The 288358-nt window shown below is 45.5% G+C and overlaps 5 protein-coding genes and 1 pseudogene across 9 annotated transcripts; 4 read left to right on the forward strand and 2 right to left on the reverse strand.

Annotated features, from left to right (window-relative positions):
• The first annotated feature begins 123909 nt into the window (after positions 1 to 123909).
• On the forward strand, positions 123910 to 151715 carry LOC146190091 (uncharacterized). 3 transcript variants are annotated; one of them, XM_084604834.1, is made up of 11 exons: positions 123910 to 124043; positions 135787 to 135959; positions 137851 to 138246; positions 138525 to 138798; positions 143225 to 143376; positions 144180 to 144435; positions 146049 to 146212; positions 146383 to 146474; positions 150389 to 150547; positions 151151 to 151220; positions 151326 to 151715. In XM_084604834.1, exons 2-11 carry the CDS (start codon positions 135911 to 135913, stop codon positions 151421 to 151423), a joined length of 1710 nt encoding a protein of 569 aa, XP_084460960.1. In that variant the 5' UTR covers positions 123910 to 124043; positions 135787 to 135910; the 3' UTR covers positions 151424 to 151715. The 3 variants fall into 3 exon arrangements, with proteins under 3 accessions (XP_084460960.1, XP_084460962.1, XP_084460961.1); XM_084604836.1 differs by lacking the exon at positions 123910 to 124043 and adding an exon at positions 129502 to 129522; XM_084604835.1 differs by lacking the exon at positions 123910 to 124043 and adding an exon at positions 135527 to 135683.
• Positions 151716 to 159010: 7295 nt separating this feature from the next.
• Positions 159011 to 187551, forward strand: LOC146190092 (2-Hydroxyacid oxidase 1-like). Its single transcript, XM_084604833.1, has 9 exons — positions 159011 to 159261; positions 162838 to 163372; positions 168360 to 168511; positions 171854 to 172109; positions 175768 to 175925; positions 179345 to 179436; positions 181550 to 181708; positions 183684 to 183753; positions 184520 to 187551. Exons 1-9 carry the CDS (start codon positions 159048 to 159050, stop codon positions 184615 to 184617), a joined length of 1734 nt encoding a protein of 577 aa, XP_084460959.1. The 5' UTR covers positions 159011 to 159047; the 3' UTR covers positions 184618 to 187551.
• Positions 187552 to 193413: 5862 nt separating this feature from the next.
• On the forward strand, positions 193414 to 221611 carry LOC146190093 (uncharacterized). Of its 3 annotated transcripts, XM_084604837.1 has the most exons (15): positions 193414 to 193770; positions 194699 to 194797; positions 195624 to 195678; positions 196422 to 196565; positions 197498 to 197552; positions 199606 to 199740; positions 200271 to 200422; positions 201410 to 201457; positions 207122 to 207265; positions 208009 to 208264; positions 210583 to 210737; positions 212307 to 212398; positions 214919 to 215077; positions 217712 to 217781; positions 220618 to 221611. In XM_084604837.1, the coding sequence occupies exons 2-15, from the start codon at positions 194741 to 194743 to the stop codon at positions 220770 to 220772; spliced, it is 1677 nt and encodes a 558-aa protein (XP_084460963.1). In that variant the 5' UTR covers positions 193414 to 193770; positions 194699 to 194740; the 3' UTR covers positions 220773 to 221611. The 3 variants fall into 3 exon arrangements, with proteins under 3 accessions (XP_084460963.1, XP_084460965.1, XP_084460964.1); XM_084604839.1 differs by lacking the exon at positions 217712 to 217781; XM_084604838.1 differs by lacking the exons at positions 201410 to 201457; positions 207122 to 207265 and having other exon boundaries at positions 220618 to 221190.
• On the reverse strand, positions 202536 to 206485 carry LOC146190094 (uncharacterized; annotated as a pseudogene).
• A 5566-nt stretch (positions 221612 to 227177) lies between the features above and the next one.
• On the forward strand, positions 227178 to 235568 carry LOC146190095 (uncharacterized). The gene is made up of 2 exons (XM_084604832.1): positions 227178 to 227416; positions 233120 to 235568. The coding sequence occupies exons 1-2, from the start codon at positions 227398 to 227400 to the stop codon at positions 235291 to 235293; spliced, it is 2193 nt and encodes a 730-aa protein (XP_084460958.1). The 5' UTR covers positions 227178 to 227397; the 3' UTR covers positions 235294 to 235568.
• A 35595-nt stretch (positions 235569 to 271163) lies between these two features.
• On the reverse strand, positions 271164 to 273420 carry LOC146190096 (uncharacterized). Its single transcript, XM_084605416.1, has 2 exons — positions 272627 to 273420; positions 271164 to 271366 (listed from the first exon to the last, which is right to left on the reverse strand). Exons 1-2 carry the CDS (start codon positions 273418 to 273420, stop codon positions 271243 to 271245), a joined length of 918 nt encoding a protein of 305 aa, XP_084461542.1. The 3' UTR covers positions 271164 to 271242.
• Between the last annotated feature and the right edge of the window lie 14938 nt (positions 273421 to 288358).

The following is a 288358-nucleotide window of genomic DNA, read 5'->3' on the forward strand; positions in this document are numbered from 1 at the left end:
GAATCATTTTAATATCATTCAGCAAAGCAGTCACTTGTCTCTCATTTTCTAACAGCCAACAAAAGACGAATATCGACGCTCTATGATCCTAAAAGATATTTTAGTTAAATAGAAAACAACGTCCATACTCATCGTATTCACGACCCAGGTTATACCCACTGGAGCGCGAAGGCCTCTCCCCCATTAACTAACCCGGTTCTGTGCTAACTGCATCCACTTGACCTCTGCGAACTTCTCAACCTCATCCGCCCACACAACTTTCTGTTACTGGCAGGAATGACCATTATTTGTCATACATGACAAAAAGTAAGCTCCAAGATGGCGTCCGTAAAAAAAGCAGAGGGAATATCGATGGTCTGCGTTTAGTGACCACACGTGCAATGTTGCCTGTAGAAATCACCGTTATTGACGTCCCAAAATACAATATTTTCCAATTCATTTGAGCTACATGCAAACTTCACGCTGCTGTGTATTTTGAAATTGTCAGAAAGGACGAGAAGGCTGCGAAGAATACGTGGCTCAGAACTGCAGCAGAACATAAGATGGTTGTAAAACCTCCGTCGTCGGGGTTCACCGCGATCGGGGTAATATTTTGGACTATATGAATAAATTTGAAAGCAGAACCTAAATTGCATGGAAAATTCAGCTTCGCGTTGATAACAGGTCCTATAGCATGTGCGCTAGGTTGCCGTATTTTTTGCTGCTCTAATGCTATTTTGATCACATACGCTTCCCTACCTATTATTAAACGACATTCACGTTTCAGCTCGTCGTCTTAAGCTTTAAGGACACACTCAGCTTCCCCCTGCGTTTACGATCGTCGGCAGCTTGCTGACGTTCCAGCTCGGCTTTCTCTGCACATTTACGGTGCTTTGCTTCCCGCAGAACCATCGCAAGACAGAAACAAAGCCCCCGCACTATAACACGCATCTTGCACAATGCCTGAAAATGTCGCGCTAGAACCAACCACACGCAGGTGTCTAAATTGAGTGACACGCGCGAGAATATTTGTGTACACCACATCAGTTTCACTTACTAATCATTCAGTACACCAATCAAGCTATCAACCATCCGCAATCACAACCGACACTGCATGTATCGTATACACTCCCTACAAGGCATCATTTTCTCGGCAACTGTTCCGACTCGACCTTGACGCGCAGTTTTATGAGATGCACTAGTACGCGGAGGTGCCATCTATCGTGGCGAACACTATATCAGGTCTCTAGCTACGATGGCTGCCGCAAATCACGGCGGCTCCCCAATACGTCAGGCACTTCGCCTCTTCGCCGTGATCGCACCTTGGCCGTGGTCGCACTGACCTTGAGCCGTTGCCTAGCAACCGCCACAGCTAGCGGCGCCGCTGGACCAATCGCCTCATTAAAAAAAGGACGCCTCTGCCGGGAGTCGAAGCTCCATCGCTCGGATCCCCTGCCGAGCGCTTTACCAACTGGGCCACGCCCGAGATCGTGGGCAACGCATCTTAACTCTCCTTCTCAAGCGTGAGGGTGATAGTCTCACAGCTGGCGGCGGCGCAGTACTAACTAATGACTAACTAATCACCAACCACTACTAATTAGTCACTAGTCATGACTAAAAAGTCATAACTAATGCTATGGCGTCATCACATGGTGACGTCATCGGCTGTGACGTTAGGACCTGATGTGACGACGTCACAACACAAAGAAAATCGTGCAACAAAAAACGAGTCTGCTCTATATCGTCCACATCGTTCGATTCTACTTGAAGGTCGCATAGAATATAAATAGTGGCTGTATGCGAGAGAAAAGGCAAAACGCCTTGCGACATAGTGCCACATGGGGATTATTTAGATCGTAATGACACTGACAACGTCGGTGGGCAATTAACCTATTCTGCGCTGATTGTTTCAATTTGTTAGTTTGTACGACATATCTCAGTTACGTAATGCGCAGATGAAATATGCAATTACTACAAACATCTTGAAATCACGAAAACATACAGTTTGTGTCGCAGTATATTGCGCAAAATGTCTGTAGCATACAAACTATGACAGTGCTATTTTAACAGCATGCAGGCTTTAACTCTCTAAACATAATTTAGCTCAGAACACATGTGCAGTTTGCCGACACCACTCATATCGCCGTCACAATGTGGACCGCTGCCCTATGCCAATATGACTAAAAAAGCATCTCATTTAGCTCATTTTGCTCCTCATTTCTTTTGTTTTGTGGAAAACAAATGAGCAGTATCTGCCGCACTTCTATGTAGTAACCTGAACCAGACTATGAAGGAAGGGAGAAAGGTGAGAATAAATGAAGAAATAGGGTAGAACTAGAGAAACAAGATGGCTGAAGAAGGTGGAGGGAAAGAAGATGGAGAAGATGAATGGAAGATGACAGTATGAAAGAGCATTGAACACGCGTTGAGTTTGTAACACGCCTCAGTTTGTAAGAAGAGCCAACGCTTCGACACGTGGCCTTGTCTTCGTCTGGGCCCAGACGAACACAAGTCCGCTGTTTGAAACGTTGGTTCGATTTGCGAACAAAGGTTCCTCTTCTACCCTTGTTTAGTGCGCTCTCATAAAGAAGAAATGCATGTTTTAGTAGAGGGCTAAATAACAACTTTGACCACGTTGGAATCTTGAACCCGCCCTGCCATAGGACAGCCCATAGACGACTTTTGCGATTCGCCTCTATCGAATTGCAGCCACTACGGTCGGCTTCGAAGCTTGGTGTTATGCTGAGCAGTCGATCGCCTTAAATGCTGAGGCACTGCATCCAGCGTTTAAAAATACACTATCAAGTTAGCTGATGGATCGATATGACATGAAAAATATTAGACAGAATTTGACCCTAGTGTAGAATTGGTGCGGAGCTGCCCACAAAATAGCCGCATCAGCTCGCTTTGGGGAACTTCTAGAACTAGCATCTGTCTAATTCCCGAATCGAAGTATAAAACGGCGTAAGAAGCGTTACTGATGTAACAGTCACCACCGGTACAAATTAACATCGATAGGCAAGGCTGGCGGGCTACCAACTTTTTGTAGTGTGGGCTGAACATAGGCAACAGTATATGGAAAATAACAACGATCGATATGTGTGATGACCCCCACCAAAGTCAATGCAGGCCCTCATTATTTAACCAAAATGGGTGCCGTAGGAAATCATGGAGATATTAGCCGAAATAGCGCTCATAAATGCCCAATATATTGGCCCACCTTGTTCTTCAGGGTAGGGACACATTTCTAATGCAGCATACTAGGTTGTTTTTTGACGAGGTAGCTTAAGAACTCTCCCTGCAACAAAAGTGTCCGGCGGCTGACGCATCATTGGATAGGAGACAAAGCGAGAAAGAGGGACTCCCGGTTCACTTTCAGGAAACGGGGGAGAAAAACTATGTGGAAAGTGTGACAGCACGGAGAGCACCATGCGACAGGTGTCAAGCGGGAAACTGCCGCCAGCAATCAAAATGGTGGACAGAGAGATGGGGCAGGGTCGCCGATTGTCACACTCGCTTGTCGCGATTGCTCGACAGGGTGGGGTCAGTTGAATGGAGTATGACATATGTCACACGTTAATTGAAACATTGAATCACGTAACCCTCTGGCGCAGTGTGAATGACTTAGCATCGGCGTCTGTTCATGTCTGGGGTGAACAAAAATGCTCACGCAAACTGTGCCGCACAAATCGCATTCGTCCTGTGTGAATAGCTGTCTTCAGAGCTGTGGGGCCAGGCAGTGACTTTGACTCGAAGGCGTTAGATCTTTTACCGTGTTATTTTCATAACAATTGCTAAACCAATGTTCTGAGACAACCGTTATGAAGTCACTCAACAAGATCATCATCATCATCATCATCATCATCATCATCATCATCATCATCATCATCATCATCATCATCAGCAGCAGCAGCAGCAGCAGCAGCAGCAGCAGCAGCAGCAGCAGCACCAGCAGCGGCAGCAGCAGCAGCGGCAGCAGCAGCAGCGGCAGCAGCGGCAGCAGCAGCAGCGGCAGCAGCGGCAGCAGCAGCAGCGGCAGCAGCAGCAGCGGCAGCGGCAGCAGCGGCAGCGGCAGCAGCGGCAGCGGCGGCAGCAGCAGCAGCAGCGGCGGCGGCGGCGGCAGCGGCAGCGGCAGCGGCAGCGGCGGCGGCAGCGGCAGCGGCGGCGGCAGCAGCAGCAGCAGCAGCAGCGGCGGCAGCAGCAGCAGCAGCAGCGGCAGCGGCAGCGGCGGCGGCGGCGGCGGCGGCGGCGGCGGCGGCGGCGGCGGCAGCAGCAGCAGCTGCAGCAGCAGCAGCAGCAGCAGCAGCAGCAGCAGCAGCAGCAGCAGCAGCAGCAGCAGCAGCAGCAGCAGCAGCAGCAGCAATCTGCAGCAGCAGCTGAAAACTGCTGCTTCATCTGCCTTCCTTCATCTGCCCACCTTCCTTTATGCAGCCCCTGCCATTTAAGGGAGCTGCAGAAATAGGCGTTACTTTCCTTGGGATCCAATTTTGCACCCTTAGCGATCATCGGTTATAATGTCTTCGCACTACACGTCCCGCCCATGCCCACTACTTCATCTTGATTTCCACCAGAATGTAAATAACGCGAGTTTTTCCCATGATACACTTACACGTTTCTTATCTCTTAACGTTGTGCCTACCATTTTTCGTTTAATAGCTGTCTGTGTTGTCTTCAACTTAATTACCACTCTTTCCGTTAGTCTCCATGTTTCAGCCTCACAGGTGAATACAGTTGAGGTGCAACAGTTATATACTTTCTTTTTGAGCAGTACCGGTTAGCTGCGAGACCTAATCTAAAGAACATAACCTTACTGTACTTCAGGCTTACCTCTGCGCACCTCCATGCTGTCTACGTCATCGGCTGTGCAAGCCATGCAAGTGGTGGCCTCCTCGTCTTTTGGTCGGCCGGAGAAGGTATCTTGCTTGGTGCTAAACGTGGTTGACACGGGTGAAGATGGGGTTATCGACGATTTTACCGAAGTGCTGCTGCCAATCGGGCCGGGTGGGGCCGCGCCATTGTCCGCGGCTTGCGTCGCTGGCTGGTGTCGTAGCCTTTTACGTCGGTGACCGGGCCCTGTGGTTTTCTTTGAAGCTGGAGAAACCGAGGCTGACGTCTGTCGGCTCTTTCCAGGAGCTGTGTTGTAAGTAGAACGTAGAATTTCGGAAGGAGGGCTGATAGACTCCTTGCGTGACTTTCCCCTTTGTGATTTACTCTTCCGTTGGCCGGCACGAGGAGAAGCTGGTGGTTGAAGTGGAGATGCCGACTTCATTTTGCGTCGCCGAGTGGACGTTGGGTGGAATTGGATTCACCTTTAGGAAAAGCTCACTTCGCTTTTGCTCAACACGACGCTTCTATTTTTTTTTTGGTTGTCAAAAGATGCGCACTGAAGCCGTCGCTGTTTTCAGCGAAAACTGTGCTGATACTCCGGAGCGCTGGTGCGAAACAGCTACACCGAAAGGAGCGATCTTCTTCTTCTAGCTTGATGTGAAATAGGCACGCGAATGACGTCCACGTTTTTTTCTTTTCCGCTTGTCTAGTCCACTGTTCAATCTATTTCTTAATCCTTTCGTTAGAAATAAATAGTGAATGCAAACCAGCGCTTAGTAGGGATAATAAATGCAATACTCACCGTGTTTTAAGAACTAATTGTCTTTAATAGATGGAATCACAAACCATACAGGGATAAATACGTTATAATGTCTTAGACCGAAATTTTTCTTCCGGTCGTTGTTTTTGTTGCATTATCAATAATAATATTTCCTTGCACACGCAGATTTATTGAAGTACAGGGTAGGTAGACATGCATAACCAGGAGAGAGCTAATAGTAGGACAATCATGTTTTTGTTGTTATTTCCGCAGCAAATTTGCATTGCTGTGCTTCACGATTTATAGATGCTGCCTTCAGAACAACAATTATGCTGCTAGTACAAATGGGCATGGGCTACCAAAGTCCATGCAGTCACTGCTGCCACGAAAGTGTTTTGCGCCGTAAAAAGCACCGGATTGAATGAGCTGCAAGTGCATGATTTTGTTCCTTGTCACGAGTGAAAGTCAGCGCAAAGCGATCGCTTTGCGGAGCGTAAGGCCAGGTCCAACAAAGGCATCTCGAACTTGAAGTGCGCGATAGCTGGCGGACCAAGAACGCAAACTGCTTAATGGTAATTTGTGTAGATGTTGTGTCACCTTCATTACACACGTCCGTTTTTATACCTCCTTCCTGGCAACAAAAAAATTCTGCTACGGTAGAAGTGCCTAGATTGACTGCGGTGCTGAGCACGCATAGCGCACACATAAAAAGCAGCGAATATGATTAGTAGCAGATGTTGTTGTTGTCTTCTTAACCTATAGCCACCGCAGAGGCATCTGTTAAAACAGATGTCTGCGTGTTCTTTGCGGCACCGCGAACCCCGAGCACCCACGCTTAGCCGTGCGTGGCATTGCCGTGTCTGGGGAAAAGGGGATCCTGGTGGTTGGGCTGATGGCGAGTGTTTGAACCTTCAAGGCCCCTCGGAGGAGGCAACACACCACTTTAGCCCACGCTTCCCACAGACGGCACCTACGGGCTGGCCCAGCGGGGGGAAATCGGCAGTCGCCTTTTCCTATCCTCCTCTCTATCTTACGCTTTCCTATCTCTTTTCTTACAACTGTCCTGTCTTCTCCTACCTTCTTCGTTTCTTCTTAATTCCAGGCGGCGACGGTTAACCTTGTGTGGCAAAACTACCCAGCTCTGCCATATTTGGTTATAGTCCCGGTGTACAGCTGGCGTAGACATGACATATCAAAATACTTGTCGCGTCCCCTTGTTTTGCTTCATGGTGGGTGACATCGACCTGTCCTCCGAAACGAGGACGGATCGATTTAACTGCAGAATGTTTGTCCAAAGCAAAAGAAGTCTTCCATAAGTACCACATTGTTCATAGCGACCAACCTGATAAACCAGCCAGCAAAATTTCCCATTTCAATGTTGCAATGCGCCTGAAAGAAGCCCTATTCCCCTTTTACAAGGCTACGAAACTTGCTATCGAAGACTTGCTCTTAGAGCTAAACTAGAAACGCCAAGTGTCCAAACTATCTGTAACATCAAGGCATTTGGGGACATTGAAGTATCGATTAGGCCTCGCAGGTCGTTAATTACAGTTCGCAGTGTTATCTCGGAGATTGACTTCATTGAACTCAGTGAAGAAATGCACGATGGGCTCGCCGACCAAAATGTAATCATCGTTTAGAGGATCAAAACCCGGAAAGAAAAGAAAAAAATTCCAACCAAGCATCTCGTTCTTACGTTCACCAGTTCTATGCTTCCAAAATCGATTTCAGTAGGCTACACAAAAATTTCTATCCGTCAATACGTACCGAACCCTCGCCGATGTTACAAGTACCAGACATTTGGTCATGGATCTCAATGTTGCCGCGGCCATTAGACAAGCGCCAAATACTCCGCCAAAACCCATAGCTCAGAATACTGTACGGCAGCACCACATTGTGCTAACAACGAAACCACCTGCAACCTACAGAAAACATATGTAAAGAAGCTAGAACCGGCATCGCAACCTCGAAGGCATTCTCTCTAACTCCAAACGCGAACTTCTTCGGTGCCCATGTATGGGGCACTGCATCACACTGGATTTCGGCACCTGCACGGACCGCAGACCACAGGGACATCCTCGCCCCAGGTGAAACCAGCTAAATCTAACTTACCCCCTCCAAAGCAGGCCGCGCGGCCCCCAGGGTCAGCAGACCCCCAATACCGCTGACAACAAGACAAGGTCCACTGCAAATGACCACGTGCAGCATGCACGCACGTCTAGCGTCTCTGATGACGCAATAGACACGACCCAAGGTAGCTCTCTGTGGTCGCAGAGACGACGGAACTCCTTGGATCGACCAAAGACAAAGCCCGAATAACATGACCAGAAACAACTTAATTCTTCCCTTTCATAGACGAAGATGGCTTTCCTAATTCACTAGGATTGCAGATGATAAGTTAATCGACATAAATACATTTTAGCATCGTTTTCTCCTGTAGCCCTGTGCTCTCAGGAAACAAACCTATGTACGAAGCATGCCAGTGTACTAAAATATACAATGTCTTCCGCCACGACCGAGAGCCGACAGACAGGCTCTCAGGAGGGATTGCTATCATTGTTCAGAGAAGCATCGCAGCTCCTGAAGTTAAATTACAAACCAGGTTTGAAGCTGTAGCAGCCACCCTCTTCACTTATAAGACCAATACATTATGGTCTATGTACTTACAACCACACCTGAATATAACTTTACAAGAACTGGAAGACCTTTAAGCCAACCACCACAACCGTATTTAGTAGTTAGGGATATTAACGCATATTCTGTATTTTGGGCAAACGAAAAAACGGACAGCACAGGCAAAATTTTAGGGCAACTTATTCTTTCCATAACGTTTGTTTGCTCAGCTCCGGTAAACTCACGTACTGCTTTGCATTATCTGGCGAAACGAGCTGTTTAGACCTGTCATTTAGTTAATTATCTGTCTTTAGCGATTTTATATGAGAAGTTCTAGATAATCCATACGGGAGTGACCACTTGCCTGTTTTTATTAATTTATCCCCATCACCTGCTGCCATCCCAACGAAACGGCAGCGTTGGAAGCTGAGGAAAGAAGAGCTAGATTACATGAAATATATTCAAAAAATCTTAAGGTTGATGAACTGAACGAAAAGTTCACGAATTGTATTCTCACTGCAGCACAATTTGCCATCCCACAGTCTTCCGGAATAGTGAGATGCAACTACGAAATTTGGTATAATAAAGAATACAGTGAAGCAAAAAGAAAGCAAAGGAACTTTTAGGAGGTACTCAACCTATGGTAACTTAAAAATTAAAAAAACGCAAAGTCAGAAGCATGGTATATTCGAAGAAATACCGAAAACAACTCGTGTAAAAGGTATGTAACGTCTATAAACAGCTTCACTTCACCAAAAATAAAATAAAAAAAAATGTGTGCGCAGGTGCAGAAGCTAAATGGCACGTTCTCACAATTTAAAATTTTATTCCTCTATTAACAACACCTGGTATTCAAACAACTCCGGAGGAAAACATGCAAACATTTTGGGCAAACATTTTGCGGTAGTTTCTAGTTGTCCGCACTACGCACAGTCGCTTTTAAAACACAAAAACAACGCTGAGAAGCACAGACTTCCAACAACTGGCAGCACAAACGAACCTTACAACATACAAACTACAATCCATGAAATCAATAGCGTACAGTCTGCTGGCAAACAAACAGCCCCATGGCCAGACAGAATACACTACGAAATGCTGGCTCATCATTGGTTCTGCTGCAGATCCACTTTTGAACTTCTTTAACAAAATATCCAGGTTGGGGAAGAAGAAATCCACCAACATCCCGTAGTAGCTACAGACCCATGACCCTTACGAGTTGCCTCACCAAACCTTTCGAAAGTGTTTTACTCATTCGATTAACCTTTATTTTAGATTAATACATTCGTGTGGGCCAGTCGGTGAGGCATCAGGGAGAGGAGGAGCGAAAGGGAACAAGGACAAAAGAACCCACGGGAAAATAGGACTAGCAAATGTTAGTCCTGCTTTTTCTTCTTGTGTTCTTGTGTCCGTGTTTCCTTGCGCTATTCCTCTGTTTATTTTATAATCCCGCAAACGTGTGGACATTCATCAGTGCGGCTTAAAAAAAAAAAAAAAGCATGTTCAACGAGAGACCATCTTAGGCCTGAAAATGTTGTTCGAGATGTATTTATACGCAAACAAAAGTGTCTTGCCGCCTTCTTCGACATGGAGAAAGCATACGATCCTCCTCCCTCAACGTGGCGGGCTTGGGTAGCCTCTGACCAGTTGGCCTTGGTGACCCTGGCTCAGGACATTCTTGACGCTTAATATTGCGCTAAATAAAGTTGTCTCCTCCTCCTCCTCCTCTTCCACATAGATATAGGTATCCGTGGTAGGATGTTAAACTTCCTGAAACACCTCCTATTAAACCATTCATTTAAGGTACGTTTGGGCTCAACCTTTCCGAGGAGCTTTATTCAAGAGAACGCGGAGTTCCTCAGAGGTGTATTTTAAGTAATACTCTGTTTGGTGTAAAAATTATCACCCAGAGAAATCCCCAAATCCTTTATGTTGAAGATCTCCAGATTGCCTGCCCATTTTCTAACATATCGACATGTGAGCGCAAGTACAGTTAACCATAAATAGACTTGCTACATGGACAGATAAAAATGGGTTCCAGTTCTCTCCACAGAAATCAGTGGCTATCCTGTTCCTACTAGAACGAGGCTGGCTTATCGCACCAAACCTACACCTGTAGAAATGAACATACATTTCTGGGAATTACCTTTGATAAAATGTTAATATTTTTACCCCACATAAACGCCCTCAAACAGAAAGCATCTCATTTTTTAAACATACTAAAAGTACTGTGAAGAAAACACTGGTGGTCCGACAGGACATGACGTTTACGTACATATCTATCGATCTGCAATGCGCTCTACCTTAGGTTACGGAAGCATAGTCTACGGTTCAGCGAGACCGTCGTATCTGAAATGCTTGGATCCAGTACACAACATGGCATTTCGCCTCTCTGCTGACGCATACGAAACATCTTAAATAGATAGCTTCTATACTGAAACAAATGAATCACCCCTTGCAGATGGAAGAACAATGCTGAGATACGCATATGTACCGAAAATAAGGTGCCTACCGAAACATTTATGTTACTCAATAGTCACTAGCTGCCCTCTCTTTTCAACAGGCAAGTCAGCAGTTAAACATACTTGATTCACTTCTAAATAAAGCCAAGCCCAGTGCCATCCTGGTACCATTTCACCTCTGTGTGTAACTTTCCAATAACCCACCTTCATAAGGAACAAACACCGCATGAACTTATTGTACAAAAGTTGCTGCGTAAATACATTCTCTTTATGAATTTAACGGTAACAGGAATCTCATATGATTTCGCCGAGGAAAGGAGGAAAAGAAAACATTCATTTACACTGAAATGATATGGGAAAGAGAGGTGCGTATGGTTGTGGAGTTGAGTGACAGACCCTATTCCGAGATGCCATATTGGGCGCTGCCGCTGCCCGAGCTCTCTGGACCAGGGCACGCTGGGCCTCCAGGTTCGAACTGGACAGGGCCGCCTCCTAGCCCTCCCTAGGTCGCTGTTTTATAGCTTTGATATTGTATTTAGCTGGCAGGCCCACACCATGTGGTATAGGTCAGCATACTGGCCGCAGAATGTGCACCTATACCCGTGAATGTCGAGCACACGTGTTTTAGTATGGCGGGATTTAGAAAACACCCGGTTTGGAGCCGTCTAAGGTGGCACCCTTCAGATCTGTCGAGACCTTTAGCGGGTCCCGGGAGTGCCCTCCCGCAGACGCGTAGAAAAAGGTGCAGGCTGCATATTGCCGCGAACCATTCAAATGTTCATAAAACTACACTACGCGGGTCAGAGCAGAGTTTCGCGTGAGCCTATGCCGCCCGATATGTGCATGTGTGAGAACCGCCAAATTGTAAGTGACTAACCAGAAGTCTCATTCCAAATAACCATTGAATCGAAAAAACAAATGAACACACCTCGTCTTCGACGAGCCGTACGTGAAAGTGGCTGCACAGCAACCATAATTCTGCATAAAGAAAGTAACAAAATTCTGATAAAGAAAGGTGTTAGGCAAGGAGACACAATCTCCCCAGTACTATTCACAGCTTGCTTAGAGGAAGTATTCAGAGACTTGGAATGGGAGCAGTTAGAGATAAGGGTAGATGGAGAATACCTGAGTAATCTGCGATTTACTGATGACATTGCCTTGCTAAGCAACTCGGGGGATGAACTGCAAATAATGATTGATGACCTAGACAGGAAGAGTAGAAAGGTAGGCTTGAAAATCAATATGCAGAAGACTAAGGTAATGTTCAACTGCCTCGGGAAGGAACAGCAGTTTACGTTAGGTAGCGAAGTACTGGAAGTAGTAGGCGAATATGTCTACTTAGGACAGGTAGTAACCGCAGATCCGGACCATGACAAGGAAATAACAAGAAGAATAAGATTGGGATGGAGCGCATTTGGCAAGCACTCTCAAATTATGACTAGCAGCTTACCGGTATCACTAAAGAGGAAAGTATACAACAGTTGCATCTTGCCTGTACTCACCTATGGGGCTGAAACGTGGAGGCTAACCAAGAGAGTTCTACTTAAGCTGAGGACAACCCAGAGGGCTATGGAACAAAAAATGGTAGGGGTAACAATAAGAAATAGGAAGCGTGCACAGTGGGTCAGAGAAATAACTCAAGTTAACGACATTCTAGTGGAAATTACGAAGAAGAAATGGACATGGGCAGGACATGTAGTGCGAAGAGAGGACAACCGATGGTCGCTGAGGGTAACAAACTGGATTCCAAGGGAAGGAAAGCGTAGCAGGGGGAGGCAGAAAGTTAGGTGGGCGAATGAGATTAAGAAGTTCGCAGGGGTCAAGTGGATGCAACTAGCACAGAACAGGGTTAAGTGGAGAAATATGGGAGATGCCTTCGCCTTGCAGTGGGTATAGTCAGGCTGATGATGATGATGATGACCTTGTCTTCCAGCAGGGAATCGAACCTCCATCTCTTGGATCCCCAGCCCAGCGCTTTATTACTGCGCCACGCCCCGGATTTTTTCAGCGTGATATTTATTACACGCCTTTAAATTCAGGAAAGAGCTATATATTATTTACAAATTAATCAGTCTGTAGGCGAAAAGTCCAATTGAAACATACAACACAACACCACAAAACTAGAATCCGACTTATTATAACTTACTAAAACGGTGGCAAGGAAAGATAACGCATCAAAAATGGCAACCAGTCCAGTTGATAGGCACTATCTTCGTGTCTCTAAGCTGGTGCACCATTTGGCCGAAATTAATAGCGGGGGAGATGAGAGGCTCAGCATTCCGATCCAACATACGCGTTTTCCACAGACAGTCCAAGGAGGAAAATCATGTCTGAGGGTTCATGGTCATGTTCGGTGGCCATTAAGTAACGTACACTGTGGGAATTCAAGATAAAGTCTTTCTTCAGTGTTCTTTGCAGAACGTCCCAAAATAATATTCCATCGCCCCGGATCGTGAAACGCTGTTCATAATTCCCCTTGTCTACAGTGAGAATGAAAGCGGGATTCCGAGAGTGACAGATACTGCGCCATTTATTTCCCATACTTCAATGCGTCCAATGAAATGCTGGTTGTGTTCGACAAGGAGCGTGCGGTGTACCATCACGACAAGACGTTTTCTCAGAGCGGCCGCGAGAGTGGCCCGGAAGACTGAATCTTCCCAGAGCGCATTGCCGCGGGCGCTTTACGCTACGTATATCTAGACATAGCAGAGCTAAGCCACTGTCAATTGTTTTCGGCAGTCGCCGGCAAACGGCCTTATCACTCTAATTCTAGTGTACGAATCCATTCTGTATTCTTTGCTTGTTCATGCTCGTTGTAGCGAGATGCGGCTTTATCATTTCCTTCGTTGCGGCAGATAATTCGAGATGTATCTCGAAGGGTTCCAGTCACGCGCTTGTATTTCTATAATGTTCCAGATTATGCTAGACTTTGTTAGCGGTTTTATCTAGATGTTTCTGCGCCGCTTTTAAATTGAGCGCTAACGAGTGAAATGGGCATTCATTATTGTTGCTATCGCTGCCGCCAATTACCTAGTTCTTTTGCGGGCGCAAATCAGACCAATGAAGAGTTGATTTCAGTGCGATTTTGCCTGTTCTCTTTTGTTGCCTACGGCTTGTCACCACCACGTGATATATACCCACGCTCTCTTATTGCTTCAGGCACACTATGTATTTCTTTCATGTCTACAAATTTCTTTTCGCAAATTTTAATAACGTGGTTGCAAGAATTTCAAACATAGGCAGCGAAGAGAGTGCGATAGGGTCAACGAACAGAATCCGTGGTGTATTGATGCCACGCAATCGCTGTGTGACAAGTATACATGTGTGCAAGTTGAGACTGTGGCCATGGGTAGCAGGAAACTTTCTATGCAGGCTTAGGTTTATGCTTTTTTCATTGTGGCCGGAGTAAAGTGAACTGGAGCGTCTTAACGTCCCAGCAGTTATGATATTCGAGTCGCTCATCTCGTTTAAAACCTACATGGGCATGGAAGTGCTGCTCATACACGTGTCTTGGAAGGTATGATCTGCCTCGATTATTTTCCACACAAGTTGGTCTTTGTGGCGAAAAAGCCCAGTAGTGTTGTCTAATTGAAGAGTGCATTAATGGAAAGGGCCTTCACCGAAGTTGCGCGGCCTCGTTCTTTCAGATGCAATACCAACTCGCCCAGTATGCTATGTTGTTATAATCATAGCGCCCTTTTAGTGATTCGAGGCATTACACGTGTCAGCTTGTTTCTTAGTGTTGCTTATTACCGGATTGAGTTTGTTGTTTGCTATTGTGAATTTCGCTGGTGCCTCTGAGCACACGTGCGCGCGCGCGCGTGTGTGTGTGAGCACTCTAAGTAGACTGATCACGACTCTCTTCGCGCATGCCCTCCAGCAGCGCATTCACGAACGCAGACTTCGGGACGTCAAATTCCCTCCAGGTTCCTGAGCCTTCATGTTGATTCCGCTCACCGCGTTGGTCTCCCTAACCTGCTGTCCCAGTAAGGCAGCCCTTACCGCATACTCAGTCAGCTGTGTGGTTTATAACCTGCGAGATTACGCTTTCTCAATCTGCAGCATCGTGCAGTCGCTCTGTCACTGTCGTCGCTCAAGTTAGTTGCCTGAAGCCATACCATGCGCTTAGTATGACCACCTATCAGCCTGATTGACCGTTGGTTGCAGTGTGTAATCTATTATCCTATTTTCTTGTGAAGATTTGCTTTTGCAACTCCTGTTGCACTTTATATATATATTTTTCCGGCATATATATTTTTCTTGACATTCAATAAACAAGTACGCTATTGTTACAAGTTTGTTTCAAAGAATGCAATAGGTTGAAGAAAAAGTACGATACGGAGAGTTTTACTGGCATTTTCCTCATCCTTTTAAGTAGATCTTGTCTTGAGCCATGACGTAAGCCATCCTGTAGAGAAGAACTGGCATCAAGATTTCAAATAAGGCACTTATAACCTTATAGCTATGGGGCTGAGGACGGCTGAAAGGGAGCTGGGGTCGTAAGTGCCTGTTGCACCTTGGGAACCGTTGGCAAAGGCGGCGTAGCCGGGAACAGCTTTTGGAGCTCCTCGCGAACGACATCTCGTATGGTTTCGCTAATCGCGTCAGTGGTATTGATGTCGGTGGCTGCTGCAGTCATGGCCAAAGGAGGACGCTCGTATTGCCGCAACCGCATATCGAGTGTGTTTTTCTTGGCGATAGGCTCCGATACAAACTCTGCGACTGTGCTCGGAGGGCTGCGAACCAGTCGGGCAAATATTTGCTCCTTTATATCTCGCATAAGGTACCGGAGTTTTTTCTGCTCTGGCATATCCGGGTCAGCCCGACAAAATAACTTCGCCATTTCTTCGAAATACACCAGCACACTTTCATTTGGGAGCCGAGTTCGGGACTGATGGAGAATATCAGCCCGTTCTCTTCGGAGCCCCGTGGTGAAATCCTTCAGAAATAGATCTTTAAAAACACTCGACGTCGTTATGAAGGACTCTCGGTTCTCAAAACATGTACGAGCTGCGCCCTCAAGCGAAAAGAACAAGTGTTGAAACTTGGAGTCGTGCGCCCATCTGTTTTCCGGCCAGTCTTCCGGGTCTTCGCCTGGTAAGATTGGTGGCTCCCGAGGCTGCTGCAGCACAACAGAACGTGAGGTAACCGTCGTCTGCATACCTATTTCGGGCTGGGCGTCAACGATGGTGCTAGACGGACTGCTTGGTTCGCGCAAAACTCTATAGGCCCGAACCCTGGTTGAAGGCCTTGGAGCCAGCGGCTGCCGTGTAGAGGTGTCACTTCGATGACAGATGACCCTCGTGGACTTGAATCTCTGCTTGCTGGGGGAATCCGAGACATGCACCTCGAACAGATGTCACGCCTGGTTCAGTACGTCAAGGACGGTTGGGTACGTTAGGTCTTAGTAGCATAGCTGCAAGGCGATGACAGCGAACGTCGGTAGCAGCCCAAAATGAAGTACTTGCCAGACACTTCAGCGTTTTTAGGCGAGACCGCGCGCATGCCGCGCTCTCGTGTTTCCAGGAGAACGACGACGACGGATGGACAGTGTCAAGGCAACACTGTTCAGAGGACCCTACGGTTGAGAGGACGCAATCACGCGAGGGGAAGGCATTTATGCAAGGCCTTGGTCTGGAGCACCAGTTCAAGGATTTAAGCTGGTGCTTAACGCGGTACGACGTTGCCTAACACGAATACGTGACGTGGACGGCCAAACGCAGTCAGTTTCAGCCACCGTGAAGAAGTACAGGACTGACCAGAAGAAGGAAAAAAGAGGGGGGGGGGGGGGGGGATTTGCTCTGGATGTTGTGCAGTGACTGTAGGGACTATACCAGTTCGAATGGGTATTATCGTGGGTGGCCAGAGGGCTTGTGGAAGTGGTAGTTTCTTGGGTCAAATGACAACGTAGTTGTCTGCGTTTGTGCTAGATATAGCTGTGTGTGAAGAAAAGGAAGCGATTGGTGCGACATAGTTCGTCTAAGGGGAAGTGCTCCTCGGAAACATCTCCTCGGAAACAAAAACGCACTCCAGAAAGACGTGTAGGCGTGGCTGCTGATGAAGGTGAAGATAGTTTAGGCATAGACGTAGATGTTCCACACGAAGGAGTGCATTCTTTCCGCGACTAATTGGAATCGCTGGGGATCGTTTTGCACGCCAGTGAGAAGCTGTGACAACACGGCAAGTCCCCAATTGCGACATTTACACCTATTTGGTGTTCGTCAGCTTCAAATAAATGTCATTTTCTCAATGCGACATTGCAGATTGAACTTCTTACTGTGTACTTCATGCTTGCTGGTCAGCTGGTAGTTTCTTTTAATTAAACGGTGTATTACTACGCGACTACGCGCAAGGAGCACTTGAATTGACAGCGCCTGGTGTTTGCGGCACGAGATCGCTCAATGGCTCTCAACTGGCATCAAAATAAAAGGGGCTACGATAGCAAAGGAACAAACCTACTGAGCAAAGAGCACGGCACCATGAAGAATGAACTGGGCGCCTACACACACATGAATTGAAGTCGCTGTCCATAATAGAGGGTTACCAATGCACACGTATGGCTGCACGCACAGACCCACGAAGAATTAAAGCTGTGATTGACCATTGCAGTATCCATTCAGTGGAAGTCCTTATCACGTTAATCGTACGCCATGCGGATCGCAGCAAGCAGCAGGCAAGCCTCCAACGATCACATATCTAATATGGTTTGCCAAACACTGAGTGGGGCTGCTAAGAAGAATAGCCTATCAAGGATCCTAAGAGCACATCGACCTTTGCGGCGATCACGTGGCGTTCAAGCGGTGACTTTATTATATACAAGAAGTTGAGAAATAAAAGGGGAAATCAGGGCACGTGGACACATTAGATGCCGACAAGTAGCTGCAACAAGCAGGTTTAATTACGCACGCCACACGCGCTGAATAGTCAGTGTAGCTGAATAGGGAAGCTGACATTAAGAGAGAATGCGTGTTCCACAGCGAGACCCACGACACCCTTGTTCAGTAGCCACAGTCATGCTCGTCATCCATATAAGAGTTTCCCTACTGCGATGCTTGATTACAGTGTGGTACCCGAAAATGACAATGTCTGCACTGGAACACCATGTAGTCCATCATTCAACATTTCTCGGTGGAGGAACGACTGTTCTCGGGGCGACTGAGAGAATAAACAATTTGGAATAAGCCGAATACGACACCTTATACAACGCAGCAAAACACATACTTAAAATTTTCTGCTTCTTACTGTTTTCTCGAAGGTTTGCTAAGTAGCAAACTACTAACCATCAGCATCGACGGCAGATGGCACAGTAACGTCATATCAAATCTTAATTTTTACTATTGGCGAGCAACTAACACACATACACGAGCATACACACACGAATAGTGTCCATTTGCGCTCTTTTCGTGGTTGGAAACGGCCATCTTGGAGGCACGGCCCGTGGTCATTCGCGCTTGATGGTCTTCAGCAGAATGGAAGCATTTGCGACGCGCCTTATTATGGTTCCATCACATTCCCACTGCGTGTCTCGCTGAATATCGAACAGGCACCAACCGTCAGAGATGCGGGGCAGGTACCTCTCCATCTGGGTGAGAGAAGAACGCCACAGCTATAAGGTACCTCAAATCAAACAATTCATTATTGATCGGAATCGTTCCAAGGAGGCGTTTCATAGGAGCAAGATAATAATGAACAATTAGCGTCCGCCAAGCGCACAAAATAGTGCTGTACCATCGGTCGGCACAGTCACTCTGCAAACAGCCATGCTAGACAGCTTGCAGATGGCAGGGCCACATAAAAAAGGCTCAACCTAATTTAATAAATAAATAAAAGCGAATAATTGATGAACGAATGGTGTTTAACCAATATATGCGGTATTTTGGTTCAGAAAGTTCAAAACTAAAGTAAAAGGTAACTAGCTTTCGAATAATTTTGAACCCGCGGGAATAACTTGGAGGCTATGGCGGGCATAAGGTAAAAGGCATACTGCTTTAATCAGTTTGCTAATTACTTAAACATGGTAATTAACGTTACAGGCTTTATTCTAAGGGCTATGTTGTGTTTGGAGAATTAGAGCTCGTCCTGCAAATAGTCTAGCCAAGAAAAAATAATTAAAAATGGAAACATAATTTACAAAGCCTGCATATATGTCACCCTAACAGACTGCTTTATACCATAACGCCGCAGCAGCGCGCGCTACTCTGCTGGCATCACTTGAAAGCTAGACGGGCGCGCGGAGGATCCTTTTCAGTTTCGCATCGACCGCGGGAGGCGAACAGTCATTTCGCTCGCAGTCAGACCTCGGAACGCTGAGGAGGAGCGATGTGAACATGAATATTAGGCTGACATCCGCGGCCCTTGTAATGCGTGGCAAAATTCTTAAACATTTCCTCGGCTATATTATTTGGAGGACGAGCACCAATTTTTCAATGAACTGTGCAGTGGAAAGTAGTAATTAATTCTTTATTTTTAATACATTCCACAGTTGCGAGCTATTGTCCAGGAAAAGCTGCTTCACTAGGAAGCTCCCACACTTGAATGCTGGCCAGCATCCATTTCTTCTCTCACAACTATGGGAGGATTCGTATACTGAGCAATGTCTCTCTTATTCCCTGTATGGTTTCATAGGTTGGTGACAACCCTAGTTCAGCCGATCGGCTATGCTCATGAAGCCTCCCAATAGAGCGTTGAAAAATTCTCGTTACAATCATTGTCTTCTACAGAAACTGATTCCACACTGTTCCTGGCTATGCTGATGTTTGTTCGCCGCAATCGCGTAAATGCAGAACATCCGTCTAGCATGCAAAAAAGCTATACGTAGTTGAGAGCTCCTATGAAGGCTTACAATTAGAAATGGGTAAAGTAAAAACAATATACTGTACTGATCGGCGGCTTTAATTACACAGAAAGCAAGAAGCGGGCTGGACAACAGGCAGTGAGGGATTAGAATAAAGGCTTTAGTAGCAAGAAAGAGTTGTTAGATTTTGTGTAATGCAATAATTGACGAATGGTGAACACCTTCATAAAAAATGAATATGAAGTAGGCGAGACCATTCCTAGTGCGGAGATTAAAAACGAAATATATTCCATAATGCGATCTATCTAAGATGTGAGGGTCACCGGAAAAGTGCACTACAGTTACCGCCAAGAAGGTGACATCTCGAATTAGTAGAGATTTGAATAGGGGACAAAATAAACCAGCGAGGAAGAAGCCCATGAATGATTTAGCGGTATGAGGGAAATTAAACGAATTCAGAACCTCAGTGCAGAATATGTATTAAACGTTAGCAGAGGAAGATGGTTTCAGTGTAGAAGAAAAAAATATTTAAAAATACATAATGACGAAGTGCTTGGTAGGAATAGGCGGTATGCTAGTTTAACAGGTAACACTAATCTGAAGTGTAAGATGGAGTTGATTTCTAAAAGCTTGGAGACTCGAGTAGGCTCAAATCACGCTATGATCTGCGAGATCACACGGCTAGAGCGTAAGCCCTCCTTTTGTGGAATGGCCCCTAGTCAGTATAGAAGCCATGCTAGCGACCTAAGGGGCGGACAAAACGGTGGGGTCATATTGCGACTTGAGACGTTGGACAGTCGCGGTTTCGTGGCCTCGGCGACGAGGATCGGCAGACGGCGTTAGGGGCTCAACAAGGTAATATACAGGAGACGTCTTCTTCAAGAAACCATCGACCTTAATATTTGTCAAGACGTTTCTTGGAGAGGCCCGCTGCTGGGAGGTACATCTTCTTGAATGCGGGCTTTTTGGGGGCATTGGGTAGTGTCGTTAGGGACGGGGCGATCTGGCGGCGACCTTCAGCGTAGTGGGCAGCTCGAGAACCAACGGTGCACTTAGATGTGTTAAGGTGGTAAGCTAGCGCAACATCGATGGGGCGGAGGGATGACGGTCGTAGAGAAGGAAGAAAGGAGAAAGACTTGTAGTCGACAGTGTTGCAGTACTGCACGCAAATTTATTGTACGGAAGAACCTTGATTTACACCTAAAATAAAGCTAATGATTTTGATAGCCAATGATTTACACCTAAAATAAAGCTAATGATTTTGATAGCCAATGACTAGTCTGGCATAAGAACCAGTGGCCTGACGCTCGGCTTCTCAGATAAAACGCTTTGGAGAAATGGATCTCACGCGATGGTGCGCGTTAACAATTGCACCATCTAAGCTGAATTTGGGTGAGTGAAATGAATCAGTTATAATTGCTGCAATGCCCGAAAAACATGAGTACTGAAAAATAACTGTACCCGCCGTAGCTCTAAACGGCCAAGCTTAACTTCAGAGGACTGGGTGGCATAGGCACAAACTTCGACGTAATCGGCCATGGTTAAAAGAAATCCGTCCCCTTTACATACTCTTCTTCCCTAAGCTCTGTGGCCACTCCTTACTTAAGAAATCTTGCAACATGCCTAAATCTTGTCCCTGCATGTCGGAAAGCTTCATGCGTGACCTGCATTTCGAAAATCGACTACAATATTTTCTTTTATAAAATTGCATTCCTTGAAAAGACCTTTGGGCGCTAGCTTCCGTTGTCAGACTTTGCGGAAGAAAAAAGAAAACTGTCGATACGTCCCATCACATGAAAACAGTTTGCCTATCACAGAAGCTGCAAAGGATCACGTCCAAAAGTTAGCAGCGCGGTGGTAACATGAAACACTGGCGCTACCCTCAAACCCACGAGGGAACCACATTTACACCATAACTCGCATACCATAATTTACATCATGATACTTAGTACATTGGACCTGGCCACTCAGATCCCCAAAATTGGGAACCTGGCTCGACAGACGGGGTAACATAAATGCAATTTGGGCCACTTCGAGCTGAACGGTGCCTCTGCTTGCGTTCCTGATCAATACAGAAGTCATCGTGCCCACTCCAGCGTCGACTGAACCAGCATAATGACCCCTGATTCCCGACAAGGCACCGGCAGAATACTGCACGAAATTCAGCCGCAGATTGAACCGACCTGGACTTCAAAGCTACGCCAGCGGCGACGGAACGCACAAGTGCATATCAGGTTGCATTGTTCCTCCATATAGCAGGCCATGAAGTGATTTACACTTCATGGCCTGCTATATTGAGGAACAATGCAACCTGATATGCAATACACTTCATGGCCTGCTATATGGAGGAACAATGCAACCTGATATGCAATACACTTTATGGCCTGCTATATGGAGGAACAATGCAACCTGATATGCAATACACTTCATGGCCTGCTATATGGAGGAACAATGCAACCTGATATGCAATACACTTTATGGCCTGCTATATGGAAGAACAATGCAACCTGATATGCAATACACTTCATGGCCTGCTATATGGAGGAACAATGCAACCTGATATGCAATACACTTTATGGCCTGCTATATGGAGGAACAATGCAACCTGATATGCAATACACTTCATGGCCTGCTATATGGAGGAACAATGCAACCTGATATGCACTTGTGCATTCCGTCGCCGCTGGCGTAGCTTTGAAGTTCAGGTCCGTACAATCTGCGGCTGAATTTCCTGCAGTATTCTGTATTTACACTTTTAAATTGTCACCCGAGGAGCATGAAGACTACAGGATGATTGTGGAAAAGGTTGAAGAAAAATTAGCTCTGGTTTAGCTTGTGGTTAAACCCAGAGTTACGCGAGAGCTATCTTCATGGCTACGCTTAGGTTCGGTTTGGGAGTAATGACATGGCTTTTGCACATAATAGTTTATGGTTTCAGCTTTATTTAGAAAGTGCCCCGTAGGGGGCACTTTGGACCAATAAAATGCGATGAGGCGAAAGCCTCTATCGTGCGGTGGTCCGAAGCCCTCCACTACGGCACCTCTTTCTTTTTGCCCTCCTACCTTCGTGACGAGGCATAGCGTATAAGCTACCAGCCAACATATAAAGCCCCATTTTAACTGATCCCTATGAACGTGCCTGAGTGGCACAGGAATAACGCGAATGAAAGGGTTTTGGCAGGATGATTGTGATGCCACCCTCCCATGTGAAAGGAGAGGCCACAGTTGGGAGCTTCTGCAATGTCAGGAAGCCCTACGTCCAGTTAGTGCTCGGCCATGTTAGCTGCTGACAAATGGTCCGCTTACGCCATTGCAGCAAAAGAATACACCAGAGCTTTGAAGGAAACAAAATTTAATTTAACACCACCCTCTCATCGTTTCTTAAAACATACCCAAAGCGCTTTTGGAATGTCATGAAAAGCCATGGTATCAATCTGTTACCCTCACTAACGAATTAGGTGATTTAATACCAAGCAGTCATTGTGCTTCTGTGCTTAACCTTGCTTGCACCCATTCATTTAGCTCCGCATTCTCTAGCAGCTTTCCCCCATTCAATTCCCCTAATTTATTTTCAATTGACCCGTTCGTATTTGATTCATCTGGTATACACTCGATTATTAACAATCTAAAAAGATCTTCTTCGTGCGGCATCGATGGCATTACGTCCAAATTCTTGCAGGGCACTGCAGAATATAGTTCCATTATCCTAAACATAACTTTCACAAACTCCATTAACGATAGCTCTTTACCGAAGGACTGCAAAACAGGCAAGGTGGTTCCTCTTCACAAGTCCGGTGACAAACATAACCCCTAAAACAATAGACCTATTTCATTGACATCAGTTCCATGTAAAATCTGAACACGCCATTTTCTAACATCTCGCTAACTTCTTGGAAGCAAATAATTTTTTTTTTGATAGCAGTCAGAATGGGTTCCGAAAGTCCTTTTCTTGATTAAAATTCTGTAATGATCTTAACACATTTCTGTACACTGGCTTTGTTACCGACTGTATATTTCTGGATTTTTCGAAAGCATTTGACAGAATTAACCGCCACCTACTCTTATTAAAATTCGGCAGACTAAACATTGACCCTTTGGTTTTAAACTGGATTCGAGAGTTTCTTTCTAACCGCACGCAGTAAGTTACCACTAATGACAGTGACTCTTCTGAGGCACCAGTCGGTTAAGGGTACCTCAAGGATCCGTTTTAGCACCGTTGCTTTTCTTGATTTACATCAGTGACCTTCCTAATCAAATCTCAAGTTTCATCAGTTTATTTGCTGGCGATTGTGTCATATACCACAATATCGAAAGCAGTAACGATACAATAACACTGCATCATGATCTGAATAACATTGTAAACTGGTGCGCGATTTGGCTAATGGAACTAAACACTTCAAAATGTAAAACAATGAAAATCTCTCAAAATCAGTCAACCTGCTCCACTTACGTACTTAATACTCCACTCGACCAGGTTATTTCATACAAATATCTTGGCGTGCATATAACTAACAATCTCACATGGAATCAACACATTGAATACATCACATCGAAAGCTAACCGCGTTCTTGTTTGAGGTTATCTCAAACGTAACTTTTCCCTAGCCCCAGCACCTCTCAAAAAACAATTCTACGTCACAAATGTCAGGCCTATCCTCGAATATGCATGCTCAATATGGGACCCAGGATATGCCGCTCAAATAAAAATTCTTGAAAGCGTACAAAATCGTTCTGTCCATTTTATTATGAACAATTGTAATCGTACTGCTAGTGTTACTAATATGAAGATTGCACTTAGCCTTCCCATTCTTTCTTCCCGTATAAAACGATCATGTATTTCCCTTTCACGAAATCTACTATCATAACCAGATACGTAAGTAACGTTTAATTACACGAGCGTCTTATATCTCCCCACGTGTGGATCATCGTTTCAAAGTTCATGTAACTTTGCTGCGCACAGTCACCTACTCATATTCATTCCTGCCAAGGGCCTGTCGCGAGTGGAACCACCTGCCTGCGTCTTTAATTGCTATCACCGAACACCGATACTTTTCGCAAAGCACTAACAAATATTTTAGAAAGCGAGTTTATTATATGAAAACTTTTTTTTTTGTTACCTTTTTTTTCCTTACTTCCTTTTCTTTCGCATACTGTAAGCTATCTGTTTTTGTTTATCTATTTTGTTCAGTTGCCATTTTACTCGTCTCTAATTTGCCGATGCAACCTTGTTTGTATTTCATATATATATATATATATATATATATATATATATATATATATATATATATATATATATATATATATATATATATAATGATGAGTAAAAGCCCCTCCACACTATAACGTTTCTTGTAAGTCCTTGAGGGTGCAAATAGATAGATAGATAGATAGATAGATAGATAGATAGATAGATAGATAGATAGATAGATAGATAGATAGATAGATAGATAGATAGATAGATAGATAGATAGATAGATGGATAGTTGGATAGATGGATAGATGGATAGATGGATAGATGGATAGATAGATAGATAGATAGATAGATAGATAGATAGATAGATAGATAGATAGATAGATAGATAGATAGATAGATAGATAGATAGATAGATAGATAGATAGATAGATAGATAGATAGATAGATAGATAGATAGATAGATAGATAGATAGATAGATAGATAGATAGATAGATAGATAGATAGATAGATAGATAGATAGATAGATAGATAGATAGATAGATAGATAGATAGATAGATAGATAAATAAATAAATAAATAAATAAATAAATAAATAAATAAATAAATAAATAAATAAATAAATAAATAAATAAATAAATAAATAAATAAATAAATAAATAAATAAAGTGTAGCTCTCGCTACAGTATTCCACGTCCAAGGGAAGAGAGTCTTGCGAACGCTATATCTTCAGAACTCGGCAACAACGAGACTGTGAGCGGATCGAGCAGGTTTAAGTGACGTTCAGCTGAAAGACCAGAACTGTGATTCAGGGAGACTTGAAAGATTCAATAATTCGAGACCAATTGGTGTGTGGAACGTCAGACGACGCAGCTGCTATGAGAGAATGCTCTAATCCTAGACAGGGCCATTGAATACTTTAAAACCAGAGTTAGCTGCGAACCAGAATCAATCAAGCGTGGAAGAAGGATGAGGGGAAGCTAAATGCCATAAGGAAAAAGCCCGGCCCAGCCGGGAAGTGTTGCAGAAAAATAGAATCGCCAGCTCAGACTGCAACCTCAGCAGAGCCGCGAGGATTCCCAACGGGGGACTGGACGTGCAGCATATGCCAGATAGGAAACTCAGAGGAAGGAAAAACATTCAAGAAATCGACTGTCCAGCGCAAAGAACAATCACGTGAAGCCTTCTAAGTTATGGGCACAAGTGACGTATCAAGACACCAAGATGAGAGAATTGCGGCAAGTCTGCCTAATTATGACGTGCGCATGAAAATCGACACGGGAGCACAAGGAAACTTGCTTCCCTATGCCTTGTTCCTAAAAGTGATTGAAGGCAGGCGCTTTACACCATCTTCCACGCCGTTGGCGAGCATGGCGGCGGAGGGGTAAAACACTTCGGAACAGTGAAGCTGACACTTCGGATCGGCGAGATTGAAGAACCACCGGAGGTCAAGAAAGGAAAAGTGCTGATTTGTCTTCAGGCCCGCGAACGTTTCGGGCTTGCTTCAAGTGTATAACAACTGAAACGCCTGGTGGTTTAAAGAATCAAGTTCTCAACGACTTTCCGTAGCTTTTGAAGAGATAGGTTGCATAAAGGAGCCATAGAGCGCTGAGCTGAATTAAGGAGCAAATCCAGTGTCGCTGTCATCCCGCCGAATTCCACATACGCTTCGTGAGCCGCACCGCCAAGAACAAGCTTGAATGAAACGTTAAGTGATTATCAAAAAAGTGCAAAACGCCACTGAGTGGGCGAGTCCCTTTGTATTTGCTCTTAAAAAAAGTTACGAAGGTCTTTAGCGACTAAAATAGTGAAAAGCGAAAGCCTGAGGGCCACATTCTGCTACGCAACTTGCACTAATTTGTAATTAATCATTAAATAAATTGACAATTAATTAGTCATCAGTTAGTAATTCATATTAGTAATTGGTCATTGATTGGCATATGGACATAAGGCACCATTCGCGCATACTGTGGTGCTGCTCTGCGATTGGTCGAGACCTCTATGACGTCATCCCGCCTGGGCCAATCAGAGCCGCCGCAAAAGCGGAACACAATTTGTCCACGACAGCATGAGCCATTAAAGGCTTTCGCCTTAAAAAATGGCCATCTGTACGGGTTGTACGGATTGTTTGTACGGATTCTAGGCAGGCAAACCGATGCTTGAAGCGCATCATTACGAGCTGCCGACCAAGGAAGAAATCCAGACCGAACTCTCAGCAAGCTAGATGCTAACGGTGGGTTTCATCAAATTTCTTTGGATTAAAAAACAAAGAATCTGCACATTTGCCCCGCCATTTTGGAAGTACCGCTTTTTAACACTGCCATTGGGAATATTCACCGCGAGTGTAGTGCTGCGGAAAGTGATGGGAAATTTTTAATGGCTAGAAGGATTCCGCGTTTACATCTACGACATACCTGCGCGGGGCGCAACGCAACAAGAACATCGGCAGGACTAACGCCTAAATGAATGCAAGAACAAGGTGAAGTTCTTATTCGACGTCATTTCGGGAGAAGGAATTCTAGTTAATTGTGTAGTGGTATTGCCGCCACCGATGTTAAAATACGGTGTTCAGCAACTCTCAGTAAGTACTGGGTGCTGCGGACTAAGTTCATTCCAAACCTGTCTGAGAAGAACCAGCGAGTCCTATTAAAAAAGGACTGCAGGTTTGACTGGTCAGATAGCCATGACAAGGAGTGGAGGCGAAGCGTGGCGAACAACACCTGTGCTTGCCTTATTTGACCCGTCAAAGCAATCCAAGAAAATCCTGGATACATCCAGCTCTGAGCTGGGAGCGGCACTTTGCGATTGAACGGCGAGCACTGGCGTCCTGTTGATGCTTGTGCTAGCAGACGCATATACAAGGTTCAGGGTCGTCGGCTTCTAGCTATAACAAAGCTACCTCTTTCAAAGCGCCATCGCACCGGACCGAGCAATGCAGCTGAGTCATGAGAAGCCGTGTATCGAATTGTGTATCGTGTTCATGTATCTCTATGCACCTGCGTTGAACGCAATGTTGCTTTTAGAGCCGTCACCATGATATAGCAAGAAGTGTGGACGACCCTGTAAGTGCGGATGGAGAAAGAAGCTGTAACATTCGCATATGAACGTTTTCGTGATTTTGTAGATGGCTTCGACGTGGCGGTTAAAACAGACCATCGACTGCTGATAGCTATTGCCCAAGACAGCCTGTTAGATATTCCTCTTCACCTGTCGCGTTTTTTACTGTTTAACACTCCCAATTCATCTCGGGGAGCGACCTCGCTCTGGCAAATGCTCTTCTGGGATTCAGACCATGGCCCCCCGATTGGCTCCGGCGGCGCGCCGTTCTTCCGGCCGTCCCATTCAATGCGTGGCCCAGCGGAGAAGTGTAATTTTGCTGACTCCGTAACATGCCGCGAGGTGGCGACCTTAGCCCAGGGTTCTAGGGTCCGAGCGGCGCTCTCGTGGCTTGCACTGCCCGCGTTTACTGCCGCGCCACCTGCTTTGTGGAAGCGTTTTCACACAGAATAATCGAATAATCGTGAAAACGCAGTGAATTTCTTTCGACTTCAAGCAACAAAAAATTGAGCTACGATGTTAAACACATAGGACTCCTTTAGCAAGCAGCTTTTATGGCCGTTTAAAATGTGCCCGGGGCAACCGTGACCACGCAACATTTTGTTCAGAGGGTATGGTATCGCGCTGAATGTTTTTTGTGTTCCAAAAGTGGCCACGCTATATGACAACACATAGGTACACTCTTTTTTCGATGGAGGCGAAAAGCAAGGCGTCCGTGTGCTGTGCGATGTCAGTGCACGCAAAAGAACCCAAGGTGGTCGAAATTTCCAGTATCATCCTACGGCGTCTCTCATAGCCTGAGTCGTTTTGGGACGTTAAACCCCACAAGCCAACCAGGTACACTCTTTTGAGCGCTTTTTATTACGAAAGCAATACTACGACAGCCACAGCGAGACCTCGGGTGGCCGCAGCTACGTCATGAAGAGGCGTGGCTAAGGTTTCCTCATAAAAAAATCAGCCTGCCATGACATTTGAATTCACTCTACCCCTACGCCACGGGCAGGAGCTGCCAACTCAGGTCGCTCCTTTCATATGGGAGAGTGATATCAGGATCAGCCTGCCAGAACCATTTGTATTCTATTTAGCCCTACGACACGCAGGCAAGTCCATACGGCTTGGTTGAAGCGTGACTTTATATGTGGGCTGCTAGCTTACGCGTCATACGCTTAAAGAATGAGCTTAAGTATACCCAATAATGTACCACCTTACACTGATAGGAGAATAACGTAGCAGGCAAAAGAAGTTTCCGCCATTGCTTTCGCAATTCGGCTAGGGTTAACCAGAGTTAAACCAAAACTAATTTTTATTGGTCTTCGGTGCATTAAACCCACCTTTTCTCTTCCGGAGGATAAAAATGACTTACATTCGCTTCAGTCTCATCCACGTCCAACGCCAGAAACATGAACTGCAGGCTGTAGTGCACTGCCCTGCCCATCATAAGATTGGAACAATTGAACAGTAATTTCAGGCTATAAAGTAATTGTACAAAAACTGCAGAATGAAAATAGACTGGTCTGCACAACTGGTGTGCAAACCATGCACACCAACCCATGTTGCAAAACGAAAGCTTTCATGACGACGTACTTTACTTCGGACATAAGTCTTCGTCAGAATTTAAGAATCAATCGCCTAATTGTACCAGCAAGCTACGTTTCTGCCTTTTGCTGGATTTGCTGTGCGGCAATTTTCTAGTGCAAACACAGGCAACAATAGTTGCGTTTTCTTCATTTGCGCATCAGGGAATGCGAGCCACCAAAACCCCTCACGGGTTGCGCGGGCCGTGGTGCGGCAAGGCTCAGACCACTTTCTCCGATTAGTCTCTCTCCGTGCGAATGGGATGGCCCGAGATACGCCGCGCTCCATCGCGGAGGTCACGGTCAGATATGTAGCAATAGGCCACCTGACAGCGAGCTGGAAGATGTGGCCATTCATGCAACGGCTTCTGCCGCCACTCTGGTAGTGGCGACACAACAACCAAGCGAATGGAAATAGCAACGCAGGAAGAGGACGAGCTGAGGCAACTTATCGAAGCGCTTAAATGTGGACGCAGCGTGATAGGAGCTCCCTTGGAAGCCGATCTATCGTTAGAAGAGAACATTCTTAGGAGACTACAAACCAACACATACCCAACACCAGCTAAATTACACCTGTGGTACCCTACACTATACTCTCCGCAGTGTCCACACTGTGGAGAGGTAGCTAACCTCTACCATATGGTGTGGGCATGCCAATTTAATCCCTTAGTTGACCCCATTCCCAACCCCTCGGAGGAGCAGTGGGAGGCTATTCTGCTCAGCGATGATCCTGACCGTCAGCACTGGCTGGTGGGGAGGGCCAGCGCAGCAGCAGCAGCCAATGGACTACCGGACTAGGCGGCCCACCCACATGTTCTGAGAATACTGAATAAATAAAGATGTTTTCAATCAATCAATCAATATCGTGTGGAATGTATGCTGTTGCGCAAAATTCCGAGTCATCGTTCCAAAGTCTCTGCGTAAAGAAACGCTGCAGCAATTACATAATGGTCACCTAGGGTTCGGAAAGTGCGAAACAAGGAGACGGCAATTGGTATATTGGCCTCGTATGTGGCAGACATAACTGAAAAAGTTTCTAGATGGTTGATATGTCGCTATTAGACCAGCGAGCTGTTAATGCAAAGTGAGTGTCCCGCTCTACCATGGGCTAGAGTCGGTGTAGACTTTTTCGAGCGTGCCGGAAAGAACTACCTTTCTACGATGCCTATTACAAGTACCCCGAAGCGGGACAGATTCCTAAAATTACCAGCAACTGCGCAGAAAGTCTAGCCGTATATTTGCACGCCAAGACATTTCGCATGAATTACGCAGGACCACAGTTTTTATCACAAAAATCTCGAGCTTTGGCAAAACAGTGTAGCTTTACCTACGATGTCGCTAGTCCCAGCTTCCCACGCTCAAAAGGATTGGCAGAGAAAGGAGTGATTGCATTGAAACGTATTTTCAAGAAAGCGGCATATGGAAATTAAGGCTTTTGGATTGGGCTTCTCAATTACAGGACATGCACTCAACGGTGGAAAAGCTCAATGCGAGCTACTCATGGGCAGGATATTGAGAGGGAAGCTTCCCGACTTCCGAAACGACAGGGCACCAGAGGACAGAAAGCACACTCAAGCCTAACCTCAGAGGTGCCCACTATAAGCACTGGGAGAACTTGACACCGTTAGTCTGCTCGACATGACTGGGTAGAATAAGATAGCTATTGTAGAAAAGTAGAAAAAGTCGCTGCCCCACGATCATGCATGGTCAAAGCAGAAGACGGCTGTCAACTTCGTCGAAATAGGCAACAGCAGCACTGAACAAACGAAAAGTTCTTTGCATCCTTCAGACAATCCCCGACTACACGGATCACAAAAATGACAACTGCGCTCTTTCAGGCCCCATGGCACCACAAGAATGGCGAGATAACTAGAGCACAATGTGCGAGAACCAAGCCCCTGCTGTCCTCAAGGATCCCCTGAGCCGGATTGACTAAGTAAACGAGCCATCACGGGCACTGAGTCAGACCAGACGGCACCAGGCTCCACCGGGGCACCTGGCTGAGCAAACAACCCACCCGCCTTGGATATGAAGAGCAACAAAATACATGAGAAAGACCACGAATGATGAACAATGCGGCAATGCGAATACTGACTCAGGCAGCGCATTTTTCGCCGGGTCATCCGGCTGAGAAAACTACGCAGCCTTCGATTACGGGGAAGATTGATTGACTGACCGCAATGTGGTAGACTCATTCAGTGCTCAATGACCTCGGCTAAACCTGGAGAAGAGGTCTTATCAGCATATGATACATGTTTGGAGACAGTATGCGAGGATGTCACCTTAGGCGTATTCGGATCATCCGACTCCTTAGGTGCCGATTTGTCGACAGGCTTTGCATAAGCTCGAGCCGGGCACTGGGCACTCAGGGCGATATGCGTGGAAGCGCCGCAGGCTACGCAATGAGGAAACTGCAGTAAAAATCTCCCCCCCTGGCCAAAAACCTTTCGTCGTAGCATCGGCCTATTTTCGGCCAGGTAACGTCATGGCAGAACCCTGTACCTGGCTCCTTGACCTTGAAAACGCAGCACACCCTTATGCTATTCTTATTGGCGGAGATTTCAACGCACATCACGCAGCCTGGAGCTCATCTCAGCCTAATCAACGTGGTAAACACCTATATGACGCCCTTGATCAAACTCTTCTTACCCTGTGCAACGAACCTAACGTGCCGACCCGTATCGGTCTCCATCCCTCTCAAGCAGACACTACACTGGACCTTACATTCTCATCACCGCGTCTTCTTCGGCGCTGGGAAGTCCTTTCTAATTCTTGGGGTAGTGATCACTTGCCCATCTTGCTCACTCTCAATCGTAAATGTCTTCGCGTTCGGACAACACGTTCGTTTTTCAACTGGGACAAGTTTCGTGCTAATACTACGACCCCCTTCTCGGATATTGACTCCTTCCTGTCTGTACTCCGAGATGCCCGCACTCAAGCTCTCGAATATATCCCCTGTGACGATTCCACAGTTGGCATGGATGCTCACCTGGCTAACCTTTGGCGTCGCGCAGATCACCTCACGCAACGTTTTCGGACACGCGGAAAACGTCACAAAGATCTCGTGCTTCTTCGACGACAATTCAAGCTTATCCGGGCATACCAGCTTCACCTGCAAAGTGAGGCTTGGCACTCTACATGCGACCGTCTCGGACAAGTACCGGGCCTATCACAACTTTGGCGCATCTTTCGTGGCCTAAATGGCAAGGCACGCGGGGCACCACCTCTCGCCGATCTCCTTCTCAATGGCAACCCGGCTGATGTTGAAGATGAAGTTATACGCACCTTTTTCCCACACGCCAGCCTAACGCCTCCACCAGCAGTTTCCATTTTCCCAGTCGGAAACCCTGACCCAGACCTGGATCGCCCATTCTCAAAGGGAGAACTGCAAGCAGCCCTCGGAAGAGGCCGAGCTCGCGTCACACCCGGGCATGACCGAGTCAGTTGGCAGGAGCTTCGCAATCTCGACACGGCAGCCCAGGATGCCCTTCTCGACATCATTAATTCTTACTGGGAGACCGGAACGGTACCGGATAACCTCAAGCTTTCTCTTATTCTTCCTATCCCTATACCTGGCAAAAACCCTCGACTTCCTAGTAATTTGCGTCCATTTGCATTGACTTCACATCTCTGTAAACTCATCGAGCGCCTGCTGCATACCCGGATTAGTCACTACATTGAATACATCAGTCCTGGATTTCATCCAGCTCAAGCCGGCTTCCGCCCTAACCTCGGAACGCATGACTGCCTTTGGCTTTTGCGAAGAGTTCTGAATAGAGCTCATCGTAAAACGCTACCTGACTATCTCCTGGCTGTCGATATACACAAAGCTTTTGACAATGTTCGCCATGAGGTTATCCTGGAGGAACTCGCCAAACGCTTTCCTAGTAATCGTGCCCAAATCTGGATCCGCAACTTTTTGACATCTAGACCCATTCAGCTACATGGCAAAGCTCCGGGATGGGTGCCCAAAACCTATTACTTGGATAGGGGTGTACCTCAGGGCTCCATTTTCGGACCCATATTGTTCAACTTGGCCATGACACGCGTCGCCGAGAATCTGGAAATCAGCACAAGCGCAAGATTCGCTATATATGCCGATGATATTACCGTCTAGACTGAGGCAGCGGATTACGTAGACAAATATTCTATGGAGACTGAACTTCAGGCGGCCCTTCTTTGTCTTGAAGATACACTAACCAAAATTGGCCTCGAATTGATTAGTATCGACGGAAAACATAAAACCAACCCCAGTATGCAGATCCATCTTCACATCGGAGGCAACACCATCACCTCCTCAAATGGGCAAATCCGCATTCTTGGCCTGCCCATATCAAGCTGCAACAGCCCCCAGAAGTGGGTTCATCAGTTACAACGCCTTTGGCCAGCACTGCTACATACTATTCGTCGCCTGTCCAACCGGCACGGCGGTGCGCGGCAGCATGCCTGCCGTGCGATGGCCAGAGCAGCGGCGGTCGGAAAAATCCTCTATGGCACACCCGTCCTCCAACTGTCGAAGACTGACTTCGCTAAGGTCGAACGCCTTCATCGCGCAGCACTACGCACTATTACCGGTCTACCTAAGCACACTCCTATAGCCGAACTTGAGCGTTTGGCCGCTCTTCCACCGCTCACTACCATCGTTACCGAGCCACAGACACGTCATCGAATACGTCTAGAGAACACTGTCCAGGGGCGTCGCCTGCTGGCCTGGGATGAACAGCGTAACGACAAAACACCAGCCCTATATGCATCACTTCCCCCTTGGGAGATGCCAGTAGTCACACGCGTCCATCGCCGACCTATAAACCGCGATTTTGTCATTCCCCGGGAGCTCCTAGCTGCCCACCACCGACAAGTGCGAATCCCTGATACGACTTACATATACACCGACGCATCGATTACAAGAGAATTCGCATCTATGGCCTGGGTATGCGATGACAACCCTTCCCTTTCAGGCGCTTATGCCTGCCATCTACCTCAGGGTACCCCTCTTCACGCTGAACTCCTCGCGATTTGGGGAGCCTTGTCAGGAGTGCCTTGCACCGGAACTGGGTCAATACGTATTCTTACTGATTCCTTTGAAGCTTTCAAGGAAATCACTACTCCGGGTTCACAAGATGCAACAGCTACGGCTATACAGCGCCTCCTTAAACGCCACCAACTCGCGACCAGAACTGTCGCTATTCACTGGACCCCAGGTCACTCGGACGAATCAGGGGGCAATGCGGCGGCACACGCCGCGGCTGCCTTGGCAGGTGGGATGTCCACATTTACTTCCCCACCCCCCTTGCTTCATCCTTATTCGACCTTGGGCGGGCAACTCACCCCTTCTCTTGCCCTTATGCACTATACTCGGACCAGTCTTCGTAGCCTCAGTCAGCATCGCATGCAGGTGGCCACACCAGACCCACCGTTTACGAGAAGAACCCACCTCACGCGAAGTCAAGAAGTATTTTTGAATAAGCTCATCGCCCATGCGGCTTACACGCCACGTATTATGGCCCGCTGGCGTCAGTATACGGAGAAAATGATTACGTGCCCCCACTGTACGACTCTAACCTGCGGCGGCATATCTCATTTACTTTGGGAATGCCCTACTTTTTCTACTGGACGCCCCGAGATCGAACACTACCGCCTGAACTACCGTTCCCTTCTAGAAACTGATGCTACCACACAGTTGATATTTGCCAAGTATGGCTCGCTTAGTGGCCTGGTTAGAGCAATGTGATTCGAGTGACGACTTAAACAATGAAGATTATGTCTGCTCCCCTTTATCCCCATCCATGGCCATGAGCCTTCCCATTCAATAAAGGACATTCAATTCAATTCATTCAGTGCTGTTATATTTGCATATATTCTTTTAGACAAATAAAAGCCTGGCAACCTGGCTGTACAAGGCGCACAGCCTAGCAACAAGAGAGCGTTTCAATACACGCCATTCGGACACTGAGCTGGACGGTCGCGTGCCTCTGCGTGCGTTCTGATACACTAACCGAACGAAGCCAGGCTGCTCCGCTTATTCTCTACCCAGCATTCCCTCAATAAGAATACTGAAATTAGATATGCGAAAAGCGACAGTGGATTATACAAATAAATAAGGCAAGCATAGTTCTTGATGGATGGCAAGAGAGGCGTGGTGGCTTAGGGAATGAGTTACTAGGGGAAATCAAAACAAGGATGTGGACATCGGCAAGCCTTGCAGTGTGGTGGACAGCTGAAGGGTGGTCCTACCTGGGAACCTGAAGGTAAAATTGGGTGGTCTGCATCGTCTAATCAGAGTGTTACAATAAAAAAGCAAAGAACAGAAGAAACAAACAAAACAAGAAGTAAAATGCAGGTATCGCTCTCGAGCCGGGCATCCTTAAGAGTGAAGTTGAATGGGCCTTAGCCAGCCTTGCTAAGAACAAAGCTAGCGGAATTGATGGCATTCCAGCTGAGTTGATTCAAAACCTCAACCATGACGCTGTTAACATTCTGCACACCCTGTAGTGGCCACAGGATTGGAGGACGTCAGTTTACATCCCCATTCCAAAGAAAGGCAGTGCCAAAGATTGTTCCAACTACCGCACGATCGCGCTTATTTCGCATGCTAGCAAGGTGATGTTGAAAATCCTCCAAGGTAGGCTGCAGCAGTATGTGGATCGGGAGCTTCCGGACGTGCAAGCTGGGTTTCGCAAGGGCAGATGAACTAGAGACCAAATTGCTAACCTTCGCTGGACCATGGAAAAAGCAAGAGAGTTCCAGAAACCCATCTACTTCTGCTTTATTGATTATGCGAAAGCGTTTGACTGCGTGGATCACAGCAGATTGTGGCAAGCTCTCCAAGAGATGGGAGTTCCAATTCACCTCATCTGTCTCCTCAGGAACCTGTATGAAGGGCAAGAGGCCACAGTCGGAACTGGGCATGGTCTTACTGATTGGTTTCCGATCAAGAAAGGAGTGAGGCAAGGCTGCATACTGTCGCCCTGCCTATTTAACCTATATGCAGAGTGCATCATGAGGAAGGCCGGTCTGGACGAGTCTTCAGCTGGAGTCAAGATTGCCGGAAAACGTATCAACAACCTTAGATATGCGGATGATACCACTTTAATGGCAGAAAGTGAAGTGGAACTCAAGAGACTTCTGATGCGCGTACAAGAAGAGAGAAGTTTGGGCTTAAATTGAACATTAAAAAGACAAAGATCATGGCGTCTTGCCCTATCAAGTCCTGGAGCATCAATGGACAAGAAGTGGAAGCTGTGACAGATTTTCTGTTCTTGGGCTCCAAGATTACCTCGGCAGGAGACTGCAGCCATGAAATTAGGAGACGCCTGCTTCTGGGAAAGAGAGCAATGGTTAGCCTTGCCCGCCTAGTAAAGAGCAGAGGCATTAGTCTGCCAACCAAGATCCGTATAACTCGTGCTATGGTCTTTCCAGTTGTGATGTATGGATGCGAGAGTTGGACTGTGAAAAAGGCTGACCGCCGAAGAATTGACGCGTTTGAATTGTGGTGCTGGCGAAGACTCTTGAGAGTTCCTTGGACTGCCAGAAGATCAAATCAGTCGATATTGTCGACCATAAACCCTGACTGCTCATTGGAGGGTCAAATTCTAAAGTTAAAGCTCAGCTACTTTGGTCATCCGATGAGAAGAGAGGAGTCGCTGGAGAAAGATTTGATGTTGGGAAAGGTTGAGGGTCGCCGGAGAAGGGGTAGGCAGCGAACGCGATGGCTAGATGGCATCCTCGGGGCACTGCAGATGAAGTTATGTGATGTTAGGAAGATAGTGAGAGACCGGAAAGCGTGGCGTGACATGGGCCATAGGGTCACGAAGAGTCGGACACGACTGAACGACTGAACTGAATCGCTTCTACTGACCGGCTCTCAAGTAATAATGCATCGACAGAGTTAAACAGAAGAGTTGCCAGAGGTCAACTCAGGACAGTGATGACATTCTCTGCCAGAACATTCTTGCAGGCTAGTTAGTGCATGAACTTTGCTGGGACAACAGAAACACTGAAAACAAGACAGGACACAGCGCTACTAACAACTCAGTTGTGAGTAGCGCTGTGTCCTCTCTTGTTTTCAGTGTTTCTGTTGTCCCTGTTTCAGCGCTAAGCTTCCAGCAAAATGACATTATCGTTTCTTATCTGTACAATAAGAGTTTTAGTCGTGTAGGCGGAGAACTTTTAAACGCAATTTTCTCGTTCATAATGTGCCTTTCGTTGCCGGACACAGGTATAGCCGCATAATGAGTTTTCAGTGAGGCTGTAAACTGGATTATGTCTTGAGCGTCTCTGCCCATAGTGTGGAATTTTAAGCGAGCGTTAACATACTAATGAGCGGAAAGCAACCAGGCAAGCAGAGCAAATTAGAATAAATGCTGGTGTAATGAGACCGTTATTGAGAGAGGATAGCATATCTTGCCTTTGCCGTGATGGACTGTAAACTGTCATAGACGAACATGTGAGTGAAATTTGGGGGGAAGGCATATGCTGTCAGGTCCGTTTCGTCATAGTTCCTGACGAGTACGTCTATTCTGACGTCGCCGCCGTCGGCGGCCTTGCCGCCGCCCTTGTCGCTCTCGTCGCTCTTGCTGCCCTCGCAGACGATGTCGTAGTCACCCATCAGGTAGCTCTGGCACGGTTGTCGGAACCGCGTCAGCGTCTTGCCCTTCTTAGCCCCATACACCATGACGCCCATGGTGGAAGAGAACATCACTCGGAACTTGTCACCCAGGGTCCGGAACTGGTTCACGGCGTACTCGGCCACCGTCTGAAAGGTACGAAGAACACGAATGTGTGCACTGCACTCACGCCGTAGTTTGTTGCCAAGTATGCACACAGCGCCTGTCGGCAAGCGCACTTTTATGCACCTATTTCACTGAGCACGTGCCAGTGCCTAGGATTGTAACCTGCCTACCTCAAGACAAACTTCGCCCACCACGAAAGAGTCCTCCGCAGCCGAGTATCTGTGTCCATGGCGAGGTCTCGACTAGGCTACATTCTGGCCATGACGCTGCATAATATGTTCGCCATTCCTTGGCTCTCGCTCGTAGCTTTTAAGAAAACCTAGCTACCACTCCGCTTCAGCAAAAAATAAGGCCGGCTCATGCTTAATCCTAACGTAGTAACTCTCCGGGCGTACCGCGTGTCTCTCTGCGCCCATTCTGGGCACAGTGAACGCAGCTGCCAGGCTAAAAAGGTGAACTGTCGCACAGATTTTGATAAAACTAATATTATTTATATTCCAATATTATACACTTTACCACGAACAGAAAGAAATTTTAACTGGCATAATGAGTTATTAGGTGTGAGAGCTTTGAAAAACTGTCATTTCACAACATCATAAATGATACTGTGTTCAGATACCTTCTAGGTAGTTCATTGCGCAGGGAAAATCCGATCGCAGTTTGTTCACGACATTGCAGTAGAAATCTCAGCACTTTAAAAGGTTCATTTTTTTTTCTGTGGTTTTATATGCCACATCTTTGATCATTTCTTCCTTAGAGAAAACGTGAGAGTGTAGCGCAAAAGGACGAAAGACTCAGAAAGGGTGCACAACACAGGCGCTAACTTCCGACTGAAAGAAACCAAGGCTTCCCCATTAACACAGGGAATATACGTATACTGCTAACTTATGGTTTTACTCGGAAGTTCGTGTTCTGACGCTCGCAGAGCAGCCGAGTCGAGTTAAAGAGCTGCTGCAGTGGAAAAAAAGACAAGCAGTGTCGTCTCTCCTTCGGTACCTCGCAGCCAAAGAAAGTCTAAAAGGGTGTTATTGCGCTCGGTGTGTACCATAGAGTTTCTTACTCTTACCTAGAGGGAAAGCTGTGCTGCCGTCTATGGGAATTTACATGGAGTTTCCAGACGGCCAGTTCAGCCACCATGGGCGCTCAAAGCATCATGGGCCGGAGAGCTGCCGAGTGCAGAACTACAACTTTTGGCCAAAACTAATGCAAAGATAAGCGTTGTTCTACCGTAAATAATGTCCTAAGATTGAATATTGTGACTATAAATTGCAAAAAGTGAGAGAAACAGCATGTCAGTGTGATATTCATCCAATATAAGCGATGGCTCTTTCTCCTATTGGCTTAGTTTTGAGCAGCACAAATACCAATATTTCGCACTTATTAGGCAAAATTTGAAACAGAAAAACGTTATAAAAATATTTATGGTTGTGCAATCACTTAAGGAAGTTTTTAGTGGCATTTCGGGAAACAAAAGCCATTTATTGGCGACGTCTGCTTTTGCGCCTTCGCTACTATGGCTTTCGCGGTCTATGTACGCACCTTCAGATGATGATGATGACGAAAAAAAGAAACATTGCAGTAACGCCACTCCACGTACCCGAGAAAAACCGACTGTCCCGCAACAAGTTGCACACCGGCCCATGATTCTTAGCGCGCCCATGGTGGCTGAAGGTCAGCGCCCTCAGATTTCCCTCTAGTTAGTGTAAGGAACTCTATGGTGTGTACAGCCAGCAAGCGTTGACATTTAGCTCTCGCTTTGCCGCCGCTACAAAGCAGGATGCAGAGTTCTCTAGGTACGTCTATGAGTTACCACTGATGATGGCCTAAGCCATATTAGCTCCACCAACTTTTCTTTAATCTGGTAACAATGTGACGGTACCCCAAGCTGCTTCGTGTTAAAATCCTGAATAGTGGGTACAGAAACTGGAGAACATCGAAAGCTGACGCGTCACCTGAACCGAAGCTTAATCAGACACTCAGTGGGATGAGTGATATGCATGAATGTTTTTCAATCGCTGAGCAACGAGCGTTGTTTTTCACCTGCATTATCACGCCTTTCATCGCCATTCAGACCAGACCAAGCTCACTATCGTCATCCGCGAATGCTTAACCCATCAAAACAATGTATAGCTTGTCTTTTCTGCTGAAAAAGGGAGTGCACGGGCGGCAGCTATGGAAAACCTGCCTTTAATATTCGACCACGTAACCCTCAGCTTCTGCTCTCTTCAGCTACAAAATGTGAACAGACGTTGCGGCAACGTAATCGTAGAAACGGCCAGTGACAGCCAAACTGTTTTTCATTTTCTAACATAAACCGGCTGTCTTCATTGGGCCCACTTGATTACAGTGAATAAGTCGTTCTCTCTAAACTAATTTAAGTTTGTTTTCAATGTTCCCGTGGTCTGCAATTTATGACCAGGCCTCAGGCTCTCTCGGGCCCGATCACCAGACACTTCGTCAGTCTGTCAAATTAGTTTCGATTTCCTCTGCCTCCATTCTCGCACTGTTGCAAACGCAATATACACGCCACTATTCGCTTGTTCGCAGTATTGTATGTGCTGTGCTAACTATCCCGCTCCCTCAAGTTTACGTTCACAACCTGTAGTCTAATATATTGAAATAAGCGGAACGTGCAGACAATTTCAACAAGTTTAAAATGTAACGCTTGCAGTGTGGAACCTCTTCAAAACAAATGCTAACCTAAGGGTACCTGTTAGCTAGAACAAAAACGAAAGAAGATACAACTAACACCCAAAAACATGTAAAAGGAAATTTTGACACACAAAAAATGCACACTAGGGATTGAAAACACGTATACGAGGTTCTCAATTGATGGACAGTAAATTAAAGCAACTTTAATGCATCACTGTTATGAATGGCAAGTTTTCACAAATAAAAACTGAACGACTTGAGTTTGATAGTTAATTTGGTTTCTTTCCTATACAGCTTGACGAGGCCTTCCCTCCGCATACAGTTTCGGCAGCATTACAGTGAGACACTTAAAATACAATCAAAAACACTTCTCTGTCATGCAGACTTTCGTCATCGGTATAATATAAATGCATACAAGACTTATTGCCATACAGGTGTCAAAAAAAAAAAAACAACAACAAAAGCATGAACACAGACGCAAAGCTCAGTCATCTGGACGCACGAGTGCAGATAAAAAAATAAAAAAAAGGTAACATCAAAACCCAGGAAAAAAAATCACGGTTTTACAGAGGCCATGCAAGAATTGCAAGTAAAAGTCACTGGTGTCGAATTTCTTTGACACTAGTGTCGAATAATTGACATAGGCATAAGAAATTAGGTGAGTGAGAAAATATTCAGACGAGAAAAAAGCTCCAGAAAAATAAAACTCGCCTAATTTGAGTTCCTGGCTCATTAAACTCACGCTCTTATTCTGCCAGCATCAAGTGCATTAAAGAAGCTTGACTTGAAGCGAACTCTGCAAGATTCGAAAATACTTCCTCTCGTCGCGTTTCCGCAGAAATGTACTTTACCCGTAAGCTTTACTTCTTTACTTCTGCACGAGTCAATTACTGCACATAACCCTGCGTTCGTGATGCCGTGCGAAGCCGACCCGTCGGTATTCGCTCCACACTGGGTTAACGAGAAAATGGGCAAAGCTTGTATTAGTTTTTTGCCTTTATAAATATACTCCGGAGGTGGAGAGTTAATGCATTAAGCGCACTCGAGTCTTGTGCATATTCTTTGAGATGTCAAAATGTAGTCCATTTTAGGACCTCATGTTCACAGCTAGTTCCAAATTAAAGAAGAGATATTCGCTGTAACTATCAGAATGAATGCCTGAAACTTACTCGCTCATCAAACCAAAACAAAACAAAGACGTCATTGAAAGCACTCATCTTCAGCCCGCAACTAAGTGGGGCTAACAACCCCCACCCTGTTCGTTACACTCACAAATGTGGTGCGGTAGTTGTTGGCGAGGTTCTTGGTCCCAACTGCACTGATGGGGTACACGTGGCAATCCACGTAGCCACCAAAGTTGTCATTCTTGAGTATGATGTGTGTCTGCAAGACGATGGTGTTTATCTCCCTGCGTGAAAAAAAAAAAAAAAAATTCCGTCGCGCAGAATCTGCATGGAGAGAATGCGAAAGTATTATCGCTGCCTATAACAATTTTTACTTCTTAGCTCTTAATGTGCTGCTTTTTATGCTATGTTATTTGAAATTTTATTTCCTTATTTTCATTTTTGTGATTGGCGATAGCTTATTTACTTTCCTTCATTTTTGGTCTTTATTTTTAATCAACACTAACATAATTACCCCCATCATTATTGATTATTGCTACTTAATTATAATTATTGATTGCCATTATTACTAATTGTCAGTATTCTTCACTTAGCCCATGCTAATGCTTCCGCATTAGTAATTGCTTTACAGTAAAGGAATGGCGCAGTTTGTGACGCTCTATGGACACTTGATCTGCGCCATAAGGGAACTACCCTGCACTAAGCCTCGTGGCTTCACTTTCTCCGCCCATGGTTTGGCCTCGCCAAAATAGCCTATTAATGCTTTCTTCATTGATGCTTCTTTATTTATGCTTTCGCATTAATAAAGACCCCGGCAGCCTTCCCCGCTGATAAAGAAGCGGCACTTCGAGACAGCAAAAGGTTTGCCATATTGTTGGCTGCTTTGTGCCACTTTCTAGCACTTAATTGGCGTTTGTGAACACCGCAGGAATGCGGTAGCTCAGTGCATTTGGACTTGGGTTTACGGTTTCAAGATCTCGAGATTAAATCCCTATCGCGGCGGACACATTTCGATGGGAGCGAAATTTAAAAGACGCCCGTTTGTTGCGCGAAGTAACTATGTTAAAGATCCCAGGCGGTCGAAATTATGTGTTGTGATCCCCTCTGCTTTGGCATGCATCAGAGGCCATGAGCACAAAATGCGGGCAAGCATTAGACGGTCACTTTACGACGATATTCTCCATCTCATGTCCCCAGATATTGACGCTAGATTTGCCGCAGTGGAGGCCACATTAGACCACGAACTAAATGAACTAAACGCTACCTTGAGGTTAAACTGAACCACTTTGCCGCCGCCTTTACTGAAAACTTAGTGCAGCGCACGAACGCGATGCTAAACAAGATGGTCGAGCTAATAAAAATTTGCTTCACTCAACTTCAACCGTTACCACTCACCACACCCTCTCTACGCAAGCGAAACTGCCCCCCCCCCCCCCTCTCCCCATGAAAAACACACGGGAACAGACACCTGCCTCCCTCCACACCTTCACCGCTCACAATACAGCCTGGTGTGGCGGGCCACAACTTTCCTCCCCATCTAAGGTTGGAACTGCCGCAGCTTCCGCGGTAAACGCGCACATCTGCAACTTTTTCCTACCTCCTTCTTCACATACTTCTACAAGAAACTACAGACCAGGTAACACCCCTTGACTACACATCGGCACACCAGTGACAAACCCAGGGCGTCCACGTTCATCCACCGCAGTCTCACCAGATCACGCCGGAGACGGCATGCGTGATCTCTATGATCTCCCATGATCTCCCATCAGTGTTCATACCAAACATTTACCACCCTTCATCCAAGCCGGTGGCCTCGTTAGAAATATTTTTTCGAGAGCTGCCTCAGCTAGCAGGGAGACGTCCACTACTAATCGGTGGTCATACACAACCACGCATCGAGATCGGAGACTCTGGCTGCTCCCGATAAACTTCCAACTCACGTTAATGCGAGGAAACTGGGTATTTTAGTCAATCCGTTGGCAATTTTATCGACGGCAAGTCGCAGGGCTCTGCGTCTCAGTGGCTTCCAAGAGAAGCGTTGTTACATAAGCACGAATTTTATTGCATTACGCTGCCCTATGTGATCTAGTTTTTTACCCATTTTTGTGCTCGTTACATATCCATTTGTGTGCCAGAAATGAAGTTTTGAAGTTGGAAATAATGAAAACAGAAGTGCCGTGACTCAATAACACGAAGCACGGACATCTTCGCTTGGTTTGAGGGGCTCAGAGTTCCATCCTCAGCTTACATGTCTTTTCTTTTTTTTTTTTTTTCAAATTTGTCCCCTTTACATTTTTGTAAAGAATCGGTGGGTGGAAATTCGGAATGCGAGCTGTGTATAACTGCCTGCTTTTGATCAAGCTTAAATGACTAGTTTTAAAAACATTGCACCGTTTACTTTTTCCGAAGGGAAGTAGTAGTGCAGTGTGCTGGCGACGGACAGGAGAGGTGCTGTTTTTCGGCATTCAGTAACTTATTTTGCATGCTGCACGCAATGGATTCTTAACTGTGGCATATAGAATTCAGTGCGCCGTTGATTATCCGGAGCAGCCTCGTGGGGACATTGACTGGTGATGCGTTTGGTTTAAGGGCCATCGAAAGCAACAAGTAGCGTCGTGTATTAGTGCATTTGCCGCTGTAGTTGATATTGTTATCGTGAGAACAGATGACGAGCTACAGCGGTTAGTGAAGAAGGCGAACGAAGAGATTGACGGAGGTCGCCGGACCGGCGCTGAAAACTAAGTAGTTATGTTGTAACAGCACGAATAAAAGCTATAGTATTGCAAAATAAAATAACTGCATCATTATAGTACAACATGAAACAACAATCAAATTCATCTTCAGTTCATTGCTATCTTTTATATTTTCGACGCACTAGTTTAGGATGTGGGTGAGCAGTGAGAACAGCTATCGCAGCTTGGGCTATGCTGACTGCTGTGTTAAACGGATCATAGGCAAGCGGGTTGAGACAAAGTAAGGCACAGAACAAAATGGCGATAGGAAGAACGTAAGGAGGCTAAAAAGAAAACTTATCGTGAGAACAGATGACGAGCTACAGTGGTTAGTGAAGAAGGCGAACGAAGAGATTGACGGAGGTCGCCGAACCGGCGCTGAAAACTAAGTCGTTATGTTGTAAGAGCACGAATAAAAGCTCATCATCATCAATCATCATCATCATCATCAGCCTGATTATACCCACTGCAGGGCGAAGGCCTCTCCCATATTTCTCCACTTAACCCGGTTCTGTGCTAGCTGCATCCACTTGACCCCTGCGAACTTCTTAATCTCATCCGCATACCTAACTTTCTGCCGCCCCCTGCTACGCTTTCCTTCCCTTGGAATCCAGTTTGTTACCCTCAGCGACCATCGGTTATCCTCTCTTCGCACTACATGTCCTGCCCATGTCCATTTCTTCTTCTTAATTTCCACTAGAATATCGGTAACTTGAGTTATTTCTCTGACCCACTCTGCACGCTTTCTACCTCTTAATGTTACCCCTACCATTTTTCGTTCCATAGCCCTCTGGGTTGTCCTCAACTTAAGTAGAACTCTCTTGGTTAGCCTCCACGTTTTGAGCCCCATAGGTGAGTGCAGGCAAGGTGCAACTGTTGTATACTTTCCCTTTGAGCGATACCGGTAAGCTGCTAGTCATAATCTGCGAGTGCTTGCCAAATGCGCTCCATCCCAATCGTATTCTTCTTGTTATTTCCTTTTCGTGGTCCGGATCTGCGGTTACTACCTGTCCTAAGTAGACATATTCGCCTGCTACTTCCAGTATTTCGCTACCTAATGTAAACTGCTGTTCCTTCCCGAGGCTGTTGAATATTACCTTAGTCTTCTGCATATTGATTTTCAAGCCTATCTTTCTACTTTTTCTGTCTAGGTCATCAATCATTATTTGCAGTTCATCCTCCGAGTTGCTTAGTAAGGCAATGTCATCAGCAAATCGCAGATTACTGAGGTATTCTCCATCTACCCTTATTTCTAACTGCTAAAATGTAGAATAATGATTCATTTGCTTCAGTCGTACTCTTCTTAAACATCAGCGTACGTCTTCAAAATAGCCTATTGACCACATGCTCGGTGCCTCCTTTCCCACTGCTGCAGTGGCGTAGTGCCTCCTCCTGAACTACAATATGGCTAACACTTTACCAAGGGGTGACCATGCGGTCGTTCACCTTTGTCAAACTGCCAGCGGGTTCTGGACGAACTGTCGTGGACGTACTTTTGGAATGCGGTGCTTACGGTATTTTGACGACTTCCGAGACGAATGCTTCGGCGATGATGGTGGAACCAAGGGTGACGCCCAAGAAGAGCAGCACGTCGTCTACTTTTTCTGTGGTCTTGTTCAGAAACTGCGAGGTCAGAGGACAGGACCCGCACGCTCCAGACCCAGCTTGTGGGACTATCCACCTATTCCACTATCATCACAACTCTGACCTCGACTACGTCTAGTGCGGAGCAAAAGGTTTGACCACCAAATGTGAACGAAATTTGTCAAGGGGCGGACATCTATTCCTAGCAGAACTTAGTACGTCTACCTGATGGCTTGAAATACAGTACACTGGTGTTGAAGACCATCAACCACATTTTATCGCCTTACGAGACCACGAACTTGGTATGCTCTTAAAGGTACACCGTCACCGAGGCTGCTAAAATGCATATGGTTATCTCCTCTCCGTTGAGGGGTTACAACAGCCGGTGCTACTCCTATATACCCAGTATGAAGCTCTATGTGCGGGCAGGCCGCACTGCTAGAGTGCAATCAACAGTGCATGAATGCGTTGCACTAATGTAGAGCGATAGTAGTCACAGTTCAGAAACACACCTGTGAACGGGAGAAGGAATTTTGAAAGAACGTAGTGTTGCACCACTTTAGTACACTTCAAAAACAACAGTCCTAAAACATCCCGCAGGATCGCTCTACTGAGGCACCGTATCCATTTAAAAAACAAAAACAACAAAAATATTCCAAAAATCCGACAAAAGTTTCTGTATTTCAGTAGTACTCACAAGTAGTATTGGGGAGGTTGTATGGAGTAACCTTCTGCAGTCTGTATGTACTTTTTTGTTGTAATTACAGAAACTCGTAATGTTACGACGGAAATTTCTGTTGTAACAACAGGTTATCTGCGAAGAACTGCCCAGGTATGTCTCTACTGTCAAAAAAAAAATTTTGTTTCAGTCGATAGTGCAATATGACAAGACCATTTGCTCGCGACATTACCGTACAAGTACCAATATTTTTACTTTTTCAGTATGAGATGGATGTATAGGAGGGTGGTGGACTGAGTGGAAAGAAACAAATTTGCAGGTCACTTAGGCCTCACCTATGAGTGGCGCGCCCCAGAGCCTTCCGTCTCTTGTTTACATCAATAAATTAGATTAGAAATCCCAAACGAGTTTACACCGCATGGCATATCCTACACCGCCGCAGTGCTCATACACGAATGAGAAATAACCCGACGTAAGCTAGGCAATTCCCCATAAACGAATTACACTGCACGTCATATTACGTCACTGTAGCACTAACACAAGGGCTGCACTACAACATACGCTGTCACTGCAGTACTTGCACACGATTTGGACTGCAATGCATGCTGCGCCACTACATATACACCCATACCCGAATAACAGTACACGACATACCGTGACACTCAGTCTCATAATAATTATGCTAGGCCACGCACGCAGTCCCCTCCAATACCCAGTCAGCCTCTGTAGCTTTTACTTGTGGAATCGTTAGCGCAACACATAAGGGGACAAGCCAAGCCTTTGTTGCCTAAACCTCGCGCGCTCGTTTGCCACGCGGAAGGCCTGGGTTCTATCCTGAACAAAAGAAATTGCAGCATTTAATTTTATAGAAAGATTCATTTATTGTCAGGCATAATTAGGGGTACCCCCTTGCAGATTGGCTTCAATTGGACCCTGCCCTGATTTGGGGGCTTTATTTTCAATTTCCAAATTATTTTCGAGGTACACCACCGCTGCCGTCATCTACGTCGCCACCTACGCCAGCGTTGTTGTCAAACGAGCTCCGTATCACTACGACGGACGTACGGAGGTATTGACAAAACCTAGAACAATAAAACCTGTTTATGTTACACGCTTGGGTCATTTTCATAAAAAAAAAAAACATTATCGCTAGGTAAGGAAATCAACGAAACATACATTGACGTAAGAGCAAAAGATTATTAGCATATATATATGGACGAGATGAAGGTATGGCGTGAAACGTTTGTGGTAAAAGTGCAGCGCAGTGCCGGGGCACATTCGCTGCCAGGTTCCAGCTCGGCCAAACATCCGTGCTCAGTGTTTCTGGGGGCGTTCTTGGACCGTATAATCACCAAACCGGGCCGAAGCAAGGCGCCAAGACCCCGCAAGGGACACGCAGCACGCTCGAAGCCTTCACTTAAACGACATGAAGATTGCGCGCTCGTGCTGCAGGGCACAACGTCTTCGCGCCGAGCGCTCATAGAGGCACATAGGCTGCTACGTCGTCAGCGCAGCACGTACAGGGTCAATAACACTTAGCAGGAACATGGCTTCTCGTGGCTGCGCACGTGCTTCATAGCCGGTAGCAAATTCAAGCAAAATGGCGGACGAGACGAAGCCCCACTTCGGGGGCGTCATTCATTCGTTACTGGATGTCTGCAGTGGCGCAAAGCAAGAACGTGAATGGTCTTTTTCACGCTGTCATTGAACCTGGACGATGTTTGAGGACGACGGAGTATGTAATTTCAGTTTGTTTAAATCCTACCTTCGCCGCCATCACCTTCATTTCAGGCGTAGGAAATAGGAAAACACAGGTTCAAACCTCGTAAAATGTCTTGATGTGCGTGATGCTGAGTAGAGTGGGGTCGAAGTCGAAGGCGCCGAGAGCCAGAATGCGCTTCTTGACGACCTCCGCGATCTTGGGCGCCATCTTTCGAATTCCCTCCAGTGTCCCATCTGGCCTCGCTCCTTCGGCCAGGGAGAAACTGAAGCCGCCTTTCAGTTTATCATTGTATTGGAGTAACTGCGGAAAAGATGCACGTCAGCCTCGAAAAGGGTACTACATAATTCACCATTCATTTTCACGAATACGTCCACTGTGCTGGGTCATCTATTCCTGACCATGCCGGCTGCGTTTTTTGCAGAGTAAACACATTCGTGTGATGAAGTTTGTCATGGTCGAGCGTACTGCGGGAACGGAAGCACCTCCATCCTAAATCTCCCGCCAAGACTGCCCTATACATTCACTCTGTCGGACCTCACTTTTATTCGACAGGGTTTTGGCCATTCAGTTTTTTGACGATGCTGAGGACCCATAATGTTGAGTTCCAAGAAGTGCTCAATTGCCACCATTACTTCCGAAAGCCATCATTGCCTTCAAGGAGCCGTTGTGAGAAAAGTGTCGTTGCGTCAATTTCGATACTGCATTCACGGAGATTACTTTGTTTCTAAGTGCTCAATAATTAGTAGCATTTTCAGGACGTCAAAATAAATGTTTAATATTCATTAATGCTGTGTTTAGAGCCTCGGACGCCTTGATGGGAGAGGGTTGAAAGCAAAGAGGAGGGGGAGGCAAGGGCGCTGCGGTGAAACTTGCTTCCAATAATGCATAATCCCGCGCATGCCAACATGTCAGCGCACGTTAGAGCCATAGATTGGCATATATAGATTATTCAAATGTACTCCGGTACAACGAAACTCATACCCAATCCGCCACCTATTTGTGCTTTATAAGTCGGCTCGTTCGCACTTGAGCATTCGGCAGTGCGAGCGAAATCCGGGGCCGCCGACAAGCTTCTTTGTTGACACTTCTGTGCCAACAAATCGCCGCCGCTCGAGTACGTACGACTACGTGCGCCTTCGAAAGCATATATGCTAAGTGCCGAAGGGAAAACGCATTACTATTGTTCACTACATCGTCGCACATCTGAGCCACGTATTGTGGCAACATGAGCTTCAACGTGATATTTGCAGGTGCAGTAAACAAAATCGGCATACTTACCGCTCATACTAGAACAGCGTCGATCTATTCCAAATATTATAATTCAACTCATCGATTTTGTGTTCGGGGTGACGCTTGTTCTACCGCACGATAGAGCTTCTCGGCATCGAAAAGCATTTCGGTTGCGGCCGTCGCTTATTTTGAGCTGAAGGTCAATTGTGACTACGTCGTGACCATGTTGGCCGGTGGCATAACTGCCTTGCCATCCTATAGGCCAATGGAAATCGGCGGAATTTTTCTGGCTGCAAGATTTGGTACCGAACTAGCTTACCGTCGAGATTTCCGGTGGATTCACTGCCGCGGCAGCGGATTTCGCTCACTCTCGCCGCCGAATGCTCAAGTGTGAACGAGCATTAAAGCCATTACCGCACAATCACTCGCCGTGTTAAACACTACATAAAACGAGGATAGCTGTTGGCGCCGTTCCACTGAGTTAAGCCATTACCGCATTGGGAGAGTAAAATCACTCGCCGTGTTAAACACTACATAAAACGAGGATAGCTGTTGGCGCCGTTCCACTGAGTGCCATGGCAGGCATGTGTGTTGTGCGGCATTCCAGTCTTCCCGCATATTGGAATTTTTAGCTCGTGGACAGGTCAGGAAGTTTAGACATCAAAGTTTCATTAAATTGTTCAGCTATTTGTAAACCTTGATATTTTTAAAACATTTAATTATACTGTCGCCAAACGACTCACGAAATGCTTATAAAATGGAAACACCCATTTGGAAGGAAATAAAGGAAGACAGAGTGTTGCACTCTCGGTGGATACATTAACTATTTTTAAGTCAAAGCCGAAAGAAGAAAGAAAATGATGCTGCATTCAGTGGTGTAGAAGTGGGCAGCGAAGCTATTAACGTCGCTAACATCTGAGGAGCATTCTCGCGTTTAGCTATAAATCATATATATATATATATATATATATATATATATATATATATAAATATATATATATATATATATATATATATATATATATATATATATATATATATATATATATATATATATATATATATATATATATATATATTGCCGCGAAACCTTCAAAACAGTATTTGTTGTTTTTTAACAGCCGCCGGCATACAGGCTTATCACTCTGATTCTGGACCGCGTATCAGTTCCGTAATCTTTGTTTGCTACTGCTCGATGTCGCGAGTCACACCTTTATCAGTTTTGTTGTAGCGCAAGACGCACCGAGATCTGTCTCGAAGGTTCCGGCCACTTGGGTGTCTTTCCACAATGTTCCAGCCCGTGCTGGTAGCTGTTTACGACGTTATCTAGATTGTTCTGTGCAGCCTTTAAATTGAGCGTTGCCGAGTGTGACGGGCGTTCTTTGTTCGACGACCGACGAGTGCGTTCGTTGCTATCGCCGCCGCCGAGTTGCTTAGTTCTTTTGCGGGCGCAAGTCAGCCCAAATAAACAGTTTCTTTAGTGCAATCATCGACCCTTCAATTGTGTCGTCGACCTCGTCACCACTACGTGACATCTGGTGGAGGTGCTGCCTTTGATCCTTCAAGCGAAGACCCAAGCCGTGTTCCTGTCGCCCTGGAAGACCAGCCTACAGGTCACCGAGCCAGCCGCCGACTTCAAGGCCTACAACCCGAACACGGTCTGCTGCCTGACTCCATTCGATCTCGGAAGGCATCGACGCTGACAATGGCCCAGCCTACAGCACCGGTTGTTTTCGTCCAACCCCGTGAGCCCCCCTGCTTCCATGGACGATCGGATGAAGATGCGGGTGACTGGATGGACCTTTTCGACCGTGTGGCAGAATTCAACGGTTGGAACGACGCTGCGAAACTCAGGCAGGTCTACTTTGTTCTTCAAGGACATGCCCGAGTTTGGTTTGAAAATCACGAGACTTCTTTCAAGGATTGGGAGATACTCAAAGCACAGTTCTTGATGGCCTTTACAAGTTCTGTCAGAAAAGAAAGAGCTCAGGCCCTCCTCCAATCAAGAATTCAACTACCAAACGAGCCCGTCCTGGCCTACGTAGAGGAGATGAAACGCCTGTTTCGCCGCGCCGACCCTAACATGACCGAAGATGACAGAGTGAAATTCTTAATGCGAGGCGTTAAAGAGTCGCTTTTTGCGGGGCTTGTCCGGAACCCGCCGAAAACTGTGGAAGAATTTGAGAGTGAAGCATCGACCATCGAGAAGACGTTGGATACCCGGATGCGCCACTACGAGCTACCACTTCAACCAAACTACTCATGCCACTACCCCAGCACATCTGCAAGCGGAGAGAACCTTCGGGACCTAATCCGGGAGATCGTGCGAGAAGAGCTCCGCCGAATGCAGCCATCATCGCAACAACCCCAGGTGGCGACGCTCGCGGACGTCGTCCGTGAAGAAGTCCAGCAGGCGCTGGGCGTTCCTGAAGCGACGGCTGCGACTGTTCCAGCACAAGAGGCAACAGCGATGAACTACGCTGGTGCATTACGTCGCCCTCCGCCCCGACGTGATGACTTTCCGAGCCCTCGCCGCTACCGGCCTGTTCCTGAAAACCGCCCCTTGGCTCCCGCCCGCCAAGCCTACCAACGACCAACAAGCCCCAGGAAGTGCGACGCATGGAGGACAGCGAACAACCGGCCATTCTGCTTCCACTGCGGCGAGGCCGGCCACATTCTGCGGCACTGCCCGTACCGACGAATCGGTCTCCGCGGATTTGCAGTCGACGCCCCACGACCACGCCCAGGTGAACGACCGCAAGAAATCGACAACTATCTGCGTAGCGGTGAGATTGCGCCACCAAGCCGTCGATTCAGGTCTCCATCGCCGTACAGGGCCCGCTTTGCGTCGCCAGGACGTAACTATGATGATAGTGTGCGCGGAAGGTCCCCAAGCCCCCGTAGGGGAAACTAAAGGCAGCAACCTTTGGAGGTGAGGTTGCTCAACGGCGAAAATACGAAGATCCTCCGCCGCCGACGACCACTAACGACGACGCAGCCGTTTCAGCGCCGCTCCACACGACGTCATCGACGAAAACACGACCAAAGTGCAAGCAGACACCGCCGCCCAGCGAAGTAACAACGGTATGCCCCGGCCATGACCTGAAGAAACGACGGAGCCGAGATCGAACACTAAGGCCCACGTGCAATGCGAGGACGCGAACAAGTGACCTTGAAGTTGATATCGACGGTCGCAGAGTCACTGCCCTAGTAGACACCGGAGCTGATTATTCAGTTATTAGTGGACCGTTAGCCTCTCAGCTCAGAAAAGTTACCACCGCTTGGGATGGCCCTCTGATTCGCACCGCAGGTGGCAACCTGATTACTCCATCGGGACGATGCACTGCAAGAATAACCGTAAATGGGCGTACTTACCCCACCAGCTTTGTGGTCTTGCAGCAGTGCTCCCGCGACGTGATTTTAGGCATGGACTTCCTAAATGAACATAGGGCTATCATCGACCTGCGATCCAAGCTCATCAAGCTCTCTGCAGACAAAGCCATTCCTGCTACGACGACGTCGACGCAACACATCCCTCTAAACGTCCTCGATGAAGACTTGACCGTCCCGCCCCGATCAAGCATCGCAGTCTGCGTAGGCAGCGCAAACATCGAAACCGCTGAAGGCATCGTCGAAGGAAATATCCAATTGCTCTTAGAACGAGGTGTCGGCATCGCAAGAGGCATCACGAAATTCCGGAGAGGTCAAGCTCAGGTTCTGGTAACAAACTTCACCGAAGAATATCGGCATCTCAACAAGGGCACGACGATCGCCTTTCTCGACGAATTAGCGGACCTCAAAGATGTATTCACCCTCCACGACCAAACGCTGGAAGACGCACCGGACCTATTCCGTCAGCCCACATTTGACATCAACCCGGCATTGACCCACAACAAGAAAGACCAGATTCTCAGTCTGCTTCGAAGCTACGGGGAGTGCTTCTCATCGTCATCGAAGGTACGACAAACACCACTGGCCAAGCACCGCATAATAACGGACGAACACGCCCGACCTCTGCGCAAAGCCCTTATCGAGTATCGCCGCGAGAACGCCAGGCCATTCGCGATCAAGTTGAGGAAATGCTGCGTGATGACGTAATCCAGCCATCGAACAGCCCCTGGGCAGCACCAGTCGTTTCGGTCAAGAAGAAAGACAGCACACTTCGCTTCTGCGTTGATTACCGCCGCTTGAATAGCATAACGAAGAAGGATGTCTACCCGCTTCCCCGCATCGACGACACTCTCGACCGGCTCTGCAATGCAAGGTACTTCTCATCGATGGACCTGAAGAGCGGATATTGGCAAATTGAGGTCGACGAAAGAGATCGCGAGAAGACCGCATTCATCACACCGGACGGCCTTTATGAGTTCAAGGTGATGCCATTTGGCCTCTGCTCCGCACCAGCCACGTTTCAACGAGTAATGGACACAGTCCTGGCAGGCTTGAAGTGGCAAATTTGTTTGGTATATTTGGACGACGTTGTTGTCTTCTCGTCAAACTTTGAAGATCACCTAAAACGACTACAGACTGTGCTGGAAGCCATCAAGTCATCAGGACTAACGCTAAAAGCAGAGAAGTGTCACTTCGCCTACGAAGAACTCCGGTTCCTAGGTCACATCGTTAGCAAGGACGGTATTCGCCCAGATCCGCAGAAAACAGCTGCAATCGCACAATTCCCACCGCCTGCCGACAAGAAAGCTGTGCGCCGATTCCTTGGGCTGTGCGCTTATTATCGACGATTTGTCAGAAACTTTTCGCGGATCGCCGAACCCTTGACGCAGCTTACAAAGGCTGACGTACCTTTTAAACGGGAAGCGCCGCAAGGAGAAGCCTTCGACGAACTTAAGCGCCACCTGCAATGCCCTCCTGTACTTGGCCGCTTTGATGAAAACGCTGAGACCGAAATTCACACCGACGTGAGCAGTGTGGGCCTAGGAGCCATTCTCGTCCAGAAGAGTGCCGGACAGGAAAAAGTAATCGCCTACGCTAGCAGGTCCCTCACAAAAGCCGAAGTCAATTACTCGACGACCGAGAAGGAGTGCCTTGCAATCATCTGGGCCACTTCTAAGTTTCGTCCATACCTATACGGCCGACCATTCAAGGTGGTAAGCGACCATCACGCGCTCTGCTGGCTGGCTAATTTGAAAGATCCTTCCGGCCGCCTTGCCAGATGGAGCCTACGGCTTCAAGAATTTGACATGACTGTAGTCTATAAGTCGGGCCGGAAGCATTCCGACGCAGACTGCTTATCCCGCGCTCCCGTCGATGCTCCCCCGAAGGACGATGACGACGACGCCTTTTTGGGACCGGTAAGCGCCAGCAGTTTCGCAGAACAACAGCGATCAGACCCTGAGCTGAAAGCGCTAGCCGATTACTTGGAAGGAAAGACCGCTTTCCCTCCTGGTGTGTTCAGGCGACATTTATCTACCTTCATGTTAAGCAATGGCCTCCTCGTGAAGAAGAACTTCGCACCCAACAAGACCGCGCAGCTTCTCGTAGTGCCTAAAACCCTTCGGCAAGAAATTCTCCAGGCGTTGCACGATGAGCCCACAGCAGGCCACCTCGGATTTGCGCGCACGTTGCGTCGAATCCAGGAGAAGTATTACTGGCCGCGACTGCCTGCTGAAGTTGCCCACTACGTGAAGACGTGTCGTGAGTGCCAGCGACGCAAGACGCCGCCGAACAGACCAGCAGGACTACTAAACCCGATTCCGCCCCCAATCCTGCCCTTTCAACAAATTGGGATGGATCTCCTCGGCCCCTTTCCATCTTCGTCTATGGGTAACAAGTGGATCATCGTGGCCACTGACTACCTTACCCGTTACGCCGAAGCAAGAGCACTACCAAATGGTACCGCGGCAGAAGTCGCCAAATTTTTTGTCGAACAAATTCTCTTGCGACATGGCGCCCCAGAAGTGCTCATCATGGACAGGGGAACGACGTTTACGGCAGAGTTGACGCAAGCCATCCTGGAATACAGTCACACAAGCCATCGACGAACAACTGCGTACCATCCCCAGACCAATGGCCTTACGGAGCGCCTGAACAAAACGATCGCGGACATGATCGCTATGTACGTCGACGCTGAACACAAGACCTGGGACGCCATCTTGCCGTACGTGATCTTCGCGTATAACACGGCAGTCCAGGAGACGACCAGGGCGACCCCGTTTAAGCTTGTGTACGGCAGGGAGCCCACGACGACGCTCGACGCAATGCTGCCGCACGTAACCAGCGAAGACAACCTTGACGTCGCCGCCTACCTGCAGCGTGCAGAGGAAGCCCGACGACTCGCACGGCTGCGTATTAAAGACCAACAGCGCACCGACAGCCGACGATACAATTTACGACGACGCCACGCAGAGTACAATCCAGGAGACCAAGTGTGGGTTTGGACACCAATTCGCCGTCGCGGATTAAGTGAAAAGTTGTTGCGTCGATACTTTGGACCATACAAAATCCTTCGCCGCGTCGGACCACTGGACTATGAAGTCATTCCCGACGGAACGTCAGCATCACAACGGCGACGCGCACGCCCAGAAATTGTACATGTTGTGCGACTGAAGCCATATTACGCGCGTTAAGGAATCTGTGGTGTTTAAACTTTGCAGTGTTTATGTTTACGTTTCTCTGTTCTGGAACATCGAGGCGATGTTTTTTTTAAGGGGGGAGTAATGCCGCGAAACCTTCAAAACAGTATTTGTTGTTTTTTAACAGCCGCCGGCATACAGGCTTATCACTCTGATTCTGGACCGCGTATCAGTTCCGTAATCTTTGTTTGTTACTGCTCGATGTCGCGAGTCACACCTTTATCAGTTTTGTTGTAGCGCAAGACGCACCGAGATCTGTCTCGAAGGTTCCGGCCACTTGGGTGTCTTTCCATAATGTTCCAGCCCGTGCTGGTAGCTGTTTGCGACGTTATCTAGATTGTTCTGTGCCGCCTTTAAATTGAGCGTTGCCGAGTGTGACGGGCATTCTTTGTTCGACGACCGACGAGTGCGTTCGTTGCTATCGCCGCCGCCGAGTTGCTTAGTTCTTTTGCGGGCCAAGTCAGCCCAAATAAACAGTTTCTTTAGTGCAATCATCGACCCTTCAATTGTGTCGTCGACCTCGTCACCACTACGTGACAATATATATATATATATATATATATATATATATATATATATATATATATATATATATATATATATATATATATATATATATATATATATATTTATATGTTCTGCTGTACAGCGAAAAAGCTTTATTGCTTTAGTGCTCCCATGAGGCTTAGTACTCGTGTTCCAATTTTTGGGCACTGCTTTCAATACATATGTTGTTCAACTCACTAACGTCGTAGCGCATAACAAAATAGGTCCACCGTTGTTTTCTCTACCTTACATTTTTGATCGCACACTTTTGTTTCGAGCTGTTGCTGTTCGGCATAGAAAAGAAACGATCTGTTGGGGCCGCTATCATTCGTGGTGGTGGTCATGGCGCTTGGCAGTTGAGCATGAAGTCGCAAATTGGCCTCCCGCATATATATATATATATATATATATATATATATATATATATATATATATATTGAGAAACGCAGCGTGGAGGGACTCTACATTTCTCGTTTTTCTGGCCCTTTTGCGACTTCATGCTCAACTGCCAAGCGCCATGACCACCACCACGAATGATAGCGGCCCCAACAGATCGTTTCTTTTCAATGCGCAGTGGAACACGTGGTGGCGGATCACGGTAGCGGATCACGGATCAGGGTAAACTAAAACTCTCTAACTCAAAAAAGAAACCCATGGTTCGTGGCAGGGTGCGGTGAAATGTCAGAATTCGGAATGTATAAATGTCAAGAGAAACTGAACATACAACAATCGAATCCGCATGAAAGGTAAAAGTAAAGTATGTATTGAGAAACGCAGCGTGGAGGGACTCTACACTTCCCGTTTTTCTGGCCCTTTCGCGATTTTTAGTACCGCCTATGCTTGCTACCACCGTTCCTGCCTCTGCATAAAAAAGTTCTTGTGTACAGCAAAAAAGCTTTATTTTTCGCACCCCGCCCACGCCTGGTAGAGGGTCACGGTGGCGAATCGCGGATCGCGGTAAGCTAAATCTCTATTGTTGATCAGCTACGCGGCTCGGCACCGCAAGAACATTGTGCCCCCAAACGTTTTTATCTTGACGCTTCAGAAGATTCAGCATTATACGATTGCTTTCTGGGCGTCACGTGATGAGAGCTTGCTATGAATTGCCGTGCGAATAAGTAAAGGTCGAAAATGATCACGCAGCATTGCACAAATGACATATGATCCAATAATCAAGCATCATCAGTGCAGTTGAGAAACAAGCCCTGTCATGACCTTTGACCTAGCCGCCTCGTGAGTCGTCTTCCTCATTCGGTGAAAATGCGCGCGCACCCTTTAAAAAACCGGAATATATGGCACTTTTCACCTTATTGTACGCCGTCCAGCTGTCATTTCCGTGAACCGACAGGAATTCGTTGTTGAGCACCAGCAGCTCCGTGTAGATCACATAGTCGCAAGGGAATTCATCTGCTTTGGATCCGCTCTCCCAGAAGAGTTCTGCATCTCCTATGTGCTCGCCCGCGGTACAAAGAAGCATCGCTGGACGCAGGTAGGCCGGCGGCTTTGTTGTCTTCGGCTTCGGTGTCCGCTTTGCTCGGGTCACGGAGCCATTAGGAACTACTGGTGCGATCACAGTGCCTGTACAAATGCCGACGCGCAAGGGGTCACCACTGCAAAAACAAACTCTAAATATGTGCGCAAGTCCAGATCTTAATTTACCCGTTGGATTGTTATGCCGTCCACTTTGCTATTTAATTTGTTCTACTGATAGTTTCACCAGTATTAAGAGTGGTCATCAACCATCCCAGGGTTTAACCTGTACAAAGTTCACCTTACTGCCCACGAGTGCCTAGGCAATCACCTGGCTAACCATTCAGTCCAACCTCTCCCCCTATTGTCTCGATCCCCGCCAAAGAACCGTGTTTTAATATATAGGATCTATGCAGAGTTTCAAAAGTAATATGAAGAGTTCTTGAGCGCATGATTGTAAGTAGTCCTCTTTTACAGGACGAATGCTTTTTAAGATTGCTATTTGAATGTCATGTACTGCGTTCGGCTGCAGAAGTGGACCGAAATTGCGCTCGCCTGGTAATCGCAAACATTTCCGCAAGGAATAAAGACGTTCCGTCCAACACTGTAAACATCTAAAATGGGGTTGTTGCGTTAGACGACTGATTTCTGCTGCATAATATTGTCCCCTAGTGATACCAGCTGGGCGTGAGGACGAGAAGTACTAGAGACCACCTGACGACATGGGAGTTGAGGGCACGGTAATTTCAGCTGCTAGTAACCTACCTTTTGCTGAGCATTTGTAAGCTCAGCGCACCTATATACTATAGGGGTTGGACGTTTAGGTTTAAACCGAAAAAGGTCAGTACCTTTTCATGCACACCGCGAATTCTCCATGACGGGAGAAAATTACAACAGTGTTCAATCCAGGGGCATGATGTGAGACAGTGGGATCATTGGTTTAACTACAGCGGTTAAGTTTTCTGAGGCATTGTTCATGGTCTCACGAATGGGGAAAGAATGACAGCCGTGCTTCTCGACCCTCATAGACATGTCAATCGTTTTAGAAGGGGCGCCGGCGGCAAGGCACTTCGATGGGCGAAGGCCAGCGCAAGTGCTTCTAGGAGATCGCAAAGACCAAAGCCCGCCAGTATCTTGCCACGTGACACTTATCAGACACAAGCCGGGAGAAGCGCATTTGTTTTTTAAGTGATTTGGTTTATGCAAAAATTTGAAAGTAATAAATAATTTCAGTTACTCCTTCATCAAACGTGTGAATTTATTTTTTACAAATGCGTTTAGTCTTAACACTAATTTTCATCATGGCAATGGCATTTTCTTCCAGGTTCTTAGCTGTAGGTATGAGAAACTGTACATTAAATAAAAGTGCATAAAACAACATGCAAGAAAAGAAAACCAAAATGTACACTACGTCACTTTTAACTGTACCCAAATGCTTTTATCTAAAACAAACAAACCAGAAAATATGTTTACAAATAAATATTGAAAAAAGTCAGCCGAATTCTAAGAAAATAAAAACCGAGCACTCCAACCCCTATGATATATACAGGATATTCAATTTTCAGCTAGCTCTCAAAATAGGGCTTTTCAGTTAAAAGAACTATTTCTGCGAAAAAGCGATGTTATCTAGTGATATGCGTTGGGGGCGAGCACAAGGGTGCTGAAGTGTCACAAACTGCGTGACGACGCCAAGGTTAAGCGGGTTTGAGCCGCTAATAACCCTATGCGGCGGAAGACGTTTTGGGAACCTCTCGCCAACTGCTTTTAAGGCGAAAGCTTTTCAAGGCAGATGGAGCAAAAATCTGTGCATGAGCTGTGCGCGTAATCTACGCGTCGCATGTGTGCGCTGATGACTCATTCGCAAATACCGGACGTGTGAGGAGGGAGATCGGAATGAAAATGATTGATAGCGATATGCAATGAATAAAAGTTATAGACATCGATACACCTAATGACTAATGCTAATGATTAATAATAAATATTAATAATAACTAAATAACTTGTAATGACCGCAACTGATTGAAAATGAGCAAAAGCTTTCCGATGAGTGGTAATGACTACAATGATTAGGCATTACTTATCATGACTGGTAATGACTACAAAAAAACCATTGTCATACAACGACTTATAATGACCGCAATTAATTGGAACTTAGCAGTAAAAATCCTTAGCTATAAGTTGTAATGCCTGAGGTGACTAGGCATGGCTCATCATAATTACGAAATGGCCAATGTGTTAAACAACTTGAAATGTTCGCAGCTGATTTGAAATGAGCAAAAAAACTAGGCATGACTCATCATGACTGCTAATGACTACGAAACGACCAATAAGTCAAAAGACATGTTTTAATGACCGCAACTGATTGGAAATGAGTAAGAATGCTTATGTATGAGTTGTAATGACTGCAATGACTAGGCATGATTCATCATGACTATGAAATGACCAACACCTCAAAGAACGGCTTGAAACGACTGCAAATGACTGGAAACGAGTTAAAATGCTCAACTATGAATGGTAATGACTGCAATGGCTAATCGTGACTCATGACTACGAAACAACCAATATGTCAAACTACGACCTGAAATGAGTTAAAGTTAAATTGGTTCACAGGAAGGGAAAGGCGCAGTAACTGTCACACTTGCTCTGTGGACACCCGAACCGCGCCGTAAGGAAAGGGAGGAAGGTGGGAATGAAAGTGGAAAGAGAGAAAGAGGAGCCGTAGTGGAGGGCTACGGAGTAATTTCGACCACATGGGGATCTTTAACGTGCGCTGACATCGCACAGCACACGGACGCCACTTCGTTTCGCCTCCGTCGAAACGCAGCCGCCGCGGTCGGGTTTAAACCCGGGAACTCCGGCACAGTAGTCGGGCGTCTTACCACTGCACCACCCCGGCGGGGCTGAAATGAGCGCAACTGATTAGAAATGAGTAAAAATGCTCAGCCGTGGGTGGTAATGACTGCAGTGACAAGGCATGGCTACAAAACGACAAATATCTCAAAGGAAGAGTTGTGTTGACTTCAACTGATTGGAAATGAGAAAAACATGCGCAGCTATGAGTGATAATAACTATAACGAGTAGACATGATACACCATGACTACGAGAAGACCATTATCTCAAATGACGACTTCAAATGAGCGCTACTGAGGTAAAGGATTAGAGGCTAATGATAGGAGAGGAAGGGTAGGCTTATGCCGTTTTCTGAGAGGCATCTAGGAGACCCACTAATTTTGTTTCTTCATCATACTTGCGCTCAAGTTACCTGAAAAGCGGTCTTGTGCTTTTTGCTACAGCAACTCAACTAGAACCTGTTAAAAGGGCTCCGAGTGCCGTCGAGTTGTGAATGGCGGAAACAGTAGGCCGTTGCAATCCGCTGGCTGACTGTCGACTGCAAGCTGTACGGGAGACTCGAAGCTTTGCTTAAAGCACTTTATTTGCCGAAAGTCCTTCATAACACGGTGGAAGGTAGGCAAGCTTGTAAAGTAGCACCCAGGTCTCGCATGATGACGGCAGCAACGTTCGGTCATTCCGCGACTTTAAAATGTTTGCGAGTTGTGCCTTATTTCTTTATTGGATGAGCTCGGTTCAATGCCAGAAGCTGCGTCTTAACCCTGCAAGGTGCGTCTCTGCAGCGGCCGCCATGCTGGTATTGCCGAAATGTCTACAGATGCCATCCTCTATACATGGCCGCCTTACCATTATTTGCAACTAGTGTTAGCAGAAAATACCACCATCTACTAGGTATGTATTTTCTATTCCCCAATTTTCCACGAGAAGGAAAGCAGCCAGGCGTGGTTTAAATGTGCACAGGTTCTCTTTTGTCAGTGATTCCAGACAGCTGGCACCACACGAGCTTGACTAGTGATTAGCTATCAAGCTATTCTTATCACTAATTAATGAGGTGTCCCGGTTGGTACGTTTTATGGATGGAGATGGCTCTACCTATGCATGCCGAGCCTGCGTTCAGCGGCCTAATACTAGTCAATATTGAAGAGAGAATTGCAATATTTTAAGCGCGCTCAACGCACACGGCCGCTCCCTAAGTATACGTGAAAATATCGCGCATGTTTACACACACACACACACACACACACACACACACACACACACACACACACACACACACACACACACACACACACACACACACACACACACACACACACACACACACACACACACACACACACACACACACACACACACACACACACACACACACACACACACACACACACACACACACACACACACACACACACACACACACACACACACACACACACACACACACACACGCACGCACACACGCACACACACACACACACACACACACACACACGCACGCACGCACGCACACGCACACGCACACGCACGCACGCACACGCACACGCACACACACACACACACACACACACAGAAGCAGCGCTCTTATATGCTGTCTTGAGCATGCTATTTTTGATGTGCTTAATTGTTCATGCTATTTATTTTTTTTCCATTGCGCAAGTATGCCCTTCGGAATAATGGTATAAATATATTGATGCAGGCCTGCGGGCCCCAATGAATGCCAACAGCTTTCGGTGGTGTGGCCCATGTGTCCATACTCCCGTGTAAGCGGTCTGACAAGGTGGTAAGCGTGTCTTCTAAGGTGTATCTTGTGGGCCATGCGAAGACCAGGACAAGTTGTTAGGAAGTGGTCGAGTGCTGGTGATTGCGCACATTTCCTGTCAGGCGTACTAAGTTTTCCGTCTATTACCGAGCAGCAGGCCCTACGTTAGGCTGGCGAAGTCTGGAAAAATTTAAACGTAAGCCGCGACTTACCCTTTAGTTCCTCATCTCTCAAGCGGTTCACTGGAAGTGAAAGAGGAAAAATAAAAAGGAAGTTAAGGGCCTGACACCGTTGTTGACTCATTGTGTAAAAACGCGGACTAATTTCTGCAGGTTGTCTGCGCCGATTACTAAAGCTCATATATACGATTAGCGCCCATCAGTTTTTGCATTCTAGACATTATCAACACACTCTTTTTCCACTATTTTCTACGCTTTCCAACAACGCACTCTATTTCACGAAGCCATGTTTCCATTCAGTAACTTGTTCTCCATTTCACAACAATCGGCATCGAAGCGTAACTGCAAACTGCAGACCAAAGTTCTCGAAGGAAAATGCAAGTAGGGCGACTTCCTAGAACTCGGTGACTGTCAAATGCACGTTGCTACAGAAAGCGACACATGCCGCACTTATTGACACACAGTGCACGGCGTTCCCGGATCAGGAATTCGCCGCGTACACCGCACTAACATCTAGCACGTTCTACGCTGCACTCTTTGCAGAAGACACAGAAGAGCATCTCTAGGGCTTTCAAAAACTTAGCACCCTACCCAAGCGAAGTATCATTGGCCACAGTCAGCTGCCGTTGTGAAAACGCACCGTGACCGTCAGCGACGCTAAACACCTCCGATCAGACCAGCTGGACTGCTGAACCCTATACGGGCCCTGACTAACAACCTCAGCTGCTTCCCAATTTTGCCGATGGGCAAAGAGTGGATCATCGTGGCCACCGACTGCATGACCCGCCACGGCGAAGCAAAAGAACTACCTAATGGTACCGCAGCAAATGTTGCCAAAAATTCGCCGAGCCGATTCTCTTCCTGTACGGCGTACTCGAAGTGGTCATCATGTACGGAGGAACATATTTACTGTGAACTCACGAAAGCAACCTTGAACTATACAGCCAGACAAGGCACTGGATCCATGACGACTGGCCACATGGATTCATCACACTTAGTAGGAACACGACTTTGCGTAGCCACGCGTCTCCTGTGGATCCCCACTGCCTTCAACCTGGTCAATCAGTGAAGCGCGAGAAGGTAGAGTTCGTGCTTCGCGTCATGCTGCGCATCAGTTTGCTACCGCTTTGGGCTTAATGGCCACGCTGAACCGTGTTCCCGCTAAGTGTGACTGACACTGTACGTTCACGCAAGTCCTGGTACACTTCTTTCCTATTTGATCTATGACAACACTGTGCATGAGAAAACCAGATTCACCTCATTGTGCGGCAGAGAGCCCACGACAACTGGACGTAAAGCTGCTGTAGCCCTAATGCTGCCCAGACTAAGTAAAATGTGTTATGTCGATACTTCTGCCCATACGAAGCCGTTCGCCACGTCGAACAACGTCGTCCACAGAGTCCATTTCCGACGATGAAACAGCATCCAAGCGACGCACCCAGGAATTGTGCACATTGTGAGTCCCTATTTGTTATTTTTATGCTTTCTTTGTTTATTTTCGAAGCAACCAGGTGATGCTCATTAAGGGACATCAGTAGTGTTGTGGGCAGTAGTGTTGGGAATACTCGTATTCTTTATTTACTGCTGGCAACAGAAGCAGGCATGGCGCCATATCACTTATAACGAACAGAATGCCCCAAGAAATATCGCGAGTATTCTGTTCTGTTTGTACGCTCAATGCCAACGGGCACGTGTTAACATCTATTTTGCACGAGTTTGTTTCAACATTGTTCCCCGATGTCACCATTGATGACATTACCTGGATATTTCTTCGCCGACTCTTTCCCCCTCTACCGATTGCTGCTGTCGCGGAGTTAGTTATGTTGCGGGCGCAATGAAGAGCTCAGTTGTCTTTTTTTTTTTTTTTTGCGTTCTGCACAGTCGCCACCACGCCACCAAATGAGACCATCACATGTATGCTCTCTTTGCAATACTGACCATTGTACTAATTAAGGGCCATTACAAGCATGCACGATTCTGCCACTGCCCCACTCCTCTAGAAGATCAGCGGGCAAGTTTGCCATCTGTGGTGAATGCTTCTGGCAAGATTCTGAGTCCTGAATGCACGCTCTTGTCCGAACAAGTTCGAAATATTTATGCTCTTACCTGGACACAAATTCATTTCCGTTTGAATTCGAGAGTTTATTCTCATAACAACTTCTAGAGTCTGTCTGCTCACTACATTAAAGCCTGGAAAGCAATACACTAAATGAAAAACATCTGTGAAGAAGACTGACCCCTATCTCGACGCTGACAGAGAAGAATGCGTCTTCTCTGTCTATAGCGTCTATAGCGAAGGGCATGAGCCTCTCTGGTCGGGACTGCATGACAGTGCTGCTCCCGGGTACCTCGACATCGTCAAATAAACCTCCTACATAATTAGTATACAGGCCACTATTAGCTAGGAAAACCGCGGCTAGCGTAATTATCAGAACAGAGGCCAAGAAACTTGGTGTAAAAGGGTATTAATATAGGTATGAGACTAGTGTTGTATCTCGCACAAGTTCCAGTTTCACTTTCCATACAGCCAGTGCTATCATCATCAGCACTTTCTCTCTCTCTCTCTTCTCTCGAACCCACAAACTTACACTCTCGGTCCTAAATAAACAGTCTACGCTGAGCTGGCGTCTGCGGCTTTTTGTTATTTCCGTCCGGACACCGGACACCACAACAACTGTATAGAAAGTTTTTTTGTATTGTATGGTTGTCATGGGTGGCGTATCGCCGGAAAATTGGAAAGACTTTCTTCTGTTTCTTTGTTTCCTTTCTGCATTCCTTGATAAACAAGATCTTGGGGTTATTTCGTGCCACTCTCGAGGAATGGGGAAGGCTAGTTACACAGCGGTAATGATGCATGTTGTGGAAATTTTTTTAGAGTTCACTGACGCCGACGTTTTCAGGAAATACTTGTTCCACGCTGGACTTTTCTCGAAACAGTGACCAGCCGGCCGAGTGAAGTTTCCAGCGCCAACCTTTTTGCCGCGGATGATTGAAGTTGATGATGGTAAGCTGATTACGAGGGGCTCGCTCCCACCGAGATTGTCAAGAACATCCCAGTTAAATAATTGAAAGCAGATAATGAAATAAATGACAAATCCAAGCATCTCATGTTTCCAATGCTTGCTGAGCAAGACGTGTGCTTATCAGTATTGCGCAGGCATACACTGTTGAACAAAATGAAAAATTACAAGTGTTCAACGCTGCTGAACCAAATATTGAGCGAAAGCATTACCTGCGGGTGACCGAGCGTTCTTCTCTTTTTTTTTCTTCCTCAGCCCACATATAAAGCCCCGCTTTAACCAAGCCGCATGAACGTGCCTTAGTGGCCTATAGTGAATGCCAGGGTCCTAGCAGGCTGATTCTGACATAACCGTCCCATGTGAAACGAGAGACCCAAGTTGGCAGCTCCTGCTGACCGCTTGAGTTGGTAGCCCGGCTATCACCCTAGCGTCACGTGGGGTGTGACGTCACAACGTCACGTGGGTAAGACGTGGATACCGGCCGCGCTACACTGAAGGCTCGAAACCTAGAGCAGTATTGCTTTCGCAATAGAACTCCAAGAGATGCTCTCCTGTTTTTTGCTCAGTTTCTCAAAGACTGTATGTAAAATCGCGAAGTAGAAGAAACGGCTCTGGAAGTTATTTGTTTTCTAATTATGGAAGTGTGAGTGTTACGCTCAACTCATTCTAAATAGAGCATACTGCTACTGTTTTGAAATGAACCGTGGCTGCAACAGCTTCACATTTAGCTTGAAGATCCCCTTCGCAAGTTGCAATACCACTTTGAACTATGATACCAGCACCGTCAGAAAGCTTGCTGGACTGTTCTCGATCAACAAAATATTACATATTGCTTTGTAAAATTTTGTGAATTTTATTTTGTTTCTTAGCTTGTCTTCTGTAGCTACAGTAGAAGGTGATTTAAAAGATCTGCTACGCCATTGCAGGTATATAAATGTGCAACTGTAATGAACTAGGAATGCCATGTTTGAACATTGCTCTGAAAATGTTCGCACTCTTAGAATTGTGGATTTCGGACTAGGTATCGCGTATTTATCCCTTCTTTTACGCTCAAGGAAACTTTGGAGTCGCGGCGGCGGGGGCAAAGCAACAGTTTTGTACATCAAATTCTCGGATGTGGGTTGTGTGAGACGCGCGGCTACATATTTGAACTAGGCTTCCCCGTCTGAGTAGAGGCATTGGAGCCATATGACCGGAGAGTCCGCTGAGCCTGGCTGAGCCTGCTTTGAAGGTGGTGGACTCAAGGCGCGGATGCCCCTGCGCCAATCTCGGTGCGTGTGATCTGGAATAAGTTGGATTTTGCCCCAACCACACTGGGCCAACCTTCCCGATATGTAAAGTTCTCGGTGACGTTTAGTGTGACTATTTCCTTTTCTTTTTTCCACGCTGGGAAACACCGCGAGTCGGCTGGATGGCTGCCCCCGCTATTTAGGCGCAGTTCGATTTCCCACTTTTCAAACGAAAGTTGGGATCAAGGCACTTCTCGCACACGTGAGCAACTCTGTGAGCCGCAGCCATATTTGTAGCACCTGTAGCAGCAGCATGGAATAAGAATGTGTGGTCTGAGTTTTACCTGTTGCATAGCGAACACATTCTGAAAGAATGCTCTGTGTTTCAAGTTTTGCTTTTACGCATAAATTTATTCCAACAACCATGCGTTACATTTCGACATTTGAGACAAGGTGACAAACAGTAAGATGACAAACAGTATTCAATGAATGAGCGGTGTACGCTAACCTTACTACTAGCAATTTCTCCAAAAAGATTTCACTTGACAGAGCTTTTCGTTTTTGATGACTATACAATATTTCGAACCGGACTTGACCGTTTGCTAACTTTCTAATCTTGTAGCTCTGAGCTATATCGTTTTATTTAAAGTCGGAAATAACAAATATATTTGAAAAAAAAAAAATACTTTCTTTAGCGTCTTCGCTGTGAATAACGGGGAAACGCGGAAGTTTGTCCCCTGTTGAGAAAAAAAATGTTGCTGTTGTATTGGTGCGTCCCATTTTGGTGGGAGGGTCGTCAGCAGAAAAAAAAAATGTTTGGAAGCCATAAAAAAAGTGTGCCGTTCCGTCCTGGTGCCAGCCGCTCACTATAGAACCCCCTCACGGGACAGGACAGGAAGTTTTGAAGAAAGCCCTGCTCATGCTAGCTGTTTAACTATAACCAGACACGGCGTAACTAAATGAGGCTAGCTATACAAGGTTAACTCTGGCCGCCTGGAAGTAGAACAAATTCAAGAAGCATGAGGAGACATGACAGATTTTAGAAAGAAGACATTGAAGTCAAAGATAGACTAGAGGATTAAAAAAAAAAAAAAGCGTCTCCCGATTCCTTTTCTTAGGGTAAGCGCAGAGGTTTTATGGGAAGTTAAGGTCAAGGAGGTAGGTTGCCTTCGCCGAGGGGCCTAAGGTCCAAATAGTCGGCATCGGCTCATCCACCAGAATTTTCTCTTCCCCGGACACGCATGGAGTCGTACTGCCCTCCAAAACATCATCATCATCATCATCATCATCATCATCATCATCATCATCATCATCATCATCATCATCATCATCATCATCATCATCGTCATCGTCATCGTCATCATCATCATCATCAGCCTTATTATACCCACTGCAGGGCGAAGGCCTCTCCCATATTTCTCCACTTAACCCGGTTCTGTTAACCCGGTTCTCCACTTAACCTCCAAAATATATGCTTTGCCAGATGTCAACTGCACTGAAATACGAAAGTGGTAAAACGTAACGACTGACAGCCGCAGCCGCTACATGTCCGACACAACGCTAGGAGCTGCATTACTGGCACACTTCACAAGCGCAATCTGAACAATGGGAAAAGTGAACTTACTGTACAACTTCATGCCGAGGATGAGGACAACCGCCGCGACCACGATGAAGACGGTGCACACCATGAGCAAGCAGCATCGCTTGAGCCTGAGAAAGGATTTATTGGCACGAACATTAAAACCAAGCATCACCAACAGTTGAAGGCAGGCCAGCGGCGATTAGTGGTTGCTTTCTGCGGCTCATCACATACAGATGTTTACCCGAGACACACTTCTGATAGAGAGGCTTCCCTCTCTGCTTACGATTGTTTGCCTGAATAAATTGCTTCGTTGCTAAGGCATTTGGAACCGAAATTACATTATATCTTCGTGTCACGATGCTTCACGCTCATGTCACTGAAAAGGACTTTGAGGATCACCTGTTCCTGAGTTCAATTATGGATATTTGGCTCCCCTAGTGCGATAAAATTGCGTTAGATTTGGTAATAAAATAATTGATTGATACATAAAGGCGGGTAAATCAGTCGTTTCTTACCTTGTTTAACTAATTATCCTATCTTATATCACCCCAGTTACTTCTTGTAGAGGCCCACCAGTGCTAGAACTAGTGTTCTCAGTTTTCGTTCTTTCCTCATTATAAGTGCTCATCGATCCTATGCGAGAGCAGACGCATTGTCATTATAAGTGGTAATCCATTGATTAAAAATTAGGGCACCTAAACTCCGACTTTTATCGTATGACCCGATATCGTTTCACAAACATGGCCCTTATTTCTACGTTTTCCTTTTTTGTTTTTCATACACTGATACTTAGCATCAGCAAATATTGTTTTTCAGTTATGAGAAGTTTGACAGCACTGGACGCATCTTTGTATTTTTTTTTCAATTTTCATTTTTTTTTTCAAATATTTCAAACTAAATGATTAGGTACACTCAAAATTTTATTAATCGAAATTTTCAAGCATTGGCTCTTCGTTCGAATGATTTTGGGACCTCTAACCTCCCTTTTTTCAATTTCCACTTTTTCGAACTATTATAATTCTTTAACGGATCTATTACTCAATTGATTACCTTTATAAAAGATTGGCTTTTCAATCCGGGCATTTTGACATGATGAAGCCGTTACTCAATTTCTCATTTTCCTGAGCATTTTGGAATTTTTTACTTCAGTAATTAAAATAATTTTAATACTTCATCGCCTATCAGACGCCAATCATCAATCAGTAGAACCAAAATTTAACATGATACGATTTTGTACGCACTCCCCCATTGTTTCCTACACGCGGTCCGACAAATACAACACGGATGTATTTTAGACCGGACGGGATGTTAAGCTTAATAGGCCAACATCTATTGGTCCCCAGTAGCGGCGTTTATATGAACACGATAGGGGCGGGCGTTTCAGCTATCGTGTCGAAAACCGCTTACAGATTTTATGTACACGCGAACGGGGTCGTTTCAGGGAGTCGAAGGGTCCAGTCGGGTCGACTCCACTTCAAGGGATGGGCTTACGCGCTCGAGCGCGGTGGAGGAAGCCTGAAAACGCTGTCGAGTCGAGTCGGAAAATAGTGGCAGATGATGATGATGATGATAAAATCTTAATTTACTCTCAAAATAGGGGAACCAGCCGAAAGATTGGTTGCACTGCTTAGAGAAGGTCAGCAGAGATCCCTTGGAGCTCTGCGAGCGTCAATGAGCGCAAAATGAGCTGGCGCTGTTGGGCGAGCTCGGTGGTACGCAGGAGGGACTCCCACGCATTAACTGTAGCTGAATTGTCTGCGTTGTTTCGTGTACATGTCCACATTATGTGAATGGATGTGGCCGGTTGTGAGCACCGTTTGCACGTAGGTGCAATAAGATTTGGGAAAAGTTTGCTACATAGCCTTAGGTTGGAAAGGTTCCTGTTTGTATATTGCACCAATGGGCGGCCTAACGCCGGGATAGTTCTCGGTGTGCAGGGGGGTATAGACACTGTTCGAACAGATAATGCTGGATAATGTCCGTGTACGTAACAAGGCGTAAATGAGTGCCTTTTGGAGTGTCAGAGGAAGCGGCAGGCTAAGGAGGGTGCTCCGCCCGGTAGCTGAGTTCTCGGGCTAGAGCATGTGCCTGTGCGTTCCCGCTGAGCGCCTCATGGACTGCGGCCCATATGAGAAGACGAGGTGTAGACGGTAAAGGGAGAGATCGGAGGATAGTGTGCGCCTGTCGGAATATACGACCTGCATCGAAGTTACGAATTGCTTGTTGAGAATCGCTAACGCCTACTTTGGTGGAGGGGTCGGTCAGAGCTAACGCGATGGCAACCTCTTCTGCGGTGGTAACAGTTGCGGCGTTGAGGACGCTGCAGGCGTTGTACCAGTTTCGGTGCAGTGACAACGCAACCGCGACCATAGCGGGGCGAAGGGGGTGGCGGTAGGCATCTGTGCATGTAAGGTCTGGATGACCGGCGAAACGTTTCTGGAGTTGCCGGGCTCGGTCGGCTCTGCGCTCTGTATTATACTTTGGATGCATACGTTTGAGAAGCGGAGGTATATGAAGACTGAGTCTCTGCCAAGTGGAGTGCGTCCGTCACCGCTGGCGCTCCCAAGTGTGGAGTCAATAGTGACAGAGAACAATAGCGCGGAAAACGCGAGAGATATGATAGGAAGAAAAACGAAAATGTTATGTCATTTGCTAGTTTTTAGTCTCGACACGAGACGCCGCCGTAATCGCCCCTCGTCGCGTCGGGTCCATCTAAACGCGGCAGATCGAGTTCACGCATCTCGACACTTCAACTCGACCCCTATTGTCGACTCAAGGCATAATGATCAAGAGATTCTCATTTAACCTTAAATATATGGACAACAACTGTGAGCAATAGCATCCACCTCTTAAACATGCGCCGTAGGGTGCGACTCAAAAACAGCATGGCAGGTGGTCTTCAAAGAACGCCATATACGGATGGCATCGTTCTACAGCCATATTGCCGCCCGTATTGAATCTTCTCACCACTCCTTCGAATCCGGTGGTATTCTCGGAAATTAAATGCTAAATGTGTTAAGTTTGCCTTAACAAAAAGAATATGACTGCACAGGGGTTGTAGGAAGAAGCGGGTAATTACGTCGATGAAACATTTTAGCTGCTAGCAGAAAATCATGAAGAAAGAAGCCTAAAAAAAGTATAAAGACGAAATTATGCAGATGCCAACAGAAATTCCCGTGAACAATTTGGACCGGGAAATCTGAAAAGGTTTAAAAATGTAACCACTGAAAAATGAAAAATACAATGACGCCCAGTGCGATATTTGCACGTGATGGGGACGAGGTAGAAAACATTAACCCAAGGAACTTGCGTAAACTCCTTATTTGACTGACTTTAAAAGAATAAAGAAACACGGCGGCGTCGCAAGCGGCAATCGTATTCGTCGGTCGTCAATCTACAAATTTCCGTTGCAGTGCTCATATTGAAGTCTGCGACGCTGAACAAGACCAGACCAACCTGGAACATTGTGGAAACGAATGCGAGCCCCTGGAATCGTTGTAGACACATCTCGGCGCATCTTTCGCGACAAACAAAAATATGAAGCGGCGTCTTGTGACAACGAACATGAACAAACAAAGAGTATAAAATAGTTCTTTTCTCTACAGTCACAGTGATAAGGCCACATGCTGGCAGCATTAAAAAAAAAAATGGTTCGCAGCAGTGTTTTAATGACAAAGGGTTCAGTTACCGGTGCTGCTCACCTAGACGAGCTAACCGTACACGCTGTCGGATCTCACGAAGTGTCGCCGTAATTATTACGCTGTATGTACACCGCTACCGTTCAACAACACTGCGGTCACAGCAGCTGCGTACAGCGCCGAAGTATAACGTGTCTGTACGCCAAAGTATTGGGAGTAGGTGCCTCAAAAAGAAAGGGAGGGCGAGAGCAAGAAAGAAAGTGAGTTGGCACTTGCTTTGATGACCGAGGCACTGAAATGAGAAAAAAAGAAGTTTTGGAATTACTATAGGCTGAAGCGGTGCGCTTAGGTTATGCTTTCCGGAGTTCGCCCTATACCACTACTCTTACACCGTGCCCTATACTAGCGCCAGATGCCGGGCTCCGGGTAGCAGAAATCCATAGAAACCGCCAAATAAATAACTAACATAGCTTACAATACACGGGAAGGAAAAGCTGAGCATGTCAAAAATAAAGGCTCATATTAGGCGTAGAAGATGAAAAGTATTAAAGTAAATAAAAGGACCAAAATAGGCCTAGAAGATAAATTTGAAGTAAATAATACATACACTTTGGTTCACTCGACAAGGCCGCGTTCACCACCTCTCAGTTTTATTGACGAACTAATAAGTTTTATAGATTTATCTTCGCGAGGGACATTATGCAAATATGCCCCGCAATCATAACACACATGGTAAACACGGAAGCAATACGTGGACATTTCTGCCAGCCACATTCAATTGCAATTTAAAACCCATTTCAAACATGCTTGAATGCAGCTTTGAGTTGGCTTCGCAAGCTGAGAAGGAAGCGCAGAGCTTACCGACTGATTCCGTTTCCCTTGCTTGCTCCGCTGGAAGGAAAGGGAACGAAATGAAGATAAAATGATCACTACTGTTGTCATCAAATTGAATTGAATTGAATGGCCTTTATTTCCATAAACATACAATTTATGGGGGATTTAAGGAAAAAGTTGCACACGGCAACTTGACGGGCCTTAAAACAGTAAATGGCGCATTTAAGCTTCTTGGAACCACAATGACGGTCAATCAAGGGGAATTAGCCGCACGCACAGGTGCAGCAGACACAAGTCGGTATTGAATCTTACAAGGCGGCATTAAGTAAATGGAGAACATTATTGCCCCGAGAAATTTTCACGCCTTGCTTCACTGACACTGCCAACTATGCTATCTCAGTTCTGCTATTATAGTTTGCTTTCTTATAGACAAAACACTCTCTGTTCCAATTACACATTGAATAGAGAAGCGCGCTGATATTTATTTATATCCTGCACCATACACTCTTTCGCGCTCGTTTTTTTACTTTAAAAGCGCCACTGCATACATTTTATTCGCGTTCAGTTTACTTGTGTCTAAGCTGTACATCTTTCGCTCTGTCTTTACTGATGCCCGCGTTAGTATGTTCCTTTCGCGCTCCGTTCACATATGCCCGCACGTGTGAATTCATATAGCTGGCGTGAGAAACGAGGTCACTCTAGTCTCTCTACGAGAATTTTCAAGTTATTCAGCAGAGATTTGCATTTCTTGGTGTGGTCGGCTCTAGGAAATTGTACGGCAAGGGAAACAATACGGGCTTTGTAGAGTGAACAAAAAAGACGATTTAACCAAATAAATAAAAAATAACCTTTTTATTTTTGGTTTGGTTTTGTTTGGTTTAGTTTGCAGGGCTTAGAGTCCTAAAGCGACTCAGGCTATGAGAGACGCCGTAATGGAAGACTAGATGGGGTTCTTTAACTAGGATCTTGGTCAGGGCTAGTTGGTTCATACCTTTCAAAAAATAGGCGCAGCGCGAAGAAACAGGACACAGGGAGAAGACACACACAAGACGGAACGGGACAGTGCCCGTCCCGTCTTGTGCGTGTCTTCTCTTTGTGTCCTGTTTCTACGCGCTGCGTCAATTTTTTTTTAGCGTTCTTTAACTTGCACCGAAATCGCACAGCAGTCGGAGGGCATTTCATTTTATGCGAAATAGAAAGATGTGTAAAATGTAGGGGAGTTCGGTGTGTAAAATTTTTGATACGGCACTGTGTTTCGAAATATCAGATGCGAAACATTCGCTTTCTGCAACAAACAAGATTTTCTTTTCCACGGCGGATATTGCTGAAGTGGCATCCACGCGCGTGGTATCGTCACGGGAATCTTGTAAACGCCTTCGCGCCGTAAAGGCTATTTATTATAAAGCGCGTCTTTATTGCACTTAGACGACGCCAGCGTGGGAAAGCCAGCTAGAAGAGTTCCGAAAAACGCAGTTTTTAACATTCGTTACCACGAACCAATTTGCTATCCTTCAATTTGAAGAGCTGAATTTCAAGAAAACAATTTGAAAAGTTGATTAGATGAATTTATTTATTCAATCGCCTATATTCTGTACTCTGTCCTGCCACCAACATCCTCCCTGCTGTATATTTCACCTTAATAGGCTGCACTGAAGTATGTTGTAAAGTTTCGATAATACAGATCTATTTTGCGATGTCTTTCTAAGACTCGGTAGTTAAAAAATATCAGGGGAAAAAAAAACGCACTGGCCGATGCCCTTCATACGGCCCACCAAGTATTGTCGTTGACCGACTGTCATGCCGTGCTAAAGACTCTTGCATCTGCTAGCGTTGCATCGAAGGGTTTGTGCAGTTGCAGGGTTTGTGCAGTTGTAGTTCCTCTTCCTTTTTTCCACGAGCCACGTCAGACTGGAACGACCTAGCCCACTCCGTCGCTGCCATCACCTGCCCATCATCCAACGCCAACATTGAAATGTGTATATCATGTGAAAATCTCTGAAAAGTGCAACATTCGATGTTTATTTACCCCACCCCTTATGTAGTACCCCGAAAGGGGCCTTTAAGGTTAATAAATGAAATGAAGAAGTAAAACCAATTTTAGAACACTGATCCGCGAAGTACCACGCTGAAGTCGTTGGCTGGAGTTTTTAGTGGCATTCGTCGTATCGGGCTGTCATATGTAAATAGACGGAAAAGCAGGAACATTTCTTACGTGACACAGGGAGGGCTGCAAAGTGTGGTAAAAAACGTTGAACGGACTAGTTCATGCATCGGCGATCGCTGTGTTGAGCAATCGCTGCTGCTACAGAATGGAAGGTACCACAATTGATGAGCCATGTTTGGTGAGCTGGCGCGGCTTTTGCCTCACATCATTTCTTAGCCATTTTCACTTTAGTTAAATTATATATAGTGGGAACGACGCCTTGCGCGTCTAATGGCAGGCTTTGTAGGCCAAGAAGGACGTAAATCGGATGTTATTTGGGTCCTGCTATGACTTAAGGGTGCAGTTGATGGGAGTGCTGCAGTAGACTCACTTTTAAACTCGGCTGTTCCTTTGTAGTGGATCCTGACTACTCCTCTGATCGGGCTAGCTACAACGAAATGCCTCGGCAAAAGGAGCGCTGTCCCGAAAGAGTGTTTGGAGTATGCATTTAGCTGAGCACCTTGTGCCATTTAAAATGACTGGAGGAAACATATGCAAGCGTTAGGAGGAATCTATATGACCAGCTCCGACATTCGTCAGCAACATTAAGAATGCATACGCAGAAAAACAGTAGCTAAACGGTTTTCTTCTTGGCGTTTGCAACATGCTAAAGCTATTATTATTTCTCACCATATCGGCGAGAAAAGAATATCCCTGACGTCACGCATAGTTAGAACCCTAGAAGCCAAGATGACTGCAAGCTAGAAGCGCGTTAAACGCATCATTGCCGTTTGGCATATCATCCAAATGGTGAAAAAATGTTCTCCAACCTGTTCTAGTTGAGAACGCTGCCGTCGACACCGAGTGAGCAGTCGAGTACCCTAGAAGGAACGGAAAGAAGGGATCGTTAGAGCACAAAAGCAGACAAATCACAGGTGATGGCCGATGAGTATATCAGAATGTACTGCATGAACATGACTAGCTCCCTCCGCATAGGTCCTCGTTCAGGTTTCCCTGTGCTGTAGACACCTAAGCAAGTGCTTGCTGATGGTTCTAATCCCGACGGTTGGACTGAGGCAAGTAGTGACTCACAAGTATGTAATAAGCTCACGCTGATTACAAAGCATTACCAGTGCGATATTTGGTGTGTATACACTACATATAAATTATACAGCGTAGGAGAATCCCTCTCACAGGCAAGAGGACCGTGACTCGAAACTCCGTGCTGCAAATTTCTCCAGCAGATAGAAAAAATCGCGTGCCAACTGTAGACTCAGCTGAACCTAGTGACCACTACTAGTAAAGCACTCCTTCTCCATAATAGGATTTGGACACCATGGTGTAGAAGTTGGACTCACTTTTCTATATGAATACTTCAATAAGCCCCGGCCTCGGAGTTCGAAATTTATTAAACTTTGGTAGAATCAAGTGACATTCTGAAGGAAGGTTATTCCATGCGGGAAGGGTGTTGATGGTTTGAGCAACAGAGGCTGTGTATCCAGTATACCAAGGTTCTGGCATATGCCTTCAGTCCGTAGTATCAAAGGCCTCGTTGCCTGAGGTTTATGATAAATACGTTTCTTGAAGGGCAATTTAGGACGTTTAAGTAGCAAAGGTGCTTTTTCCGTGACTTTATTCTGAGAACAACGCACACGTAAGTGTTTTTTGTTGTTTCCAGTAAAGGCTCACCTGCCTCCACACAGAGGCTGACTACATGGGATATTCTGTATGCTCCGCCTGACAGGCATGTATATAAGGGTGTCACACAACTTCATATATATACCATATCAGAATGAAAGAAGTCAACAATCAGCGAGACGAGAGAGAATCGTACGGGACATTGAGCCAAAAAATAGAGATCCCCTACGCTTTCTTGGCACCGCCGACTGCTTGCTCCTTTGATTTTTTTATCATGTATAGACGTCGCCGAAGCTGACGAAGTTGTGAAGACGAAAAAGCTAATGAACATTAAGCTCTGGCTTGAGAACACTGCCCTTCGTAGCAGCAACGATCAGATATAAACTACTTCAACCATCGTAGATGTGTCACCTTTTCCCAACCTGGAGCTCTGAAGTCGTACCTTTCCCGGCTCCATCATAACAAACGCTACGACCCAGCCTGGCCCGCTTGTTCTCAGCGCTATGACCTGTTCTGGACCAGTGCGGCAGCACGATCAACCTATCTTCACAGGCACGGACGACACCAGCGTAGAGGACTGGCGGGCTTCATACGAGCGTGTGTGCGCCTACAATAAGTAGGATGACCACGTTAAGCTCCCCAACGTCATCTTCTATTTAAGTGAAGTCGCCAACTTGTGTTTCTGAACCCACGAAGCTAATACTTCTACCTGGGCAGCACTCAATACTAGTCTCATGGTGGTTTTCGGCCGCCCCGCTGTTCGGAAACTTCGCGCCGAACAACGGTTGGGTTCTCGCGTCCAACAGAAAGGCGAAAATTTCACAAGCTATATTGAGGATGTTGTCGACCTGAGAAGATCAAGCATGTCCCCAAATGAATTGAATTGGACGCATTCCACATGCTCACCGCCAAATCCTGTCAAACCGTTTTTGACGTCAATTTTTTGTGCCAGAGCTGTGACGAGCTCCGCAAACAGCGTCCCATGACGCGCCGTGCCATTTCCTTGGATGAAGCACTATCGAACCTGGATCTTCTTGGTGTCCCTCACGATCAGCCAACACTTCAACAAATAGAACTATTTGTGAGGGAATTGCATGGTGGCTCGACCCTTGTCTTTGGTTACTTTCCGGTCCGACCCATCATCTCTGTCGCGTTCTCTACAGCGTGTCTTCCAGGAGCAGGTTACTGAGATCCTGCCAACTAGCAACGCACCCCTTATGGTCAACGCTCCGCGGACGTATACAGAAATTGCAAGCCGGACACCTCTTTCCCCAGACATGCCACGCCCCCGAACCACATCTTCAATCGGCGGCAGGCCGTGCTGCCATTCTGCCGACGGAGCCTCCTCGGCCTCGCACCGGTCCCCGTAATCAGAATCCGTGGCGCCCACAGGATAACTCCCCGATATGCTATGTCTGTGGTGTAGCCGGCCATATGGTATGGTGGTGCCATGCTCGTGGATCCCGTTTTTACGACTACGACGCGGTCCAGCGTATGGCGTACCTCTTCCGAATCTGGGTCCGGTCGTCTGCCTTCGCATCACTCTCTGACGCGTTCCGATTCATATACCCACCGGTCACCATCTCCCCGCCCTCGGTCTTACTCTCCTATGACTCGCCGATCACCGCCCCTCCAGCCGAAAAACTAGGCGCCGCCGTTCGGAGGCAAGAACTGCGGCCTCAGTAACTGTGCCAAGCCCTGTAAAAATTAGAGGTTTTCGTCGAAGGCGTTACAGTTGACGCCTTTGTCGACACTGGTGCTGCGGTGTCCGTGCTTAGTTGTAACCTGTACTGCAAACGTAGGAAAGTAACGACGCCGATCCCCCATATTTCATTGCGAACCGCGAGCGCCGAACAGATTCGACCACTTGCTGCATACACCGCACTGCTCATCACACAAGGCCTCTCCTTAATCATTGACTTCATCGTTCTCGCTCGCTTTTCTCATGGAATAATCCTCAGATGGGACGTTTTATCTAATCATCATGCCATCATTGACTCTGAACGTGCTCACATTGATGTGTCGCCAGTTTGTAACATTCTCCTAGAAACAGCCCCTGCTCCCGCTGCGCCCATCCTCGGTGCCGATAACATCGATGTCGCTGCTTTCTGTTCTGTTCTTGTGCCTGTAACTTGTGACGCCATCCGTGATGCTACTGTAATGTATGGACCGTCTGTTCATGCTGCTAATCGCAAATATGTACTGCTCACGCAAGCCGTGTTCACAGTTTCTGGTGGTAGATAGCGCTCTGTAAGTCGCGAAACCGTTGCATTTTTCAACGACTTTACTTCGAGGAGAATCGTTTGGCACTGTTGACATCATTGATCCTGCCGACGAATCAAGTGTTATTGCAGACCTTATAGGGCTTCACACTGCCGCCCTCACTCCTCCTACTGTGAAGTAATCGACTCGACCACATCTGACATTTTCAATCGATCTGTCGACGCATCTGTGCCGCCTACTCAGCGTACCCAGCTCGTCGCCTTGCTGCAACAATTCACCTCTCCTTCGACTCTCACCAAATATTGTTTGCACGCATAATAGCAGTTCGCCACCACATCGACACCGGCCACCACGCACCACTGGGACAGCGCCCCTTCCCAATCTCAGCAGCTGAACGCCTCGTCATCGATGACCAAGTGAGTGACATGCTCGAGCGCGGACTGATCCAGCCTTTTCACAGCCCTTGGGCTGTGAAACAGGTCAGTTTGGTTCCGAGCCGACTACCACTGGATCAAACAAAATTACTAGGAAGGATGTTTATCCTCTCCTTCGCATCGCTGACACCATTGACTGTTTTCAGGGAGCTGAATACGTTTCTTCGCTGGACCTCCGCTCTTGCTATTGGCAGGTGTCAATGGCTGAAGCTGCAGCCACCAGAAAGCCGCATATCTAACGTCTGACGGCCTATATAAATTTAATGTCACGCATTTCGGGATATACAACGCTCCAGCCACATTTGAGCGCATGATGGACAACATCCTTGAAAGCTAAAATGGGAGATATGACTCTGCTACCTACATGATGATGCCATCTTCTTGAAGGACTTTTCATCTCATCTTCGTCTCGAGAGTGTTTTTAAATGTCTGAGCGACGCAGGCTTGCAGCTAAATTTAACGGGTCCAAGGACGGAGTCCCACCGGGCGCTACCAAACTTCGTGCTATGGCGTAATTTCCCAGGCCCACCTCAGTGAAAGAACTGCGCAGCTTTATAGGGCTTCGCTCCATTTCCGCCGCTTAGTCAAATTTTGCCAAACTTATTGGCCCCTTGACCCAGCTTCTTGCTGGGAACCCCGACCTGTCTGCCTGGTCACTGGCATGGGATGAAGCTTTCACTACACTCCGCCGACTTCTGACGTTCCCGGCGACACTGCGTCTATTGGACTCCTGCGCTCCTACCGAGATCCACATGGACGCCAGCGGCATTGCTGCCGTTCTCGCTCAGCACAAACCTGGTTTCCTCGATACCTCGTTGCTTACGCAAGTTGCGCCCTGACCAAATAAGAGATCAATTATACAGTAACAGGAAAAGAGTATGCCCGGCGATTCTTTAGCCCATCACTGAATTTCACCCATATTTATATGGACGGCCATTTGATGCCATCACCGATCACCATGCTCTGTGTTGGCTGTCGTCCTTCAAAGATCCATCCAGCTGCCTCGCCCTATGGGCTCTCCGGTTACAACACTGGCATTCGTGTCCTTTCCCGCTCCCCTGACGTCTGACACTGAACCACAATCTGTCGCCGGCCTCACTCCTTCCTCCCTAGAAACCATGGATATGTCATATGAGCAACGCAAGAATCCCTGGATTGTTTCCGCTATGAAGGCTCTGGCCAACCGATCAATTTACCTCCCTTCTCGAGCTCTCCGACGTCAAGTCCACCAATTTGCTGTTCGTGACAACCTTCTCTACTGACGGAACTACCTTCCTGATAGCCGAAAATGACTGCTGGTAATTCCCCGACATCTCCGCTACGTCATTTGCGCTAGCTATCACGATGATTTACAGTGCGCCCATGATGGTTTCCTGAAAACATTTACTCGCATGCGCCATCGATACTACTGACAGGGCATATCATCGTTTTGTTCCCCAGTACGTACGCTCTTGCATCAACTGTCAGCGTCGAAAGAATTCACCACGCCCTCCAGCTACCATGCAGCCTCTACTATGCCCATTTCGGTCACTCGCGTGTGATGGAATCGACCTTTACGGGCCTCTTCCCTGGTATTCCGCCGGCAATAAGTAGATCAATGTTGCCATCGACCACCTCACTACATATGCTAAAACTGCTGCTTTACCAGCTCCCCTGCCCGTGGCGTCACCCTTTTCATCCTTGAGAACCTCATCCTGTGTCCCGGTGCGCCACAGTAATTGCATAGTGATCGTAGTCGCGTACCAGGAATTGCTCAGTGATCGTGATCTTGTATTTTGGTCTGTCGTAGAAGCCCTTCTTCGGGAGTATTATGTTGTTCATCGTACGACGTTTTTCTACTATCCCCAGACAAATGGAATGGTCGAGCGATTTATTCGGACCTTCTAAGACATGATGCTCATGTGTGTTTCTTCCACCCACTCCTACTTTAACCCTGTGTTACCACTTATAACCTAAACCTATAATTCCGCAACACAAGCGACTATCGGTTTCTCCCCTCATTTCCTTCGGCCGAGCATGCTGGCACTTCGGTGACGGGACGCACGCCATTCAAGACCATATACTATGAGAATGCGCCAGCAATACCCCTCCAATGACACTCTTGCCAGCTACCTTAGCGAAGGAATGGGACAAGCTGTTGGCCTGCCCAAGAAAAAAAAATGACAAGAGTTCAACGCTGCTGAACCAAATATTGAGCGAAAGCATTAGCTGCGGGTGGCCGAGCGTTCTTTTCTTTTCTTTTTTTCTTCTTCCTTCAGCCCACATATAAAGCCCCGCCTTAACCAAGCCGTATGAACGTGCCTTGGTGGCTTATGGGGGTAACGTGAATGCCAGGGTCCTAGCAGGCTGATTCTCACATAACCGTCCCGTGTGAAACGAGAGGCCTAAGTTGGCAGCTCCTGCCAACTGAGCCGAGGCTCCAACCGCGCCACGCCGACCGCTTGAGTTGGGAGCCCATCTCTCGCTTTTGTGTCACGTGGGGTGCGACGTCACAGCATCACGTCAGTAAGACGTGGCTACCGCCACACTATGCCGACCGCTTGAGTTGGTAGCCCAGCTCTCACCCTAGTGTAACGGGGGGTGTGACGTCACAGCGTCACGTGGGTACGACGTACGTGGCTACCGCCGCGCTACGCTGAAGGCTTGAAACCTAGAGTAGTATTGCCTTCGCAATAAAATAACGTAATGGCCCTCATCACGCGAGCTCAAGAGGTCGCCCCCCGACTGGAGGCCACCCTCGACTCGCCCCTACCCCGACTAATCCCTTGCATTTGATGGCAATAAAAGTTGTTTCCATGCCGTATATTCTGTGGGAATAAAAGTTCTTTTCATCACAATATATGTCCTTTCGTTGGCGTAAAGAAATTATTATCAAGGGAGGGCGCTCGAGGAAACATAATTAGTTCTAAAAAGGGCATCGTTTTGATAAGAGTGTAAGATCTCGTCAAAGAAGCTAGCTAGCGCAGGTATGTAGTCACTCATTTAATGGAGATCTGCTTCGGAGTCACATTTTCCTAATGGCCGCCAAAAGCGGAATGGTACGCGCTCCTGCTGCAATACCAATCGAAACAAAAAAAGAAAAACTATCCGCAGGCTGAACCCACCCTCGTTCTCGGAAGCCCTTCACCTCCAAGTGCTTAAATGTCATTCTTACGGCTGCTCCGCTGTGGAGAAACTTCATTGAGTTTTTAGCGTCGGCTAACCATAGCACAAGTTGGAGAGAAATCAAAGGTAGCAACTATGCGACATCAAAACCAAATGGTGCCAAATACATGTGATGCAGTATTCGAAAGGAAATAGACAAGAACCTTCTTACCGGGGGTGGAAGCCTCTGTATGCGTCGAGTAGGCTGAAAGAAACGACACAAAGGTTGCGTTAGAGATTTCCACTGTGGTATGGATGTCTCGATAAACAGTTGAGGGCCTCGAGGTGCGAAAATATAGTAGCTTTGCGCGAGGGATTGCAAGTCAGTTCTTTTGAGGGTTACCCGCTTTGCTTTCTGTATGTGCACACGAGTGCAGGCGTGTGGACATTTTTTTTTTTCATTTATGCACTCAAGCACTCAACCACCTGAAACGTAGATTAGTGACAAAAACTAATCTGTATCGACAGATTACCACGTTTCAGCGGCAAAGACTATATGCATTTAGTAAAGAAGGGGAGTGCAGTGTGTTAGAAATTAAAAACAGGGGCACCCCCACAGCACTTTCGCCTCTCCCCTTCTACAAATTGGATGACGCTTGAGCTTTGACTCAGTAGTAGACGCGATAGCATGCGCACTCATTGCCTCACTGATAACGTTCGTACCTTGGCATCCCGTCTACGGTTGAACCGTCTGGCTGCCTCACATCGACCGTTCTTCGCCCTTTAAGCATTCGTCTCCTTAATCATCGAACACTATCATCACGCTAACAGGCATCCTCAAACGGAGCCCTTCCACTATTACACGTATCAGGTATAATGGCAGGTGACGTTGCCGTAGTAGCATCAGCCACAGGTTCCATCACACGTGTTCGAACTCCACAACCTACACGAGAATGTTGCTACACCAGCCTGTCTCATTCACAATTCGACGATCATTGCTCACTGATGAATCAGTCAATGAAGCACACTATCAACCACCTCCAACCAATCAACCCTCATTCGATTCTAAACAACGGCTTTTTTTCACGATTGTAATGCTTGAAGTGAGGGTGGATGCTTAAATTAGAAACATCTCAACCCCTCCCCGTCCCTTTCCTTTTAGTTGTTTTCGTGGCGATATATTAACGGTAACGATACGGACGCGAAAATAATATATTATTTGACAACAAATTTCGTAAACAACTTCCTCAAACACGATGACAGTTACTTGAACTTCAAGCTCTAGCATGCCTTTTATAATTCCTACTTCCGTTAAGGCTGTCAAATAGTTGCCACCAAACAAGGCAACGTGGATCCGTGGTGCCCGCGAAATTTGCTGAGCTGTGTTTAATGGCTGCTGATTCGATATCGACTTGACCAAAAAGCTGATAAGAGCTATCCGGGAGGAAGAACTGCACCGGCAGTTCTTCCTCACAAAAAAGGAGGTGCTTCCATTGCGTCAAATTTTTTCCCAGTGTTTTTCTTTTTTTTGTGAAATTAGGAAAGGTGTTCGAAGCCAAGGTGCTTAGTGTCATGGTGTGCTTAGAATCCGCGAAAATACGGTATAACACATATGTCCCCTGCAAGGTGCTCATTGTTTTGCTCCATATGTTTCTAATCACCCTTGATGTAGACGCGCTGTGGACTAGAACACAGCGATGCCATCTGCCTTAGCAATAACATATCAGGCCAGTTGCGGTGGCCGCCGCATGGTGGCGCTACACTAATGTTTTCGCCCGCTCGGTTTTCACACGTCCTTGAAAGCTTTCTTTGAAACCTATGTACAGCGAAGGCTTTTCGCTCCAACGAGACCTGTAAACATTGTTTAGAGCTGCGTCTAAACAATGTTTTTATTTATTTTTTTTACACGGGCGACCCAGTCATCCTTTGGCAGCAGGGCTGGGCAAGATACTTCAAAAAAACTATCTTCGATACCGATACTTGATACCTTAAAACATTGTATTTCCGATAGCGGTACAAGATGCAGAGCTGAAATTTTCCATACAGATCGATACTTCGATACATCCCTGAAATACCGACATAATAAAGGTGGTAATATGATTAGCGACATTAAATTTTACTGTGCTTTCTGGAATCTTCAGTGTATTTCTATAGCGTAGTTATTCAGAAAGGGCTAAAAGCGAATCCGACAGCGCGGAGTTATTGAAGCTCCTCTGTCTGGCCTTGTCGGAACTTCACATTGGATTGAAGCCATGGTTACGCAGCTTAGCGGAACATTAATTGGGCTATACACATCTGACACTTGTTCTGTTGCTTTTCATTTTATATTCGGTGCAGCACATACGACGAGGACGAGAGGAGACACAGACACCGATAATGTCAAAACAACGTGTCCAAGTGTCTAACTTTTTCATTTCATACTACACATTGCTTACCCTGTGGCCCCTGCGTTTTCCCCGTGATAAAAGGTGCAACGTCGTGTGTTTGGAGAACTGAGTAGATATTTTGCCATTTGTGCGATAACGGACTCTGGAAGCTGCGAATATTGTTAAAAACTAGGAGAGCTACAAAAATAAAATGGAATAACACTTTTGTTAGTGTGGGAAGAGTCCGACGTGGGCGTGCTAAAAGTGACGCAAATGAGAAAAGCCTCTCTGTATACACGCACGTGCATGCCGCAGTGTTCTATTGGATGAACATGCCTTGTATCAGCGGATAAGAGTGAACCATAGCCTCATCGACTCAAGGAGTCTGGAGGTAGTTAGGAAGTTTCACTACCGTCGTTTGAGAACTATATCTTTTGAATATAAAATACATAACTCTACAATGCAAAATTTGTTGTTCAAGCTTATGTACTGGAAGATTGCATTCATAGCTTTCATGTTGTGTACTTCATAAAATTTTAGACTTTTTCGAAGAAACAAAGTCTAGTGAAAGCCTCTTCCCTGCGCTGTTACAAAGAATTGATTTATTTTCAGTCGAAGTCTAAACTACAAGAACGGCAATTTGCCGACTGCACCGTGGCCGACTGAGGCCTTAGAAGCTCATGTTCTTGCCGCCAAGCAGAGCCGACACGCGGAGCACAGGGGTTTGGAGAAGGGTCGTGCATAATTTACTGCGTTCAAAACTACACTGAGCACGCTGCTTGAGAATCCGATGCCGCAGAGATGGACAGAAGGGGGGTATGGCAAAGGGTGGGAGAGTGGCTAGAGGTACAGCAGTGGGCGCTGTCCCTACTGCCTGTTCACCTTCCTTGCTTTTTCGTTTTGTTCTTTTCTTCCTGTGTTAACGGCTCAGCGGCTTTGTGTACGCACTCAGTGTGCCCACAAGTAAAAACCTCATGAGCACCTACTTACATCGGCTTCTTTAGTTGTAAAGAAAGGGAATCGAGAAATGTGGCTGATACTGAGGGGACGGGCCATTCGGAGGAAACTCAGGGGGTACTACAGGCCGAGCTGTCTCTGGGCTTGTACTACCACCTCAGCGAGCTACGTCAACCTAAACTGCCGCAGCGGCTTCCATATTTGCAGTTTTCGTTAGTATCAAGCATCGTTAAAATACACGATACACATAAATGCATTTTCGATACCGATACTACAATACTTTCATTTTCAGCACACGATACCTAATACCGATACACAAAATGTATCTCAAGATAATATCGCAGGTACATGTATCTTTGATACTGCCCATGACTGCTTGGAAGTAGTGATACAAATGCATTTCCAGGTTTAACGTGACGTGTTTGGTTACGGATCCTATTTTTTATTATTCCATGCGTCGTTTCTTAATAGCGTAAAAATGTAACCAGGTTTAGTCACTGAATGCGGACGAAATGTTCCATGGTGTTTCTCTAAACAGCCATCGGCTTCCTGTGTCTTTGCATATTCGTCATTTGTAACTTGGCGGAGCTTTCAACCTTCACTCTGGCGCCTCAGCAATGTTACTCCCATTGCGGTCTAGTTGAAAACTACAAAAATGCTTTGGAGCCCTTTCTGACTTCAATTTAATTATGTTTGCAGTTCGACACGTTTTGCTGTGGCCTTTACTTGGAGCAAGCGCACGTTTACTCGAAACCACAAGCGTTACACGTAACTAATTACGACTTCTCAAGCTAATTTCAAGAAAAATGAGTCGATGCTGGGAAACAGTGATGGATATAAATACACTTTAAAGCCGTTGCATCGAATTCGTACTTTTAATTGCACGACCTGTTAAGAAATATCACGATGCACACGGGAATGGGTTTTATCTTATACGCCTATAGTTTTCGTGCTTTTCTTGCATTAACGAACAAGGCTCATTCACACCAACTAAATTTGACAAATAATTATAATAGTAACAATAACAATAATAATGCCTTTATTTTTCATCTAAACTGAAGAGGGAAAGTTGGGAGTAAAAGCTCGAAGGCCAGCTTGACTAGCTCCCTCTTCCTCTTACAAAATAAACATGTGATTTATTGAAGGCTTGCAATGCAGCACAGTGTGCACGTAACATGAACAAAAAAAGAAAGAAGCTCATATAATACAGAAATCATCAGGCGTTGGATAGAAGCATTAAAAATAGTGCAGTAGAACAGTTTGAATAAATATGGTGGAAATCGACGATAATGCGACAATAGTGCAATGACGTGGTGCAACACAGGTGGATAGTTATCTCGGTGTGATGGTTCAAATTCTCTGCCTCTCCGTGTAAATTATGTCATGCTCGTCAGATAATGCTTACAGTACCCGGATACAACTGAAGCCTGCAGTATCTGCTGCCCACAATAAACCTTTTCTCAATCATTTCCTTGCTAGCTAAATATGAAGCTAAGGTTTTCTGGCGGGCTAGTTGGGGCTTATCGTTCATGAATAAACTGCACGAAAAAAAAACAACAACAAGGACAGACACAGGAAAACACGTACACACACAGAGCGAAGATCTGCGCTCTATGTGTGTATACGTGTTTTCTGTCTCTATCCGTGTTTTTTTTTTTTTTCGCGCAGTTTAATCATGAATGAAGCTTGGCATTGTACCAGAATTAAGATCAGTACGAATTTCGATACATGTGAACTGAGTGGTATAGTGTAATATGTCAAAAGTAATAACTTCGCTTCCTATTCTGCGGAGCGATACGCTCTCCCCATATCGTGGACACATAGATACCTACCTATGTTCTTACTCTCAGTTTCATCCTACGATAGCATTTTGAAATTCTATGAAGAGGTGTGATTTGTACCAGTGAATGTATTAGTTTTCCAAAACCCAGCAGAGTGAACTTATAAGCTAGTTGGGAATTTTGGCAGAAGCAGTTGCACAGATGTGCGAAAATTTACGATTGTGGGAGGTGTGAGCCATTGGTCTCACATTTAATGTTGAAACATTAATGGAAACGAAAAGCGTGCTGGTACGAAGAAAGTTCATCAAGCCTGCCTCTTTTATTCGTCTGAGCGAACCGCGAGGTATTAGTCACATAGGTAGTACATACTGCATATTCCGCTACGCCGGTTACAATTATCTTCGCTGCTTCCAAGAAGAAAAAGTTAGGCCTAGTCGCGTTTTAAAATTTGTTCAACGTAACACTAACCAGTGGAGCTTGCATTGAAGGGCCCATGAAAAGCTAATTACTAAGGAAAGAAAAAGCGCAATAAGTATCCGAACAGCCCACTTCGCAACGCGTAAACGTAAGCTAGTTTCAATAGTACTAAGCGTATTGGCGAATCAAAATGATGCTCCTCCTCTCCCCCTCCGGCAGCGCGCACAGAAAAATTGGAGAGAACAAGTCGTGACGGCGCCCATCCACTCCACCCGCTCACCGCGTCACCTAGGAGCGTCCAATGAATGGGCGCACCTAGTCATTCTTGATGACGTCAGCAGGTAGGTTTACTCACGGGGATGTACGCCCTAATCTGTTACGAGCAGTCGCCAGGAGAAATTAAAAAAAAATTACTTGTATATCAGATGCTTAACGGACATGTTTTAAATTGGACTCGAATACTCAAATCAAGCATCTCTATGAATTTCTTGCATGAGAATATGAATGAAAACTCGTTACCCGTCCTGGAGGATCAGTCTCCGGGTCGGACCTCAATCGCGGTAGCCGTATATCGAAGGAAGTGAACAAAAAAATGGCCCCGTGTCCAGCGCAACATCAGTTCCGCAGCCCTCCACTACGGTACCTCCTCCTCTTTCTTTTTTCACTGCCACAATGAATCTTTCCCTTACGGCGCGGTTCAGGCCCCCACAGAGAAGTGCAACATTTACTGCGGATTTTCTATTATAAACCAATTTGCATATGCATTTGTACTTGAAGCGCAACTGGCTGAAGTGACGTAACGTGATGTTAAGTCAATGAACGAGAAGGCGCTTGCGGGAAGACGTCACTTAAACCAATTACGGGTAACGGGAAGGTCAAAAATGAAGTGCTGTTGGCTTCCTATCCGTTATATCATACTTTGCTCTGCCCGATAATTCCCACCCTCGCGTTTAAGATTACTCCACTTCGTTGCCTACGTGTTTCGTTCAGACAAGGTGCTTTTTATTTGTTTTATGCAGTATTTGAACAATGTAATGTTATCTCGCGTGTGTTGCTTTCTTAGTTTTCACGCTTGATGCAAAACTTTCTGCGACGGGAATAAAGTGCTGCGCGTTCACATTTTTATGTTTTGATGGTAGGAGAAAATAAATTTTCTTGAAGTTAACCTTTCTGGCTTGTCTCCGTCTGTCCGTTCTTGTCTTCTGCACTAAGTATTTTCTTGTACGTCACTGATTATCCACCAAGTTTAGCCAAGAACAACTCTATCTTCCAGTCCAACAGAAACCTGAGCCGCTGAGACAAAGAACGAGAGCTCTGTTTAGCTTGTTTACGCTTGTTGCTATGCTTTCATGTCATAGGCCAATTGCCAAGGTCAAATGTTATGTGTCGTTGGGGTGGCCGTTCTGCGCAATGAAAGTCAAGGTCGCGTTCAAATGTCACGGTATTTAAAGAGATCGGTTAACACAATGTCAAGCAGACTACTTAACTATAAATCAAACTGAAAGTTCCAGGCTACACAATCAAACTGCCCCACCAGATGACAATGGCGAAGCCTATCGTGACAGAGCCCTCACTGAAAAAAATTAGAAGAGTTCAACACTGCTGAACCAAATATTGAACGAAAGCATTAGCTGCGGGTGACCGAGCGTTCTTTTTTCTTCTTCCTCAGCCCACATATAAAGCCCTGCTTTAACCAAGGGTGCCTTAGTGGCCTATAGGGATAACGTGAATGCCAGGGTCCTAGCAGGCTAATTCTGACATAACCGTCCCATGTGAAACGAGAGACCCAAGTTGGCAGCTCCTGCCAGTCCGTGTGTCACGTTGGGTGTGACGTCACGCGCTGCGCCGTGGGTGCGACCACGCTACGCCGGCCGCTTGAGTTGGTAGCCCAGCTCTCACCCTAGTGTCACGTGGGGTGTGACGTCACAGGGTCACGTGGGTGTGGCCGCGCTACGCTGAAGGCTCAAAACTTACAGTGTATTACTTTCGCGATAAAAAGAAAACAATATGCGTCCTCCGTTTGGCACCCATCACAAGCCCATCTCGCCACCGACCTTCAAGCCGTCCAGAATCGCGCCATCTAACATCTTGCTATTCACAGAAAACCAGTATCACAACACTGAAACAGTCCATCGCAATTTTATCGCTCATGTCACGCCGTATCATAACTCGCCTCAGTCTTCTACATCACTTCTATTATCATCATTGCACGAGACATGCAAAGCTAGAACCCCCCCACAGGACATCTAGCCGCCTAAACCATAATCATATCATTGCACGTATCCACTGTCACACCTTAGCACTAAATTCTTTTTTTCCGGACGCAATAGTACTGTGGAACGCCCTGTCAAACACAATCGTATCATGCACTGATCGCAAATAATTCAGAATAAGACAAATTTACCATCTTTCGTGAAGGCATCGATGATGACGTCGACAGAATTGTGGGCGCGCGGGGGGAGGGGGAGGGGGGCAGCGCTTACCTTGTCTTGACCTTTTTTTTTCGTGTTTTGTGGTTCTGCTGACGTCGCTATCGATATCGCATTACCCAGCTCAAGTTCAACTAGTTTCGCGAAATCATTTTTTTTTCATGCATATCGCATAGATTTGCATAACCTTTTCGGCGTCATTTACTTATGTTATAATGTTATTTTTGTTTTTCACACTGTTTTGTTTGATCTATGCATTCCTTCTCCAGTTCTGTTTTCCTGTTGTTTCTGTGTTTTCCTGTTCTTGTTTGCATTGTGTATTGAGTTTGCTCCCCCCTTATGTAATGCCCTCAGGCCTTTAAGGGACAATAAATGAAAAATGAAATGAAACGTCCGCACCTGACGTTGCAGACAGCATCGCGCCTCTTCCGGCACCTGTGCGGCCGTAGGAACCAGATGAGGTGCTTGGCAGGGTCGTAGCTGAGATTAAGGGTGCAAAAAAGAAGTCATCACATCAGAATCGTCCTGAATTTTCCAATACATTTGGGAGGCTATGAGCTGGCGTTTATCACTATTCATTCTTGGAATTTTTGGCCCAGCACACGGTGCGGCGGTGCGATAATTTGGTCTTGCGTGGTTTTATAATGAGCAGGCGTGGTTGCATACAGCCAGTTACTTAGCATGGCAAATAATTTATAATCTCAATCACCACGAGTTTTTCTGCCCGCGAACATAAGCATACAAGTTTAACAAAAAATTACTGGGGTGCGCTTATATCTGCCTAAGAGGGCAAATGCCAAAATGTACTTTTCAGAACTGCGTTCATTAACTGTATCGTCATTCTAATTCCTAATATAAGAATCATCATCCCTATAGCTGCTATCATCATTATCAACAAAATGTCATCGCTACTACCACAGTAGTGGTAGTAGTAGTAGTAAAAACAATTTATTTCAGAGCAAAAATCAACCTCCAAAATTAGGTTCGCCTACTACACCAGACCGAGTTGATCCTCTCCGCGAGGATCAAATAAAATATGATTGAACTATCTCTCTCGCCAGCTTTTTTTTTTTTTTTTTTGTGCCGATACAAAATCCTAACCTGGTCAAACATGGGAGTATACTTCTCCTTCTTCATTGTTTCACAGGAATGGCAACGTGAGACCAGAAACGCTTTGTCCTTTCCACTTTCCAAGTTGTTCCGGTGTTCCAGTAGTCTCTTGTTAATACAGCGTCCTGTTTTTCCTGTTTGACCAGGTTAGGATTTTGTATTGCCACAAAGAAAAGATGACGAGAGAGATAGTTGAATCATAATTTATTTCTACGGACAAAAAGTGGGTCAGCAAGACTTCTCTTGCTCTTTCAAGCAAAGAGGTGTCTTTTTTAAGTGACTTTTTGAGCAGCAGGTGAACCCAGGGGTTGTTTCACGTGATTGTTTCGTTTTCGTCATTTGTTTTTATCTGGGTCTTGGAGTAAAGGCTTAGGCTGAGTTGTGAGTCAGCGCTTGTACTGTGGCTTCCTTTTATCTTGTCCTGGGTCTTCTTGTTCGCGCTGTTTAAATTAATTATGGATGTTTACCAACTCGCCCAACAAAGTATCTTGGAAGGTCGAATGCAGACCGTTTTCTTCTACTACGTAATAGGGTAAGATGACGCACACTATGACGCAACAGGAGACTCCGTAATTGTTGGTGCGCGGGGAACGGAGAATACTTCGCAGGTGCGTGCCGAGTCATGATCTTCATTCGATACGCACTTAGAGTAGGCGCATCTGCTGCTCCGGGCTCGTACTTCAGGCGCCGCTGGCCCAAACCAAACTATCCGAGCACTCACGAAGTGCCTGAGCCGAAACATAACCGAAACTGAAGTGGACGCAAACACGCGCGCGAGGGTGATCTCGGAGGCCATGATTTTTATATTGGCCTTGCTACACTTATGTCGTCTTTTCTTCTTTTCGCTGTAGGTTACGTGTGATAAAAGCATGTTATCATATTCGAGACAAAACCGACTGCCGCATTCAGACGGTCAACGTAATTTGCATTTTTTAGCCTCCGGGATCCCTTGCGCGTCACGCCTCGGTCATTTCGGCTGTGGCGGCGATACCTGTATTCCTGTTTTTCCTCTTTACTACCTTATAAAAACTCCGTTTTCATTAAGAGTGGCTTTTTTGTAACCAGGAACTGGCATTCTATCGATGCAAGTGAACCTCATTTTTTCTTTAGTGTCCCTTTAAGTGTCTCCAATAATGTAGCCCCTTACACTGATAGGGCATGAAAGGGGAATGATGTAGCAGGCAAAGAAGCTTCTGCCGTGGTTTTCGCAATTCAACTTGGGTTAACCAGAGTTAAACTACGACTAATGTTGTGTGTTTATTGCGTTGAATTATCACATTCTTAGGTTTTGTTGCACAACACTGGATTAGCCGGTAAAGTACGTTAGTTAACGCGATCCGTTTATTCGTCCACTTTTCTTTGTGTGTGTAATTTTTCTAGTGTTCATCTTCCCTAGAAACTATTCTTACCGATTCGCCCCGATATTATATCCCAAATGAATGAACATGTGAATGAAACTAGCAATCGAACCTTCGCGAACCATTCAGAGACCATTCAGTAGCAACGTGACCGACATTTCGGAGCTATCATGATCATATGAGCAAAATGCGCTCTGAAATATTTTCCCGCTTTCCTCTGTGTTCTAATATCCCCTGATGTGCAATTCATTTTAGTCTCTTGAGGGCCATTATAAGGACAAATGTAGTACGCACACTTCTGCATTCTAACAGTGCACAGATACTTGTACTGAAAGCACGGCTTTTCAACCTAGGAAAAGATAAAAAAATTACATAGTGGTATTTTCATGCCAGCTCGGGTATGAAAGTAAAATCGGTGGGCAGAAAATGTCTTTGGCCACTGATCTCAGAGGCCTATATGTAGCGCTAACGCTCCCTCAATAAATGGAGAGTACGGAGTCCTTTCCGGTGTAAGTCTTGCAGCGGGAATAAATGTGAGCGCACTTTGTTCAGCCTTATGCCGTCTGCTGGTGGACAAGCAATGACAAGAAAAACTGTGCTACGTAATACATCTTTGCTAGGCAAAACGGGGATGAAGGCGTGGCGAAATTATAACATTAAATGGTTACCATGGTCGCAGTGACGAATAAGGGAATCCGTTCCACTAACCTTGGGTATTGAAGGAGACTCCATACGGCATCGCCGGTTGTTGCTGGTCTGGAATCAGAATGGGGGTCGAAACAGACAGAGCGCGTCGCTGTTGACCAATGTAAAGACGTGAATCTAATCTTCAACAGGGCAAAATGAATAGGCTTAGAACAACGTCGTGTCCTTACACATTTGTGGCGGTGGCATCGGCGAGTACATCATAGGAGCCGGAGCGTAGTACGAGGCTGCAAGAAAATTCGAAAAAAACCGTTAGGATTATTTGTGTCAGCTATAAAGAGGAGGGTGGGCAGATATGTTTTGTTGTAGGACACACATATATATATATATATATATATATATATATATATATATATATATATATATATATATATATATATATATATATATATATATATATATATATATATATATATGCGGCCAAAAGATAAATCGGAAGAAATTTTCACGTCACTCTCAAATCTGAGTACAGACGCTATACTATGCAAGATTAATCACACTTTCTGATTTCAACGGCTTCCGGAATTTTTCGGTTATTTGGCTTTTTGTCAGCACGCGTATATTCTTGAAGCATGTTTGTCATTCATGTTTGCAGTGGACATTTATGTGACCCGATAACTGACTCTCTTATATCGTTGACTGTACAGTCCATCATTTAAACATCGTTCATCTTTCTTAAGCATGTAAAAGAGGAGCTCAGCGCAATGTATTAAGCTATCGTTATCACAGACGTGCTTCTGGTCGCGTTTTTTTCGGCAGGTCAACTTTGAAAGGTCACAGTTTGCCTTCGTAAATGTCATTCTGAGGCCCCTCGAGGCAGAAAAAAAAAGAAAATTTGATGCCTGCTCTCGGGTCCACTCCTGAAGGCGTGGTAACATGATAATAATAGAGATGACAGCTACTGGAAATGATATGGATAGTAAAAAAGACGGTGATCATGGTATTTACTGATAGTTACTGAGAGTATATGGAGGTACCACAGATGGTTATAGTAGGGATAGTTGTAGTCGTGATAGTGGTAATAAAACAGTGATAATAGTTACCGGTCGTTAATGATCGAATATGCAGATAAAAGTTGATGACAGTAGTAGTGATAGTGGCGACGATAGTGATGATAATGATTGCGATGACGTGCATTGGTTATAGTGATATGATGCTAGTGATAGCGATGATGATGCTGCGGATGATAGTGATAGTTATGTTGATTGATGTGATTGGGATGGTAGTTAGTGATACACTTGGTTGGTTTGTGGGGTTTAACGTCCCAAAGCCACTCAGACTATGAGAGATGCCTTAGTGGGGTTCTTTAACGTGCACTGACATCGCACAGCACACGGGCGCCTTGCTTTTCGCCTCCAACGAAAAGCGGTTGCCGAGGCCGGGATTCGATCCCGCATCCTTGGGAACAGTAGTCGAGCGCCGTAACCACTGCGCCACCCCGGGCTATAGAAATGAGCTGCAATTGTTTTGCACAGAGCAGGGTATTAGTGTTTAGGTGAAGTAAAACTGATTGATGGGATAGGGGGGAAGGGGGGGGGGGGAAGGGGAGGGGGAGGGTTGGTGCATTATAACTGAAAAGAGAGGTTTCACAGCGATAAAAAAGACGAATGCACAGGTAGACACGGACAGGACGGGCATTTACTCCAACCGGTTATATTTCTTGGAAATGAGCAAAAAGGAAGACTATGCGCATGCGTGAAAAATTGGTGATTCCTCCAACGCCTCTACACTGCCGGCAAGAATATGGATATGACTTTAGGCGATTCCTATTTAATCGAATTAAAAAGCCAACTTCCGCCACTAAAAGGAGGTGCCGAGGTGTCACTGATGCAGTCTGATCGCAGCCTTTTGATAAATAATGCTCACGGGCAAAAGTGTCCTTGCTCCTGTTTAAACTTGTGATTTCTGGAAGCTTTGGCCCCGCCGCAGTGGAGCACTGGTGCAGATGCCCAACTATTGTGCCGGAGTAGCCTGGTTCAATTCACGACAGACGGCTGCTCCGTATAAGCCAAACGAAGAGGCACCCGTCTGCTGGGCGATGACAGAGCACGATAAAAATCCCTAGCTGGTCGAAATTACTCCAGAGCCCTCCACAGCGGCACCTCTTTCCCACTTTCTCTGACAGCTTCCTCCTTTCACCTACGTCGCGGTTCAGGTGTCCACAGAAACAAATGACAGATACTGCGCTTTCCTTTCCTGTGAACCAATTAATAATAATAATAATAATAATAATAATAATAATAATAATAATAATAATAATAATAATAATAATAATAATAATAATAATAATAATAATAATAATAATAATAATAATAATAATAATAATAATAATAATTATTATTATTATTATTATTATTATTATTATTATTATTATTATTATTATTATTATTATTATTATTATTCAAACTTTGGATCTCGTTTTCTTGAGATGAAAAGATAGACAGTGTTTTACTTGCATGTTACTTTTAACGGGTCTTTTAGCCACTTTCTGCTTCTAGCCTGTGACACTGGGAGAGCTCTCAAGTTCTGTAGATAGGGCGACAACTTAATCATCCTGAGGAGACAGAACGACGTCGTTTTTAATGAAACCGTAGAACAAGTCCTACATGCCGCTCAAAGTAGCGGGAAGGGCTTAACGTTGACATCAAAACAATCGGAGCATGTCTGCCTGCAGTGTTTGACCTAAATCCTAAGTTCACACGTCTGGTGGTGCTATCAACTCTGAGTTTGTAAGGATTTACTTCCTTACGATTCGGTGCATACGAAGAAAATCAAGCGAGCAATCGCGAAGCAAGCGCATAGATTCTTTAGGAGAGATCCTACTGTAACATGAGGGAGAGCTTTAATTACGAGCTGTAGAGGCCTGGGCTATCCCGAACATTTAGCAGTGGTCTTGACCAACACCACTTCTTGACGGAGTCCCTGATAGAGAGTATGAATAGACGCGTCTGTGGCTGTTGCGACTGAAGGAAGAAGGAAAAGAAAATGCATGGGCCTGCTACTGGCTCTGTAGCTGATCCACCTCCGCTGCCTCTTGCGGACAGAAGAGAAAATAGAGAAGAAAAAGAAGAGGGAGAGAAAGACGCTCGTAGCAATTAAAGTCCCCTTTTTTTTTCTTTAGTCGCAATAGCCGTCGCCCACTACCGAAGCGACGGTGGATACAATGACGACCTACAACATAAAAGAATCCGGTGGCAGGCTAGCCCCCGCCGCAAGCGGCGGTGACCTACCAGTCCCAGCTCCGCCCGTATACGGTGTCGCATAATTTGAGGAATGTCGCCAGCAAACCGGGCGTCAGAGTGGTATTTTCCATCCCTTTCAGTTCAGTTCAGTCGTGTCCGACTCTGCGTGACCCTATGGACCATGTCATGCCATGCTTTCCGGTCTCTCACTATCTTCCTAACATCACATAACTTCTTCTGCAGTGCTTCGAGGATGCCATCCAACCATCGCGTTCGCTGCCTACCCCTTCTCCGGCGACCCTCAACCTTTCCCAACATCAAATCTTTCTCCAGTGACTCCTCTCTTCTCATCAGATGACCAAAGTAGCTGAGCTGCAGTGGTAAGACGCCCGACTACTGTGCCGGAGTACCCGGGTTCGAACCCGACCTCGGCGGCTGCGTTTCGATGGAGGCGAAACGAAGAGGCGTCGTGTGCTGTGCGATGTCAGCGCACGTTAAAGATCCCAAGTGGTCGAAATTACTCCGTAGCCCTCCACTACGGCTCCTCTTTCTCTCTTTCCACTTTCACTCCCATCTCCCTCCCTTCCCTTACGGCACGGTTGCGGTGTCCACAGAAAATCAAGTGAGACAGTTACCACGCCTTTCCCTTCCTATAAATAAATCAGTTAAATCTTTAACTTTAGAATTTGACCCTCCAATGAGCAGTCAGGGTTTATGGTCGACAATATCGACTGATTTGATCTTCTGGCAGTCCAAGGAACTATCGAGAGTCTCCGCCAGCACCACAATTCAAACGCGTCAGTTCTTCGGCGGTCAGCCTTTTTCACACTCCAACTCTCGTACCCATACATCACAACTGAAAAGACCATAGCACGAATTATACGGATCTTGGTCGGCAGACTAATGTCTCTGCTCTTTACTAGGCGGTCAAGGCTAACCATTGCTCTCTTTCCCAGAAGCAGGTGTCTCCTAATTTCATGGCTGCAGGCCCCTTCCGAGGTAATCTTGTAGCCCAAGAAGAGAAAATCTGTCACAGCTTCCACTTCTTGTCCATTGATGCTCCAGGACTTGATAGGGCAAGACGCCATGATCTTTGTCTTTTTAATGTTCAGTTTAAGCCCAAACTTCTCACTCTCTCCTTCTGCGCGCATCAGAAGTCTCTTGAGTTCCACTTCACTTTCTGCCATTAAAGTGGTATCATCCGCATATCTAAGGTTGTTGATACGTTATCCAGCAATCTTCACTCCAGCTGAAGACTCGTCCAGACCGGCCTTCCTCATGATGCACTCTGCATATAGGTTAAATAGGCAGGGCGACAGTATGCAGCCTTGCCTCACTCCTTTCTCAATCGGAAACCAATCAGTAAGACCATGCCCAGTTCTGACTGTGGCCTCTTGCCCTTCATACAGGTTCCTGAGGAGACAGATGAGGTGAATTGGAACTCCCATCTCTTGGAGAGCTTGCCCCAATCTGCTGTGATCCACGCAGTCAAACGCTTTCGCATAATCAATAAAGCAGAAGTAGATGGGTTTCTGGAACTCTCCTGCTTTTTCCATGATCCAGCGAAGGTTGGCAATTTGGTCTCTAGTTCCTCTGCCCTTGCGAAACCCAGCTTGCACGTCCGGAAGCTCCCGATCCACATACTGCTGCAGCCTACCTTGGAGGATTTTCAACATCACCTTGCTAGCATGCGAAATAAGCGCGATCGTGCGGTAGTTGGAACAATCTTTGGCACTGCCTTTCTTTGGAATGGGGATGTAAACTGACCTCCTCCAATCCTATGGCCACTGCAGGGTTGTCCAAATCTTCTGACATAATGTATGCAGAATGTTAACAGCGTCATGGTTGAGGTTTTGAAGCAACTCAGCTGGAATGCCATCAATTCCGCTAGCTTTGTTCTTAGCAAGGCTGGCTAAGGCCCATTCAATTTCACTCTTCAGGATGCCCGGCTCGAGATCAGTAATCACAACAGTCTTATGTTGGGTTTGCACATTCGGGTCCTTCTTGTACAGTTCTTCTGTGTATTCCTGCCACCTCTTCTTTATCTCTGAGGCTTCAGTGAGGTCCTTGCCTCGTTTGTCCTTTATCACGCCCAGCTTAGCACAGAAGCTTCCTTTGATATCTTTGATCGTCTTATACAGAGCTCTTGTGTTCCTTAATTGGCTGTTGTCCTCAACTGCTTGGCACTGTATGTTCAGGAAGGCATTCTTATCATCTCCTTGCTATTTTCTGAAAATCCGCATTGAGAACCTTGTATCTTTCTCTTTCCCCCATAACTTTTGCCATCCTCCTTTCCTCAGCTATTTGCAAAGCCTCTTCAGATAACCAGTTTGCTTTCTTGCATTTCTTTTGCTTTGGAACTACCTCAGTAGCAACTTCTTGTATTAATCACGAACATCAGTCCACATCTCTTCGGGCTCTCTGTCTTCTAGATCTAATTCTTGAAATCGATTCCTCACTTCCACAGCATATTCTAATGGAATTTGATCCAGATCATACCTGAAAGGCCTTCTAGTTTTCTGCGTTTTCCTCAATCGAAGCTTAATTTTGGCAACAAGAAGCTGATGATCGGTGCCACAATCGGCCCCAGGCCTTGTTTTTACTGTTTGTATAGCGCTTCTTCATCTCTGCCGGCAAAGAATATAATCGATGTGATTCCTGTACAGACACTCTGGTGAAGTCCATGTGTACAGACGCCTCTTGTGCTGTTGAAAATGAGTATTCGCTATGGTCAGGTTGTTTTCTTGACAAAACTCTACTAGCCTCTGCCCAGCTTCATTTGGCTCGCCAAGACCGAACTTGCCTATAATTCCGGATATTTCTTCACTCCCGACCTTAGCATTCCAGTCTCCTATGAGAAAAACGACGTCTGATGATGGGGTGCGGTCTAAAAGGCATTGTAGGTCCGCATAAAATCTCTCAACGTCAGCTTCTTCAGCAGTAGTGGTCGGTGCATAGACTTGGATAACTGTTATGTTGAAAGGGTGACCTTGGATCCGAAGCGAAATCATTCGGTCGTTTTTGGGGTTGTATCCTAGCACTGATTTGCCCATTCTTCTGTTTACTATGAGAGCGACCCCATTCCTTCTGATTCGTGCCCACAATAAAAGACATAATGATCGCCGGAGTTAAATTCTCCCATTCCGGTCCACTTGAGCTCGCTGATACCCAAGATATCAATGTTCAATCTGTCCATTTCTCGCTTGACGACATCCAGTTTACCTTGCGTCATAGATCTTACATTCCATGTTGCTATGTGATATATCTCCTTGCAACATCGGACTTTCCGGTCGCTTCCCGACACATCCACAACTGAGCGTCCTTTTGGCTTTAGCCCAGCCGCTTCATTCGTCCTGGAGCTACTAGGAATCGCCCTTTGTTCATCCCCAGTAACATGTGGGACGCCTTCCAACCTGGGGGGCTCATCTTCCGGCGCCATATCATTAATGGTATTGTGACTGGCCATAGAAATATAACCAATTGAATTTCAGCGCCCGTCCTGTCCGTTTCTATCTGTGTGTACGTCTTTGTTAGCGCTGTGGAACCTTTCGTTTCATTTTTGAGATCACTCTAAAGGAACAGCCCGAAATGTGGACGCTGAATTTCGTTTATGCGCTTTTGAGTGGTGCAATGGTAAGACGCCCGACTACAGTGCCGTAGTACCCGGGTTCGAACCCGACCTTGGCGGCTGCGTTTCGATGGAGGCCAAACGAAGAGGCGTCCGTGTGCTGTGCGATGTCAGTGTTGTTGTTGTGGCTGTAGGAAGAAGGAAAAGAAAATGCACGGGCCTGCTACTGGCTCTGTAGCGGAGCCACCTCCGCTGCCTCGTGCAGACAGAAGAGAAAATAGAGAAGGAAGAAAAGGAAGAGGGGGAGAAAGACGCGCGCCGCAACAACGGCCGTCGTACACCACCCGAAACGGTGGCGGGTGCAATGACGGCCTACAATTCTGTGGCAGCTAGCCCCCGCCGCAAGCGGCGGTGGCCTACCTGTCCCAGCCCCATCAGCGCACGTTAAATATCCCCAGGTGGTCGAAATTACTCCGTAGCCCTCCACTATGGATCCTCTTTCTTTTCACTTTAACTCCCACCTTTCTCTCTTTCCTTAAGGCGAGGTTCAGGTGTCCACAGACACAAGTGTGACAGATACTGCGCCTTTCCCTTCCTGTGAACCAATTATTATCATTATTATTTCGTTTATGCGCTTTTGAGTGATGCAACGCCATGTCATGGCACGAGTTATTCGGGAAATAAGGAACACTACTTACATGACTGGTCGTATTCCACTCCATATGGCATCGCTGGAAAAACGAAATATTGTCAGAATAAGAAAATTCTACAATATCGAATGACGAACCGTGCACATCAAGTATTCATTGTTTCAACTGTTGCTGTTTTTCATCGTTTTGTGTACATAGTTTGCAGTATAGACTGTGCTTAGCGGAAATACTTTATCGTGCTGTTTCATCGGCTCACGCAGTGGGAACCGTGAATGCTATCGTTCAGCCGGCCCGCTCTCAAGACTGACCAGACACCCTGACACACATCATTCCCACTCTGTGGATACTTTGCGCCCGCAGGTCGACCAGCGCGATAGTATAATCATGAGCACGAATTATCCCGCTAAATTTAGCCCACGTGCAAGGCCTGAATTGTGTGGGTAATCTGGATAATACAAACTATATATTACATTTATTTCGGGGTTGCTCCCAAGTCTTCCATATTTTTTTTTACCTTTTCCTTTCATAAATTGTTGAAGTTGCAGGTAGACTACACAAAATAATCCAGTTAACATCACACCAAGCAGCAGTATGTCGAAGGCAACAGTTAGCCTCACGTGACTCCTGCATTCCCACTGAAGGCATGTATCCTTCTAGTGTCGCAAAATAATAGATGTGCCAAAAATACGTCGTGTCCGCATTTTATATTCATTGTATTTTGCACATTACATCCAGGGTTGTTGGGGTAAAACCCATTTGTTCTCCGTTTCTAGAACAACTGTGCCCACGGAACTTTTTGAAAGCTCGTGCGAAAGCACCAAAGCAGAAGCAGTTCGAGCGATATTTTCTGATAAAGAGGTTGTTTATGTGAAGGCAGTCTTAATGTGAGATGCACTCGAGCCACTTTTAGATGTCCAGAACACGCCTGAAAGCGGAAAACTTCTGATGCCAAGCTTTGATTACCTCGTAAACGTCAAGCTACAGCAGACTCTCCACTAGTTTTTCACAATGATCGGTAAAAGCGATCGAGCAAAAAGTGTTTTATTTATGTTACCTAAGAGCAGTGCCACATTAGTAAAAACCTGTTGTAAGAGAATTGCTAGAAGATCTCCACAAAATGGGGCTGCACTCTGAAACCGAGCGTGTTTGACAAAGAAGAAAACCAGTTGACAATGTGGGAACTGAGTACCTTACTAGATCCATTCCAGAAGCGGCTATTGAATCAGTCGTTTGATGAGTACCGACCTCTCTCTATTTTCATGACGGGCGATGTTGGTTCGCTTCACGGGGCGTCTAACCAGTACTTGCTTGAAGCAGCCTCACCAATGAAAGCGCTGACCTGATGGACTGTTGGAACGACGCAACTCTGGCGCTACCCCAGGCTAGCAAACGCACTGTTGACGTTGTTGTGTCTAGCTAATGGCAGCTGGGACTTTGAGCGAACGTTCTCTCAGCTAAGATACCTCTAGAGACCAGACAGGTCTCGAATGGAAACCGAAATGTCGCGCTTGCAGATGCTTATGTATGTCTTGCAGATGACTGTGTATGCTAATAAGGTCGTGTAAAACGTCAATGACCAGCTCACGTGAATAAAAGTTTTCTTCTCCAAAGACTGACCGTTGCACATCATTGAGAGTAATGATTACGAAAGGAACACCAAATTATGAAACATTTTCTTGAAAGAAGCCCAAAATATAACTTATTGTTACCCACCGGTTAGGAAAAATCGAATAAATTATTTAACCCGATAAAACCCGAATTTCGGAGTGTTTCCACGAAAAACCCGATTTCTCCCCTTTTATCAAGTAGAAAAAAAAAGCTCGATTTTTTACCCCCCGAATTTAGAAAAAAATATATAGAACTCGAAAACGGGTAACCCTAATTATATTGAGAGCCAGGTAATTTATACTTCAGATATATTTGATCCGTTCGTCGACTGATTAATTCTGAAGTGATTGATTCATTGAATGAATGATTGGGGCACTGATTGAATGAATGCCTGGCTGGCTGGAGTAACGGAGTAACGGACTGCACGCTGCTATTGACTGCGATGTGGCGGCTACCATTTTTGAAGTCATTTTAGAAGTCAGTAATGCTGAAAGCCTTAGCACTCCATTTTCTCGAAAACGTGCGTTAGAACGCACTCATACTTACACTGCTGGTGCGCACTGACGTAACCTGAGTGGGCAGATAAGGAGGCAAACCATCAATATTCTACAATTACCATGCTTCATTAACCAAGTCGTTAAATGACGTAGATCCTTCGTACCCAACGTACAGAAGTGGGTTGAGAGCAAAGAAAGTGGCGACGTTGATGACATCCCTTTATCCCACATTCAAAGTTCAAAACAAAAGTGTAATAACTTCTCGTGTTCAACGGCGCTGTTTGTATGGCCAATCTTCTTATCAGGTCGCGTATCAAATTTTTACAGGATCGGTGGACATCTCATCCACGTCGACCCGCCGCGGTGGCTCAGTGGTTAAAATGCTAGACTGTTCTACCTAAGGATGCGGGATTGAATCTTGGCCGTAACTGTTTTTCGATGGAGGTGACAAGCAAGGCGCCCGTGTTTCTATGCGATGTCAGTGCACGTTTAAAGAACCCCAGGTGGTCGAAATTTCCGGAGCCCTCCCCTACGGCGTCTCTCATACGTGAGTCGCTTTGGGACCTAATCAATCTCACTGCCCCAGACCCTTTGGCAAGTGCACCGAGTAGACGGTACACGACTTCGCGTAGCTGGAAAAAGAACGACCAGACAAGACGCCAGAAAACAGGACTAGCGCAGATTCTGCGCTAGTTAAGTTTTTCTTGTTACACGCAAATGGAGCGGGTAGAAGCTGGACAGAGTGGCTCTGTTAAGCGCATCTAGCTCATTGTTCTTCTAGACCAACGTAAGTTGGCTTTGAGTAAATATCCATTCTTAAGCGTGAAACTGCCTGCAGAACTGCGTTCTAAATGCCGGCAATTTCTTCTGACGGCGCATTGCTTCGAAGGCGCCAGTCGTTCTCATTATATTTTGAAGCCTTCTTTTATCATCCTCGTGATAAATATCAATGCGATAGCGCTATGGGTCTCTTGTCTCAGATAATATATAACGACGTTGGCGTCGTGGTTGACTGTGCCGACTAGACACTAATGTGTCGACGGGGTTGTGACATCACAGCAATATGACCTCGGGCGGTAATTATACACTCGCCCGTAATGCCCACGTTAAACGTGACATCACAACTGCAATAAAACCAATAACTCAGCACACGTAATGGGAAGTATACTCGGCGCAGATCTCCTATGATTTTAGTCTTTGAAGGAATTGATCTCTCTTAAGGTAAACTTTTTTCAAAATATTCTAGCGGGATCAAGCCCACCACCTTCGGGTTGCGACAGACTATTCCTCTGCTTCACACGCCCAGCTCACATCCACTTCAATTTTCTGTTACCAGCAATCAGATGAAAATAAATAAGGTTTGATTTGGTTTGTGGGGTTTAACGTCCCAAAGCAACTCAGGCTATGAGAGACGCCGTAGTGGAGGACTCCGGAAATTTCGACCACCTGGGGTTCTTATAATAAATAAAATAAATAAATAAGGTAAAAATAACAAATGAGATCATGAGATGATGCTAGTGGGTATGCATGTAACTGGAGCACACCATAGGCCGCTATCACGTGATACCGCTGTGGAAAAGCTTAAGTCCTTCCTAAAGTTTTAGCCATAGGATCAGAACGTGCTTATCTGTAACCACTGCGAATTCAACAACGACAACGTAACTCAGCAGCACTGTCAAGACTAAACTAAAAGATGCGCCGTGAAGGGTTATCACATGTGAGCGCCGATCCAAGCCCAGTCTCGGGCTGGGCTCTGGCCAATTCATCCATGACTCGCGCACTGAGTTTCATTTGTTGATTGTTTAGCACCTTACGGTAGCCGCGTATTCACTCTGGGAAATAAGGCGATGCAGTGGCCATGTTGGCTCTTGATGGCTGCGGTTTATGCCTCTCCATTCCACAATAAACTCGCTCTTTTACAGTGACAGAGTCAGGATTAGGACTTACAGCGAATGTCACCATTAACGCCAAAGAACCAAAACTATATATCTATATTAACTAGCGATGTGGGCAAAGGTCACCAATATAGCTGCATTCCATGAGCAAAATGCGCAATGTCTAGCAGTTGCACGGGTAGCTTTTTCATTAGGTTAAATTATAATTGATATTTCCTACTGCGTCTCATCCGGACTGTGCGAGAGTACCGCGTGTTGACAGAGCCTTTAAGTCCAAATCCGTGCTTACCCGATTCATCGTAATCCGTTGGAATGTACAGCTCTGCAAAAGAAAGTATCCTCGTTAACATTATTGATCTTTTTGAGTGCACAAGCAATCAACGACAGCTCTCAATTTCCCTTATAAGCGTTGTAAAATTGTAAACACGTTTTGAAGTGGACAGAGCTACATGAAGTTTAACATTACTAAAACTGTTTCCATGGCAATAACTTGTAAGAAACAGCCCCTGAATTACATTTACCACATACGAGAGCGGATTGGTCACGCTACTTTAGCTGTTAAACATCTATGCTTAGCTATATTTAATAACCACAAATAGGACAGGAGTATTGACACTGATAATTTAATTAGCTTTGTTATGTTGACAGACAATCCAGGCTCTACTACAAGCACTCTGCCCTCTGTTTGGGCTGGTTCTCGAGTATGCTTGGACAATATGGGAGCCTTGCTATATCAGGGATATCGATAAACTTAGCGGATCCAACGCACTTCTGCAGGATTTGTTCCGTCTTATCATTGATCAACTTCTGGAGTCTCTCACTTATACTGTGAGAACAAACTTCACTTGGAAGCCCTCAGTGGACGCAGTCAGTTGGCCGATTGATATTTATTTACGGGCTGTATCGCAGCAAAAAGTTTTATTTGCGGTTTAAGGCACCCACTCACCAATAACCAATAGTAATGCAATAAGCACGTATTGTGCAACGACAAAACCATACGAAAAAAAATTCAATTTTACTCTTAATATAGGCACTGGTGAAACTTTTTTTTTTTTTGATTGGCGAATTGTTGGGCGGAAATATATTTTATTCTTAGTTACGGCAGTACATGTTACCATCTTTTTCTGCGCCAGTGCTGCTGTCTTCGGTATCTTGTAAAACAAAAATAACGAATTAGAGTGACGGCGGCCGAACGTTATTGCGAGATGTTGTGTTCTTAAAGCAATGAATACCATCAACTCCTCAATAAATCAAATTTCAAGAAATGTGCCTTTTAAGCCTATCTTGAATTTACGACGAATACAGATTCTAAACTTGACGATGACAGAAGCAAACATTCGACTAAAACAAAAGGAAAGTTGCAGTTAAGCGATACTGAATTAACGACATCAGTCTGTATTGAAGTAAAGAGCCAACATGAAAATACAAATGAGAAATATTGTATATAACTGCGATTTAATCATCAAGAAAACAAATGCATTGCAAGAAAACTGAACGCGTGCCATCAACTTTGATACGTGTAATGTGTAAAAGCCATCCTAAGGGCACCAATCAGCGCGAGAAGAGTCAACGATAAAAATATAACACTCGCTGTTCAGACAAAATGATGCATGTTGAAATCTGCAGTCAACCATCATAAATTACACGATTTCGTAGCGGGACATGATATAACAGTGATATTTAATTTGTCGTACAAAATAAGGCACGGAAAATTATCTTATTTATGTCGCAACACGGCGGTCAGCAAGAGTGTTTATCGACAGAAATTACTTTGGATTGCATAAAATGCCGAACAGCAGGCGTTAGCGAATAGTAATGAACTCGTCGGATAGCCGGCACATGGAATAAACCGTTCATCAAGGCGGATCTAACGATTGCATAAACAAAAAAATATGGTTGCATCAGCAAAGGTAAACAAGAATGGGAGCTTCCTCATTTCTAGAGAAGTCTTAAGAACCGGAAGTCGTCACGAAACCAGCTGAAATATCGCAACCACGATCCTGATTTTTGTCGTCAGTCTTGCTCCGGTGAAACAAAAGGGCAAGAGTGACTACTAATCTATAATATTGGCAAAGCGCTTCCAAAATTTAGAACTACATTTTGATCGTTTGGCCTCTTTATGCAAATATTATCGAAACTCGCTAGGTATTTCATGAGATTGTACTGCGCATTCCGTGCAAAGCGATTTCTCTCGTTCCAATGCTACTGCAGCTGTTTTTTTTTTTTTTGGCTACATATGTCAGAACATCTGACAAATATTGAATAATGAACAATAAATTTATAAGGTGTGTTTTGTGCAACTTAGTATATTGCTTGTCTCAATGAACTACGGATTAGGAGAAGTTGCTTGTGATGAAGTGAGATGTGTGCCGTAAAACTTTTGTTTTCAAAGCAGCAAACAAATGTTTCATGGCCGATATGTTGCAACGCTTAAATCGTAGCCCCCCAGCCACCTTAGCCGCATTTGGAGTTTCTTAGAGAATATGCGCAAGAAAAATTTTGCAGGACACACAATACGCAATTTTAAAGTGTTTAGGTAGCCCACTGCTTGTACTTACGAGGCACGTTCTGGTCTATGGGAAAAGAGGCAGAAGAAAGTTAGGAACTCAGGGTAACTAGGCTGTCAAAAACCAAAAACCTCCTGAGTTATTTTATATGCTGGCTTTCATCAAATTCCTTTCTTTATGTTCTCACGATCGCGACAGGAATATTACACAACGGGATAGCTATAAAACTGATTTTACAACCATGATTCAACAGCGTGAAAGGTGACCAGTGCCATTTTTTTTAATACACCAGTCTCTCGTAATGCTGTGTGATGTATTAGCAAAACTGTTGAAGACCACTCAGAACAAACAAGATACACGCATAAAAACACTAGAAGACGCGAAAAACAGCTGGAAGCAAGGAAACGTTATTGAAGAAAAAATGTAATATCTATAAATTTTATTTTTAAAACTGAGAAATAAACTAGAGCGGTCCGTGCACTCGGACTGCACAGAAAAAGCATATTACGCACTTATTATGGGTAAATACAATATTCTGGAACCTAATTTAAGTATTACACGTTTAGTTCTTATTTTAGAAGACAGTGTTATACGGCAGAATGTAGCATCTCATCTTAACATTGACAGTAATTAAGCCTTATTCAAATTTCTTAATGAGCAACGTGATTCGAAGTCGCGAACAGCAAAATACGCATTTAGAATTTCCCTGAGGTGGCCTTCCACCATTGTCTCAAAAAAGGCGTCGTTTGCATTTATTATGGATGAAATAAAAGCGCTCCAGATATGGTTCAGACATGCAACGTAGCTTGACTCAGCGCTTTACAAATTAACGTAACTTAGAGTAACTTAACTCGGACATTTTCATATGTAAGCATTCTTCAATGTGTGCGAAATGTTTTCGATTGACGCTGTTGTTGTGGCTGTAGGAAGAAGGAAAAGAAAATGCACGGGCCTACTACTGGCTCTGTAACTGAGCCACCTCCGCTGCCTCGTGCAGACAGAAGAGAATATAGAAAAGAAAGAAAAAGAAGAGGGAGAGAAAGACGCGCGCCGCAACAACAGCCATCGTCCACCATCGTAGAAGTGGCGGGTGCAATGACGGCTTGCAACAGATAAAATTCAGTGGCAGGCTAGCCCCCGCCGCAAGCGGCGGTGACCAACCTGTCCCAGCCTCATCAGGGCCAGGATCAGCCACCCTTCACCACCTCCCATATCGACAAAAGTGCACTGTTCGATGTCAGTGCACGTTAAATAACCCCGAGTGGTTGCGATTACTCCAAAGCCCTCCATTACGGCTCCCCTCTCTCTCCTTCTACTTTCCCTCACGCCTTCTTTCCTTCCCTTACGGCGCAGTTCAGGTGTCCGTAGTTTTTTTTCTCTCTCTTTACACTTTCACTCCCATCTTCCTCCCTTCCCTTACGGCGCGGTTGCGGTGTCCACAGAAATCAAGCGAGACAGTTACCGTGCCTTTCCCTTCCTATAAAATAAATCAGTCTAAATCAGTCAGGTGTCCGCAGAACGTGTGACAGATACTGTGCCTCTCATTTTCTGTGAACTAATTATCATCATTTTAAACCACATTCCTGATAATTCTTAGTGTGTGCGAAATGTTCGCGAAAGTATGTACGACAAGTTCAGTTAACAATCTATGTTGAAGGGCTTCGATTTCGGATATAATCTCTCCACTCAAACAATAAATCACCTAATTGTAGAGCTCCGCGCGGTACATACTGTCTGCTTGGTTGCGAAATAGCCCTGTACAGACCGTAGTGGCATTCTCTTCGCCGATTAAAAAGAATGACTTTAAAATGGTAAGTAAATAAAAGGAATCTTAAACAGACTCCATGTGAAATATTCAATCGCTATTCTCTGTATGTAGCAGACCTACTCGATTATTTTTAATAATTGTTGTTATGCACAATTTCATTCGTTCGATCGATGATAGATGTTCGATTTCCTATTCGGAATATTTAAACATCACTTGCTATCTTTGTTGATTACCTTAAATATGACCCCTGTCTCCTGTTTTAGCCAGCTTGACCCTTCAAGTATTGCCGTGTTGTTAAAAGCAGTCTCGGTCACCATTACAAACGTTATCATTAGCGAAGCAGATCTATTAGCAGGAGCGAATGACGATCCTAAGCCAGAAATAAAAGCAAAGTTGTTGATCAATATTATTGTTTAGGCCAATGCTCTTAACGAATTTCACGAAAATCGCCCCAAGCTTCGAGCCCCTCGAGAGAAAACTCGAGCGAACCATTGCCACTATCTTCACTGGTTTCCAGACAGCTTAAAAATGAGTCTTTTCTCAGTAGTGAAAAGAAACAAATTTATTGAACAAATAGATATTTAAGAACTCTCAAAGGTTTTTGTCACTCACCTTGGACATATTGACCCTGCACGTTGTAGCCTGAATATTGATAAAAAGAGGCTCTTTAACGTACATACCATGAATAATAAATTGCTAAGGACTCTTTGTGCCTATGTACATACCTTGCGGGGGTTGACCCTGCATGCCGTAACCTAAATATCGAGAAAAATATCACATTTAACATACACACCATAAATAATACATTGCTAATGACTTTGTGCCTGTCTACATACCTTGCGGGGGTTGGCCCTGCATGCCTAAATACCGACAGGTAGGAAGAAAACAAAACACAGAACTAGTAAAAAAGCGCAAATATTCCCTTCTTATCTTGCTGAGGTGGAGCCTGCAGCTGCATGCATAACTCAAGCAGAAGCAGGATCACAGGCAAATGGCGTAAATTCATACAATCGAACGCGTTTTCATGATAGGCTTACCTTGCTGCATGTTGTAACCTAAAGGGAAGTGAAACAAACGAAAAATAGCTCACAAACGGGTAAATACCTGTATAGGCAGGCTTTTGAGCTCTAGGCATACTTCGACTAGCACATCTGTCCAGTTGGCCTTTTCAGGCACGCGTCGCGTGCTTCGCGCCTAGGGCGGCGGCACGTCTCGCGGCAGTCTGCGTAGATGGCGCCATATTGCTTCACTCTAGCCCTTCTTCCAGAGTCACCAATCCCTGGGTCTTTCTTGCAGCAACAACTTCCAGGTTGCGACTTTCTCAGCTCTCGACATACTCTCCCCCTTTCATGACAATCACATTGCTACTCCCTCGCTATGCTCTTCTTCCTTGGTGACGCATTCCCACCGCATCGTCATGACGGATTCCTTCAATTGCCGCCCTGGTCCCCCCCCCCCCCCCCCTTACACGGTAAATCCAATTAAGGTGACTTCTAAGAAAACGGCCTCAAGATTGAGCAGTACCACTACCAAATTGCGAAACACACGAAAAAGACATAACAGCTGCAACGGCATAAGCAGTATTGGTTGCACATTTCGTTTATGCACTGAACTCCTGCCAATGGAATCTTTGAATTGGACTGTGCCGTGGGTGTCTGGCAGTTGCTGGCTTATGAGAGACGAGGCTGGTTAGTGGGCGCATAGCTGGGCACCCACATGCGACGCCCTAATCCTCTCCGACCAGCTTGGCGCGCTAAGGCTGAAGGTCAAGGGCATGTATACCCCCCTCCCCCCTCTCGTTGTTTTCACCGGATGATTATTAAACTTCCCACGAAGTAAAACCAGATGAGAATAAGCAGAGGTGACGTAGAGAGGGCGATGGCTGGCTGGAGAAGTTTATGACGAGTAAGGTGGGCGCACAACCGGAAACTATCGTTCACAAAACGAACCCGGCGTCCCTTCCCTGATCCTCGTAAGCTGGTCCGCACAGGAATCGCGGGAAGTTTCTGGAGTCAGGATATCAAATATGTTTGCTGCTCTTACTTCTAGCATGCAGAAAACTGCGCTATTATAGTCCCTGTAGTAACATGTACGATTAAAAGAGATTACCTTGGCCGTAGCCGTACATTTTCGCTGAAATAAAAAAGGCAAAATTAAGTAAGTAAGCAGTTAATTTGGTCACTGAGACCATACACTGGTTAGAACGACGTGAACCGGGTCGTTGCTCAGAGTCAAACGAAATCAAACAAGAGTTGAGAGCAAGCCTAGTCGACAAGGCAGAATTTCGTCGAGAAAACCTGTCTTCGTCAGGACGAAAAGCCCTCTTGTTAAAACTTTGGCTTGCGAGCAGAGGCAGCCCTTAAATTTCATTTTCTTTGGTATTTATGGCATATCCCATTGGAAGAACAGGAGCACTCAAAAGTGTTCTAAACGTGCTATATCAAAAGCCGCATTTCTATAAGCGAACAGGAACGGGAGCACTGTGATCCAGTGGAAGAATAGGAGCACTCTGGCGCCGATGAGAGGAGCCCAGAGCAGTTGAAGCTGCTTCCGCGCAAAAGGCAGAGCGTGAAGGAAGTCAGGTAAACGATGTATACTCGGGGACAACTTTTTGTAGCAATGGAGCCAAAGCTACGGGGGCGGGGCTTTCCTAACGGTGTTACTACGCCATGTAGTTCCGAGTATCTGGAGCTAATGCTTGTTCAGCTTTAACAGTTTCCTTGACTCCACTAAGCAACAACATGTTCCTTTACGTCGCTGATGGCTTATGAAGATAAAGTCGCGACTAATCAAAACCGCGCATGACGTAAGCTGTCAAAAACAGACACGAGTTACGAACGAAGAAATGGGCAGAGAAAAGCGGCAGACGCGTCCCACCTGGTCTCGCGTAAGCTGCTTGCGCTTTGCGAGATTGTCGGCAGGTCGCGCAGCCATTGACATGAACGCTGAGTAGTAAACTCCTGCTGTAATGGCTAGCACTGTAGTAGAAGCTTGATTCAATAATAAGGTGAATAAGTTCCGCAATGGTATAACATTCCAGAGCATCACCTGCGAAATTTCTGGAGCCACTATATTCTTGTGCGGAGCGAGCTGGCGCATTTCGGCTCTGCAGCTTCCACCACAATGCCACATAAAGTTGTCACCGAGTATAGTCACATGATGTACCTTTGTCTCAGCGCCTACTCTCGGAGAGCACGGAATAGTTTCATTGGGAGAGCAGGCAGGTGCACTCTCTCAGTGCTACTGCTCTGCTCCTCACTGCTCGTTGTTTCCGCTCCTGTTCTGCCAATGGAATGCGCCATAAAAGCAGCAAGTATCCGATATTCGCTGGGAGCCCGAACATGTGAAAAAAGGTTCATATTTCTTCCAACACCCGTCGCATTGATAGCATCTCCTTATAGACCTGCTGTCATTAATAGAATGAAAGCAGAGAGGAGACATTGTGTCCTGGACGCCAGCGAACCAGAAAAAGTGCTCAAAACCTCTCCAAAGCATCATAAATGGCGCAGCGGTGGCCACGCGGTTTGAGCATCCTTCTCGCTTTCGGCAGATGCTGGGTTATCCCCAGTGATGTGGGGTACCAACAGGTTATATGGACCGTGCAAGCATCTCCCTGGCCAAGTTTATCTGTAACCCCACAGTTGAACGCGCGCCAAGGAATGCCACGCGACAGGATCGATAATGCACTGTCCAAACATACTTACCGGAAGAAGTATGACATACTGCGCCTTTCCTGTCCTTTAAACCAATGATAATGATATATAGCACTGCAGCGAACGCCGGTAAGCGGCAAACGATGAGAGGCAAGTGATAGGATAGGAAAGGTAAGCTTTCGTAATCTAAGATACCCTCTATTTGCTTTTTGTTGGTAGGCTTGGAAAATGGGTCTTCGGCACTACCTTGTGTTGACCCGCCGCGGTGGTGCAGTGGTTAAGATACCTGACTACTGATCCAGGGTTCCTGGGTTCGGTACCAACCGTCTGCGGCTGCTTTCGATCGAGGCGAAAGGTAGTGGCGTCGGTGCGCTGTGCGAATTCAGTGCACGTTATATAACCCCGGGTGGCCGAAATTTCCGGAGTGCTTTACTACAGCGCCGCTGATAGCCTGAGTTGCTTTGAGACACTCAACCCTTCAAGCCAACTAAACTACCTTGTGTACACGAAGATATCTTGAGTCACTGAGACTTTTGAGAACATTTGTACTTGCGTAATAAAATTTTGCTTTGATCACCATTCACGACTTTCGTTTCTCGTTTTGGCGACAGAGAAGTACAAATTTCTTTTATGCTGTGCAGCGTCACAACTTGTTAATGTCTCTTGGTGGTCAAATATTTCTGGGCCTTCAGTTATGATCCGTCTCTTGTTCTGTTAATTTCACCTTCCTCACCTCCTTAACGGCGCAATTTTCCTGCCCATCCAGACGCGAGATTTTACTGCTCCTTCACAGAAACTACGCCCACAGACGACTAAAGGTCTTGAAGGAGGACCAAAGAATATGTGATGTGCATCAAGGCACATCATGAACTGTTGCGAAAGCAACACTACGCTAGTCATCGAGCTATTTCACGTGGCACAGCGTGGGCCAAGCTGCGCATGCGCGAGGAGCCACGTGACGTCAGAGGCAGCAGCTGGTGTGACGAAGCTGGTGTGACGTCGCGGCCGCGCTCGGCCGTGCGCTCCACCGGTGCCGGAGAAGTGATGTCATAACCACAGCCTGCACCTGCCGCGCATCACTTCATCGGCTGGTTGTGTGGTGAAGAAGTTTATGTTGTGTATATTATATAGTTAGAAGCGCGCAGCCAGAATCGACAAACTTTAGAGGAGAGCCCGGCCGTTGCTCAGCGCGTAGCCGAAGCTATCCTTAGCGTAGCCATGCAGCTGTTGAACTCAACAAGGTTTAAACGGAGATAAACCACTGTCAAATTTTATTCTGACTTTTATCGGGCATTTAACTATTTAAACAAAAGCCTAATAGCGCTAGAACAGTTTATTAGTCTAAAAGTTTTACTTGCTAAACAATGTCATAGGATATAACACACCGCATAGGGCGGAATACTGCAGCTTGGCGAGCTGCTTTTAGTTATCGTGCACAGAAGTGTCGGTGCAAGAATAGCCCTCATCTTTTGACAGGGCTGAAATATGGTTGGTATGGAATTGAACTTGTGACTTGTATGTAATGCTCTGCAGAATGAGGCCATAACCAACAACACAGCGGGCATGAGTGGCGTCAGGAACTTAAGAACAAAGGTGAAGAAATACAAGCTCCGAACAGTTCCTTCTTTCGATCAGGAGTCGCACTGGTTATGAGGACCCAGAAATGACGTCAGGGAAATAGCCCGGAGAAAGCGTGTAACAAAGTTTAGATGAGGCCACCGACATTCCACAACTTAAAGGGTCCACCTAAAATGCTACTTGCTGTAATATTGTAATGCAAGAAATCCATAGAGGTGCTCCGTACGAGTATTTGAGTCAAATTTAAAAGCATGGTGCGGGGCCCAATAATTTACGAATAATTTTTAGGAAATGCTCCTGGTGACCGCTCGCAACCGATTGGGGCGACATAAACCCGTGCGCACCACGCACAAAACCTCCCACACCACAAGAAAGACAAGCGCCTTTGTCTCGTCTTCTTTCTTGTGGTGTGTTTAGTTCCACGCAGTTTTTCACAGTACAAATATGAACCAACTAGCCCAAGAAACGGTATTAATGTAATACAAAACCTCCCATGTTACGTCAAATGGCCTGGCTGGGCTCGCCTGCTCTCTGTGCGCTCCCAAGTTGCGCGGGGCCCGATTGCTTGTCGTCGTGACTTGTTTGCTTCCATGTTCCTTACGCACCGAAGTGGGCTGAGTTTAGGGGGAGAGGAGGAGCATCATTTCAGAGCCAATACAGATAGCTTAAAAAATATTCCGTTGCGGTGACGATTGATGGGGCACTTATTGCTCGTACATGTTTTTCTTGTTTTCATAATTAGGTTTTCACGGGCCCTTTAAGCAATAGAGTAAAAAGAACAATGTGTTCGTTTACTCGAGAGGGAGTTGTGAAACGCCACAAGAAAGTAGTAACTAAGTGTAATGCGTCACTGAGGGTAACAAGCGTTAGATGGGTTGCGGTCTCTTCATAAAACACGGTGTTATGATACCGACCTCTAAAAATCTGCAATGTCACTAAAATTGTGGCATGCCGTTCAAGCCACCCAAAGCACTTGTTGATTGCTCCCCCCGTTAGCTTACGTGAACCAATAATACGTGGCTGTGTACTAACTGGGTTAATGTTAGCCGCTATGCGACCGCGTATATCAGCAGTTAGAGGTTTCACTGCGAGGCTTAATTATATAAAATGCTATTAAAGAGTGTTTAAATAAATGGTGTCTCTTGGGCTACGTCTCTACTGTGGCTTAAAATTTAAAAGGTAGGACCTAGCTTGTTGCAGCGAAGATAAACGATAAATTCTGTTCGATGAAATCCATGAACTTACCAGCCGCCTCCTTGATGCAGGACCGATGAGAGGTCTATGGTGTAAAGGCAGTCTAAGTCTGCTTCACAGTAACGTCAGGTAGAGAGCTCTGTATCAGAGAAAAAGAAACAAAAAATGCGTTTAATGAGCATCTCGTTCGAATGTTGGGCAAATCCATAGTCGCATTTTATGCTCGGTCTAAGCTTCAGGATCAGACGTGGGCATTTTACCACTCATTTTACCTTGACCAGTATGGACTGAGAGAATCGCCAATTTTTTAGCTTAACCACCAACTCTTAAAACAAAGTCAAGAGCTCCACTCGAGCTAATAAGGATGATGAAGGCTACCCCGCTGCACCAATCTTCAAAGGCACCATGACACTGTTGATCAGCCCGCTCAGGCATCAGTGTGTTTGTCTGCAAATTAGGAGTTTGTCTAAAAGGAAAGACCAAACCTCTTCCAGCTTGCCCGTATGAATGGACAGGCTGCCAAATAACAGAGCTCGGCGTTGATTAGGGTTATGAGTTACGAGGCTTAGAAAGTACTAAGGGTCACTGCGCGCTGAGACCAGCACAACACCAGTTTTGTCTCCAAAAAGGTAGGTGCTCTAGAAAGCAAGAATCCCTCCCGTACGAGACTGCCCCTGACTCCTGTGACTTAGCAGATCACCTACCCAACAACACGACCTGATCAGGGGTGGTCAGGGCTGCAAACACCCAAAAAGGACAGTACTCAAGGGTTTCGCCTATCGCTGGCTGCTCACGGTTGGCAACGGGCAAGACTCCACGGACTACACTTACCTGCTCGAGGGCGGTCTCTGAGATTAGGGACAGAAGGAAGCGCGGCTGGTCGGTCGCTGTTCTTGCCGAAAGCACGAAGCGGGAGGCACGGACTGAGCGCGGTGAGCGCGTGCGCGGTGACGATGGTTGATACTTCTTCTTCTACCTTGATAATCGGCACGTGCCCGTGATGGGGAATTGGCCATGGTCTGTGTAAACTATGCTTCACGTGCGACCGGCATCAACGTGATTTGGGCATGTTAGCATTGATTCGTTGTAAAATAATGGAGCCACCAAAGAGCGCTAAGCACGAATGGTAGGAGCCTTCTTCACTTTTGTCTTTTATTTAATTGCTATTGTCTGATCCTTTCCCGCTTTTATTAATAACCGCAAAGTGCGGGTCACTTTCCTCCGGCTAATTCGAGGAACCTCTTTTCACCTGTAGGCCCGAGGAATAAACGTCGCTCGTTCTTTTCTCCTCTCTCTATCTTTTTATTTTGCTCTTCAGTCTAGCATTTTCGAATTTTCAACCGCCATGGCTCGTGTGTCTAGTGAGCTCCGCCGGCCGCGTTGCTTGGGTTGTCTCCGATATCGGGCGGCTGGGGACACATGTGCGAAAGCTTGACCGGCGTGCCGCAGCGAACGTCGCTTGCGAACTGCGGCCGTAGTGCCAGCAGGGACACAAGGAGCACCGTGTTTCCGGCGAGCGAACTCCCTGAAGCTCCGCCCACAGCCGGTGCTACCGCGCAGCCGAGTCGGAAGACTGCTTGGCTTGGTGAACTTCACATGACTTCACGTTCGTAGAGGAAAAGACAAAACAGCGATGTTATGAGAAGGATTGGCTGCTAGTCTCGTAAAATATACATTTACATTACAATTACAATTTACATTTCATTTTAAATTTAATAAATTTAAATCTGCATTACATTTACAATTTTACATTAGTAAAGGAGCTTGAGAGGAGCCAACGTTTCTAACACAGAACACCATGATTGCGTCACGCCCGTTATCGTGAAACTCACATCATAATTGTCCTTGTCTATCATGAGGATGATAGTAGCGATGACGATGAAGCTGCAATTACTGATAATGACAATAATGACATTAGTAATGATAATGATGACGCATTTAGAATGAGGGCAAACATGATGCAGCGTGGGCAATTGCAACGCTTAGGCTTTCGCATTTCTGCTGTGTAGATTCCACAGTGCTCTCATAATTTAGTTTTATTTCTTTCTTATCTTGCGGAACTAAGCCGCTAACCGGAGCCGAAGCGCGATCGGCACCGTGTGATGCGCGGTGTCAGTGCACTGTAAAGATCTCTAGGAGCCCTAATGACTTGACAATCGAACCACAAACCACTAGAAAACCGGTCCATTGGCTCCGATGTTTTTGGTCGGCATCTCCGCCGATTAGGGCGATGAATTGAAGCGGAGTTAATGGATCGGTTTGTGATTTCTTTTGTGATTAGACCGGAAAGTGATTCGACCTCAGGTAGTCGAAATAATTCGGGAGATATCAGCTATGGCATCTCTCCTTTCTTTGTTTCACTACTTCACTTCTTTCCTAGCTGTATAGTTCTCCATCTAGAAGTGAGGCGTCGAGCGTCTTACTTCGAGCATCATTAAAGCCTCAGGCCTTCTGTTCTGGTACTCTCTTCTCGGACGTGGACGCTACGGTCTGAATCGGTTCGGCCTGCCGGCATTGGCCCGCAGTTTCGTGCCGCATGGTAGTCTCCCAGTTTTCATGCTCTCATGGAAAGGAAGGAAAGAAGGGCGCGAGCGTTAGATTTTAGGACTTAGGCTTCAAAACTGTGTAGTTGTGGCTGTCAACACAAATCATTCGGCGGCACCTTATACCACGTGTTTTAGGAAATAAAAAAAAAAAAAGACAGAAAGGGGCGCCTTAGCGGAGCGCATTAACAGCAATTTGTCTACAGCTCGTCTGCTCCTTTTTGCTTTTGGGGTAACACTGAACTACATATCTGTTCTTTTCGGAAAGCTTCTACAGTTGTGTGTGGGAATGAACATGTGCGCTCTTCGAGTTTAAAAAAAAAAAAAAGAAAAAAACATGACAGAGCCTTCGTGCCCTCATTCGCATTTTGCTCTAAGTGTGCACTGTTCACAAACAGGTCGGCGGCCAAGAGTACTTTTTTTCTCTTTGCTCGGGTGCAGCTGCTTGGCTCTAATCGTTCGGCATCCACGTGCACTTGTACCACCTCATTCACGGTGCGATGTTGGAGATGTGATAAAGGGACGCACAATGTGCTAGAAAGTAAGTGAAAATCTGATCTGGCGTTATCTTTTTCTCGACAGCGTACAAGTGGAGTGGTGCGCAGCAACGTTCGACGTTATCGCAGCTGGTTTGCTACGGACACGGTGTTCGACCTCTTCCCTTCGCGTCTTTAATTCGCCGTCGATATAACACAGGTAATCTGTAAAAGTCGGTACGCGATTATCAATTCGATTTGTTCTCTCCACAGAGCTTTGCTAGAGCACTTCAGGTAAGTCTGCTTATCTCTGCCGATTGATCTACGGACGTGTTTGTGAGTCTTTCACAAACGTACAAAGCACACATGCAACCAGAAGTATCTTGCAGCGGAATGCTCTGCCAGTGTGCACGAAGTTTGGCACGTGGGAACCACAGGCACCGGCCCACCGACGGTTAGGGCTCGTTCACACTTCTCAAGTCGTGAAGGCTGCGCGGAGTTTGCTACACTGCGAGAGGTGGTAATGCACTCCTCTACAATCGAGCTTCTTTCGAAGACACCTTGCATTGAATATTTTGTTTAAATACATAGATAAATCATCTCTTGATATCCTTCTGATTTGAGATGGTGGCGCCTGTGCATACTTCTCTGAATACTTTGGTCAGACACGAAGGGCATTTTGAGTAGCTCTGGGGCCGGAATCCGGAGCGAGATAGAGTGATTTCGATGTTGGTGTGTCATACCGGCGCCGACGGACGCTGGTCGGAACAGCAAGTTTAGGCCTGAAAAGTCTGCCTGGTTTTTGTCCGCCTGACGTCGCTGTTTGTTTTCAAGTTCTTTCGAGCATGCGCACAGATCATGGAGGGCTATACAGGCAAGCATATGCACCGCGATAGTTGATAGACTCCATCTTCTATAAGGAGTGTGGTGAAAATACGAGGTCCTTTGGCCATTACTGCGTGGTACATGCCGTTTTTGCGAGCGCTTCAAAATCGGGGAATTTCTGGCCATCGCCTAAAATAAGAAGATTTAGGTGGACTACATGTAAAGTCGAGCTTAAAGCGAAGCCTAAAATGAAGACCCTGGTATTGATCTTTGGTCACGAGACAGCCATGACCGAGTACTCCCGAATGGGTCAACTTACGTTGATTTCGACGTACTGACGGGCTGTATGGAAAGGATGCTAAGAGGTTGAGAATTCATTACCAGAGAAGCACGGAAAATCATTTCGCCTTCCTTCTGTCTCCAGCGAGAAAGCATCGAGGGTTGGAAGAATGTGGAAAGAATCTGCGTGTTCTTCAGGTAAATACGCAGTATGTGGTCTGAAGCGACTTCACACGAATGCATTTTATAACTAAGCTTTAGCCCCACAATGTCAGAGCATTGCTGCTGTGAATTTGAGTTGGAGTTGAGTAGATGTTAAGTCTACACATGGTCGGAACTGCTCGAAAGCACTATGATATGCGCAGCTTTTTTGGGGGCTAGACTCCTTACCTGACGCATCTGGTGTTGTGTCAAGCCGTCCTATGTTCTAACCTTGTTGGGCTCTTTGGGAGCTCATTGCTAAGGTGAGAGTTTAGAGACCATGCGTAAATTCTGCTTTCACGCCATTTTTCTCGGGGAAAATTAATTAACATGGTGCTTGGGATATGCTTAAGAAGGAAGTACGGAGCATAGCAATCGAGATTGATTCAGTTAGATCTTATATAGTTTAAGAAGGGGCGGAGAAGCAGTCACCGAAAACACTTCGTAATATTTACGATCTTGAAAATGTCGTCTTAGTTTGTACTCAGAGGAAATAGTAGATCTAGAGTGCCAGTTTGAACAGTTTGACACCGAATGCTACAGGGTTGCTCACTACTTGATCTTACGCCAACTGCGCGCTACGCTCATAGGAACCGACTGGTCAAGCTTTGCGCTGACTAGTGCCGTCATGCGATTGCGAAGAGAACGTCAGCAACTTATGATGATGTTGGCATGGTGACGAGCAGATTTAATAATATTGGAATTTTCGAGAAATACTACACGTCTCTTTTTTCCGCTTTTTCCCAAGTCTTAGATGCTAACAAAGTGTCGAGCTTCTTTTGCTTCAGAAGACATTAATGGAGGAGGCGTGTTCAACGATAAGGGGCTTGTAACATTAGCGAAACTTCAAGATGCAACTGATTGGTTGCCATATTCAAATGACACCTGGGCTTGATGGCCACTTAACAACCTTTACAAACCTTTTCAGTCTTATTCAAGTTAACATTTTCACTGTTAGTCTGGATATCGTTCTGCCACAGACGTTTACAAAGAATCATGATCTAATGAGGAAAAACGACACTGATAAAGGAAAACTGAAATATGCAGATGGTTGCAGCGTCACTACCGAGAAGAAATTAGAGGGTCTCTTGGATGTCTCTTAAGGGAGAACGGCAAGAGCTTATCTCTTTTCCTCTTATCATTTGCCTCTTTCGTTAGTTTCAATCAGTTGCGGTCATTCAAGTCGTCGTTTGATGTACTGGTCGTTCCGTAGTCATGTTGAGTCATGCCTAGTCATTTTAGTCATTACCACTCATATCTAAGCATATTTAATCATTTCCAGTCAGTTGCGGCTAGTGCAAGTCGTCGTTTGACATATTGGTCGTTCCGTAGTCACCCTGAGTCATGCTGAGTCCTGCGTAGCCGCTACTACCAATTGGTAATCATATTTACTCGTTTGCAGTCAGTTGCGGCCAATACCACCCGCCGTATGAACATTCCTGCGTAGCGTAGGGGTAATGTGAATTCGAGGATCCTGGCAGGCTAATTCCGATATCACCTTTCCATGTGAAAGCAGAAGCCCGAGTCAGATGCTCCTGCTAAGAGGCAACCCTGCATCCAGTTTGTGTTCGGCCATGCCAGCTACCATCTGTCGTGCCATGCTCCGGAGTTTTCGCTCCCAACGGCAACGTCCGTAGTGATGGGCCGGTGACGCCGGAGTCCCCCTTAAATGCTATCACGTTAAAAATATTACTTTCGCAAAATTTCTTCTAGAAGTTACAAACGGAAGAGGTGCCTGCGAATGCTTGGCATGAGAAAAATAAATATTTGTATCGCATGAAATCTTCCCCGTCCGCAATATTTCTGAAACAGCTGAGCATATTGCTTCATAAATTGTCACGACGCAATTATTTTTTGGGATATCTTATAACGAACTTCGAGAAAGTGAATTTGTTTGAGCTCCATATTTTTTGATACTTCCCCGCGACATATATGTACTGATGCACCTCATAATATTTTCCTTTCTGATTAGATTTCGCAGCTTATAAAAAATAGTGTATCGGCACTGTAAATGAGTTGCTTCGTCATTTCTGTCGAATGGTTGTGCAACTGAGGGAGGTGCATGTACAGACCTACTTTAAACCGGAGAGGCAATCTCTCATCTTGAAGGGCATTTTCTCCCGTCTTGTGCTGTATTGCTTTGTCTCATTTAGGTGTTTTTCGTTGTGTTGCCTAAAGCATTGGCAAATAGTTGATGTAAATATAACTTGTATTCAGTTTAATAAATACTATGCTTTAAAAACAAAAAGACCATTTGTGGCCTATTTTGTCTCGTGCCCGCTAGCCATGCAGAGGACCAGGATTCAAGCCTTATTTGTGGCAAATGTATTACATTGCGTATTTTTTAACTTTTGTTTTCTCGGTTACGGTTCTCAATTCTGGGTTACGGCGACGGTGACAGTTTATATGCTAAAGAGTGAGTCATTCACACTGTCTTTTAATAATCGCGCGGATTGCGGCTTTATGAGAAGCTCATAATTCTTTATGTAATACTCGCGTTTAGAACTATTATAGCCTGGAAAGCACAGTGCAATGAAACTGTCCATCCCATTAACTGCGCGGGCAAATAAATTCTGTTTCCAACATTCACCATGGTAATTTAACTTAGAGCCTTCATTATTGCATGACATTCACATGTTTTAATTAGGCTTTAAAACGGTTCTTTTCTTGTATGCATCATATTTCTGATGATTATTTGCCGCAGCCTTTCCTCCACCTTATCCAAAGCTCCTACGGAACAGGCCTTAGCGCTCAGAAGGATTCGAATGTGATCTATACCGAGTCCTCACAAATTAAATGCAATCTCCAAGAGAAATTCTATTCGAAATGCCAAAATTTTGACATATCTGAGATTGCTACACAGGTACATACATTTCTTGCACGCAACGCCCAAAGAGGTGCCATCAGTGTTGTCAGGAGATGCATGGAACAATTTAATCGTCAAACCTGGCAGGACGACTCAAGCCTATCTCGCAGTTTGGGAAGATGCAGCCACTCCCAAATGTAGATCATGACAGGTAGCTTAAACTCTCAATAATGTTTCCTTTACAACTAATACTATCATGTTTCTGCATGTGGTTTGGACACTATTGGTTATTTTACCGCTGCTTAGAATGTAGGCTCGGAACTTAACGTTTATTATTCGGGATTATTTCTTTGAAATCCCGTCAAAAATTCCTGACGTGTATTTTAGCAAAGGCAGTGATTCTGACTGCCTGAGGGTTTAGGTTTAGGGTTACGGGTCCAGCATATTAGTCAATTCGGATTAGCAGCATTCTCCCTCCTTTTCAGTCCTGTAGAAACGACTACACCGCATCAGACAAGTAAATGAGCATTAACTCTCCAGCCGGTTTTCAGGAAGGGAGGTGTGGCGATTGACCTTGGAACATCCGCGCCGATAGCACGTAAGGGAGGCTTTCGCCAGACCAGAACCCCTCAGCATCCGTGAAGATAGCAGCGTCCTTCGAACATCCGGAAAAACTTGTGCCGCCCGACGTCAGCCAGGCGCGTTAGGGAAACCGCCATTAACACGGAAGAAAGCGGCTTGGATTGCAGTTTTGACTCGCAGTAAGTAGTACTTACTCAGTTCTATTTCAGCGACGTAAGAGATACAACTTATATCACCTTCACCAATCTATACGGGCACGTAGGAAAGATTGAAAGATTTTTGAGACATAGTATAGAACGCGAAGAGCTAAGCTTGCACCGGAGGAAAAAAATGAACAAAATCTTCATTTTGGAAGCCTTCTCCTCATCTGGAGGGCGTAATTTTTGTTGGTCAAGAAAAAAGAAACAAAAATTAGGATAATGCTTAAGCTGCTTCTTAAGAGTAAACGCGACAGCGCTTTTAAGACGCCCTTCTAATTGGCTAATTTTAACTTTTGGGGGTTTCGTTATTTAAAATAAAAACAATTTTTTATCTTGCAGCAAACATACACACCCGAAACGCATGTTAGCAAGTGATACCCCCAACAAAGTGTTTCCCAGCTGATCTTATAACACGTTTTGTATAAGCTATCCTTTGTGATATTAATAGGCAAAAGGAACGCTTTCGTAGCTTATGCGTTGCGGGCCCGCCTGCCATGCAGAATGCCAGGACCCGAGTCCTAATGCGATAAATTTGTTTTATTGAGCTGTATTTTTTGCTAAGAATTTTGTACAATTATGGGTTGCGGAAACGACAACGGCTTTTGGACAGAACAGCTATTGCATAATTAATACTTAGTTTGTGCGCTGAATGAAGGTACCATAAATTGCTGGTCCTTAAAGAATCCGTCTTTTTCACAAGGCCGCTCTGCGCATGCGCGCTTATTCCCAGGTTGAAAACAAACCACCAACCCAAGCTGTGCATGAGCAGTTCTTGGCCTCCGCGATCGTCGCCGCCGTAGCTTATCCCGGAGGCCATGTGTAGTTAATATTCGTGCGTATGCGATAGATGGCGGTAGCTGTCAAGAACACACACCGTTATTTCGCTGACGGCTTCATCTCCCAAGGTCGTTTTCAACCAGTAGCAGACGAATTTTCAACCACTTCCAGATGGTGCCACCTTTTTTCAAAAAAGGCGGATTGGCTTCGACGTCTTTGTTTGGGCAGTATGTTGTCTTTAAATTTCAAGGGTGCCCATAATGACCACGTGGTAAAACCTACTCAGAAGTTCCGTGCCATAAATATTTCCTAAAGAGGAAGACATAGCATTCGTAATTACAGCATAAAAATAGACTGGCAGGTCAACCTTGGTGATGCCTCAATTAAGCAACAACGTGAAACTACATGCTGTAGGCTGTTCTTTTTTTTGTGTGTGTGTGTGTATGTAGGTGCTTTGATTACACCTTGTGTTCTTCTGGTAACGACGCTCTCGTATTTGTACCATTGGATGCTATATATTACGCTTAAAAATACGTGCTGGCGCCGCGTAACAAGACCTGCACTGATCAGGCGCTCTCTTTGATGCCCATGCATTGCAAGGTCTGTTGCACAACGTTCAGCGTCCGCTCAGCTGCAGATTAACTGGTACAGACAGGGAACACACATCATTGCACAGCTGCTCGTCCATTCCCGCGTGACAGGACAGAGAGAAACGAGCGGAAACTGGGAGTGTACAGGTAAAGTGAAACTGTGGCCACATAATGCATAATGCAAGGTGCAGTAAAGACTAAAAAAAGAAAAGGAGTATAAAAATATATCGACAAATGGCGTATTCAAGACTAAAAGCAAGAATAAAGTTGCCGGTAAAATAACGAATGCAAACGCATGTAGAACAAGCCTGTAAAATTAAGGATCGGTCAGACAATCAATGAGAAAAGCAAACTCGTTATCGGAGGAGGAGGAGGAGGAAAAACTTTATTAAAAAAAATGTAAACACTCCCAGGAGGACCTCTTAGTCCAGGAGCCCTCTGGCTGTTCCTTCTAGCTTAGCCCGCTCGACCAGCCGTAACTGATCTGCAGGTTGCGTGGCTAGAAGGGCAGCCTCCCAGGGGGAGGGGGTGGGGTGTTTGACGGGAGGAACGCGGATTGGATGTGGGCATTCCCATAAGTAACGGTAGAGGGTGGGTGGGGTGGCGTTGCATGTGGTGCAGTACGGTGGGAAGTCCGTGGGGTGAAATATGTGGGCAAATTGAGGAGATGGAAATGAATGTGTTGGGAGTTGTCGCCAGTACGTGCTGTCGATGTGAGAAAGCGTGGGATGTGGTGGCGGGAACGTGGCACGGCAGCGACGATAGTACTGAACAATTGTAGTGTAGTCAAGAGGCTCGATGGTGGTGTATAATGAAGGTTTGGGGAGGACATCCACCGGCGCCCGGAAGCTTAGTTCTCGGGCAAACACATGAGCGCGCTCATTTCCGAGGATGTCCTCATGCCCAGGAACCCATGTGATGGTGATGGTATCGGGAGGGGTAGGTAGAGTAGATAATATTTTAGCAGATGAGGGTGGGAGGGTTCCTCGCAGTAGATATCTGTATGCTGTTTGGGAGTCTGTGCATATTGTGGTGTGCTGAGTCTGCAACTGACTGATGTGTGCAATTGCGAGTGTAATGGCCAAGCATTCGGCCTCTGCGATGCTAGTGCAGTGGATGGAGGCCGTGGGCCCAAACCCAGTTTCGAACCTCGCAGCCTGCAAAGGTGGTTCTGTTTGTCTTGCAAAGGTACTTCCTTTGACCCTCACCTGAAGTGCTCCCTTAGAGCCCCAGCTGCAGCAGTCCTAAAACCATGGTTGTGCTCACTGTCAGCGCGGTGCACAAACTTTACCCTTTTTTATGTGTGCATCACCGTCTTCATTCACCGGGATTCGGAAGATCGCGCGCAGAGTTCCAGCTATGGCCTGGAATAACTACGTTTGTTCGAGCGGTGGCTCATATTACATATTCACTCTTGAGCCTTAGAATCCTGGCAGCATCTATCGTTTCGTGTGTCAGCTTATTCCGCGGCACTTCTTTAACACTGTGATATCTTAGAATATTGAGCAGCAAGGCTTTTGTGCGCCACAGTTTCGGCAGCGGACTGGCAGATTCCTGAGGGATCTCCCTGATAAATAATTCTTAAGCTCCATTAGCCTTTTATTGATGCATCATCTGCCTGCCTGGCAGAGAGTCCTGCGTAAAGGTAATGGGATTGAGTAGACAACAGCTTACGGAAAGCTCCCACTATAAATTTTATGATAGATAATACCCCGATTCCTCAGGCACAAACCGTTCGTATTCTTGGTCTTCTTCTTCATTCCTCTGGGACTGGCACCCCGTGGCTGACAGCCATCCGTAAGTCCGCTCACGCTACTCTAGGTCCGATTCGTCGCATAGCTATGAGCTCTGGCGGCGCGCGTGCTCACACGGCCCGCCAGCTTGTTCGCTCTGTCCTCCAGCCGCGTATAATCTACCAGGCACAGTTTCAACGTCTCACGCGCAGACAGTGGGACTCCCTTGATGCCATCAATCGTGAGGCTATGCGTGCAATAACATGTCGTCCCCGCCTAACACCCAACATACCAGTACTTCAGGAGTACGCCCAGCTAAATACGCTCTGTGAACTCATTGATCAGCGGATGGCAAACAGAGCTCGCAAAGTCTTTACAACTCCATCGTTTAAAGACACTCCCTCCATGGTCGTACTGCCAGCTCACGGACAATCGCCCCACTGCTTCCCCGTGGGTATCACCCGCACATCTGCCTAAAGGGTGCATATTATATACCATCACATACTGCAGAGCGAGGAGTTACTTCTGTGCATAGTCCCTCTCATCCGCATCTCAACACTCACGTGACATATACCGCGGATACCTGCACCCCTCTGGCACTGGAACTTCAAGCCATTTACAATGCGATATATTCCCTTCCGCCAGTTCCTACATTCAATGCAGTTCATCTTTACACAGATTCTCTCACTGCCCTTAAACAGCTTAAGGCCGTCCGACGCACATTCCAAATAACACAGTCCATTCATTTGCTCTGTTCAAAGTATCCATGTCCTGTGCGCATACACTTGATTCGCGGCCATGCTCGCGATCCACATAATATTCAAGCGGATGCAATGACGCACATAAACACATCAGGCGATCCACCACCTTCCCCTCTTCCCCCAGATCCGTTCCTGTCCCACGTTTCCGATTCTCAAGTTCTGCGCCAGCGAACACGCGCTCTCATTCTTCCGTGTTTGCACCCTCTCCCCCGTAGCCTTACTCGGCAGGAGGAGGTAACAGTGCGCTGGATTCGGGCAGGGGCGGCTCTGACCCCATCTGTTCGACATCGATGGCGGGAAAAAGACCTACTAGTGACTGACAGGTGCCCACACTGTGAGACTCCACCTGACGTCTGCGATGTGCGTCACTTGTTGTGGACGTGTCCATCAACAACGCACATTAGGCAACGGATAATCATGAAGGTGGGCCTGCGGTGGAATCGCGATTGTGATTATGAGAAGTGGACAATGAACAATCGCTACACTGCCAACCTCTGCGAATACATAAGCGCAACTGGACTTCACTCCTTCTTTTAACTTTCTATCTCCTGCATCCCATTCCCCCTTTCTCAAATTATGCCTTGGGGCAAACTTTTCAAAAAAAAAGAAAACAGCTTCCGCACTTGCCGCTAGGTGTCTTGTGTGCCGCGTGGTCTAGCCTGTGTTTCTCTTTCCTTTTCCGCAATGAGCTCTCAAGGGGGGGGGGGGGGGGGATAATGTCTACTCAGACTTTCTCATAAGTTCCCTAGTGTTTTGAGAAACTTGATGCATAAACAAAAGACAACCAGCCTTTTTCATAGCTTGCGCGGTTCAGCTAATGGGTTGCTTTTTCGTACGTGGTAATTTTCAGATTTTTTTTTCTGCGAGATAAGTTTCCATGGTTAGCCTGAATGTGTGTCTCCACACCTTGTTTGACAAGATTTCCTACAGCTTAGCAGCTTGTACTCGTATGACGCATTCAAGTCTTTAAAATTGTATATTTCTTTCGACAGCCTTGAATGAGCAGAGTCGAATATAGGAGGTCGGACTTCGTTGTCTTCCTACTGAAATGCCCAGCACACATGATTGTGCATGAAGATTCTCACCTGCACCGTTGCCCGGCATTTCGTGCGTTAATCCTTGCGGTGCTAGCGTACTGTTCTGGAAGAGAGGATTCGTTGCCGCAGTCAAAAAGGAATAAGAAATCGTCACGGAAAGAAAAAGTACTGTAATGCGTGATTGTTGAAAGCAGTTCATAAAAATTCTCTCAAGCATAACAAGTAAAGGTTATTGACCACGATTATTGACCAAGTAAAAGGTTATTGCCCAAATGGTTGCTTATGCTAATTAATATGGGTGAGATAACGGATGGAAAAATTGTGGAATTAGTGATATACGAGTAGCAATGTGCATGAACGCGAATAAGGATCCGCAAGGGAGAGCGATCAACGGGAGCCATTAGTGCTTTCGCACAATTCCTTTAAAGGCAGACCTTAAGTGCCCCCGCTCTCTCGAAAAATTTTGGTTGTATTTGCCATTTCAAGAATGTCTGCCCTAAAGAATGTTTGCATTGCAGCCTCCGTCTTTGTCCTGACACCAGTCACGACTTGCCTCTGGGGTTAGTTCATTTCGAGCTATCAACTATGAATCTTTACACTCCTAATCTGGTTCCACAAAGGTTTCAATTAAAAGTGGAACCTATGTGGAATCAAATTAAGAGTGTACCAACTCTCAGTTCTCTGTTCTTAATTTCAATGAAGTGTATTCCCTCAGTACTACTTCTGGAATTTAAGCGCTATAGTATATGAGTAGATATTATTCGGTGAGTCAGTCCACACGCTATGACAATGAGTATCCTTTCTGGCCTGCCGACTCCCCTTATAACAAAGATATACATCGTGTGTTCCCAATCTGCCAAAAACGCCCGCACTTCAGTATTCCACCGCAGTGTCGCAAGCACAGTCCACTTCGCTGATGTGCGAATCACGCGCTTCTGTGTTGGCCGAAGCCCAAGAAATTTTGCAATGCAACTCTGCCGTCAAAGCACTGGCCTCATTCGGTGCTCATTGCCGGTGTAGAGGACTAAATTACCACCCTCCAGATTCTCGCCCGTCAGGAAACGCCACTGCTCGAGACGCACCGATCGCGTCCGCCTGAAACACAATACCGACCTGGCCTACGCCGCCCGCAAATTGCTGTCCGCTGGTTCCCTCCCGGCGTTGTCAAAGGAGGTGCCTGACTGATGCACCGCGAACCGTTGCCGGAGCATTCGCAATGCGAGGAAGGCTCCGTTCACCTTCCTCATCGCGAGCTGTGAAAAAGGGAAAGGGAGATTGGTTGCACAGGTGGAGCTAATAGGGCACGGCTTGGAAACTTGACAGCAATGTAGGCGAGGTACGTCGGGAGCAGGCCGGCCAGAAGTAGATCTTTCAAGGTGAACACGCGATAGTGCAATAATTGGAGAAACCGTGGGAAAAGCAGGAAGAGTCTGACGTAAACGTCCGGCTCTGCTCTCGTTTTCCTCTCTGGTTTAGACAGCGTAGGTCATAGCACACATTTATTCGATGCATGAAATCAAATAAGTCAATCTATTGCGTTTAGTTAATAGTATAATTCGAATATTTATAACAAGTGAAGGGGCCTGCGCAGTTTGCTTCGCGATACGTGCATTATTCCTGAAGGTTATGAAAATTAGTGGTAGCCAAAGCCAATTTAAAAGCTGTATTCACACCCCGCACTAAAACATACACATATCAAGCGCGATGGTGGCGCAAATATTAATTTATTTTCATACAGGACACAGTATATTAGGCGTAATAGGTCAGCATAAAATTCGCATTCTACGAATGAGGCTGCACATACCAAGCAGCGTGCAAAGTTTAAAGAGATTTGCATTAAATTTTAGTTGAGCTACTTTTGTACGGCGATGAAAGATGACGTTCCTAAATTGTAAAGGAGCGTCGTTTCTTGGACAAAGTAGAAAGCAGTTTTTTCCACACTTTTTCCTTGGAATTGGTGTACCTGGCTGCGGCGCCTGAACCTACTGCCCCTTAGAAGCTGTGATGCCCCGTGCCTCTCTGCATCTCGACCGTATGCTACGGCACGCGCTTGCTGCAGATGTGTTTTTCTCTATACTTCGTTTCACAAGATTTTTGCAGCACTGCGACAGGCAGAGGCACCCCGGTCCAATCAGGATCACGCACACTGCAATAGGCAATTGTGCTCCTACGTGGCTCTCGCCACCCAAATTCGCGGGGGTGACAGTAGGAGCACAATGCTCTAATATAGTGCCCATGTGAGAGGCACTTGGAAGCACATTTTCAGGGGCTCCTCTGCCTTTCGCAGTGCTGCAGATATTTTGTGAGACGACGTATAGTCGCTTGTTCTCGGAGGATTTTGACCTCCTGTGTCGGACCCACGCAGCTGCCGCACAAGAGAAGGGGATATGGGAGGAGAGCTATGTAAAGGTACTTTACTCAATGTAACATTAGTGCACTTCAGCAACGTTCCTTGAAGGGCTAGCTGCTTCATGCTTTCAAAGTGGGGTCTTATTTAGCGCATTAGATAAGGGGAACAACACAAGCTCCTGTCTTGTCCTCCTCATGTGTTTCCCTAAAGGCTTCCACTTAGAATACATGGACCAACTATATCCCCGAAACAAATGTTATAGAGCATGTCTTCTCCCACTTACGTGCAGTTCTAAAAAGAATTCTACTTCGAAAATATTTGTGCATTGCGGCGGGAAACGGATATATCATGTCATACGCATCCGAGGTATGCTATAGAAGAGGCAAATCTTTTAAAGCCGATTTTCTGTCGGGAACACATCCTCGACAGCCGCTACAAAATAAACCTTCATCGGTTGTGTATCCTTAGTATGTGACTGAATCAACAGCGGCTCTAATCTGACGATTGGCAGTGCATGTCCCATAGATTGACAGAGAGTTACAATTCACGTATAAGTAGGTTCAGATAAGGTGCCCGGTGATTCTAGCGCCCCCCAGGGATCAGTCCTTGGTCCTATTTTGTTTTTGCTTTATATAAAAATATTATTTATCATATTTCGGTTGCTATCACGCTGTACGCCGACGTTTGTGTGCTGTACTAAACAATTTATTCTGTTGACGATGAAGCTAGGCTGAATCGTAACTTTCAAAGGTAATATTATGAGATAAAGAATGACTAATGAAAATAAACTTTGATAGAACAGTCCTTATGAGAATATTAATAAAAAAGAACCCTTTATTGTACACTTATAACGCTGATAACGCGATTCTCTCAGAGACAAGCGAATACAAATTCCTTGTGCTCTGGATGACAAAAATAATCTCTTGGAACAAACATATCTATACTGTTACAGCTAACTGACTCTGAGAATATTGTTTGCTAATATGCTCTCTATAATTTTCCACACCTGCTGCGCGTTTTCTTGCCTACAATGATATCCTTCGTCCAGCGTTAGAATTTGCGATAGCCATATGAAATCATTTTACTAAAATGAGATATTTAATATTACACTTGAAAAAGTTAAAAAAAGAAAAGCTGTGAGGTTCATTCACAACTCTACGGCCGTATTTCGATCACTGAGCTCCTCAGGCTAAGTGGGTTAATTGCACCCGGCCGTCACACAAAGGAAACTAATATGCCGCTTAAAAGTTTTCTTTCAAGGTATGAATTGACACTACAACATTGGCAACGCCATGATACTGGCACTTCGCACATCCCTAATTTTTTGGCTGGTTACGCTACACGGCAACGCCAGTCACTGAAAATAACACATTTAATTTACGAGAAAAAACTGCTTCAAGTTTTCATTTTCTTTTTTTTTTAGAAATAATAATGAATTAAATAATCTAACTAAACACATTGCAACCCCAGATTCCTGAAATTGCTTGAATCGCATTTGCCTGTATGTAGCGAGTGATTTTATTGTATTGGCTATTGTTTTCTTTCATGGCTATCTTTTTTTGTTGTGTCGCATTTCAGCTGCTGCTTGCGTTTGCACGTTGCGAGTGACCACATTTCCCTTCAGTTATGTACCGCGGCATTTTGTACATCTAGTTTTTTATTTCTTTCTGCATCGACCCTGCTGAGAGCTTATAACAGTGTAAATGAATAATAAAGTAAAAACACAGCCATTCTTTAATGCAACTTTCACACAGGGGATTAACACCATGACGTTGAAGCGCAGCGGGAGAGACTGTGGCACCTTAGGAGGTTAAGAAACAAATTTATTGGGGAAACTTAAGCTCCGCCTTCATGTGTGTGACGCGATAGCGTATGCTGCCACCCGACATATAAAGCCCCGCTTTAACCAAGCTGTATGAATACGCCTGCGTGGCTTAGCGGTAACGTTAATGCAAGAGTCCTGGCAGGCTGATGCTCATACAACCTTTCATGTGAAAAGAGAATCCTGCCAAACGAAATGTCCACTTAGTCGTCGGCCATGTCAGCTGCCGTGATTTTTCGCTCACAACGCCAACGCCGGCGGACGGCCGCAGATGCCACGTTTTCATTGAACGGGGCCCTTAAGACTATGGCTTTGAAGTCAGCATTATTCTTTAAACAATAGATATTTCAGAGTGGTTTAAATTAGTGGATAGCGAAGTTGATGAGTTTGCCTCAGCCTCGGGTTTAAAAGAGGTTTCTTTTTTGATTTATTAATCTGGCAGAGTGAAATTGACTTGCGACAAAAATCGTGTTTGCATCCCAATGCGGGAGTGGAACTGTACTAAAGCATTCATTTTTCAGCTCACGACAAATGCACATATAATTGCGTAGTCCAGAAAGAGTAGAGACGCACGAAAGTATATTAACCTGCATTTCCCTTGCGAACTAGAGTACACTCCGTGAATATTCTTATTTACAAATAACCTCGGATGGAAAAGCAATTTCTGCAAATAAACTGGGATGAAAAACAACTCGTCTATGTCAATCGCAAGGAAACTAAACAGGAAACACACTCGGCTCTCTGATTCCAAAATGTAGTAGGTTAAACAAACTTCTCGCAAGCACCGTAAATGTAAACATCAATGAGCAGAAAATAGCGAAAATTATATATATCAAGTAGCAGAGTTTTGGCGCAGCATGCGCGGACAACGGAAACCGAGCAGAGAGCTTCTCTTGTTTGTGCTAGGATCATCAAAAGACAGCATAGGCACTGCTATGTACTTAACAAAGATTACAATTTTCTGACTATCGTCTCTTTCCTAGGGCATCGAGGCTCATGAGCTAGAGGAACTGCCTTCCTTATCTTATTTTTGGGTGTTGCACACGTACGTGGAGTGCAGTAACAAGGCAGCACACACACACACACACACAAAAAAAAAAAATGCTCCACATGTTTTTTTTTCTGCTACTGGAATTGAGCTAGCTGCTTTTAGATTTCTATCAATTACTGCACTGTTAGCGCTTCTTAAGGTATGCAAAAATCGTTATTTCTAATCTTATCCCCTCGAACCTGACGCCTGCTCTTCTGGCGCATAAAGCGATAAAAAAGCGGTACTCAGAGAAAAAAAAAATGCTTAATTCTTTACTAGTTCACATAAAAACCTATATTTTATCTAGCAAGTTAATTCATTTTTGGGCGAGACCACTTGGCTGAAATGTCAGGCTCTTTCCGGTTCATATTATTTCTTAGTTGGTTGATGAGGCAACGGAATCGTAGCCCTTTGATCGGTTCACTATGTGAGTGATTGTCGCTACCGATGACGCTCTTCACGTTTTGACCGTCGATTTCTGGCTTGTTTCATGCTAGCAAAGCGGAGCCCCTGGCACGACAGCTGGCCGATGCCATCACGTTACGACGGAAGTAGATCGCTATGAGACGTGCTATGTTACGCAAGCCTCCACCCTGTTTGGGCGTAGCGTCTGGGGAGAGTGCGCAAAACTAATAAAATACGGCTGTTCGCGCAAACACTTGCGAAATAAGACTGTAGTTTGAAATAGTCGCGCTTTCTGAAAACAATTTCAGCGATTTCCCAGAAAGCGGCAAATTCCTCTGCAGTATACCTATATATATATATATATATATATATATATATTTCTTTTGCTAGATCTGCGTTTGACACTTTTCTTCACCTCGGATATAGAAGGTTATTTGGACATAACAGCTCCTGTTTTGGTTGGCACCAGCGAACCAATCAATGAATATCGGCAGCAGTACAGCACTATCTATGAGTCAGTAGTCTTTATGAGCGAAGTGCTAGCTTATAGAACAGCCCAACCGGCACTAGTGCCCCACATTTTTAACGGATGTCCAGCTGATATTCGGCAGAGGACGCAACCATGACCGGCTGGGCGTATTTCACGCTCAGCGCTATGCTACTCGTGCGGTCTGGTCACTTTAACGCAACTGGTTGTCTAAAGCCAGCGCCATGGCTAGACAAAGTGTAGGCGAGAGCCTCCTTTGCTGCAAGTCACGTATAGTTATCAAAATCCGGCTCCTTAACAGCTCGCTGTCACCACAGGCGCCCACTCAATCATCTTGCACTGCCTCGTTCTAAACGAGAAATTGGCAGCTACTGCTTCGAAGCAATACCTCTGCCGTCTTTACGGTTTGTTTTAAGCAGCACTGAGCGTTCGGCCAAGGTCGACCTGCCAGTATGCAGCAGAGAGGATGGGGAGAGGAAGGCTTCGAAGGCGCGATGTCGGAAAGCGGCGGCAAAGAATTGTCTCTGCTTGTCTTTTTCTACTTCTTTTTGCATTCGACCTTTGCTCTCTTTCATTGTCGTCACCAGCCATCTCAACCGGAGAGCGAGCCTATGATGTGGGGCTGAGGTCAGTTGGCGGTCGTCGTCTGATGACGTCATGGACGACGCTTCATTCGAAATTCCGGTAGTACCACTTTCGCTCTCTTTTGGTTCTCCTTCCTTGATCGCAGCCAGCGGTCGGGTGGAGACGAGTGGGTTGGCAGTCCTGTCCTCTGGTGTCCGGCATCCAGCAGTCTTTGAGGTCGTGTGCCCCGGAGCACATACACTCGAGCCTGTGGACCGGTCATTAGCATCATGAAACTCGGTCCTGCCTTATTGCTGCTGACTTGTTGCGTCTCGCACGGTGAGTGTCTTCCAGTGCTTTTGTATTCACACCGGAACTTTGCTTAATGATAGATAAAGAGAAACGGAATATTTACGCCGCAAAATAGCGAGTTATAAAACTGTTTGTGAAAAGAGAGTAAATTTATTTATTTTCAATTTGCGCAGCATAAATTTTATGATTGGACGTAATTACTGCTCGGAGGGCGGCTGACTTAGCAGCCCAGTGCGGGTAGCATGTTCGGAATCCAGTTTTGGTGCCACAGCAGCCATCCTCTCCCGTTGTTTCTTATTCATCGCTTAAAATCTTATCCTCTGTTGGCATAATAATAAGGCCTCATCAGGAAATGAAACAAATTTGAGGAAAGGGCATCACGTTGTGCAAACTGCAGCCAGTGCTGACCTTCAAGATAAAAATTATTAGATTAGTAAAGCGTGCTAGTTCAATTATTTATCTTATTGCGAGAACGTATAGTCGACATGCGCTAATGAAAAGTTAAGGTGCCGCTAACCGATCTTCGCTTTTGCCAAGACCTAATAAGGCGTTTGATCGGTCTGTTGTATAAAATGTTTGATTTACTCCAAACTTCTAGATACAATATAATACTGATCAAAAATTCGGTTGCAATCGCACACCAGATAAGCGACCCTTGCGTGCTTGAAAATAGTTTTTATGGATCGATTTTGGCAGCATTCTCTATAGGGTAGCGATTGCCGTATACGCAAGTGCCTGCATGACGAAGAAGGCGTCGCGTTTTCTATTCACATGAATTGCATGGAAGCAAACGTAGCGAATACAGCGGGAAACGTAGATTTGAATGGTTTTATTTGAATTCAAATGATATTTGACGAGTGGTAGCTTTTTTTATGTTATGCTTTCAGAAACATTCATGTGTCCGCGTGAGTGAGAGTTTTACAAAAACTTTTCGGTGCGGTAATTATTCTGGGAAAGCAGGCAAACACAAACAACACATCTCCAGTCCACCCTCACTCAGTATAAAAGCTCTTGGCTGATTTTTATTTTCATAGAAAAACAAATACCTAACCATTTCATATGCTAGCACTATGTTCAGGGTTCTAGAACACCTTTTAATTGAGCGACAGCAGTGGAATATTGTGAGGTATATTTTTTGCGCATGTTGATAGGGAAGGTGTGAGCGTCCGATGCGTGAAAAAAGTTTCCCTTTAAAGCTTCTCCGCGCGCGCAGTGAGCAGTTAAATAAATATTAATAGGAAGCAAATAAACTGCGTTTTTTAAAATAATAACGAGGAAACTATGGAATATTGTAAGACACTATTTATGACCTTGGAGACATAAATTGAGTAAGTTTCCGACACGTTGAGAAATTGTGCTTTTAAATTTGTCGTGCGCTCTAAACGATTAATAAGGTAATCAAAACTTCCCATTTAAAACTAAAGAGGAGCAGTGTTTAAACATTTGTGACATTAGTGTGGGAAAAATCTAAGATAATTTATGCCACTATTGATAGAACTGGTCTAAGCTTTCGATGTTTAACAAAAGTTCACTTCTGAATTTAGCCTGTGCTGCAATAAGCATGTCCAGTTGCCTCTAAAAGCGAACGGGGCACATTGTTTAAAATATGTTGCAGAACTAGAAGGCTGTCGAGAGATTATCGGCAGATAAATTGGCTGTTACCGGAATGTTACGTAAATAAATACGCTCTTAGACTAGTATATGATATCAGCCGCACATGAGAATGGCTACAGATTCCGTCGTATCTTACGCAGCCCGTAGGTTGTTGAAGTCGAATTAAAAAGGAAGTAACGGGGGGTAAACTATAGTAAGCGATAATGTTATCGTGCAGTCTTACAGAGTTTCGCAAATTGCAACCGGAGTTGAACGACATTTGTCTTGCCGAATTGTTTTTCTTTGTTCACGCATGCCGGTGCAGGCGTGTCGGTCGACGACAAACGCACGGTGCTACTGAGCTCGACGGCAGAAAGGTCTGGCAACAGCAGCAGCCCAAACTCCAAATCGGAGAATGTCTCTGGACGCAGATCAGCAGCAGCTGAAGGGCGCTCCGAATCCAGTCCCTTGCAAGTGGAAAGTTCTAAGCGTCACGTCAACGCGCAGCTCCCTTTCGGGCTGAACATCCCTCATGGAAGCCAACCTAACTACGCCTTCGCTCCAGACTTCGGTGGGGGCTTCTTTCCCGCTGCGAACGGGGCTGGGCCTTTCGGCGTAAAGTTCGACCGAGGTCAGGCCTTGTTCCCAGGTCGTAACGGACGCCTCGATCCTGGAATCGACCAAAGCTTCAGCACAGGACACAATGGGAACCAATTTTCTGGTCAGTGACGGAAATCAGATCATTTCAAAGCGCTAGAGAAGCGGCTGTAAACTGTCTGAAACACAGTTCTTTGTTTTTGGCAGAGGAAGGGGGGGGGGGGGGGGGCTCTATATCGTAGAAAAATATTTAGAGCCGTAGCCAATATACCCTAACGTCGTTGCTTAAGTCGATCAAAAGGCGATCAAAAGCCAACTAGTCAAATTTTTTGCCTCGTGGTACTTTCTGAGCACCGCGTTCGGAAGGGACAGTTTACTCATAATGAGCGCTTCGCCACGCAGATCAGGGTCTAATCCCTCCAGTGGGCCCTGAGTCGGACGCGGACGGCACGTCTCCTCCCGTCCTAGCAGCTGTGCCTGGAGGGCGCCCCAGACCCGACGGGAGCAGCCGAGCTAAGGTCCCGCCGATCGAGCTGTTTCCCAGCCCGGACGTAGTCACCGTGACCGATATCGAAAAACTGGGCGACGCCAAGCTGGAGAGGACCGTACGCGGCTACTACGACAGCGGCGCTGACCGGGAGCAGACGTTGCGGGAGAACGTAGAGGCATTCTCGAGGTGTGCACAACGATACGGAACCCGGCTCGGTTTGAGAACACTTCATTGTTTCAAGCACACAACTGTTCTTTGGCCTACTATTTGCTTTTATGTTGAGTTTCATAAGCTGTTTGTAGTACTACAGGGAGGAAGGAAAGATTAAACGACAGACCGTTACGTCACATTTGTTTTGAATCCTAACTTAAGGGCTGCTCCATAGTAGCTACGAGTAGCTCCGTTTCATAAGCTGCTACAGGGAGGAAGGAGAGACTAAAATACAGATCGTTAAGTCTCCTTTCTTTTGAATCCTCCTCGCCCACTTCATCACGCGTCTGAGGTGTCTCAGCACGTTTCGGCATGTGCCGCTAAGACTAGAGCGAGTAGATGACCTCGTGTTGACCCGGGCCACCGCCAGCTATTGCGGGCTTCCAAAACCGCTTAAGCTGAGATGCTGATTGCAATAAAGGAGGAACAGGGAAGCCTAACGCTTACTGCGGGACTCCAAAACTTTGCTTTATCCACACGACTTGATACTGCGTAAAAATTGGAGCTCCAAATTACCCGGCCGATTCTGCCAATAACATAGTCGACATGCTCAGCGCCGACGACACATACGACAAAGCATGACCGAGTAATCTGAGGAGCCCTTGATGATTATGATAAAATCTTGTCCTTAAAACTGAAAAGAGAGGGTCATTTATGGCAAGGTTGGACAGACACTTATTCAGGGATTCGGTTGACTAAAGCCGCCTCCCTCGCTCTTTGCACGAAGGCTCGCTGGTCGTCGAGATTCGTGATAGACAGGGCCGCCTTCCATCCTTCTCACGTTGGTTGAATTATAGTTAGTTACTAAGGCATTTAGCTTGGCAGGTCTATTCCATATGGTACAAATCTGCTTTCTGCCCTTAAAATTTTCATTCCGCTGAGAAAGAGTTAACCGGGTTAAGTGGAGAAATATGGGAGAGGCCTTCGCCCTGCAGTGGGTTTAATCAGGCTGATGATGATGATGATGATGATGATGATGATGATGATGAAAAAGAGTCTGGTTCGATAGCGTGAAGCTTTACTAAGTTATTAAACGGGATGGTTTACAATCGGCGTAAATTACACGGTTCTGCTTTATATAATACCTTGGCTGGACACGAGAAATTTTGCCTTGACAAGCGCAATGTGCTCTAATATGTCTGCACATGTTAAAATGGCTGTGGGAAGTCAGGAACATCAGGATGTGAGGAGGAGGAGGGACCACTGGGAGAAAAACTCAGTCAGCGGCGTGTGCACGCTCATTTCCCTCCACGCCATGATGCTCTTGCACCCAAACAGGTCTTTCCACGGTGCAAAAACTCAAGACTGGTTAAGGATCATGCAGGCTATCGGCGCAATTCTGTCCCGCCTATAATTTATGCAGACAGTCTGTGAATCAGTAATGATACATCATGGGGATCACCACCTCTTCCAGCTCAGTAATTTTCCCATGGCGAACAGAAAGTCCATTGACCATCTGCCCCTGATGCGCCACCAATATTTTCGACACACACCGTACAGAACCCACAGCGTCCACGAAGAAGGCTTCATCTAATTTAGAGTAGCTCGTGTTAATTATCTTGGCCCTCGCACTCGTCCTTGCTTAATGATATCTCCTGGTTTATGTTTTTAGGGAGGGAGGGAGATATGTCCAACACTTGCTCTCCACTCCTTCGAAATTTTCCTCTCTGGCTTTCGTGAACCAAGGGCAGCTGATTTTCAAATCTTCCGGCATTTTTCGCCCAGCTTGTAATGCCGACAATCTGGCATACAGACTTGAGAGTTGGGCCTCAATTAGCTCGCTCGTCGTATATTGCGCCCCCAAATGTAGCAATTAGAGCGAAAGCGCGCGACCTCCGCTTGTTTTTCTTTCTTTCTTTCTTTTTTTTTTTTTTTTTTTAATGAAGCTCGGATAGCGGGGGCGCCCATCATCTTTTCTTTCACCATAGAACACTACGAACAATATAGGGAGACATACGCCAATCAGGATGGCATGCACAACATAATTGTGTTGCTTTGTGCCTCTCGAGCGGAGTGCCAGAATGCGGTAGAAGCGCAGCTATGTTGTGCACGTCAAGCTGATTGGTCGAGAACGGCATTATCTTTTTATAGTGCTGAAAACCGCTTGTGAACGAGAGCAAACGCCCCTCTTGTCGTTTGCATTGTTGTTGGTTCTAGCATTCTGTGATCTACAACCTAGAGTAATAGCTTTACCTTCCCCAACCCCTCCTTTGAAGTTCATCCTTTTCTCAAGACACCACGGAGCTTGTTTCGATAGAGAGATCCCGCACTCCCGCACTCCGTTCTGAACTTCTTTACGGGCTAGGTCAGAGGCCTCTGTAGCCTCATTTGTATCAGCTGCAGACACCACAGCTCTTTGATGCATCTCTCACCGAAACATAATTTTATGCGAAGAATGCAAAGCTTGTTCGGCATTGCTGTTGCCGTAACTCTAATTGAGAAAAATGGTAGCGGGAAGACAGGGATACAAATGAATTCCTGTCAACAACACACGATGTTCTAGATAACTTGTGCCGAGAATTAAGAGAATAGACGCCAAATATTTGACTGCGCGCTCTATTCCTTGTAATAATGAGTAATATGAATCTTCATGTTGCATTCGCCTGCAAATCATAACTCATTTATAATGAAATTCCTTCTCTCAACTGTTGGTGATCTCATTCCAGCTACCCATCAATAGTTATGACGTCAAAATCGTGTATACGTTGGGTGAGGGACATGAAAACTGCGAATAGAGCTCCTTCTACGTTTTCACCAATCCTAAAGCCAAGACCATTTGCCTCGTGAGCAGATATATCCCTATGAGTAAAATAAGCAGCAGTTATGTTGAAGTTTCGTTCATCCCTCATTTAACAGGGAACATTCACGTCACAGGCATTGTTCAGCTGTTTAAACCAAGACCAAAAGAAGTGAGACGAAAAGAAATCAATTATGTATCACTGGTCAGTCTTAGGAGACTATAACAAGTATAATCTCCCAAGCAGTACAAAGTAGGAGGCACATTATTGTCTTAGGCATAATTAAAACAAAAAATCACAACATTCTAATGTCTATATACTTATCTAAGAAACTGTCACTTCGCTTTTTACAGTGTCACAGGACAATACAGCATCTTAAATGCTTCTGCTTTGTTAAATAAGAAAGCCAAATTGGCTGTCTTTATTATGATTATTTAAAAGAAAAATAACTAAGACTTTCACAGCAAATTGGCAAGTTCCAACAGCGTTATTTTGCTCAAAGTGTTTTACAGAGAAGGAGAAGTCCTCAGGATTTGAAAGGTGTCCCGTTACTATTCAGCAACCCCAGGAGCCCGCCGATTAATGGTAAACAGTAACACAACGCTTCAGGTTAGGGCGCATGACTGCTGGACTCAAGGATTCGGGATCGAATCCCGGCCCCGGCGGACGCTTTTTGATGGAGGCGAAAAGCAACGCGCCCGTATGCTGTGCAATGTCAGTGCATGTTAAAGAACCCCAGATGGTCGAAATTCCCACAGCCCTCCCTTATGGCCCCTCATTGCCCGAGTCGCTTTGGGACGTTAAACCCAATAAAAAAACAAGTAGGCAAACAAACAAGGATTCAATCAATTATCGTCCATATTAAGGCGCAGTGGTCCCCACGACGAGTGCGGATGTTGTGATTTGTAAAAATCATTATGTAGCAGCAACAGCCTGGCCACATGAGCGGCTCTATTTTGAGCATAGCGAATATCGTTAACGGCCGTCCAACGTGATCGTGGACGTGCTGTCATACCATGAATCCAGCACACCGAAGCGGCCACGCTTATCGCGGTACCATTGCTGTGACCAGTGTCCTTTTATTCGATATAGGTTTACGTATCACTTTTCCTTCGATTGAGATGTATTTGAGTAAGTAAAAAATGTGAGGGGTTAAATCATTTTCACTTGACCATATTCATTTTAAGCTCGAGAAAATGGGACACGTCAAACAACCAAAAGCAAATGGAAATTTCTCTACAAATTCTTGAACTGTCGCGTAAACATATTGTGGAAGGATAAAATTGTTAGCAAATTTATCTACGTGGAAATCAGGCGCGTTAAAAAAAAAATAACGACCTTGATTTGAGTAATGCGTCTTTCTGTATCACTGAAGTAATGAAAATTTTGTATAAAGCGTTGTCATTTCTGAGGCGTGGAAAAAAATACTGAAACACCCTGTATATGAATTGCGGGACACGAATTTAGGGCTGTTTAACAATATAGGTTTATAAGGAGGCATCTCAAAAACAATTTCTCTCTGTGGATTTTCCCCAGCTCGTCTTACGCAATGCTCCTTGATGAAAATGAGTCTTAATTTAATTTCGGGCCAGCTTGATAAAGTGAATTATGTATCTTTTATCCTTCCGTTATCATTTACTTCCGTGTGCTTTTTGCGATCGCAGGCTTCGCTTCCGGCCTCGCGTTTTGGTGGACGTATCGAGAACGAGCACATCTACTACAGTTTTGGGCCGGGAAATATCGATGCCCATCGGGATAGCACCTTCGGCCATGCAGAAGCTCGCCGATCCAATAGGAGAAGTTGGCACTGCCAAAGGTGAGATGGCATCTAACCACGATTTTGCATTCAAAGAACTAACACCCCTCAGAAAAACCTGCTTCGTGGAGCCTTTTTACTCGCAATTTTTACCATCATCATTTGTGAGTAGATTGCACGAGATATGGTACACTGAATCATCACATAGTACCAGATAAAACAAAAATGCATTTAAAAGAATGTCTGCATAGCCCTTTCGGCGAAGGCTAATTTCAGGCTTTGGATTCATGAGGCGAAGTCAAAGCCCTCACTGGAATGGTTTTGAGCGGATAAATTTCATAATAATCATCTCTGAACCCTCAGCATTATTTGATGTTTCAAATTTTGTTGGAAATGCACAAATCACGAGGACAGAAAAAAGAAGGAGACAACACAATTATATTTATCTGCCTTATTTTGTTGTTTGTTGCAGGAAATATTGGTTGCAAGCAACTAGCTCAAAATTGGTTTTGTTAAAGTTTCGCGTTCCTATGCACTGTTACATATCGCAACTTGCAGTTTCCTTTTGTGCATGTGAATCTTCATGAGTTACATACTTAACCTCACCACGGTTTGAAGTCTAAGCGTAAAGGTGCATGGCATGTGTTTGCTTTTTTTTTATCTAACACTCTTTGACACTGTCCTCAAGGCACTGATTGATTAGTGAATGTGCTCAAACGGAGCGTTACTGTGTGGAAACAAAATAGTGATCTGAACTGAACAGGAGTTTCGTCCACCATTTCCAGCGGCAACAAACGAAATTGTTCTTGTCTACTGGTGGAATCTGACAACGATTCTCTGGGCGCCTTGAAACGTGTACGCAGCTGCTGAGGCCGCGGGTACGGTGATGATCCTCAGCACCCTAAGTACCACTTCCCTGGAAGAGGTACGAAAAAACGCTCCAAACTGCCTCCTGTGGTACCAGCTGTATGTCTACCGGAACCGGTCGCTCACCGAGTCGCTTGTGAAGCGGGCTGCGAAGGCGGGATACTCGGCTCTGGTGCTGACTGTTGATGCACCGGTGTTCGGGTTGCGGATCGCCGACGTCAAGAACCGGTTCAGCCTGCCACCTGGACTTAAGTGAGTCAATCTCAACCGCCCATCTTTAACGACCGCTGTTAGGCTGACGACAAAGTTTCTTCAGCCATTCTAAAAAAAAAAAAAAAGCAGGAGTGCGTTACAGAGAATATCTAACAATGTGCACAGGGATGTTATCCGCTTTCTCGACAGCAACTGCCAGGTGAGTGGCAGCAAGCGGCAATTTTCGATGTCCACATGTCACTTCGCTCATCAAACTTGTTTGCATTCAGACCTGAAAGCTCTTAATTATCTAAAAATATTTTTTATATAGGTTACACTATAACACAAAGGAATGGTAAATTTGACCCAAGAATGAGCCCCGTTATTATTGTTCGCCTTCTAGTGTGGATATAAAGATAGTATCAGAAATAGGATACTCGCCCTTGACGCGTCCAAAACTGCTGTGGCCAGCGGCTTTGGCCGAATGACTAGGAAAGCAGCACACAAATCATTACATTTCGATACTCAGTGTGTTGTTGATGACGATACTTTGCGCTGGAGGGTAGTGTTGCTCAATCTGCTTTGTCTGAAACAAGGAAGAAGCTCTCACTGTGCGTATTGGCATGCGTGGCTTTATCTCGACATTTTCTTCTCTCTTACTTTCGCGTTTTTCGCGCTCTCTACATTCACTGACTGTCACCGGGGAAACTCGGGTCAGCGCTGTACGTACCCGGGGCATATTCCGAATAATTCCTCATGGTCACAGGTGTTGCGCATCATAAAGTCATCACCGTTTCCGGTCACGGCGGCCTCAGATGAAGGTCGCCGCATGCGCTTCCTGAAAACGTCTAATAGTGATAATTCACATGGGAAGTGCACAGGTAAGATGCCGTGAGGGATTCTTAAAGAAGATTACGAACGACACAAGAATGCACAGTACACATTTACCCCCTGCGGTGATGTACTATAATTATGCTCTGTGAGTTCAAAAGCGTCGCGAGAGCCTTGTGAAACGGCCGTATGTATACCGTTTTCTAAACCTTGATAGCTATGTGTCTTCTCAACCCCAACTGATGCCCCGGTCCTTGCATGACCAACTTTCAGAGGATGGAGAACTTTCAGAGGACCGCGGCAACCCACCATTAAACTATGCCATCTATACTGTGTACTTCTTTAAAATGTTTTTTTAACATTTTTGAGCACATCTGATTGATTGAACAGGTGACGCTAACAACACTACTATACCATACCATATGATGTTACATGTAGTATAGGCAAAGCTGCTTCACCGTGAGGTTTAATTTGTCCACCTACTACTACTATTACTTCGACTGCTACTATTATTAATATAACAAATCTTATACGATTATCACTATATATTATTGTCTAAAATCAATTTCATGTGTAATGTCTTCCTTCTTTTGAATCCCATCTCTGTGTGTAAAGCTTGCGCGTGCATTTTTTATTCTTATTTGTGCTGCAGTACCAAGACCATATGATTGCTCCTGCGCACAACAAAATAAATATTGAATTATTGATTGAGTGATTGATTTATTGATTTATCACCATAAGTACTATTACTACTAGTATAGTATTTATACTGTTACAAACACTGCTGCTGTAGTAATTATTATGCTGTCATTACTTGTGGTTACTACCTCTGCTATGTGCAGACTGGCCAACTTGGAAGGCTCCCTGTCAAGCCTATCGTCCCAGTCCGGCTCGGGCCTGACCGAGTACACGAGTCGGCTGTTTAACCCGTCCGTCACTTGGGAGGATGTGCCCTGGCTGCGCAGCATCTCCGGCCTGCCCGTCGTCATTAAGGGCATCGTGACGCGTAAGGTTATCGGCTTTCCAATCTCGCCGCTACTTCCTTGTTGGCTGCTGCCTTAATATCTGTCTTTGTGTGTACTTATATATAATATTTTCCTTTCGACATTTTCTGCGTCCCGATTTCTATGCAAGGAGAGAATCAAAATTTACCGCATTTTCTCCCTTCTGGCGTAGCCGAAGCAGCCGTGTACGCACAGACCTATGGAGCTGCGGCAGTTTTGGTCTCCAATCACGGGGGTCGTCAACTTGACGGAGCTCCAGCAACGGTGAGTGTGCACGAATCAATTTGTCACCGATGTGCTACGTTTTTAGATATTTTTCGTATTTTATAGTCAGTCTGAAAGGTTACGCTCTTATAGCAATTAAATCCTAGGCACAACTTTATTTGATGTCATGGAGACGTTTTTCATTCGCTGAAGAAGAATAAACGCGTAATGATTCTTATCTCTCCATGATGTAACGCAGCTTAAGGCCAAGGATAATAAGTGGTAAGCGAATATATTCCACTACTCGAACAATCTTTTTTCGCCATGGAGAAAAAGCACAAAAAGCCAATTATATGGCACACATCATAAAATGTGAGAGTATGGTTCGACTTTCAGTGTTAGCTATTATAACCATTTAGTGCCCCCTTTTTTTCTAAAGAAGGCACAGTGCCTTTCTACAGGCCGTATATTTTTGGTTTCCTTGGACAAATGGCAAATTAATTTTTCCATTGCCAATATCAGTCACCGAATAATTATCAGGTACCCTTCGCTGTGGGCTAATATTGAGACATAAAGGTTGCTGTACCTCCCAAACCAATGCATACTCAAAGTTCAGTAGGTTCGAGTCACTTAACAGGCTTACTCCTTCACTGTTGTCAACGATACGGGATGTGACCAAGAATCATTGAGCGGGATAAGCTTTTGCGAGATTTTAGTCGCATATGTGCACCCTTTGATACAGGGCAGACAACCTACCCCTTGGTACAAGCACGTGCTGACGGCTTGAATAAAGCAGGGCTACATCGGGTACTCTTTCACATACGTGGTAACTTACGAGGTTTGGTAGTTAGTGGGTGTAAAATAAAGGAACAGAAATTAGTGATCAGTGATTTGGCGAGTAGCTAAGTGCGTGTGAAGAGCTACCTACCTAATTGATTTTAATGGGTTGACATTACATTTCATTTTTTGCAGCAAATATACTGTCTCTGCGGTTCCACAGTGTATCATTCTTTGTGTCATCTTCTTTAATTATGTAGATTATTACTCTGTACATAGTTGGTCATATTCGAAGTTCATTATATCAATTTGTTCAATGAAGCCGGCCAATGATCTTTAGATGCAGGCACTTTGAGATAAGAACACGGATTACGCGGTAGATTTGTGCGTACCAGTGCTTTGCAGATATCAGAAAGCAAAATAGGCTGGTGAACAATAAGCTGGTTAGCTCATTTTCTGATACATAATGTTGCACCTGTCATATTACAGTTAGGCGCCTAGTGTTAATCAGGGAATTTCTAGCCGGTCATTATTATTCGTCCTGTCATTTTGTTTGCTCATTTACCAATATGCGATTTTATTACCGCTGTAGATTTACAAGTTTTGCCGCTAAGAGACGCCCGCTTTCAAAAACTCGCGCCCCGAGCACTGGTCACGTTCTCTGAAACATGTGGGCTGAAATCAGAAGCAGTGGCGAGCACCGCAAAAGAGGCAGAAAATCTGACGAGGCATTTGCTCCAGTGATTGACGGCGCGAGAGACAGTTCTTTGACCACGGAATTCCCGAACGCGCGCCTCTTTTGGTACGAAGTAACTAAAAAGCTACAGTGCCGAGGTCTATTACGTTACGGAAATTCTAAAAACTGTTATGGCTGTCATAACTTCAGCCAGCAACCCAATTGCAACTGAGCATTTACCTATAATGCTTAAAAAATGATTAATAGAAAACAGTTAACGAGCTCACTATGAGTCCTCACTATTTTTGTTTTCTGATACCCGTCAGCAGTGATAAAATTAATTGTGCCGCAAAAGCCGTCTTCATACCCCAAAACGCCAATTTTCTTTTCATTAGTGGCCGGCTTTCTTGAAACATCAGGTACTTGCCGGGATATATGAATACCCTGTTAGCTTCACGTTCTGAAGTTGATAGAATTATTCAAACTGTAAGAGTACGTTCAGTCTGAGGTCGGTGTTCTGGTCGAACGTTTAACTAGCGCGTCTGTCTCCTGCGTCTTCTTCTTTGTCTGCCGTCTTCTTCGTAGCACGCGCCTTTTCGACATACGCTTGTCGTCTTTGTCACCGTCGACAGTCACCGAGCTTTGGTGTGACACTACAAAGCAAACATCTCCTTAAATTAGACTCATGGACTTCTAATAACAATGGTAACAAAATTAACGTGAAAGTTTTTTTTCTATCAAGGCGAAATAATTTTTGTTACAGGGGCATACATCATTTATATTTGTTACCGTTGATATGGCAGGCTGTGTTAGAGTACTGAAAATATATTTTACTTCGACTTCTTTTTGCGATGTAGACACGAACAGTCTGATCGGTAAACTATGTAGTGTATCCGAAAATCATAAACCCTACGTTCTCGCGAAAACATTTAAACTGTGGGTCTGCAAAGCTGTCTTTGCTTCCTACCTAATAGGCTAATAATTAAGCAGAAAGATGAACAAAGCCTCCAAGTGCCATCAAAAACAGGAAAGAAAAAGATGTAGGGAAGATTACGAATACCTAATCCGTAAATGTTACAAAATATTTTTTTTTTCTCGGCAGAGCGCGAACACATTGCCGTCGTTGTTTTGGCAATGGTGCAAGGAAACTCCTTTTGGCTTTTCGAACGACCAGTTATGAATGAGCTGTAGAAACACCCTCAGCGACGGGAAGGAATACTTATTTTTTTTACACTGGTTAATGCGTGATGAAACGTAGGATCAATTCTCCGGTTAGAAGGTATAATCTGAGGTGCAAGTTACGACGTAACATGTTTGAATTAAACTTAAGCGACATACGTTTCTACGTGTAGTTCGAGGGGGCACTAGAGACCTTTAGCATAACGTAGACGTAGTATTAGCGCATACGTATACCGGTTTACCGGACCGCTCCTACACAGGCGCAGTGGCCATTTTTCACCACACTCCTGCCGGTGCGCGTGCGCAGGGGCCGTCCGGCACGCCGGTATACGTATACGCTAGTACTATACGTCTACGCTATGCTAAAAAGTTTCTAATGATAAGCTGATTTTCACGAGGCTTAATTACGCTAAAGTCGTGATGCTAAGTAAGAAAGATAAAACGCGATACGTGATGGATGCAGTTTCTCCTGCTATACAGAAACCTCACAATAACGATCAATATATCCATATATCATTCATAGGGAGGCTGTTAGGTTCCTGCTTTTATTGCAAAAAAAAAAAAACACCCTGTTGATTTTCAGTGGCACTCTTAACTATTCAGTGCGAGCGTAGGACAAATATTAAAAGCATGGTTTAGTTAGCCATTGTAATCTTAGCGTCTTGCACTATCTCACAGCTACCTCATCATTATTGTGAAAAAAAAAATACATCCATGCCGATTTTCTGCGGTAGTCTCAACTGCTTCAGCCGAGCTTAAGGAGAATTTCTAAGATGCAACGCTTCGTTCGGTTTGACTATTTCCATTCAGAGGTTCACGACTGTATCATGCAATATTCGACAGTTGGCTAACAATTAAAAGTGACTTCCTAGAAACCTGGACTTGATTAAGGCCGGAATAAGTGAAGCTTGGCTGCAGCCGGCCTGCAAATGTTTGAGAAGACATAGTAATAACGCGAAATTATAAACACGTAGAGAGACCAGACTACTGAGATGCTAAACATCAACTAGACATCAACTGAAAGTCGCTTCATGTCTGACGTATTCTCTGCTCTCCGTTCTTCTTTGTGGTTTCTGCACAAGTACTACGTTTTCGAAACCTGAGCACCATCTTGGCCACCTTTCCTTCCTAAATACTGATGATAATGACTATTGGAGAACACATAATATATTACACAATTACAAGCATGTGTACGCACAATACGTACGTTTAATTAGCAACATGTAAGTGTAGAATGTGAGCGAGGATCATGTAAATTATATAATAGTGTTTAATTTACCTCATGAAGCCTCTTGAGCATCAGCTCCAATGCAGAACTCAGCGAGCACACCCGTGTTTTCAGATCGAAGCCCTGCCGGAGATTGTTGCAGCCACTCGAGGTCGCATGGAGGTCTACATGGACGGAGGTGTGCGGAGCGGAGCCGATGCAGTGAAGGCCTTGTGTCTTGGGGCCCGGGCCGTGTTTGTGGGAAGACCTGCCCTCTGGGGACTTGCGTATAACGTGAGCAGAATTGCACCTATCACTCGCACTAAAGCATTTGCATTGCTTAGCAATAAACGCGTAGACCTGCTTCACTAGAGCGTTTTAGTTTACCGTGATCCGCGATCCGCTACCGTGATCCGCTACCACGCGTTCCACTGCGCATGCGGAGATTCTCTTGACGCCGATAGATGCGCCACATCCTGAATGTCGGCACATAGACCTGCTGCGTCGGGACCAATCAGCTTGTGCGCCCCGCACACGTGCGGTAGAGGGTCGATAGCGGATCGCAGATCAGGGTAAACTAAATCTCTCTACTCTGTAAGCTGCTCGCACACTTCCCCTAAAGCTTGAAGCAAAAGGTTTGATTCTATGCTGTTAGTGCTGCTACGAGCACTTCTACTATTATACTACTGCTACCTCTTCCACTATACTACTACTGTTACCACGACTGCTACACTACTATAGTACTACGGTAATACTACCACTACAACCACTGTTAGTGTACTCCCTTTCCATTTTATAGCATTTGGATAGACATGACCATCCGTCTTCACCAGAATAATTTTTTTTTCAATTTCATATTTCGATAAAAACATGTTTCCTTGTATTTGTTTTTGCTAGGGCACGGAAGGTGTGGCTAGAATGCTGGACATACTGAGGTCAGAATTCGAACGCACCATAGCGCTCCTGGGTAAGTGACTTCCTCCTTAAGAACGCTGAAAATATTGGAAAGGGAAGAAGACCATGGTTATTAATCAATTTTTTAAATCCATTTCTTTCGGGACTTTCCACATAGGTGTACCGGACTCAACTAAACTGACTCCGAGGTACGTCGTACGTGAAGAGTACTACTCCCAGCTCAACTGGAGGAATTTTCCACGTCAAGAACTTTGAACTAGAACTCAAGAAAGAAGATGAGTGAACAGCGCGTTCCTCGCCAGATCTCTTCATTAGAAAAGAAGCCGTCAAACATGACTGCGACGTCGCACATTGCGCCGCGTCTAAGGCAACAAGAAAAGTGGACTATTGGAGGTGCTTTGACACTAGATGCTTAAGCAGCCGCAGACGAGACGGCTACCGCTCAAGCCCACGTTAAAACCTCCCTATCTCGTCTTGCCTCCTAGAAGTCTAAAAAATTTCTCAAAGGACACAATTGAAGACGCGAATAAACTAATTTTGATGTATACCTGGATACATATGTGGGACTTAGAGACGTGGTACACTAGAAAAATATATTTCAACCGTTATAATTCTTGTTAAAGCAGATTTTCAAGAAGAGAGTTTAGTCATTAGAGACGTATATTTCCCTTGTATTCCGCCACAAAATTTCCGTGTTACACAAAGCTTATTCTGAGGACATCTGACTTCTCTAAAGTATACATTCCGTCTCATTAATAAGCTCATGAACTAAGGTGGGTAAGAAGAAAAGTATAAAAATAACATTGTGAAACCCGCAAGGTAATAATTACAGTAGAAATGAAGCGAACGCAAGACAATGCCGACATTTTTGAGTAATTTATTTTTCCCGTCTGAGACGAGCGGCCAGGGAAACGACGGGGCAGTACATAAGGAGATGGGTTCACGTGGCCATTTACTATTGCTGAGAAATGGGAATTATTTCAGAAACAGCAATTTAGTCCACAGACTGAAAAAGAATCACAATCATTTAGAGCGTATTAAATATAAGCTGGGGGGGGGGGGGGGGGGGTTGTGAGTTGGTGATTACGGAACGGTGGATGCGAAGTTATAATTTTCATATGGATTTTCTTCAAAGCCTTCTTCAAAGGAGCAATTGGGGTGGAGGTAATGGGGCCTGTAGTTTACACCTTTTCAGTTAATCTACCCAATGAACAAGCGAGGCATTCAACTGGAAGTTTAATAAAATAATAATGACGACTAACTTCTTTTGCGCATGTATTCTGCACTTTTATCAAGGTACTTTGAAAAATGCGGTTGTGAAAAGGGAAGAGGTGGAGGCGAGAGAAGATGCTCTTGGTGGTGGGTACATGCCAAGACAAAAAAAATATGATAACTTGAAAGAAAATAAACCCCGAATGAAGAACTAAATCCTTCAATAAGTCTGCTCAGACTTCAGTATTTAGCTCCGTATATTTCAACTGCAGCAGGCTATTACTATAAACGGGACTTCTAGAAGGCACCGAAAACCTACTGAGCATAAACAGGTGACCAAGTAAACAAAATATCCGGCATCTAGATTGCTTGAAGACTCTTGCACTGAATATAAAGACAAAATAAAAACTGAGAGACTACTTGGGTAGCACCTACGTGCTACAAAAATGCTTAAAAAGCTGCTGCTGCTGATATTGCGGATAATACCGTCGGTATGCAGCAAGCAATTTCTCGTGTCTTATGTTGCATCGGAAAAGTTCTACGTATAGGTGTCATTTGCGTGACACCATTTTATATCTTATTTTACGTAACCGCTTCGCGATCGCTTGCTGATCACGCAGCAGATGCAAAAAGAAAAAGTGATGTAGTGTTAAGTGGAGTCATACATTTTAGAGTGTAACCGCCTCTATGGGACTTCTTCGTGGAGGGCGTCGGATAAATTGCCATCATCTTATGTTCCTTAACGTGCAGTGAAGTCACAACGAGCCGGATACCACACTGGCATTTTCGAAAAGCTCCTCCATGTAAATGATCACAGCTGGATTCGAACCCGCGGCTTTTGGGAGCCGGATCCGCACACTATAGCCACTGAACCATGCGCTTAGAGAGCACGTAAAAAAGTAATTGCATTACGCCTTGGAAATTATTCGTGCCGAATGCTTCACTCCTCAGTTTTTGTCATCGAGCAATGTAAGATACTTAGTCAGTATGAGTCCTCCCCCCACCCCCCTCCTACGTAATCCATAGAGGAGCGAAGCGGATTTAATGAGGAAAATAAAGGGGAGACGAGATTTATTCTGTGCCTATTCCAGGTGTTATAATACCTCGCTTATCATCCCGCAGTTATCATGAGGAACAAAGTGTAGCGGCCCTATGAATTCGACGCGCGACTTCAATCATGAATAAATAAAAGGCCTGAAAATCGATACGGAACAACTGCTGCACACTGGTCGTCAAGTGAAGCAGATGTAAGCTTGAAACCGATTTCAGAAAAACCGCAGCGCATTCTACGACGTCTCATAAATTTGCGGTAGTGGTACTTCGGTACTGGTAGAGTACTTCAGCACTTCAGCAGTTGAAGGGGCTGCCGGTTTCACTGTTTTTCATTTTTAGACCCAGGCGCATGGCCTGCCCGGCTCCTTTCGGGCGTTTCCTGCTACGTCTAGCCGCTTTTTGTTTTCAACTGAATAGCGTGCCACTGACGTTGGAAATTCGGCGCGCAAACCTAATGAAAGAAAGGGGAAGAAGAGAAAAAACTCCACACACAGCATCGGAGGCAATCAATTTGGACACATAATACTCAGCGTGTTAGACCTTGGCGATAGTGGGATATCCTAAGACACCGGAAGACTAAGCTGCTATATTTCGGCTGACACTATTTTGAATCCTTATCGTAGAGAATTGGTACTTGGAATATATCCCGCTTCAAGTCAGTATAGGCGCGGAGAGGCGATATGTACATGTAAGCTGCCAAAAGGGCATGCGTGAGCTGATCGGTCATCTTGGTGGGTTTATCGAAGGTGATGGGACCTCATATATTGCGGACAAAGATCTTCAGGTAGGTCTTTGGTGATTGATACGTTTAGCGCAACAAGTGCAATGACGTGTGAATTGGGAGACAGAGAGAGAACATCACTTCAATAAACCTCATATGTGACATAAAAAGGTCTGATGTCCCGCAACGGCTAAAAAGGGGCTTTTGAACAGTTTGCTGGCGGACATAGTGATGTAATAAAGGTAGCGCAAAAGTTGGTTAAGAGTGTTTGTGTGCTGCTGCGAGCTTTACGGCGTGGTCCTGCAAAGCAATATACTCTATATGAGGGACCAGTGACGAATCTATGAATGACCTTGGTGCATCTTAAAGACAGCTGCAGCTAGGTGACTCTGTGATCAAGCGTAGAAGGCATGTTTTGTCAGGATTTAACAAGACTATAGACCGGGATCTCAAACATGCCGCTTACGAAGCTGTGCGATGAGGCCCGCCGGCACCAAATATTTCCGGCTTTGTTCTGTGAGAAAGTATGAGTTTCATGACTCGGCTGTAAACCAAACTCGTTTTTCAACTTCATTAAACTAACGTGCCTCGTCCCCACAAGGCACTCTTTCTTTCTGGAAATGAAGAGGAGGCATTGGCCCTTGATCTGCGTGAACTTCAGACTGAAGAGGTGTCTGACAATCCACCTTCTCTTTCATCTTCAAGTACACAATTTTTCCTTTTTAAGTTAATTGACTGCATTATTTGTCGGAATGACCTTTTTGAATAGCTCTTACTGAACCGTCCTGAAACGGTGTCCGCCAAGTATTTTGACAGAAGGCAGCACACTCCGCTTTTCGTTTTCACGGAGAAAGGGACATGTAATATCAGAAAAGATATGCTTTTTTCATTAGCAATAATATTATTATTTAAATTCTAAGTACTTATATTCATCGCTTCTAATATTTGTTTTTATATTCCTACTTCTGGTCAGCGAGAAAGGCAACTTTATCAGCGCTGCCCGCATTGCGTTATGAGCTTGAGACACCCGCTATAGACCCATTTCGTGAAGCTTGTGCTTTTACTAGCACTGGTTTATTTGGTCGGAAACTGAAAAGATTATTTACTGCTTATTGTCTGAGGAGAAGGGGCGTTAGAATGTGCAGTGAACATCAATGCTTCTTTTTATGTCTGGCAAGGCTTTAGAAATCGGAGACTCAGAACAGAAGAGTCGAAAAGAAATGCTTCCGCTTGTGAGAAATTCAGTGACAAAATTAGAAGGCAAAAGAAGCCTCTTGGTCATTCTGCCCATTATTGATGGCTCCGAAATGAAAGGTCAGCTCTGTCCTCACTGTTTAACACGAGAAAAATACATCGACGCGAAGCTTCGTAGTTTTTGCTTGTTGTCCTCCAAGGTCCGGGTGCACGGCTTTATAGCTTCGTATGTGGATGAGGATGCGATTGATTGGCCGGGAATAATTTTGGTTGTTCACAACTGCTTCTACGCCATTCACAGACTATAGGAAGTCAGCTTTGCGCGCTGTGGTAAGTGTTCTTTGTCGGCGTTAAATAGCGCGCTGCATAGAGCAGTAGTGTCTCTTCCTCCACTACAGCGAAGCACGTTTGTTGCTACTGTCGCCGCCAATTTGTTCAGTCATTCGCGACTCAGTTACGTGCGCCAAATAGAGAGCTCGCTTTGATGACGCCTCACTCTACTCGTCTGTTGCCAGCTGAGTTGCCTCCATCCCACGACAGGATAAAATCTGTATTCTAGCCTTACATTGTCACAGTGCCATTCCTTTTTAACGTCGCTTCGATAAACAAAATGTTGTCCTTGCTATGAAAATGGTGGAGATGGCATGGGGGCTGATAAAGAACAGAAATGAGTTAAGGAATGAATAAGGACAACGGAAGCGATTAGAGAGGAAAAAGAAAGAATAAAGATACGTAGGCGCAGATGGTTGATGAAGGAGGAAATGAAAGCTTGTGAGGATTTATACATGTTTGTTATCGCAATGCGGATAACAGAATGTGATTGCTTCCCAAATGATTAAAGAATTGAAGAGGGCGCCGAAGCAGGAAAGAAACATCCATTGTTCGCTCTGTTTTTCAGTATAGAGCGGCCGTTTGTTCACAGATACATTTAAGAAGGGAAGCCACGTCTTTAAGTCCCTAATCTTTGATCTGATATCGAAGTGGTTGCTGCGCCGAATAGTTCTCATTTCTAATGTTTCCATCGTGACCTCTCTGAGGAATTCGGAGGCAATTAACGAAAGGCTTAATGATAAAGGAAAGCCAATTGCTTACAAAGAAGAAGGAAATAAGTTTGAGAGCGAATATAATATGCTACTCATCGACATAGATATATGAGTCCCTATTTTGCCACTCGTCTTCTTAAGGCTTAATGCAAAGCAACGAACTACTTCGGTGAGAACATAAATTCAACAAATGCATCTCGGATGCATTTACCGGTGAGCTTTTAAGAAAGTTTTCTTCTGCTTCGTTTTTCTACCTTCCAGATATTTATGCACATTATGCACAAGCTTTTGTTTATTACTGCCTCGTTGGCGCGTTACTTGTTCATTGAACGACGTAAATTGCTTCATGTATTTGGAAAATTTAGCAGAATTTCTCAATAACATAAAAGGAAATTTAATTGTCATCCTAATCAATGCACGTTCATGTAGGACGAGCGTTCGCGTGTAGCTGTTAAAAGGTTTTGAGCCATATAAGCGGAAGGAAGAAGTTGTTATAGTTGGAATAATCAGGTAGTATATGCGATCAGCGGGAGCATTGTAGGTAGCATCACCGGCCGCCTAACGTTGTAATGGGTTGTAATATATTTTAATATGATCAACCGCGGCAGCTCAGTCACTGGAGCACTGATCTCAAGGATGCGGAATCGAAACACGGCCACGACGACCCCTTTTCGAGAGCGGCAGACGGTATGGCGCTCGAGTACTGTGCGATGTCAGTGCATGCTAAAGGGGGTCAAAAATTCCGGAGCATTCCACTACGGCGTCCCTCATAGCCTAAGTCGCTTTGGGACGATAAACCATCCAAACAAAACCGAACCATATGTCCATACTCTTATTCATTCTGTCTTCAATCCATTACTCATTTTGAAGGATTATGTGTTACCCCTCAAAGTGGGACATTGTATGTAGAGATACTCCCCTACTCGAACTGGATTTTGTCCTACAAAAGAATTCCCATATGCACGTACTTGAGCCCAACCATACATTTAAAGGCGAAAGCTACACATACTTTTATACTCGTTTTTGACTGAATGAAGTATTTTAACATATTTTTGGGCCCCAAGGGACTCACTAATGAAAAGGCTTGAAAGTAAATTCGGCAGCTGCAGCTATTCGCATATTACTCACTCATAGAATTTTGGAAGCTTTTTTAAGTTGGTCATTGACAACTATGATGGCCTCCGTATATACCGCCAACACGGTGGTAGCGTTCTTCGCAGTTGAAAAAGATAGTCATGGAATAAGTACTGGAATCTGCCTCCTGCGGATGTCAGGAGATGCCGCCTTTTCAATAACACTTCGGCCTTGTAGTTACTCCCTTGAATAAAATATCCTCGGTTTTGAAAGCCTCAAATAACTTCGTTTCTAGTTTAAATTGATCGCTTCTGCTTTAGTCGTGTATTGGTAACCGTCCTGATTGGCTTATCTTTGGTATAATATCTGGATCTTCGGTCACCTTATCTGCGAATATTTAAAACAGAGTAGCTTCCATTTTATACTATACCTATTGTTTCGATCGACTGAGCGGGAATCGGTAATCGCCCACTTGAACCTTGCCTTTCATGCAGTTTTCATTCGCTTTATTTTCACTGTTGCTACAAAAGTTAAAGGCTTATTATGAATAGTATTTAAGGCTGTCAGCTTCCTCTTGGTAATTTTAAATAAATAGAGAACCAGGGTGGGAACATTTAGTTTTCAAAAGAGGAATTGCGAAGCAGTTATCCGTAATGTCGTTTCATTAGTACGCGTTCCAGTTGTAAACCATGTAACCCACAGCAGACCAACACGACATAAACATTGTGCAAGAGGAAGACGAGATTATTTATTTAATAGTAGATGATGTCTGAAGTTGAGGACAACCCAGAGGGCTATGGAACGAAAAATGGTAGGGGTAACATTAAGAGATAGAAAGCGTGTAGAGTGGGTCAGAGAAATAACTCAAGTTAACGACATTCTAGTGGAAATTAAGAAGAAGAAATGGACATGGGCAGGACATGTAGTGCGAAGAGAGGATAACCGATGGTCGCTTAGGGTAACAAACTGGATTCCAAGGGAAGGAAAGCGTAGCAGGGGGCGGCAGAAAGTTAGGTGGGCGGATGAGATTAAGAAGTTCGCAGGGGTCAAGTGGATGCAGCTAGCACAGAACCGGGTTAAGTGGAAAGATATGGGAGAGGCCTTCGCCCTGCAGTGGGTATAATCAGGCTGCTGCTGATGATGATGATGATGATGTCTGCTCACTGCTTCTGCATCTGGTGCGATCAGAATGCAGCGTTTAGAATCATTAGGTGACGAAATATAAATAAATAAATACTATGAGCCTGTTTGGCGTAAGCCACAGCCTGCTTTCAAACGAGACACTGTTAACATGGCGCCATTAGGAGCTTCTGCTTTACGAAGAGCTCGTACGCGATGCACTCAGAAGGTTATGTATTGACAAATGAATGTGTTTGGGTTGCCTCTACAACTAGTTCAATGAGCAAAGCACCCTAAATTCAACACAAAGCCAGTGCTCGTAGTGTAAACAAACTGCTCCGTCCCAAGCCCGGATGGCACGAGAAGCGATTGAACCCGTTCCGCGGTCAGCGAAAAGCGCGGGGGGGGGGGGGGGGGGGGGGGGGGGGGGTGTCGCGGTGGTCCTTCTGGATGCGTCGACGTCATGGCTCTTCCACGTGACTCATTGGCATTCTTGCCCGTCCAGGAGGAAAGACCCCGAGGCAGAGCAGCGCCCTTCCTTAGCAACCCCGGCTGCATTGCACTCGAATACACGTCACGTTGCCCGGCGGCGCTTTGCCAGAGCACGTGCACCATGCCACACCGCAAGTTCGCCGGCCTCTGCTTTGTGGCAACATGTCTTCTTTTTCTGCTCCAGTGTGAGTGGCCGCTGTGTTGCGCTCTTTTTTTGAATCTCAGTGCTTCGCTCGAGTGGTCAGGATGAGTTTAGTTGACGTCTTTGTTTTAATGCGCATTTCTTGCCCCTAAAAAAATCTTCCCTTTCTCTGTTTATGGGAACACGCTTAACATCCTCAGAGCTACTATACGAATCTCCTCCTCGACCCCATACTTTCTTAGGGGGTTTGTATTCAACTTGGGGTTTTGTTTCTTACATGGATGCTTGCTTAACTAAAGAGAGTAAAGCGTTCATGGCCCTTGTCCTGTTAAGAGGTTTTTTCTGGCTTCGTGCGCCGAGATTTTCTGACGCAAAGTTTCTAGTTGAGAGTAATGTTTCGGTGCTGTAAGGAGCTCTCTTCAGTTTGATTGACTCGCCCGGTCTGCCGGTCATTCTGTTGTGATTGTGCACATTTATTTGACAGACTTTTCACAGATATTGCAAACTTTTGAACAAAGGCGGACACATCTGAAGCCACAGTGATCGCTACACAAAATTTATGCTAAAGCTTTTCTTATTACTTTAGCAAAAAGCTAATAATCAAACGAAAATATGACATGAGTAGTTTTGAAGCTTTTGGCATTGCAAGATAGATCATAGCCTCTTAAACTTCAGTGCTCAGGAGTTACAACAATATATGGAGAAATAAACATTCTTTGCATGACAAGATGAAAAGCGAAAGGAACCAGTCTTGATGTGCTTGATTTCTAGGCATCATTTTAAAAATTCTATCACACCTAGAAGCTAAATCAAAAGCTCCTCAGAAGTGAATCCTACTTCAAGCTTGCCTTCGGTGATTGTATACGTAAACTGAATATGTAAACGACGGCAAAAAATTACTACTTCGTTCAGGCAAAAAGAGTCTCGCTTATTTTTTATTTTTTTTATGTAGGAAGCATTTTTGTTCAGGTGATGTTTAAGGCAATTCATTATCTGAATTCCCTGTCTGGAAGCATAATGTTTAGAAGACGTTGCCTGCTGGTAATATTGTAATATTCTCATTTCTGAACTGCTTTTACCACGCTTCCGCAAAATCTGCACCGACTCGACACTGAACTATGTATGAATAATAAAAAAATAAGTAAATAAATAAATAAATACTGAACACTTCTGTTTTTTGTTTGCAATTGAAGTACTGTCCAATGGGAATACACATGGTCTTAAGGGGGTGCAACTAAAAGGTTTTCCTTTCCTCGCAATTTTTCCCCCATGTGACTAAGCTCCACCGGGTATTTCAGCGACGTTTGCAAAAGGTCTTAGAAATAAGGAGTTGAAAATGATAAGTAGCAGTCTCGGCGGCTACAGTTTTTTTGCATGCCCCATCTAGTTCTACATCTAATAAACTAAAATTTTCCACATTTTTAAGCAATGTCAACGAGGTGTTGAGGGTGTGTAGAAGGCGATGCCATATCAGTTTCCGAAACAACGAAAACTTGATTTTCTAAAGCGTCGCAGATCGAGAAAATCAGTCAGGGGTTTTTTCTGTACGGAACCCAGCTTGAGCGCGTCGGACGCGCAGGCAGCTAAGTGTATACCCGACATTCATTATGATATGTCGCACTAACTCCGGCTCCAGATTTGAGATACGCACTCTGTCGTGCCTTGTCATGCATTTTATTTTATTCTATCCTCTCAGAAATTAAGACTACGCAGTTGGCGATGACTGTGTTTTCTTTGCAGCACGCTGGGGATGTAAATATTGTACATGAGGCGGTAAAATAACCCCTTGCGGTTGCAACATGAAATACTGGTCAGTCAGATAAATTAACGAGGGGAGCAGAGTTAAGGCACGAAGCCAAGAGGACACGAAAGGACAAACACAGCTGTGAACTAACAACAGAAGTTTATTCACGGTGATATCGCCGCATAGATTCTGGTACCATCGAAAAAGAAAAACAGGAAGGAGAAGAAAAGTTGCAAGCAGGTCACTCCCAGTCACTATGTGCATGCAACTATTTCATAAGTACATCGATTATGTTAAAGTAGATAATTGTGCTCTCTTATCGAGATGGCAACGTAGGAGAGCTGACACACTTCTCACCAAGCTTCATAATTTTTGAAGCCTCGATTATTTCTATCTACCTTTTTAATGTATGTACTTTTATAGAAATAACTATTATGCCCTGCAAATGTGTCAAATGTGTCAAGAGGTTGACCTAATGGATTGTTTACATGGCACTGTCAGAAGACAAAACCCTCTATCGCCTTGGTAACTGTTTCTTGCAGTCTGCGACCTCTCTCTCACACAGTTCATAAAAATGATAACATATCATTGAAGTCCGCATAGAACACTGAAGGAAATAACAAACTACACCGCATAAAGCCCGTGGTTAGAAAAGTGGAAGTCAATTATGCACCATACGTCTCAAAGAAGTGTCTCTATGCCGTCTTCGCATAGGACCCTGCCGGACCCACACATCTTACACACAACTTCATGCTAACGAACCAGAATAAACCCTTGTGTGCTTCGTGCGGACACAAGCTGCAGTAGCCCCATTGTACTGCCATGCAGACAACTTCAAACACTAAGAAGAATACATCTTGCACTGTTTTACAAAAGAACGCATTCCCCTTCATCCAGCATCGCTTTTAAGTGAAAGGGCTCTTGTTGATTTGTCCTGTAATTTTAGACTTTAAAGGGAAGCAAATGTTTTAAAATATAGGTTTTAATAACTACATTCCATAAATGCAAACGACTCTCAACCTAGCGGTCGACGCATGATAGCCTCAGTTTCTTATGACTAAACCCAACACAACACAATTATGCCTAGCTTCATGACTTCTTCTACCAAGGTTATTTCTATTTATTTCTATCAATATAATTATTTGTGCAGAAAAAATCAAGGCATCAGAAATTGTGAAGCTGGGTGAGAAATCTCATCGCTCCTTTTGTTTACACCCCGATAAAAGAGCACAGTTATCTGCTTTTACATAATCGAATGCATAGTGACTGGATGAGACCGGCTTGTAACTTTTATGCTCTTTTCTGTGTCTGATTTCTGAGAAGCTAGAGCATATATGGAGATTCCACCCCGAATAATATTTTGCTATTAGTTCAGCGCTTTGTCTATGCCTCCGTCTCCTCCAAGTCTCGTACCATTGTGCGGCTTCTCTTGTTAATAAATTCCAACTGGGCTCCGCCGTTACTCTAACGCGTCATCAGCGGCCGTCGCGTCTGCGTCAAGTTTCCTTTACGTCCAATGCGCTCAATTCCGCTTTCGTAGGAAGAAAAGCACCGGAACCGCTCGCGCTGTTGGGCTTTAAAAAATTAGCGGTTCGTCCTTTCAAATCTTGAGATGGCATCGCCTTGTCTATGGCTTCAAACTCCCAATTCATGCTAAAAACGGCACTGCGGTAATTAAAAAGATAGAAAGTCTTATTTAATTAGTTCCTAATTAGAAGAATTTGCAGTTAATAGCGTCCGCAGAGGTTTAGATTTCGTGCAATATTTCTTGCCTATTCTGAACCACTTCCTTTCACGGATTTTTTAAATTGTGCATTGAAGCACCTAGTATAATGTACAAACTGGTTTATTTTATTTTGTTTGTTCTCATTCCAGCTCCATGCAGCAACGCCTTAGATACACCGTCAGCGACACCTCAACGATTGAAGCATGACTGGCTATTGAAGCTAACAGGGACAACGTTCCAGGGCTCAGATGGTACACTCAGCCGGCGTCAAAGCCGTAGCATTGAAAACAGTTCACATGTTGAGGCAGTTGCTACTGAGAACTTGGAGCTCTTCGGGGATGCCAACAAAAGTCACGTTCCGGCCGCTGAATCGAGACCGCAGGAAAGGCAAGGCGAAGCCACGCAGCTGAGTGACGAGTACGCCAGACATCTTGAAGTGGCCGCGGACCACCTGGATCTGGACATCGGGCAGCGGTCGCCGGATGACTTCGGGCCCGACGCCGGCAGCCTGGAAGAAGTTGCACTGTCCTCTGACGTCACGAAGACGAGTGAGAACGCCGTGCTCACCATTGCCGACGTGGAGCGCGTGGCGAGGCTGAAATTGGAGCCTCAGGCAAAAAGGTACTTCTTCGCGGGGGCCGACCGACAACAGACCCTCAAGGAAAACACAGCGGCATTTGCGAGGTGAGTAACGTCGACGTTAAGAGGTTACTACAGCCCTCCTCCAAAAAGTCGAACTTTGTCTTTTGTCTTCAGAGATAGTCACAGAACAACATTTCCTTCCGTCGCAGTTACCCTAGCCACTGAGATGTCTGCGTTATACTGGTTGCCAAATGAAATACTATAGCGAGTCTGAGTTATAAACCGGATGTGTACAGAGAAGATGTGGTTTGGATTAGCTTAGTTTAGTTTACCGGATTTAACGCCCCAAAGCGACTCAAGCTATTTGAGATGCCGTAGTAGAGGGTTCCGGAAATTTCGACCACCTGAGGGCTTTTAACGTGCACTGACATCGCACAGCACACGGACGCCCCCTTGTCAGTCAGTGCAGTGCTTAACGATTAAAGGGAAGGTGTTACAACTGTGACTTCTAAGCTTAGTGCTAGTGATACAGATAAGAAAGTTTTCTTTATTCTCTTTTGTCAAGAGTTAGTTCTCAAGTATTTTCACAATGCGACCTTGGTGACGATCATTAATGGTGACCCGTCTAATAACCTTTCATAAGGGCGTTCATTTCATAAGGGGGGCAGCGGTGGCGTAGCGGTAGAACATCCGCCTCGCATGCAAGAGGACCGGGGCTCAAATCCCGATGCCGCGCAATTCTCCACCGGATTAAAAAAAAAATCAAATCCGCGTGTCGATGGAATTGCATACACAGGTTTGGGGTGCGACCTGATGCCGGTGAACACCTCCGGCAACGCACTCCCTCACCAGAACAGGAGTTGGCCACCCTGGTGCAGTAATTGGCCACAACCTCCTATGATAAGCTCCATAAAACCCCGGCCCTCAGTCACCAGCGGCTGCGGAACAACTGACCACGGCGGCGGTCAGACCTGTGACGCAGCAGGGGGTGCTAAGAAAGCCTGGCTCCGCTGGACAGGCCGCCATTGGAAACTGACCCTGGCAACGTTTAATGCTAGAACCCTAGCTAGTGAAGCTAGTTTAGCAGTGCTGTTAGAGGAACTAGAGGGCATGAAATGGGATGTCATAGGGCTTAGTGAGGTTAGGAGGCCGAATGAGGCATATACTGTACTGCAGGATGGGCATGTACTGTGTTATCGAGGTTTACCGGAGAGGCGACAACTAGGAGTAGGTTTCCTTGTCAATAAGTATATAGCGGGTAATATAGATGAATTCTATAGTATTAATGAGAGGGTTGCAGGCATCGTAATTAGGCTTAATAAGCGGTATAAACTGAAGGTTGTACAGGCCTATGCACCTACATGTAGTTATGATGACCAGGCAGTTGAAAGCTTCTATGAACATGTAGAATCGGCAATGCGAAAAGTAAAAACGCAGTATACTGTACTAATGGGCGACTTCAATGCCAAGGTAGGGAAAAGACAGGCAGGAGACAAGGCAGTAGGTGACTATGGCATTGGTTCTAGGAATAGCAGGGGGGAGTTACTAGTTGAGTTTGCAGAGCGCAATAACTTACGAATCATGAATACCTTCTTCAGCAAACGGAAGAACCGGAAATGGACATGGAAAAGTCCTAACGGCAAGACTAAAAATGAAATCGACTTCATAATGTGTTCAACCCCCCCCCCCCCCCCCCCCCCCCATTGTGCAGGATGTAGAGGTAATCGGGAAAGTGCGATGCAGTGACCACAGGATGGCGAGGTCCCGAATTAGCCTAAATCTGAAGAAGGAACGCAATAGATTAGTAAGAAAGAAACCCATCAACGAATTAGCGGTCAGGGGGAGGGCAGAAGAGTTCAGGATCTCGCTACAGAATAGGTATTCAGCTCTAACTGAGGATGCCGACATTACCCTAGAGGCAAGGAACAATAATTTCAGAAATATCATTACTGAGTGCCCGGTAGAGATAGTTAGAGAGGATACCGGTAAGCTGTCTAAGGAGACGAAAGATTTGATTAAGAAACGCCAGAGTATGAAAGCTTCCAATCCAACAGACCAGATAGAATTGGCCGAGATATCAAAGCTAATCAATAAGCGCAAGGTAGCCGATATAAGGAAGTATAACATGGACAAAATTGAGCATGCTGTAAAAAACGGAGGAAGCCTTAAAGCGGTAAAGAAGAAATTGGGCATAGGCAAAAACCAGATGTATGCGATAAAGGACAAGGTGGGCAACGTCATCACTAATATGGACAAGATAGGCAAAGTAGCCGAGGAGTTCTATACAGATCTCTACAGTAGCCAAAGTAGTCAGGACTGTAATGAGATTGGCGATAGGGAAAAACAGTCAGACGTTCCACCAGTGACGAAGGACGAGGTCAAGAAAGCATAGAAACTATGAAAAGGGGGAAATCAGCTGGAGAGGATCAGATAACTACAGATTTGCTGAAGGACGGGGGGGATATCGTGCTAGAAAAACTGGCCACCCTGTATACGAAGTGCCTGGTGTCATCGACGGTACCGGAACCATGGAAGAACGCAAACATTATCCTCATTCACAAGAAAGGGGACTCTAAGGACCTTAAAAATTACAGACCAATCAGCTTACTCTCTGTTACGTATAAGGTATTTACTAAGGTAATCACTAATAGAATCAGGACAACCTTAGACTGCAATCAAGCAAAGGATCAAGTAGGGTTTCGGAAACGGTACTCTACTATCGATCATATCCATACCATCAATCAGGTGATAGAAAAATGCTCGGAATATAACCAGCCCTTATACATAGCATTCATTGATTACGAAAAAGCATTTGACTCAGTTGAAACCTCGGCGGTGATGCAGGCATTGCGAAATCAGGGGGTAGACGAGCCGTACGTGAAAGTTCTGGAAGATATATATAGTGGCTGCACAGCAACCATAGTTCTGCATAAAGAAAGTAACAAAATTCCCATAAAGAAAGGTGTTAGGCAAGGAGACACAATCTCCCCAGTACTATTCACAGCTTGTTTAGAGGAAGTATTCAGAGACTTGGAATGGGAGCAGTTAGGGATAAGGGTAGATGGAGAATACCTCAGTAATCTGCGATTTGCTGATGACATTGCCTTGCTAAGCAACTCGGGGGATGAACTGCAAATAATGATTGATGACCTAGACAGAAAAAGTAGAAAGGTAGGCTTGAAAATCAATATGCAGAAGGCTAAGGTAATGTTCAACAGCCTCGGGAAGGAACAGCAGTTTACATTAGGTAGCGAAATACTGGAAGTAGTAGGCGAATATGTCTACTTAGGACAGGTAGTAACCGCAGATCCGGACCATGAAAAAGAAATAACAAGAAGAATAAGATTGGGATGGAGCGCATTTGGCAAGCACTCACAGATTATGACTAGCAGCTTACCGGTATCGCTCAAGAGGAAAGTATACAACAGTTGCATCTTGCCTGTACTCACCTATGGGGTGAAACGTGGAGGCTAACCAAGAGAGTTCTACTTAAGTTGAGGACAACCCAGAGGGCTATGGAACGAAAAATGGTAGGCGTAACATTAAGAGATAGAAAGCGTGCAGAGTGGGTCACAGAAATAACTCAAGTTACCGACATTCTAGTGGAAATGAAGAAGAAGAAATGGACATGGGCAGGACATGTAGTGCGAAGAGAGGATAACCGATGGTCGCTGAGAGTAACAAACTGGATTCCAAGGGAAGGAAAGGGTAGCAGGGGGCGGCAGAAAGTTAGGTGGGCGGATGAGATTAAGAAGTTCGCAGGGGTCAAGTGGATGCAGCTAGCACAGAACCGGGTTAAGTGGAGAAATATGGGAGAGGCCTTCGCCCTGCAGTGGGTATAATCAGGCTGATGATGATGAAGGGCGTTAAACAGAAATTAGGTGTTAAGTGGAAGTTAGTTTGCTTTTTCATCTTTGAAATTTCTGCTTAACGCCGAGGACGTCGTCACACTTCCATTAACAATGCTTATGTTTAACATACCTTTGGGCCCACGTAAGCTTAACGAAACAAAAACTATGTAGGCTTCAGAAATGAGCACGATGTGATTTCACTTTGAATGCAATCCCCCCGAACCACCAGCTAGCCCTTTCGATTAGCGGTCGGAAACACTGCCGGTCAGACAAGCACCGCATATTTTTTGGAAATTTTTCATCGATATTATATCACTTGCAGTGCGAACAAAATAGTGTAAGGCCAATATTTGATCTTAGTCTACATGTGCGATAGAAAAGGTCATATCAGACACTGCTGAGAAAAAAAAAAGATCAGGAAAAAGAGCTTTAAGAGCGTCGAAAATAAATGGCGCTGTTAGATAAGAACAAACTACTGAGTAATGTTCAATTGGCCACAAAAGAAATGAAAACCATGAGGAAGGGCTCAGTAGCAATGATTTAAGTGATGGTTGTAATAATGACGACTGCTATGATAAAGAGCCGGCCACAAACCGCAACTAACATCTGCTCCAAAGGCCTGAAAGTGCTCCATAGAACTCGTGCGCCCACATCGATGCTTATTTGAAGCACTGGAAAGTTATGTTTCTTTGAACGGCGCTTTAAAGAAGTTACAGAAGATACAAAAGATAAAGTGTACAAGGAGAAGAAAAAAAAAGCAAAATACTAACAGCAGCGATTACCATAAGAAAAAGAAAACAGGGCGACGAAGTAAGTCTGCTGCTGCAAAATAAAGGGAAATCAGGGTGAAGGAAAATTGCCATTTGCGAGCAGATTATTAGCTGTAATTAGAATATATTGTGAGGTTTTATGTATAGAAAAGACGCACTTCTATGAAGGGACCCCATTGTGTAAGACTAAAAAATAATCTCCACCATCCCGGAGTTCTTTAACGCCCAGCACATGCGAAACGCAGTTGCCACGACCCGTTTCCTCCGGGCAAGTGATTGAATGCCGTCACATCTGAGGTTCCGCGTTGGCATAAGTTGGAAATTCTTCACAGATATAAACAAAAGACAGCGTCAGGAGAACACTTGAGAGGCCCAGCCTGAAAACGATTTCAGAGCACGATTAAAATATCTTATAAGGATACTGTTGCACTCGATGGTGAGTTCGTTATGCTGCTTTTTAACGCGCAGGCTCAGGTTCCGACCTCGACCCCTGGTGGACGTGAGGGAGGTGAACATGACGACCAAGGTCTTGGGCCAGCACATTTCGATGCCCATTGGATTCGCACCCGCAGCCATGCACGCGCTGGCGCACCCGGACGGAGAGACGGGAACCGCATTGGGTATGCATGTTATAATAATGGAGGATGCATTTTCCAGCCCGTAATCTACTCAAGATTTTATCAGCGAAAGAGTTTCTATAAAGCGGCGCGTTGCGGCTTAGAATGTGAATCGACCAAAGCTGTCAGTACCTTTGCTTTAACCCCATAGGCTTGCATACTGCCGCAGAACCACGCACACGCTATGCGCTCCTCAGACCTCGTCATAGCATTCCCCCTTCTCGTTCCACGGTTTCCACACTCCGGGTTCTCGTATTTCTCCGCTCTCCAATCACAACAAGCCAATCATATTGCCTCACCAAGGCTTGAGTGTTTATGTGAGTTACCATTTCAAATGCCACGATCATCAAAGAAAACACGGTGGTAGACGCCCTTGCATTGACATCAAAAACACATGAAGTAACGGAGCCGACAGTATCGTCCGAGGCAACTGCAGGAGCGCGGCTGGGAGTCCTCACGTAGCACGCCAAGCAGCAACAACGACATGAGCCCTAAACACTAGTTGGAGACAATGAACATGACCGGAAAAGGCTTGCTTTCCGGCCACAGATGCTCTGGCAAATGCAGGACAACTCAACTCCCAGCCACTGAGCCATTTTTCGCACCTTCACATGCTCATGAAGCCACCACCCTTCTCACATCCTCTCTTCTCCCTTCGCCGGAGCAACCTCTTCGGAGGAAAGCTCAGCCGCATAATAGTTTGGACGAGTCGGGGAAACATGGTCTGGGAGGAATCGACCGAAAGACGAAGACGTGGATTAAGAAACTCCACGTCTTGGTCCACGTCTTTTCACGGCACTCCATTCTTCCCAGATCATATTTAAACCCTGTTAAGACCACATTCAAACCCCCGCCAATGATTAACGCTTTGCCAGAAGGAGACAAGTCCTCGATCTTACCGCAATATTGTCTAGCGCATTGAGGCCCTTCTCTAACCTCTGTTACTTTTGTTTTATATTCTGCAAGGTGCCCATCTCTCTACCCTTTCACTACCGTACCACACTGGTAACATTACTCTGTTTTAATTGTGCTATCTGTGCCCTGTCTTTGTGCACCGCCCTTCTGCACTGAAGATGGACAAAAAGGCAACAATGACAGAAGTAGCACCTCCTTTGAAAAACTGAATGTTTCATATCAAATTAAGGACTAGACGTTATTTATAAATTGGTTTTCTCTGTACTGCTTTTGCATAGGCCGCTGTGTTCATACAGCTTCTCTCAACACACTCTTCCAAAAAGACTGAATGATTTTATTAGCATCTGCGTTGTACAAATTGGAATGTCTCCGGTAGAAATTTACGACCAACGTTTACAAAAACAGAAACATCCTGCATGCATGCGTGCGCGCGCGTGTGTGTGTGTGTGTGTGTGTGTGTGTGTGTGTGTGTGTGTGTGTGTGTGTGTGTGTGTGTGTGTGTGTGTGTGTGTGTGTGTGTTGACAGTTCGGGACGGAAGTGGGTCGCACTTTTCTCGCCCAGTAAATTCAGGCTGAAAAATAGTGCGAACATTCATATGAGCAATCGTCGTTTATATTTTATGGCTGCCATCTAGTGCCTTTTAATGGAGCGGGTTTTGCGCACCTGAGGTACTTGCTGCTGTTCTGCGGCAGCCTCCTCCGAAAACCCGCACGGTTTGTGTTCACGCTAGTCATAGCAGCATTCTCCAATGGCGCAATGCCTCCTCCTTCTTTCTTGTGGTGCAACAGTGACTCAAGTGCCCGTGCATTTGTGTCTACACACGTGGCTGTCTAACCAGAGCCGCGCTGCGGGCGAAATGAAGAACGAGGGACTGAAATGAGGAAGAGAATAATTATCTTAATGGAGGGCTTGAGGAATGATTTCGACAACCTGAGGTTTGTCAGCGCTTAGTGCCATACCAAAGCGACCGAGTGTTTTTTGTACTTCGTCACTTTCGAAACGCGGCTGCTGCGGCCCTAAGATCGCATTGCCTTGCAGCGGCGTTTGCAGGCAGCGTCCCCAGGTCGTCAGCTCGCTAGTTTATAGCCGCCGTGAGTTTGTGGTTGTGGCCTATCTATCTTCAAGCATCAGGAAAACGACAGCCGACTCTCGGGGGCACCTCTGTGAGCGCCGCTGCCGCTCTCCTACGCTCAGCCTTACGCTTCTTCCCCTCACACCTTCCCTTTTCTTCCCACCGCCCAACCCAGTTCTCCTCTCATTCTATATTTATCTATGCACGATAATGGAGGAGCTCAAATGCAAACCCGAACCTTGCCTGCAGTTTTCCTGTGCGTTTTTGTATATCTTATTCCTGCACGCTGGTGTTAAGGTTCCAAAACTGAATAATCTACTCTGGCGCAACTTTCTCCAGAACAGAACAAGGGATAATTAAAGGAGGTAAAACAAGATAATTTTTGACGGTGCAGAACAGGAAGAAAATTTAATTTGGGTGTAAAACTACACCAGCGCGACCTCAAGGTGGTAGCGAAGGTTGCCACTCTCACAGTTTTACGCTAGGACAAGGGCACTGAATAGATATGTCTCGATGCAGAAAAATGGGAGTCTCACTTCTGTGAAGCAAATATTAGTTATTATATATTGTCATCGACAAGACGTAGCCAAGTTCGGATGTGGAAACAATCTTTAAAAGACAAATGCATTCATATTAGGCTCTTTCTCAGATTTATGCCTTTTTTTTTTCTTGCTTTGGCATGGTACTTTAAGGCAGCTTCTTGAGAAGCACCTTGCAGATAGCCCTTTCTTAAGATATGTTGTCAACAATGTTCATATATAAGGTGTGCAAACAGGTATTTTTTTTTAGAAAACATAGTGCTGCGAGCATATGCGACGGAGATTATCAGGTCCGGATTCCTTAAAAATGTTATGTGATGCCTTCTGGTAAGTTACAGGCAAACGTGTAATAGGCACAATGCATTAAATAAAAACATCCTATTGCAGGTAACTTGACTGCTGCTGCTCGCCTTGGCCGAGGCAGCACTCTTGTTGCCTCATAGTTCTAAGCTTCTCAGGGAAGCCTTTATTCGGATCTCGAATATGTATCTGTTTCCCTCCTCCGAATGTAAATATATCTTGAGCACAGGCCAAAAGGAAACACCACTGAAAACACTTCACCAATACAAACTTCGATGAGGGGACATCGTACCTAGAATCTGTATAATGATGGCGCCATATGCCTCGTTACCTAAAATAAAATTAACTCAGAATGGCTTTCCCGGTGTTCCCACGTTAAGAAGTTGCTAAGCCGTCGTATTTTTTAAAAAAGATTTTATAGTTTTGGTGATAAATGAACTCGGTGTCTCGAAACCTTTCCGAAGTCACTAGATGCACGAAGCTGTACTGAATTCAATTTTTCTTTCACATTTTTGCAGCCGCCCAGGCTGCTGGAACAGTGATGATCCTAAGCTCATTCAGCACCACGAAGCTGGAAGACGTGCGCATGCGCGCTCCCCACTGCCTGCTCTGGTTCCAGGCGTACCTCTTCCGGGACCGGTCCCTCACCGAGTGGCTGGTCAAGCGGGCCGCTCGCTCGGGCTACTCGGCCATCGTCCTCACAGCAGACTCACCCGTGATCGGCCATAAGCTGGAACCGGTCAGGAACCGCTTCGTCCGCCTTCCCAACACTACGTGAGTCCATGAAAAAGTTGTGTATCTGCTCGCAGCTTTGCAGGACAAAAGATCCGAATACGAAAGCTTGAAGGGCGTCTGATGCCTGTAGTCTGATGTGACAGTAGGGGTATAACCGCAATGCCTAATGTAGAGAAATGGAGAAACTAGACATTCTTTCGCTGCAACGATCACGGTCTAGTTGATGTGTTCGCGCAGAAATTGTAGAAAATGATATTTTGCAGGAGAATTGATCCTTAGGCAAGTATTCCAGAGCTGGAATATTTCGCTTATATGTTAAAGCTATATGTACTGAAAGCCAGAATAATAGACACATTTAGCAGACCGTGTTCCGTTTTGCCGTATGCGTTACCGGAGTTGCGTGACCCATCCCACCGACAGTGCGCACGCGCTTCATTCGTCCTGACACGTGGCAGCTGGCCTTGAGGTTGCCAGAGGGCGCTAGTTGTCCGTCAGCTTTAGAATCACTGGACAAAATTCAGAGTACCGCACTCGTTTTCCACGCGCAGCCGGCTCGCCTAATGGCTGATGCGCGTCACGTGACTTCGCGTCGCTATATCCCTTCCAAGCGAGTGCGCGGAATATGTGTCTTGCGCGGGAGTTCCTTTTTTCCCGATTGTTTCTCGCAGTGTACACGTGAGAAATTCTGCTGTGCCTCTGGTGCGGCATCAGGCCTGAGTCTGGAAATGCGTTTTCTCTGTGTCTTAACGTAAAGAGTGATCTGCATCAGCGGTAGGTGTGGCTTCACAGAACCGACCAGGAAAAATTCATGCCATCAAGGAACACCTGTATTGTTAGAAATACGCTGGTTCATTGATTTCAAACTTTTTTCGTTTAGTGGCCAAAGAAGCACACGAAATATTTAACATGAACATAGTTCGCCTAATGGCAACATGTGTTTACTTACTTGGGAACAGAGCGCAGAACTGGATGCAGCACAAGAGAACGAAGGTAGACAGGACGGAGTGCTGAACTAACAACTTTTATTTTCGAAAGAAGGTGACCCGTATTTAAGCGGTGCCTATCAGAACACGTGATCAAGGCATGGAGCAAGAAACTCCTGAAAAACCTTTCTTGAAGAAAAAAATGCCAAAGACAACAAAAATGTTATGAGGGATAAGCTCTGATCAATAATTTCTGCTGCATGAAAGTTATCTCCAGCCGATAACCAAACAGCCAAAGCAAAGAAAAAGAAAATGAACATGAATAAAAGGCTTTTAAAATGACGCATGCCCAGAACTATACAGCAACGCATGCTGCTAAATACCAACAAAAAAAGAGAGATAAACATTTAAAAGCAAAAAAACACAACAACAATGTTTGTACAAACAAGAATGTGAACATGGCACTAACCGCAATGAAAAGAGGTAAAAATGTTTGCATGCTCAGAAATAAAACATTGACAGGACTGTGAGCATGACAATAACAGGATAAAAGCCCCCCAAAAAAAACACGGCCGAAAAGGATCAACAATAATAAATGACTAAAAAACACAACCAAAAAGAGGTGAAAGTTTTCGAACACTGTTAAAATCTATAATATCTTGAAAGAAAGGCTACTTCTATTTCTGACAGTAAAATTGAAGGCATGCTCACGCACTGATCATTCATCCTTTGAATGCTGGCAGCTTCCATAATCTCACGTGTTAGCTTATCAACGTGTCTCCCTATCACTGAGGTGTTTTCGAATACTGGTAAGCATCTTGATTCCTCATGTTCACAGTCCCTGCAGTGAATGCCTAGATGGCGCGACGTTTGAACGGTTACACTGTATTTGTGTTCTTTCAGTCTCTCGTTTAAGCAACGACACGTCTGACCAATGTACTTTTTTCTGCAAGACAGAGGAATCGAATAAATAACCGACTTAGAGCACTGGGCTGCTGGTGGCGTGTGGTGCAAATGTTCCTTACTTTTTTAGGTTTATTTATGCAATTGTAGAGACGTGCTAAGCGCTCTGAGGCACTGAAAACTACTTCTACACCAACGTTTTTTCCAATTTTTCTCAGGTTGGGGGAATTTGGTGCTTGTATGGCACAACAACCAAATTCTTTCTGTGCATCTGTTGTCTTTCAGCTAAAGGTCTTTTTGACGTATTCAGCACACTTTCAGCAACAGAGGCCAAAAGCTTAGGAGGGTCGCTCCGAAGTGTTTGCCGGTTCACCAACACACTTATCTTTTCCCATCGATTGCGGACTAAAGTAGTAAAGTTAGTGACCACATAATCACTGGTGGTACTGTTCTGAATAAACGTACTAAACTCTTTCAGGTTTGCTAGCTTCAAAACATGTTCGAAGTCTACGAATGCGGTCACTCGCCGTTCAGACGGCGGCTGGGTCCGGTGGTCTGGAAGGGAAATGGCGCCCGCGGGCACCTTTGCGGTACTTTGAAAATTTCCAGTGACTCTAGTCAGATTTGCGCATGCCCACCGCGTTGGGACCAATCAGAGCGAGAGCACTGTCAGCGGAGGTGATCCCGAAACTCCAGTAACGCAGACAGCAACAAGCAGCAGGAACTGCTAATGGTTTCTGATATCCCCGGATAGCTAGTGCTCATTTAGATACTCAAATAGATAGCTATAGTGCTGATTGTACGGGTTAGACAAGACGAGAACGTAACATTCGGTACAGCCTCTTCAGACAGCTTCCGTGTGAAAGTGTGACAATACTATATATCTAGCCGCTATTATGGTGCAAGTGTTTGTAAATTTATTGAAACTGTCCTTATAATATATATACGCACTGCTGACCCCGATATTCGGACCATGTCGATATAAAGCGACGAGTTTCCGAGTTTGCACGGAGTGTTAGCGACACGTAGTCGAAATGCATTCGAGGCTTCATCTGTGTTTATTTCATATAGATGCAATATTTCACCGCATCGGGACCTGTCATCCTCAGTTTCTGTAACCCGGTTGCATTCGACTATTATAACTGCTGTAACATCACTACATACGCGTCTCTAAGCACAAGGCAGCAAGTTATGAATACCACAAAGCGTTAACTAGATGCCCGTCTTGCACCCTTCAACCAATCAGCAATCGTGGCCTATTTCTATTGGCGCGTAGGGTACCTGGGTTAGAACCACAATGGCGAACAGTATATTTCTATTTTTCGTCTGTTCTACTCGCCGCCATTTTTATAGGTATCGTCGGGCCTTGTCAGTGCCAACAGCAGCAGGAACACGAGTCGGATTTTCGAGTTATGGAGCCAACAATGCTTTCACGTTAAAAATGTATTCGAATAGGGTGACGTTCTACAGACAAAAATTATCTAGATATTTCGCAACAGCATGACCACGGCTGACGAATAGGAAATGCGATAAAGGGCCTTTCGTAGACTCGTCTTTGTTTTCGCATATGCTTTGATTTGCGAAGCCAGCTCTCAGTAGCGCTTGTCATGAAGAGGTACGACAGTTGGGACGTTCGAGACTGGTGCTAATGGCCTCATGTCAGGTCTTCGTGGCAACGCTGAGGAGTTTCAACGCGTTTGTTTCAGGTTTAGTCCACGAGGCGGAGCCTAGCATGTCTGGGTCCCGGCTCGGCAGTCAGCTATGGCTTCATTAGCGGCACCGTTCACCTCATTACGGTTGCACGCCGGTCCAGTTAAATATATGTTGAGTCATGGTTCTCGCAACGCATTCTCACTGATGGTGTCACGCAGGTTCGCCAACCTGAAAGGCTGGCCAGAGGTGTCGAGCTCCAAGTCGAGCTCCAGAGAACAAGTAGACGACTTCATTTCTCGTTCTGTCTCCTGGAACGACATTGGCTGGCTAAAGACGATCACCGGTCTTCCAGTGGTCGTCAAGGGAATCCTCACACGTGAGTTACGACTGAACTAAGCCCAGACATTTCGTGCTGTTTGTTAAGTTATGAATTGGCATTTTATTCACCGTGACCCGCTGCTGTTTGCAAGGGACTAGTTTCGGTCAAGTTGAGAAAAGCGGATTTTTACCTTGTTCGCACCATGTTCCATGAAAACCGATACATACATACATACATACATACATACATACATACATACATACATACATACATACATACATACATACATACATACATACATACATACATACATACATACATACATACATACATACATACATACATACATACATACATACATACATACATACATACATACATACATACATACATACATACATACATACATACATACATACATACATACATACATACATGCATACATACATACATACATACATACATACATACATACATACATACATACAGTGCACGTTAAAGAACCCCAGGTGGTCGAAATTACCGGAGTTCTCCACTACGGCGTCTCTCATAGCCTGAGTTGCTTTGGGACGTTAAACCCCACAAACCAACCAACCAACCAGCATACATACATACATACATACATACATACATACATACATACATACATACATACATACATACATACATACATACATACATACATACATACATACATACATACATACATACATACATACATACATACATACATACATACATACATACATACATACATACATACATACATACATACATACATACATACATACATACGTGCGTTCGTACGTACGTACGTACGTCCGCCTGCCCTTCTCGCTTCGCATCGCGGTTGCATTTATCCATGTGACTCGCCGTTCGTCTGATATAAGCACGGGCGCTGCTGGGTGCTTCGGAGGACTATAGAACAACCGGTTACAGGAACTAGTAATTGGGCTATGAACCAAAGATGCCACCCCGAATCTAACCATACTACAGATGTTTTGCGTCGTTTAATATTTGGTCATATTAAGAAAACCGCAGAATAGAAAAGTAGTGTGACCATGCTAATTAAGTATAAGTGTCTGCCCATAAGTGAAATGGATACTTCGCCTTCTTTTCCCGTAACTTAAAGAAAAAATGTTAGCCCCGCTGCGGTGGTGCAGTGGTTAAGATGTCCGACTACAGTGCCGGCGCACCCGGGTTCGATCACGACCGCCGGCGGCTGCGTTTCGATCGAGACGGAACGAGAGACGTTGGTGTGCTGTGCGATGTCAGCGCACATTAAAAATCCCCAGGTGGTCTACTACGGCTCCTCATTCTGGCTATCCACTTTAACGCCCACCTTGCTCCCTTCCCTTACGGCGTGGTTCAAGTATCCATAGAAACAAATGTGACAGATACTGCGCCTTTTCCTTCTTGTGAACCAAGTATTCAAAGGAAAATTATTTAAAAAATGGGGAATGAAAAGGCGTTGTTACAGGGGTTTTTCTGAGTTCTCTCAAGACGAAGCTTTAATATGTGTACCCACATTCAAACCGTTAAACCATGCACAACCAAACTCAACGCAGCTTTCGCTCATATCACTAGGTTAAAGCCTTTTTAAACACCACATACATTTAAATTATCGCAGCCAGGTGGTTAGTTCCAATGAGGAGTTTGAAACTATGAACAAGATGCCACATTAGTTTTTGAAACAACGAAAAACATCCTAAATTCCAGCCGCGCGAAAAATTCAGACGCTTTTTTCATATGCAACTAAAACTGAACGCCACAGAAGAGTAGGAAGCCTAAAGAAGCAATAAATTATGCTTAGTCTCTGGGAAGCTCTGAAGTCCGCCGATTTAGGAAGCTCTGAAAAGAAGTGACATCTGGTGGTGACCTGTCGTAGTAGAAACTGTGCCAAATTTGAACATTCTGATGTTTCATGCCCACCTTATTCTACTCCAGAGAATAAGAACCGGAATGTGATGAAATAGCCACTTATGATCACATATTGCAGAATTGTAAAGAGGAGCCGTCCCCGGAATCTCTAATACAAGTTCCTACTCTAGAGCAATGGGAGGCCGTGTTGGACAGCTCAGGTCTGGGAGTTCAAACCCGGCTCATTGAATGGGCTACTCAGGTCGCTTCCAGCCGTGAACTCATAGCCTCCCAGAACGGATCATATGAATTGTCTTTTCTGACAAAATACATGTTTTGCAATACAAATATTACACGATGGTGCGCAACACCGCTTGCAGTTCGAACTATTTTGCAAAATTCGGCACTTTTTGTTAAGGGTAATCCTATTGATATAGTTAGCTGTTTTTAAACTCTAAGTGTAATTTTCTTAGAACATATGAGCTAGAACTTGCGAAGTAAATATTGTAACTGATGAGCTTACACGCGTATTAGGTCTACTTTAGTGTAATCAAGAGTCTCTACTAGTAAAAACAAAGCTTCTTTTTTGCCACTCATAGTTTTGGTCATCAGTAGAGTACTATTTACTAATATGGGGTACAAACTTTCACCAACATCAAAATATGGCGTATTAAAAATAAAATAGGAATTACCTTTAACATGCCTTTCGAATGCGTTGTTAATATTCTGCAGAAAATTGGCTTTGTTACTGTAGATAACTACACCGATTTTAGAAAGGTTCCAGCTGAATAAAGTCTAGAAAACATGTCAAACTTGTACACGTTGGCTAATGTAGGTACCCGTATAGGCGCTTACGAAACAAGGCGCTCTGAAAACTACAATATAACTTTTAGCAGGACAAGTTACAGAAAACAAAGGTTGCGCTTTATACTTCCTAGACTGTTGAATAACTTTCATGGAAGCGATATCAATATCGAAACTATTACGTTTACAGGAGGAAGAAGATTTTTTATAGTCATTTTTGTTTTTGATATAGCTAGCGTATGTCCAAGTTAATGCTGTCGTTGTCAATATTTTCTATTTTCTAGTTCCATTCTTCATGCAGAAGGTACGAATTTCGTCTAGTGCATAGTGTTTTGCTCTTGGTTTTAGAAATCTGGCGTATCAGCCCGATTCTTCGGCACGTTCAGGTTGCGCTGATATTTATTTAGCAGCAAACGGTATGTTTAATAACGAAACAATTCGCACATAAAAATGAAATTTATGTTAAGGCTGCCATTTAATTGAAGAACGCGATGTCGAGACCGATGAAGATTCGAGATCACAGCTGGGAGTTAGTGGTGATATAGAGCAGCTTCAGAGATCCATGATAAAATATCACTCCGGAATTCACAGCAGTTTGCGGGAACTTGTGGAGGCGATGTTACTTGCATTTCAACTCTCTTTTGCCGTTCGTATTTTATGATTTATAAAATCTTTGTTTTGAGAAAACATCGAATCTGGTGTTTTAAAGTGCGATTTCCTATGAGTTTGTGAGCAGCGTTGCTTTAAAGCAAGTGACCATTGTTCGCCATTAACGATCTCTATGGCTATAGATATTTTCATTGTCTTCGCAGGAGAGGCAGCCATCTCGGCCTACCATCACGGCGCCGACGCTGTAATAGTGTCGAACCACGGAGGCCGACAGCTAGACGGATCTCCAGCCTCAGTGCGTGTTGCCCCTTTCCATTAAAGTCCCGCCGAGATGGAAGCGAACAGCTGCGGTCATTTTTTCGCTTCGCAAATGCAAGGGAACTGCGAAATATATGTTCAGCTTGATTAATGCCGGGCAGAAAACGGCAGGATTTAGATGTAAAAAAAAACTCTTCTCACCTCAATTCTCCTCGTTATCATAGTGAAACAGTGCAATAGCACATGCACACAGTATTTTCTACTGTTGTTGCAATACCCTGTCAGCTTCCTATGCAATTAGGTGTACACATTAGCTTCTTATAGATCAACTAAAATAGTACCAGGTGTGGTATTAAATCAGAGCACACCTTAATTACTCCCAAGGCGGGAAGCCTGAATGCAACTGACCGGCACTTGAGGTCATCTGATGTTTTTAGGGTTGTGTGCACACGTGCATTTGCTCCAGGAGCAAGTTGATTGGATTGCACTAAATCCAGTTATTATATAACGCGATGGCATTAAAGGCCCCTCCGTCGAAAATCCGGTGTCGGCGCCGGCGTTGTGAGCGAGAAATCACGAGCAAGGCGCTGGCAGGCGGTAGCGGGCAGCTTTCATGGGTGCCTCACAATGCATTTGGCAGGAGCTGCCAACTCAGGCCTCTCCTTTCGCATGGAAGGGTAATATCAGAATAATCCTGCCAGGCCTTTGCATTCACGTTACCCCTATGCCAACCAGGAACGCTCATAAGGCTTGGTTGAAGCGGGACTTTGTATGTGGGTCAGTAGCTTATATGTTATCGCGTCATACCCTTAAATATAGAGCTTAAGTGTCCCCCATTATATTTACTTTAATATCCATAAAGAGGGGAGATGTGCGGAGAAGTTCTGTTATGGATTACGAATCCATGAACACTAACGAAGCCAGATGCGAAGCAATATTGTCATTCTCTCTGTCATTCCCATTGTCGAAAGAAGTGCTCTTCACAAAACTGGCAGAGATGATGGTACTCGTGTTCCTTCCAGGTAATTTTGAGAACCCTTAGATGGAGTTCATTCATCCTTACAGACCCTCCCCTTACTCTAAAGTATCTAAATTATTCCTGTTCGCGGTTTGTACTAGCCGTCGGCAAAAACGATCCTTTAAGTGCCTTCTCACCATATGGGCCTCACTTCTTATGCTTCTGAGAAAACAGGTTGATTCTTATTAGCCGACGCTTCGCTTGGAGCTCTGCCAGATGACACGGTCTTGCTTGAGCCGACATTTTAAGACCTCAAGAACAAGCCATAACACAGCAGAAAGGACCAAAATAGGATGAAGACGGAAAAGAAGTAACTGTCTTCATTGCACACGTCAACTAACTCGAAAACCATTTTGATTTTCACGGCATTCCATTCTTCATCATCATCATCATCATCATCAGCCTGACTATACCCACTGCAGGGTGAAGGCCTCCCCAATATTTCTCCAATTAACCCGGTTCTGTGCTAGCTGCATTAACTTGAACCCTGCGAACTCCTTAACATCATCCGCCCACCTACCTTTCTGCCACCCCCTGCTACGCTTTCCTTCCCTTGGAATCCCGGTTGTTACCCTAAGCGACCATCGGTTATTCTCTCTTCGCACTACATGTCCTGCCCATGTCCATTTCTTCTTCTTAATTTCCGCTAGGATGTCGGTAACTTGACATATTTCTCTGACCCACTCTGCACGCTTCCCATCTCTTAATTTTACCCCTACCATTTTTCGTTCCATAGCCCTCTGGGTTGTCCTCAACTTAAATAGAACCTTCTTGGTTAGAACATTTCAGCCCCATAGGTAAGTACAGGTAAGATGCAACTCTTGTATACTTTCCTCTTGAGCGATACCGGTAAGCTGCTAGTCATAATATGCAAGTGCTTGCCAAATGCGATCTATCCCAATCTTATTCTTCTTGTTATTTCCTTTTTATGGTCCGGATCTGCGGTTACTACCTTTCCTAAGTAGACATATTCGCCTACTACTTCCAGTACTTCGCTACCTATTGTAAACTGCTCGTCCTTCCCGAGGCTGTTGAACATTACCTTAGTCTTCTGCATATTGAGCCCACCTTTCTACTTCCATTCTTGGCGCTACGTAAAGTGAGCAGCACCTTTCTGTTGCCTTTTTCATAGATCGAAGCCCTTCCCGAAATTGTGTCGGCCGTGGGTGGCCGCCTGGAAGTGTACCTGGACAGCGGGGTCCGAAGCGGCGCTGACGTGGCCAAGGCACTCAGCCTCGGCGCTCGGGCTGTGTTCGTGGGAAGACCAATCGTCTGGGGACTGGCTTACGATGTGAGGATCCCGCTTTTGCGCCTCTCATTTACACTTGCCTACGCAAAGATCTGTAACATTAGAAAAAGAAACCAAAGTCACACCCATTGAGAAAACTTTGTTTTCCTTTCCTTCTTTCTTTGCTTTCTTTTTTTTTCTCTCCTACATGATGCTTTTCTCCAAGTAGGCTAATTGGACTATTAGTTATTGGCGAATTCAAATGAATAGATGTCATTCAATAACAGTAAAAAAAAAAACAACACACAACATTTTATTCCTTTTCGCATCACGCGCAAGCATGGAACGACTTGTCGAAATCATGTTTCATAATTCCGAACCGACATTACGCTCGATAAAGCTTATTAGCAGCCTGGAGTTGAAACGTAAGCTTCCCGATGCCACGTCGTTGGTCACGGTCGTTCACTTCTTATCGTTTATGAATGAAAAATAATAGTAAAGTGCCCAGCTTTGCCTTATCACTTATTTGCTAGTAGTTTGTGACGACTAAGGCAGCAATTAAAAGATCAATAAAAGACGAACTGCCTCGAAGGTTTCTGCGCACTCTTGTGTTTCACATACGCTTCTTATCCTAGCCTGTGAACAATTCGTTTTTTTTTTTTTTTTTTTTTGCTGTCATTATACGGTCGTTTTCCAAATGAAGGCCATATTCAGGAGGTTTTTCTCTCCTATATATATATAAAAAAACATATTTAAAATCGCTTGAATTCTGTATCAAGTATTTAAAGCATTTAAGAATGCGATGTTGCATTGTGTGCTCATATAAATAATAAAAGAAGAAATATGTAGCTCATAAAATCGTCCACGGAACTTCCTTCAGAGGATAGAGTAGCTATGAATATTTTAGACGCAATCTTTATATATCTTGTCATAGTTTCTCCGCGAATGTAACCTAACTAGAGGTCGTTGAATAACTCCCGTGATTTCTTTCCAGAGCATTAGATACTTATTTCACCGCGGCCGCTTAGCGCGATGAGACACCCTATCGCTACCGCGCCTGTGCGCCGCCAGCATAGCACGCGCTGATTGGTCACTGCGTGCCGAGTCCGCCGCCATTTGACGTGAACGTAGCGGCATCTGTCGCCTTCAGGGTGATCAGCGCATGCGTACTGTTACTCACGCGGTAGCGGTAGGCGGTAGGCGGCATAACGGTAAGCGGCAGCGCTGAACTCAGTATCTATCCAACTGCTTCGCACAAGACTCAGACAGAGGTGGCACTTCGTCATTGCTTATATTTCATACCGTGCGCAGTAAGCAATAAGAGCGGTATTTCTTGTTCTGCTCAAAGAGCCAGAGAGAGAAATATTGTGGAGGTCAGTGCAGCGAGAGGATCGGGAGAATTCGAAAGCATTAGCTCTGCCACGACGTTTATACCAACTACCTATCCCTATAGTTACCTTATAAATAATTAGCTTATATCTAACTACCCATCACGGAATATTGCTATGATTAATTGTTATCACTGCAAATCATTATTTTTAACATGTGTATTATCATTAACCATGATACTTTGAAAAAAACAATGCCTCGATATGACATCCCTTGGTGGTGACGTCGTCACATCATGCGACAGTTTTTGCGGATAGGTTTTGAGAACAGAACTTAGCCTAGTAAGGTTTTTGCCTTCTAAGAAGCTGAAATACTATTGTGGTTAATTAGGAACTAATGAATAAATCTTCAGTCACAGCTTGTCTTAGGCAAGAAATAGCTCCGCGCTTGCATTTGCATGTCTGGCGCACTCGAAGCAGCTGCGCAGCTATTTAAATACCTATTAGTGGTAGTGCAGCTCGTCGTTGAAGTCTGTAAGTTTGTATGCTTACGATTCTATACGTATCAAAGCTGTAGTGATAATCCCACTAACTAGTAAACGTTTAGAATTCGACGCAGCCACAATCTTGTTATCCTTTCCAATGTTTCCAAAGCAACCTTTCGCTGCTAGTTGTAGGAAAGATTTAATCACCTTTCTTTTTCTTCACAGGGAAAACAGGGAGTCGACAGGATTCTGGAAATCCTGAAGAGTGAATTTGAACGCACCTTGAAGTTGGTTGGTAAGTTGCCGGTAAATGCCTCTACGTGCATAGCGAAAGGCCGTTTCAAGTTCGAGTTCAGCGCTGCGCTGCGCTTATTTTACGCGCCAATTAACGTCCGAATGATCTTTAATTTTGAACCACCATGGCCGCGACGTTCGTTCCTAAATTTGAGAGATCGCAGGAATTTCTGTTGCCTGATGAACGGAAAAGTTTTCCCATATACTAGATTTAACTCTGTCTATGTCTATGCATTCGGCGAGAATTAAATACAAGAAAAGATAACAGCAAGTGACAGTAGGGGTAGTAAGCTTATACAATAACTGAGCACAGTACGTTGCTCAGCTTGCCTGTTCGTTCTTCACGAAAGTTTCACGTACTGCAAGTATGTCTACACGACAGCTAGGGATCCGATGTAGTTGGTTTTGTTAATTTACCTATATATTGGCACTGCAAATAATTGTTGGAGTTTGCAGGAATTGTTGTAATATGAGTATATGATCTGAGAAATTTTAGGGGACGCAGCTTTGTGGAAAGTAAACATATGTGAGCAGTACGTGCAATTATCTGGAGCCTTCAGTCTAGACAAGGAAGTGAAATAAATGGCCAGTAAAAACAAATCGGTCTAGTGGCAAATACATTGCACAGGTTGTCTGTGTGGGGTATAATTTTCTTCATCGAACCTTTTTATCTTTTTATTTTCTTGTTTCTGCCGTACTGCTAACTGTGGAATGGAGCTTGTTTTGTATGAAATATAAAAACATTGCCTTGTTAACTTACCACGCAGGGTGCCAGAATTCAAGCAGTCTTAACGCAGGCTTTGTGGTTCACCAGAGTCACTACGCCCGGAACCACTGGAGGAACTTTCCTCGGCAAGAACTGTGAACTCTTGAAAGCACACCTCCGCTGTCAGGACTTCTAGTTCAATGCTGCCCACGATAGCTAAAAGAAAAATCAGTTACAACGCGACATTGTATAAGTGAAAAAAGTAATTAAGAATTATATTCAAAATGCTGTAGCCTGTGGCTCGTTGTCGTTAGTATTTCAGTGTTGAGTTTGAATAAAACAATCTCGAAGTTAACCTTTCTTTGCGAAGAACTTTTCAGGACGAAATAAATCATGAGACAGTTTGCGTTTTGAATCCATCAGTTTGCATTAGCCGTGCCCAGAAGTTTTCTGCGGTTATTGTTATTCGGACACAGTACAATTTGCTTGTAATAAAGACCAAATTACAATGGTTTCTGAGCAGTACTGGTTACATGAGTGATTAATGAATGTAAGCGGCCTATTGCTATTACAGTAAGCAAGATACTCGCCTGGCAAACGCGCCTATACTTTTATGCAGTACATGTTGAAATAATTCCTAGCGTGGCGACACTGTGTAATAACTTCTTTATCTCCAGCCCTGAACACTTTCAAATTTACCATAGCTACTTTGAAGCAACATAGTTGTCGTTCAGAGTTGTGCATATATTATATCCCGATGACTCTGACAACTGCAGGGGCGTACCTTTCAGAGAACGGGCCTGCAAGCTAAACCACACGAACAATAGTTCGCGCATGCGCGGTTGCTCTGCACTCGTACACACCTCTAGATGGAGGGAAAAAAAGCGCGCACGAGCCGCGCACGTACTTCGAAAGGTTAAAAAATGCCGAGGAACCCGTAGCTGCTAGGTATCCTGAATTTTATTGTCAGATAGATTTCCCTGGATATTTGGTGTTTCCGGTTTCGAACCTCTGGACAGGACATAACATTCTGCAGCTGGTAAAATGTTTTATACAGCTATTTAGAATTCCTCTGGATCAGTGTGGCTGTGCCAACGTGGGAGCTATCCTTCAATCGGCCACGATATTTTCTCCGTCTTACTTCAACGCACATTGGGACAAAAAGATGAGTAGGCAGAGAGAAAATTTACGTTTTGAAGAAGGGTGACAAAAGCGATTGAGACTGCTGCTCACGTTTTTGCCAGGCCAAATACAGTCGAAAAGGGCTTGTTTTCTGAAGTGGGTACAAAATCTATAATTAAAAAAGTTTTTTTTATAAGAGTGTACTGCATGCCAGTGCCAAAACAAGAGTGAGAAAAGGAAAAATTGTAAAGACAACATAAACCGGCCGCATAAAAGCGCAAATGCGCAAAACACGCTAATAAAATTGTTAGAGCTGTAAGAAATGCGCCCACCCGGCGTGAACGCTGAAGGCGTAAATTAATGGCGTCATAAGTTTAACGTGAGGACTGGTCGCCACGGTTGGAAAACATGAAAACAAGCTTGCAATTCAATTTCATCCTCTCTAGAGATTGAAAGGGAGACAACAGGCAGATAATTCCAAATCACAAACGTCTTGAAAAAAAAAGAAACGATGAAATTTGCACAATTTAGAGCCCAGTATCAGGCATTCTTCTGCTGAATGCAAGACACGCAGTGAGTTGACATCCAGGCTGTTGTTCGCGAAAAGCAGACGATACGAGTGAAAAACCGCGATGGTTCCTTTTAAACGTCAAATGTTAAAAAGGAGCATTTATTTTTTCACGCCAGCATTTGTAGTGAGAACACACCTCTTGTGTAATTTCTACTAAATGCGACCAGACATCTGTTTTGTAATATGATTAGCTACGCACATGGACAGCCACGCATCAGCACAGAATTGCCGTATACTTGTGTTATCCTCTTTCCGTGCTTGTGTGTGCTTGTCTATATGTTCAACTGAGCCCATCAGTTGTGCACCAACCATAGCTGACTTTCATGCGGCGCTGAGATCGCCTGTGACACAAAGTCGCAGTCTATGCGGATCGGATGCCGCTTCATATAATCGAGCTGTAACCCACGATCACACTCCGGAGTGTCCCCTTCGCTTTCTTTCACGTGAAGTATTGAAGGCCTGCGTTAACAGCTGCAATTCATGCTCATGATTTAAGTTTTCCCAGCATCTAGCGTGAGCCTAGCACAGAGGATCGGTGATTTATATCGATCAGACAATACTGAATTCGCTTAGTTGCTTCGCTGAGGCAAGGCTGTAGACAGAATAGCGTGGAATGCAGGGATAGTGACCGCAAATTATTGATGATCTCGGAACTGAATGATTAAAGCCACTTTCGCTGACTAACAAGGGAGAACACGAAGAATGTTTGCCACCCCGGAATCGTGTGAATCAGCAAACGAAGCTTCAGACAATCGGGAACTCCGCTACTGAGGTCAACACGATAATTTGCCAACACCAAAATACAAGCAATACAGCGAGGACACGAACAGACCGCTGACTGTAAAGAAAAACAAAACGCGATAGAAGCTTAGTAAAAAAAAAGACGCAAAAGACCCCTCTGATTCCGTGTTTCCGTGGTTTTCGTTGCTTAACGGGAACTGGGGAGAACTACTGTCTTGATGTCTTGATGGGTTTTGATTACTTGTGTTTGCCTATGTACTCTTTCCGGGTTTTTTTTTTTGTCTTACCATTTTTTTTAAGCGCCATTCGGGGCACTGTGGGCCGCTTGCTTTTTATTGTGCTTAATCTGTGTGTGTACCATTGTGCTTTAATCTGTGTCGCGTATTTCTTTTTCTTAATGATATAATAATTTCCGCGTCGTACCATTTTGTTTGTTCATATATTAATTACCTTTGTATTTTTTGCCTGTTTCCTTACCTTTTATGTATACATTGCACTGTATAGATTTTATGTCCCCCTTACACAATGCCTAATGGGCCTGTAAGGTATTTTCAAATAAATACTGTTTCATTGCAATGCGGCAAAAGGATTGATGTGATATGGGGTCGGAAAAAGTCTCGTGATATACGGGAAGCAGCTCGCTAAAACTATTAAAACTATTTTCATCGTTTTTCGTTTTATTTCGAAATTTTAGCCTGAATGAATGTAAGACCACAAGCGTGTAATCTAGAGACGGCGCATTTTTCTTCCTGCTTTGTTTAAGCATTGATTCCGTATAAAGCCGTCACCAGCCGTCTTTGACGAAACGCGCGGGAGAGGACTCTATACCCCATAGTTTGCCAGCTGCGCAGGTGTGTTAGCCTCTTGGTGATAAATGAAGCCCGAACCAAGATAGAGACTGAAAACAGCGCCTAAATCTAAACTAAATCTATGATTTCAGTTCGTACTTAAGCTCTTCCATCAAGAAAACGACCGGCAGTTTCGCAGTCACCTAATATAGCCGGAATTAATAAAAAGGAACTAGAAATCCGATACCTCCACTCAGTCACTGTTTAAAATTAAACAAATTGTAACATTCAGTGCGTTTTACAATACCGACCATAATAAAAGAGGCAAAGCCTGAACACCTGTAGCTAGCAGGCGCCGACTGAACGCCCCAAATCAACGAGAAAAAAAAAATATAGTAGTTCCAGTAACAAAATTTCGCTTGCTCAAACTGCTCACTCAGCCGGTTACATAAAGGAAATTTGATAGTCAACAGGTTTATTACCGGAACAGATTTATTACCGGAACCTTGAATGTCCGGCAATCTCAAGCAATCAGCTTTATGTCCCGTTTTGGAAAGCTAAGAATAAGAGCTTGCTTTTCGGCTTACAGCGAAGTCTTTCTGCGGCTGTCTCTTTCTGCATTCCTATAATAACGATCCACTAAGTCCACCAGCGAATCCCCAAGAATGACACTTGTCATCGGACAACCTGTCAGCAGGCCCCTTTGTTCCAGACACCGACTTTACTCACCGAAACAAGCTACGACACTTGAACCAGCTGGTTGATAGAATGGATCCTTAGATGGAAGCGGTAAGTCTTTGAACGCATTGAAGGCTTCATCATGTTTCGCTGATATCGCTAGCTGCCACCGTCGTAACACAGCGTTCAGTCGGTGTATACCAGCTTCAGTTCGTTAACGCGCGCCATTTCGATCGCACTCCGTGCAATTGTAGCACTTATATATCGACATCCTTCTATACTGTCTATTTTATTTTATTTATTTTTTTGCTTTATAAGAGCCTTCTTCTTAAGCCACTCGACAAACGGCAGTAATTAGACCTCGAATGTTATTTTTATATACTTGATTCGTCATAGAATTCTGAAGGAGTACGTTCTTCCTTTGAGATCGTCTGCGGAATCAAAACACCTGTAGTTTCTGGAAACCGGCTCGGAAGACTTTTCTGTTCCGTACTTTGCAGCAGAACTCAGCATACTCATTTTTTTTTTCATTGTACCAGCGGTCTTTTCTATGGGAATCAAAATAGCCACTGTTGAGATCTGTCGAGGCTATTACGAGCAGAGGTAATGCACAGTTAGTGTATAGTGGTGTTATTGTTTTCAGCTAATCCTTCCGGATTGCGTGCTGGTACTCTGTGAGGCAAGGGAGCCTAGGTAGAACGTCTGAGGAACCACCAGGTGAGAGAAATTATTTTTGAATGTTTTACCGCCGGACTGTTATAAGACCACCAATTCGTTCATAATTCGTTCGTTCTCCAAGTGCCTGCTCAAAACGAAATAAATAATCGGCATTGTTTTACACAAAACCTTATTTAAATTCTTCAGTTCCTAATAACTACAGCATAAAAAAACAATACTGAGACATTTAGGCTTCAGTGAGGAAAATTCTAGACTCGCACGAAAATTTGAATTCCATCTCAAGACTATATGTGTAATTTCGGTCAGGCACTGATATTCCCCTGACATGCCTCTAAAATATTTCCAAAGCTTCTATTGTACGTGCTCTCGCTCATTTCTATAAGGTTTAATATTGTGTACGATTAAGCGGCCTTTAAGAATTTTGTTTTCTTTTAAACGACGATGAGCAACAATGGCCCTTATGTAACGCGTGGAGGCGGCCATACAGAAACAAAATTTTGCATTCATTTACTAATTTTGTTTCTGTATGGCCGCCTCCACGCGTTACATAAGGGCCATTGTTGCTCATCGTCGTTTAAAAGAAAACAAAATTCTTAAAGGCCGCTTAATCGTACACAATATTAAACCTTATAGAAATGAGCGAGAGCACGTACAATAGAAGCTTTGGAAATATTTTAGAGGCATGTCAGGGAAAAATTTTGCATTCATTTACTACCGGGGTGGTGCAGTGGTAAGACGCCCGACTACTGTGCCGGAGTTAAAAAAAGTTAAATTGGTTCACAGGAAGGGAAAGGCGCAGTAACTGTCACACTTGCTCTGTGGACACCCGAACCGCGCCGTAAGGGAAGGGAGGAAGGTGGGAATGAAAGTGGAAAGAGAGAAAGAGGAGCCGTAGTGGAGGGCTACGGAGTAATTTCGACCACCTGGGGATCTTTAACGTGCGCTGACATCGCACAGCACACGACGCCTCTTCGTTTCGCCTCCATCGAAACGCAGCCGCCGTGGTCGGGTTCGAACCCGGGAACTCCGGCACAGTAGTCGGGCGTCTTACCACTGCACCACCCCGGCGGGGTGTGCCGGAGTTCCCGGGATCGAATCCCGGCCTCGGCGGCTGCGTTTCGATGGAGGCGAAACGAAGTGGCGTCCGTGTGCTGTGCGATGTCAGCGCACGTTAAAGATCCCCAGGTGGTCGAAATTACTCCGTAGCCCTCCACTACGGCTCCCCTTTCTCTCTATCCACTTTCACTCCCACCTTCATCCCTTCCCTTACGGCGCGGTTCAGGTGTCCACAGAGCAAGTGTGACAGATACTGCGCCTTTCCCTTCCTATGAACCAACCAACCAACCAACCAACCATTCATTTACTATGCATCTGTTGAAGTCAATCTGTGTAATCTGCCTCGAATGGTTCAGAATGTGAGCCCCAGCCATTCGCACCATATTGTGTCACCGGATCCGACACAAATTGCCCCCGCCGTGGTGGCGCAGTGGTTACGGCACTCGACTGCTGTACTCAAGGATGTGGGATCAAATCGCAGCCGCGGAGGCCGCATTTCAATGGAGGTGAAAAGCAAGGCACATACGTGCTTTGCAATGTCGTTGCACGCTAAAGAACCTCAGGTTGTGGAAATTTCCGGAGCCCTCCACTGCGGCGTTTCACAAAGCCTGATTTGCTTTGGGGCGTCAACCCCATAAACCGAATCAAAGAAAACAAAACAAATTACGTGCATGCTGTACATACGCGGTACGTTTGTAGGAAGTGGATCTGAAATTACATGCCATGCCTAATATTTGCGCTACTCAGTAACATTCCATCCACAATCCGCTCAGTCGATAATATAAAATGATGCATATTGTGTCAATCACTCCATTATTTTCAGGTGAACTGCGCAATGGCAGACTTCGTAACCACCGAAACACCTTGGGGGTGGCAATAGCCACATATGTTCCTCATACTCGGTCGCACTCTTCGCATTATTGCAGGGGGGGGGGGGGGGGGGGGGGCGCAGGGGCGCATTAGAACCTATTTTAAGACGTTTTGAATCTATTTTAGGACGTTTTGAGCGTCTTCTGCTCACGGTCTGAATTAGGTAACAACCGACGACAACCTTTAGTTTGCTTTAGCAAATAATGTATTGGCATGCGTTGTGAAACTTTTACTTGCATTCAAAATGCGACTTATATCTACATGGCAATTTTATTTTTCCCTTTGTTTTTCATTTCAACTCTATTTCAATTTCAATCCAAATTGTTCGATATATTGAATTTATTTCTAAAGGTAAACAATTAACTGCAGATTCTAAATTTGAATTGATTCCTTCATTCTAAATAACTCCCTTTAATTTCATTTCTCTAAGCGCTATTTTCTCTCCACAGCTGCTAGCCTTCCTTCGTGCATGACGTGAGGACTTTTTGAAAACTGAGACGCCGGGTTTTTGTTCATGTAACCAGTAGAGTGCTGTCGCATCAAACATTTTTGACACGTTTATCGTTCTCAAACTTCATAGCAGCAGATATTTCAATGGGCGTTTGTTTATTCCGATGGAGCTGCTCGAACTGTGGTTTTAAACACGAGTATTTGAGATGTTTCACATTGCATTCCCTTTCGTCAGGGGCAGCATTTCGATGTTTTCTGGCGCAACATTGGACTTCTCGGGTGTGTGAATGTGAAGCCTCATATGTAAGCTAATAAATGGACAACCTCCCCTACTAGGCTCTTACTGCTTGGCCAAATTCGATGCCACTTTCAACACAATAGCCTTTAGTGCCGTTCGTTCTGTGGCGTACCGTTAAAATTAGGGAAGCTCGCTGCTCATCGCATGCACTTGCTTCTAATTGAGTTGGGCGAGCTTAACGCACAGTATGCTGCACGTAACATGTGCTGACCGACATTGTTCGGACGTCTCAGTAATAATTATGCGACTTGGCGCTAAGCAACAAATTGTAACAATGCCGAGGTCATGCGGCCCGATCTAGCAGATAAGTGCAGTGTAGACAACACTCCCGCAAAATGCGCTCTTAAGCTGCGCCTATACTTCTCAATCGTTGATTCAAATGCGCTAATTAAATAGGCCGTCTGACTGCTTGAGGTCAGGGCGGGAAATGCTACGAGCGCTATCAAAAGAAGGATGGTAGCATTAAACCTGCTACATGGCCAGCACTTCATCGTGTTGTGAAGTGTCGACCGAGCGAGCGTCGATGAAGTGGCAACAGATCCGGTATCGCAAACGCATAGTGACGCACTTGAGCACGTCATCTGCATCAGGAACCATGTCTCAGACCCCCATTCGAAACAAAGTAGGAAGCAGCTGGTAAGCTGGAGGCAACTGCAGAAGTGCAACTTTGCAAGCATATTTTACCTTTAAAAAAAACTCCCGAAAAATATACCAAGACATACGTCATTGATGTGGTGACAGACCAACACTATACCATGCAACAAGCGGCTGCCAGAAAATACCAGCAATCCTACACATGAGGACCAGTGAGGACATGGCCAACAAAGTTCAGTTGGTCGATCGGGCATGCGCTGCAGCCGTGAACGCCGGGGCGCGCTGAAGGCACCGTTATTTTCAGAGAAAATAAATTTCTCACTCTGTGAAGTTTCACTCTGTGAAATTCACTATGTGAAGTTTCGCAAGTGCTAATAGCAAAGAGCTCTGACAATACCGAAGACCTCTTGAGTAAAAATCCAAAGGGTGCAATGAAGTCTCTCATATGCTATAATGGAAAAGCATTTCTATTTCTGCTGCAGGTATACATCGACGTCCGTCATTTAGTGACGACATAGTGTTTGTTGTATGGACATTCCTGGTATTACTTGATCAGAGACGTAATCAGTAGTGCTCCACCAGTTCCGCAGCGGATTCCTGTCATTGCAATCAAATTATTAATAGTAGTTGAATGACCTGTTTGAATTGGTTCAATTATTTCTGTAAGATTTAAATATTTCCTAAGTGTTGAATGGATTGGTCAGTAGATAATTATACGGCTGACGGCTTTAAATTGATAACGTTTAATTTTTATTTAAATTGGTTGATGTCATATTAATTAGGTGATTTTATATAAAACAAAAAAATTTACATCCTTAATTATTTTAGCGCTTCACTGATTAAACTGGTAATGGATGATTGCAGTTCATGAGCACACTGGGCCGGCAGTCTCTGTGCCCAGCTCCCAGCGACAGGCCCTGCACATGCCACTCCATAGGGCAAAAATGCTTTAGCATTATTAATAAAGAGCTCTGATAGAACTCTTGTTCCCTGTCTCTTGTATCTTCTGTTCCCTGACTTTCCTTCCGCACCTGCGTTCCTGTGCCTGCGTCACGTTCTGCGAACTAATATGCATCGTCTGCCTGCTATGCATTTTAACGAGATATAGGAAGGCGAGCATACGGCTTCCAGACTGAGTGTTGGCTGGCAAAAACGTGAAAAAGAGAAACACTTTTGCGAGCTGCTGCAAGGACACCCGCCATTTCTAATGCGCTTTGGAATAGTCTTAAGGCAGGGCATGAATCACGGTTGATTTAGTTCGGGCCGAGACGCATCCCTGGGCGGGTCATTCTGCTCTTGTTTCTCGTTCCGAGGCAGATACACTGGCGGTGTCAGAACGTCGGAGAAATTGTGCTGTCACGACTAAACGGAAGCTTAGCGTCGGGATGGGCTGGGTATATGCGTTAGCGAGCAAAGAATTACCCCTCGACACCCACAAGCGTTGCTCGCAGCGACACTCTTCTCAGGTAAGACTGTAAATATATCTTGTTTGTAGATAAGGTTTGTTGGAATACAGATAGATAAATTTGTTGTTTGCTTTTATGCAGTAGTTATTGCTTTTACAGTGCATTACGATGCAAAGCACACAAGTGAAGCAGAACGATGGGTTTAAGAGAATCTGCAAAGTAATGAAGCAAAGTTAAAACAATTTCGTAAGCGAAATGGAGTTTACGGTGAGATGATGGAAGTGGCAAGGAAATACGCCTAGTTCCGGCAGGCAGAGACCGCAAGTCTAGACCTCGAGAGAGAGACAACTAGAAGATTAAAAAGGTGGGTTGAGTCCATTTAGCATGTATTCTCAAATAATGAATGACAGTTTGCCGGTTCGCCGCTTAAGGTAAAAAAAACAAAACATGTAGCAGGTGTTCCTTAACGGTACTTATCTGTGTGACAGAAGTCTGGTTGCTAAAAAAAGGGCTCAGCTTGAACTTACGCTAAATCAGTGAGGTATACAAAGAAAGATTATTGCTGAAACCTTACAAGGGAGGAAGAGAGCAGAGTGACAGCGGGTACAAGCGCGAGGAAAACCGATGGATTTTTAGTGTGACTAATTGGATTCCGAGAAAAGACAAGTGCAACAAGGTGGGGCAGAAAGTAGGGTGAGTGGAAGAAATCGGAAGTATTATGGGGATAACAAAGGCCGCAGCACGGGTAGAAATGGAGAGTGATGTTTGAGACATCTTTGTGTGCAGTTTGCTTAACTGGGCTGATGATGACGGTAAGGCAGTGATCCTATTCGATAATTTGCTTCGTGAATTATTGCTGACTGGAATGACAAATCTGTGATGTTTTTGAATGCTGCTAGTGTTTTCTTAATCGGAAAATATGTAAACTCGTTTTCTAAACCCACGCGAAAAAATATTGAACTTTTATGCTTGTATTTTGCTACTGCAGTGATTCCGGACACGGGGCCATGTTCAGTTATTTGTGTGCCACATGGTGCATAAGAGGAAATTAACTGCTTTACAGTTCTGCATTAAACGATACTACACAGTAAGTGAATGTCCTGACTCAGACCTTCGTAATGTGTGCTTTGTAGCGTTACACCATGCACATGAATACGGCTCGACGTATGCGGAGATGTGGAAGCGCTGGCTTACAGCCCTGCAGTGCGTGATTGGGAAAGCATGCCGTGAAAATGTAATTTTAGACCCTTTTTCTTTGCCCCCTTGTCAACCTGAACCGATAATTGTTATATTTGGCTGTTGATGTATTTGCGTTTGTTCCCTCGCGACATTGGTTACTGCAGTAGAGAGTACAAAATTAATGCGCGTTGAAAAGAGTGCTTCAACTTTTAAATTGTTTTTTAGACTTATATTAGTTACAAATTAAAGCTTCTGCGGAATAACAGTTTTCCCGCTCTTTTACTGCAAACTCATTATGCGCACGAAAGAGCGCGTTGACGATCCTGTCGGAAAAACGCTAGCAACCTTATGCAATGTTCAAAAGCCCACGAAACCTCGGTAGAGTTCCGCGCTGCTCTGTTGACTGATGTTAATATTGACTCCGTGACAATTGAGATCGCCCGAACAGAATCGCTTAAGAACATTTGAGTCGATAGAAAATTGGTTTCAAAGCCTTCGGAACACTCCTGTGACTGATGTCTTACTTATAGGTACATGTGCACTAGTTGTACAAAGTGAGCACGAATAAATATTCCAATGGTAAGACGTTAAACTTTAAGGCTAGCATATTAAAAGTGCAATAAATTATGGAAAACTTCATGACGCGTATCTGCTTCGCACTGAAGGCAAGCATGTGAATTCATACATTTTGACAGCCCTCATTCATTTCTATTTTTCTTTCCTCCTTATGTTAGCGCGACGGTGGCATGAAAATCCTTCCTCTCTTCTTTCCTGCCATCAGCTTACTGCGTAAGTGCACATAAAATCCACTGATTCTTGAGATGTATACTCACAAAGAAAAAAAAAAAACTACTTGCATTACATACGTTTAGAGCCTCGATTGCTCCCCTATTTAAATAATTCAGGGCATTTCGTTTTGCAATCGACGCATTCTGACTACGCTTTCAGTGAAGCGGCTCCTATGAAACTCACGTATTCTTCTATAAGTAATACATACACTTTTAAGCACATGAACGTTTCTTTGTTATCAAGTTAACCATGGTCGTGAATTGGTGAGCTGTGCCTGCTGAACTACAGGCATTATAACGCTTATGGGGTCTCAACGAGGCTAGCTAGGGCTCTGCTCTCAGAGTCAAACGCCACGCCACTAGCTCAGACCACACCCGTGGCCGTGAAGGACATACTGAGACATAGCCAAGCAAGCTGTTTATTGGGAGTTCCCAATGTTCCTCCTCGATCGTAGCAGCATCCGAGCGGTCCGACGTCGTCGTTCTCACATCATGTAGAGACTTGAGCTTCTTTTGTTGATGGGGGAGTGAGGCCATGTTCCGCTTTTTACTACCTTGTTTTGTTGATGTCTTTTCAGAGCCACCTGGGTATTATTGCATTCAATCAAAGCTAAATTGGAAAGGATAAAGTTTAAAAACGCGTTGCAATGGCATTTATTTCAATAAAGGACTGAAATAGTGCATAAGCCTAATTCATGCCCGCTTACTCCAGAATGCGAAATCAAATGCAATCTCGCTTTTCAGATTTGGTCACGGGCGACTCTGCTCGAGGGAGCTTCAGGAAGGGCCATGTTGACGTGTACAAACCGAGCGAGTCGGAGCTCTCGTACAAGATGCCTTCGAAGGTGTACCGAGTACGCCCCCCTTTGGGCGGTGAAGAGAAGCAACGTAAGTCCAACAATTTGTGATGACTGAAGCTAAGTATATACGCCACAATAGATTGATGGACTGCCATTTTGAAATGACAAATAGAACAACACTTTTGCAGGAGACGCTATCCATGCTTTTCATTATCAGTGCGCCGCGCATAAGAGGGGGAAGGCACGAGTACAGAGACATGGCGAGGGTTTGATACCGCATAAATACTGTGACGTACGGCGTCGAAAGAAAACACGCGCAATAATAATTACAAGAATGACATGGCAGAAAACCTACAGGTGGCAACGGGGACAGATGACAAGCTGTGTGAATTTCTCTATGGATGTTTAAAAAACCGTATTTGTTTTTCGTATAGAACAATGGATGAGCTACCTAGGCAATGGTTTTAGTGTTAAAAATTTCGTTGACTTAAACATTTAACAATGTAATAATCATGCAAGCCTCTTTAGCGCTTAAATCGACAGCCGAATAACGTTATAACTAAGATTTCAGCATGAATTGCATCGCGTGGGAATGCCCAAATTTAACGATCAGCGGGAGACCGCACGATATCACTACAGTAGTCTCCCTTACGAATACGAGAACGACGACCCTGTTGCCGAGAAAACCAATCTAAAATGCTGAAAAAAGCTCCTGAGCATTCCAGGCCTATGGGGCCCTACTCGGGGTCTGCCCAGCTGCAAGTGAATGTTTGTTTTCACTGATGCAATTATTAGCTGACGACTGCACAGGAAAGAATGCCTATCCCCTTTTGTTTCTTTAGTAGATGTTGAGAATTTTCCAAATTTGGGAAAATCATTTGCTGTCAGAACGCAACTGCGTTTCACGGGGTTCTTATAACACAGCATTTCTAGTACAAGAGAAGCGCGTCACTTGCAATCAATGAAGGCAAAGCGGAGATGGTCAGAGGCAGAGAACACACCTTCATTCTGCGCGCGCAGGTGAACCGGAAAGCACCGTCCCCAGCATCGTCTCAACCGACCAGCCCCCAGAAAAGTAAGCGAACGCAGTGCACCAATTCAGATGGTGCCGTCGATGCCAAATTCCGTGATAGTATAGTGTGGCGAGCGCCACCGCTATTCACGAGAAAAAAAATTGAGTGTTGAAGCCTGGACGAAGTCTGCTGCTATAAAGTTTCTTTTTTATTTTAAACTGATAATGAATTATTTGCCTAGTTGTAGGATAGCGCGACCTGGTCACACGTACAGGAACCTTTGAAGAATTTATTTCATATAATTATATACACGTTGTGCTGTTTCCAAATCAAAATTAGCCGTCCAGAACCCTTCTATTCACGTTACCTCTAGGCCGCACATAAGCTCATTTAGTTTTATTATGGCTGATGCTTCATAAGTTAGCTGGTAGTATACGCTATCTCGTCATATCCTCAACGGCAGGAAGTTGGCCCATTGTTCCCCATCATTTTTGTACATCGTTTGTCATCCACCTCGTTTATTTCTCTCTATTTTAACGCACACACGGACTCGCTATTTTGATATAAGTCCGCTCCCAAGCCACTGCTAACCGATATGCTAATTGATACCAAAGCTAATATTACTACTCGCATATCATGCGGTGTCTAGAGACCACAAATCACACCCATGAGAGCATCGCAGTGTCATTCTAAATTCGCGGGCGGGAAAAAAACAAGACAAGAATACCTGCTGAGGGCGCAGAAAACATCGAGGTTTCTGATGTAGCTGGACTTTTCCTCGAATTAAGGAAGAGAGCGAAATATCGCTTGCTTCGCGTCGGTCGAACTGATAAAAGACGTCGACCCGCCGAGGAAGTAGTAAAGAAACGTAGTGAAGTCAATTTTTTGCTTGTGTCTCCGAGGTTGTTTTTACTGTCTTTACAAAAATTGAGGATAGGTACGTTTAACTTAGCTGAACCTAAGAAGACAAAGAGGAAGCGCGAGACTTCTTCTTGGATGTCTGAGGACCTCGAGGGCCCCACATCAGAGTCTAGATTACACAAAAATGTCGAGAGAACTTCAAGGGGGAAGTTTTGCGTAGGTATTACCCTTTCAGCGAAATCGTTCAGAACTGGCACTCCAGGCGCTAAGGGTGGAGGTGTGTGAAGAGGGAGATAGGAGAAAAAAAAGCAAGGCAGCAGCAGAAGCTAGCGCTGCCTTTAAGGTTTGACGCGATAGCGTAGGCTATTGGACGATCCCCCTGTGTGGGTATGTGCCATTACTTTAGAGGACAACCACAACAACGTTGGCTGCCACCCAACATATGAATTCGGCTTTAACAAAGCCGGATAGATGTATGGATGGAATATAGGAGCGTCTCCTTTTGAAACGGGGTGGAAGCAGTTGCTATCATGCTCATTTGCCCCCCTAATTCTAATCCTGACCGGATGAGGCTGCCAGCGCTCCCCCTAGGGGTATTATGAATTCAAATGACATGGCCGGCTGATTCTGATATCACCCTCCCATATGAAAGGAGATGCGCGAATAGGCAGCTCCTGCCAAAGGGAATATCAGGCAACCCTACGGCCAGTCTCTGCGCGGCCATGTCAGCTGCCAGCTACCGCCTTTCAGCGCCATGCTCGCGCATATGGAACACACGCTGATCGAGCTATGGAAGGACGTAGTAATATTTTATCTTCAAAAAGTGTGGTGCCCATGTTATCAATGAACAATGTTCGATGACAGCGGGAATGTGGCTGGAATTATCCGTGGAACAAAAGGAGTAGCATAACACTGCTTTTCGATGCAGCAGGGTGGCATTCATGAAAGCTGAAGTGGGTCTACATGTTCGCTAGAAAATTATTCTTGTTTCCGTATCCACGCCTGCTAGCAAACAATGTGCAAAAGCTTAGAGAAAATCTCGCTTCCTTATTTTTTATTCCGAATTATTTACAATGAATGCCCAGCTCACTCGTCTCAAATATGAGACCAAGGTGGATGCCTGCGTTCCGTCTTTCCTTCTGTCTGTACAGTATTTTTCCGTTTTGCTTACAAGTGGCGTTTGTGCAAGCTGTACGTCGAACGCTGGAGAGCTGCGTGGGATTACATTGTCCAGTGAATGTGGAAACCGTGCAGTGACCTGGCCGTGATGTGCATATCAGACATCCATCGACTGGCCAACGAGAAGCTCGAGACGGCGGTCAGGTTGTATTACGACAGCGGGGCCGGCGAGGAACAGACGCTAAGAGAAAACAGGGAGGCCTTCAACAGGTGGGTGTCCACTCAACCTGCTGGAAGCTGACAATTGGCGCCCGCTCAATCTTCTATACGACTGTTGAAATGGCCGCCGCGGCAAAGGATACTGCTTTTTGTTTTGTTTTTGTTTCATCCCATTGGTGGCGGTTTTCTGATGATGTCGACCCTGTAGGATCAAGTCACGCTGGTCATGGCAGAAACCGGCTCTGATGACAATATTTTGTTGAATGAAACAAGCCCCATACCCATCCTATACTGGCGGACCGGCACCGGGATGCCTTGGAATGATAGAGCATGACTTCACATTTGACACACGCTTGACGAAATCAGAGCCGATTCCGTCATGCGAAAATTAAACATTGGCTGCTAGTTTTGTGAACAATCGGTGAAACGTGGTGTGCTTGACTAGGCTGCGCGCAAACCATCTATTTCTGCTCTTGGTCGTTGGCTTCATAACCTCCCGGTGCTGTTATAATGACTGATGCCTCGAGAAAATGAATGAAACGCTACGAAATATAGGTCACGACTGAATTGGTCTCGTGCAGACTTCGTTTTCGACCGAAGCTGCTGATGGACGTATCGCGCGTCAACACGGAGACAACCCTGCTGGGAAGTGCAGTGTCGATGCCGGTGGGCTTTGCGCCGTCGGTAATGCAGCAGCTGGCGCACCCTGATGGCGAAACAGGAACTGCCCAAGGTGCACCGCTTTGCTTTACTTTTGTAGCAATGTAGCGGCAGAAGCCATTTTCTTGGTAATAAACAGTGCAGCTGTAAGAGAAGTAGGTAGAAACCGAAAATGGCAATGTATTTCAATTAGCATGAGCTCTTCTTGCGTTGAACGCGAGAAATTACAAGAAACGAACTATATGGCTGCCGGAAATGGCAATAAATTAGTTCATTCAGAAATGTTTACACTCTTTCAGTCGAAATATTTTGTACAGTAAATGTCAGCGCATAATATAAAGAGATGTCTAGAGGAAGGTACCGGTTCCTTGTATAAACCATATAATTCAAGGCTTATACAGACTAGTCCAGTGAGGCGTTATAAAAACTACGAATTAATGCTGAATCAAAAAGGCGCTCGACTGCTGTACCGACGGATGTGGGATCGAATCCAGGCCATGTCGGGGAGGCAAAAAGCAAGGCGCCCATGTTGTAGTGCGATGTCAGTGCACGCTAACTCAGAGCGTGCTACAATTTTCGGAGCCCTCCACTATGGCGTCTCTCATAGCCTGAGCCGCTTTGGAAGGCAAACTCCATAAACCTAACCAATTGACCAGAGAAAACTGTGAGGTATTGCGTATATTTTAAGAAGGCGTGACGGCAGAAATTCGTTATTTCAGAACTTGAGATCTTTTCGCAAACTTCCAAGATTGCAAAACATAAGTTCAAGCAGGCAAAACATTTCCAGGAAAATACTCTCCGCCACAGGGGACGTAATTTTCTGTAAAAGCTCTTTAACTGATTAAATAACTAAATATAATTAACAATATTTCTCATAACCAACTTGAGTGCTTTATGCCAACAGGGAGTTCGAAACCGTGGAGGCAAGGATCACATGCTGTTATAGAAGCAAATATAGTGGGGGACACTTAGCTATGCCTTTAATGGCATGAAGCGATATTGTTCGCTATCACAAGAAATGTGAAGCCCCATTTAATGAATCAGTGTTCAACGATTTCAGGTGCATCACACAGACGACCGTTAACTGATGGGTCATGCAGAAGCGGTGGTAAGACGTGTTTAAATCCGGTCTTTTTATCTTTGCGCACGTCTCTCAGATAATGTGGCAGCTAGAAGCTCTGTAAGAATATGCATGTGTGAGATTATAGAGGCAGTAATTAAAGGAGTAAGCACCATATCGCAATATTGAACTGAGTCAGTAAATTGCAGGAGATTAAAAGCTATCATTACAATTACCGTTGATGTGGTTGGAAGCGCCACCTTGCATACTTGCAGCAAAATACGATACGTTGGGATATATGAACCGGCAGCTTGAACCATAACTGGTGAGGGCCGTGGGTGTGTTTTGGGTAAGAGTTAAAGAGTTTGTGAAAACGAAGGTAATGACAACGTCCGTTAACGCTCTGCCCTTAAAGGCGAAGCTTCAATGCCATCCAACTTATTCATTTGCTTTGCAGCGTGCTGCAAAGAAAATCACAGTGTTCGCCTACTACGTGGTCGTTATTTTTGAGGGTGATGTTATAGTGCCTAGAATATACTGGCTAGTGTGACGAGCGCGCCGGCTGGGATGGCTCGGAGAGCAATGAAAGCCGCCGGCGGCCGTGCCGAGGCGCTGCTATGCAAGAGGGTGCGGCTTCCGCACGCCAGTGCGACCGCTTGCCTGTGAGCGTCGCCGGATGCCAACAGGTTGCGGAGAATATATCTTATCTACCTCGCCGGTTCTTCGCAGGCAATATCAAAATTTTCTGTCAGCACTGCTGAGTGAAGACGTTGTAGGTCTTTTGTTTTTATATTTACAGAAGAGAAAACGCAGCATTGTGCGCGTGCCAGGTTCCGATTTGTGTTCTGTATTTTGTTCTTTGCTTTCGCATTTCTGCGAAAAAGCAGACGGCACACCTGCCGATAGCAGTTATCACAGGCCATACAGTTTAATATGCGTATGTGTTTACATATCAATAATCTGGAAATAAAGAATGGTACTCGGGACAATTTCAGCTTTTATTTCATCCGAGAAAGAGCTTTTTTTCGGCTTCTCAACACAAGACAGTACAAATACACGATACAAAATACACATGCTCAATACAAGTTATGCAAACCTGCATTCGACTTTCGAGCTTTACCTTGAACTATTGGCAGTGCCGCAGCTTCAAATACTTCTGCCACTGCCTTTGTCCTTCACGCTCTCTGTTCAAACCTTTCACAAGGAATCGAAAACGTAAAAGAATGTAGAACCTAAGCACTGTTGCTAAAGTATTTTTTCCGTGTTCGGGACACCCTAGCTGAGGAAATGTCAAAGAGTGGAGACACTGCGCAAACTCCTGCATGCTGTCTTCGTGCAGCTTATTTTTACTGAAAAACGCAGTGAATGCATCCTCCATGACCCTTACAGCCTTTGCTAGGTCAACAGAGGGATAAATTAGCCCGCCATTATCAAAATGAGCTGTAAACCAGGAGTCAGCATCGTTCAGCGCATCTTTTTGGGTGGCACACGAGAGGGCTGCACAGGTGGTACACGCATTTCTAGCAACAGCTTTTCTAGCAACATAGCCCGCAGCATAGTAAATTAAAGCTGAGTTGCTCTTTTTTTTAGAATATCCGTCATGGTCATCTTCAAGCTGAACAGACTGGAAAACATTCTCTGCTTCATCAATGTTTCCACTGTCGAGAAGGCTGTCCAGTGTTTCTGAAAAGGACTTGTCTTTCACCTCAGGCACATCAGCAGTAGTTAAGAGCGATTTAACAACAGAAGGAGAGCAATTGCCTCCTCTTGGTGACCTTGCAAGGTTATAAAAAGACAAAAGGTTGACAGAAACCAGAAACTGTGATACAGTAGGGTGGTCGTTGCACCCTGAAGACTGTCTGATTATCCCAAAGAGATTTTCAAGTTTGTCTTGGCTCCATCGAGCAGTTAAGAGGTATTTGAAGCCTGCAACAGTGGTCAGGTGGGATAACAGCTCTAGAGTACTTTTAATTGTTACCCTCAGCCCTGAAGCTGTACTTCCTGTCAAAAAGCCTCCTCCAGCTGGCTTAGCATGGGCCTCCCACTGGTCTAAATAGTCTAAAAATTTCTGCATGAACATTACATTTGGACTGTCAGGCTTTAATGCTCTCGTACTCACTCTTGCTGTCATAATTCGGATGAGTTTGTTCAACAGTTCAATGAAATCCTCAGTTGGCTGCACTACTTTGAACTGCGAGGCGACATGTTTTCTGTGCACAGAGAGCCCCTTGATAACCTCATCCCCGAAAAGCGAGGTTGACTCGCATTTTCTCGAAGCAGTTGGGCTTGATATGTGCAAGTGTAGAGTTACGCTGTCACGATCCACATCCCAGGCCAGATGGTGTTAAATAGCCCTTACGAACAAATCCATTTCTAATATTCGTAATTAAATGAGGAAAATCGGAAATGAAGAAGAGCCGCCTAGTAGGGTCCACAGGATGTCGTGTGCTGTTCTGGATGCGACCATCTGCACAGACTAAAAAGATAATGGTAATTGGATTTCTTTCACTAAAGTAACTGAATGTTTTTCACGTGACCTCTAAAAATATAACAAGGAAATCCTAATAAAGCAACGACAGTAATAAATCTGGGATAGGCAAGGTACCCAAGGAAGTCTACATAGGAAATACTTGCAGAAATAAAACAACCACCTGAACTCCGACAGAACAGAAACATACAGCTGTCTGTTAAAGAAGAGGTACTGTGATAACTTAGCTTTGCGCTCCTAAATTTTACCCAAGTCATTCAGTTATCCGTGGGGCGAAGATTGTTTCGCCCAATATACTTCAATATATTTGATACAAGCTACAGGATCAGCTTATCAAGCAAAGGCCTAATATATTGAGCACAGTAAAAATTCCGTATATTGTTCTATCCTGGCTATTTTTTTCTTAACGTGACAAAAATCTGCATGGCAATCTCACCTTGTACACCGAAGCTCCGCCACATGCTCCGGTTCCAGCTGGCGCCGTCACATGTTATAGTATCCACAAATAAGCCAGCTTTTTCAGAAAGAATAGTGGTTTCTACAATGATCTTTGCGAGAGTTGGCGCCTTCACATTCCCTCTCGAAGCGAAAATTCCAAGTATCTGTGTCCAATCTAAAACAAGGACAAGTAGGAACAATATGGATATGTTGCTAGCAAATCCTAAAATTGTACATCTAGAAAATGCAATTTCAAGCAGCTCACCTGTGAACGGTTGGAACAGTACAATCATACCATGGTCTGCCAGAATACCTTTTTGGTCACTTGATGATTGGTCACCAAGGTCAACGAAACCCTCAAAGCCACCTGAATTGCAAAAGTGGAATAATACTGAGCCCTTTATTCTTTCTTACAGTATTTCCAATTTTTTGCCTATGCATCAATCCAGGCTGAGCACTGATTTTCTAAATTCAAATGTACCTGTGGAACTACACGTCGAAAAATTAAACCAACGATTTCATGCATTCTGGACATGGGGGTAAAACTCACCGTTAGGTTTCACATCAAGGTGCTCTGACAACTTCAGTTCGTCTATTACGAGACCACCATGACGGCTGAAGGCGTCCATGTCCTTTGTTTTTTCCCCCAGTGCAGCATACACTTTAGGATTCAGTCCAAAGCAACCCTTGAAGCGTTGCAGATATTTCTTCAGGCAGGCTCGGCTTGGAAGTATCATGACCTTTTCTTTCCGTAAATGTTCATAAAGTCTGGGACTTCGCATCCGCATCATTATGCACTCAACAATCCATTCGTCAGGGTAAGTCATTCCCCTGAGTGATTTTCGTTGAGCAGCAGCGAAGCAGTTCTTGACTGCAAGTTGCTGTTTCTGAGGGAGAGCCCGAATACTAGCTTCTAGAGCCTCTTCGGTGATTGATTTATTTTCATCTTTCATTCGCGCCATTTGCTCCTGCACGCTGGCCAGTTTGTTTTTTGTTCTTCTCAGGTTGCGGGAGACGTTCTGGGGTTTATTTTTCTCGCTGCTGGTCCTTTCCTGCTTTTTCAACCTTTGCATTTTGTTTTGAGCAAGCACTCGCTGGTATTTGCATTGAGCACAAGGGCTTCCTTCAGCTTCCGTTGTTAACAAGCACCTTGCCGCAAAGTACATCTTCCTGTACTGGACATATTTGCTTGACACTGGCTTTATTCCACTCCCGCAGCACAGTACCATCGCAGAAACTTTCTGAACCAGCAGTTCTGCCTCGCTGCACAATGTAAGCACCTCCTTGCTGTGCTCCCTTCCTCGTAAGTACACAGTGGCTAAAACAGTCCCCACTTCAGGCAAGGCCTTGTTAAACGTAACCATTCTTTCAATGAACAAAGTTCCGAAATTGTTTGCTTCGGCTTCGCACAAAGCATAGGACAAATTTACACCGGACGCACTCGGGACTTTCATCCATGCAGTCGGGATGAATATATTACTAAATGGGTGACCACTCTCGGCAGATGGCAGCTGTACAGCTTGGCTGTCACTTTGCGACGGTGACTCTTTTTCTGAATTGACTCTTTCGGCGGGGGTCATACCGGCAGCGGCATCGTCAGAACAGGCAGAACATTCAATATCACCTGTTGCACTGCTATCGCTAACATCGAACGGCTCGGATTTGTTTCGCCGCCTTTTTGTAGTAGGCTCCTGCAAGCAAAGGTTCCTCACCTTTCTCTTCAGTGCTTTTTTGGGCACTAGATGCTTGGGATATTGCTCAAACAATGTTGGCACGGCATCAGGAGTTAGGCGGGGTTTGTCTCGGGCGATCTCGTTCACCACGCCGTTCACAGTCACCTTGAAAGAACGTTCAATGTATTGCTCTTCAAAATGCTTCTCGCACACCGCGGATGATGATGTCAACCGCCTGTCCTCTCGTTTTATCAGTCTTTCCCACTCAAGCAGTCGCGCAGCGTCGGTGGGCGCAGTAAACAAAGAAACATGCTCCTTATTCGAACGATACCCACTTGTACACAGCGGGACAAAACACGTTCTTTCCTTGCACTGTCTCTTTGGTTTGGACATGTTGTGTCGATAGCACTTCACTAAGTGGCACCAAACATCAACGCTGTGCCTCGGTGAAGAGCAGATACGGACACAAGGCAGGCAATAACGGGCGCACAGCAACAACAGCTTTCAAACATGTGGCTTTACGATGCGAGAGAGCCGCGTCGTCTGCTGTGACAGCACCCTCCGGCAAAGCAGCGCCCACTGTCGTCCGCAATTGGCTTTCATAAGATGCGCAACCATCCTCTCCCATAGCGGAGCCTATGTGCTCGTCACACTAGCCAGTATATTCTAGGCACTATAGTGATGTAGCTGAAAAATGCATGACACGTGGCACAGCAAAAGCAGGCAATTGGAATTTGGCCCCCTAGCCTTTGCGACACGTGAACCGTGGACGCACCACCCAATGTCCACTGAGTTAAGACGCGCTCAAGTTCAGTTTTATGCGAAAAAGAAAGCGCCAGATTTTTTTTTGGCACCAGCCGGCTTTAAAACCCCCGTTTGATGGCGTAGCTCCAAGTTTCCCATTGAAACTCTCAAAGTCATTCAGCTGCGCGTTTGACCTTAAGCCGCTGGAGCGGGCCAGCGCGAGCTCTCCTGCCCATGCCACTTCCCGTTCCTGCGATCTTTTTTTTTTTTTTGCAACGGTATTTATTGCCTCAGGGCATCAGTGGGATATGTGATGAAGAATTAAGAAATGATTAAATTATTGGAAAAAAGATGGCTAATTTTATGAAGTCCAGGAGGCTTCTGCTATGTTGCTCTTCCGTAACGCTACCACCACAACCGAGAGTTCGCCCCGATCCTGGCCACGGAGGTCCACCGGAAGAGGGGGGATGAAGAACTACTTCGCCGATGCTTGGCTGCTCCGTCTCACTGGAGGTAGTGCGCTCCGGTCCGAATCCGTCAACTCTTGCGCAGCGCCAGCCTGAATCCGATCATGAGTGAGAAGCTCGCATAGAGAACAAACATCATTATGGCCAGGCTGCCTTGCTTAACAGACCTTACCCTCCCCCAGAAAATTTATGTAATGTTAGTAATGTAGAAGCAAAAATTCAATAAATAGAATGATAGTATAGCTAACCGATCTAAAAATAATGTTAAGATATATGTAGGGAAAAAACGAGCATGATAGCAACTGCTACCACCTCGTTTCAAAGGGGACGCTCCTATATTCCATCCATCCATTCATCGAAAAACTGGAATTAAACAGGATAAACCTTGCCCACAATTCAAACTCACTATTGGCATTATGTATCTATTGAGTTGGGTGAAAAGATAATTAGTGAGGTTTGGTAAAGTAGCTAAGTAGTAATCAAGGTATTGCTGTAAAAATGCCGCCAGTGGCTGGAAGCTTGTTTCTGAATCTGATTTGTATACAAAACCCCGTTTTCAAGAATTTTCGAAGTGCTACTGTAGTACAGAAATTGGTGGCATCAGAACGTAAGGCTTGCGTTTCCACTAGCTAGTTAATGCAGGAACTTGAACCATAAGATGTCCCGACATCGTTCACACTTCAAGGGACTCTACTGGATCCTAAGTTACTGTGCGCACTGTCAGAACAACTCGGTAGTTGTCAGCCACACATTACCACTAACAGTTCGTTACATTGCCTCTCTTCGCAGCTGCAGAAGCAGCCGGGACGGTGATGATCCTGAGCGCGTTGAGCACCGTGTCGCTGGAGGAGGTTCGCCACAGCGCACCTAACTGCACTCTGTGGCTTCAGACGTTCCTGTTCAAGGACCGGGCGCTCACCGAGTCCCTGGTCAAGAGAGCCGCCGACGCGGGCTTCTCCGCCATCGTGCTCACTGTTGACTCGCCCCTGTTCGGGCACGAAATGAAGCCCAGCAAGTGCCGCTTCTCCCTGCCAAACAACTTTAGGTACGAGCCAGCCTTGCAGAAACCCCCATGTAACGTACGCATCCGCGGCAGAGAGTGCAGAAAGGGTTGAATACCTTACAGCACAAAACGAGCGAGAGGCAGCAGGGTGATAACTTCGTTAAGAGGTCTCGTTGAAAACCGGCTCCACCACTATCCCTTGCTAATTATGCACAGGTTTAATGAGTTTGTTGGAGCTTAGAGTTCTGTGCATCGAAACTGCAATGTTGCTAACATTGAATTTCGATATAAGCATCCACTAGCGTCGAAAAGAAAAGCTCTCGGACATGCATCTGGCAAGTGTCAGGTGACACTTGCCAGTGTCACATGGCAGTGTTACATGACGCTGCCGAGTTCTCAGGCGTTGCCAGCTCAAGCTTCGCCTTTGAGATTGGAAGGTGAGGCCAGACTCCAGCCCTCCAGGGCCTTTGGATCCTGTTCCCGTAGGCCACAAAGGAACGTACGTCCGGAGTTGTGATAGCGGGGCTGTATTTTCTACGTCGGGTGAGCTTGCACACAATGTGGTAGCTTACAACTGTGTGCCAATTAGTGTTTGTTGCATAATTGAGGTAGAGATTAAAATATTATTAATTAAGGAGGTACAAAGTGCATGTGTGCAAATAAGGATCCGCAATATGAGGCGACAAGCGGGAGCCATGAAGGCTGGCGTGTAAAGCCTCATTAAAATGTCCTTTTGGTCAAGTTTTTGCATCTTGAATTTAGGATTCCTAACAGCGCACTGACGTGCAATGTGTCATAATGTTTTTATTCCTAAAACCAGCGTTGACTGGAATGACCTTCCTCTCTCCATCGCTGCCACTATTGATGCTGAAAATTTCAAGGAAACTGTGTTTTCTGCCATAATAAAACTTCAGTATTGTATAATTATGCACTGTATTTTTGTACCCCTCCTGTCTGTAATGCCTTCGGGCCCGGAAAGTATTTAAAAAAATGCATACATATATATATATATATATATATATATATATATATATATATATATATATATATATATATATATATATATATATATATAGTGGTTAGAGCGCCCGTCAGAGCGCCCGTATATACAAATATATATATATATATATATATATATATATATATATATATATATATATATATATATATATATATATATATATATATATATATATATATATATATAGAAATAAACCACTAGGTAGAACAGCTGCACAACACTTTTGTCACGTTGTGTCCCTCTTCTGTCTTGCGGTGCTTGGCGTTGCGCTGTTATTTTTCCTAAATTATAGTGTGAAACCCATAACGGTGGAGCTTACGTCTCCCGCCATTTTTTTCCCTCTTCGCTTACCCATTGTATTGGGCCCTGGTTGTTTCATACTCTCCGGACGAACAAGTACCGCCATTTGTACTTCAATTGGTGATCGACAACACCATTTTTCCTTAAATTACGGAGAGCACTGATTCTTGTACGATTCACAACAGCTTACGTATTGGGGGGTCCTTGTTACATGTATATTTAGCTGGAGTATGCTGCAAGAGTGAGCTGATGGCATCTGCAAACTCGGGTTCTTATGTTACATGGTAAGGTGAAATGGGAATGGAACCTTCCAGGAGTCTTGGGCGAGGCTTAAGGTACGCTACTCCTAGGGCCCGCCTCCACGTCCGTACGAATGGATTGAAGCGGCGCTCTACAGTCATGAATGTAGAATGCTTTTTCATATAATTGGGTACCTTACGACTGCGTGCTAGCGAATACATGGGGTGGTAGATAACACAAGCAAAAATTGAAGAATTTATGACAAAGCAATTAGCAAAGTGCATGTACGCGAACGAGGCTCCACAAGACGGGATCCTATAACGGTGTCCCGTCATACTTTTAAAGGCGGAGCGAGCCTTTCAGATTTTTTCTTGCCACTTCTGCTGCACATGGTCAATTTTAGAGCGGCGTCTACATGTATGCTCTAAAATTCATGGGTCGGACTCCTGTGAAGTAGACCTACGCTATGGGCAGTGGCACATGGCTTCCGTCGCATCTTTATTGTCGTTCTTCCCCAAGCAGAGGAAGCTACTCTTTGCTTCTATTCTGTCTGCCACTTACATTACCTTCAGAAAGACCAAGGAACTTTGAGCACAATTTATTTATATATCTTGAGGAAGTTAGCATACCGCTTACATGGTGAGCAGCATCGGTTAGGCAATTTACTGGTTCACTGAAATATTATTTTAGACGTCAACAGTGTTGATGTGCGTAGCTTAGACTTTCAGGGTGTTAACATGTAGCTATTGCCAAGAAAACGATGATGGCTATAATACATCGTTACGACATCGCTGCGCAGGTTGTCCAACTTGGAGCGCTCGCTGCCGAAGACGAATGCCACCGCCTTTGATTTGTTCGTGGACGACCTGATTTCGCAGAGCGGGGTTTGGTCCGACATAGCATGGTTGCGAAGCGTCTCCGGTTTACCGGTCGTCGTAAAGGGAGTGCTGACACGCAAGTATCTGAGCATTTTAATTATAACTGGCGATGCTTGTTTGCTGTGCAATGTGCGCTGGAGATGACAGTTACTAAAAATGTTCAACCACCTTAACCACAGGCCCTGAAATAATTTTATGCGACCCACCTGAGAAGTAGTTTGAGGTAAATGGGCAAAACATGTCCATGGTTTCACTGCTGTGCAGACAAAATATTAGAGACTGCTGAAGCCAGCTCAACAGGAGCAAGCGCTTCTTATTAAATTATGACGCGTTTTAAGTGGCAATAGATTCTCCCTTTCATATTTATTATTTTGTTACCGAAATAGCATCGAAAGGCCCATCGAAGAAAAAACACGGCGTCCGATATCCTCTGTAATACAATTGGGTGATCGGTCAACGCGGTGCCTGACAGCGGGGGCAGTCGCAGTGAGTGGCAGATGTACCTGGTTGTGTGCAGTCATGATCTCTCGGCTCGTCCACATACGAAGTTGATTATCAGATTTGCTTGGTAGGTGTCTGGTCCACATACAAGCTGGTTGGCTGATTTGGTTGGCCATCTGCAGACGTGTCTAGAATGACCCACCTCCAAGTTGATTGTAGATACACTTGGTACAGTGCAGACGTGTTTAATCTGGTCCACTAGTGAAGCAAACTGGCAGATGGTCTTATGTTCTTGGTTGCGTGAAAAGGGGACTAGGCGTTTCCACATATCAAGCTGGAATAGAGCACGAATCACCAAAGCCGCCTTTAATAACAGCGATGGAAAAGCGCCAGCTATGAAGGCGATTTTAGTACTCATTATACAGACAATAAATGTACTTTGATAACAAGCATTGACAAAATACTGCATCAAGATCACTGCCTCATACTGCATCAAGCAGCCAAATCCTGTTTTGAGCCAGAGGTACAAACGCGAATTATGGACATCCTAATCAATTAAAAAATAATACAAACTTCAGTTATTTACAACTTATGTCGATATCAACAGAAAGATATGTTCATGGGCAGGGAATGTAATACGGAGACAGGATACCCGATGGTCGTCGAGAGTAATTACGGACTGCATGCGAAGAGAAGGCAAGCGTTAAAATTGAGCATATATGAGAGGATTAAATTGTAAGGTGTATGCTAATTTAGTAGTCGCTGCTGATTCAAGATTAATTATCGAGGTAGGGCCCTGTTGAGAAAAGCTACAGGAAGGTTTCTGTTGCTGCAACGAAATTTCTACGTAGTTTCTGACCATCAACCTTCTACCACAGAAATATATATAGTGACGGAAAAGGTTTGTGTAAGCTAGAGCAGAAATATATAATACAACTACAGATTACTGCAAGTTGCTACACATAAACACAAATAGAGTGGAGAACTACAGAAAAAAATAATACAGAACTAGAGGAAAGTGTCGTGTTACTACAGTACTGATTATTTTATCTTACTTTGAAGCGGTTCTCTGGCATTTTTCATTGGAGCAGTTGACTCGTTGACTCGCAGTGGTCGTAGTGTCGCTGATGATAATAATAATTGTATACGAATAACTGGAATCACCTCAATCTGCTGCGAAACTCCCATGTACCATTCGTTGCAGCGGAGGCCGCAGTGAACTCCCTCAGAAGCGGAGCGGCGGCTATCATTGTGTCCAACCACGGAGGACGTCAGCTCGATGGAACACCGGCATCGGTACGTCAGGCCCCCTTGCAGCTATATCCACTTGGTACATTTTCCTCAATGTAATGAATAAAATAGAATGTTTTCAGGAAGGAAAACGCGCGCTAGTTCATTCAGGCAATGGACCCACGACCCACGCCGTGAGGAAGAGGGATGAAAGAAGGAGAGAAGACAAAACAAATATTACAGCCAATTTGCGTAGTTAATCAAATGGGGAGTATAGGTGCGCAGCATTTCTTATCCTTGTATACTTTCTATGCATTTTACACTTTGTTATGCTTCGCTTCTCTTTGAAATTCAGCGTTGTCGTGCGTATGTTTCAGCTCTTTACACATTGTTAATTTTATTTTATAGATCTTAGTGCAGATGAACTAACAGAGCTGACTTTCATTTTTTTTTTTACATTTCAGTGCAGATTAACGAACACTCTATTGTGATCTGTGCAAAAGGTTTAAATACAGTTAACCCTGGAAACGACAGGAGCACTTTGAAGCATCAGGTCTAAAACACTGTTCCACTGGGCGGTAATCAAGGGGTGATGGATTGACAACCTTATGGTTCTGTCTTCCAAATGCTTGATAAGGCTAGGATGCTTACGATAATTCTTGTTCAAGTCACTAACCAGAATTAAAGATTTATTGTTAAATCTGGCCGGCAGCACCACATACGCAGTTTATGAAACAATGACTCCACCTGCATGTGCTGAAACGTATTCGTCAACGGTTGCCACCTTAATGAACACATTCTAACAGCACAGGCCTCTATTGCCTCCTCTGGCTATTTCACAGCTATTACTTATGTGCCTGTCATAGCATATATAGCAATACCCACGGATTTGTTCCTAGGTCCTTGGGAAGCGCATAGCCGAACCGGATACAGCAATCGGATTATCAGGTTTCGTTCTAGTCTCAGTCAAGCAAAATTTCTGCCCCTCTTTCAGAACATCATCTTTTCCAGTATCTTCCTAATGTAAGCTAATGATCTAATACTGGCCAGAGTAATGTTGTTTGTAATTTCTCGCAACATTTTATGGCGGTGAATAAAAACAGTTTTTAACTTGGGTTGTTCCAACCTTCAAAATTCATCAGCTGGTACTTTGTTCTAATCTTCATCAATACGGCAGAAGGTGAAGTCATTCTGTTAGTTTCGTAGTACGGAAAAAAGTGCAAATGTTTAGCGTGGTTAAACGTATAATGGCGAAAGCGTTAGTTCGGCATCTTCGTAATATCTTCTCTACATAGTGGATAAAAATGACGTTTTTGCTTTCTTCTGGCCACCATCTGCCAGAGGCACGCTTGTGCGGAGGACCATAGTATATGTTGACCAAGTCGTCAAGAACGACATAGACGGAAAACTCCATTTAAACAATGCCATGCAAACGGACCTGCGTAAGCTAGGGGGAAGCGTGCTTAGCTCGGGATACAAGGGTGTTGCAAGGGTGCCTTCTGATCACACCCTCCCATTTTAATGGCGAGGCTTGAGTTGGAAGCAATTGCCAATCCAAAGATATAGAGAATGGTGAATGTTTCCAGCTTGTAAAGCAGTGCTTTCCCAATAAAAGGCGCCGAAGTTTAAAGGCTCCTACCTAAAATTTATCAGTCGATTTGTCCGCAAGGACGCTTTTAATCGAACGTTTTTGATTACACATGAAGTTCTCCTATTCAATTTTAAAATGAAACGTGGTGATGCCCCTCAATCTACGTACGAGGAAAGTTATAAAAAAAAATCCACTGCACATGTCGTAAGTGAGAGCAGGCATACAGAGCCGGTCCAAGGTGTTATGATCGGGCTTCTAGCCGCGGTTTCCACGGCTCCTGCAGCGGCCGACGACTGGAGTATAGAGCTGGTGCGGGCGAGCGCCTTCCCTGACGCCCGCTAACCCAGCGCGCTCTTAATTGGGCTTCTTGGCCCGCGGCCAACTACAGCGTCCGGATTGGACAGTTTGAAGACCAACGGCTTTCTGACCCCCATAAAAGCAGGCGCTCGCCCGGTAGTCGAGCGAGACCCGTCAAGAACGTCGTGAGCGTCGTCGCGTGCAGTGCTGCTATGCCTGGAGTGGACGTGGCGGAGTCTCCATGGCCGTCGCGGAGCGAAGACAGTCGCGCAAAACCAGTAACATTCGCCCCCCGTGCCGCTATTGTTGTGCCTTGTACAATGACTTTAAATACTCTATAAATTCATTTTTCGTTCACCTCATCGTGTGGACCTGGAGTATTAATACACAGACACGGACCAGAATCGTGACAAAGGATTCTTCTCGACGGCGCACTGACGAGCGCTGAAAGGATGTCATGTTTAATAAAATGCAACAAAACTATGTACACTAAATCACAAATTCCCACTCCCTTAAACTCATCTGAGAGAGGAAAAAAATCAGGAGTCATCCCATGCAGTGCCCCTCATAACCCATGTCCCACGTTACACCCCCAAAGTATCAATGCGCTTATCCCCTCAAATGACGGCACATTTCTGAGCTGTTCATCGAGGAGTGCGACAGTTACTGTGCCTTTCCGTTCTTATTTTACATCGCAGATCGAAGCCCTGCCTGTCATTGTGGCTGCTGTGGGCGAGAGCCTGGAGGTGTACCTAGACAGCGGTGTCCGCACAGGAGCCGACGTCGCTAAGGCGTTAGCCCTTGGAGCGCGAGCGGTTTTCATCGGGAGACCCGTGCTCTGGGGACTGGCATACAATGTGAGCAAGGACATGCTTGAAAAAGGCACATAAAGCCAATTCACGCATAGTCTACTTTTATTCGTGAAATAAACTTTCTCTTTATTTCGGGGAAAACAGAGGCTCATTAGATGTAACGTTGTAAGTGGACATCTGAAATTTGCCCTGAAAAAAAATACCTTTAACGCTGGTTAAAACTGGTCGAGGGGGAACGAGGCAGCCGACGCCGCCGCCAGCACGCTCTCTTTTCAGGCTTCCTCTCTCGATCCCCTTGATCAGGATCTCGAATTTCAACCCGCGTATTTTTTAAAGACATTGTTCTTTATTATCAATATTGTCATAGACGTTGCCCCGCCCGAGTAAACGTCTAAGATGGAGGAGCGGCTTCTACTCCGTCTCTATACCGACATTCGCTGTGCCCGGCAGTACTCATTTTAACCCTTTCTTCACGGGCAGTTGTGCGCAGTGTGCGGAGAAGCCTTTGAGCATCTATTACATGGTGTGGGCTTGCCCATCGAACCCAGGCATTCCTCCTCACCCCAACCCCACTCGGGAGGACTGGGAGGCGACCCTGCTCGGCTGCTATGACCTGCAGGCCCAAAAGGTCTTGATCGAGCGCGCCCGGGCAGAGGCCGACGCTACTGGGATCCCGTATTAGGGACCCCACTTAGCATTTGTAAGGGCCGGGTCTTTAATATGCGGCGCATGCATGCCTCTATCCCCTTTTCAAACATTAAACGTTTTTCACCACTAACACCGGGCACCGCCACGGCGCGGCCATCGCCACAGCGAAAGTTCGACTTTGCGGCCAATGTAGTTCTTACTATAAAAGAACGTTTTGAGGCGATGTTATAAGGAACTCATCCTACTGAAAATCCAGCCCCGTTCGCCGAAATGATGATGATGATTGTTCACAGGAAGGGGATGGCGCAGTATCTGACACAGGTTTTTGTGCGGACACTTGAACCGCACTGTAAGAAAGAAAGGGAGGTGGTAGTGAAAGTGGAAAAAATGGGCTATTGGAAAGTGGAAAAATGGGCAGTACAGAAGGCTATTGAGTAATAATTTCTTTCACCTATATATAGGTTTACAGGAAAAGGAAAGTACCCCGCCGCGGTGGTGCAGTGCATTCTAACGCCATGGTGCAGTGATTAAGATGCCCAACTACTGTGCCGGAGTACCCGCGGGTTCCATCACGACCGCCAGCGACTGCGTTTCGATGGAGGCGAAACGAAGAGGCTTCCGTGTGCTGTGCGATGTCAGAAGTTTCACGAGCGTTAGCCATCGACCGCAGCCGCACTAGCTGCTACCGCTTAGATCTTGGTTCGCATCCGAGCTTGGTAAGCTTCTCTCGGTAAATGGCTAGCTTGGTTTCTCTTTGTGCGTTCCGGCTGCGTGTCTCAAATGGCGGTGGTCTCTATGTGTAGCCAGATAACGTACGTGTATGGCGTATGTATTTAGGTTAAATGAAAGAGCGGCCCTGGTTCAACTTCATAAAGAGGACAATGTTCAGTGTTCAGGGCGAGAGATCTTTTTTAGAGTTGAAGTTTGATCTAGACGACGATTGAAAGTTGGGTGAGTTGAATCTTATTCATATTGAAGAAAGCGCAAAAAACTAGCGCTCGTGTTGCGTCATTCTACTCTTGGTCCTCGCTTTTTGCGCTACTTCCAAAATGAATAAGATGGCGATGTTTACTGGACAGTTCAAGAGTGCGTTTATTGCTCAGCCCGCGAGGCTTGATCAACTACGAGAGAGAGAGAAAGAGAGAACTTTTAATATAAAGGAGAGATTTTTGCCTGCGTTTAGAAATCGCTCACATGTTACTGTGCGTAGGAAAGGAATTGGGGATACAAATGAGGAATGAGAGAGGTGTTTAAAATAAAAGCAATAGAAATAAGGGGAAATAGAATGCGACCATTAAATGCGCACTAAGTGGTTCATCATCGAATAATGTTAAGCAATGAAGTGATGAGATGCGTAGTTCTACAAATCGGCCTACAAAGTTCACAGCGTGATAAAAGCCTGAGAGCGACCTTCAAGTGCACAAAGTGCTTAGCGTAAAAACCGCTGATGACATGCAGGATGAAACTATAGCTTGTCAAGAGATGCAATGTCTTTTAAATAGGCGAACAGAAAGTTCGTTGCTTGTCTATGTTGCCTAGGGCAGGCTGAAGAACCTGAAATACTGTTCAGTGTTAGAGGCACTGGAGAGAGCCTTCCATGCAATGTAATAGTAAGCACGCTCGTCGGTATAATCAAGGCACTTAAGTAACATATCTTCTACAGTTTTGATCGCGCCACAGCCGTCACTATGCGGACTGCTCATCTGACCGAAACGTTATCAAAAGCTAGTTATAAATATAGAGTTCAGGCGAAGTCGATGATATAAAGTTTGCAGATGGCGAGGAAATCTTGGATGGAGTCTTGTTCATTGATGTGTTTCAACTAAGTGCGGTCCTACGAGCAGCCAGCGGAAGAAATCCTTTAGTCGATTCCGACTGCAGGGTACAACTAAAGAAAATGAACAAAGTGTTCTCAGTGCACGGACACAGGGCCGCCAACATGGCGACTGCATTCAAACAACGTCCTACAAATAGCAGCGGGCAATACTTATATTGTACCAGATGCAAGTACCACTTGTTCTTCTTTGGCAGGGGAAGGAAGGTGTCAGCACTGTACTTGATATAATCAAGACTGAACTGGAGAGGACATTAAAGCTTTTGGGTGAGTGTATTCAGGCCTCTTTTCAGCCCACTATTTCAGGGAGGCTGCTGAGATTAATTCATTCGTGAGGATATATGAACAGAACGTTGCTGGACAAATATCCGTAGGAAAAAAAAAATGCTGCCGTGTTTTCTCACGATCCAGGCAACTGATGCAAATACAAGCAAACAAATCGCGCAATCCCACGTCATGTTAACACGAAAGCGTTGGCTCGTGGCGCTAATATTCTGACGGCATCTGGTGGAAATAATATCTTAAGATTCTGCCAATTAAATCAACGAACCAGGATAGGATGCAAATTAAGTCAAATTTAGCGAGGAGGCTCCTGTATTGAGGTTCATAATAAAATAAAGTGGTGCAATTCCCTGCGTTGTGAATCAAACTCATACCCGCTGCGTGTCAATCACGCTGCACGTAGGCCGCGACTGTACGTTTCCATTTTTACTGCACGGGAAAATTTCCGGAAACCGAAAATTCGAACCTCTCATGCTTCAACTCACCGGGTTGCATATATAAGCCCGCCATACTCCATGAATTCCCCACCATCAAAAATGTAAAAAAAAAAGAAGAAATTGGAAGACACACACAAGCATTGATATATGGTTGCTTCCATAAGCGGCTCTTCCAGGGCAGCTATAGCCCCGCCGCGGAGGTGCACTGTTTAGGGTACTCGACTACTGTGTCCAAGGCTGCGGAATTGAATCCTTGTCAGGGCGGCAGCTTTTCGGCAGAGGCGGAAAGCAAGGCGTCCGTGTGCTGTACGATGTCAGTGCACGTTAAAGGACCCCTGGTGGTCAAAAATTTCGGAGTCCTCCACTACGGCGTCTCTCATAGCCTGAGTCGCTTTGGGTCGTTAACCCCCACAAACCGAACACAGCAGCATATAGTTCCCGCACCAAAATGCACTGCTTTTGAAATAACCACATCAGTGATCGTGGAGATCCGGTCTGATGGTCCATCATACGGCTCTTCTGCAAACTAAACAGTCCCATCAGTGTAAATACATCACAAGGTACACCGCCTTCTGAAGCTTTTGATGTAATACATCCCAGAAGATGGCATCACAACACAGAATAAAGCAATGATCGGTGGTCTTCGGCATATTGAGACAGGCGGCAATTCACAGGCCAAAGAACAAACATCGCCTTAGCGTGAAGCCATGCAAGAAGCATTGATGTGCGAATTAAAACAAAATAAAGTTTTGAAGCAATTTTAATGAACACGCCACTTCGTTTCGCCTCCATCGAAACGCAGCCGCCGAGGATCCCGACCGCGGCGGCTGCGTTTCGATGGAGGCGAAACGAAGTGGCGTCCGTGTGCTGTGCGATGTCAGCGCACGTTAAAGATCCCCAGGTGGTCGAAATTACTCCGTAGCCCTCCACTACGGCTCCCCTTTCTCTCTATCCACTTTCACTCCCACCTTCATCCCCTCCCTTACGGCGCGGTTCAGGTGTCCACAGAGCAAGTGTGACAGATACTGCGCCTTTCCCTTCCTATGAACCAACCAACCAACCAGTCGAAGGCTAGTGTCAAGAAACCCCTAAAGATGGCCGATACAAAGCTATAGGGCGCAAAGACTCTGTACTGTCATGGAAAATCTGCCTTCAGGATCGGCTATAAAAGTAATCTAACTAAAAGCCCGCAAGGAAGAAATTGATGGCGCCCGCAAGCTCCTTAAGGAATTCCATTAGTGTCCCTTCACGCGCCTGTCCAGTCGGTGCGAATAGATAAGGAAAATGAGCAGCAATACCTCTGCCACACGAACACTTTCAACCTTCATTGAACTCGATATGCATTCAATTAAACGAGATCGATATTGTCACACGGCAACTTTCAAATGCAATCGGGCCCGAGCTTGCTTGGCTCGAAGCGCCTTACTCGATCGCTCTTGAGTTTTCAAGCACATTCGAGAGCAGGCGTCGCCGCCCTCGACGTCATCTAACGCACACGAAGGAACTTTCTCAATGGCCATTCAAAGCGACCGTCTAGCACCAGATACTGCATTCCTTCTTTGAAAACTTCAATGCAGGTCGAGCTCAATGAGGATCGGAAGCATTCCTGTGACAGAGGTATAAGACTATAGGTTCGTTGGTCCAAGCGAGCGAGAGGGCTCCTAAAGGGGTGTGTGACAAAGAATCTTATGTATGCAATTCTGCAGCAGCGTACAAAAAAAAAAAAAAATAAGAAGAAAAGAGAAAGGCAGTGTCGCGTTGTACTTTTGATGCAAGGTTTAAGCGACCTCAGGGTTCTTTCAACTGCTTTCCTGTAATAAAAGATTGTTTGATGGCCAGCAGAGTATACTCTTTGTTTCAAAAGAGGTCGTGCAAGAATAATTTAGGAGGGTTTAAGTATACCTAGGCATAGAGAAAAAGCTATGAGTGCTACAGCGACAGCCTTTGTAACACCTCCTTTTTAATGCGCGTTTTTTAACAGCGTTAGCTCTTATTACTCACATTTCCCTGTTTTTCGTACGATTCTCCGTGTCTCCCAGATTCAAGATGGTGGCCAAGCCACGTGATCATAGCTAAAGCATTGCAAATAATTTATGATGTTCGGTGATAAGATATAGAAAGAACGTCTTTCTCGCCCCTCCCTCGCCCTTTGAAGGTCAAATTATCAGCCACGCGAAGTTCGGCTCTGCCTAGCGCAGGGAAGCTTTCGCTTCAAACTGTCCTTGCTCGTCCACGAATGCGGTTAAACCAGACACATGTGAAAATTCTTCCCTCGATTTGTTCATACTGCTCAAGCTGGATCAGAAACATTTCTTGTTATTGTTTTATTGCGCGAAATCAGTATAGGGACGCTCAGGAACTGACGCATGGGTCTATTTGTGCAGGATGCTCGGACATCTCAGCTCTGAGCGAGGACTACGTTGTGAACAAGGATTACTACTCCGCATTTCACTATGTTCCCTCCCGGTGTCATGCGGCCAGCGAACAAAAGAGAACTCACCAGCTCAACTCCACAGCGGATATTAAGCGATATCGATGACAGGAAGCCAATGACCCAAATAGAGCTATACCGCCAGACGCCTAAAGAGCTGATGGAGGGTATTGTTTCTTGCTTGCACCTGGTAGGAAACGTTATTGCAGACTGCCTCATCTGCCGACTTGAAATATTTTTATGATAATAAAAACACGGGTTGAGCCCCCAGCAAATAACAGCTGGCATATTAGGCCACGGAATTTCCAGTGGGAAGAAAAGAGAAGCGGACGCTGCACGGACACGATTCAAGGCTGCAAGGCATTATTTAATTATGTCAACCTAATGAGACAGTGACAGTTTATGAGAACTGAGGTCTATGTTAGCACTTCGCTTCGTTTATGGCGCTCTCAACACAAGAATACAGGCTCCATGTTTGGCAAGCTGAGGAGAACCTAACAGCGGCAAATTTGATGCAGAACATCAAGCCGAAGTTCCTGACGGATTTATCTGAAGGTTTTCAATATTGTTCGAATAATTTACTTGTATCAGCAAGCAAAAAATACGCATACATATAAGCCTGAAGGCATGATTGAATAGGTTCATTGGGCCTCTTCAGAGGTCTGGGGTGCTCTTTGCAGATCACTTCTCATACACGAACACTCGTCCCTTTAACCTTTCTTTTTATTTGCCTCAATACTCACTAGGCTTGCCTTTCACAAGTTTTAATGAACGTCGTCCAAGGATGACATGTTCTCCACCGAGGTCGATTCGTATCTCAACAAAATTCTGTTTGCAGCTTGACAAATTGTATTTGCATTCTTCCAGCCAATATGGTCGCCGGTCCTGCATGCTGGCCGCCGACATGCTGCTGCCTCTCATCATAGTCCGCCATTCAATACCCATGGAGTCGCTTACACGGATGCCTCTAAGGCGGCCCCTCGCAGGTCCGGAAGCCAGGTCCTCTTTCATCTTCGTCTATCTACCCCTGTCACACACACTAGCAGCCCCTTTCTCCACCCTCCGGATATTATCTCACTTGAGGTCCTCGCCATCATTCATGTCATTCAAAGTTTCCATTCTCTCCCACCTGTGCCTCAGTATATTATCTACACCGACTCCCAGGCTGTTATCCGTGCGCGCCATTCAATATAAAAGTCTAACACATCATCTGTCCACGGAGCTCGAGGTTGCACTTGTTGCGCTGCAGCCCTGCTTATCTTCCTCCGATGGATACCTGGGCACTCGGGGATTGACAGCAATGAGCTGGCGAACCAGCTCGCTCGTGAAACTCGCAACCGGGCACCGTTCATCGCCTGGCCAAGATCTTAGGAGGGCGGGTCGCGACTGCCTCTTCGCGCCACCATCAGCGAGTAGTACAAAGCTGCACGCTTAGACCGCAAGGTCTACCTCGACCCTCATCCTAATCTCTCCGTTCGGGAAGCTCATGTTTTTCGGCAGATACAGCTGAATACACTCATCACCCCTGCACGGCTATATGTGTACAAATTCCGTCGTGATCCATCATGCCCAAACTGCCCTTCCCCTTATGCCAACCTTTCACACTGCCTATTTTCATGTCCGGTTGCACTGCAATCGAGATTCTTCCCATACTATCTGGACCTGGGTGGACTGGCTTGGTGCTGAGGGTGAAGAAGAACAGCGCCATCTCGTCCAGCAGGCCATCGATGTATTAGGCGCCTAAGTGTTGCGCCTCAACAAAGTCTTCTACTACTACTACTACTAAATAAATATTCACAGCTGATTGCCGCTGTAAGCATAATACCAGAATTTATATATTGTTTGGATCAATTTGTCTCAGATCACGGCTTTTGCGATCAATATCGATTTTCTCTATACGCTGATGACTGTGGCGAACTCTCCGCTGAACGAGACTCATAATGACATCATGCTAAAACGTCTTCTTTTAGTAGGATGCAGAGAACCACTCCTCTTTCCGGTGAGCAGAACTGATCGATCACTGCAAGGGCTTCTTGCTCCCTTTATTCCATGGCAACAGCTGCTGAAATAATACAAAAGGAACATATTTATGTTTAAAGTAACTAGGCCAATAAAATAACCCGCTATACCCCGCGCTTTTGACAAAGACACGAAGATGACGAGTAGCAGACACCCGTGACAAGATAAACTAGCCTGCAATGAGGTTCGACGTGCGCAGCGCGTACTCCGGACACAATTAAAATCGCACTGCGCTTGGGACAGAATGGTCGATCATCATAGTTTTTCGGCGTTTCGCTCCATTAGACGCCTCTACCGCAGACAGAATATTCTCGTCAGTGCGCAGAAATAAGGCAAAACAGATGTTTTTCCAACAGACAAAAACTTTAATCTGCACGTTGGGATCTCAAATTTTCTTGTAAGAGCTCGTTACAATGTTCGTGTGCAGAAGAACATATTGTTGCTGCCTGTAAAAATTTCATCTGCGGCTGATTATGCAGGCGGCAATTTCAAGCCACTGCACAAACATCTTAGTAGGAATGTATGTCCTTGCTGGTAGCATCGACACCCGTAGTCGGAAAAAGAATGCTTGTGGAAGACTGAGCGTACTAGTACGTTCTCTTGACATGTGTAAAATTTTTCTACCAAGAAAACGCAGGTAACTCTCCTGGTGAAATGCTACAAAGAATAATGATTCAGTAGGAGGCTGGTTCACCGGCCTTCTAGAGGTGCTGCTCAGGTAAAGAAAAGCACACAGTGATGTAATTGAAAGTGCCTGTAATTCGCTTAATCGACGCTCCTAAAGTTTCTTTCACATCCGTGTCGATTCAATGTAAATAGGTAAGGCGAATCAACCCAATGTTCCTGTAAGCGCGTCTACTAATAAGTGTCTTTTCTTTGTTAATTTGAAATTATCACTCAAAATTTCTTTATCCCCCAGTGGTGTGGTAGTGGTCAGGGTGCCCAATTACTGTGCCCCAGAATGCGGTATCGAGTCCCGGCCGCGGTGGTCGTTTTTCGAAGCAGGAGGAAAGTAGTGCACCCGTGTGCTGCGCGATGTCAGTGCCCGTTAAAGAACCTAAGGCGGTCGACATTTCTGGAGCCCTCCACAACGGCTTCTCTCCTAGCCTGAGTCAATTTGGAACGTTAAAGCTCATAAATTAAACTAACTAAATGTTCTTTATGCAGCGTTAAGGGTGGTGTCATACCAATCCGGTTTCCATTTAGCATCCACCTGACTGTAAAGGTAGAGGCATGTTTGGAAGAAGGATTCGAAACAACAACGTGTGCACCTCATATAAGATAACATAACGGAGACACATTTTCGACCGAACGAGCTCTATACTCAATGGCGTAATACAGTAACACATATTTGCCGCATCAAATTGCCCAAGTAATGTATGTCCATTAGGAAGGGTACACCAAGTAGGTTAGTCTCTTTAAAGGAATGCAAAGTACAAAATGTTAGACATGGCATCCGTGATCGCCTCTGGCAGCGCGGCGAGCAATGCAGAGGCGACGCGTTAGACCAAGTGTATCTGCCTTCAGATGACATAGAATGATGGAAGCATGTTCTTGAATTGATGTGAATCGCGTATCCAATTGCTGAAATACATAATACACCGTCACAAGGCTCCGAACCCATTCTTTATATCTCTACCAGTTATGCACCGGCTTGCGCTGTTGCAGACGTACCTAAGAGTTGAAAAATCGGAGTCGAGAGTGTGCGTCCAAAATAGTGCTAAATTACAGCCTCAAATTGATCGTCGAAGTGAGGTCAGTCAGTGGAAGGCAGTGACAATAGTGTCAAACAGGGCCGCAACGACTTTTTGAGCAGAAGCGAGCAGCTCTCGATTAGCAGGAGGCCGCTAAAGGTTTCACGCTAGCTTCAGAAAATTGTGTACGCTAGCGATGCTTCCACGTTAACGTTCTGTACATACTACGCAAAGCCTCCTGTAATAAAGCGTTCTCTCCGAGCCACAAGTTATTTCCCCCGGCAAAAAAAGAACAATAAAGAAAAGTCCTTCGAACTACACTTGGGCGCCTTTTGCGTTTTGCATGCATCGAACACGGTCATTTGCCGCCAGAATTGACAGGCGGTCATCTGGCTCAACAGCCTCTCGCCTATTCAATGGGAGGACCCTTTATTTAAAGCCGACAAAGCCGAAGGTATCTAGAGAAATTCTACAAAACGACATAACTTTTAATGACGGCCAGCGGTAGATCCCGAACGCAATCATGCACGCACGTATGCACAACATAGGTAAATGTTAATAAAAATTTCTGAAGTTCACTGACGAACAATGCTGCCCGTTTTTCGATGTCTCCCAGCACTGGTATACAAATGCACAGATGCCAACTTCTTCTTCCCAAAATCTACTTGAGAAGATTCTAATTCATCTTCGCTTTATGGGCCTGTGGAAGTGCGGGCACGGTGTTTGATTGAGATGAGCGTAGATGGTTCTCGGTTTTAATTCTATGTATACGATCTTGCAGCTATTTTCCTCCTTCTAGACTGTTTATATGCGAGCTTCTCCCTTTTTGTGCTGGCTTTTGTAGTAAAATGTTTGTTAAGCTTCCTAGAAAAAAGTTAAAAATAAACTTTGCTGCTTTTGGGGGATGATGAAAGCATGCCCTTGGCATGCATGCGTGATGTTTGGAGGCAAGAAAAAACAACAAATGTAGCACAGTGAAGTACCTTTTTCGTCAAAAAACTATATATATATATATATATATATATATATATATATATATATATATATATATATATATATATATATATATATATATATATATATATATATATATATATATATATATATATATATATATAATGTTCTAACGCTTTAGTATCTATGTAGCTTTGGTTCCGGAATGTATTGAGCTGGGACAAATTGGATTTAGTTGAAGCACGATGCCAAATCTCTAATATAAGTGAATACAAATTGTCCCATGGAGCATTTATATTCTTACCAGACTCTGTCTTCAGATAATAATCGCCTCTTAATTGAATGAGAAACTTTTTTTTAGCGGCTACTTAGAAACTTTTCCGCAATGCGCTACAGAGCAACGCACTTTCCAGGCGTGATTTGAAGAGTAGCTTGTCGTAGCTCCAACTCGTTTCTTTAATTCATTTGGCAACACTCATGAAAACTGATAACGTTAACATCAGAACTAACGCTTGCCATTTGCATAACGTACCAAACATCGTCGCATGGAGGCCATCGTTAGCTTGTCGTTTCGAAGTCGGCTAACAGCGAATTCCAGACCAGCTCTAAATATCGATATTACTGACCTCACGCGTTCGTGAGATGCATGTACAAAGTAAACTTTCATAGATACATCGCCTCAATTGCCCGTAGAAGCCAAAGCGAGCACGTGCCTCCCTCCAGTCTTTAAACACCAGGATATCGTATCACGAGCCAGCGCTGCTTAAAATTCATGCCGGAGCACACGTGCGCCGTAAGCTTTCCCTATCGATATTGTGTAAGGCCATGCAGCGCCCTCTCCCTCACCCCCAACCCTTCTCAGCAGAAAAATAAAACGTAAAGCTTCCGGTCGCATATATGCTGCTTAAAAAAAAAAAAAAAAATGAAGCTGGCATGAGGACTGTTTGGCAAGGAAGGTATGTAGAGTTTGCGCAAGTTGAGTTTTTTCCATGCGCAACGCGTGTAAGGTGAAAATACAACCCCCTGCTTACATGTAGCTAAATAAATGAATTAGCAAAGAGGCTGCAATATAACTGCCAGACGTTAATCCACTGAGCCGAAAGATCACCCTGTTGCGTAGAAATGAGAACCCGCCACTAAACAACAGCCGTTTGCGGACTCGTTCTCATCTGAAGGGCCACTACTCGCCAGTCAACTTTATGTAATAAAACTGAAACTTATTCGTGTCGCTTATTTCGGTATATCTACTATAATTATGTAAAAATTAAATAAGCATGCGAATGCTTTATCACTAAATATTTGAAGTCTGTACAATAAAGCGAAAGCTCGTTAGAGTAGAATCTTCTATGGAGGCGGAAAGCAAGATGCCTCGGTACTGTACGATGTCAGCGCGAGCCAAAGAACTTATAATGGTCGAAATCTCTACAGCGTTTTACCACGGCGTTCCTCATAGCATGAGTCGCTTTGTGACGTTAAACCATATGAAGAAACTAAACCATACCAATTAGGACTGTCCTAATTCGACTTCCGCTTCAATCAAACAAAGTAATTCATTTGTACGTTTAACATCACCTGTATTAAGCTCCAATTTATTTCAAGTCCATTTGTGATTTAAACTAACGCGATTCGGCGTTAGTTTACATACTGCCTACCTTTAAATCCCTCCAATTATCACCTGTTTGGCTTCCCCTGTATCCATCGCGTCTCGCTGCGGTTTTTCGGATCTTTTAGCCAGTGGGGGAAAAAAAAAAAAAAAAAAGCCACACAGGAGCGCGAAGTAGCAGGAGCAGCTGCGCCATCGTTTTCTTTGTTGTCTTCTTCATTTGGGACGCCAGCGCGAGGTCGTGACGTCAACACGATGCTCGTATACGGCAGCCGGTCACATGACTCCGGCGCTGTGCCTGTAATCCCCTCTGAACTCCTTCCAAAATTTACTTGTTGCACGAGCCACGACTGGCTGATAAGGTGCATCTTGATGAGCTGCACAATTTTCCCCTACGAATCAGATTCTCTCTCCTGGCTCGAACGGGTCGGTCGACCTCTTCTGCCTGCGCTGTATCTCCTTCATGGGCAACAAAAAAAGCTGTGAGTAAACTGATTTTTGTTCCAACTTTGTACTGTGTTACGTCGTCTTGATGTTTATCAGAGGGACGTCTCCTGGACTAAAAGTGTCTGCCACATTCAGAGGGATGCAATTTCCACTAGCATTTTCTAAAGAAACGACCGCATTTTCTATCGTCTCCTAGCTGTCAGCTCTTCCACCGGTAGGAATGACCCAGCCTATCTCATCCTGTGTGCTAGAGGCCAGTCAGCCGAATTCACTAAAATGTCAGAAGTAGGCGAATGCACAGCCCGAACGAAGTGACATGAACAGGAAAGAAAAGTTTTGGAAATGTTCGGCGCATCCATACTTCATACGGAAATACAACTGCGCGGTAGTAAACAGTGCGTCGTGCGCTGCGAGCAGGGCACCTACCGTCACCTGGGGGAAGGCAGAGAAACGAAGGGGACTTCGAGTTTGACCGCGTAATACAAAGCGTGCTGGGAGCGTCATTTTGGAACTGAGTAGAAATGCGAGGACTTCTTTTTAACATCTTTCTTAACACGCTGTTATCACTTACGCAGAATATACACTGAGTTTCATTAGTGAGGAGGTTGTACCGGACTCGTTAAAGACAGCAGGGACGTTTGTACACTCAATGCTTATGCTCGATGCCGCACTTTCTACCATTTACTTGCCCGGGAGCGCTACTGGCAAATAAAAAACAAAAGTTAAACCGTGAATCCGAAAGCCGGAGTGGGTTTCGGCTTGTGCTCCTTAATGATATAAAACAGCGCAAGGAACGGGACGAAACACGGAAGGACAGAAACACGGACACGCCGGTGACCGTGTTTCTTTCCCTCCGTGTTTCGTCCCGTTTCTTGCGCTGTTTTATATCATTATGCAGTACCAACTAGCCCGGCATCTGGCAGTTTTGTGCTCCTTTTTTTTTTATTTCGTCTCCCTCTAATGTTTGCACAGAGAAATTCTTGACAAGCGCATTTCCCAAGTGGAAGCAATTTATACAGTTATTTTTCTGCATTTCACACGAAGGTTTCAGCGGCTACAATCAATATATCGTCCTATCCCTTTCTTCGTGACGATTGTAGTTCCCTCCTATTGTCAAAAATGTACGAAATGATTTTTACGCCATTCTCATGTCCTCATTTTGAAGCGCAGTAAAAAGTAGCAATATATGCATTCATCAGACGGTTAGGCCAATCTGACCTTCACGTAATAGTATGTTCATAAATTTAAAATGAGGTATTCCTCAGTCGCCTCACGATATATTTATCTGAAACGGGCCCATCAGACTTCTGCGACTGCCTCAGTTGCTTGGTGCGAGAGCAGGACAAGCTTTAAATGGAAACATTTTTGGAGCATCGGAAGCTTGGACTATTCCCATAAGAAAGTGCATAACAATATCTTACAATGCTCCGCAGTTGTCCAACAATCAAAAATGATGTCCAAGAACATAGCTCAACAGATAAAAAAAAAAAAAAATAGGGTGACCTATTTATTTATTTTTACTTACTGCAGCTCCATCTGGAGCGATGGCAGGAGTGTGTGTGCGGGGGGGGGGGGGGGGGGGAATGGGGTGCAAATGTTAAAAATTACAAAAATGCATAGCAATCGGAGGATGCGAATCAACAATACAAGCAAGCAAACAATCAAACAAACGCAGAAACCAACTAATGATTGCATTGTGCTCGTGAAGACCATAATCAACAGTGGCTGATTGCTTTAAAACTTTTAAGCAATGGAAGGGAGCGATATGAACGAGGTAGCTTGTTCCATGCCCGAGTCGATCGTAAAAAGGGAAAAAACTGTGTTGAAACGTGTAGCTTCTAGAAAAATGGGGACTGAGGTTAACTCCATGGTGTAGTCCCTTGTGGATGTGCGATGCGCTAGATTAACTAATAGATGAAAGCCGATAATGAGCATGTACGATACAATTAAAAAAAATAAGGATTCTACTTGCCGGAGACTTGATAATGTTGTTAGCTGCAATGAAGGAAAGGCGGAAGTGGGCGAAAACTCTCGGCGATACTGGTGACAAATGAAACGAAAACCCTTTTTTTTTTTACACTTTTGATGTTGGAGATATCTGTTACTTTGTGAAGATTCTTTATAATGCAAGCATAATCAAGTATGAACAGAATTAACCATTTACACATTAATAATTTTACTTAACATAGACCTTGAGCTAGGTTATGTCTCAGGTGGCATAACTCCTTAAGTGCTTTACCCCAAATTAAATAAATATGCTTTGACCAAGATAAGTTAGTGAAAATAATACCCAAATACTTGTATTCAGATACCCTTTCCAATGATATACTGTTATTTGAATAGGCAAAAATGCAGGACGATGAGCTGTTAGAGAATGTCACATATACAGACTTACAAAAATCGCTTCAGCCATTAAGATCTCTGATGTCGCATAGCCGGTACTAAAATGTTTTCTAAACCAATAAGCTCGCGTTTTTTCCTACTTTTGGTGAGCACCGCTTCATCGACACTTTAATATGTGCAGCTATACTGACTCATTCAGCCAGCCGAAAATACAGACTAAATACAATTATCTGACTTCTCCAAAGGAATACTAAGGTGAATGCCCAGTACAAGTACAAATTTACAAAGCAGGATTCATCCATGGTACAAACAAATCCTACATGGAAGGAAGGCACTCGTAACAGTGCCTAATCCTGGGTAAGTCAGTGTGCGTACATATTGGTAGCAGACAGTCCTCTATTCTATACATTGTAACAGGATTTAAAAAGAGCAGTGATTTAGGGCCATTTCTTTTTAATGTATATATTAATGACATTGCCATGTCTGATTATGAGGCTAAGTTTATTAGTAATGCGTATATAATAGCATTCTTTTATCTAGCCCAGAAAAAACCGCCTTGCCTCACTGTCTAATGACATACTCGAAAGATTTGTTTTGAATCAATGACTAATCATTTGAAAATTGATCCGGAAAAAAGCAAAAGTAATTATTTTGTGTCCGAGAAGTAAAATTGTAAGTCTGACGACCGCTGTTGACTCCAACCCACAATACATTCAATTGTAACAGAACATCAGATTCTAGGAGTGGCAGTTTCCGATATATTAACATGAGATTCACACGCCGGCAACATCTCGCAAAACTCTGAAACCGCGGCCCCATCGCGCTCACGCTCAGTCCTTCTAGTGCACAGGGAACTCTAATGTATCAGACACTGTTTTCTTTATGTATTAACTGTTGCAATTTGCTGTTGCACCGCAACTATTAAATGTTGCGTCGATTGGTCAGTGGTCATCTATAACATGAACAAAACAAAAGCCGTGCTTTTTAGACCAAGGAATAAATTGGTTTGCGATAAAGACCTTTCGCTTAAAATTTGATCAGTGCCTTCATAAATTGTTTCTGTTGTGAAAAGACTCGGAGTATATCTTAAAAAGCATTTATATTGGTCAACACATGTCGATAAGACTGTTTATAAGTTATCTAAAATAGTTGACATATTGAGTAGATTGCGCTGTTTTCTTCCACAAAACGTAAAGATAATTTTGTGCAATTCAACGTTTGCTTCTGTCCTAAATTACTATTTTACTATCTGAGGAAATACTACACACTCAAATCCAAACAGGCTGCATATAATACACAAAAGAGCAATAAGAAGCACTGCAAACGTCCCTCGGGACTTCAAAACTAGACCTTTTTTTAATTCCTTCAAAATAACTCCAATACCTGAGTTATATAGTACCAGTCTAGTGAAACGGCATAAAAGAAGTCATGTCCAACGAAAGTTCCTTGAGGCGTTGGCTCACCTAGAACATAGAGAACACACTCATGCCATAGGAAATCTCAAAGAATGGTTCATTCCACAGATACGGAATAATTACGGACGCCAAATGCTCTCCTGTGTTTTGCCATCATTACTGAACTCCTTGCGTTAATTTTATCAACTTCTTATGTCTTAATTTATTGTATCGATGTTTCTGTGCTTTGCTTTTTTTCTGTAAACAGTGTCTCATTCATTATCTCCTCAAGTGAAATGATTTAGTTAAGTTGTTGCCAATAAATAAGATATATATGCACCAGTACTTGGACACGTACAGGGGCGCAGGCACACAATCAAGCTCCAAAGTGAGCTTTTTGTCTGCGCCCCTAACATCTTAATGATGTAAATAAATATTAGAATTGCAATTTTAATTAAATCGCTCCACATCGGAAACCGTCACTTCGGGGGCAGAAGCACACATGTGGCCTTTTTTTGTCGCAAAATCACAGCCAGAACTGCGAAATTGGCCAGGACTGCAGTGATTCTCTGAGAAGTGAACTTCATCTGCAAAGGTGAACTTTTACTTCTCATAGACACGCTGGTAAGAGCGGCCGCGCTTGAATCTTCAAGGTTTTCTTAACTTTCACTTGTCTTGTGCAGGGCAGGACTCGTTCTCAGTTCTGAACCACGTGAAATGCGGTAACTCGAAACACTTGTGTTCGATATTAGGCTTGGCGAGGGTGTTGTTTCTGGCTGTGCTTTCGAAATAACGACAGCTAAAGGCAACGTTACAAAGATTCAGATGTAGCTAAAAAGAATTGTGTAAATAGTAACTAATATTGACTACTTTTCTTCAACAGAAGAAATATATTTCTCAATATGATATATAGTCCCGATACGAAACATGTGCGACTTTCGTATGTTACGCTTACCTAATTTATCCTCACCCTCTTTCAAGTAGTTTATTTCGTTGATCGCATCCTTAGAATATAGCGATAGTATTTCGTGTATATACAAGCAGCTCTAATTTGTGGCCGAGTTGATGTTTCAGCACCAGGTACAAATTACATTGTTTGAAACACATTCTCCCGAAAACTCGATAAATAAGACCTTTGACCAGCCGCAACATTAATCGAATGCGGTCGTATTTTTTGTTCGCTTAGATTTTACTACTTGATATTTATTTCCTATTATCTTGACTTTTTACTGCTAAGACCTTTGAATGTAGAAATGCACTTGCTTTATGTATGTTTACATTTATAAGATTGTTTGTCTACATTGTATTGGACTTGTGGGATTATAGTTTGCTTTTCTGTATGTAATTTCAAATTACCTCATATCTAAGTTTTATTGCAAACGTGTATGGATGTCCTTGCTACAAATGAATTTTCACAAGTACACATATCTGCGCTATTATGTATTTTGTTATTCGGGTGAATATTGACTGTACAATACTATACATGGTAAGCCTTTCCTTGTTTTACATCGGAAACTGGGCCTTTTCAAGCTGACGTGACAGCTTTACCCCAGGTGACCCATCAGAACCTTCTGAAAATAAACGAATTCTGATTAAAAAATAGACTTTTGTACCACATTTTGTGTGGTGGTACGTACTATCTTCACGATTGAGATGGCGGAACCATTGCCGCACTATAATGAAAATAATCATATAAAATGCGTAAAGCCTGTTCTACAGAGTTATTACTCTTGACGGACTAGGTGGTAAAAATAGTGAACTAAATTCATCAAGCACATTGCCCAGTTTAATTTTTCCGTTATCATTTTGTAACTCAACAGCATAAACCCTTCTTAGCGACATCACATCTCAGCTGCGGACAAAAAGGCTCCTTCGTTATTATCGCATTTAGGCAGCAACAGAGAATTTCGAATCATGCGTTCGGAGGCAGTCCTCATAAATATGTAATTGCCCGGATGTCGGCATGGTGAACAGGAGTTTTTTTTTTTTTTTTCTCTCCAGCTCCATGTCATCCAAGGGCTGGACACTCTGATACAAAAGAAACTTGCCCAACAGAGAGGCGCGTGGAAGAGCTGGTTGCCGTTGAGGAAAGCATCAGGGCTCTTCCATGTCACTTCCAGCTTTCCTGCACCCGGAGTCGCGAGAAACCCATCTGCCAGTTATTGGGACAACTGCAGGCCTACAACGATGTCCTGTGGTACTTGGGCCTCCAATTACGGGAAGACGAGACAGGTGATGTCGGCAGCTTACGGCTCGTGGTGTCGAGCCCGCTCACAAGAAGGTGGACCCAGAAGTCCGCAAGCCTGGCCATACGTCTCCTTGTAGTGCTGTTCACACGACACCGATGCCTTCTTCACGTCGATCTAACCGAGGATATCGTAAGAAACCCTGTCTTGAGGCAGTCCTTGACTAACAGCCCCGGTGTGAAGAAAGTGCATGTCTGTTGCTACGATGCGATTGCCAGTAAGGTAGACGGTATCGATGATCTCGTTTTCAGGCTAATACCATCGCTAGAACAGATTGAAGAACTGGCATTTCGGTCCAGAGGCATCAGGTCCCCTTCTTATGTGACGGCGGATGTGTTCGGTCTCAAACGACCCGATACTAGGCTTACGACTATCGACATTGCAGAGCTAAAATTGAATCAGCCGACAGCGAATAGGTTCGTAGCCCACCTTGCTAGAAATCGCATCGTCACAAGTCTAGCGGTAGGGCATGAAATCTTCAGTCTCGCAAGTTTCGCCGAGTACCTAGGCAAAAATAAACCGGCTCTCAAGAGACTTGCTCTCAGGTCAGGACGAGTCTGTAATCCAGCGGTTATGAAGCGCCTTGCCGGTGCTATTTCTACAATGACAGCTCTAGAGGAGCTAACCGTAGCTGTAAATTTCACCAGCCCTCAAGAGGTGGGCATTTTTGCAGAAGTGGTTGCTCGGAACAAAACCATAAAGGTCATGAGCTTGACACAGCCGTCGACGACGTCTGACCACGAGCTTCCAGACTATTCCGACTTGTCAATAGCCAGCCTTCCTGGAACAGCTGAAGCTTGGCAGCCTGCACTGAAAGAAAATTGCGTCCTCAAAGAACTCACTATAGACTTCCTTGGCTTCCAAGAGTCAGATTGCCACTGCTTCTTCCGTGCGCTGAAGGAAAACAAGGCCCTCCTGAAAGTGACCGTGCTTAATCTCCCGACGCAGGGCGACTTGAAGGCGATCTGCAGTACGATTCGTCACTGCGGTTTGACAGATAAGGTGCAGATCACAAGGATTCATTTAGATTCCACCTCAATACCGAAACTTGAATATTGCCCAGAAGTGACAGCCGTGTCTCTGAGTACCTTTTCTCCGGAAATGAATCTTCCGAAAGCGTTAGGAGTTCTCGATTCGTGCGGACACGCTAGCTCAGTCTGCCTGGATATGGATGAAAAATTCTTTGAGAGCACTGTTCACGGTTCCCTCTCCGAGTTCATAGAAATGGCTGACAATCTTACAGAGCTACGCCTAAGACTTCACGCAAGATTTTCTGCTGAAATGCATTTAGGTCATCGCGTTGCCCAAAGCACAGTGGTCAAAGCGATCTCGTCTTGCACGAGCCTTACCATGTTGGAGCTCGTAGGTTTCTACCTGGCCAACAGTGACTGCAGAATGCTTGCTGAAGCCGCTGTGCGCAGCCCATATCTCCATCACCTGGAAGTGAATTGTCACAAGGGCAACCTTCACTTTCTACAACATCTGGCGCGAATAGTAGCTTGCAGCTACAGTTTGATTCATGTACAAGTGCCATATTGCGATGAGGCTGACCAAGAACACTTCGCAATCCAAGAGACGACGAGGCGCAACTCGAGCCTAATCATCCGTGCTGCTCGCTTCGTGCTGGGAGATAAGACAACCTATTGCGCGCGGGCACTGGAGCTCGTGTCAAGACATCCGAAACTCGTTGAAATGGTTGAAGACAGAGCGGCCATTACCTGTGGTGAGGCCAAGGAAATGATAAGACGGGCACTGCTGAACATCGCCGATATGGATGGGTTCATGAGAGCGGCAGGCATCGTCAGAGACAAGGTCAAATGTGATGGTGACCCAGACGGCCAAAAGCAGTTAGATCAACTGGGCGACGACTGCTGGTCACATGTGAGGATTTACCTTAAAATTTCAGATGTCTTGGAACCTCCACTGTGACTGTCTGAGTAAAAAAAGAAACGAACGGAGAGGTATTTTATTCTTTGTTTTGGTTCTGTATTTTTTTATAATTCAGTCGAATAAATTTAGTTATTTTTTTATTTAAACGTTTTAACTGCTCTGTCCAAGCAAAACTTATTCGGTTGTTACGTTACTCGGCTGATAACGCCCTCTTTCACGCGTGACGTACCGTTCCTTCCTGCTCACTATGACGCGCATGAAAAACTATGATATCGGGGCAATACAAGCGCCACGTCCGAGTGCTGCGTTGCTCTTTCCTGCCGATAAGGAATAAAGGCATTCCTGCGAGCTTCAGTGGCTTGTCGTTCGTCGAATCACACAGAAACATAAAGAAAGCGTTGTGAGTTTTTGAAAATTCAGCAAGATGCGAGCACAAAGTCATAGTAAGTTTGATAAAACGTGGACCATTAGTGCCATTGGCCAGTTGTGGCTGTTCGAATATTATTGTAGATATAAATTTTATTGCGGCGCAACCCTCTTACACCTGTGCCGTGAACCCAAAGGAGGAATGTCATGCATTTTCGGAGATTAAATTGCCTTCCTAAAAAACTGGAGGACATTGAAGGCTTATCCAGGACACAGTGTCACCGTCACGTTTCGGCTTGTAGGGATAGCACCGAAGACCGAGGTTTCGACCGAACTGACGCAGGGAGACTGACATCTGACATTGCCAGATCTCACCGCCGGCACCGGGAATGACGGAAATGTGGGAAGCAATGAGGAACCGTTCAATAGAATTATCAGTACCTACGTTTAAAATAATGGGCCTTCGCGTAGAGATTTTGGTATGCAATAAGGAAACACCTCACTTTAAACACCGACATTGAGCGCTTGATAAGAAACTCTGAATATAGGCCAGTCATGTGCCAAATTCAGCACAAGTATCACTAAAATAGGCGGAAAAAAGAACCTGCTATAAACAACAGTTGCTGCTGCCGTAGCAGGTAAACCTATCGCGGTGCATTACTGTTTGTTGAATGTGTGCTGTGAGGCGTCGATGAAGCTCATAAATGATTTTATTGAAGTGAAACTGTACAACAAAAGGTACAGTTCATTGCGAAGTTTCTCCGAATTTTGTGGAAAGAGAAGGCTTGCACAAATGTCGGTCTGACGAAGGGATGTGTCATGACGATAATACGGACAGACGATGTTCTGGATTGTCAGCCGAGAAGGAACGCTGTAAGTTTCCCGTGTATGCTCAAATATCGGCTCCCACATAGACAACCCCACGGGATTGGTGCAGTCCTGTGTGTAAAGAAAATTGATTGAAAAACTGCAAACAGCAAAACACACTGAGAAGAAGTCTAAACGTCTGTGTCAAAGGAACTCTGCGGCACAGTGTCTGCGAATCATGCTCAAATCACTCATTCGAACACAGGGTCTGCATTCACCTCTACTCTGTAAGTTAACATAGTGTTACAGCTGCACTGTACACCACACATTTATGACATTAAGCCAGCTCCGAGTATGCTTTTCTTGTTTTTGTAGTGAGAGCTACATTGCACGCAAAGTCGCATTTTCCCTGTGGCGGTGGCCGCGCCGTAGTCGCAACCCTACATCACATCTGGCGAGCTAGATCAGTGAAGTACTGACTAGTCACCAACCAGTACTAACTAAAGACTAACTAGTCCTAATAGTCATTAGTTATGACTAAATAGTCATGAGTAATGACAATAACTGGTTTTGACGTAATCGCATGGTGACGTCATCGGCTGTGACTTAATGACCGGTTGTGACGTCATGATAACCAGAACTGACGTCATAATGATGTCACATTCGGTCAGAACGTCAAGATTGGTCACGACGTCACCAGGCGATTCATGCTCTTGAGGAGGGTCGCCACTAAAGGAAGAGGCCTCAAGGAGAGAAATTTACTAAAACTAATCCAGGCGTACGTAATAAACAGAATCAGTTACGCACGCCCTACCTGGACATCAAGTCCGAAGAAATAGAGAAATTAGAGTGCCTGATCCCAAGATCCCTTAAGGCGGCGCTAGGACTGCCCATGGGTACCTCGAGAGATCCGACTACTCGAACTCGGGGTGCACAACACGTGGGCAGAACTGGCGGAAGCAGTGCGAGTCTTCCAGTTAGAGAGACTAAGCACGACCGAGACGCGCAACGCAAGGTGATTCTTTCAAAAGAAGGCCTCAACCCAGCCAGAGGAGCTGAAAAAAAGTTACAAATTAGTAGGGAAAGCAGGAACGCCTTTGTAGTCCCACCCCTTTCCTAGAAACATGCATCAAGGATTTTATGTCGAAAAAGCTCTAGAGCGACGGCTCAACATGGTAGCGAAGGAAGTAGTCTATGTTGATGTGCGATAGCGCTAGCTTGCGTATGAACTGAAGCCAGGTTCATAATTAGCGACACCAAAACTGCCATCCAAAATTTTTGAAAGGGGAGGATATCGCCGGAGGCAGTCAAAACAGTCATTCAAAGAACGCTGAATAGGAAAATTCAGTTAATTTGGAGATCTGTTCACACCGCTGCCCCTGGTAACGAGGCGGCTCACGAGCTAGCCCGATCTCTGAGCTTCCGGGTAGCCGTCGAGCCCCCCGAACACTGGGCATACGACGAGCGTCTGCGTAAGGCATCACCTCGGGAACGGATGAGTTTTTCTCCGGTCTTCTGCGCCGCTAAGCAGCGGGCTCTCCTTCTGCATAGTTGGTCGATTCTGGCCGCGTGCTCCTAGCGCCATCCAGCAGCTAGCCATCCGTCTGGCGGCTGAGGCTGTGAAGAAACAATGATAATAATAATAAAAATTGGTTCACAGGAAGGTAAAGGCGCAGTATCTGTCACACATGTGTCTGTGGACACCTGAACCGCGCCGTAAGGGAAGGGAGGAAGGCGGGAGTGAAGGTGGAAAGAGAGAAAGAGGAGCCGTAGTGGAGGGCTTCGGAGTAATTTCGACCACCTGGGGATCTTTAACGTGCGCTGACATCGCACAGCACACGCACGCCTCTTCGTTTCGCCTCCATTGAAACGCAGCCGCCGAGGTCGGGTTCGAGCCCGGGTATTCCGGACAGTAGTCAGACGTCTTGCCGCTGCACCACCCCGGCGGGGCTGAAGAAACAATGTAAATTGTTTTTTTCCACTTTCATTCCCACCTTCCTCTCTTTCCTTACGGCGCGGTTCAGGTGTCCACAGAGCGAGTGTGACGAAAACTGCGCCTTTCCCTTCCTGTGAACCAATAAAAAAGTTGGCTCATCTACAGAGCCAGTAGCAGGCCCGTGCATTTTCGTTTCCTTCTTCCTACAGCCTCAACAACAAAGGCATCAATTTCCACCGTGGTTGCATAGCTATTTCAACTTTCCTCACACTTTCCTCCCATTCCTTAGGCGTGGCTCAGGTGTCCACAGAACGAGTGTGACATACTCCGCCTTCCCTTTCTTATAAACCAATGTACAGCATACAAGAAAAAAATATAAAAACATGATTAGCTGTAGGCGACCACAATTCTGCGGCAATAATAATAATAATAATAATAATAATAATAATAATAATAATAATAATAATAATAATAATAATAATAATAATAATAATAATAATAATAATAATAATAAATAGCAGGAAAGGAAAGGCGCAGTATCCGTTTCTGTGAGCACCTGAACCGCGCCGTAAGGGGAGGAAGGTGGGAGTGAAAGTGGAAAGAGGCTACTGAGTAATTACGACCTCCTGGGGATCTTTAACGTGCACTGTTCCTGGCCCTACGGGGCTGGGACGGTAGGTCAACGCCGCTAGCGGCGGGGGCTAGCCTTGATGGTTGATTGGTTCACAGGAAGGGAAAGGTGCAGTATCTGTCACACTTGTAGCTGTGGACACCTGAACCGCGCCGTAAGGGAAGGGAGAAAGGTGGGAGAGAAAGTGGATAGAGAGAAAGAGGAGCCGTAGTGGAGGGCTACGGAGTAATTTGGACCACCTGGGGATCTTTAACGTGCGCTGACATCGCACAGCACACGACGCCTCTTCGTTTCGCCTCCATCGAAACGCAGCCCACCGAGGTCGGGTTCGAACCCGGGTACTCCGGCACAGTAGTCGGGCGTCTTACCACTGCACCACCCCGGCGGGGCCGGGGGCTAGCCAGTTACCGAATTTTATAGGTTGTAGGCCGTCATTGCACCCGCCACTGCTTTGGTGGTGGACGACGGCTGCTGTCGCGGCACGCGTCTTCTTCCTCCCTCATTTTTTTCTTTCTTCTCTATTTTCTCTTCTGTCCGCACGAGCGGAGGTGCCTCAGCTACAGAGCCAGTAGCAGGCCCGCGCATTTTCGTTTCCTTCTTGCTACAGCCAAACAACAACAACAACGTGCACTGACATCGCACAGCACACGCATGCCTCTTCGTTTCGCCTCCATCGAAACACAGCCGCCGCGGTCGGGATCGAACCCGGGTACTCTGGCCCAGAACCTAATTTACAAGCCGTCAGCGTCACGGAGGTTTTCACCTTGAGCAACCTTGAAGATCAAAACTGGTACTGCGCCATTCGTTTCTTATAATATAATAAAATAATTGGTTCACAGGAAAGGCACTGTATCTGTCACACTTGCTCTGTGGGTACCTGAACCGGGTCTTAAGGGAAGAGAGGAAGGTGGGAGTGAAAGCGAAAAGGGAGTAAGGGGTGTCGTAGTGGAGGGCTCCATAGTAATTTCGGCCACCTGGGTATCTTTAACATGCGCTGACATCGTATTGTACACGGACGCCACTTCGTTTCGCCTCCATCGAACGCAGCCACCGGCGATGTACAATATAAGAACAAAATATGAATCGACGTGGTGAGGCATAGGCGTCCACATTTTCGTGGAGTCCACTCAAAAGCATTAGGCTTCTTTCGCCAAAACCTAATTTGAATAAACATCATGAAAAAACTGTGGATTGAAAAGCTATTGTTAAACAGGCTATCGCTGCAACACTCACCTTTCGCTATATCACTAGGTTCAAGCCATGCTTAAATCCCATAATTTTAGCATTCAATATTAAATGAGAGATATTCAGAGTTCTAAGTGCATCTTAATAATCGTTATAACATACGGACATGCATGCGCCAGCCACGCCACCAGCAGTAGCGGCGATCTTCTGCTGAACCGAGTCCTTGGATTGCGCAGCACAGTCTCCCAGTCCTTCCAGGTGGTAAGGTGCTCTAGACTCCGCGGGGGGGGGGGGGGGGGGGGGGATCCACCGGGTATTAGAACAGGATGTGGGCGAGAGTGGTGATTGGGTTGTTGCAAAGGGGACAGGAGGGATCGATGAGGCTGTGGTGGTAACGAGACGCCGGAGGGTGCGCGTCTGTAGTCGTCAGCAGAGCGTCTGGTGGTACAAAGATCGCCACAGTCTGGGCTGCTGACGTCATGAACCACCGAACATGAACGTTTGAGTGTAGTGGGTCCGTACGGGGGCCCAGGGGCATGCATGCCCCAAACTCCTCTGTTATAATAAAGTTATTACCACCAACACCCCCACCTGCAGTAGACCCATGGGGCCTTAACGCAGTGGAAGGTGCATCTGACCAGCGCCAACATGAAAGCCCAGGCAACGCTCATCGCTACGTCAGAGTGCTGGGCAAAGGCACTACGGTGTTTGATTACTGCATCCGCGGCTACAACAATCCTATTCATTCCTCAATAAATGTTGGTTGATTCCTACATTATGCTTCTTAGCTTGTGACTTCGCTATGTTGCCTAGTTGGCGATTTGCTAGGGCTCAATCGGAATTGCTTTCACCGTAAGGAAACATAACGTGATGTACCTCCCTGGTGTAAACGCGAATGCTTAAGGGTGTTGTATAACAAAACCCGTAGAAGGAAACGATGGTTCCTTTATCAAATTTGCAAGGTATAATTGTGCAAGAAGGTGGGTAGGGAACAGATTAAATTTTCAATGATGTAGCCATGGTTGATAAAGGAAAAGCGGTACTTGAATTTTCAAGGTCTTGCGCAGCTTAGAGTTTGTATTTTGGATTCTAATCTTTGAGATACTTTCAACGATATATGACGACGTTGCACTGGAAAGTTCCATTTTCCTCACAATAAATTAATAACAATGATTAGTTGAGGATACAAACAGGTTAGGGAAAGTATAGCCGGCATAAACTTTTCAGGGATATATGACTTGATGCAGTAGCGCCCCACTCAATGTCACTATTGTCATGAGATATCTCATTACAAAACACTTTAGCTGCTCTGACATGACTGGTTTCGCATGAGGCTGCTCGAGTTGAAGGTAAAATGGGTGCAGTCTGCCGAAGCTCGGCTTGTGCATGGAGTAGAGCTCGAGAATGAGGCATGTCAAGGCCGTTCAGAGTCGTTCCGTACGGCGCATGTTTGTTTTTATATATATTTGCTTGCCTGAGTGTAGAAAAAGTCAGATGATAGTCGACGCCCGTCCCGCGAATCTCTCAACCTTCCCGCGCGCGTCTTTTTTGCGATAAAAACGGGTTTGAATGCCATCTGAAAATATTCACAGTGACTTAGCTGTACTTAAGCTTAGTAGATTGCGAAAGCAAGAGAGGCGGTCTCCAATGGAAGACGACACCATGGATGGATGGATGGAAGGATGGAATGGATGGATGGAATATAGGAGCGTCCCCTTTGAAACGGGGTGGCAGCAGTTTCTATCATGCTCATTCCCCCCCCCCCCCCCCTATATCCTAATTATTATTTTAGATTGATTAACTACATCATCATTTTATTCACTGAACATTTCTTTCTACATTACTACCATTATGTCAGTTTTCTGCTTTTAATCCACCATTCTTCCAATCGTTTTTTGCTAGCTGCCACCGCAGGTTCATTCACCCGGCCAGTGGTATCTCTAAACCTCAGAGCTTCAGGAAGAGTGACTGCGCCTGCATCAACTTCCGGATGGATACCATTGCATTCGAGTATAATATGGTCAATTGTTTCACTGGAGTTTCCACATACAGCACATGCGTCATCTCCATTGTTAAATTTCTTTTTGTTGCTGCGTGTTCTAAGGCACCCTGATCTAGCTTCAAAAAGTAGGGCACTGACTCTTGAGTTATCAAAGAAAGCTTCCTTCCTGATCTGCATTTTCCACTTTCGCTATAGTTCCACACTCTGTTATTTTTCCATGGAATTGATCCATTTTTTACCTTCTGTGGTTTTCACCTGTTGCCTAACGCTCTTTATATCTTCATCCTTGTGACCAGCATACTTACTGGTTAGTTTCCTAGTTCTTTTCCTCCATTGTGAGTCAGCGCTTTTTAGGTATAGGTATTTAAATACTTTAGCTGCCTATCTGTTACTGTCAAACTTCCTCAAGCGTTCATCAAAAAATAGTTAACTCTGAGCTTCCCGTACTTCGAAAGATGCCCAGCCCATATCTCCCTGTACCGCCTCATTTGTGGTTTTGCAGTGGGCACCTAGTGCTAATCGTCCGACGGCTCTCTGATTTGTTTCTAATGACGACTGTACCTCTGATTGTAGCGCAAAACCACATTTCCGAAAGTAAGTCCAGGCACCATAATTTTTCTGTTATTTTGCGCAAAAAACACGACACAAAAGAAACGAGGTAGACAGGACAAGCGCTTGTCCTGTCTACCTCGTTTCTTTTGTGTCGTGTTTTTTGCGCAAAATAACAGAATGCTTAGGCACCAACTAGCCTGCAAAAGCGTACTCGCACCATAATTCCTTTCCAAATACCCCTCAAAACCTCATGCCTGTTGTATCCCCACAATGCCCTATGCTTCATTATCCCGGCATTTCTTCGCCCCTTTTCTTTGATGCCTCATGCTTTCCAATGTGTGCCAATCCTTCGTTTACCCATACCTCGAGATATTTATATTCTGCCACTCTGGGTATTTCATGGCCTTGTATTTTAAGAACCTAATCCGTTGAGCCGTTGAAAATCATCAGACCAGACTTAACTGCGCTAAAACTGAAGCCTAGAGCGTCCCCTTCGTCTCCGCCATACTTAACTAGAGTTTACCATTCTTCCTGACTTTCTGCTAGCAGCACAATATCGTCTGCATACATTAATCCGGGGAGGCGCTGCTCTAACACCGTTCCGCCTAATCTATATGACAGGTTAAAACCTGGTTACTTTCTTGTATCCTCCGTTCCATATTTATCATATAAAGCATTAACAGCAGCGGTGATAGAGGACAACCTTGTGCTAATCCTTTGCATACCTTGACAGCTTCCGTACTTCTTATCCCTTCCCATGTAATTTCTACTTTTTTATCCCGGTATATTTCCTCTAGGAACTTTGTTATCGCATGACCGATACCTTATTCTTTCAATATGCTCTACAGGAGTTCTCTATTTACGTTGTCGTACGCCCCGTTTATGTCCAGGAAGGCCAAATACGAAGGTCTATTTTCCACTCTAGATATTTCGATGCATTGCGTAAGCACGAACAGGCTATCATCTAAGCGCCTACCATTTCTAAAGCCGTTCTGAAGTTCTCCGAGTATCTTGTTACTTTCTACCCATGCTTGCACATTTAATTTCATCGCCTGCATGGCTAACGTGTACATTACAGATGTTATGGTAGTCGGCCTGTAGGATTTTATGTGCGTCCTTTCTCCTTTCCTTTTATAAATCAAATTCATTTTACTCTGCCGCCAGCTGTCCGGAATTTGCTTATTCGTTATGACTGTTTCCAAAGCTTTTAACAACGTTTCCTTACTTCTTGGACCAAGTTCATTAATCAGCTTGATCGGAGTTCCATATATTCCTGTAGATGTGTTTTTAGGAATTTTTTTTCTGCCCTTCTTCCAGTTTAGATTGGTCATTTCTAAGCTGCTTTGATTTCCGCTGTCTTGTGTTGCTTCCTGATTTGCAGAGATTACCCTATCGTCGCTCTTAAATGACTCGGCTACAACAGATGTAATGTAGTTCACTGCGTTGTCTCCCTTTAAACCATTTCCCTCGTTATCTTGAATCTGGTCCTGCTTTCTTTGATTCTTTTTAGCTAGCCAGCTTATATTGTTCCAGAATTTTCTTGGTCCGCCTCTAGTGGCATCGTGTCTGACAGCCATCCAGCGATCGGTGGATTTCTTTATTTTACTTAGGACGAGGGCCAATACATCGTTTGTTTTGTCGATATGATTCCATCTTTGGTATAATTTTTCCTGAGTTACCTGTGCTTTCTTTGCCTCTCGGTGTTCTATTGAAGCTGCCCGTCGTTGTTCAATGGCTTCCCTGATTTCCTTACTCCACCAGCTCCGTGGCTTCCTCTTTCCATTCCATCGGTTTGTTACTTTAACCTCCTTAATTTTTCTCCTTATGAGTAGCTCTACCTGTTCATAAACCCAGTCTTCCGTGGGGCTTTTTGCTTCCTCTGTGTCTGCTGCTATCTGTGCTATTTGATCGTTGTTTAATTTTGCGTTTACTTTTTATCTAAGTTCCATTTCTCTTTTCATCAAGGCCCCTATCTGCAGACTAATACGTTTATGATCACTTCCCAGACTAAACTTCTCTTAATCGTCTATTTCAATTTTTGTGACATTGCCATAAATTCCCAGCGACATTAGGCAGTAGTCAATGGTCGTCTGCCTGTTTCGGAATTCCCACGTGATTTGTCCCTCGCATTTTGTTTCTCTATTTACAAAAACTAGGTCGTGTCGCTCACAGAAATCTAGCATTAGCTTCCCGTTACAATCCGTGTATCTATCCAGATCGTCGATGTGTTCGTTCATGTCCCCCAGTAGAATAATACTGGCCCCGTCTCCAAGCTGGCTTATATCTTTGGATGGATGGATGGATGGAATATAGGAGCGTCCCCTTTGAAACGGAGTGGTAGTAGTAGATATCATGCTTATTTTTCTCCCTATATCTTAATTATTGATTTAGATTGGTTAACTAAACCATCATTCAATTTATTAAATTTTTGTTTCTGCATTACTAACATTATGTCACTTCTCTGCTTTTAAGCCACCAATCTTCCAGTCGTTTTTTGCTAGCTTCCACCGCCGGTTTATTCACCCGGCCACTGGTATCTCTAAACCCCAGAGCTTCAGGAACAGTGACTGTGCCTGTACCAACTTCCGGATGGATACCTTTACATTCGAGTATAATATGATCAATTGTTTCACTGGAGGTACCACATACAGCACATGAGTCATCTTCATTGTTAAATTTCTTTTTGTAGCTGCGTGTTCTAAGGCGCCCTGACCTAGCTTCAAAAAGTAGGGCAGTGCCTCTTGAGTTATCAAAGAAAGCTTCCTTCCTTATCTGCATTTTTCACTTTCGGTATAATGGTCGGTGGTCACGTGGTCGGTGGTCACGTGACACAGCGCAGCTAATGGGAGAAGCGCGAAATGCCCGGCGTGGCTACGAGCCACGCTAAGCTGAGGAGCTGACTAGTTAGCCCAGGTCTCGCGCTGATATGACGTCAGTAGACACGTGGTGTAAAGCGTAACCACCGGACCACGCTACGCTGAAAGCTCGAAACCTGGCGTAGTATTGCTTTTGCAATAAAACCACAGGACGTTAACGCGAGCGAAGTTTCCATCACCTAATGCGAGCGCTTTGCTGATGGTAGAGGTGTATGCGAAGCAAAGCCCCGAAGTCCGTGCTGCCAAACGATGTCATTGAATCAACCTGTGATATTCTGTGCTTTATCGTGGATATGATATAAATGTTCGTCACGCTGGTAGCTAAAAAAAATACTTGATTGTTTACTTGTGCACCGAATTAAACAAAGACCACTAACTGGTTCTTCATTTTTAGCACAGTACATCTATAGGATTCACTGTCATGGGAACACCTGTAGAAAGAAATGGCCAAACTAAACTTAAAACAGTGCTACTAACAGAAAGAGAACAGGTATTCCCGAAATGACAAGTTCGCACAAATTGGCCATAAATTTTCTCTAAACCAAGCAATAAGTACTTCCATCTTCGATTATTAGACTAGCTTAAGCCAGTTTGCGTTCCTGCCTTGTTGAATGTGGACGTTGGAACGTCAGTGCTGCGGACGATTTAGTCACGGTTAGGGCCAACGAGCAAAGTAAATGTCAAGGCAAGAACCCGACATTCATTTTTCACCGCCCGAGAACGGTGACATTTCGCCCAAGGCCATGCGCAGGCAGATTACCAGTATAAACTGCTATACAAAAGAATATTCGAGGCGTCTTTGGAACATTTGTTTTTCAGAAAACATTTCAACAAGGCTGAAGACGTCCGAAGGTGTTCTCACTCCTTGATATCTTCCAGAGACAAGTGATTCCTCACGAGACGCCAACAGTACTCGTTGAGACTGTCCAGTTGTTTGCGGCCGTCTTCGACGCTGTGGCACCGGACATGGCTTCTGACGATGCCTGCCAGCCGCATGAAGTTGTCCATGCTCTCGAAGCATCGCAGTTTCTGTTTCACAATCGTAGAGGCTTCGGCTTTGCTCACCGACAGCTGCTCGGCGAGCTCTGCCAGGAGCGTGGGATGACGGGCGACTCGCTCAAGGGCAACAGCGCTGAGCCTGCGCAGGAGATTCGAGCACTGTTCTCAGTTATATAGCTAAATCACCCATATAGGCACTCTGACGTGAATGCGTATATTCTCCTGACGGTATGAGATGATTAGGTACGTTTAGCAATAAAGGTATTGTAAACTGTGCGAAGCATGAGTTATCCGCAGTTATCAGCATCATCTGTCTAGGCGTTCTTGTCATATTTAGTGCTCCATAAATAACACCATAGTGTACGTAATTTACTTAAGTGTACAAACGTAACACTCGCAACATGGGTACACCATTGAAAAACAAAATGTGTTCATTCTGTAGGGCGTAATCTTTGTTATAAAAAAAAAGCACGTCACCTCCAATCTTGTCGTGGAACTCACTTACCTAGCCACAACATAAAAGAATGGTGTAAGCTGTCCTTATCAAACACAGAGTGCTATTCCAACACCAAGCTGAGTTCCAATAAGAGCCTAAGACACATTGCGAGCATTTAACTGTGAATTTATAAAACGACCCGGGATCAAAAATAGCCATCCATGATAAGCTAGAAGGTTCAGCTTGTTTTAACACGACACGAACATGATATTTAAATTAGAACATGATTTTTACAAGGATTGAAATGCCCCTTTTTCACATATATTATTGATTGCACAAAACAATAAAAAACTCTGGGAGACAACCACTTGCATTGCCTATTATACTAAGATAGAACTAAAGCACTCTAAAATTCATTTCTTTTCAGGGGCGCAGGGGGGAGTCTTTCTGATTTCCACCTACTTTTCGGATATTCTATGCTATTCGCCATATGGACATGAAATTTCTATCATCATCATGGCCCCTACCTACTCCACAGATAGTAGCAGCCCGCTGTTTACGTCTACTGAATTCATGTAGTGACATGTGGTTAGTTTCATGACGTTTAACGTCTCAGAGGGACTCAGGATGTGGGAGACACCACTGTCGAGAGCTCCGGTAATTTCGAACATGTGGAGCTCTTTAACGTGCATTTATGGCACAGAACACGGGCAGCTGGCTTTTTGCTTCCATCAAAAAGCAGCCGCCTCGGCTGGGATTCGATCCCGCATCTTTGGGCATAGAAGTTTAACACCCTAACTACTGCACCACCGTGGCGGGTGTACTAACATATGGCTCTTGATACACGACAATGGCAGCTGCAAGTTTTTAGTACCGGATGTCATTACCAGCGTTCTGTCAACAATGGCTCTTCTATGCCACCAAGTACGGACATATATTCAGTAAAGCTTGCGAGCAAAAATTGGTCCCCTGTCACTGAAATATAAATATGTATTTTTCGAAAGAAGATACTCCACATGTCTTGCTAGTATGAACACTAATGCTTATATGCTTAGTGTTCATACTAATGCTTATGAGCGCAAAAATAGCGAGGTGAGGTAAGAAAAAACCTTATGAACGAAAAAAGGGTGCGAGAAATGGGGAAGTAACGATAAGGTTGGTCGCCTCCCAGTTTAGTTCTCCGCTGGCTTCTGCTGCTTGGTGGATCAGGTGGACGATCCTTAGTTGTACATCAAAGGACTAGCTGACAGTTCCACCTCCCACTGTTCGTATGTATATTATGTCTGAGGCAAGTTCTCTGGTTTTGCTGTGCACCCCTGGGATATGCGGAAACGAGTGAGAAAAACGCCACACTGGGGGAAACAGAGCTGTAGTGGATGGGGTGTACATATATCACTCGTGACATGTAAGTCTAGATGAGGCGCCGCCAGTCGATCAACTCGAATGTTTTCACTTTATTGCGTGAAGGAGGTATTCATATTACTACAGCCTCAGATGACCCAGATGATCTCCATATACGTCGAGAAAAGGAATGCGGTGTAGGTGAGGCTGGCAGTCCGCCCGACTAATTCTCGGACAAGCGAAAATGCCAAATTTCGCCGAGCGCTGCAAAGGCGAATGTGCATATGCCAGAACTAATCGCGTTGCCATGGTCAGTTTCTTGCGTACGTACCTGTCATACACGCTGCCGGCCAAGAATTGAGCAGCCCAGGAAACGATGTCGATGTTTCGTCGTGTCGTGTCATATATGGCAAACAGGTCTCCGGCCAGCGGCACTGCTATCTCCTTCCAACTATGCACGGACACGTTGAGTAGCCTGTAGTTATCTTCTATCCCCAAACGCATTCGTTGTACAAAAATGGCGGCAATTTGCGGTTCTTCAACCTTAAAGTAAACCCTTCGGATGGTTCTGTTTGACTTCAGAGCGTCCGTCAGAAGCTCGACGCTTCCTTCACCCATGAATTTGGCAGTTACGTGCAGTTCTTCTATGCTCGTGTTCTGACGCAGGGCGTCACATAAGTCCATCCAGGATTTCATAGTACAGCCTCCAACGTTGTGGTAATAAAGCAAGGCGATGATTTCGAGCTTCCTGAGTGCAGTCGTAGTTGAGAGACAACGGTTAGTAGCCGTAACCACGGCTTCTTCAACACCTGGCATCCAGATGACGAGGTGGGCGGATGTGACGTGGGTAAGAGATGGTAAGAGATGAAACACTTCAGCTCCTGCTTCGATACAAGGTAATGCATGGATCCGCGAGAATGCACGGCACCGTAGCATCTTGTTGTCTTCCAGCACGGGGATAGAGGTGTCGAACAAGACGTTCTCCTCAGCGCCGCTACCTGCAAGAGCGTCACAAACATTTTTCCACAGATGGATATCGCTGGTCTTTCCGGTAATATTTAGCCTCAAACGGCGGTCCTTTGCAGAGATAGTCCTGAATAGTGACTTCCAATAGTCGGGCTTAAGAAGGCAGAGATCTAACGTGACAACGTCGAGAGTACTATTCTCTTCCAGCGCCTGAAGCCAGAGACTGCAGCCGACCGTATTCTCGACGTCTCCTTGTGCTTCTCGCCAAGCATTGAATGTGCAAGCTGGGATGTTGAGTTTCTTGATAACTTTGTTCCTTGCGAGCAACTTCGTCATGAGCGCCATGCTCTCGTAGTCAATTACATAGCCCGTCAGACTAGCATCAGTAACCGTTCTGTTATCGAGGAGTCCTTGCAATATCCACTTAAGAGAGTTCGCTCGCGCCTCCCTGTGCGAAACAATGTTGAGTCTTCTCAACGTACGACTGGCGGCTATGTACGTTGAGAACATGGTGCGGTATTCTGGGGAAGCCTCGGTAATGATGGAATCATGCAGCAAAAGTTGTTCAATGGAAGAATGTTTTGTAAGCGCTGCTAGAAAATAATCCAAAACGGGACCACTAGTTTCTAGGTTCTGCAGTCTGAGAGCCCTGAGGGAAGTTGCTTCTTTCAGAACCTTCTCAAGCATGGTAAAAAACGACGGTGGGCAGAACGTGGTTGAACTGCAGTCCAATTCTTCCATATGAATCAGTGATGGAATGGCTGCGAATACTTGGTGTGCGGCGAAGTCAGATAAATACAGTTTTAAAGACTTGATGGCACGGTTGTCTTGCAGGGCGTTGGCGAGGAGTGCCTCTGATCCTAAGAAGCTTCTAGTGCTTATAGCGAGAGCAGTCACGCACGGATGACTCTTCAGCAGATGGCGGACAAGAATGGCTGCCGGCCGTATTTGGCTTCTCTCAGGGTGCGGAAGACAAAGTGTGTCAATTCTTACGAGGGAGAGCTGCACGGGAGACCCTACGTGTTTGCGTAGCTCCAGCCGGGCGTTCCATAAGGTCTCGTTGAGCTTGGAGATATGCGGATTAATCTGGCAGCTCGTGCTTTCGGTCGCTGTGCAGGGCAAATGGAAACATGCCACGCAAGTTGTCTGCCCGGAGATGGCGCCCACTGCAGGCTCTAAAGATGTCTCAACTTGTCCCGCGAACTCAGAGCCAGCGGTTGGCAGCGAGGCCTGTGCAGATCGTCCGCGGGTATCCATCACGCCTGTAATAAAAACAGAACCAGTGGTGCAGTTGATCAAGAGTAACGAACACACATATTAGAATCGCCATTGTATCGGTCCACGGATTATTTGAGGCTATCAGTTTCTCCTCAACTAGAGCCATCGCAAAGGTCAAGGTTTTTGTGTTTTGTCTTAATCTTTTTATCAACTAAGCGAACGGTTGAAGCACGGAAACAAAAGTGGCCTGCAAGACTCCGTTAAAACTTCAAGTTGGGCTGGTTGGTAATTTCTTGTTGGAATCATTTTGTAGCGGTAAAAACACGGACACAAAGAACACGAAACACAAGGCACATCCACTCAGCGACTCTGATTCTTGCACAGGCGGCCAGGGAAGCCAAACAAGGTGGAAATCCTCGGCGCACGGATGGCGCCGCGGCTGCCATGCCACACGTCTACTACAGTGAATTAGAATATTGCCGCGAACCATTAAAAATTGTATTTCTTCTTTTTGTACGGCCGTCGGCATTCGGCCTTATCACTGCGATTCCAGCTCACGACTGGATTATGTATTCTTCATTTCTTTTGTCGCGAGACATAGCCTTATAATTTTCTTCGCGCAAGATGCGCCGAGATGTATCTCGAAGCTTGCAGCCCTTCACGTGTGTTTCTACAATGTTCCAGTGTATGCTAGTCACCGGTTGCTGTTTTATCTCGATCTTTTGTCGCAGCCTTTAAAACCAGCGCTGAAGCGTGAAACGGGCATTCTTAGTTCGACGAGCGTGAGCGCGTTTCCTTTTATCGTCGCCACCGATTCGCTTAGTGCTTTCTGCGGTAGCAAGTCGGCCAAATAAAGAGCTTCCCTCAGGTGCAACACCCCTGTCTTCGTTTCCGGCTACAAGGCTTGTAAGTACTACGTGACATCTGGTGGAGGTACTGGCCTTCATGTTTTGGACCCCTACTACAAGCCGAGACAACAGCCCTGTTTGTGACGCCCCGGGAGTGTATTGCCAAAACACATCCCGTAGGCGCACTAGAGCAGACGATGCTTTCAGCGAGTTAAATGGCGATTGTTGCCGAAAGGTCTCTCTGAACGCAACCTAAAGGTTACATACAATCACTGTAAACGGCGGTTGTCGCTGAAAGATGTCACTGAACGCAACCTAAAGGTAACATACAATCACTGAGGCAGGAAATATTTATGGGGAAGGTAATTGCTTAATGTTAGTGTTGTAACACCGATTGTTACTTAAAGCTGTCTGTGAACGCAACCTAAAAGTAACATACAGTCACTGAAGGCAGGATATAATTACGGTGAAAGCAATTGCAAAACTAATATTCAGAAAAAAATTACAACACATGAGTCGAACAGGTGTTTAAGTGGCATCAGTGCAGTGATGGATGGTAATCCATTGCGCCACCAAAACGACGGGAACTGTGGCCTTTAAATGCGTTCTTATTCGTTTATACAATATATACACTATTTGCCACCAGGTAGTGCTGCTCAGAAGAATCACGTGGAGAGCGTCGTCTGCTCTAGTGCTCCTATGGGGGATATGGTTTGCTAATATGCGCCCCGGAAGGCCTGCTCACAGCCCACCAAACCAGCCGCCTGATTCAAGGCCTCTGACCTCAACATGGGCTATTACCCGACCCACCCGGACCCGGAAGGAGGAACCTGCAGTGACAATGGCCCATTCTACAGTTCCATTTGCTATGCAGCACCTCCAACGCACCCGTTTTTCATGGAACGCAGGGGGAAGATACCGAACAGTGGCTAGGTCAATACGAGTGACAGCCTTTAACAGCTGGGACGATGCTCTGAAGCTCCGGAACATCATCATCGCGCTTGAAGGTACCGCCCGCACGTGGTTCGAGAACCACGAGTCTTCCCTAACAACACGGGAAGCATTCAAGAAGGCGCTGTTGGAGGAGAAAGAAAAAGAAGAGGGAGAGATAGGCACACGCCGCAACAACAGCCGTCGTCCACCACCACCACCCCCACCGAAGAGGTGGCGGGTGCAATGACGCCTAAAGATCTATTCACACTTGCGACTTGATGAGCTCACGTGACTACCAGTCGCGCGATCAGAGAAGAGGAGCTTGCCACTACCGATGTTCACACATGCGACTGTCACCTTCTAGTTCTGTTCTCGTTCCGAACGAGAACCACTGGGAATGACGCAGTTCGCGCGCTTTTTCCGTCTGCTTCGACGCGAAAAGCTTGCGCCATCCTTGCGCTTGTCCCGCATATTTCTAATTTTGCCCGCAAAACATGATGTTCAAGTGAGGAGGAGGAGGACGTCGTCGCCGTTTTGATGTGCGCTGCGGCCGCGCTCGCGCAGCAACAATGACGACGGCCCTGGAACGCCTGGAAAAACTCTTTTTGAGCGCTATCAGCGCCACATACCTCAGGTTCACCTTTCAGTACGTCAGGCACAGTTTGGAGTAGGAGAGCTGCTGGGCGATGACAACGAATGTCGGTAGCAGCCGCTTGCCAGACACTTCACCTTTTTCAGGCGAGCCCGTGTGCATGTCGCGCTCTCGTGTTTCCAGGAGAACGCCGACGACGAATAGACGGTGTCAATCACCGTGGTGTCCATATAAAATGTTGCAGCCGCGTGAAAAACCCATTTCTCAAAAGTTCATGGTACTTACCGGATAGTCCGAATATCTTTCCAATCTCCTCCCAGGCCATATCCTTCTCCTTTGAATTCCGAGTGCCGTTTGTTGAAAAGGTAGGGGTATTCTTTATTTGCATTGAGAAGGTGCTCGATCGAGTACTCCGGGACTTCGCTGATTGGTGAAATGGTTTGCGACTAGTAGACGCGCGACTGGAAATTCGAGCAGTGCCCGATCGGCCCGCGACAGTCGCTTTTCGACCGATGTGACCATTTGCAACTGTCGCTTTTCGACCAAAACGGTCGCGCGACTGCTGCTAGTCGCAAGTCTGAACGGGCCTTAAAACCGATAAAAATTCAGTGGCAGGCCATCCCCCGCCGCTAGCGGCGGTGCCCTACCTGTCCCAGCCCCATCAGGGCCAGTATCAGTTACTATCTCTGAGCGACGGTGAGAGAGCAGCGTGGCCGTCCGGGGCCCCAGATCGCGGAGCGGATTGAGTATGCCAAGCGCCTTTTTCAGTCCACGCGGACCGAGATTGTTTTTGCCATTTTTACTTTATCGTTGCTACCTCTTCGTTGCTATGTCCGCGCTTTTCGTCTCGTATTCAGTTTGAGCGGGGTATTGTTAGTTGTGCATGCACTGCGTCGTTCGCTCTGTGTTCGCAGCAGTGCATCGTTTTCTGTGTGTTTGTGCTTGTGGGTGTGCCAGAGTTGTAGCTTTACTCGGTTTCTAGTGCTGATTATGGGTGAAGTAGCGATAAACGCGCTCAGTGATGAAGCCACAGTCACGTTTTTAGCGCTCGTTGAGAGCTGCCCGCCGATATGGAATATTGAAGATGCTTGCAATAAAGAACGCTTGCAATAAATGAACACTTTTTCGTTTCCTTGTCGTCCTCGCACAGTTCACGTGGAACAGCCAGAGTAGCGAGACGACGGTTTCGCTCTGCGTCCCTGTTGAAACTCTCGCTAGAAAGGTTTTCCACAGCGCGGGAACAGCGGGGGAGGAGGGTACACGCGGATGGTCCGCTGGCTTCGTGTGAATACTCGACGGCCGGATGGACACGCGGACGCGTGGTCACGTGGCACCAGATCCGTGCTGACGCGCGCAGACCGTTCGGGCTCCGGTCCTTTCGTATGAACCCACCTTAAGGAAAGGGAGGAAGGTGGGAGTGAAAGTGAAACGGGATAAAAGGGTGGCGTAGTGGAGGGCTCAGGATTAATTTCGACCACCTGGGGATCTTTAACGCGCATAATCTGTTGCTTGTGTTGCGCGAATATTAATAAAAATTTGGAGGACGCCTAAGCTTCGCCTTTAAGAATGGAACGCGATTACGTTATCGCGCCCCTTTCGCACCGTCCACTAATTTGCTTGTCGCGCTTTGAGTGACACACAGTCGTAGTTCACATGATACAACACTCGTTATCTTGTCCAAAGTAACTCATTTTTATTTGTTAATCCTTCCGGGGTGTAGAAGCGCTGCCAGCCACCCGAAACGCGCGGGCCTCAAGTTGCAGTCGTGGTTCGTCGGCAACATCGTTGCCGATCCGAGCCGGCCGGCGCGATGAAGATCTCGGAGGCCATGCCCTGTCTTATTCCGTGCGCCACACGCATGATGGCGCAACGAGCACGCCAAGCGAAGAGGAAGTACAGCGGAAAAGTAGTTTGCCACTCACTAAATTGCGTGTTCTGTAATTCTGTAATTTACATGCTCATAATTATTATTATACGCCACAATACACTTCTCTAAGGGACATTTTTGGGACAACACCGCAATCAATAGATCTGGCTGGCGTGGCGGAGTGGTTAGCGAGCTCGTCTCGCACCCCGGAGGCCTAAGTTCGATTTCTTAGGTTGGCGATTTTTCCTACTCGTTTTTATTTATTAATGCTTCTGGGATTTTTCGCTCACGGCCAACGCCGGACGGCGGCCGCCGACGACGACACCGACTTTTCTGTCACACGAGGCCCTTAACGCTACCGCGTTAATAATTGGTTCACAAGAACGAAAAGGCACAATATTTGTCACACTTGTTTTGTGGACACCTGAACCACACCGTGAGGTAAGGAAGGAAGGTGGGAGTGAAAGTGGAGATGGAGAAAGGGACGCCGTAGTGGAAGGCTACGAAGTAATTTCGACTATTTGGGGATCTTTAACATGCGCTGACATCGCACAGCACACGGACGCCACTTCGTTTCGCCTCCATCGAAACGCAGCCGCCGCGGTCGCGATTGAACCCGGGAACTCCGGCACATTAGTCGGGCGTTTTACCACTGCACCACCGTGGCGGGGCAAATAAAATACAGACGGTTTAACTCGGACATCACCAGTCATGATGTCATGACCGGATGTAACGTCATTATCACTTCCTGTTATTAGACAAGACCAGATGTGACGTAATGATGACGTCACATCCGGTCATAACGTCACGGCTGATGATGGACGTCTCGAAACGTCTAACCATTGCTATTGGTTAGTGATAGTTAACCATGACGAACTTTCTGAGTACTAGTTAATTTCTGGTTAGTATTAGTTAAACTTCCCTTAACTAGTAAGTGATTGTTAGTGACAGTTACGATGACCTCCAAATGCATGGGTTTCTATGGGCATCTGTTTAACTATTTTATTAGTCCTAAACCATGAAATTATCTTGAAAATGCCTTAAATCATGTATCGATATCATCCGATTGCTATTAATTAACGATTCAATGATGATTTGCATATGCCCATATAAGGCATGCACCCGAAATGCTGACACATTTGCTAACGACAGTATGAGACATTAAAGGCTTTCGCCTTAATAAACGGTGATTTCCAGTTCGTAACCTGGGTGGTAGACTACCCTCGGATATTGCGCAAACGGGCAAAAGTCCGCTTCAAATTGCTACAGTACTCTCTAAAAGGGAAAACAACGCACCTACGCACCTACCCGCATAGATGGTAGAACATGTTAACAATATCATTGAAAAACGTTTGCTCACGAACATTTGCTCAGTAGTCACCCTCTTTACTCGAAGCATTATTCACCGCCACATTCGCAAAAAATGCGTAGCAGAAATCGGCACCCAGGCTTTCGCCTTACACCACATTGGTCTCCAAAGTGTCTCGTAATTTATATCTTTATTAAGGCGAAAGCCTTTAATGGCTCATGCTGTCGTGTACAAAGTGTCTCTCTCTCTTTTGCGGCATTCTGATTGGCCGAGGCGGGATGCATCACTACCCTCTGAACACCACACTTGAACGCGCCAAGGAACGCCACGCGACAGGATAAATGGTGTACCGTCCAAACTGCACACTTGCCGGTTAAAGTGGGTTAGATAATGCGCTTTCTTGTCCTGTAAACCAATTAAAATATATATATATATATATATCACTGCAACGAATGCCGTGAAGAGCCTAACGATGGGAGGCAAAGTATAGGATAGGAAGAGTAGGCTTTCGCCATTGTCCTCTTAAGAGACATCTAAGAGACCCTATCATTTTTTAATACTCTGGTACTTAGCATCAGCAAACGTTGGCATTCCATTGAGAGTAGTTTGACACTTTCAAACGCACTTTTCATTTTTTCAGTTATTCCAAATTTTTCATCAACTACAAAAATTTCTATATCAGAATAATTTTTATTGGTTTTGCGGTTTGCACGTACACCCTTGATTGCCCGTTTTCCAAATTTTATTTTTAATTATATAATGCATTGTTTGATCAATTACGCGCACGAAGCTACACTAGGTTTTCTTAATTAGCATCTTCAAGCATTGAATTTTCATACTCAGCATTTTCACACCATAGAAACCCTGTCTGACACCTTCGAAGTCCCTTCCAGTTTTTCATTTTTTAAATTCAGTAATAATCACAATGATTTCAATAACTCGTCATCTCATATCACCCGTGAATCATCAATGATTGCACCACAAATTACCATACGATTTTTACGCAGCCCGCCATTATTTCCGACACGAGGTGCAACAGCTACTTCTACTGCTATACCACTATATACCAGCTATACCACCGATGGCTTTTAAGTCGGGCAAATTACATTAGCTATCCCAAAATACAGGGTTGCGATTTTCTGCTTAAGATCGGGAATGCGAAACCCTTTTGCCATTCTCACACCCATGTCCTTATGGTGTATCAACATTAGCCCTATCACAATCACAAAGTATCACTATCAGTATTATCATCAATTATCTTCAGCATCACTAATCTACTATCACCAATTACCCACATCAGCACTTTCACTACTACATCGTCATCACCGCTTTCATCAGCAGCACTATTACTAATACATCGACATCGCGATTACCCTCATCACTATCACTAACTACCATAATCATCGCTACTATCATCACAAACATCTCTAACTGCATCATTATCGTTGCCATTATCATTATCATCACTCACTAAATGTGTCATCGTCATCGCATTACTATCATCACTGTCACCAAGTCATCACCCATATCATCATCACCACCAATATCATCATAGCCGCTAACTAGATTATCATCGCAGCAAACATCAACATATCTACCACATCAACATCACTAATTACTACTATCACCATCTATCACTAACTACCATCATAATCGTCATTGCATTCACCATCTTTATGACTGCCATTAGCTACCATTACTAGCAACTGTCACTACTCCTATCACTACAATACACCATAACTGTCGGTAACTATTAGTAACTATCATTATCACTCTTTTTATTTTTACAATCTCTAAGTATCAGCAGCAGCTGTGATTCACTGTATGTACATGTAATAGTCATTATATTTTACATATTTAAGCCACTATCTTAAACACGAATTATTGACGATTCGTGCTCTCGGCCCACGCTTTTGTCACACCATCCATGAGCCGAGGAAGGCTTGCCTTAAACACCTCACCGCATGACCTATACTTGGCACTACGGCTTACATATTTACCAGGATGATAAACTGGGCGAATTGGAGCATTTTCATTTTCGAAACGTACGATGAAAAAACAAGGACAACGAAGAACGATAGACGACACGAGAGTCTTCGTGCTTTTTTTTTTTCATGCTATGTTTCGAAAATTCTTACATTAGTCAAACCAATTATTCTTCGCTGTGATATAACGATCACTAAAATTCTTCCATTCGTTCAGCGTAACCATGCGCCTAACGTACCCGCAGATAGAATGTTTGCTGCTACTAACACAACAAAGACAATGAAGCGAGTAAGAAAGCGGCACGCAAGCAACAGCGATGGCATGCCACCTAATAGTCTTATACGCTCAAGCAAAAAGTAGTCGGCGAAAGAAAGCTGACTAATCGCGGGCGACACAAATGAGAAACAGTACCTTACCAGCTTTCGGTGCTTTTTTTTTTGCCTAGGAGACGCCGCCGCGTATTTGGTGAAGTGCTCTGAGCCTCTCTACCTCTCCTCTTTGAGCCGGGCAACGTGAAAGCGTCTCGCAAAATAGACGGCCCAATCTCGAACCAATTATACTCACTGACGATGCGTTAACACTTCTGTGACATCTTACAGCCAGTCACAAACACGTTTAGTCCTTGCTACAGTGGCTAGCCACTGTATCCTTGCGCACCATGGATCTACAGTGTTTCCAGACAGTGCAACGGGCTACAGATGTCGGCGGAAAAGATGGCGCCATGCTTCATCCGCTGACCTAAATGCGCTCTGGAAATCGCCGTGCTCAGCAGACACTTCAATTGTGTTCACAAGTCGCGATTCAAAGGGTATTTTATTAGAAAAATTCGGGGGGGGGGGGGGGGGGTTAAAGCACAGCGAAGAGGTTGTGTTGCAGTAGGGTAACACCATGATGGAACTCCTATTAATTCTTTTTGCTCTACACTAAAACGTACATCTATAAAGCATTAAAGTTCAAAAGAAGCTGTTTTCACACTTTATTTTCTTCGTGTTGTAAAGTTTAATTAATATAAAGGCTGATAAAGCGTACTTGCGATAGTTTCGTATCGTTTCGTCTGCTGTACCTAAACTTAGAGGGCGCTGGCGGTACGTAGTTGTAGTACAGCATAGAGAAACTCTATGTAGTACAGTGAACTATAGGTCTCTTCGATTTGGCTTGCACTGGCTGCACTAGTTCTGAAAAGTGCTGCAGCGGTGCCAGGTGGTCACGTGAGCGTGCAGTGCCAGTTCCGACACTGGCGTGCGGCGGCAGCTGCCAAAACGAGTACTCAAGTGTAGGACTCTGCAACCTAGCAGACGCGTGCGCGCATCACGCATCGCGTCCTGTAACATGATCACGTCCAGTTTCGAAGCCAGCTGCCGTAGGCCTACAGCGCTCGATCGGAAAGTGACGACGACTAACAGCGACACCAATTGACCAAATACGTGCGACTGCGCACGATCGTTATATCGGACGGTCTGCGAAGGTGCCATTCATGCGCCTGGGTACGAGAGAATTAACGTTTTAAGCAGTTGCCACGAGTACTAGTTTAAATAATTAAGACTGCCTAACAAGACGCTTGATTGGTTTCCACGAACTTACTTCTGTCCAAAAGCACTAGCTGACGCACGTATGTTTGTACCTCATTGCGCTCTCAGACATTCTATGTGCTCCGTGGGCGACAAGTTTGATGTCGCATAGTCGCTGCGCAAGCTGTCTTGTGGCACACACACTTGGCACGACAGAAACTCGATTGATCGCAGCTGATTTCTGTTCGCATCCACCCGTCTTCCGAGGTCACAACGCGATAAAAAAAAATAGTACATAAGACAACGCGCGCGAAGGTGCCGTATCGCGGCCACGTACCACTACATATGTGGCCACAACTACATATAATACCGCTCCTCTATCAACAAAATGCCAATCACCAGCATGCAGCCCAACTACCTTGTATACGCAACCATTTGCGGATCCGTTAGCAGCGAACCGTCCGGGTTCTGAAGGAGACGGACTTTACAAAAGCTATGCAGAACGATGCGCAGCGTCGTCTGCTCTTGGCCAAGCGGAGCGTACGCCAATGCTGCACTTTTTTCTGCACCTCTTCTGGAGCGAGTGCAGAGTGAGCGAGAACTCGTGCAGAACTATAGCCCTGCACCTTGACAAAACGAGGAGAGAAGTGCAGACGGCGCGCGCGGCACTGATAAAACGAGGACGGCGGTGCTGCACTACTTGAACTAGTGCAGCTGGTGCAGCCAAATCGAAGAGACCTTGTATTATGCGAGAAGGACCATCATGGCTGCGAAAACAATTGGGAGCGCCGCCGTCACTCTCGCTCTAGATTTAGTAGAATTAACCACATGGAAGAAATTAAAAGGATACTTAAGCTGTACCGTTAGGGTATGGCGCAATAAGGTTTTGTACACACGAACGATGTTGCTTTCACAGCGCTGCCATGGCAGAAAGAGTAAATGGTAGCGTAACTCTCATAGAAGCCTGCGTGTCGACTCTGAGTAAGACCAGTTTATTCGCGTTCCCTGTACTTTCTGCGACGGAGAGGGTGCCATCGTACGTGATTTACTCGTGCGTGTCGCACCGCTGCGTACTATACAAGAAGAAGTATGAAGTCTGTCGTATCTGCGGAAGCTTGGGCCACCGAGCTGACGTTTGTACTGATCCAAGCAACCCAGTTTGTCTAGGATGTGGCCTACAAAACCCTCTCGAAGAACACTAGTGTGACCCAAAGTGTCAGCTGTGTGGCAATGGGCATCTGACCGGCATCAAGGACTGCAATGAATGCTGCCGAACCCCCTACATAGTGAAGAAACGACATTGGGAGGCGAAACTGCGCGCCAGGGAAGAAGAGTCAAGGAAGGCATCAGTGATATTGGCGAGGCGGTCTAAGTTAGGCTTTTGGAACAGGAAGGCGCCGTATAGATTTTGGTGAAGTCCACGAAATCGTGGACTCAATCGTGGACTCACACTTACTTAGGTCAAGTTTTCCTGAATGACAAATTTAGTGTCGCATGAAGACCTGCTATTCCTAGCGTAGTGAAATTTTAATTTCCATTGTAAATTGGTTTAAAGAAATTAAAGGTGCTGTATCTGTCAATGTTACTTGAAGGCAAAGCCTCCATGACGCTGACGGGTCGAAAAGCTGGCGTAGAGAAGACTTCGCTTCAAACGGTGTGCCGTAGTCAAGGGTTCCAGAGTAATTTCGGCCACATCTGGCGTCATGCAAAACTCTGCCTGGACGATGCTGCATGGCATGAGTGACGTGCAGCACAATTTACTATTTTACTCATATCGCATTGCTTTGCGATATGAACGGTGTTAAACTCTGGGTGAGGGGGCGAGGGGGTGAAGGGTGGCTGTTCCTCGGCCTGATCGGGCTGTTGTGGCTGCAGGAAGAAGGAAAAGAAAATGTACGGCCCTGATATGGCTCTGTAGCTGAGCAACCTCCGCTGCCTTATGCGGCGAGAAGAGAAAATAGAGCAGAAAATAAAAGGAGAAAAAATTACCCACGATTACGTTACTTCGTAATGCGAAATTTGAGCGCAGCTCATCACCTTTTTCAGCATTTCGATGGATTGTGGCAAAGCTTTCGAGCAAGACACGTATGTACAATTAAAGACAACTTATTTTTAATTATTCCCACGTATTCCTTCAAGAAACACTCCACTAACAGTTCTTGGCTGTCATGAAAGAAGCTTTGTGGTCGGAGAAATGAAGAGGGCAATTGAGTTATCGGGAGGTTGCGGGAAGCCGCGCGTGGGCCCATAGGAATGTTGCGCGACGAATAGATAGCAGCGACTGACTGATGCCGCTGACGCCCCTAGCGAATGAAGCGAGTGGAACGGGATGCAGGCACCGTGAACCGCTGCTAGCGAGCCGGCATTTCGGCAACTGGAGAGCCCCCTCGCCGCCACGCAGTAACAGGGAGGGACCCCCTCCTCCTCTTTCCGCATGGCGGCGACGGTGTTCTACACAGTCAGAGTCCCGCCGGGGTGGGGCAGTGGTAAGACTAGTGGTAAGACGCCCGACTACTGTGCCGGAGTACCCGGGCTGCGTTTCAATATGGAGTCGAAACGAAGAGGCGTCCGTATGCTGTGCGATGTTAGCGCACGTTAAAAATCCCCAGGTGGTCGAAATTACTCTGTAGCCCTCCACTACGGCTCCTCTTTCTCACTTTCTACTTTTGCTCGCGCCTTCCTCCCTTCCCTTACGGCGCGGTTGAGGTGTACACAGAAAACAAGGGAGACAGTTACCGCGCCTTTTCATTCCTATAAATAAATAAATCTACACAGTCAGATGGGGCTGGGACTGGTAAGTCACCGCCGCTTGCGGCGAGGGCTAACCTGCCACCGAATTTTTATCTGTTGTAGGCCGTCATTGCACCCACCACCGCTTCGGCGGTGGACGACGGCTGTTGTTGCGGCACGCGTCTTTGTCTTCCTCTTTCTTTTCTTCTCTATTTTCTCTTCTGTCCGCACGAGACAGCGGAGGTGGCTCAGCTACAGAGCCAGTAGCAGGCCCGTGCATTTTCTTTTCTTTCTTCCTACAGCCACAACTACACAGTCACGTTGTCTTGACTCGCTAGTGGTGGCAGCGGCATCAGTCAGTCGCTGCTAGCGTTGCCTTCGTCGACCCTCCCCCCCCCCCTTCCTTTCCTCGTGTTCTCCGGTTGCTGCGCATGCTCGTGCCCCCTTCGTTCGCCGCTGTGTAGTCCCCCCCCCCCTTTTCCTGCGAGTCTCCGGTTGATTGATTGATTTATAGGAAGGGAAAGGCGCGGTAACTGTCTCACTTGTTTTCTGTGGACACCTCAACCGCGCCGTCAGGGTAGGAGGGGAAGGTGGGAGTGAAAGTGGAAAGAGAGAAAGGAGCCGTAGTGGAGGGCTATGGAGTAATTTCGACCGCCTGGGGATCTTTAACGTGCGGTGATCGAAACTACTCCGTAAAAAGATCCCCAGGTGGTCGAAATTACTTCGTAGCCCTCCACTGAGGCTCCTCTTTCTCTCTTTCCACTTTCACTCCCACCTTCCCCCTTCCCTTACGGCGCGTTGAGGTTGCCGAAGCGCCGGCTGGAAGGGATGAAAGGGAGCCGGAGCTGGTTGGTTGGTTGGTTGGTTCATAGGAAGGGAAAGGCGCAGTATCTGTCACACTTGCTCTGTGGACACCTGAACCGCGCCGTAAGGGAAGGGATAAAGGTGGGATTGAAAGTGGATAGAGAGAAAGGGGGGCTGTAGTGGAGGGCTACGGAGTAATTTCGACCACCTGGGGATCTTTAACGTGCGCTGACATCGCACAGCACACGGACGCCACTTCGTTTCGCCTCCATCGAAACGCAGCCGCCGAGGCCGGGATTCGATCCCGGGAACTCCGGCACAGTAGTCGGGCGTCTTACCACTGCACCACCCCGGCGGGGCTGTTTACTAGGCCGACGACGACGTGAAACCAAAGAGCGGGCGCCAGAGTTGCGCTTTAAAATAAAGACGCTAATAAGTAAAAAGCCTTGCCGTTGTGGCGCAGTGCTTGCGGCACGCGACCGGTGCTCACAAGGATGCGGGATTAACTCCCGGCCTCGACGGCTGCTTTTCTATGGAGGCGAAAAGAAAGGCGTCCATGTGCTGTGCGATGTTAGTGCACGTTAAGGAACGTCAGGTGGTCGAAATTTTCAGTCCTCCACTATGGCGTCTCTCATAGCCTCGGTTCCCTTGAGACATTAAACCCTACAAACAAAGCAAACTAATAAGTAAAAAGGTAAAGATTAGAGAGACGTCGCACCAATGAAAATGCTTTCGCAATATCCCACTGTACTTTCTGCAGTGACCTTTACAGGTGTCAAAATCATGATAAGTCGCTGCACACTACCGGCTACGACAGAACTATTTTTGTGTGCATTTTGTATTCTGTAAACAGGAATGTAACTTAAAGTGCAAAGATATTTTGTAAAAGAACCTAATAATTATATACAAGAATCTAATTACATTGCCAAGTACTGACCGCAACAGGAGCGGTGTGTATGATGTACCATGGCTACTTTCACAATATAATGGTGTGAATATAAATTCTTCTTTTTTAATTTTCGCAACAGAACTACTGCAAACTGATAATTCTACCGGCTTTCGAGACCAAATGCCCATGATCTGTGGGGTCGCCAAATTCTGTCTGGATGCTAAATTTTTATCCGAGATGCTACCAATAGCAGTTTTTATTCCTGGTCCTCGCAATTTTTCCTGCACCGGGAAAATGTAGAATAAAGTGAATGAGGACTTCTCAGCAGTTAAGCTACCCGTGCACAGGTGGACAGAGAGAGCTCTAGGCTTCGGTCATTATAGCACCTTTAATTGAGGCCATTGAAACGTTCATGATTTCGCAATGCAAACATCTATCGGCGACACAAACTGGAAGACACATTCTCTCCGCACCAGATATAAAGCGTGAACTAAAAGCGAAGCAACGAGTGACGTTACCTAGAACTTTTGGTCATCCCATAGATATTTCGAATCATCTACCTTGGTTTCCGCGCACAACGTTGTGCACAGAGAGCCAAATCGTTTTTAACGATACCAGTGCATTTAGGTTGTCGCATCACATTCCTCCGCTGACAAGATAGCCGCTGTGGTCACCACAGAACATTTTAAACTTATAAGTGGGGACACTATACGTACTCGGCACACACATGGCAGAAGAAACAGCCGTTGCGCTAGCCATAGCGGGATACTCAACAGAAACCACAGTCAGCGACTAAAAACTGCCGATCTGCATTCAACATGTTGAGAACCTCCCCACATCCAGGGCTTATTCTGCAAAATCCACACCACCCCCTCCCCCTCCCATGAGGTGGCTTATAATCTAGCTCGAGAACTCTCCCGCCGGGCTTAGTCGTGTAGCCCGCCTGCCCTGTACTTCGGAAAGGACAGTGTTGCTTACAGGTGGAAAACACTAGGGGCTTGCCAGACTAGATTCCCCAGCAAAATGATCTCCTAACGACATGGCATTATTAACATCTATACACACCCCCAATTACATAGCTTATATTCGGGAGGACTCTACTCAGGCAAATGAAAAAATTTTAATACCAAAGAAGATCTGAATCGTATGATCTGGAACTGCCCAGAGTCCTTACTCGCGAGTCACTTCATACGGGACTCTAGTTCTACAGCTCAGCCCCGAACCGGAGACAGAGAACAGCCTCTTCCAGCTGGCTGAAAATGCCACTGCTGACCAACGAATAGATGCCGAACATTAAGGGGTGGCTTCGTGTCGGTCCTCTGTATCTACTGGTAATAAAGTTTACCCAAGGCTACTTTCACCACCACCAACGCCATCAGCCTTGTTCTCCCTCATAGCTATGGTCACCTCTAGCACTAGCAATTCCAAAGGTCATAAGGTAACGCCACTCCCAGTCGAAAAAACTACAGAGCTGTGTCAAAAATACGACAAAATATCCTGTAGTTCTGTCGTAACCATTGCGTTTTTCTGTAGTTCTTTAGTACATTTCTGTTGTTCTGTAGTTTTTCTGTAGTATATTTCTGTTGTCTGTAGTTCTGTAGCACTTTTCTGTTGTAACTACAGAAATTTCTGATGTTACTACAAAATGTTCTGTTGTCACAACAGGTTTCCCGTCAAAAACCGCACAGAAACTCTGTCGTAACATCAGAACTTTTTCAGTAGTTTTTTTCCGACTGGGCTTTAATAAAGAAATCAGAGGCACAGCCAAACACTCACCACTCGCACTCCGCCCAAAACAGAAAAAGATCGGCGAGTGCAGCATCTTGATTTTCGGGACAGTGTTCTCAACCTGAAACTTCTAAAGCGTTTATTTGCTGTTTTAGTAGTCACAGGAATCGACATCGGCGGCCTTTGCTCGGTGGCGCATTTCCTGCTTCCCCCAAGCCGAGTTCTGCAGTGACGAGTGTAGCCAGGCAGCGTTCTGCCCTTACTCGAGGTAGCCTTACCTGACCAGACCTGGACCATGTGCTCCACTGGTGCACAATGAATGCCCCTAAATTCATGCCGCTTGAGGGATGCCGGCGGCATGTAGCACACTCTGCGGCCTATTGAAAACCTGCTGCAAGCGACTCGTCAAAACAAAAGAGCTTATTGTCTCACAGACACTGAAGATGCAATTCTCGCCCCCTGTGTTTCCAAATTGACATGCGCTTATCAAGAGCGTGAAAACTCAATGCTGTGCGGTCAAAAATAGCAGCGGAGAAGTTTGGCGAAGGTTATTTTGTGCCCACACTGTGGAAAAAAAGCTACGGCTTTTCACATGGTGTGAGCATGCCAATTAAATCCTTTTATTGACAAACTTCCTAATTCCAACTTGGAGCAGTGGGAGGCCATTCTGCACAGCGAGAACCCCGACCAACAACGAGAACTGGTTCGCAGGACCCATGCTGCGGCGCAGGCCACTGGGCTGCCGGATTAGTTGGACCACCCACAACTCCGAGAATTCCCATGCACTCAATAAAGTTTTCAATCAATCAATCAAATGCCATTTTGTGCCGAAATACCGTGTTTAAGTAGATGTACACTGCCAAAATTCTGATAAATTGATTATTATTCATACTATGGATATTATTACTTGCACTGAAAAATGCTGGAAAAGGTACTTAATTTCTTTTAATTTTGAAGCAATTGTTTAAGTCACTATCATATCTTAAATATAAATATGAATTTTTACCAAATATTCATTCATAATTTATTCTCGAAGGAATTAATTCTTGCTGACTCACACGTGATCTAACCTGGTGAGCCCGACATCCTGTAGTCTGCGAAAGCTGAAATTCCAATCTAGCTAGTATATCACCAAAGCGGCTGAAGAAATGCTCTTAAAAGGCGACGTGTGGATGGTGGTGAAAACGTTTATTTCATATTGGGAGGTTCTTTTGCAATTCATATTGGGAAGTTTAACGCGGAGCCTTAAGGGCTTCGGCCTTATAATACTGGGTGGAGACCCTAGTCAGGGACCCCATTGGCGGTTGCCGCCACCCGCGCACGCCGCGTTAAGGCCCTTTGGGCCTGTAGGTCGCAGCAGCCGAGCAGGGTCGCCTCCCAGTCCTCCCGGGAAGGGTTAGGGATGGAGGGAAGGGATGGGTTTTGTTGGCAGGCCCATACCATGTGGTAGGTGTCAGCCAGCCACCTTTCCACAGTACTGGCACTGGCCAGTGAATTGTGAGTCAAAATGTTGAAGTACTGCCGGGCACAGCATTGTGTTAGTGAAGAGGCGCAGGAGCAGCCTCTCGTTCGCTTTTCCTAACCCTTTGCAGGGGTTCTAGTTTAACGAGGTTTCACATGAAGACGGGAAATATTGTGCTTTACTTTCAGAAGGCTTAGAAACGCACTGGAAGGTCATTGTCATTGTATATTGTTACGTGCTAATCATGTCTCGGTTTTCGTATGTATTTTCTGCCCAATCAAAAATGAAGCGTGATAAGACTTGACTCCAGTCTGCGTATCTCTTATCTCTCCAGCTATCTTTCGAACAATTATGTCCCTAAAATACTTTGCAATGTTATGAAGAACATCGAAGGACGTTACACCTGGCAGCAGGGCCGTCGTCGAAAGCGAGTGTAGCGTAAAAATTACAAGAGGTAGCCAATAGAAAGAAGGCATCGTTGTGTGCTTGCTACCAGTCGACAATTCATTGACTCATTCTTATTCTATGTTTCTTTTTTTCAGCGAGGCAATTCAGAAGCTCTGGTTGTTGTTCCACTGGATAAATATGTGTTGTGGATGTTAAGTAAATTGGGTGATAGCGCTCCAACCATCGTTCACTTCACGTCTGGACTGCGCACATGATCTCTAGCTGTCGTTCGAGCATAGCACTTAAAACCATGTGGCAAAAAGCAGCCCAACGTGTCTAAACGTACGTCATTTCTATTAGTACAACTAATAGAAACCTTTAGCATTTTACATAGGTGAAAAACGTGTTGCATTCACACCACGCATTTACGAAAAAATAAATATTCGCGCAAGTAAGGGAGGATCCTGTCGATGCTGAGCGATGAGCAGTTCATCAATTGTTCTCCTCAATGCGCTATACAGAGTTTCCGTCACTAGACGCCATGGGTCAGGTGATTTTTCTGTCGTCTACACGTGAAGGAGGAGGACGAAAACAATAGAGAGCACTGTGGAATCTACACTGCAGAAATGCGAAAGCTGGAGTTTTGATGCTGCATATGGTGCATTACGTTTGCTCTCATCATTATTATCAACTAAATGCACCACCATTATCAATGCTACTGTCATACAGCTGTATAACTTCACAACACCTGTGGCGCTCCTGGCGGAGAGAGCGGGAGTTAGGTCGCCGTTCATGCGCACCGTCGTCTCTCACGGACAGCGCGAGTTGGTCGCCCAGCTTTGAGGCGTGACGTCACACAGAGGTCATGCGAAATGTGATTTCATGTGCACCGCCGTCACACAGCAAAGGCTTGAAAGTGAAAGTAGTATTGCTTTCGCAATAAAACTTTATTTTACGAAGAATTTAAGGCTCATAGGCCTCCTGGGTCTCCGCCAGACCCCCCTCACGATCTAAACGTTCATGTGATGTTGGTCCATGACGTATGCGGGCCGACTGACGACGCTCTTCAGCCTGACCGGGTCCTCTGACCGCAGTGAGGTCTCCTAGGCCTCCCAGGTTCGGAGAGGCAATGGCCCGGCGGTGGGAGGAGACGCCAGGCAGGATAAAAGAATGTGGGTAAGGGTGGCCTTGGGGTGAGAGCACAAAATGCATATGGGGGATATCAGCTTAAAGTTTGACAGTAGAGCTGGTGTCGGTAGCGTTTATATCTGCAGGCGGCGCCAGATTGGCTGTTCTCTGGTAGTGAGGGATGGATGGGGTGACGGATAGATGAGGAGCTCAGCACGGGAGTTTGCAGTGAACTCAGCAAACAAGTGCATGCGCTCCTTCGAGAAATCTCCCACGAGGTCCACCTGTGCCCGGTTTCTAAACCCTCGGGCTAAGGAGTCAGCGGCCTCGTTGTCGGGATTTCCCGAGTGCGCAGGTACCCAGATGAGCCTAACACGTAGGGGGAGGGGGGGAGGGGGGGGAGGGGGGTGATGTGCAGCAGGCGGTGCGCCGGAGGATGAACCCAGCCTCTGGCATAATTTAGATTGGCAGGTTTAGAATTGCTAAGTACATAACTGGCATCTGTGTATGCCAAAGCAATAGCTATAGCGGTCTCCTCGGCTTCCTCAGGGATGGTTCCTCATGTAACCTCAAAAGTTAAGGGGGAAATGGGGGGGTTGTGGACAACAGCAGTGGCTTCGTTCTCATCGCAGGCGGCATCCACCCAAACTTCATTGGGCTAATTCCCGTACCATTTGTGGAGCACTTCAGCGCGCGCCTTCCTGCGACCTTCGTCATGGTGGGGGTGCATGTTCCGTGGTAATGGTTTGGCATAGATTGAAGTATAAATGCGGGTAGGGAGTGTTCTTAGGGATGCATTGTTTGCGGGAATAGTGATGCCTAGCTTACCGAGTATGTGTCATCCGGTAGTTGTAGAGGCCAATCTAAGGTATTGTGCTTGTAGTGGGCCTCTCGAAGTTCATGTATTGTGTTCTGGACTCCGAGTTAGAGTAGTCTCTCGTTGCTTGCTGGCGCTTTTCGGTAATATAAGTGCTGCCTTTGTTGCTTGCAGAATTAAGGAGTCTATTTGCTGGACCTCGCTGCATGATAGTTTGAGGTATGGTGTAGCATAAAGAACTCGGCTGAGGTTAGAGGCGTGCACTACGCGAAGCGTGTCCGCGTCCCGGAGCCCATGTGCGCATCTTGTCACCCTTTTTATGAGTTGCGTGGTGTTTGCAACGGCCTTTTGGGGGCGCCTAATTGTGTCTATGTTTTTCGCATCCTGTTGCAGGTATAGTCCTAGAATGCGGATGGTATGGACCTGTGGTACCTGTCTTCCCTGAATTCGGATTTCTATGGGGTTTTGGTAGGTACGTCCTTTAGGGACTAAGACTAGTAATTCCGATTCTTCTGGCGAGCACTCTCATCCGATTTTTGCGGTGAGTTTATCGTATGTGCTGCCGTTTGCAGCGTCTTCGATTTCACCGTCTGATCCGTATGTTTTCGAGAGTGTTATGTCATCCGCGTATACGATGTGACCGAGGCGAGGGAGTTTTTGTTGTTCTGTGGTTAAAGGGATAAGGGTGATGTGACACAGAAAGGGGGAAAGAACGGAGCCTTGCAGCGTGCCCACATTGGCAAGTGTGTACGGTGAGGTAGGGAGATTGTCGATGTGATGCGTGGCTGTTCTGGGCTGAAGGAATGCTCTTATGTAGTTTCAGACCCTAGGAGCAGCTTGAATATTCGTGAGTGCCTGTAGGATTGCTGTGTGTTGTACATTATCAAAGGCTTTTTGAGATCTATTGCTAGGATCGCCTTAGTATGCGTTGGTATATCTGGGTCAAGCACTGCTGACGTTAGCTGTAGCATAGCATCCTGCGTAGATAGACGGGGCCTGAAACTGACCATAGAGTGCGGGTATTTGTCCGTGTAATCCATGTACGTAGATAGCCGAGCTAGTATAACCTGTTCAAAGAGTTTTTCGAAGTTGGAGGTTAGCGATATTGGGCGCATATTCGCCAGAGAAATTGGCTTGTTGAGTTTTGGTATTAGAATTACTTTCCCGCGTGTCCATCCTGCTGGGAGTATCCCTTCTTCCCAGTATTTGTTATAGAGGTCCGTTAGTTGATCCAATGGTTTATCATCTAGACTTCTTAGCGCCGCATTTGAAACTTGGTCTTCGCCTGACGTTGTGTTCTTGAGCTTGTGAAGTGCTGTCCGTATTTTTTGATGTTGTTAATAGGGGGGAAAGGATAGCGGTTGCCCCAGGGTGGTGTGCATGTTAGTGTAGCTAGAGGGGCATCTGTGTCACGTCTGTGTTGATGGGTTATTCTAGCTATTACGTTTCGTGTGCATGTCTTGCTCTAGGCCACATCACTATCGCATACAACTATGTGACGACCAAGACATCATGTGAACTTTCGAAAACGAGGAGCCGACATACATTTGTCGGCATAACAATGCCGACTTTGTCAAACCTGAACCAGTTTTATTACAGCTCACGAAGTCACATAAGTCCAGATAGAAATGACTGACAGTCTTTTAAGGGAAAATTGCTTGAGCGAAGCGGGAAAGTTTTCTTGATCACTCCTTGATGTCGTCCAGACAGAGATAACGCTTGACAACACGCCAGCAGGCCTCGTTGAGACTGTCTAGCTGTTTATGGCCGTCTTCGACACCGTAGCACTGGACTCGTGTGATTGGTGTGCTGCCCTTATGTAGAAAGCTCCCACCATGATTCAGTACTAGAACTTACAAGCATTTTACACACTTACAAGCTGATGTCAAAAAAAAGCACGTGTCTTGAAATGATGGTATTCTAGAGTCCTTTAACTGTTTTCATCTTCGTTGCATGCTAGTAGGCCATATTATACCTACTATTACTAAAATGAATATGGCCATATCCTCTGCTAAGTACTGGACTACAGTGCGTTCATCGCTTCAAATGCTGTTTGTAGCGGCGGAGTGGACAATAATATGACAATTCGTGGTGCCCCTTTGGGCCGCGTTTTCTTAGGTAAAATAACCTATACCTCTTCCTCTCTTCCGATACCCCTGTTGTCAGAGAAGTGAATCGCTTTTCCCCAACTGGAACTTATAATGTAACCCCTCCTTTGCAAACAAAGCAACTGCTATTGAAATATAGATGAAGTTTCATTAGACCTTTTGCTGACGTCACAAATAAGCAACGAGTTGACAGATTTGGGCTTAAAGAAGCATTCGTTTTAAACAGTAGATGCGGCAAAGTTACCCGAAATGCAATTAATATCGCACTGATATTACGCAGACTGATATTTACAAAATTAAAAATAAGTACGTGTGGTACTCTTAGAACTGACAGCATGAAAAATTCAAAGAGTTGCAGGGCATCTATTTTCCACTAGGTGCGACAGTGCGGAGCAGGATAGCACTACACGAAAGTCAATTTAGTGTACGAATGGGGGGAGGGGGTGTTTTGTTTCTCGTTTCCGACCACCACCTGGGTCTCTCCATACTCACATCTAGAAGAGGAGGAGGAAGTTCGCTTCACTTCACTATGCCAACTATGGCGAGTAGCAAGCAGCAGCTTGCTCTACTGTGTACCAACCACGGCTGGCGACAGGTTCCACTTACCACATGCCACATGGCAGCTGCCAAGTGTGACCCACAGAAACGCCAGCACCGGGTTGTTCACAATTGTACTCTCGTGCTACCTCGACACTGTTTACGAGAAAAAGTTGGTCCCTTTGCACACAAATGTAAGAGACGTTTTGACCAGAGACATGTACACGCATTATCTCCAAGTTTTCACCCGAATAAGCGCTCTGATAGAGGGCGTAATCTTTGCCAAAACATCGAAGCGTGAATAAAAAGGACAGCGATATATGTCTCGGTATTTAAAGTTCGACATCCTACAATGGCTGGCGGGATGCTACAAAGAACAAATCACACCCAAAATAACTTTATGTGTATCTCACTGCGTGCATACCTGTCATAAACGTCACCAGTCAAAAATTTAGAAGCCCAGAGAATAATGTCGGCGTTTCGTCGAGCCGTGTCACGGATGGCAAATAGTTCTCCGGTCAGTTCCACTGCAAGTAAACCAAAATCATAGCCGGTCAAGTTGAGCACCTTGTAGTTCTCTTCTATTCCAATGCGCAAGCGTCGGACAAAAGTGGCGATAATGTGCGGTGCATCGCAATGCAAGAAAACTCTCCGGATGGTTCGGCTCGCCTTGACGGCGTTCTTGAGAAGCTCGGCGTTTTCTTCATCCAGGCGTCTGGCAGTTACATATAGCTCTTTTATGCTCGCGTTCTGCTGCAGGGCATTACATATAGCCCCCCAGCTTTGCCTGGTGTCTCCTTCGTGGGTGTTTTGAAACAAAACGGTAAGTTCCAACCTCGAGAGTGCACACGTAGTTGTGACATAGCGGCTAATGGCCGTAACCAGGGCATCGTCAGCGCTTGGAATCCAGATCAGGAGGTGGGCGGACGTAAGGTGGGTAAGGGAGGATAAGGAAAGGAACATGTGAGCAAGTTCATCCCAAGTTCCGATACAGGGCCCCGCATAGAACTGTGAGAATGATTTGCACCTTAGCATCTCGCTGTCCGCCGGCGTGGCGTGGATCATGGTGTCGAAGAAAACTTTCTCCTCTGCACCGCTACCCGCCAGAACCTCATATACTTTTTCAAAACGATGCGCTTCGTTGCTCTTGCCGATAATGATCACCTCCAAGCCACTCTTTTTTTCTGAGATGGTCTTGAATAGTGCCTTCCAGGACATGGGCTCACATATGCTGACTTGTAAAGTAATCGCTTCGAGCGTCCCGTTCTCTGCCAGCGCCTGAAGCCAGAGACTGCAGTCGACAGTACTCTCAGCATCTCATTGCCGACCTGGCCAGCCATCTAATTTGCGAACTGGAATATTCAGTCGCCTGAGTACGCTGTTGCCAGCCAGTAATTTTGTCACAAGCGCCACCTCTTCTGAATCAATCATGTAATCTGGCAGGCTAACATCCGTCACTGTACGGTTTTCAAGAAGGCCCTGCAATATCCATTTGAGTGCGGGTTGGCACATTTCACTGCGGGTACCGACACTGAGTTTTCTCAAGGTACTACTAGTGGCTATATACTTTGCGAACATGGTGTGGTATTCTGGGGAGGCATGGGCAATTATTGAATCATGCAGCGAAAGTTCTTCGAGGGTCGAGCTTGTTGTCAGTGCCGCGAGAAAGTACTCAGCCCCGCGGCCTCCAACCTCCAGCTTCGGCAATCTGAGTGCCCTCAGGGAAGTTGGCGCCAGGATAACCTTAGCGATTACTGCACAAAATGATGATGGGCACTTCAACAATGAACCGCATTCCAATTCTTCCAAATTGGCTAGCGATGGGATAGTCGAGGAGAAAGTCTTATGCAGTACGAAATCATCGAAATAGAGTTTCAAGATTTTTAGGTGCGCGTTGTCTTGCAGGGCATCGCGGAGGAGTGCCTCAAATCCCTTGAAGCTGCATGTGGTGATGTCAAGAGCAGTCACGCACGGATGAGTCTTCAGCAGGCACCGAGCAAGAATTGCTGCCGGTCCTGTATCACTCCTCTCGGGACGTGGGTGCCAAGCTGTGTCGATGTTGACGAGACAGAGCTGCACTGGTGTGCCAGGCAGCTTGCGTAGCTCCAACCCTGCGCTCCAGAAGGTCTTGTTCAACATGGAAATCTGCGCTGTAATCTGACAGCTAGTGCGTTTGGTTGCTGTACATGACAAAAGGACACCGGTAGGTCTCCCAACTTCCTCTGCGACCTCGGAGCCAGTGGGCGGCCACGTTGTCATCCCAGGTCCTCCAAGCATATTCATCAGGTCTGTAAAGAAAACAAGAAATGGTAAGCGCAGTCTGGATAAAGAGAAATGAGTACATTCAATAGAAGCTTCACAGGTCTGCTTCACTGCAGATTATTAAAACGAAATTCCTCATGCAGCCTTACTTCTCACGTTTGTGTGATGCCGAGCGCCGAGTGTGAGATGCCGAGAACAAATAGCATCACTCTGGAGTGTGGTTGCGGTAAAGTGGCATGACCGGGTATTGATAAGTCGCAGGGTGGTGCTACGTCACGTGAACACGTGAGGTACGCCGATTTGGCAAGTGCTGCCAAGTCGAGCGTCTCAAGTCCGGTCAGAAGGTTAAGTCAGAATTCAGCCTTTCGGGATCCCTGCGTTCTAAATAATACGAGCTGCCCGCAGGCTGCATTATCACGTACGTAATATTTGGTTAAATCGTACGCACGTGCATATCTATGGCGGACCGTGTCTCCCACAATATTTACACGAAACGTTAAATCTCAATTTGCTGTTGTTTAACATGTTCCGGTCGGATTGTAACTACGATTGCACCGCAAGGATCGATTCTGTACTCTTTGTTTGTTCATGTTCGTTGTACGTGATACGCGGCTTTATCATATAATTTGTCGCGGAAGATATATGCCGAGATGTATATCTAAAGATTGCAGCCCAGCGTGCATGTATTTACAATGTTCCAGTTTATGCTAGTCACCGTTTGTGATTTTATCTAGGTGTTACTTCGCCATCTTCAAATTGAGTACTGACGAGTGAAACGGGCATTCTCTGTTAAACGATAAGCGAGTACGTTTCCTGCTATCACCGCCTTAGAGTAACTTAGCTCTTTCGCGGGCGCAAGCCAGCGCAATGAAGAGTAAATTCCGGTGCTATTACCTGTCTGTTCGTGTGTGCCCTTCGGCATTGTCACCATAACGTGACAATATCGCAGTTTTCTACAGTACGCCAGAGATCATTAGTGAAAAAGCATTTGTCAAGTCACGCCTGCCCTCAGTGTGTTCGTAGGATACCGAGCGCCGAGGCTCCATCATCGAAGAATACTCAGTGTGCTTAGCGCAGTTCGCAGCAGCTGAACAGCATCAAGTGTAAAAATGCTCGAGCTTCGGTGCATCGGAAGTGACACCGACGACCGTGCATATAACAAAGACCTTCAGTTTCATAACTGCTGGCTTGGACGACGTTCTCACTATGTTAAACAAAACTTTACTAGATGTAGTAACGTTGGCTAGGACGGTTGCAGTGAAGCCAGCGCGTAAAGAAGCCCCAATGCGAAACTGCAGCTGCAGCCAACCAGACATCGGCGGACACAATTAGCTAGAACGTTGCCTAGGTTAGCCAAAACCTCTTCTCTGCCCTTCAACCCCTACAAAAGTTAGACGGCTGTACCAACAACCATCCTAACCAACCTTGGGGGAGGAGATAGCCAGGGCCACAAAGCCGAAATAGCACAGTGCACGCTGAAGCCTGAATCTCGGAAGCCATCAAACACGCTCACACCACCAAGCAAATGACTACAATAATGAGCGACACGCCGCAAGCCTGCAAGGGAATACCTCAGAAGAGAACTCTGGCAAGCGGCCGCTCACATCATCAGGAATCACACTCCCGGTAAACACACCTGTCGGAGTATGCTGTGGATCTTAGCCCACACAGGCATAGAGGGCAGTGAGGCTGCTGGCAGGATAATACGCTCGAGGAATACATTTCGAGTCAAGTCACCGGCACCCTGGAAACCTTCGTCTCCACTAACATTTGGCAGAATTATAAACTGTCACCGACTTAGTCGCATGAAATACGCAGTCCCCTCACATATGGCGAAACATGCAAGCCACACAAACTCAGTTCAACACAAGATCTGACCATCTGGCCAGCGCAATACTCCACAAATGCATGTCCGGCTTGCGAAGATACTGTCAACACGCACCACATGGCTTGGAAATGCTCCTCAGCCGTAAAGCGTACATGTTACAGGAACTCACCCATGAGCAGGAGGAGGCAATGCTAACTCACACAGAACTCCTCCTTCAGCGACCGTGATAAGTCAGGCCTGGGGGCCGTATTCGCCAATTATTCCCAGCGCTTGAGTGAATCACCCCCTTAATTACCTTATATTCCGAGCCAATGATTAGTATTGTAGACTCGTCAAGCTGCCCAAGGGCAGCTTTTTTCTACGATTCCTCCATCTGTAGTTTTAGATGGGAAATAAACTTTGACTTTGACTTCGACTTTGACTTAATAAAGTTTATTCACTCTCTCAATTCCGGGCCTCACCGTTAGCGCTATCTTGGCGTCCCACCACTGACTTAAGTCCTGACTGCGTGCGCTTAGACTTCTCGGAAAACATGCGAAAGAAAATTCGCTGAAGCCAAAACAATGCCTACACTGGTCTCCGGTAGGACAAATAGCCTGAGATGAGTTGAGATTAAAGAGGCGGACCGATAGCAAGACTTTGCAGAAGCATACTGCTTTAGCGCGATTTTGGAGCCAGTTCTAACCACCGAGAAAATTACGAGAGCCAGCAGTATCCGGCATAGAAGCTCCTACACCTACTTACGTGACGTCAGAACTACTGTTTTATATCATCATGGTGGCTTCATGATCCCCTGTCAGCTTTGTCTCAACATCATAAGTTTCTGCTTTCATTTTCATAGATTTTATGGCCAGTGATTTGTATGATCAACGCTGGTCATATGCATCAAACACAAAAGTGCTACTTCGCTGTATACATGTTGCAGTCGCCGATAAATTCGTCGTGACGAGTTAAATCATCACATGCTTGTTATGATCAGGCATATGACTGGCGCTTAGCCAAACGCCTTATCGCACGACATATTGTCTCTTGTGCAGCTATGCGTATATCAGGTAAATTATTTTCCGACCTAAGTCACTGAGTCCTTAGAGCTCTAACATGTATATCTTGCAAACTTCTCGAGCACATCATTGCATCTAACACGGCACTATATTTAGAAGGCAACGGTTTCTTTTATTCACAACAACATGGGTTCAGAAAAGGGTTATCATGTGAGACACAACTACTCGAGTTTACTAATGAGCTGCTTCACGGTATGGACGAAAATCTTCAAATCGACTGCATATTCCTCGACTATGATAAAGCCTTCGACCGCGTTCCACACTGTCGTTTAATCGCGAAACTCTCATCCTTGCACCTTGATTCATTAACAATTTCTTGGATAAGAAACTTTTTATCATTTCGTAAACAATTCACTTCTGTTGATAACAATTCGTCCCCTTTAATTGATGTAACATCAGGCGTACCGCAAGGTAGTGTAATAGGCCCTTTACTGTTTCTGATTTTCATCAATGACTTACCGTTAAGAATCACCTCAACACTCAGAATGTTTGCTGACGATTGCGTCATTTATCGCAAAATCCGCTCTGCTAATGACTACATCGTCCTTCAAGAAGATCTACACCGCATTAATAACTGGTGCGCATCATGGCAAATGTCCCTTAACACTGATAAATGCCAATTAATGACATTTAGCCGTAAACAGACTATTCACCGTTTCACTTACTTGCTTAATCACAGTCCAGTCACCCTTGCGTCCTCATACAAGTACCTTGGCGTGCACTTTTTACCAAATCTCTCATGGAAGACCCACATAGAAAAAATTACTGCCAAAGCTAACCGTACATTAGGTTATTTAAAACGTAACCTCAGAGGTGCACCTTCTTCCACGCGGCAGTTGGCATATCAAACATTTGTTCGCCCACAACTTGAATACGCATCTTCCATTTGGTCACCCCACCAACATTACTTAATTCATTCCCTAGAGCGCGTACAAAATCGTGCCGCTCGTTTCATTTCTCGCAACTATTGCCGACATTCCAGTATAACTAACATTAAGGCGTCGTTATCCCTTCCATCCTTAGAATCTCGCAGAACAATAGCACTTATCTGTCTCTTCCATAAAATTGTTTATAGCCATCATTCCTTCACACTACCTCTCACAAAACCGGCCCGCACATCTCACCGATTGCATAATCACCTCAGTTTTAAACGCCTTTCGGGAAGAACCACTGCATTCAACTCATCAGCCCTGCCCCGTGCCATCATTTATTGGAATAGTCTTCCTGATAACATTGTTCACATTTCAGATTATATTATTTTCAAAGAAAAAATAAGCAACATTTTGTTCTGAAATGTGCTGTTACTGAAGTGTGTTCTATACTGTGCTTTTCAAATTTTGTTCTGTTTTCTTGTGTTTGCCATTGTATAATGTTAACGTTTTGAACATAACGATGTTAAAATAACCATCTCCTACATGCTTCTGTTTCGCACCCCAGTTATGTAACCCCCCCTCACATAATACTCCAATCGGAGCCCGTGAGATATTTGAATAAATAAATAAATAAATGACGTTTTATCGGCACTATTTTCTTTTACAACATTTGTTAGCGGTATCTGCCTGATTCGTTGAGAAACAAATTACCAGATAGTTTGGTGACTAAAGTGGTGAAAGTGCCGCATTCTGCTACGCATTTGTTGCGAATTTCGCATGCGCCGACAGCGAAGCGAAATCAGTCACTTTCTTAGCTATGGTCCATTTTGTTGGCTTCCGAGATCGAAAATATTTTAAGCCAAAAGCATGTCTTAAGAGTCTCATCAGTGGTGTGAGCAGAAAGTGACTTCCGAAGAATGCGTAACAAAAGACAGATCCCAAGCCAATTCAACACAATTACATAGGGCAAAAGAGACAAAATATTGAATACAGTCATGCTCAAATTGATGTAATGACTTAATGGCATCGCGTGATAATAAGCCACATTAGTCACCCGAATGCAAGCCATAGCCAATAATCAAATCTAGAATCAACTACCCCGATACCGAATACAGTCATGGGCTTTATTGCCTCAATGACATTGCATGACTAGCCACATTGGTTACAGCCAGGATCCAAGACACATCCAAAACCTAATTTAGAAACTATATGAGTCAATAACGAATCCAGTCATGATTGACTACAATATTCTAATGACATTATATAGTGACTAGCCATATTAGCTCATAACCAAGAAGTCTGTCCAGAATCAACATAACAAGCCAGTGCCGAGTGCAGTCATGATTAACTGGCTATTAGCCCCGTCGCGGTGATGCAGTGGTTAAGATGCCCTTCTACTATGCCGAAGTTCCCCGGTTCGATCCCGACAGCCAGTGTCTACGTTTCGATGGAGGCGAAACGGAGAGGCGTTCGTGTGCTGTGCGATGTCCTTGCACGGTACCGACACCCAGGTGGTCCAATTACTCTGTAGCCCTCTATTACAGCACCTTTTTCTCTCGCTTCGTTTCCACCACCACGTCCTCCCTTCCCTTACGGCGCGGTTCAGGTATCCGCCGCAGCAGGACAAATGTAACTGACGCTGCGCCTGTCCTTTCCTGTGAACTAATCAATGTATTATTAACTGGCTCTAATACCTTAATTACAACGCACAATGACCTGCAATGATGGCCATAACCCGAAGTCATAGATAATCCGTCTTTTCACAAGGCCGCGCATGCTTATCCCTCCCATGGTTGAAAACGAACGACCAGTCTCCGCTGCTCATACGCAGTTCTTGACCTCCGCCGCGATCGGCGCACATGGAGCTGACCTCTGGGGCCATGCGCAGTTCAATTTGGTGAGAGGCGTATGCGGCAGATTGCTGTAGCTGCCAATTAAGACATCGTCCTTTCACGGGCGGCTGCGTCTGCCTAGGACGCTTTCAACCAATCGCCAGAAGGTGTCACATCTTGTGAAACAGGCGGATTCAATTCCTCGCAGCCAAGAATCCAATCCAGAATACACATGAGAAGTAAATGGCAAATCCACCCAAATTGACTATAACGCCATAATGACAATGCATAATGACATGGGACATTTGTCACAGTATTCTAGTTCACCATAGTCATAGCCATAATCTATGACATAGCCAATAATGCAATTTAAAATCCACATAACAAGCCAAGCGAAGTCAACGCATGGCACCGAAGTCAACGCATGGCAACGCATGGCACCATGTCAACGCATGGCATAATTCGATTACTGAGCGCGAGTGTATCGCCCTTGTATGGGCTATCGCTAAATTCCGGCCTTACTTATTCGGCCATTCTTTCTCAGTTGTCACTGACCACCACGCGCTTTGTTGGTTGTCATCTCTGAGAGACCCCTCCGGCCGTCTTGGGCGGTGGGCTTTGCGCCTTCAAGAATACTCCTACAACGTCGTTTACAAGTCGGGGCGCCTTCACCAAGATGCCGATTGTTTGTCTCGCTATCCTGTAGAGCCCCCTGATCTCGGCGACGCAGAGGCGATTCCCTGTGTCTTCGCCCTTTCCAATCTCGCCAACATAGCAGGCGAGCAGCGCAACAACCCATCTTTAAGAGCCATCATTCATGGCCTGGCATCTGGAAGAACAGATTCTTCTCTCCAGCTTTTTGTTGTACAGGATGGTATCCTCTACCACCGTAACTTTCATAATGATGGTTCTCCCCTCCTGTTGGTGATTCCTAAAAAGCTCCATTGCTCTGTTATCCAAGAACTCCACGACCTGCCCACAGCTGGCCATCTCGGTGTGTCTCACACTTACGACCGGGTACGACGTCGTTTTTTTTTTGGCCGGGAGTATACCGCAGCATCCGGCACTACATCGCAGCCTGCGACACGTGTCAGCGGATGAAAAAACCAACGCGGTCACCAGCTGGCCTTCTCCAACCTATTGACGTGCTCTTGGAACCATTTTATCGTGTTGGGCTTGACCTTCTTGGCCCCATCCCGACGTCACGGTCGGGTCACAACTGGATCGCAGTGGCAACCGATTATGCTACACGCGATGACATCACCCGAGCTTTACCCACGAGCTGCGCTAAGGATGTCGCTGACTTTCTTCTAGACAGCGTCATTCTCCATCACGGCGCTCCTCGTCAATTAATGACCGACCGCGGTCGCTACTTTTTGTCGCGAGTTGTTGAAGACATCCTGCGTTCATGTTCAACGAAGCATAAGTACGCGACCGCGTACCATCCCCAAACCAACGGTAGTACCGAGCGCTTCAACCGTACACTTACAGACATGTTATCTATGTATGTATCACCTGATCACCACGACTGGGACCTCGCGCTGCCATATGTGACCTTTGCTTACAACTCTTCTAAGCACGACACGAAGGGTTATTAACCCTTCTTCCTGCTCTTTGGCAGGCACCTCGCTTTACCTTTGGACATGTTGGTTCCGCCTGCTGGCCGCCCCATAACTACCTACACACGTGACGTCATTGCGCAAGCCACTGAAGCGCGCCGAGTAGCCCGTAGTCGGCTTCTCGCCTCTCAGACTTCTCAGAAGTCTGTCTACGATAGGCGACATCGCCACGTAACCTATGACCCTGGGTCCTTGGTTCTTTCGTGGTCTCCTGCACGCCGCATTGGTCTCCCGGAGAAACTTCTGTTCCCCTACAGTGGCCCTTATCGGGTGGTGCGCCAAGTCACTGATTGTGACCTGTGAACTCGCCTCTATTGTACCTACGTCCTCCTCCTCTCGCCTCACTACTGACATTGTCCATGTTTCGCGCCTGAAGCCATACAAATTCATGCCTTCTTTAGCAGTTTAGCGCCGAGATGATGCTTACACCACCGGGGGGTCATGCTACGCGATGACGACGACGAAGTGTGTCCTCTTGCCTCGCGGAAGGGACAAGGTGATGACGAAGAAGTGGGACTGGTTCCGTGTTGCTGCTCGCTGCTATACCAGTTCAAACTGTGCTGTAAATGTACTGTAAATACATCGAGTTTCCGCGTATAACAATATGAATGCCAGGGTCTTGGGAAGCTGATTCTGATATAGTCCTCCCATGTGAAACGAGAGACTCGAGTTGGCAGCTCCTGCCAGGGGACCACGGTCACGGACGCATACACGGACACGTCACACAGCGACGAGCGGTTAGACCTGGTGTAGTATTGTTATCGCTATACAATTAAGGAAAGGTTTAACGGGGCAATACCTAAGTAGACAAAGCGAGAGCAAGCGACCCCTTCATCGATGCCTGCGAACCTCAAGAACACCACAGCCATGTCTAGATGAGAGGAAGGTGTCGAGGCGTAGAAGGCATTTGGAAGGGAAGTCCCAGAAGGCGAGCTAGCAGCCCAGTGGTAGTGGTGCAGGGAAAGGGTAGGCATGTGATTCTAAGCCTTGGAATCATTGTGTCAGGCAATGTTGTAAATGTGTGGAGAAAGGTACCAGTAGGAATAAAGTTCGCCAACTATGTGAAGAGTTGGGAGTGTGATTTAGAGGAAGCGAAGCATGCAGCAGAAGTCAGCGCCTCAGGTTGCGCGCGCCACTAGGCTCGTTCAAGTCCGTATGAAACAAGCCGAACAAGCTACGGAAGGGCTTTCGCTTTACAAAATATGAGGGTTTGAGCATGGTTTAAATCTAGCGATACCAGCGAAAGCTGTGGCAAACATGGATACGCTTACTTTGACGGTTTGAATTAGGGGGACGCTCGAACTTTGCCTTGAGAGTAACCGCGATAAATCCTGTAAAGCCGCGATTTCAATCCACCTTCCTATTCAACAAAGGACTTTCAACTCACCTTTTCTCAATAATAATAAAAACTGGTTCCCAGGAAAGGAAAAGCACAGTAGCTGTCACAATGTGCCTTGTGTACCATGGCACAGGAAAGAGCTTGCAGTACAATAAACCTATATAGTACCACTCTGCACGAATAGCCACCGAAGAGTGCTATTTCTTCTCACTTGCGTGAGGCCACCAGCTACCGCTGTGGTGGTGGAAGCTAGCATGCCTGCAACACAATGAACGCCTCGTATGGGAGCCGGCTCGGAATTTACCCAGCATGTAACAAATTCAGCGCCACGCACTACCATGGATCGCAAGCGCGGAAGAACGCTACCGAGCTGGACACGTTGTGACAGGACCAGATTTCTTGCTGGCAATGCCTGTTATCCAGCAGAGTACGACTGGACGTTCCACCGAGAGGTTTTTGCTTCCGACGCAAGACTGCCGCACAACATGAAGGTATTTTAGGTGCCCAGCGTCTTGTACACAAGAACGGTGGTGCGCTTGCCTTCTGCGCTCGTAGACTCCAAACAGAATACAGGAAATGGTGTTGAAAAAAAACCCGAATGCTTGAAACGAAGCTCTGCATCATTTTCTGCTAAGCAGTGCAATCTAGTGCCATTGCTGTAGCAAGAAATTCCGCGCATGTCTGGCGGCGTCGACTGTAGCCTTTGTCAAGGCAGCAGAAGAAGTGACACGTGGCGGCTGTGACATACCTATTCGGCTGTCCGAATGCGTAGAGGGGATGGTGTAGCCTCCGCTTGCGCTTGGTCACGCTGATACAGATACTTTTGGTCTAAATGAGTAACACAAGGGAAATAAATTAAATACGTCGTCCTCGGACTGCCGGTGAATGACTGCCTTAGTTGCGGACTTTAGATAAGAAAGTGCGCCGACCTGCAAAGTGTAGTTGCGCGCCCTTCCGCTTCATGGTGCTGCGCTCGTCTCCGAATGGTCTGCTACTCGTGTGGACTGTATCACATTTCCATCACTGTACTTATCGCTCGGAATGCTTCAGGTCTTGTAGGATAATGCTAAATGCAAATCATTAAGGTGGTACTGAATATTTGACATATAATAAAGCAAACGACATTCAGACATCAGCTACTCTATTTTTAGCTTTACCCGCCAGATCTAGCTCAGTACAGTTCGCAGCAGGTTGGGGCATTATGGCAAAAAATGAAAAATAATGTATTCCTCTCACGACATTCGTGAGTACAAGGCCTAACATTGTAAAGTTTTCATCGTGGCAGTTATATGCTGCTTTAGGAAGTGCGAGCTGACCTCCACCGGGCTGGCTGAAAATGTTTGAGTGTCCCACATTAGGGGAAAGCGTAAGCACATGCCGCATTGCTCTAGGGTGCCTCGATGTTAGCGCCGCCGTCCCACTGGCGGCGCTGACATCGAGGCACCCTACATTGCTCGGATTACAGTGATCTAGAATATTCTAGTTCACTGTACTCGGATGCACCATGACGACATGGCGGCAGCTACTAAAGAATACTATTCTAATTTACTATATAAAGTAACAGCGGCTTTTGTATGTTATATATTCGTTGCGTATTTTGGACACTTTTCCCCTTTATATATGATTTAAACTTCGTTTAATGAATTAACAAACTTTGCACACTTCCTGATCACATTCATTCGTTTATCCGGCTCTTCGTCCATTTCCGGTTTTATGGGGTCACACACCGGCGTCACATCTGGCGTCGACATAACTACTTCAATATTCCAGCGTCCCCATAGGTCACCTGACCGGAAATGAGGCACCACGTCTGCATTTACCCGTTTCGCTATTTTGACGCCTGATGGACTTTACTTGCTGTAATTAAGAAATGACAACATGCACCAAATTGTTTCCCTTGCAACATTTTTTCGTCCTCTATCGACTACATCCATTCGCTTTTTCATATCTCCCCTCACTTCGACGCAATACTACCGACAATGTTCTGTTGACAAGCTCCTGAAGCATAGCCACTTAAAGGGACACTAAAGAGAGAAAGGAAGTGGGTTTGCATCGATAGAATGCCAGTTCCTGATTACAAAAAGACCACTCTTACTGAAAACAGAGCTGTTATAAGGTAGTAAAGAAGAACAACAGAAATACAGGTATCGCCACCACAGCCAAACGGCCGAGGCTCGCAACTACAAATCACGTGACGCGCTAGGGATCCCGGAGGCTGACAAATGCGAATTACGTTGAATGTTTGAATGCAGTAGTACGTTTTTTCTCAAACATGATAACACGCGGTTATCATACGTAAACGACGGCGAAAAGACAACGTAAACGTTGCAAGGCAAATACAAAAATATACTTGGAGGCGCCACAGGCGCCCACTTCAGTTTTGGTTATGTTTCGGCTCGGGCATTTCGTGCGCACTCGGATAGTTTGTTTGAAACTGCAGCGCCTGAATTACGAGCTTGGAGCAGCAGATGCGCCTTGATGGTTCCCATTTGAGCATTCGGAGGCACGAGCGAGCGAAATCCGCTACCGCCGACACACTCCTTCGTTCACACTTCTGCGCCAACATATCGCCGCCGTTGCCGCTTCGACTGCGACCTGACAGCTTGACTGCAGCTACGTACGCCACGAAAAGCATACATATGCTAAGCACCGAAGGAAAAACGCATTATCATTCAATTGTTCACTAAATCATGGCGCATCTGACCAACATGTACTGCGTCAACAAGACCTTCAACATGCTATTTGCAGGCGTCATAAACAAAAGGGGCATACTTGCCGCTCACACCACGGAGAGCGTCGATATGTTGCGCTCGTCGCCCGGCGAAAAAAAGGGCCTCGGGTAAAAAGTAAAAACTAAAAATAACGAATCACCAGAAATACATTACAAAAGGTTAAAAAAAATCAATGTAAAAAAAAAAAAGCGCCAGAAGCGGTGCGACTCGAACTCTCTGCTGTTTGCTCGGTAACGTTCGGCACTAACCGCTCGGCTATGCCGCGCCACGAGGACGCTGGAAATATTTCTAGTTTTTATGTCGTGGCCCCATTTACAATAACGTGTTTCTGCTGTCGGTCTAAAAATTACAACTTCTTGATCATCGGCGCATGCTGCCTGCTCTCACGTCTTGCAACTAATGTTCTGGATGCCTATGCGCACTATATTGTGCACTGGATCCATTTTAACATGTGGAATTTCACAGCGCTGGCAAATGTAGTGGCGCCGGCACTTCGGTCATGTTCTGCTACCGTGGACATAATTTTCGCTGAACACGGAGCTGTAGCGCAAACCTTGAAGGAAAAAAGTGCGACGAAGCTTCAAAACTGACTAGCGCAGCAGCGAGGTCACTATTTGGCTGGTAACTAAATCTTATTTGTATGTAAACATGTCAGGAAGCGTTGCGATGACCGAGGGCTCGGTTTGTTTATACACAGTGCAAGGAGCGCAAAAGTTTGAGAAACGTGTAAAGTATTGTGCATTACAAGCCCTCTATGTTTTTTTTTTTCTTCCTTTATGGGCCCATGGCTCGGTAAATTACTCTCTTCATCGTTTTATTTATTTCGGCTGAGGCCGTCATTGCGAGTACGCTGTTGCTATACTGTTGTCAAGTTGGCCCTTGAGGGATGCGACGCCGCGGGGCGCGCCGGCTCGCTAGCTATCACGGAGTCTCCACTTACGTCATAGTGTGCGTCACTCAACTCCAACTACGTAGTTGGAGGCCACAGTTTGAATTCGACCGGCGGGAACAAGAAAAAACCTCAACTTCTTATCGCAATATCTCAGCAATTATTCGATTTTTTGCTGCCGGATATGCGGCGACAGTGTCACCAAATGTAGTTTATTAGATTTTCATACCATCTTTGGCTGTCTTTAGTGTCCCTTTAATGCTTAGGCATTAAAAAGTATACGCATCTCCGTCTTGCGTGTGAATACCACTAGCAACATCAGTTTATGGAACGGTATTACGTCTTGGTCACCGAATGGTGCACTTTAAGGCGGCCTAAGCAGTTTTCTAGGCAGCAGGCTATTCTAAGAAAACGTTATGGACTGACAGTTTTTGATTTTCACCTCGGCGGCTGCGTTTCGATGGAGGTGAAACGGAGTGGCATCCGCGTGCTGTGCGATGTCAGTGCACGTTAAAGAACCCCAGGTGGTCGAAATATCCGGAGTCCTCCACTACGGCGTCTCTCATAGCCTTAGTCGCTTTGGGCCGTTAACCCCACAAAACCAAAAACCACAAAAAGTGTTTTCTTTTTTCGGTTGCGTCTTTTCTCTCCGTTGGTGTCGCGGTTTGAAGGCAGCTGTCTGCTTTAGAATGGGAAACATCTATTTCCACCTGATGCTTTGGACAGCATCGAGAAAATGTTTGTGGCAGATAAAAAGAGATTTGCCCGCCGCGGAGGCTCAGCGATTTAGACGCTCGGCTACATGGTCCTGGGTACCCGGGTTCAAATCCTGCTGTGGTACCTGCGTTTCAATGGAGGCGAAACGCAAATGCATCTGTGTTGTGTGCGTTGTCAGTGCACGTTGAAGCACCACAGGTTGCCGAAATTTCCGAAGACCTCTATTACGGCGCCGTTCACAGCCTGCGTCGCTTTGAGATGCTAAACCCCAAGCACCAAACTAAACAAATTTAAATTTATTTTACATGATATGGAGGTCTACTAAGATTTTCTCAGATTAAACGAGTTGTTACACTCGTACAAGCCGGTTGATAACGTTGTCAAGGGAAATAGATTTTTTGTTGCCCTTTTCTTTGTACTACATCAGGCTAGAAAACTCACGGAAAATATATACTGCGTCGAGCATGGCTGAAATGAACGAGTCAAATATTGCATGCTTCAGGTGTCTGCTGTTAAGATATATGGAAGCATCTCCCGTTTCTGCCGGGGCAGTTTAATCTCAACGACAAGTTGGTGCCGAATCTAGGCGGCCGGTATCGAAGTGCGCAGACATGTTCGCTGCCTCATTTCGCTCTATTCATGTGTCAACTCTAAACTCGAAAAAGACCGCATACGTATCGCAAGGATGTGTTAAGGCTCGATTTCAACTGGCTTTTTGCAATTCCGTAGTTTTTTTCATGGGCTTATACGGGGCATTCTATAGAGGCACTACGTTGCGCGTCATCATAACATTGCCTCTCCACTCATCCGCGATGTGTTAGTCTTACGATGTACAAGTGAGAACGACCCGCTGCCCGAAACAAGCGTGATACGTCTCGTACTCAACGGCCCCCTTTTCCGGGACAACGGCCCGTGGAGATTTTCTTTCATGTAAACGTAGATACGCATGGCGTTTGCTATTTTTTCACGATTCGACATCAAGACATTCCAAAATGTGAAAGATGA

This window comes from Amblyomma maculatum, chromosome 5 (genome assembly GCF_055883805.1).
Source record: "Amblyomma maculatum isolate TAMU_Amacu chromosome 5, ASM5588380v1, whole genome shotgun sequence".
NCBI lineage: Eukaryota > Metazoa > Arthropoda > Arachnida > Ixodida > Ixodidae > Amblyomma > Amblyomma maculatum.

What these genes read in the sequence shown, in the direction of transcription:
- LOC146190093 (XM_084604837.1), top strand. Translation starts at nt 194,741, where the DNA reads ATGGTGCATAAGAGGAAATTAACTGCTTTACAGTTCTGCATTAAACGA. An exon ending in AACAGGGAGGCCTTCAACAG is followed by an intron (nt 199,741 to 200,270) that starts GTGGGTGTCCAC and finishes GGTCTCGTGCAG; the next exon opens with ACTTCGTTTTCGACCGAAGC. An exon ending in CGAAACAGGAACTGCCCAAG is followed by an intron (nt 200,423 to 201,409) that starts GTGCACCGCTTT and finishes CAACGATTTCAG; the next exon opens with GTGCATCACACAGACGACCG.
- LOC146190096 (XM_084605416.1), bottom strand. Translation starts at nt 273,420, where the DNA reads ATGTCCTGGAAGGCACTATTCAAGACCATCTCAGAAAAAAAGAGTGGC. An exon ending in ACTGGTGACGTTTATGACAG is followed by an intron (nt 271,367 to 272,626) that starts GTATGCACGCAG and finishes ACATAAGGGCAG; the next exon opens with CACACCAATCACACGAGTCC.
- LOC146190091 (XM_084604834.1), top strand. Translation starts at nt 135,911, where the DNA reads ATGAAACTCGGTCCTGCCTTATTGCTGCTGACTTGTTGCGTCTCGCAC. An exon ending in GACTTGTTGCGTCTCGCACG is followed by an intron (nt 135,960 to 137,850) that starts GTGAGTGTCTTC and finishes ATGCCGGTGCAG; the next exon opens with GCGTGTCGGTCGACGACAAA. An exon ending in CATTAAGGGCATCGTGACGC is followed by an intron (nt 146,213 to 146,382) that starts GTAAGGTTATCG and finishes CTTCTGGCGTAG; the next exon opens with CCGAAGCAGCCGTGTACGCA.
- LOC146190092 (XM_084604833.1), top strand. Translation starts at nt 159,048, where the DNA reads ATGGCTCTTCCACGTGACTCATTGGCATTCTTGCCCGTCCAGGAGGAA. An exon ending in AACACAGCGGCATTTGCGAG is followed by an intron (nt 163,373 to 168,359) that starts GTGAGTAACGTC and finishes TTTAACGCGCAG; the next exon opens with GCTCAGGTTCCGACCTCGAC. An exon ending in ACGCACCTTGAAGTTGGTTG is followed by an intron (nt 183,754 to 184,519) that starts GTAAGTTGCCGG and finishes CTTACCACGCAG; the next exon opens with GGTGCCAGAATTCAAGCAGT.